This window comes from Onychomys torridus, chromosome 1, assembly GCF_903995425.1.
Source record: "Onychomys torridus chromosome 1, mOncTor1.1, whole genome shotgun sequence".
In the NCBI taxonomy this organism is placed as follows: domain Eukaryota; kingdom Metazoa; phylum Chordata; class Mammalia; order Rodentia; family Cricetidae; genus Onychomys; species Onychomys torridus.
The window spans coordinates 124958048-125240619 of record NC_050443.1 but is presented as its reverse complement, the minus strand read 5'-3'; the positions used below and the strand labels follow the sequence as shown (position 1 = coordinate 125240619).

The following is a 282572-nucleotide window of genomic DNA, read 5'->3' as shown; positions in this document are numbered from 1 at the left end:
AAAAGAACATTATTTGGTGCTTGCACCGGCTTGACATTGAACTGGGTGCTGCAGATACCCTGAGAATAAACCAATCACTCTCCTCCAGAGTCCCCAGACATATAGATGAGAGCCACAAGTGGAGGAACATGGCTGGGAGCTTGTGGGCCATTAGCCGGGAGAGTTGGTGTCGGGCACGCAAATAGAGGCTACCCATCAACAAAGACACCAAAGTGGAAAAAAGCCAGAATGTGGTTTGTTTTTTTTAATATAAAAAGAAAGCCATATGAACAGAGAGTAGAGAGAAGAAACAGGAGGGACTCACAGGCAATTACTTCTTTCATTTAATAACCCCTGGAGAGGGTTATTCTGGGCTGGAAGCTGAAATGTAGACACTGCCCCTGCCTTAGTCTGGGTCTGTGGTTTGGGGACCAGCAGGAGACAGCTATCAACCAGGTGATTGCTAAGTAGCTGCTGATTCTGTGATCAGTACCACACAACAGGTGTTCAAGCAGAAGGCAGGCCTGAGGCCCCATGCTCCATGCCAGGGTGGTAAAGGATGTGTCAGTTGGCTTCAGTGTGGTGCAGAGACAGATGTGCCTAAGGACTGCTGAGACAGCTGTTGGGGACCTGGTCAATTCCAGTCCAGGAGAGCAGACCTTGTAGAGAACCACATTGCTGTAGAGAACCACAGAAGGTCTTTCAGTAGGAGAGGAGGTTGAGCATCTCTACAGAGTGATCTGTGGACCTGGCTGGAGGGGAGGGGGCAGGGAAGGAGAGATGTGGCATGGAGGAGCCTTGTGGCTGTTGTCATAGGTTTGGAGACAACGAGGAAGGGCAAGGGCCAGGCAGGGCCACAGAGATGGAGAGGAGGGATGTGTCAGGCTTTGTTCGGGAAGAGAACCTGGGCTGTCTGTACCACGTGGACACCTTTGTGGGAACACAAGACTTTGCCAGGATGCCACTCCCCTGCCCAGGGAAGTTGGCACACTTCTGTCAAGTGCAAAGCATTGACAGGCAGGCAGGCAGGGCACCTGGCTCTGACTCTGAGCTCTGGGGACTTCCCAGGTTTGGGCTGAGGTGGACTCAGTCCTGGGGAAACTCAGGGTCGGGAGGAAGTTGGGGAGGGGGTTAAGCCAGCATCTCATGACTCAGCCACTTCCACCCAGTCAGCCCAGTGGCATCTCCGCTCCTTTGCTCCAAATTCCAACTTGGTGAGGCTGCTGTAGGCTGAGTCAGCGCTGGCACGGCACGAGAGTAACATCTCAAGAGGCTGTCTGCCAACACTTAGCCCCCAACCAAGGCCAGGCCAGGCACTGGTTTGGGGAGATGGGATGGTGCCGAAGCCAGAACCCTGAAGCTACAGCAGCCACGCAAAAGAGGATGGCCACAAGATCATGTGAGTGCCCATGCTCTGTGCGCTGTGAAGGTGTCTCTCTGGGTCAAGAAGCACACTCTGCCTGAGGAGAAGGGAGGGATCAGAGGCAAGTCCCAGCTCTGCTCACTCACTGAGTCACCCCCATTATCCTTTCTCCTGTTGGCCTCAATTCCTCTCTGGTTGTCCTGGAACTTGCTATGTAACACCAGGCTGTCCTCTAACTCCCAGAGATCCGCCTGCCTCTGCCTCTACCTCACGGGTACTAGGATTAACAGCATGCGCCACACCTGATGGTAATTCCTTGACAGCAGGATGGGGCCAGTATCTCCTTAATAAGGTCATGAGTGTTGAGTGGCACATATGGAAGTGCTTTGTAAACTATTCAGTGGCTTCTAGATAGGGTGGCAGAAGTGGATGTCAACACCAGGGCTTCTGGAGACACCTAATCCGTGGATATTCAGCTGTTCACTGGCTAGGCTGTTCCAGCCCAGGGTGTTGAAATCCAGCCTATCTCTGTTTACAAAACTATGTGACCAGCCTGGAACTGCAGGGACAGAGAGTGTGCCTTTATCTAAGTCCTGAAGCATGCACATGGTGGTTCAGACATGTAATTTGAGCACTAAGAAGCTAAGGCAGGAAGATCAGAACTATGAGACCAAATTGTGCTACATTACAGTTTCAAAAAGGCCAAAATTGTGGGGGCAGAGGGCCTATGGATGTAGCTCAGCTGGCAGAATGCCCAGCAGGCATTAAACCCTAGGTTTAATCTCAGCTACTGCATAACTGGGCAGCACTAAACTGCAGGTGTGATGGTGCACACCTGTAATCCCAACACTCAAGTGTCGGCAGGGGATCATAAATTCAAGATGAGCATGTTTTAATCCCGGCACGTGGGAGGCAACATTAAGCCTTGATTCCAAGTCCAACTTGGTTTACACAGCCAATTCCAGACCAGCTAGAGCCACATAAATGAAACCGTTTTTTAAAAACAAAGCCTGAGCAACTAAAATGGCTTAGTAGATAAAGGTGCTTGCTTGCCTGACCAGAGTTGGATCGTTGGGACCCACACTGTGGAGGGAAAACTGACTTCTCCAAATTGTTCTGACCTCCAAATGTGTACATGAGACAAACTAGCCTCTGAACCATCCTAAAAAGTAATTTTATATTTTATATTAGTTTTAATATTTTGTAAAGATTCATTTTTCTGCGTATGGATGTTTTTTCATGTATGTCTCTGCGCCATGTGTGCAGTACCTGCAGAGGCCATAAGAGGTCATCCTATCCCTGAAACTATAGTTAGAGGCTATTACTAGCCACCTGTGCATGCTGGGAATTAAACCCACCTTCCTCTGGAAAAATAATCAGTTGGCTTAAGTGCTGAGCCAAGTCCCCAGGCTCTTCAACACTCCCCCACCCTACCCCCACCCCGGAAATCACAGAGATCCACCTGCCTATGCTTCCCAAGTGTTAGGATTAAAGGCATGTGCCACCATGAACACAATTTTTTAAAAACCTAAAACCTGAGGTGATGGTACAGGCCTTTAAACCTAGCACTTTGGGAAGTATAAGCAGCTGGTGGATCTCTGTGAGTTCAAGTCCAGCCTGGTCTACATAGTGAGTTCCAGGAGACCCAGGGCTACACAATGACACCCTGTCTTGATAAAATTTAAGTCTAAAAACAAATACATCTTGAGGTCAAAGAGTAGCCCCTTGGGCCTTCCCGGAAAGACCTAAGAAACTGATTCTGATCTATGTGTACCGAGGGAAAGCAGCTTTGCTGAGGTTCTCAGAAGTGAAACACACCATCTTCATTGCTGAGGGAGGAAGAAAAGAAGGCCTGGTCAGGTCAGAGCTCCCTTTTCTGGCCCTGCCTGTCCTTAGGAGGCAAAGCAGATAACCATCAGGACCCTTTTTTTTGTTGTTGTTTTCTCGTGACAGGGTTTCTCTGTGTAGATTTGGTGCCTGTCTTGGAACTTGCTCTGGTCTCGAACTCATAGAGATCCTCCTGTCTCTGCCTCCCTAGTGCTGGGATTAAAGGCGTGCACTACCACCGCCGCCCGGCTCCAGGACAATATTTTTAAAAACACTCAAGACACAGACCCAAGCTGGGTTTTATTGAAATGCCAGGAGCAGGCACATGTCAAGGTAGTCAGGGAAGGGATGTTGGTGATGCAGGCTATGAGTCTGCAAGGAGGAACAGGCCCTACGTCCATGACCCTGCATCCTCTCTTGGCCCAAATATATAGGCCCCAACAGCATGCTCAGTCCTTGTAGGTCCCTGCCACCTGGGCTAGGGCGGCTCCAAGGGCAGAGACTGGAAGCCCTAAATGTCCTCCCTTATGAGGGAGGAGAGGGAAGGGAGATCCAGGGCGAGTGTAGTGGGGACAGAGGTGGCCAGGGCAGGCTTTCTTGAGTATCTGTACCCAAGCTGTGGTCCTGGGCAGTGACAGGGAGCAGCATCAAAGAGGGCAGCTGAGGGCCCGGCCCTCAGGGAGCCGAAGCCCCCAGCCTGTGGGGGCTGGAGTCAACCCAGCACAGAGAGAAGTTAAAAGGGACTGAGTACAGGCAGTTCCCAAGTCAATTAGTCCTCAGAGCTAGGGAGCTTGGCTTTCTTGGGACAAGGAAGAGAAGAAAGAAGGATCCATCCCCAGCAGGGGAGCAAAAGGCGGTCTCTTCCACTTGGCCCACTAGGTCAGCTCTACATTGTTGGCACGGTCCAGCACTCGAGAGCCACGGGCATTGCCTCCAAGCTGGAAACGGCTCTCATACAGAGTGGGGCAAAGGTGCCAGCGGTTGGCTCGGTAGATGCCCAGGTAGGTGTAGACATCAGGTTTGTAAGTGAGCAAGCACTTAATGCCTGCAGCACGGATGGCAGAATCTGCCTCCAGCACACCCAAGCGGTCCGTGAAGTCGTCCGTGTAAACACAGATGACCTGGCGCCCCCCCTCCTTGGCCCGTGGGCTCACCTTGGCCACCTGAAGACGGCCTTCAACTACAGCCCTGGCAATGCCAGCCCAGGCATGGTCCAGCTTAAAGCCAGGTGCCAGGTGAATCAGCCACTTGCCAGAGAGCACATGGTGGGTGATGGCCAGCTGGCGCAGGGTACCTGGTGTGATGGGCCGCCCACTGGTCTGCAGAGCCTCCCAGGCTGCCTGCAGCCCTTGAACATCCCCTGAGTTGGGGGTGTAACCCTGCCCATAGGCTGCAATCCAACCCACAGGTTCAGAGTTGGGTGAACCTGGGTCCCCATAGCGAGTAACTTGAGATGGTGGGTACTTGGCCAACCAGGCATCCAGCTCTGAGGCAGGTGTAGTACGGGCATCAAATACCAGCCAGGGGTCCATGTCGGCTGCCATGGCCTCTGCAGCCAGGTGCTCCGCAGTGAAGCCATCTTCACGGCCACCTGGAGAGTCCTCCTCTTCCAGCTCCTCGTTTGGTTCCATCCTGTTGTGAGGGAACTGAGTCAGAGGAGGTTTGAGAAAGCAAATATAAAGTGCTGGGTCCTAGAGTGTGCCAGGCACTGCACTTAAACTGTGTGGCCTTGGGCAAGATTTCACGTCTGTGCCTCAGTTGCTTCATCTTTACAATGGGATAACAACTGATCCGGTCTAGATTTGTCTTTAGAATAAAATGCCTGAGGTCAAATCGCTATTGTTAGTAAATTACTTTCACTGCTTACAAACAAGGAAACGGAAACTGAGAAAAGGGACTTGCCCAAGGTCACTGCTGTAGTAAACGTGGTTGAAGTGTGAATTGGCACGGGGCTCCGCTACACCTCGTGACTAGAGACCAGCAGGTAGCACCCTCTGCCATTTAAGAGACGGTGGGCAAAACGCACGTTTGCCAACCCCAAGGGGTGGCTGCGGAAGGCCAGGCCTCCCCGATCATCTGTTCGGGACACTCTCAAAGACCGAGACACTGAGGCCTAAGCGGGCAGAGGCCCATCCGGAGTCAATGGGCGGCGCCCAGACTCGAACCTGATCTGGACAGAGCCTGCAGGAGGGCCAGGCCCGCGTCCAACCACACCCGCCGCCATTAGCGCCCACAGCCTGAGGGTTGCCCCCGCCCCGGGGCTGCTCCTCTCGCCGCCCGGCAGTCACCTGCGGCCTTCGCTCCGTTCCGCGCCAACCCAACTTCGGGCCCGGCTCCGTTCCTGCCCGGGGTCCGCGCCGCCACCCCCGCCGCGTCCCGCCCCGGCCACGGCCGCCGCCGCCGCCGCCGCCATCTTAGGGTCCCGCCACCTCAACAACAACTTTATAGACAAACGCAACCACGGGGCGGGGCCAGAGGCGGAACCAGCCGCTTGGAGGCGGGGGCTGCAGGGGAAGGGGCGGGGCCAGCGCGAGATTCCTGGGCGGAGCCGGCCTGCAGCGGGCGGAGCTAACGTTCGTACTTCAAGCTTGGGGGCGGGTGGGAGTGGCGGGCGATCCGGGAGAAGGACGCGCAGCGCCCCCCAGGCTCCCCAAGCAGAGCGCTTGGGTTAGGGGGAGCTGCTGGGCGACGGGCGGCGCTAGGGCCCTGCGGGCAGCGGCGGGGGCGGAGCAGGCGGCGGCAGGACCCGGGGGGAACCGCGGCGGGCCGGCGGCGAACAGGCCCCGAGCCGGGAGGCTGCGGGCGGCGGCGCTGGGCCCGGCGCGGCGGCAGAGGCCCCGAGATGCCAAGCAAGAAGAAGAAATACAACGCGCGGTTTCCGCCGGTGAGCACGTGGCGGCGCTGGGCCCCAGCGGGCTGGACTCCCGGGAGGCCCGGGCCCAGGTCCTGCCGGTGGGGGGGCGGGTGCCTCTAGGTGTCCGCGGCCCGACGCCCCGCCCCCTTCCATGCCCCGGTGGCTTGCAGCCTCCCGCCCCCTTCTCTCGGGATACCCCCTTGCTGCCCCCAGCCCTCCTGCGGGGACGCGGGGACGCGGGCCGCGGCGTCCGAGCTCTGCCTCCTTCCTCCGGCAGGCGCGGATCAAGAAGATCATGCAGACGGACGAAGAGATTGGGAAGGTGGCGGCAGCTGTGCCTGTCATCATCTGTATCCTACGAGGGGCTGGCTGGGCTGAGGGGCGTGGGGCGGGACTTCGGCACTCCCCTCTGCCGATTCTCCTTGACGGCCCTCAGCCCGGGCGCTTGAACTCTTCCTGGAGTCTCTGTTGAAGAAGGCTTGCCAGGTGACCCAGTCTCGAAATGCCAAAACCATGACCACGTCCCACCTGTGAGTGGCTGCAAACTGGCACGGGCTTGTGATGAGGCAGCAGCGCGCTGTCTGGGGAGTGGTGGGAGTCTGAGGGAGTTTGAGCCAGGTTGGTGGGTTTGGACTGATGGAGGAGGGATTAGGTGTTCCAGGTGGAGGGAAGAACTAGAGCCAAGCCCGCGAGGCCGGGTGGAAGTGGGGAGGGGTGTCCCTCATCTTCCAGTATCGTGACACGAAAAAAGAAGCTGTTTCGGAGCCTTCCGTGAGCGTTCCCTTTGAACGCCTTCCTCTCCCACCTCTTCCAGGAAGCAGTGCATCGAGCTGGAGCAGCAATTTGACTTCTTGAAAGACTTGGTGGCATCCGTGCCTGACATGCAGGGGGATGGGGAGGATAACCACGTGGATGGGGACAAGGGTCCTCGAAGGTGGGTAGCCAAGACCAGGTATATAGGTGGGAAAGGCCAAGGCCACAGGGTTGGGGGTGGCTGGGGGGTGAACAGGAGGAGAGAGTCCTCTGGGCAGATGGACTGTACCTTCCCGAAGGGGCCGGAAACCAGGCAGCAGTGGCAGGAAGAATGGAGGCACCGGAAGCAAAGGCAAAGACAAGAAGCTGTCTGGGACAGACTCAGAACAGGAGGTGAGTGAGGCCAGCTCCCTGATGGGAGAGGTGGCCTGCACTGGGCAACGCTGGCTAGAGGCCTGCGCTTACCCTTATATCTGCGGTCTCTGTCTCTGCTGTCCAAGGGGTCTGGGCTCCCCAGTGGTGGGCCCAGGCCTCCTCGCATTAGCCCTGACCCTTGGTGTGCTCCTAGGATGAGTCTGAGGACACAGATACTGAAGGGGAAGAAGAGATACCACAGCCTCCACCCCAAACCAGTCACCCCCCTACCCACTTTCAGAGGTAAGTGCCCGGGGACACCAGGAGGGGCTGGCCAAACTCCTCAGAGCCAGTTTTACTTCCCTAGCTGCTTGGTGGTGTGGTGAGTGGTGGTGACTGACTTAGGGAGTGGGGGGGACCTTAACCACAAGAGACTGTCCTGAGAAGGTCTGTTCCCAGCGTAGTTGAACCTGGGTAGTACTCTCTCTGGGCCCCTCTCTCCTAGGGGGCTTGTACCACATCTGCCTCTGGAGGATGGCAGCAGGGCTGTGGGTTGGACAGAGCACAGTAGCATGCCCTGATTTTCTCCATTTTCTGTCCTGCAGCCCTCCAACACCCTTCATGCCCTTCACCTCTCCTCTGCCTCTGCCCCCAGCGCCCCCTGGCCCCTCGGCACCTGATGCAGAGGATGAAGAAGACTATGACTCCTAGCCCCTTACCCCAGGCCATATACCCCTTTAGTTAGTATTAGCTGCTCTGGGGAGAAAACAAAGATGGAATTGTTCTTAAATTTATTAAAAAAAAAAAAAAAGAAAGAAAGAAAGAAAAAGGATTTTGGTTTCTTTCCAGTCTGTGTCCTGAGATTTGTGGCTGCATTCTTTCTTTCTTTATTTTATTTTATTTTATTTTTTGAGCTGAGGATTGAACCCAGGGCCTTGCACTTGCTAGGCAAGTGCTCTACCACTGAGCTAAATCCCCAACCTTGCGTTCTTTATTTTTTTGTTTTTTTTTTCAAGACAAGGTTTCTGTGTGTAATGGTCCTGGCTGTCTTGGAACTCACTCTGTAGACCAGGCTATCCACTTGCCTCTGCCTCCCAAGTGTTGGGATTAAAAACACGTGTCCTCACTGCCCAGCTGTAGCTGCATTCTTATTGACCACCTACTTACCTCCCCACATGGAGGTGGGGAAGGGCAGTGGTGGACCAGCCAATGACTGAGTAAAAAGGGGAGTCTGGGGCACTATCAGGAGCACTGAAGAAAGGAAGATGGTCTAGGAACGGAGCTGCCATGTGCTAGAAGTGCTGCAGGCCATCCCCATGTGCTGTGGGACCTTGGGCAGCCTGCTGAGAAGGGACAGATGGGATCTGTGCTGAGACTGGGCCTGGACAACTCTGGAGCTCTTCATCAGTGCAGTGAAGAAGGGACAGGGAGGTAAGGTGACTCGCAGAGGGCAGCTTGTGAGCTGAGCAGTCCGAACACCTGTTCTGAGAAGGCTGGGCAGCTTCAGTGCCAAAGGCAGAGTGCATCTTCAGGGAGCCCAAGTGGGGAGTGAAGCAGGAGCCGGTGGCCACATGGGGTTCCTGAAGGTCCATCTGTTGACAGGCTCGCTGGCTCCTTCCAAATGGAGGAATCAGGGGACCTGGGGGACATGCTGGGGGTGGGTGAGGATGATGGTGGCTCCAGTTTGACCTTAGGCTTGCAGACACTGCCGAGTGCTAAAGGAGAGTATCGGCAAGCTCCTTTTCTAGTTTTCTTTGGCCCTTTGGCAAGTGTGGGACTCTTTCCCAGATGAGGGATATGAGAGAAAAAGACAAGATTTGGTTTGAAGATCTCAAGTTTGGCTCTGATGAATTTGGAGTGTTCTTGAGGTCACTGAAGAATGTGGATTGGTCATGTTGACATGGACACCTAGAGACAGGTGTATGAACTTGGAAGGGAAGGCCACCAGACAAGAGCAGCCGCACCCTGAGCTATCTATACAAATAGTCTGGCGCAAGAGAGAAGACAGTTGTCAAATGCTTTGACAAGGAAGTGTCCCCAAGAGGAGAGGAGAGCTGAGGCCATGCTGGGGCTGTTTACTTTCTCCCTGTAAAATGTATGTGTATGGTGCATCTAGTATAATGCCAGCATTGTGCACCACATGTGTGCCTGGTGTGAACAGAGGCCAGAAGAGGGCACTGAATCCCCTGGAACTAGTTGCAGATGGTTGCCAGCCTCCTGGAAGTCTGAACCCTGGTCATTTGGAAGGGAATGCTGAGCCATGTCTCCAGCCCCTGCTTTTTAAGATGGCTAAAGGTATAGAGTAGGATGAGCGGCGCTTGCCTAACACTCACAAACCCTGGGTAGATCTCCGGCACTGCAAAGAAAGACTTTCAAAAGCAGGATGCAAAGTTACCTGTGCCCTGTGAGGGAAGACAGGCTAGGATGGGGTTTAGGACCGTGGGAGGAAAATGGCTGGGTGCTGGAGACAGACCTTCAAGGGTGCTGTCTTCTTTCCTCCACTCCCACTTTGGATATAGTGCTGTGACTCCTCTACCCCAGCCTGAGGTGTGGGCAACTGACCCCACTTCTGGGATGGAATGGGCATGAACGGGCATGGTGCAGCCTGGTCAGTCGGTGCCATATTCTGGCTATGGTGACTGCCTTCAGCACACCCAAGCTGGTAGAAGGGGAACTGGGAGCTGCTGGGAACTTTGCCCACTCCTGGGGTTGAGAATGAGAACGGTGCAGGCACAGGAGCCTGAGGACATTGGGTCACCTCAGTGAGTCCCATTAGGTGCCTGGTATGCCTGCATTTCCTAGTCCCATGAGCCGGGAGGCTTCTTCCCGCTGCATACCACCAATACCTGAAAGAACTCTGGGTAGCATGGATAGGGTGTGGTTCATAGGAACATTGTTTTTTAGCTGCAGACTGGGGACAAACCCAGGAAAGGCAAACATGTGGGGCACCATAGCAAAGGCCATGCCTAGCGGAAGAGGCTGAGCTGGAGTAGAATCCATCTAAGTAGTGGATTCTGGGCTGGAGAGATGGTTCAGCAGTTAAGAGCACTGATGCTCTTGTAGATGACCCAGGTTCAGTTCCCAGAACCCACCTGGCAGCTCACAACCGTCTGTAACTTCAGTTCCAGGAGACCCAGTGTCCTCTTGCAATACACACACATGTTCATACATACATGCAGGCAAACGTACACATAAAATAAAAGTGTTAAAATATAAGTGGGTTCTGGAGCCAAGTGTGGTGGCACCTATAATCTCAGTAGAGGTAGGAGGGTCTCAAGTTTGAGGCTGGCCTGGGCAGCATATTGCAGTTCTGTCTCGCAAGAACAAAAAGATCAGTTGTGAACTCAGGATTCATCGGATGATGGGAAGACAGAGAAACCGGGGTTCTGGGGAAAAGCCTTGCTGCTGCTAGGCAAAAGGCCTGGGGAGACACAGGTGCCTGTGAGACAGGGCCTTTGTTCTGGGACTGCCCGCTCACCCTTGGGTCCATGGCCGGAGCCTGCACAGCCAGGCCCGGGCTCACACCTGCACTTACTAGTCTTGGGCAAGCTCTGCGGCTTCTCCGCCTTGGCTTTTCACCGTAACGTGGGACTCACTATTATCTGTGTTAGACGTGTGTACTACACTAGTTACACCTGTACATGGGGAAACAATACAACAGAGCACCAAACACTCAAATACAGAGTTTGCCCTTATCTGGCCTCTGTGGGTACATAGGTGTATATGCATACTGACCCATAAATCTGTGTCCAGTGTGGTGCACACCTGTAATAATCCTAGCATTCTGGAGGCAGAGGCCGGCAGATTTCTAATTTTGAGACCATCCTGTCTACATAGTGAGTTCCAGGTCAGCCAGAAACACACAGTCCCTGTCTCAATACAAAACAACAAAGAAATTTCTAAAAAATAAAAGAACCTAAGAATCTATCTATGCCTCAGTAAGTGTTCTAAATGGTGGCAATTCTGCAAACAAACTGTTCTTGGAGCTTGAAGAGGAGAGGCAGATGGTGACTTGCATTGTGGGGACATAGGAGTGGGGGTGCCCAGGGCAGGAAGAGGGTGACCTAGCATTCTGCACCAGGCATGGGGACAACTTGAATAAGGTAAGATTTGAGTAGAAATCCTGGCAAGCAGGGAGTGAGCAGATAACTATGGAGAAAGTCTAGGAGGGTAGGTGTAGCTCGGTTCCCTTTTTCTCTCCCAGCTTCCACTTCCTTAGCCACAGCCCAGAGTCTGACTTGGTCTCATCTCTGCTGATGGGTATCCCTATGGCAACTGGCCCAGAAGCCTTGTAGAGAAGGGAAATCTTAGTAGTGGGCACTTACAGCACATTTGCCTAAGGTACTGCTTGCCATGGGCCCCAGAGGCCAGGGCCGGGGCAGGGGAAGGGATGTTGGGAGTCCGAGTGACCTTCCTTGAACATCTCTTCCAAGCCTGGATGATGTTTCCCTCTCTTCCCTCGGTATCATCTTCACCTCTAGTGGGAAGGTGTTACAGCCATTCAAGTACCAGGGCTTGTCAGACCCAAATCCATTGTCGGCTGCGTGCCCTTCAGAGCCATCCTCCAGGGAAAGTGTCCCCACTGTCCCCAGCTTACAGAAGTCTGTCTCGAAAAACAAAAACAAACAAAAATTACACTTTTGCCTGGTGTGGTGGTACATGCCTTTAACCAGCACTCCAGAGGCAGAGGCACATGGATCTATGAGTTGGAGGCCAGCTTGATCTATATAACAAGTTCCACGACAGACAGGGCTACATAGTGAGACCTTGTCTGGAAGCACCTGAGTTACCTGAAAGGAGCAGTTTCTAACCTGAGGAGCTGCTGGCAGGCTGTGCAGTGAGCTCCAGGTTTCTGGCAGGCTTTGTTAATTAGCTGATTTCACTCATTTCCGCTCCAGTACGTAGCCCCTCTCCTATATTACTATCTGTACTTTGGCTTATTATTGGTTCTCTACCTGGGGTAAGAAGACATTTCTTCATATCTCCCTAGGAATAATGTCCTACAACAGCCCTGCGCCTGGCAGGAAGGGATCCATGTCGGTGCACTTGGAAATCAGAAGACAACATGTATCTGTTCTCTTACCATGTGGGTCCTTTGTCTTCCCTGGGGGGATCAAAATCAGGCCATCAGGCTTAGCAGCAAGCACCCTTACCAACTGAGCCATGGAGTCAGCCCCCGTCACATTCCCCTCTACCTTGCTAACATCTGTAACGGGTCTTCTGCATGACTTCTTAGAGTATGGGCCTAGGGAACAAATAAGGTTGCCAAGTTCCTTTTAATCCTTGGCCTCGCCTTGACCTCTCAGTGTTTCTTGCCAGCCACCACCTCCTTTGGCGGGAACTTTTTTGTTGCTCTTATTTTTGTTTGTTTGTTTGTTTGTTTTTTAGATAGGGTCTCTCTACATAACCTTAAGTGTTCTAGAACTTCCTATATAGATCAGGCTGGCCTTGAACTCACAAAGGAGAGCTGCCCACCTCTGTCCCCAAGTGCTGGGATTAAAGTGTTTGGCACCTTACCCAGCCACAATCTTTGTTCTTGGTGGCCACTTTAACCTGTTGGTCTCCATGGCCACGTCTCCCTGACTTCTCCTGACCCCTAAGCATCCTGACTTCTTCTCTTCTCTCTACACCTCTCTTTCAAGTGTCTAATTGTCTCCCTGGCAAGTGTCTTCCTGGACCCTACCATATAATTTCCCTTAGCAGTCAGTCTTGTGGTCATTGAAGTCACTAAAGAAATCTCCACCACTGGGTTGGGGATTTAGCTCAGTGATAGAGCGTTTGCCTAGCAAGCGCAAGGCCCTGGGTTCGATCCTCAGCTCAAAAAGAAAAAAAAAAAAAAAAAGAAATCTCCACTAGCCTGGGCTGAAGGTACACACCTTTAAGAAAATTTGAGGCTAGCCTGGGCTCCAGGGTGAGATGGTAGAGGGGACCAGCTAAAACACAAAATAAGGGCTAGGGAGACGGCTCAAAGAATAAAGTGCTTTCTGAGGAAAGCCTGCTGATCTGAGTTGGATTCCCAGAACCCATATAAAGGTATCAAGAGAGAACTGAATCCACCAAGCTGTTTTATGGCCTCCACACACATGCTTTGGCAGTACCCACCCCCATCATGTACAGACAATAATAATAAATAAAAATAAACAGAATAAATGAGTGAGTGATTTAAAAGAGCGCCTGGTTTGACGACGTAGTCAGATCTCTGACGTGACTTTTATTTTGGCTTTGCCTCTCTGATTTTGATTTAGATGACATAGTTGCTGCTCTCCTGACCATTGGAGCCTCCACTGCCAAGGAGCAGGGGAAGCCAGTTTTCCCAGGTCTTACCCTGCTATCCTATTGCTGTGGGGCACATGGATGGAAGGAGGAAAGTGGTAAGGCATTGGCATGATTGGTGCTGGTGGAGAAAAGCTACCCAGCAGGGGCTTCAGGGACGGCTGAACAGAGAGGAGAATGCAGTGTTCTTGCCGAGGACCTGGTTCAGTGTTGGTGCCCACAAGGTGGCTCAGAACCATCCATAATTTCAGTTTCAGTGACTCAGCGCCCTCTCTGGCCTCTCTGGGCACATGGTGCACAAACATACATTCAGACAAAATGCCCATACACATTTACAAAGTTAAAATAAAAATTAAGAAGTTGCTCCTGTCTGTGGGTGCTGCCTGGGCTTTATGGGCCATCTTTACAGCTCAACCCCACCTTCAGCTCCAGCAAATGGCAGCCCCTCTGTTTTGACTACTCTGGCTTTCTTCCTTCTGGCACACACAGACCCATCCTACTGGGCTCCCATGGCAGGGTCCATTTTCACCCTAGAGTGGGTCTAGTTCCCACTGCTAGTCCATATCCTCGCTGGAGACCAGCCGCACTGCTGACCCCCCTGGGCCACCACCACCACCACAGTAAGCATCTTGAGCCTCCTTGAAGCATTCAGTCCCAATTTGGTATTAGGAGGCAATTCACCAGCACGGCAGAGTGGCACATATCATGAGTCCCAGCACCCAGCAGAGGCAGGTGGATCTCTGAGTTCAAGACCAGCCTGGTCTACAGAATAAGTTCCAGGCCAGCCAGGATTTTGAAAAATCAGTTTATTTAAAAAAAAAAAGGGGGTGAGGCGGGGGAGGAGGAAGAGAAGAAGATGATGACCATTCGCTAGTGCATGGCAGGCCTGGGATCTCAGCAGGATACCAGTGCTTTTCCAAATCTATGTCATTACCAACTGACTCCGTCAAAATCCACCCCTGGAGATGGGCGGAATGACTCACCAGGTAAAGGTGCTTGCCACCAAACCTGATGACCCAAGTTTGACTGCCAGGACCTACACCGTGGAAGGGGAGAACTGACCGCTATAAGTTGTCCACTGATGTTAAAATGCATCCCAGGGCACACCCCACCCTGCATACACAAAAAATAAATAAATCTACCCTCGGAGCTGGGGGCGTATTTCAGTAGGGAGTGTTTGCCTAGAATGTATGAAGCCCTGGGTTCAATGCTCAGCAACCAAACAAATGGAGCTTTGTGGTGCACAGCTGTAATCCGGAGCTAGACAGGTAGAGGCAGGATGAACAGAAGTTCAAGTTTATCATTGTATAACAAGTTCAAAGCTAGCCAGGGCTACATGAGACCCTTTCTCAAAGAAAGAAGGAAGGAAGGAAAGTAAAATCCAATTTTAATCCACTTATATTTCTGACAAGGATGAGGATTTCAAAAGGGGCAAAATGTGGATCACATTGGGGCTGGAGAGATGGCTCAAAGGATAAGAGCACTGGATACTCTTCTGGAGTACTAGGGTTTGGATCCCAGCACCCACATGCAGCTAACAACTGTAGCTCCTTCCGGGAGCCCAATGCTTCATTCTGGCCTCTTGGCCTCTTGCAGACACTGAATTCATGTGATACATAGACATACTTCAGGCAAAACTCCCCTACACTTCAAATAAAAATAAGTGAATCTTTCTTCCCCTGTTATTTTGCTTTTTAAGATTGAGTTTTTCTGTGAAACCCCAAATAAGACAACAGGCTTATTTTTATTTTTATTTTTTTTTATTAAAAGTTTGGATTTTGGCCAGCAGCTACTCATTTGGTAATTCTATTCTCTTCTTCCCTTTAAACCTCATGGCATCTTCCAACCACTCATCATGTGCTCCCCCAACTAAGAGATGAACCCAGAATTCCCAGAGCCAATAGGCCCTACATAGCTAATCCCTTGAGCCTAGAAAGGTTTAAAATATTCAAATACTAAAGAATAACATAATAAACATAAATTTTTGTTTTGCTTTGGTTTGGTTTGGTTTTTTTGAGACAGGGTTTCTCTGTAGCTTTGGAGGCTGTCCTGGAACTCGCTTTGTAGACCAGGCTGGCCTCGAACTCACAGAGATCCACCTGCCTCTGCCTCCCGAGTGCTGGGATTACAGATGTGCGCCACCACCGCCTGGCTAAACATTTAAGTGAGGTGGAAACATTTCTAGAAAAATATGGAATGCTCAAATTGGCACAAAACAACACAAACTTGGATAGGTCCAAAACCAGTGAAGTTCTAATGATCTAAGAGTCCACTTGGACATGGTGGTAGGGCTAACAACCCCAGCATTTGGGGTGGGGAAGCAGGAAGGTCAAGTTCAGAGTTATTATCCTCAGCTACATACAGAACTTGAGGCTAGCATGGGCTACACAAGACGCTGCTTAAAGGAACAAATGAATCTCCTTGAAACAGTAAGAAACAGACAGAGACTCAGGGGAAGGTCTGCGGCTCAGTGGTGAGTCCACACTTAGCATTCATGAGGCTTTGTGTTCCAATCCCAGAACCACATAAAAGGGGATGAAGCTATGATGGAGTCTCCATTGCTACAGTCATAAGGATCCATGTTGGACTCCCGGCATCCACACAGGAAAAGCTGAGAACTTGTCATGGTGGTGCACACCTTTATTCCCAGTGCTCTTGAAGCAGAGGCAAGCAGAGCTCTGTGTGTTCAAGGACAACTGGTCTACATAGTGACTTTTAGACCAGCTAGGGCTACATGTGAGATACTGTCCAAAATAAACAAAATCCATAAAAAATCAAAACAAAAACAAAGTACACATACACACAGGCACGCACAGAAAATGTAAGATTGAAGCACAGCTGTTCTCAGCTCTGACCTATTTGCTGCCTCTTTGAGGAGCATGATATCCAGTGGTCTGGCCCTGTCAGGGGCCTGGAGAGCAGAGTAATGGTATAAGATCTCAGGAGGCTCAATCATGCTGAAGGCGGGCTGAGGGACATGGCCTGCCTCAGGCATCAACTGCGTGGGCATCTTCACAGGAGCTGAGGACCCTTCGAGATGGCAAGTTCTGATGTCCCTTTCACAACAGATAGGCAAACATAAGCCTAAAGAGGCAGGGAGTTACACCAGGCCAGGTAGCACCTGGCTGACCCCTAGTACTTCTTGCTAGAGTCAGTCAGACTGGTCACAGCCTGGTTGTCATGGAGATGGCAGAGGGGCAGTTCCAGAGCTGGCAGGTGGGGGTGGGAAAGGGCAGGGTACCAATATGCTAAACACTGACCAACTGTTGGCCAGGGCCACAACGGAGAGACCAAGGCAGAGCACAGAGCCCTTGGTTCCAGGGACAGCCACAAGGCTGTTCAGACTTCTATCAAGTATCTCTCCAGAGGAGGTGAGAGGCAGGCCCTGCTGGGGAACTTCCAACTGCCCAGCGGCATCTTAGGCCAAGAGAAGCTGGGGCTGGCTGAGGCTCTTGAGGAACCAGAAGCCTGGAGCCCAGGTCCCGGTAACAGTTAGGAAGGCCTGGAACAGGCACCATAGAGGACAGATGGAGCAGTCTGGGAACACTGGAGGGAGGAAAGAGCTTTTAGAAAACAGTCACTCCTTCACTTCTGTTGAGCGAAGTCTAGAGCCTTCTGCAACCTCCAAAGGAATGTGAGCTTTTGTTGTGGTTTTGTTTTGGGAGGTGGTGGTGGAGGGTTGGTTTGTTTCAGGGCTCCTACCAAATTATCTGGGCTGTGCTAGAATTCAAAATGCTCCTGTCTCAGTTTCCTGAACATCTGGGGCTACAGGTATGTGTCTTCATACCGAGACATTTTCCTAAATTTAAAGAAGTCCAAACCAGGCATGCTGGTGCAGTCTGTCATTCCAGCACTTGGGCAGTGGAGGCAAGAGGATCAGTAGTTCAGAGCTATCCTCAGCCACGAGGTGGTGGCACATGCCTTTTAATTCCCACACTCGGGAGGCAGAGGCAAGTGGATCTCTGTGAGTTCGAGGCTAGCCTGGTCTACAGCGCAAGATCCAGGACAGGCATCAAAACTAAATGGAGAAACCCTGTCTCGAAAAAACAAAACCAAACCAAACCAAACCAACAACAACAACAAAACTGACAACAATAATACAATACAATATAATGTAACATAACGTAACATAACGTAACGTAATGTAATGTAAATTGATGGGGAACAGTATGATAATCCTATGTACACAATAAACAAATCAGGGCAATTCCCATCTCTGTGTTGGGAACATTTGGACACTTCTCTCACAGCAGAGTTCAATGGCGACAAATTTGCGATTTGGAAACAGTGACATGTGTGGGTCCCAGCCCCCACTACTCACCAGCCACATGGTCTCTGCTCTTGGAAGTTCAAGAGCCTACCTAACTCTTTGCCTGAAAATGGGTAATAGCAAGCCTCCACTTCCCTGGATATTTCTTTGGGAAGGTCAAATATGTAACTGCCTAAAGGTCTGGTGCCCATGTGTCTGCAGCTTTTGATTGTGTGTGTGTGTGTGTGTGTGTGTGTGTGTGTGTGTGTGTGGTGTGCAAGTTGAGGTCATAGAACAAGAGGTGGGAGTTGGTTCTCTCCTCTGTCATGTGGGTCCCAGGGATCACACTCAGGTTGTCAGTCAGGTGTAGTGACATTGCCTTCACTTAGTGAGTCACATCCCCAAACTGGGTCTGCAACTCTTGCTATTTGAACAGAAGAGGTAGTGAGCAATCAGGGGTTTTAGAGACAGCCACAGCTGGGACAGAATGCAAAGAGAGGAAGCCCCTGGAGTGACGTGAGTGGTACAGGAGCTGCCCTCTTCCCATCCTGCCCAGGGGAGCCTTGGGAGTGGTGATAGCCTCCAGAGTCAGAGCTGTCGGCTGCAGAGGTCTCAGAGCGCAGGGCAGACGACAAGGAAAAAACGCAAGCCCCGGAGGCGGAACAAGAAAGGACCAGGTTCAGCTGAGGCAGAGGAGTAAGCATCTGAGGATGGCCTGCGGGGTGTACTGGGGACCAGGAGGACCTTCGCTCTGACTTCTGTCCTCTCCTTCAGTCTCTTCAGTTCAGCTTCTCGGAAGCCTTCCTTCCCTTTCCAGTGGGCCTGGGAGAGCTTCATCATAGATGGCCAGGCTCTGCTTCAGCCAAGTTCCTCTGTGGTCCTGGGCCAACGATCCCTGCTTTTGCCCCCAGCAGCCCCCCAGCTCAAGTCCAGGCGCAAGTCAGTAGCCAGCCTCTCAGAAGACCTCAGCTTCTGCCAGAAGACAGAAGTGCAAAACCAGGAGAAGAGATATCAGCTGGGGGGCCAGGGCAGCATCGCCCTCCCTCCGGGCAACTCAGAGAGCCAAGGGCTGGAGCCATGCAGCCAGGGTGGCTTCTGGCCACTAGGAAAAGGGTCAGGGTCAGAGTCTGAGGATGTCTCAGAGGTGGAAGGCCAGAATGCTGAGGGGGCAGAGAGGGTTCTGAGCCCTGGGGAACTGCCCCAGCTCCCAGGGCAGGGCTTGACCTTGGAGGAGGAATGGATCCCAGAGGTGACAGAGGAGGAACACGGCGCCCCCCACAGGAGCAAGGGCGGCTCTCCACATAAGGGGAGGAATTCTGGAGAGAAGGCGTCAGAAGAAAGGGAGCTGCAGGGTCCTAGCCAGGGAAGCAGCTCAGGTTCCCACGGCCTCCGAAGGCTGCAGAAGGGGAAGTCAATGGCCAAGGATCTGAAGGGGCCCTGGGACTTGGAGCGGCTACACAGGCAGTTACAGGAAGAATTGGATTGCGGTGAGCGAGTCTGGAAGCTGTGGGAGACCTGCACTCAGATGGAGGGATGGGGTGGCGGTGGTGGGATAGGTAGGTAGTAGAGGCCGGGGTGGGCCACGGATTGTCTGGGTGCTGGTTGGGATTGCCCAGTGACCCAGGAGAGAGTGTGGCCCTGACTTGATTTTCCTGTGCACAGGTCCCGAAAAGCAGACCTGGAAGGCTTTGCGGGCAGCTGTCCAGGCCTCTACCAGGAATAGGAAGACCCCTACCTTTGGAGATGACGAAAATTTCTTGTCTGCCAACTTCCCTAATCGCACCTTCCATAAACGACAGGAGGCCACCAGGTGAGGAAGAAGAGGAAGGAGAGCAAGAGCTGAGGGTGAGGGTAGATAAGGGGCCAGCTTACAAATGACAGTCTCTTTCGAGTTCATTTATTCTTTGACCCATTCACCAGGCTTTCTGATTATCCATCCATCCCGCTCTTGATAATGTCCATTGTCTATTGTCCTACTTTATTAACACATGCCACATCTCAGTCCTTTCTTTTCCTCTAGCCATCCTTCAGCCGATTAATGTAACATGTATTGAGTGTCTTCTGTGGGTCCTCAGGATAGGAAGGTCAATCCCAAGAGTTCAAGATCTACAAAAGGAGATAGGTGGTTTATGGATGTTTAGCTCCAGCTACCACCCTTGGGCTAAAAGAAGAAACCACGGGCTCAGAGAAGCCAGGAGGCAAGGAGGCAACTGTTGGCCAAGGGATGATGAGGGCCTGAACCAGGTGCCAGTGGATGGAGAGAAGGGGACCCACTCCAGAGTTCTTTAGGGACTTTAGTTTGGGGGGAGGCGGGGGGTAATTGGAGATCAAATCCAGGGACTTGAGAATGCTAGGCTCTAATATTGAGCTATATCCTCAGCCATGATCTCTAAAAATTTTTATATTACTTATTGTCTATGTGTGCAAACATATGAGTACCACAGCATAGGTGTGAAGGTCAGAAGATAACCTGAGGGAGTTAGTTCTCTCCTGCCACCACCTGGGCATGGGATTGAATTTACATTGTCAGGCCTGGCAGCAAATTCCTTCATCTACTGAGCCATCCTGCTGTCCCAGCCCTGAGATTATTTTTTTCCCCCGAGACAGGGTTTATCTTTGTAGCTTTGTGCTTTCCTGGAACTCGCTTTGTAGACCAGGCTGGCCTTGAACTCACAGAGATCCTCCTACCTCTGCCTCCCAAGTGCTGGGATTAAAGGCATTTACCACCACCACCCAGTGAGATTTTTTTTTTTAATTTTTGTATGCATTTGGTGTTTTGCCATGGAACTGGAGTTACAGACAGTTGTGAGCTGCCATGTGGGTGCTGAGAATTGAACCCAGGTCCTTTGGAAGAGCATTCAGTACTCTTAATCTCTGAGCCATCTCTTCAACCCCCAGCCCTGAGATTTTTAGAGTCTGATTTAATGAGCCTTGGGGACTGATTAGAAGTGGAATATGAGGGAAGGGTAAATTCAAATCATTCAGCATTATTATTTTTTCTGATAAAGGGAGGGAGGTGACTGAAGCTTGGTCTCATGTATCTCAGGTTGGCCTTGAATTTACCCTGTAGCTAGAGCAACCTTGAATTCCTGATCCTTCTAGACCCTTCTGCCTCTGTCTGGGTGCTGATATTACAAAGCTGCATCAGATTCTCAGAGTACCCTCTATAACCCTTTCTTACAAATTTACTCCTCATTAGTTTAAAATTATCTGTATATATGGCTACATCAAACTAATTAAAATGTATATTATCACACATACTTTTTTATGAACACCTAAAATTTAATCTCTTAGTGGTTTTCAAATACACAGCAAGTGTATTGTGAAAAATAATAGTCACCATATTGTAGGATAGATTCATTTCAATGTGTAGACCAGGCTGGCCTTAAACTCACAGAGATCTGCCTGCTTTTGCCTCTGCCTCCTGAGTGCTGGGATTAAAGACGTGCGCCAGCACTGCCTGACAGTTTAATGGTTTCTTATGACATCAGGGCATATGATATTTCCAGTTCTTTTTTTCTGTTAAGATAGCTTTAGGGCGTTGGTGGTGCACACCTTTAATCCCTGCACTCAGAAGGCAGAGCCAGGCAGATCTCTGTAAGTTCGAGGCCAGCCTGGGCTACTAAGTAAGTTCCAGGAAAGGCGCAAAGCTACACAGAGAAACCGTGTCTTGGACAAAGAGAAAGAGAGAGAGAGAGAGAGAGAGAGAGAGAGAGAGAGAGAGAGAGCGCTTTAAAGCCCAATATGGTGGTGCAGCCTGTAATCCCAGTACTCTGGAGGTGGAGGCATGAAGTTCAAAAGTTTAAAGTCACTCTCAGCTACAGAAAGAGTTCGAGGCCAGCCAGGGATATGTAAGAAATGAAATGAACAAAATATGTATCTAGAGACAGAGATTCCTAGAAAGGAAATAGAGTAGCCAAGGGAAAGTCTTTCTGGGAGAAATGACATTTCACCGAAGACCTGATTGATGAGAGAACATTGGCCATGATATAAAGGGTTGTCGAGTTGCTATTCAGCTATCCACACTTTTGCCCATATGTGTTTTCAACATGTTTATTCTTTCCCACGTATTTATCCATCTGACTGTCCATCTATCCAACTGTGTCTCGAGCTGTTAGGTATTAACCTAGATGCTGTCAAGTAAAGTGGTTAGACATCTGGCCCTCTCTCAAAGACGGATGCTTGGCAAGGTAATGTGTGAAACGCAGAAAAGGTGCCAGGCTGTGTGCTGATCTCCTTGGGGCTCAGGAGGCCTCAACTGAGCTCTACAGTACTCAGGAGGCCTGAGCCAAGTGTTAAGAACTGGATCTCAAGCCAGGCAGTAGTGGCACATATCGCTAATCCCAGCACTCAAGAGCAGAGGCAGTCAAATCTCTGAGTTTGAGTCCAGCCTGCCAGCCTGGTCTATAGATCGAGGACAGTCAGAGCCACAGAGAGAAACCGTCTCAAAAACAAAACAAAACAAAAAACCTCAAAACAAACTAATAAAGAACTGGATCTCACTGCTGAAGAATAGGGTCAGGCCTTAAGGCCTTGGGCTGGTTGCAAGCCACCATATGCAGGTTCCAGGAATCATGGCTTCCATGACAAATGCCATTTGTTTCCCAGGCCCTTGGCTCTCTGAGACACATACTTCCTCCCATGTTCCTCTATGCTTCTCTGACCTTCCTTGAATCTCCTGATCCCCATAGACATCTCTATTTCCTTACCAGGAACCTGCTGCAGGCCTGGGAACAGCAGCAGCTGGAGGAGCGGCAGCAGGCTGAGATGCGCAGGGTTCGGGAGCATCAGGTGCAGCAGCAGGTGGCTCGCTGTCTGGCAGCCTACACACCCAGAGGGAGCAGAGGGGCCCTGGCTGCCCAGCGCAAACTGGAAGAGCTGAGGTAGGAGGCTTTGGAGGGCCTGGCTGCGGCCTGGCAGGGAGGGTGTGCTGGGTGTCAGGATGCAGGACCCCACAGCATGCAGGCCAGACCCCTTAGCTGCATTTTACAAATGAAGATGCTGAGGCCCCTGGAGAAGGGCTGGGTCAAGATCATTGTGTTATTAATAGCATTCCCTTCAGATATTATCCTCAAGTTCAGAGCATTCTGCACACAGTCTTGGCTTTAAATCTTATTTTTGGTTTCTTAGTGTCAGACATGCTTGTTATAAAATCAAGGATGGCTGAACATTGTGATACACACCTTTAATCCCAGCACTCTGGAGGCAGAGGCACAGTCCGGTCTTGTGAGTTATAGACCAGCCAGGGAGACACTGTCTCAAAAAAATGCTGAGTGGCTGGAGAGATGGCTCAGTGGTTAAGAGCCAGATGCCCTTACAAATGACCTAGGTTCAGTTCTCAGCACCCACATGGTAACTTACGATCCTTTGTAACTCCAGTTTCAGGGACTCCAACCCTCCTCTTCTGGCCTTTGCAAACACCAGGCACATGTGTAGTACACTTACATACATGCAGGCTAAACTCTCATAAATATAAAATATATTTAAATGTTGAAGATTGTAGGAATAGTTGCTGTGATAAATAGTTCCAGGGGCTCCACTCGTGGAGACAATTAGTACGCACATTCAGCCAGAGTAATGAGTTTTATTATCTTTCCATGTTTCTACTGCCCCTTTTGAGACAGAGTCTCTTCATGTACCCTGGCTGGCCTGGAAGCCAGGGTACACATATAGACCTGGCTTTCAGAGATCTCCCTGCCTATCTCTGGTACAGGGATTAAAGGCACCATTCTGCCCAGCTCTCTTTTTCTCCTTTGCGCTAGGGACTCATCTTGGTGGCCCAGGCTGTCTTGGAACTCGATATGTAGATCAAGCTGACATTGAATTTATAGCAATCCTCCTAAACCTAAGTGCTAGGATTAAGGTTTGTACCACTACACCCAACTCAGACTATATTCCTAGGAAGCAACTTCACAAATCAAGCAGTTCTTCCTAACAGGCTATGAGTTAGGTAGTACCAATACCCACAGTACTACAGAGGAGGAACTGAGGCCCAGAGAGCAGAGTTTAAATGATTTGCCCAGGTCTGAAGTAAGCCCTGGAAGATGTTTGGTTACTGTCTTAGGGTTTTTATTGCTGTGAAGAGACTGTGAGGAGACACCATGACCACATCAACTTTTTTTTTATTTAATTTAATTTTTAAATTATAAATGCAGGGGGGCTGGAGAGACGGCTCAGAGGTTAAGAGCCCCGACTGCTCTTCCAGAGGTCCTGAGTTCAATTCCCAGCAACCACATGGTAGCTCACAACCATCTGTAATGAGATCTGGCACTCTCTTCTGTATACATAATAAATAAATTAATTAAAAAAATAAATAAATGCAGGGCCATGGCTCAAGCCTTTTGCTAGCTAGCTCTTATATCTTAAATTAGCCCATAACTATTAATCTATGTATTGCCACATGTTCCGTGGCTTTACCTGTATCCCATTACATGTCATAGCAACTCTCTTTTTTTTTTTTCTTTTTCTTTTTCTTTTTTTTGCCTCTCCTGGATCTCACTCTGTAGCCCAGACTGGCCTTGAACTCACAGAGATCGCCTGGCTCTGCCTCCCGAGTGCTGGGATTAAAGGTGTGTGCTAGCACCACCCCCCACCCCCCACCCCCCACCCCCCACCCCCCCACCCCCCGGCCACAGAAACTCTTATAAAGGAAAACATTTAGTAGGGTGGCTTACAGTTTAGAGGTTTAGTCCAGTGGGACAAGGCAGCAAGCCGACTTGGTGCTGGAGAGGTAGTTGAGAGTTCTACAACTTGTGCAGGCAACAGGAAGTGAACTGTCTCATTGGGTGTGGTTTGAGCATATAGAGACCTCAAAGCCCGCCTCCACAGTGACCCACTTCCTCCAAGACCGCATCTATCCAACAAGGCCACACCTCTAATAGCACCACTTCCTTTGGGGGCCATTTTCTTTCAAACCACCAGTTACCTTGCTGCATGGAGTGCTTTAGTGCTTGCTCTTCAGTGACATGACACGTGAGAGTCCCTGCAAAGGCTCAACCTCATGACACAGACAACGTGACTAAGTGCAGTCCTTTAAGCCGCTGACTGGAACACCTATGGGGTCCTCTCTCCATGATTGTTTTCTTTGGCTCAGGAGATGTGGGAAGGGGCACCAAGGACTTGGCAGGGCTCAGATCACCTATGCTGAGCCAGTCTTGTTATGCCTACTTTATTTTTAAATTATTATTATTATGTATATTTTAAGAGAGGATCTTTCTATGTAGTCCTGGCTGTCTTGGAACTCACTATGTAGAGCAGGCTGACCTCAAACTCATAGAGATCCTCCTGCCTTCCTAGCACTGGGATTAAAGGCGTGCGCAACCACACCTGCTAGCTCAACTTCACAGATAACTTTACAGAACAGAGTGTCTTTTAGGGACATGTGTTGCCTCCTCATTTCTCCTTGGAAGGAACTGTTTTGAACTCACACAGATCCGCCTGCCTCTGCTTCCCAAGTGCCGGGATTAAAGGTGTGCGCCACCATGCCTGGTGACTTCCTTTGAAAGCACTTCAGGTGACAATTTGCAGAAGTCAGTTCTCTCCTTTCACCAAGTGGGTCCTGGAGATTAAACTCAGGACCCTAGGCAGGGCAGCAAACACCTTTACTCACTGAGCCATCTTGCACCTCCCCCACACCTGTTTTTCTTTTGAGATAGGGCTTTCTGTAGCTCAGACTGCCTTAGTCTCCTGAGTGATGAGTTTACCAACACTTGCCAGCATGCACTAGCTGTAAGCGGTAAGAAGAAGGCCTAGTCTCCAGCCGACAGGCACATGAGAAGGGTGCTAGAGTCTTGTTGCTTCCTGCAGGGTGAAGGCATAGGTAGACCTTCCCTGGCAGTCTTCCAGCCTGCCCAGGACAGGTGCCACAAAGGAACTCTTTTCCCCATGAGATGGTCCAGTTTTACAACCATGCTTCCCAGGAGGAGAGGCAAAGTAGAGGGACACTGTGGCAGGGAGGTCTGTCGTCCTGTACTTTGGAATGCCAGGGGTGTTATCTATTGGCAACAGTTCTCTCTCTCTCTCTCTCTCTCTCTCTCTCTCTCTTTTTTTTGGTGTGGACTTCCTTTATGACAGAAATGACAGTAGATATCCAGCAAGAAGTTGGGCATAATGGTGCACACATATCACCCCAGCTACTTAGAAAGCTGAAGCAGGAGGATAGCTTGAGGTCTGGAATTTTGAGTCCAGCCTGGGCAATACAGCCAGATGGTCTCAAAAACAAAACAAGCTTGGCATGATGGTATACGCCTGTAATCCTAGCATTTAGGAGGCTGAGACAATAGGATTGTGCATTTTGGTCCAGCCTAGACTACAAAGCACAATCCAGTCTCCAAAACCTAAACAAGTAGATGCTTGGGAGACAGCTTAGCCATGGGAGTACTTGCAGCATGAGGACCTGGGCTGAGTCCTTAGCGTTCATTTTTTTTTTTTTTTAAATAAAAACATCAACAAAGTGAACCCAGGTGCAGCTGTGTGCACCTACAACCCCAATGCTTGCTGACCACCTCGTCTAGCCAAATTGGTGAGTTCCAGGTTCAGTGAGAGAGCCTGTCTAAAAAAAAACCAGATGGTTGGCACAGTGGCACATGCCTTTAGTCGCAGTTCTTTGGAGGGAGTTCCAGGCTAGTCTGGTTTACAAAGTGGGACCCTGTCTCAAAAAACAAACAAAAACTATACAGCCAGAGAACCACAGGACATCATGCAAAAGGCAGTCCTAAGGCAAGCTCGTGACTGCCCCCACACCTGGGACCACTGAAAGTCTCTCCTGATTGGTGAAGACTTTTTTTGGGGGGGGGGGTTTGAGACAGGGTTTCTCTGTGTAGCTTTGAGCCTTTCCTGAAACTCACTCTGTAGCCCAGGCTAGCTTTAAACTCAGAGATCCGCCTGCCTCTGCCTCCCGAGTGCTGGCATTAAAGGCGTGCGCCACCACCGCCCGGCTGGTGAAGACTTAACGGTGCTGTGGTCCTGGCCTAGTTTTCCCAGTGGATGTTGCTTTGGTTTTTTTCTCCAGGAAGGAAGCTTCCTTCCCTGGCACCTGGCCTAACATGGGAGGGTTTTCCAACAGGTGTCCAATGTACATGCCTGAGAGCCTAGAAAAAGTTTCAGATCTTGTCTGCTCACCCCTTTCACTCTTTCTGTGGGATCTGCCATTCCATGCTGAGCATGTCTTATGTGCATTGACGGACAGATACCTAGTCCTGTGAGGAGTGAGGTTAAAAGGCAGTGTAATACTGGGCTGGGTGAGCAGACTTGCAGTCTCGGGTAACCCAAGTTGGTCTAGAACTGTGGAGCAAAGGATAACTTCGGATCTCCTTACTTTTTTTTTTTTTGGTTTTGCGAGACAGGGTTTCTCTGTAGCTTTGGAGCCTGTCCTGGCTGGCCTCGAACTCACAGAGAGCCACTTGCCTCTGCCTCTCGAGTGCTGGGATTACAGGCGTGCGCCGCCGCCACCACCACCACCACCTGGCTGATCTCCTTACTTTTGCAAAATGGTTCTTTCTTTGGATTGCCAGCTCCTGAACAATGACACAGAGACTTTTTATTAATTATGAAAGCTTGGCCTTAGCTTTTAGGCTTGTTCCCACCTAGCTCTTGTAACCTTAATTAACCCATTTATATTAATCTATGTTCTGCCTTGTGGCTTGTTACCTCTCTCAGTATTGTATGTTCAACTTATCTCTGTGTCTGGCTGGTGAATCTCCCACCTCAGATTCTTTCCCAGAGTTCCTATCTCTGCCTGGAAGAGATTCTTTCCCACCTATCCTCTCCTGCCTAGCTATTGGCCATTCAGTTCTTTATTAAACCAGTCAGAAGGTGCCTTAGGCAGGTGATGTTAGAGACACGTTTTTTACACAGTGTACACAAAGATTATCTCAACACTTCTGCCTGATGGATGCTGGGATTACAGGCATGTCAAAGTGCACACATGGAAGCTAAAGGACAGCTCTGTGGGCTCTGGAGCTTAGACCAAAGCTGCCAGCCTTAAGTGTGGCAAGCACACTGACCTGCTGAGCCATCTAAACATCTTCAAACTGATTTTTGTAAATAGTTTTTCTCCAGTACAGCCCAGATCTTTCTTTTGTTTTTGATAGAGTATCAGTCTGCAATCCACACTGGTCTGGAACTTACTCCGTAGCCCAGACTGGCTTTGAATCCAGGCAGTTCTCCTCTGCCTCAGCTTCCCAAATGTTAGCCACCAGGTCCAGCTTTGGGAGATGTTCTTTTATTTGCAATAAGCTGCAAGAGGGGGAGAAGAGGGAGATGATCTAGGAAGGGGAGGCTGTGCAAGCAGGGGCTCAGGAGCCAGGGCTGGTCCCCCCTTTGGGAGTGGTCAGAAGATAGGGTAAGACCTGGACGCACAGCCTAAACTTGGGACAGGTGCGCAATCTTACAATTTTGGACGGGTCCCTGTGACCTTCCTGAGCCATCAGTAAGATGGGACAGGTAAGTGCCACCCTAATAATCTCACACAAGAAACACGGGGCCATAATGGGAATGAAATGGTTTTGTAACCAGGGGAACCTTTATATTGATAAGCTTCAGTGAAGACTGGGAGCCTCTGGACTGGGGAGTGTCCATGTTCAGCTGACCAGAGGCCTGTCTTTCTCACAGGCGCAAAGAGCGACAGCGTTTTGCTGAGTACCAGGCAGAGCTGCAGGGTATCCAGCACAGGGTGCAAGCCCGGCCCTTCCTGTTCCAGCAGGCCATGCAGGTGAGGGAGACCCCCTAACAATCAGAGCCCCACAGTGCCCCCAGCAGCCCTGGTGAAAAACAGGAACCTTTCTTTTCTCCCATCAGACCAATGCTAGGCTCACAGTAAACCGGCGCTTCTCCCAGGTACTGTCAGCATTGGGAGTAGATGAGGAACAGCTGCTGGCTGAGGCAGGCAATGCAGAAGGAATCACCCAGAAACACAGGTGAGGCGGGACAAGGCATCCACACCAGCGTCACCCAGGAAGGTGGGCCAGTTACCGTTCCCACCTCCACTGTGACCAGAGGAAGGGGACCTTGCTCGAGGACACAGGGGCAAATATGCAGCAAAGCTAGTCTGGGACTCTGAGCAAGGACAGGCCAAGCAGCAGGTGCCGTACTGTCACCCTACGCATACTGTCCCTGACACCTTAGAATAAATAATCTGGTATAGAGCGAGGATTATAAGATTCACTTCACGGTAAAGTACAAAACACCTTGAGACTGCAGGAGGGGGTCACTTCCCAGGGACTCACAGCAGCCCAGTGTAAGTTAGATTTGGACCCACAGGGTAAAAGGCTGCATTTGGGTATGGGGTGGTGTGCTATGGAGCCCATTGGCCTCCATCTGTGTCTTTAAGGAGCCACCGGTCATTTGGAGTAGATATGGAGCCCTCTTCTCAGAGCTCCCCAAAGATAGAACACACCAGCAACCAGCCTGGAAGACTCCCCTCTCCCACCCTGGACCCAGCACACAGTCCCTGAGATAAAAATTAAACACTTTATGGCAAGTACAGTGTGAGATTTCTGAGCGGAGTTGGCTATGCGATGGGGGAGAGGTAGTGGCATGTGGGTGGCCTAGACTTAGCTGTTTCCCACTTATGCTGGGAACCCGGCTGCTCCCCTTCTTCAGCAAACACATGCTGTCTCTGCTACTGAGGAGTAGGACACCTGGAAAGGAATCAGCTGAGGCTTTTCCATGCTTTCTCTAACATACATATACCTGGGGACCTAGAAATCCTGGTGAATAGGACCCTGCCTCTGAGGACTCCGTCTTGGAGTGGAGCTTTAAAGGAGCATGCAAACCACACCAAAACTTGTTGAGATGTGCTAAACAGGAAGCCCACAGAGGAGCAACTATTATCAGAAGGGAGTGAGCGTGTGAACCCTTAACTTAAAAGCCCCTCTCCTCGCCGGGCAGCAGTGGCCCACGCCTTTAATCCCAGAACTCAGGAGGCAGAGCCAGGAGGATCTCTGTGAGTTCGAGGCCAGCCTGGTCTATAGAGCGAGTTCCAGGAAAGGCACCAAAACTACACGGAGAAACCAAAACCAAAAGAAAGGAAAGAAAAAAAAAAAAAGGCACCTCTCCTCAAGACCAAAACAAAGCAACCAAACCAAACAGGCAATCAACCAGAGAAAGGGCTGGGAAAGCAAGACATGGTGGCTTGTGCCTGTAATCGCAGACTGGGACCACATAGTTATCCGCACAGCCTTTAAAAAAAAGGGGGGGGCAGGGCGTGGTGGCGCATGCCTTTAATCCCAGCACTCCGGAGGCAGAGCCAGGAGGATCTCTGTTGAGTTTGAGGCCAGCCTGGGCTACAGAGCGTTCCAGAAAAGGTGCCAAAGCTACACAGAGAAACTCTGTCTCGAAAAACAAAAAACAAAAACAAAAAAGGAAAAAAAGAAAAGAAAGAAAAACGGATATGACAAATTTGCACTCAAGTCTGGCGCGGACGTGCACGCCTGAAATCCCAGCGACTCTCAGCACACGGGAGGTTGAAACAGAGGGACTGTGCTGGGTTCGAGACCAGCCTGGGCTACCTAACAAGTAGCAAGCCAACAAGAGTTATATAGACCCTATCTTAAAAAAAAAAAAAAGAAAAAGAAAACTGGAAACAAACAAAAAACAGCACTCAATTTCACGGGGTTCACAGGCATAATTCAGAGAGCGTTCCTTAGTAGTCCAGAGCTCAGGTTAAAAAGGCCCAACCCACCAATCCAGGGGACGTGGACGACGGCAGCGTTCGCTGGCAATACTGGTTTATTGGGGTTGCAAACCTTTGGAGCTGGTTTCTTCATGGAAAAACAAAACAAAACAAAAACAAAAAAACAACACGTGGTCCGTGGCTGATACGTAAAATTAAATTATACCATAAATTAAAAAAAGTAAAAATAATAAAAGCAAGCAAACAAAGCACGCGGTATCTTCCAATACAGGGTGGTACCCCGGCCCCGGGGAGCCTACAAGGACACCACTGGAGAGGGGCCGGCCCACGGAGAGCCTCGAGGCACAGAGCACCACGAGGCCATCAGAGTGGCAGGGAAAGGAGGCAGGGAAAGAGCCTCCAGCTCCGGAGAGGGCGGCTTAGTAAGGCCTCCGGCTCTTACAGCTCGAGAACAAGTGTCTAACCCGAGAGAGAAGAGGCCGACCCCGTAGCCTCTGCAGGCGCACATGCGCAGAGTCCCCTACCCAGCCGCCAGGCACGCCGAGTCTCAGCCAGTCTCTCCCGTGAGCCTTCGGAGGTTCCCAGGCAGGCCCCGGAAACAGCCGCTCTCAGTTTCCGGCAACAGGACCGCGGCGGTCGCGCGACCCGGAAGTATTCCCATTTTGCGTCGTCTGGGCTCGGGTGGCGGCCCGGCTCCAGACGGACGCACCAGTCATGGGGTCGTCAAAGAAGCACCGCGGAGAGAAGGAGGCGGCCGGGACGACGGCGGCAGCCGGGACCGGGGGCGCCACCGAGCAGCCGCCGCGGCATCGGGAGCACAAGAAACACAAGCACCGGAGCGGCGGCGGCGGCGGCGGGAGCGGCGGCGGCGAACGACGGAAGCGGAGCCGCGAGCGTGGGGCCGAGCGCGGGAGCGGGAGGCGCGGGGCCGAGGCCGAGGCCCGCGGCGGGGCGCACGGTCGCGAACGAAGTCAAGCGGAGCCCTCGGAGCGGCGAGTGAAGAGGGAGAAGCGCGATGACGGCTACGAGGCCGGTGAGAGCGGGGCGGGGCGGGGCGGGCGGGGCCCGGGGTGCGCGGGACCGAGGGTGCAGAGTGACCTCGAGGGCCTGCTGCCCCTTGTGCTAAAGACTTCCTCTGGCGTTGGGGATGAAAGACGGACTCCCCGTGTTAAGCTTCATGAAGTCTGGGGGCAGCTGCTTCCCTCTCCGTCCGGCACGTCACCGTAAATGCGCCGGGTGGTTGAATGAAGGGAGGCACGGGCATGCTGCACCCACGGAGGCAAGAGAAACCTGACAGTGGGCGAATCGTGTCGGGCTCATGGTAGCGTCATGAAGCAGTAACGTACGCTGGGGTCTGAACACCAAGGACCCTGTGCTGTAAGCTCTGTGGAGGAATTTGGGCTTTATGATGGAGATGGTAGGGAGCCGAGGATTTGCGTAGGGAAGTGCGTTGATTGACTTAATATTTTAAGACGGTCACTGGGTTGAGAGCTTGTCAAAAATAGGACTAGAGGCCCAGAGATCAGGAGAGAGGTCAGCCCAGCCAGGGGAGGACACTGATAGTGATTGAATGGGTGTTTAGGAAGCGGAATGAACAAAATGTAGTGCCCGGCCTGAGGATGGGAGGGATGAGGAATAGGGAATGACTCCTGGAGTTTTGGCCTTATCGGCCTGGCGAGATGGTGTTCATCTGTTGAAATTGCGTTCAGAAGGTGAGCACATTGGAGGCAAGGGAGAACCACATAGTTTGGGAGAGCTTTGTGGTTGGTGTGTATGGGAAAACCTACAGTTTAAGTGGAATAGAGTGGTTGGGGCTAGTGTGTATTCAGGAAACCAAAGAAGTGCCCTAGAATGTGTGGAGTGAGAACTAGGGTCAGAAATAGAGCTTGAGAAATCCCAGTAGCTCAGATGTGGGCAGAGGAACACACTCAAAAAATAGAGTAGCCAAATGGTGGGAAGACCACAGTTGGGTCATAGGATCTGTGCAAAGACATAATTGCTGAGAAGATGGAGTGTCACATAACCACAGGGCATCAAGCAAAAAATCAGAACTTTTAAACAAAGGATTGTTTTTATTTTATGTATTTGAGTGTTTTACCTTCATGTGTAAATATACACCTTGAGCATGCCTGGTGCCTGTGGAGGTCGGAAGAGGCCATTGGGTCCTCTGGAACTGAGTTAGATGGTTATGAGCTGCCATATACATTGTGGGAACCAAACCTGGGTCCTCTGTAAGAACAGCAAGTGCTCTTATCCACTGAGACATCTCTCAAGCCCTCAAATTGAAACTTTTTGAAAATAATTTGCTACTTGGAAAAAGGAAGACTTGGGGCTTCAGAGTCCTTTTAGAAAATGGGGTCCAGAGCCTGGGTGGAGGAGGAAGGGGCCTGGTGGGTCTCAAGAACAGGAGATGGGCTGTGTAATATATGTCAGGGCAACTTGAGTGTCCTGGTGGCATCTTCCTCTGTGTGGTGTTTGTTGAAGTTCTGTCCTGTTTGTGGGGTGGGTAGAGCAGGTCCAGAGTGCTTATTTACCTATCTATGTTCACAACATCTGGCAGGGAACACACATTATTAGTAAGGATTCCTTGATTGCATACACTGCTGAGGGCAGAAAGTACCAGAGATGACAAACCATGCTGTGCTGTTAGTTTTAATTCTGGTCAGTAATTGACCAGGGCTTCAATCTTTGATAGAACTGTATGAGGACAGAGCAGAAGGGACAGTGGAAGCTGGAGGTGGGGTGTGAGATTTGGAGTGGCCCAATGCGGGATGCAGAAGAGGAACCACTTGGGTCTGAAAGGGTATTGGAAGAGGCAGTGTTGATAGCCAAGGGCCTGGGTAGCAGCTCCTGGGGAGCTCCAGGAGGGGGGAAGAAGAAGGCCGCTGTTTTCTGGTGTCATCTGCCCAGGTGCTGGTGAGGCCCTTGTTGTCCACCTTGCAGCTAGAGCCCACAGTGTTGATTCTTGGTCCCACGTTCATGGGTCCCTTAAGTCATGCTCGTATTCTTCTAGCTGCCAGCTCCAAAACCAGCTCTGGAGATGCCTCATCACTTAGCATTGAGGAGACCAAGTGAGTAGCCCTTATGTTGTTCTATTTTTCCTCTGAGACTGGTTGTATCTGTGGCTGTCACCTACAGAAACCTTTCCCTCTAAAGGAGCCAGTTAGAGATGGCCAGCCAGCCAAGGGAGCTACAGTGGAGGAAACTGAGATCCAGGAGGAAGGATGGGCTTCCCTTGTTAGGCATTCCCTGAGCTGGAAGCCCTTGTCTTCATGCCCTAGGCTGCCCGGATTAGGGCCTGTGCTTATGGCCCTTAGAACCACTCATTCTCACCTTGTTTCCACCTACTGCCTATCTATAAATGCCCTTGTTGCCCCATCTCTTAGGTAAACCCTAATACTTCTATCTCTTGTCTTCAGTAAACTCCGTGCAAAGTTGGGGCTGAAACCCTTGGAGGTCAATGCTGTCAAGAAAGGTGAGTGTGAGGCTGGGCTGGGGTATCTTAAGTGGGAAGAAAGTGGGGCTTAGTGAGCAGAGACAACTCCATTTAATAGCCTTATATGTGTTTTGTCAAAGGGTCAAGACTCTTCTTTTGTCTTAGTGGGGATCCAAGATGTGCTTTTCCTGTGTGGCCTTGGCACCTTCACCCTGGCTTTAGATAGGCTGAGGGATATGCACAGGGCTCTAGGCTGTCTAAGTCATGTTAGTTTGTTGCTTTCTTTTTTAAAACAAACATGAAAAAACAAAAAAACAAAAACAAAAAAAGATGCACACCAAAAAACAAACTGACAGAAAAAGCCACGTGACTTGAGAAGCTTTGGAAGGCATAGAGGGGGAGTTCCTGCCCTACCATGTGGAGGGGCGAAAGTGGGGGTTGGGGTGAGGTGGGAATAGGGAGATGAAAGTCCTTCCCCCTCTCCGGCCCCTTCTGGCCCCTGGGCTGGAAGGGGCAGGGTGAGTGGCTCCCTCCTCTCCCCACCAGCCATGGGCAAGCATAGCCTTACGTCTGGGCCCCCCTTCCAGAGGCGGGCACCAAGGAGGAGCCCGTGGCAGCTGATGTCATCAACCCCATGGCCTTGCGACAGCGTGAAGAACTACGGGAGAAGCTGGCAGCTGCCAAGGAAAAGCGTTTGCTGAACCAAAAATTGGGGTGAGGGTTTTCTGGCCAAGCAGGGAGACGCTCTTCGTTGCTTCCTTGCCCTGGGTCAGCCCGGGAGAGCACGTCTGGGCTCCTCCTAAGTGTCCTCCCTCCTCAGGAAAATCAAGACTTTGGGAGAGGATGACCCCTGGCTGGATGACACCGCAGCCTGGATTGAGAGGAGCCGGCAGCTACAGAAAGAGAAGGACCTGGCAGAGAGGCGGGTGAGAACACCTGGCAGTGTGGGCCAGTCGCCGCTGTGCTCAGGGGCTTTTAGGTTCTCCACTATCCTTTTGCATAGCTACTTGGTAGAGTCTTGGGTGGTGTTTGGTCTGAGGATAAGGTCACTGGTCATCCTTTCCCCATAGGCCAAGCTACTGGAGGAGATGGACCAAGAGTTTGGTGTCAGCACTCTGGTGGAGGAGGAGTTTGAACAGCGGCGACAGGTAAAGCTGCAGAGACTACCTGGAGGACACTGGCATTATGTGGGCATCCCAGGGTTGGCTGCATTCTGGCTTCTGACTTGGTTGGTTCTTTGCCTGTAGGACCTATATAGTGCCCGGGACTTGCAAGGCCTCACTGTGGAACATGCCATAGATTCCTTTCGAGAAGGGGAGACTGTGGTTCTCACCCTCAAGGATAAAGGTGAGCTGAGCTGGTTACTACCGTGGGGTGTGGACACTGTTAAGTTGGGGGTGGGTGGGAGCTGTGCCGCCATCTCTGCTGTTGCAGGAGTACTACAGGAGGGGGAGGATGTGCTGGTGAATGTGAACATGGTGGACAAGGAGCGGGCAGACAAGAATGTGGAGCTTCGGAAGAAGAAGCCTGACTATCTGCCCTATGCGGAAGATGAGAGTGTTGATGATTTGGCACAGGTTTGCTTGTGGGCAGCTGCTGGGGCAGATGGTGTGTGGTGCTAAGAAATCCACGGTTCCATGGCTTCCCAAGAGTTGGCCTAGGTCCCAGCCACCCTCTTGTCTTGCAGCAAAAACCCCGCTCTATCCTGGCCAAATATGATGAGGAGCTGGAGGGCGAGCGACCAGATTCCTTCCGTTTGGAGCAAGGTGGCATGGCTGATGGACTGAGGGAGCGCGAGCTAGAAGAGATCCGGGCCAAGCTGCGGCTGCAGGCTCAGTCTCTGAGCTCTGTAGGGCCCCGGCTTGCCTCTGAGTACTTAAGTCCTGAAGAGATGGTGAGCCTCTCTTTGTCTTGTTCTAGGACAATTGTGCTGCCTCTGGTCACAGGCTGCCAACATGAGCTTGGGAGGAGAGCTGGGTGTTGGCATAGTAGCACAGTTCCTGGGTGACAGTAATGGCAGCCCAAGGAAGTGCTAGTGTTAATGCACAGGGACCATTGGACCAGCTGGGCTTATGTTTATGTTCCAGTTCTGTCCCCAAACCAGCTTGTTCCTTGGGTGAGTCACTTAACAGCCTGGGCCCCCATGTGGAATGATGACGCCAGCAGCCACCTTCGGAGGCTGCTGTGAGGAGTGCTAGGGACATGGAGGTAGTTGTTGTCTGGGACACTGGGGGCCTGTGTGCTCCACCCACTCCTCTGTGCTCTTCTCTGAAGGTGACCTTCAAAAAGACCAAGCGGAGGGTGAAGAAAATTCGAAAGAAGGAGAAGGAGGTAGTAATGCGGGCAGATGACTTGCTACCTCTTGGGGACCAGACTCAGGATGGGGACTTTGGATCCAGGTGTGTTTGAACACAGTGGTGGGTGTGAGGGTTGGGCCAGCCTAAAGGAACACCATTCACTGAGAGTGTGCCATTCTCCTAGGCTTCGGGGCCGGGGTCGGCGTCGAGTTCCTGAGGTGGAGGAGGAGGCCCTGGAGGATGAGGAGAAGGACCCTGTGGCTCAGCCCCCACCATCAGATGATACTCGAGTAGAGAACATGGATATCAGTGACGAAGGTTCGGGCTTGGCTAGCAGGGAGCGGAGTGGGTCTGTGGGCCAAGGATGTTGTATGAGCAGGTGTCCTCCATGTTTTCACCAGAGGATGGGGGAGCCCTTCCATCAGGGTCCCCAGAGGTGCTGGAAGAAGATGAAGCAGAGCTGGAGCTGCAAAAGCAACTGGAGAAGGGGCGCCGTCTGCGGCAGCTGCAGCAACTCCAGCAGCTTCGAGACAGCGGTGAGAAGGTAAGGTTAGGCATGGAGTTGACGTGTGGTTTGGGCCCTGTCCCTGTGAGCATGTGAACCTGTCACTACAGGCAGCGTCCACATTCCCTTAGGGGTCTCTTGTGTTTAACATTTGGTTAGGACTAGATTTCTGGATTTCGTTGGTAACTCCAGTGTGGTACTGATTCCATGGGTAGTAGGGAGCTATTGGTGGGTTTGGACAGAGTGAACCTACAGAGATTAGAGGGGACACAGTTGGAAGACCCATTGTGGGTTGTAGGAATAGCTTGTTTATTGCCACCAGGGAGGATCTGTGGGTTCTTGAGTCTTTGTGGTATCACCCCAGAAACTTGGGGTCTGCCCACAGCCACTCCCTCCCCTAGGTGGTGGAGATTGTAAAGAAGCTGGAGTCTCGCCAGCGTGGCTGGGAGGAGGAAGAGGACCCTGAGCGGAAGGGGGCCATCGTGTTCAATGCCACTTCCGAATTCTGCCGCACGCTGGGGGAGATCCCCACCTATGGGTTGGCTGGCAACCGGGAGGAGCAGGAGGAGCTCATGGTGGGTCCTGCTGTTCCCCTGGCCTGCTGTCTTTAGGGTGGTGCCTTCTGGTCCAATGCTCGAGGGTCTGGGGGCGGGGGGGAGGGCTGGGGCTGCCCATCCTGACCCTGACTTCTGGTCCCAGGACTTTGAAAGGGATGAAGAGCGCTCGGCCAATGGTGGCTCAGAGTCAGATGGGGAAGAGAACATTGGCTGGAGCACCGTCAACCTGGATGAGGAGAAGCAGCAACAGGACGTGAGCACTGATGGGTTGTGGGGGTGGGGACCCAGGCTAGTTGTCCAGCGTCCCAGAGCCTCCACCCACGTAGAAGGGGCACTAACCCTCCAGGAGCCAGCTGGAGAGTCCATTCACACTGGTCTAGCCTGGCACCTGATGGCAATGGCCATGGGGTAGAAGAGATGGGCTAACCTGCTCACGCTTCCTTCTTCCTCCACCCCACATTTCCTCACTCTAGTTCTCTGCCTCCTCTACCACCATCCTGGATGAGGAGCCCATCGTGAACAGAGGGCTGGCTGCTGCCCTGCTCCTGTGTCAGAACAAAGGTGGGGCCCAGGCTGGGAGCCTTGGCAGTCTGGTGCTGTAGCAGGGAAGGCTGGGAGGGTGACTGGGCACAGCATGGTGTCCTTGGTCTACATTGCTGCCTCGGCTCTGAGTCCTGGAAGAGGTGTGCTGAGCTAAACAACAACCCAGGGGTCCAGGTCCCAGCGTGCTGTCTCCTTGGGGAGGTGCCCATCTCTCACGTCTGTTGTCTTGGTCTGTAAACCAGACATGCATGCTTACGCCCTGACCCGGGCTGAGGACCCTTAGCGCTCCTCTGAGGCTGGCCGGCCTCTCTCCTCGGGCTGTCTTGGGGCGGTCTGCCTGAGGCGCAGGCCCCCGGGTAGCACAGCTTCTCTGTCCTCAGGCCTGCTGGAGACCACAGTGCAAAAGGTGGCCCGGGTGAAGGCTCCCAATAAGTCTCTTCCCTCTGCTGTGTACTGCATCGAGGACAAGATGGCCGTGGATGACAAGTACAGCCGGCGTGAGGAGTACCGGGGCTTCACCCAGGACTTCAAGGAGAAGGACGGCTACAAGCCCGACGTGAAGATCGAGTACGTGGACGAGACGGGCAGGAAGCTGACGCCCAAGGAGGTGGGTGAGCGGCGAGCTGTGACGGTGGGCCGGGTCAAGGGTGACTAGGTCAGGGTGCAGCCAGACACCCTCCCGCCCAGCGAGGCACTACAGCACGGGCCTGACTGCCTACACACAGGGCCTTGTGAGTGACGGCCCGCCTCTTGCTGGTGTTGGTGGGCACTGCACAGCAGGTTCCACAGGCTGTCTGTCGGGAAGCTCTGACACCCATGCTACCCGCCATGCCTGAAGCCCTGAGCCTGAGGGTATCCAGCTCCTCTGACTGTCCCCCTCGTATGTGCAGCTCCACATTTGCTGGGTTCAGCCCCAGCTTGGAGAAGCAGGGCTCACCCGGATTCCTAGCATTCAGGTTGCACACAACCCATATATGGTGCCCAAGTCTGGGTCCATGTCCTATCCTCTTCTCCCCCCCCCCTTTTTTTTCTTTTAAATTTTGTTTATTTATATTTGATGTGTGGGTGCTCCACATGTGTACCTGTATGCTGGAAAAGGGCATCTTATTATATAGATGGTCATGAGCCACCATGTGGGTGCTGGGAATTGAACTCAGGACCTCTGGAAGAACAACCAGTGTTCTTAACCTCTGAGCCGTCTCTCCAGCCCCCTCTTCTCTTTCTACCCCTGTGGAGTCTCATCCTGGGTTGGGAGAATCAGCACTGCAGTCACAGTTGTGAGCCCGTGGATGCATGTGGCCTGGCCTGGCCTGCAGTTCTGACGCCCGTGCTCCTGCTCTGTCCCCAGGCCTTCCGGCAGCTGTCCCACCGTTTCCACGGGAAGGGTTCCGGCAAGATGAAGACCGAGCGGCGGATGAAGAAGCTGGATGAGGAGGCGGTGGGTCTCCGGAGGGGGGCTCTGTATTTTGGGTGCTGTAGGATGATATACTGGCCTGTGCTGACCTCTCTTGGCCCCACAGCTCCTGAAGAAGATGAGCTCCAGTGACACGCCCCTGGGCACTGTGGCACTGCTCCAGGAGAAGCAGAAGGCCCAGAAGACGCCCTACATCGTGCTCAGTGGCAGCGGCAAGAGCATGAATGCGTGAGTAGGAGGCCTGGCTGGGGCCAGGGAGGAGCACCCCACCTCACCCTCCCCACCTCACACTCCCCATCTCACCCCTCCATCTCACACCCCTCTTTGCTCTCTTCTCCCTGCAGGAACACCATCACCAAATGAAGCCACCTTCCTCCCTGCCCTCCCAGATATGTTAAATAAAGTCCCTCCTTATTTTTTCCTTCCTAGTCATGCTCAGTCTAAGATCAGACCTAGGAAGCAAGGCAGGCTGGTCTTCATTCAGTTCATGGTCAGTTCCGTGACCTGGCAAGTTACTGACCCTCTTTCAGCCTCAGAATCGCCATTTGAGCAGTCAGAACACCTGTTTCATTTGTGAGGCTTCAGTGAACCCGTTCACATTCACTGATTCTATAGGGCAAGGTGGGGCTGATCCTTGAGCCTGTGTGATTTGAAATCTGGTGGGTGAACAGAGGTGATGAGGGAGTGGGGAAACCAGCCCATGCCCTTAAAGGACATTCCTCTGTAGGAGCTGACGAGCTGGAACAGAAGCCCCTCCTCTCCACCTAATGGTGTGTGGTTCCTGTCCCACCTTAGCTGCACTGGCTTCACCATCCCACATGGTTGTTTGTAGAGACTTGGTCACATGGGTGTTGCTAGGACTGGATAACCCACTACCCTGTAATTTCTCTGATTACATAGTTTTCAGAGTGCCCAGCACTGCTTAGCCTTCCTGGCAGGGTAGAGACGACACCACCTCCTGTCACCTGTGCTACCATGTCCTTTGTGGAGTCTCGAGAGTCACCTCAGGACTAGGCTGGGAGTTAGCTTGAGTGTACTTATGCACAAGGGCTGAGCCCAGTGCCTTGGGAGATGCCTACAGCTGTCCCTGGAAAGACTGGCTTCCTGGGAAGGAGCTGTAGAGGAACCCTGGCCTGCCATAGACTTGTGAGATAACCCTTCTGTGGATGGCCACAAGTGGCTACTTTGAGTCAGAAGATGGGTGCCCTGTTGTCACATACTGCAGATCATCCCACACGGGTCACTAGAAAAAATGAATTTTAACATGTAAGGAACAGACAAGAAACCCAGTTGCTTATAAATGATACTGGGTGGTAGTTTCCCAAGAAAGAGGTCAAGTCAGTCAACTTTGACATCTGGTTCTCATCGTGTATTTTCTTGGCTGTTTTCTCAGGAAGGTGCCAGTGGATCTGGGGTGGGAGGGGGAGGGGGGGGAGCTGGAACATTTCTTAGTCTGAGGTGTTCGTAGCATTTCAGTGTTGGCTGTCTGTGGCCATTGGGCAAAGCTTACTACACTTTTATTTTCAGAGAATTAGGTTGCTGTTGCTGTCACATCTTAGGGATAGGAGGGCCTAGGGGCTACCAAATACACTGGAGACTTGAGCTCCAGTGCAGACAGATCCCAGCTTTGCTGTGCAGCAGGTAGGTAAGGCTAGCAACTTAAACTGGTACTTGGAACATTGTTCTAAGGGCCAGTGAGCCCCTGGCCTGACCGTGGTGGGTGGTCACTAACCATCAAGGGACTGGCTTTGGCTTCTGAGTTTCATAGTTTAGTGCTGTGTGACTTAGCTTAAGTTACTAAATCTTGGGTTCTGAGTTGCAAGAGGAAGGAATGATGTATGACTCCTACTCAGACTTCATTGAAAAATCATTTATTACCTCTAGGCCTCTCCCAACATGGTATCTCATGGAGAAGGCAGGGTGTTCCCCATCCAGATATACTTCATAGGTACATCTTAGCCCTCAGAGTGTGGTGATGGGAACCCCAGGCCACAGGACAGAAGTCCAATGTCAATTGTGCCTTTGCTTCTGGCTCTGGAGCCCTGTCCCTTCAGGCTATGCCTATATCCTGCTGAGGTCCCCAAAACATCCTTTAAGCCCAGAGGTCATCTTCCAGCCTGGTGCTTTGCTCTCAGCTTTGGCCCATCTGTTGCAGAGATTACTATAGTACATGCCAATAGATGGATGTGACGTTGCCTGGGATCTCTTATGAGTTACCCCAGCATAAATGGAAACCAGGAGGAGCAGAGATTCGTGAGGCTTGACTAATGAGACAAGATGTTGCCTTAGCAACAGAAAGTGCACTTTCTTTGTTTTTGTTTTTAAATCGTTTTTTTTTCGAGATAGGGTTTCTCTGTATAGTTTTGGATCCTGTCCTGGATCTCACTCTGAGGACCAGGCTGGCCTCAAACTCAGAGATCCGCCTGGCTCTGCCTCCCGAGTGCTGGGATTAAAGGCGTGCAACACCACTGCCCGGCTGGAAAGTGCACTTTTGTTAAACTCCATCTATGAACTCTATCTATGTTGTACCTAACTACACCCATTAATGGAATGGACAAATAGTTGATATTCCTGTGACAGAATGAAGAATGGTTATGGAAGGTAGCCAGATGTGGAATTGTGCCTGTTTCCAATCTATAGTGTAATGGGCAAATTTAATTTCTATTAGAAGTCAGAACAAGCCAGTGATCCCAGCACTCTGGAGGCAGAGGCAGGTGAATCTCTAGTTTGAGGCCAGCCTGGTTTACAGAGTGAGCTCCAGTCAGCCAGTGCTACACAGAGAAACCTTGCCTCCAAAAATTAAAACAAAAACTCAATTTTGGGGCCTGTAAGATGAACCAACAGAAAACGAACTACAGGTGATGGTCCTCACTACCAAGCCTCATGGAGGGAAAGGACTGATGCCTAAGTTGTCCTCTGACCTCCACACATACGCAATTCTTATTTGTTTTTTGAGACAGGGTTTCTCTGTGTAAGAACCCTGACTTTCTTGGAACTCATTTTGTAGACCAGGGTGGTCTGGAACTCACAGATTCTCCTGCCTCTGCCTCCCAAGTTGGCCTGGATGTCTTCAGGATGGGGTGGTGATCCAGGCTCATGGCTGAAGTCAGCCTCATTAGGGTGTCCACTCTAGCCTGGCTGGGCTTGTAACCACTTTTGACAACTCATGCTTGGTTTTGAAGTTCCTTAGCCTAACGCAAACCTTTGAGCTTTGCCAGGCCTTCTCATTTCCTCCCCACAACACCTGGGCAAGCACCCATACACACTGCCTGCCCATGCTTAGACCCATAGGCCTCTACCTCTTCTGGGGAAGCAGGGAAGCAAAATGGTCCTGTGCTGATATATAGTCTACCTCTGGAGATGTCAGCTGGAGTGGCTGATTGTCAGTTCTGGTCGCAGTGAAAGAGGAAGCAAAAGATGGGAGGTTGGTGGTCAAGACTGCCTGCCAAGGCCCCTCAGCAAGAAGAGTGGCTGGAGATATGAAAGACCCTCATTTGACTATGCCAGCTAAGGGCAGACAACATCGGCTAGAACTGAACATGAAGAGGAAGGTTCTTGAAGGCTTCAGAGAAGAGGTTGAGGAGACACGGCAGTCTGAAAGCTTTGGCAGTTGCCAGGAGATCCTTTGAAAAAGTGCAATAAGGAGGCCTTTGGGGCAAAACAGGACCCCTTCAGAGGTAGTTCTGAGCTCTCATGGCCTTCACCTACTCTACAGAGGGTCACTGAAAGGATTGTGTGGAACAAGGTGTTAGTAGGGGACATGCATAGCCACAGATGCTTCCTTAAGTCCCTTGCTTCTCAGTATGGGCACATTTGAACAAAAGAGACCACGCAGGCTCCTGCCCCATTCCACGTGCCCTGATGAATCTCTAGCTTTTAAACATGGAGGGAGGGCTGCTGTCGCCTCAGTGAACACATTTATTTCCTCTTCCTCAAAAGTTGTAGGGGCACCATTTCTTGCTTTCTGTGCCTAGACTTAGGACCTGGTACTGATAAAGGTGTCTAGATTGCTGTCCAATACACCAAAGGAAGCTGAGCCAAACTCCTTGAAGCCCCAAGTTTGCTCTGTTCCACAACACCCTTTTGGAGAGAACTGGGAGTTTCCTTTTCCCTCCATGTCCTATAAGCAAGTTTCCCCATAGATGCTCCTCCTGCCCACTCAACGAGGCAGGTGGTGCTTTTTTTTTTTTTTTTTTTTTTTTTTGCATTCCTAATGACCCCACCTCTGGAAGGTTGGCAGCAATACCTTGTGGGAACTGCCACTGTTTGGGAATGACTCCATCTGAGCACAGCATCATGAAACACCAGTGGCCCACCAGGGTTTCACTTGGTACTGGGCCACGCAGATCTGAATGTCCTGAGGTGGGCTGTTCTTTATTGTATGAGCAGGAAGACTTAGGGTCCTGCAAGCAGCACAGAGAGCTGCCTTGCTATTGTGACCCCTGCTTGTAGCTGCCATAGTGTTCACTGAAGAGTCACCAAAAACTGCTTGTGCTGTACCCCAGGAGTCGGGGGCCTGCAGTTGGAGCTATTCAGCACACACGAGAACACACTTCTCATACAGGATTTCTAGAGTACACTGGTACCCAATGGGTTCCTAGCACCCACATGGCAGCTCACAACTGCCTATAATTCTAGCTCCAGGGGCTACAATGCCTCTGGCCCCAGTGGGCACCTGCACTAATATGCACATAACCCCACCACTACCACCACACACAATTGAACATAATAAATTTTTTTTTTTTTTTTTTTTTTTTTTTGCCAGAGCTGAGGACTGAACGCAGGGCCTTGCGCTTGCTAGGCAAGTGCTCTACCACTGAGCTAAATCCCCAACCCAATAAAAAATTTTTTTGATACAGGGTCTCCAGCCTTGGCTATACTAGAACTCACTTTGTAGACTAGGCTGGCCTGGAACTCAGATCTGCCTGCTTCTGCCCCACCCCGAATATTGGGGCTAAAGGCATGTACCACTACACCCAGCTAAAATATCTTAAAGTAATAAAAATGAAACCCTGTCTTGAAAAACAAACGAAAACATTAGAGCCTAATGAAGAGATGAGGCTATGACTTTGAAAGGGGTATTAGGATGCTGGCCATTTCTTCCTCTTTAAGACAGGTCTGGAACTCGAGCTGCCTGCCTGTCTCCTGTCCTGTCTTTTCTACTTGTCACAAGGTGAGAGGTCTCTGCTACATGCTCCCTGTGTGATATACAACACTACCACAGGTCCAAAGCAGCATGGCCATAGCCAAGCAGCCGGGGACTCTAACTGGGACTGAGTCAAGATAACCCTTCCCTTCCCTTCCTTGAGACAGCATCACTCTATTGCCCTGGCTGACTTCTAACTCATGATGCCACCACCTCACCCTCAACACTGGGGTTATAGGCATGTCCCCATATTCTTCTTGTGTATCTCAGACAGACGTGTTATCAGTGACAGACTCCTGCATAGTAACACAGAAGGCAAGTCTGTACTCTAGAGGCCAGCCGGGGCTACAGACCTTTTTTCAAAACAACAGCAACTAAATAAAAATCCCAACAGGGCTGGCAAGAGGGCTCAGTGGGTAAAAATAAAAATAATTTAAAAAATAAGGAAATAATAAATAACTAGCCGAGAGTTCCAGGCCAGCCTGGTCTACATAGAGAAATCTAGGACAGCCAGGGCTATGTAGAAAGCTTGTTTCAAAACAAAACACCAAAAAACCAAAACAAAAAACCCCCCACATACCTTTAATTTCAGCACTCGGGAGACAGAAGCAAATGGATATCTGTGAGTTCAAGGATAGTCTGGTCTACATAGAAAGTTCCTCAGCAGGTGGGCACTTATTTTGGGTTCAAAGCTAGCCTAGGCTATATAGCAAGATGACCTCAAAAAAAAAAAAAAAAAAAAAAAAAAAAAAAAAAAAGCTGGGCAGTGGTGGCACATACCTTTACTCCAAGCACTTTGGAGGTAGAGGCAGGCAGATCTCAGAGCCACACAAAGAAACCCTGTCTCAGGACAAAACAAAAACAACAAAAAACCAATAAAATATTGGAGAAGCTGGGGTTGTAATTAGTGTTAGGACACTTTTCTATAATGAATGAGGCTCTGGCATAAAAATCCACTATAGGGTCGGGTGGTAGTGGCGCACACCTTTAATCCCAGCACTCGGGAGACAGAGGCAGGTGGATCTCTGTGAGTTCGAGGCCAGCCTGGTCTACAGAGCAAGATCCAGGACAGGCACCAAAACTACACAAAGAAACCCTGTCTCGAAAAAACAAAAAACAAAACCAAAAACAAAAACAAAAAACCAAAACAAACAAACAAAAAAACATTATAAAAACCACCACAATACATAATATGGTCTACATGCCTTTAATCCCACCACTCAGGAGGCAAAAGTAAGAAGATACCTGTGAATTGGAGGCCAGCCTTGTTTACATAGAGAATTCCAGGATAGACAGGGCTATGTAGAGACCCTGTCTCAAAAACACTAACAGCCTAGGCTACTTGGCAGATTGCTTGCCTACCAAAGCACAAAGCCTGTTTGGATCTCCTGCACTCACAAAACGGCATGGTGGTGCACGCTTATTCTCTCCAAACTAGAGCAGGGAGGTGGGGGCAGGAGTGCCTAGGCACATTTGTGGGGGTCAGAGGACAGCTTTCAGGAGTTGGTTCTCTCCTGCCATCTGGATCCTGGAGTTTGAACAAGGTCCTCAGGTTTGGCAACTGTGTACCTGAGCTATTCCACTGGCCCTGCCATGAGGATTTTTAAAACAAACAACAACTAAGTTGATTCTAAAATTATGTAATGAGGAAATATGAGATGGCCTCAGGATGGTGGAGTCGGGGAGCCGTGAGGTATCAAGTGTACTTGCTGGTGGTGGTGGCGCACGCCTTTAATCCCAGCACTCAGGAGGCAGAGGCAGGTGGATCTCTGTGAGTTTGAGGCCAGCCTGGTCTACCGAGTGAGTTCCAGGAAAGGCGCAAAGCTACACAGAGAAACCCTATCTCAAAAAACCAAAAAACAAAACAGACCCTTGTATGCATGCACTTGTTTTCTCAGTCTCATGAGTCCAGACTGGTGGTGGTGGTAATGTTTCGATCCACTGGTCTCACCTTCCCAAGTAGGGTTAGAGATATGGTTAGGAAGGTTTTTGTTTTGTTTTGTTTTTCTGAGACAGGATTTCTTTATGTAGCCCTGGCTGTCCTGGAACTTGTAAATTAAGTTGGCCTCTAACATACAAGGCCTCTGCCTCCCCTCCCAAATGCTGCAATTAAAGACAAGTGCTGTGATGCGTTTTTCTTTTTTTGAACAGGATCTCACTATGTAGCTCATGTTGGCCTATAACTCAAGAGATCTGCCTTCCAAGTACTGAGATTAGAATTAAAGTTGTGAACCAACAATACCTTTCTGAATATGAATTTTTTTTCCCCCTCGAGACAGGGTTTCCCTGTGTAGCTTTGCGCCTTTTCCTGGAGCTCACTTGGTAGCCCAGGCTGGCCTTGAACTCACAGAGATCCACCTGGCTCTGCCTCCCAAGTGCTGGGATTAAAGGGGTGCGCCACCACCGCCGGCTAATTTTTAAAAAGGCATTACTAATGAGGAAACAATGAGCCATTCAGTGAATGAGACAGGCACAAGTGGCTTTCTCTAGTTAAGTTAGCTCTCTCCTTCCTATAAATGATGGATTTCAAACAGTTGTCATATAGTTTAGTAGAACACCAATCTACTATGCCAAGTGCTAAAGGCCCTAGGTTCAAACGTTAGTACCAAACAAAAACAAAAAGCTCTTCATTAAAAAAATTTTAAAGTTAAAGATATTTATCTTTAACCCATCTGTTTTATTTTTCCATGTATATACATCTGTATTTTATACATGTGTATACCCAAGGATACATTTAGTATCACAAAAAACATCAAGAATGGATAAATGAGAGCTGGGGAGGGCATGATGACAAGATTTCCTGTTCAGAAACGAGATTCTGGATAGCATATCTGAGGTCAATACACACCTCCCATAATGACCATGTCCCCCACCAAACAATCACCAATCCACAACAGAAAACATCCCTCACAAAACAAAAGGAAGGCTCCAAAGTAGAAGTCATAGCTCACACTGAAAATAAGCACACAAGCACATTAGGAGTCGGTGACAGGACCAAACAGCTATACTGTGGGGTGGAGCAAATGGCCAGCAGAGGAAAGACTAGGCTGGGAGGCCAGTCTTCCCAAGGATTCGCCAGTTCTAGCAGTGTACAGGCTGAAGCAAATCCTCCCAAGTGAGAGGAGGGCCGGGCGGTGGTGGCGCACGCCTTTAATCCCAGCACTCGGGAGGCAGAGGCAGGAGGATCTCTGTGAGTTCGAGGCCAGCCTGGTCTACAGAGTGAGATCAAGGACAGGCTCCAAAACTACACAGAGAAACCCTGTCCAAAAAAACAGAAGGGGAAAAAAAGTGAGGGTAGTTTACAGAAGCTTGCATACATAGTTTGGTGAGTGCCTAGGCCACCGAAGGTCTTTGAACTAAAGTAACGTGGAGAACTATTTTAAAATAAGTAAATGGAAGGAGGTTGTCATGAGCACAGTAAGCCTGATGCTGAGGAACAGGGTGGGATTACAACAGCCTTTAGTGAAAGGTCAGTAGCCCGGCCAGGGACAGTGTAACCCCAGCTCTTGGGGGTTGAGGCAGGACAGCCACTGAATTGTTTAGCCTAGGCTACAGTGACTTCCAAGCCTGTCCTATAGAGACCATCTTAAGAAAAGAACGTAAGGGGGTTGGGGATTTAGCTCAGTGGTAGAGCGCTTGCCTAGCAAGTGCAAGGCCCTGGGTTCGATCCTCAGCTCTGGGGAAAGAAAATCGTAAGAAAGTAAATATCCTGAGACTAGCAAAGTTCTAAGACAATCAGAAGATGGATAGAGGTGTCCTGACCACAGACACATTCTGGAGATGACGGTGGCTAAGGTGCAGACTAGCAAAGTTCTAAGACAATCAGAAGATGGTAAGGATAGAGGTGTCCTGACCACAGACACATTCTGGAGATGACGGTGGCTAAGGTGCAGAGAGGGGAGCTGGAGTGTTATTTTATGGCAGCAGGTAGTATAAGCACTGTCGCAGTACAGGGTTACTGGGAAGGAAGGGAAACAGCTCACAAGGCACCATGGGATTTGTCCTGAGCTGTGCTTAAGAGGCAGATGGGTACTGTAACTATTGGAATCACTACTGAACATAAGCAGGTAATGACTGCTGTTAAAGAGGCACAAGGTGAGGTACCAAGTGCCCAGAGAGGTACTATCAACAAGTCACATGCCACAGATCCCAGGCAAACCCTGTTTCCTTCCCATTCTACCCACAGGTGACCAAGGCCTCCACCAAGAAAAGGCTTTCACTTCACCAGGAGCTTCCCTCCACAGAGAGCCACTCAGACACCAGGGTTGAGTCAGCACCCACCAGGGGTTTAATTCTTCTAGGTCAGTTCAGAAAGGGGCCATGCCTCGTCCCCATCCAAAAGAAAAGATCTGCAGGGCACCCTGGGAATGTCCAAGCCCAGAAAAGCCAAGGGATAGTCCCTGAGCAAGTAGAGAAGTGGACCCTTCTGGTTCAGGCTGCTTCCTCCTCCTCTTCTTCACTCTCCTCCTCACTCTCATGATACTGTCTGTGATTGGTGTTGACAAAGAGGTCAGAATCATCTTCAGAACCAGATTCTTCTGACAGCTGTGGTTCAGCGGGAAGTTCAGGCTGACTCTGTCTGTGTGATCAAGAGGATGGAGTTAGTAACAGCTTCTGGTAAAACCACATCTATAGTCCAGTCTCAGAAAATCAGGACCGTCAACTAAACAGTCAGGAACCGATAGGATACTGAAAATCCAAGAGCCCCAAACCCTGATGTGGTACCACATGCCTGGTATTTAGGAGGCTGAGGCAGAGGATGAGTTTAAGGACAGCCTGGGCTACATAATTGGACCCCTGACTCAAGAAATCAATCAATCAATCAATATATCCATCCATCCATCCCAGAGGGGCTTCTGGAAGCACAGAGCAAATAAGGAAACCCAGTCAAATAAAAACATTACCCACCCCATCATTGGTTTTAGTAAGGAATCAATAACTCGGTCAGCATCACTGACACATGTAGGTGAGCTTGAATTTAGTGCTGATGCACTAAAACAGTGGTTCTCAACCTTCCTAAGGCTTCCACTCTTTTGGTTTCTTGAGACAGGGTTTCTCTGTGTAGTTTTGGAGCCTGTCCTGAATCTCGCTCTGTGGACCAGGCTGGTGTCGAACTCAGAGATCCACCTGGTTAAAGGTGTGCACCACCACTGCCCGGCAGGCTTCTACACAGTTCTTCATGTTGTGGTGACCCCCAACCATAAAATTATTTTATTGTTACTTCATAACTGTAAGTTTTCCTCTATTATGAATCAGAATATAAATGTCATCTGATATGTGACCCCAAAGGGGTGGGTCTCCTAGGTGAGAACTGCACTAAGCAACTGCGTAAGCATTAGCCTTCATACTCAGCACAATCTCGCCTCTTAGATGAACTTGTGTTTTAACTCAGGCTGGCTCTGAACTTGTTACCTGTAGCCCATGCTGGTTCAAACTCCTGCTTCCACCTCATAACTGCCAGAATTACAGGTATGTACTACCACATCTAGCTAGGAATCTGTCTGAAGATATTAAATAATGCACCTAGAGTCGTTTGCCTGTTAAGTAGCAAAGCCAGCGTTGTAATTTAGAGCACTGACCTTTAAGCCATACTCCTAACTATCCACTCTACTAGAGATGTTGGGTTCTCAACAGGAGAAAAGCAGGATCACCTTTCTCCTTGGGGAACCAAGGTGTGAACTTGTTTGTTGGGTTTTGTTTGTTTGTTTGTTTGTTTTTGTTTTGAGACAGAGTTTCTCTGTGTAGCTTTGCGCCTTTCCTGGAACTCACTTGGTAGCCCAGGCTGGCCTCGAACTCACAGGGATCCTCCTGGCTCTGTCTCCCGAGTGCTGGGATTAAAGGCATGTGCCACCACTGCCCAGCGTGCACTTGTATTTTTGTCTTCCCTGGGCTGGGGCTTGCTCCTCACCTGTTTATGTTATTTTGTTTCTCAGCTACCTCGGAGAAGGCCTCAGGCCTGTGACAAGAGAAGAGCCAGGTCAGAGAGCAATGAGAAACCTCTCAGCAAAACAGCTGTTTCCAAATGTCCCTCTGGGACAGCATAACCCCATCCCAATCCCATCCCATTCACTAGCAAGGATGCTACTATCCCCGAAGCCAGAGGACCACGATCAGGATTATCACCGTACCAGTGGCCCTCCTTCTGCAGGGAGCGTACATGGTTCTTGCAGAGCACGAAAGAAATCTCCGCCTTCACCTTTCCTCCCTCTTCAATTGGGTCAACAATGAGAAAGTCCCCTGCAGGTGACAAAGATAAAGCCATTCCGGTGTGTGAAGGAGAATCAGGAATCAAGGCCATGGTTCTGTATTGTAGGGGGATTCTAACCTCTCTTGATCCAGATGTTCTTGCGGTATTTGGAGGGCATGCTCACCAGGAAGCGCTGCCCTTGTGCTGTCTCTACCTCATGTAGATTGTTCCCAGGAGTCCTGAGGACCTGGTCCAGGAATGACCAACAATTAGGGACATCATCAGTTCGATCAGACACATACTGAGTCCCTCCCACACCCCAGGGTCCAATGGGAGTAGAGAAAAGCTTAGACCAATCCCATTACCTTCACTATCTGCTGCTGGTCCGAGGGCACCATGTGCTCCCCCAGCACCTCCTGCACCACATGCTTTCTCTTAGTGGCCTGAGACATACTGGGCGCTGTCCAGGGTTGTTAGGACGTGGAGGCTGTCAGCTCTTCTTCCAGAGTTATTTGGATGGCAGTCTTAGAAGCCAGGACTGCTTTCAGGGAAGCAGCCACCTCACCCTGTTAAAATCATTAAAAACAAAACACAAGCTTTAACCAGATGCTGGGTGCACCTTTATTCCTAGCCCTGGGTAGGCAGAGGCAGGCAGATATTTGCCACAGAGATATCTCAGGACCCAGCACTCACTATCAGTTGGTTCACAACTATCTCTAACTCCAATTCTAGGGGAATCCAATGCTCTCTCTGGCCGCCAAGGTCACTTGCAAAACCTACACAGAGTAAATCTTTTTTTTTACTTTAATTTTTATTTATTTATTTATTTTATTTTATTTTCCCCAGACAGGGTTTCTCTGTGTAGCTTTGGTGCCTGTCCTGGATCTCCCTCTGTAGACAAGGCTGGCCTTGAACTCACAGAGATCCTCCTGGCTCTGCCTCCCAAGTGCTGGGATTAAAGGTGTGTGCCGCCGCCACCACCACGCCCAGGCAACTACCTGGTGGTGGTGGTGGTGGTGGTGGCGGCGGCGGCGGCGGCGGCGGCGGCGGCGGCGGCGGCGGCAATGGAGGCTGGATCAAGCCACTCCCCAAATCCTTTGCACTCTCAACTTGTTCATTGGAGTCAATTAATTAATTGTTCCACTTAAGGTGGCCTATCAGGTGTAGGCGGGGATTTGCTTTGCTGGTCTTATAGCAAGGCCCTAAAGCTCAAGTCCTGTGTTCATCTCTTTCTCTTCCTCTCTTTCTCTGTCTCAAACATTTATTTTATTCTCTGTGTGTAAATTTTGCCTGCATGTATGTATGTACACAACATGTGTGCCTGGTGCCCATCCATGGAGGCCAGAAGAGAACATCAGATCCTTGGGAACCCCCCTCCCCTTTTCTTGAGACAGAGTCTCATATAGTCTAGGATGCTGAGATTCTCCTGTCTCTACCTCCCAAGTGCTGGGATTAGAGGAGTGTGTGTAACTCTGGATGTGACCTTGATGAGACTCATAATGGCAGTTAAACATCTTAAGGAAGACCCACTGCTGTAAACAAAAATAAATTTGTAAATTATTTACAGAAATGATAGTTTGATAAACCATAGTTTGCTTTACAAGTAAGATCTTTGAAAAATTGCTGAGCCAGGCAGTGGTGGCGCACGCCTTTAATCCCAGCACTTGGGAGGCAGCGGTAGGCAGATCTCTGTGAGTTGGAGGCCAGCCTGGTCTACAGAGCGAGATCCAGGAAAGGCTCCAAAACTACACAGAGAAACCCTGTCTCGAAAAACCCAAAAAACGAAAAAACCAAAACAAACCCACGAAACAAGTTTTATAGTCTCAGTTGGGGGGTGGGGGGTGGGCTCGAGCCTTTAATCTCAAGACATCCCAACCCAGGGGCAGTGGGATCTCTCTGGAAGATGGAGGCCACTCTGGTCTGCACAGTGAGACGCCCTCTCGATAACAAGACCCACTCCCGTTCAAAGAGCTGCTGGGGCCATGAAACCACACGCACCGCCAGGCCGACCATCCCGACCACCTCTTCGGGAGGAGTTTGAGCTAACGACTTTCCTCCACACGCTCGAACACCCCAAGTCTAGGACAGCCATACGACAGATGCTCGACCTCCTAAGCACCACCACCACCGCGACGCTGCCAGCACTCACCCGCTCGGCGTTACACCAGCAAGCCCCGGTCTGCAGGCGGACTTCAAGACGGAGTACACAACCGAAGGAACGCGACCTGCAGGCGGCCACCACGGCAGCGCCCGTCTGGACGCTCGGCCTCGGCCTCCGGTGTCCCCAGCTCCCGTCAGCGGGCTTGCTATAGACCGGACTGTGTGAGGACCCCGCGGGATTTGCACTTCCGGGGCGGGGCTCTCGGAAGCCTCCGGATGCCCCGCCCCTCCTTGTCCGGTCCTTGAACTCTTCCCTCGACCAGGTCAGGCAGACCTACGTCTTTGCGTTCCGGGTGCTGGTCAGGAAAATGATGGTCGTATTCTCCTCGGAGGCCTCGGTCTCGCAGATGGGAGGCGCGGCCGGAGAAACAAGACCCTAAAAAGCAGCGCGGCTTCCTGTGAGGGACCGGAAAACAACCACTATTGTGGGCGCCGTGGGGAGCGGTTGCGCCTCCACTCTATGGCTCTGGGTGGCTAGACATGCCCAATTTGGGTTTTTTTTTTTTTTTTTAAAGCGGCTCATAAGACGACCCGGAAGCGGAAGTCGGAGAACATTCTAGTTGCTTGAGGTATCGGCGGGAGCGGCTGAGTGGCGCGAGGAGCCGTTACCAGAGCCAGAGTTGCCGGTGAGCGTGAGCGGCGAAGCGGGGCTCCGGCTGGAGGGCGGAGGCGGCGCGCGGAGGCGGGAAGGAGAGGAGCACTCATCGCGGAGGCGCGCCTCTGCAGCCGAGCGGCCTGGCCCCGGGGAGGGGCGGCGCGTGGAGGAGGAGGGACCCGCGGCGCGTGGAGGAGGCGCGGCGCGTGGAGGAGGCGGGGCCTCGGGGCCGGCGTGGAGGAGGCGGGGCGCGGCGCGTGGAGGAGGCGGGGCCTCGGGGCCGGCGGGGAGGAGGCGGGGCCTCGGGGCCGGCGGGGAGGAGGCGGGGCGCGGCGCGTGGAGGAGGCGGGGCCTCGGGGCCGGCGGGGAGGAGGCGGGGCCTCGGGGCCGGCGGGGAGGAGGCGGGGCGCGGCGCGGGGAGGAGGCGGGGCCTCGGGGCCGGCGTGGAGGAGGCGGGGCGCGGCGCGGGGAGGAGGCGGGGCCTCGGGGCCGGCGGGGAGGAGGCGGGGCCTCGGGGCCGGCGGGGAGGAGGCGGGCCCGCGGCGCGCGTGGGGCGGGGCCGGCGGGGAGGAGGCGGGGCCTCGGGGCCGGCGTGGCGTGGGCTTCGTCGTCGTCTGTGGGTGCGCCGCCCGTGCTGGCCTCTGGAGGGCGGCGAGGTTAACGAGACCCTCTTGCCGCTCTCACCACGTGGTTGTTCCCAGCGGGGTCAGTGTGGGCCTAGCCAAGGTCACCGAGAGTGACAGCTTCTGGGCGGCCCCGGCTGGGTCTGGGAATCTTCCCGTGGCCCTCCGTGCGCCACCTTTAGTCCAAGCCGGTATTTCCATCGGGTCAGTCCCCAAACCCAGAGCCCACAGAAAGCAGAGATTGCAGAATAGCGGGGAAGGGCCTGCCCTCGCCCGCCCTCGCTGTTCTCAGCAATGAGGGAAATCGAGGAAGCAGCCGAGGAGATTGCCCTGGGGAGTTGTGCTCTTCAGCCCTAACCTGCCTTTTTTTGGGATTCCCAGGTTAAACCTGATCAAGATGACAACCTCCCAAAAGCACCGAGACTTCGTGGCAGAACCCATGGGGGAAAAGCCAGTGGGGAGCCTGGCCGGGATTGGTGAAGTCCTGGGCAAGAAGCTGGAGGAAAGGGGCTTTGACAAGGTGTGGGGTGGTCACAGATGCCAGGGAGGGATAGAGTGGAAGCTGGCAACCGATGTTTCCACGCCAAAAAAAAAAAAAAAAAAGATGGGAGTGAGGAAAAGTAGGGTATGGGGAGGGTATGGACAGGGGTAGATAACCTGAGGTGGTTTGGCTGCAGCGCGGGAGGCAAGGTCATTTTTGTGTGTTTTTGTTTGTTTGAGACAGGGCCTCTCTGCCTCCCAAGTGCTGGGATTAAAGTGTGCCCCACTGTGCCTTACCCTTTTGTGTGTTTTCAGTGTTAACAGAAGTGAAACTAGGCATTATGGGTCCCCTATGACCCCAGCACTTGGGAGGTTGAGGCAAGAGGATTCCCATTGAATTTAATGCCACTCTAGGCAGCAAAGCAAGATCCTGTCTTAAACAGAACGACCAGAACAAAAGTGGGCTTGCCCCGGAAGTACTCACAACGGACCCTGCCTGGCTTCGGAGATCCAGCCCCTTCGGGGTGGTATAATGTAGTCTTGTGGCTTTAGTCTGAGAGGCACTTAGCTGTGCACCCTTTCCTGTTTGCAGGCTTATGTGGTTCTCGGCCAGTTTCTGGTGCTAAAGAAAGATGAAGACCTCTTCCGAGAGTGGCTGAAAGACACGTGTGGTGCCAACGCCAAGCAGTCCCGAGACTGCTTTGGGTGCCTTCGAGAATGGTGTGACGCCTTCTTGTAATGTACTCTGGGGACTCCTCAGCGCCCCCCCCCCCCCCCCCCCAGCCACAGAACCGAGTCTCCAGAATCCACAGCCGGGTGGGGCTTCTCCCCGTCCTCCATGAAGGAGAAGATTGCTGTTGTCTCACTCACCTCCTTTGTGCTCCATGGTCTTTGGGGAGTTCTCTCCCCTCAGTATTTCCAATCTTTCTGGAGTTCTTGCCCTTGCATGCCTTGCCCCTCCTCCCACCAAACTTCCATGGCAACAGTTACCAGCTTTCCTGAATGGATTCCTGGACCCTTTCTCCCTCCATTCACAGTCTTTTAGATGCCCTTTGGCTCCTTTTTGTTTTTGTTTTTTGTTTTTGGCAAAAATAGTAACTGTTCTTATAAAGAGTTTTAGATTAATAAAGTCAGTGGCCTTCATGATTGGTGTTCTGTGTTGGAAAACAGATAGGCTGGGAGTTGTATCTTCTCCAGGGGCTGAGCACATCTACCTCACTCCTTATCAGTTCACCGAAACTGGTGGCTTCCCTTTCCCCTCCCAGAAGGAGCCACCCTAGCCATGTGGGCCTTGGGCAGGTGCCCTAGGTGTCCCAATTCCTGAATAATGTGGGAGAGACTGTGGGTTGATTTCTTCCTGGGAGCCAGGTAGGCTGTAGGCTTCCAGATGTCAACAGTTGGTCTAGGCAGCACCTGGTGGAAAAGTCAGTAGGAGTCAAAGGCACCAGGAAGAGGGTGAATAGGATGTGGGTAGGAGTTCACCTGCCAGTCACCAATGTGTCCTCTCAGCCTCTGGGAAGAATGGATGATGGGATTCTGCTGTTTGCCCAGCTGTCAGAGAAACGAGAGAGTTAGACTTGAAAAAGAAATTCCAGTCCATTGTTCTCAAACTCATACTGTGAACCAGCCTGAAACTAACGTGTGTGTAAGCATTTTTAATCTTTTTGTTTTGGAGAGGTGAAGAGATTTGGGGTTCAGAAAAGCTAATTTGCCCATGAACTTGCTGAAAGAAAACAACCACATGAACTCAGACTATAGCAGGAGAGTGTCTCTATGTCATGTAACCCATGCTCTCTGAGCCTTAGTTCCCTCAAGGATGAAGGTTGTGAGGACAGGTAAAATGCTGTTTAACACTCAGTCCTGCTTGGTGTTTGTTTCTCCAACAGAAGAGCATCACTGAGCAGTGACTTGCTTATTGTGCAAATGAAATGCTTCTTTGCATGTTTACTGTCCAGGAAAGCAAAGATAAAAACAGTTCAAGACTGGGCATAGCATGAGGAAACTTTCATGACCTCACAGTGGAGAGAATGTTATAGTAAGATGGTCTCCATCAGTACTAGAAACTTAATCTAAAACCCGAGTAAAGAGGTGAGCACAGAGTGGTGAGAGTATTTTATTATTAAAATCCTCACCCAGAATACATACCAGAGCTGCTGTCCAGAAAAGGTCTGGGATGTGGCTCAGTTGGTAGTGTTAGTGGTACACACCTCTGTATAATCATGACTGGAAGATAGGATCTGAAGTTCAAGGTCATCCTTGGCTATGAAGCAAGTTCCAGGTCAGTCTAGGGTTCATGAGATTTCTATCTCTAAAAGAAAGTGGTCGGTGGAGATGGCCAGGGAGTACACTTGCCGTGAAAGCAAGAGGACCCAAGTTCAAATCCACAGCACCCACATAAACGCAGGCATGGCTGCTCGTACCCATAACACCATCGCCCCATTGCTGTAGAGCAGCGGATCCCAGGGGTTCACCGGCCAGCCTGACTGACTGAAGTTTCAGATCCAGTGAGAGGCGCTCTCACCAAGTGAAGTGGGGACTGATAGAGAAGATGCTGCCCTTCTCTGGGCTCTATACGCATAGGCAAAAGAATCACCCCACCACCACACGCGCACACAAGGGGGACGCAGGCTGGGGTGGAGTTCTGTGGTAGAATGCCTGGCATTCATGAGGCCCTGGGTTCAATCCCTAGTATTGCAAAAAGAAGAGAGGACACATAGTGGGGAACTTGGTAGAAAATCTGAAAGGCAGCCGCCAGAGAGGATTTAAAAATAGCACATGGAAAGGGTCCACTTTCGTTAGAAATCAGAAAAACAAGTGCCATTAACACCTAGCTGATGGGCAAAAATCTTAAATCAGACAATACCAAATGTTGAGCAAATGGAGCTACAGGAACTGGCCCCGGGGGGTGGGAGTAAATTGCTGTGAGCACTCTGGAAAACACCTGAGTGTTATTTTGCAAACCTGACACACCCGGTGAGCCATCAATTCCATTCTTAGGACTGTGCCTGTAAGAAACTCCTGCGTACCTGCAGCAGGACATTAAGAAATGTTCACACTCCTCCACTGTTGGTGGGAGTGCAAACTTGTACAACCACTGTGGAAATCAGTATGGTGGTTTCTCAGAAAATTGGGAATCGATCTACCTCAAGACCCAGCCATACCACTCTTGGGCATATACCCAAGGAATGCTCAATCACACCACAAAGATACATGCTCAACTATGTTCATAGTAGCATTATTCGTAATAGCCAGAACCTAGAGACAACCTAGATGCCCGTCAACTGAAGAATGGATTAAGAAAATGTGTTACATACACACAATGGAGTACTACTCAGCAGAGAAAAACAATGACAGCATGAAATTTGCAGGCAAATGGATGGAACTAGAAAATATCACCCTGAGTGAGGTAACCCAGACTCAGAAGGACAAACATGGTATGTCCTCACTCATAAGTGGATTCTAGATATAAAGCAAAGAACAATCAGAATCACAGAACCAGGGAGAGTATATACCCGGGGGGACCCTAGGATGACTGTGGCTTATAATAATTATTGGTTTTGCAACAATCACTGGGCAAGCTTTAGTGAAACATTTCACCATTAGGATAAGAATTTGTACTGTATCAAGCTGATGAAAGGATATGCTGGCTGTACTTTCAGGAGGGAAGGCTAAAATATTTTTAGATTATGGATTAGCCTATAGAAAAAGTCTGCTGTAAATCAAACAGTGAAGGGGAAGATGAATAGGAATCTCACTTATACAACCTAAGTAAAACATAGCTCTCTGAACAGATGAAGATAGGTCTCTTCTGTATCCCAGAATCTAATCACTATTTATATGTATAATTCAGCTATCATTTGTCTTAAAAGTGCCTATTGGGAAATGTTATCATTTTATACTATTTTCTACAGAGAAAATATTTTACTGTTTAAAATAAAAAAAAATTAAAAAAAGAAATGTTCACAGCAGCCTAGTCTGTGAGACCCTGCAGTGTTCAGGCTGGTGGTTCCCAGTGCGAGTGTAAATTCTTGAAACTGCATGGCAGGGAAAGGGAACCAGTGTAGTAGTTCAGAATAATCTCAGCGTGAGACCATGGACACAAAACCATGTGATTTGCTGGGCTTTTGTGCTGCATGCCTTTAATTCCAGCACTCAAGAGACAGAGGCAGGCAGATATCTGAGTTCAAGGCCAGCCTGGTCTACAGAGCAAGTTCCAGGACCTCACGGAGAAACCCTATCTTGAAAAAACAAATAACAAAACACCAGAGAGACTATGTAGTCCTATTCTTGAGATTTCTGTGTTTGTGTTTTGCTGTGTAGTCCCGGCTAGCCTGGTACTCACTGTGTAGCCTAAGATGGCCTCAAGCTCACAGCAATTCTCCCGCCTTAACCTCCTGAATGCCAGGATTGCAGTCCTACACCATGACCCTCTTCCATTCAAGTTCAGAAGTAAATTCTTGCTTAAGGACCCCTGTGTAGAAAGTAAGATTAGAAAGAAAACCAAACAACTGCTTATTTTTTTTTTAAAGATTGATTTATTTATTATGTTTACAGAAGAGGGCACCAGATCTCATTACAGATGGTTTTGAGCCACCATGTGGTTGACTGGGAATTGAACTCAGGACCTCTGGAAGAGCAGCCAGTGCTCTTAACCTCTGAGCCATCTCTCCAGCCCCCAAGGAACTGCTTATTGCAAAAAATTAGTGATAGGGCCTTAAGGGTGAGGCACTGTATAACGCTTGCTTAGTATACACAAAGCCCCGGATTTAAACCCTGGGTCAAAGGGTTTAAAAAGAAAAACCAATAGGTAAGAGGGAGGAATCACCAAACCAATAGCAGTTCTCATCTTTGGAGAAGAAAGTAGTTCAGTGATAATGGAGGGGCTTGCAAATAGGAGTGACATTTTCATTTTCTGATCCCTGAGGTGGTAAATTGTCTCTATTGAATTGAATAGGTCTTCAAATGTAGCTAAATGGTAGAACAATTACTTACATAGTGTATGTTAAATCCTGGGTTCAATGTCTATCATCTCACACACGCAATGGATGTGTGTTGTGTGCCCTGTCCTGTGTATTGGTGATATTTTAGAGCTATAAGATAAAAGCAAACAAAGATGACATCCTGAGGAGTTCCAGGTGTGGCGGTGCATGCCTAAAATCTGAACATTTGGGAGGGGAACAGGAGGATGGAGAGTTTGAGACTAGCTTGGGCTCCATAGTAACAGTCTCAAAAAACATTAAGACAAGACAAACAGACCATGAAACAAAAACATGATCTGAGGCTAACAATCAGGTGATGAGTGAGAAACTGTTCTGACATGGATATGGGTGAGAGTTCATCCATGGCTGGGTCTAGGCAAAGTACATAACCCACCCTGGCATGGGTACCAGGTACCCTCAGAGGCCACGGCCAGTGACTACACTACTGCTTCCCATTGGACAAAGCAGGGTGCAGTTAGGCTATCAGCAATGGTCTTGTAGAGATGCCAGATGCAGGGGCACCAAAAACAGTTGCATTTTTGAAGGTGGGCATGCACATGACGCATCGTATGTAGAGGTCAGAGGACAAGTTGTGGGAATTAACTCTCTTCTTCCACCGTATAGGTCCCAGGGATCAAACTCAGTTTGTTAAGTTTGACTGAAAGCATCTTTACCTGCTGGGCCGTTTCATCTCCAGATGCAATATTCTGTGTGCACCTTACTTGGCAGCTGAAATCCTTTCTCATTTTTTTCCCCAAAGGAACTCCTCAGTACAAGTGTCAGACAGACAGATACACAGAGAGACAGACACAGACTTAGACACACACACACACACACACACACGGAAAGGGAGAAAAGAGAGAGTTGCAAGATGGGCTCAGATGCTCCAAGACACTATGGACATGCCATGAAAACATCAACACTAGCCAGGCGTGGTAGCACACGCCTTTAATCTCAGCACTCAGGAGGCAGAGACAAGAGAATCTCTGTGAGTTCGAGGCCATCCTAGTCTACAAAGCAAGCTCTAGAACAGCCAAGGCTATATAGAGAAACTCTGTCTTGAAAAACCAAACCAAAACTAAAAGCAAAACAAAAACAAACAAACAAAAACCAAACAGAAAAATCAACACCTACAGAAATCCAACTCAGGAGCATTCCCCAGAGAGACAATCCAGAGGTAGGTGCATAGCTCCCAAACTCAAGCCTGAGCCTCTTGCACCCTACCAAGGGTGTGCTCTGTTGCACAGGCACATCAATGCCTGGGGACAGGACCCAGGGAGTAAGTGAGTGCTTTGTGAGCACTAGGTATCAGCAAAGTCAGGTCCAAGCTGGCAGTAGAGAGTAGCATGAAAAGCACCCTAGTTCAGGGGACTCTGTGACCAGCACAGCCAGCACAGAAATGATCCACAAGAGGCAAGGACACAGCTAAATAGCTAGCGGTGATTTCCGATTTTGAGAGTCTGACCCCACCTCACAGCTCACGGTCCCTTCCTTCACTTTTGTCTGCTTCCATCCCCCAACTGCACTTGGTCCTCTGTGAGAACAAGTGCCCTTAGCCACTGAGCATCTCTCCAGCTAGAGTACAGTCTTCTTTTTTACTTTTTTGTAGGTTAAGGCACGCATTCATAGGGAATGGGCCCCAGCAGCTCAGGCTACTTTTGGCGGTCCTCACCACGTGTGCGTCTTTGGTGGCACAGGCTGGAGCTGCGGTTGAATCTGTGTGCCTTTCCTTTGCTTCCTTTTCTTTCCTGGTTTTTCCTTCAGCAGTTTCAGGAAGCTGCCCCGGCACCACACATTAATCCTCTTGGCAAGACTCTTGCCCTTAGCTTGCTTGTTTACAGCGAGGCCCACAGCATGCTGAGTGACAGTGCCACTTCCTTATGGGGAACTCCTTCAACAGTGCCATTCCCTTGATGTCTGCAATACCACCATCATGTATGTGGCCAAAGGAACACCTCCATGTTTCCTAAAAGGCCGAGGACATACAGTAGGCACCTCTCCTCTTTCTACTGTGTCATTTGGTAAGTTATTGGAAAGATAACCACCACAGCAGAGAGGCAAGTGTGGACTTCTTTTAAAAATCAAAACAAGTCGGGTGGTGGTGGAACACGCCTGTAATCCCAGCACTCGGGAGGCAGGGGCAGATCTCTGTGAGTTTGAGACCAGCCTGGTCTACAGAGCGAGTTCCAGGACAGCCAGGGTTACACAAAGAAGCCCTGTCTTGAAAAAAACAAAAAACAAAACAAAACAAAAAATAAAAAACAAAGGGGGAGTGGGAGGAGAGAAGGGAGGGGAAATGTTGGTCAGGATGTTAAATAAATAAATAAATAAACAAACAAACAAACAAACAAATAAATAAATAAATAAATACATTTAACAAATTAAAAACAAACTGGGCAGTGGTGGTGCTCACCTTTAATCCCAGCACTTGGGCAGCAGAGGCAGGAGGATCTTTGTGAGTTTGAGGCCAGCCTGGTCTAAGAACAAGTTCCAGGATAGTTAGGGCTACACAGAGAAACCCTGTCTCAAACAAACAAATAAATAAAAAATGAGTGAGAGAATGAATGAATGAATAAATAAATAAATAAATGACACACACACACACAAATTGTTATTTTACATGTTTGATTTTTGAGACAGGGTCTCTTCTGAGACTGTACTGTATAGACCAGGCTGGCCTCTAACTACATCCTCCTGCCTCTGAGGCCTCCACAGTGTCGGGATTAAAGGCTTGCATCACCATATCCAGCTATTTTACTTTATGGATTTGAGTGTTTGCCTGCATGTACATCTGTGTACCACATATGTGCAGTGCCAGAAGAGGCCAGAAGAGAGTGCTACATCCTTTAGACATGGAGTTACAGGTAGTTGTGAGTTGTCATGTGGATGCTGGGAGCCAAGCCCTGCCCCTGGAAGAGAAGTAAGTTCTCTTAACCTCTGAGCTGTCTCTCAGGAAAGGGTATGGTCTTCTTAATGGAACGTCACTATAAAATAAATGGGATTTCTGCTGAGATCCCTAGAAAATTGTAAGTTTACAGCCGGGACGAGAGAAAGGCCCTAACAAGATGTTAGTTGTGTTGGAATCCTCGATTCTCAGCTGGTGAAAGACTTCAACCAGACTGGTGTGAGGGAGTCCTTGCCTTCACATGTCTAGAACTCCCTGTCTTTCTCTCTGGCTCAGCCTTACCTGCATACTGTCACACAGTCCCAGCATGCTTAGGCAGGTGCTTGGTTAATCCACAGCTGGCCACATTTCAGCCCTAACTCTGCCAGACTGTAGCCAGAGCCAAGCAATGGAGACCCCCATGAAGCAATGGAGCCGCTTCCCTGACTCCAGTTCATATTGGTTACCTGGCTCTGTCCTCCTGGTTCTGTTCCTAGACCCTGGTGGGACCCTGAATGACAGGCTATCTGTATTATTTCCTTGTCATTTGTCTCCCTGGCTCTCCCACGGGCTTTGTTTCTGAAGATCTGAAACCTGCTCCGTCTCTCCCTTGGGCCATGGGCTGTGCCTGAGACAGATTGGCAAGCCATGAACCCTGTATCAGGACTCCATATTGCAATCCACATAAGTTCCTGGATCAGTCCTAGGGCAGCAGGGGACAAAGGGTCTTTAGAGTGAATAGTATAATGAAGTGGCCTCTCACAGGTCCAGATCAACTCAGTTGGCCTACCAAAGAGATCAGGGCTGGTGTGCTGGCAGGGGAAGTAGACTTGGTCAGGGAGGCTAGGAGTGGGTAGGTCTAGTATCTATATACAGTGTCCAGCAGGCTGGGCTTACCCACCCACTGGCCAAGGGCATGGGGGAGCCTTTCCTTCATCCTCGTGCCCAGCCAGAGCTTGGCCTCTCAGCCCCTCCAGTCAGATGTGGCATAGAGCTTATGATGAACCAGCCTACCCTTCCAGGGCCTTTGGGACGCATTTCTTCCACCTCTGGGAGTGAAGGAGCAGGAGGACCTGGCTGAACACACCCAAGGCACCGTCCTTACCATGCCAGGTGGCAGCCTAGTAGTAGGTGTGGAGTGGGAGCTGACAGCTGTCCATCCTGATCTAGGTGTCCCTCCGTACAAAGATCAGGGCTCTCTGTGTGTCACTGCTGTCTCTGGATGAAGTGACAGCTAGACCTTGTATTCAACAAACCCCTCTTTCCTCCAGGGATCGGAAGCAATTTGCTCCACTGCCCCGAGCCTCGTCTCCACCATTCTGCAGTGCATAGATGGGAAACCTCATCCAGCTGCAGAAGGGAAGGCCCTGGCATTTAGGGGAACTCTTTCATGGAGTCACTGCTGGATCACAGGTGTCCCTTAGTCACTGTTGAGCCACAGGTGTCCTTGTTATAAAGTTTTCTTTCCAGGATGTGGTATGACAGAGAGAAGGAGCAGAGCCTGCGGGTGGAATGTCCTCCACCTACTTGAAGACTCAGGCAAGAGCATTCTGGGGACATCAGTAAGGCCCTGGAGGGTCTGATCCCAGCCAGAAGAACGGTCTATGTGGTTTGTTAATATATGCTGGGCAACTAGCCTGAGAAGAGTGTTGTAGATAACTTAGGTAGGGATCTCTGGGCCACAGTAAAACTGAGACTATGGCCAGTGAGGATGAGCTCATACTTGGCCTAAGACCTTTGCAGGAGGCCACAGGATGGGGCAGCACACTTGTTTTGTTTTCCTGATTTTAGCATTTTTATTTTCAGCCATCTCCATATGAAATATTAATATATGATTTGTGTATCAAAATACTACTATAGAGATACAAACAGCATTCCTACAAATTGGACATATTTAGTTATAGGAATCCATTTATTTTAACTTATCAATTACAAATAAATTGTTATGTGTGATCAAGTGTGCGTTTTTTTCAATATGCTAGTGAATAATTGAAAACTGAATAAATACTTCTGCTATGTTAATCACATTTGTAAAAAGCCTTTCTCCATGCAGTGGATCCCTGTGGAACAGCCTGGGGCTCATATACTGGGACATTGCTAGCATGTGGGTGCTACCCCTGGTCCCACTGTCGACCCTTCCCCTTTGGTCTCATTTCTTAGTAGGAAGAGATAGAAGTCACTGCTTTGGAGAGCCACCATGAGAGGTGCCAAGCCCTGGCACAAGGCCAGGTACATGACAAGGGCCTGGAACTATTGATTACTGTGCCCCCTCCTTCTGGCCCTCCAAGACTCAAGTTTAGTCAAATGACCTTAGACAAACTCTGAATAATGCATTTGTAAACAAGTCCAACCATCCTTGTGAGAAGAGGCCAGTGTGTTGAAAAGTCCTTGGAAATTGCTAGATTGTGGTGTCAGAGACTCACTGCTTCATAGGCAGTGGTAGGCAGGGTAGGTGTTGGGGATGCAGAGCGTCAGTGTCTTGTCTCCTGTTGCTCTTCACCTTAGTTTTTGAGACAGGATCTTTCACTGAATCGGGAGCTCATCAATGCTGCTAGCCTGGTTAGCCAATGAGCTCCAAGAATCTCCCTGTCTTCTGTGTAGGTGCTGGGGATCTGAACTCAGATCCACATGCTTGTGTGGTGGTGGGCACTCTACCAACTAAGCCATATTCCCAGCCCCTCCAACTGAGGAATTTTTGAGGGAGCTGTAGGAGGTGCATGTAGCTGTGACTAGATTCCATGCCAGGTGAGCAGTGAGCTATCCTGTGTTTCTTGCTCTCCTTCCTCACCAGGGTCCCCCAACTCAGGGGCCCTGCTTAGTTAAGACTTAGAAATCACTGGGTAGTGGTGATGCATGCCTTTAATCCCAGTACTCAGGAGGCAGAGCCAGGTGGATCTCTGTGAGTTCGAGGCCAGCCTAGAATAGGCACCAAAACTACACAGAGAAACCCTGCCTGGAAAAACCAACAATAACAAAACAAAACAAAAACAACTTAGAGCTTTGGGTAGTTCTCTTCCAAGTTGGTGTCTCCAGACCCTACACATCTGGGTCTGCATCACACCTGAGGTCTTCTTTCATTGGACTCAAAAGGAAGTGGTATAGGTTTTTTGTTTTTTCTTTTATTTTTCTTTTCTTTTTTTTGTTTGTTTTTTGACAAAGCCTCCCAAGTTTACTATGTAGCCCTGGCCTGGAACTCACTATGCAGACCAGGTTGGCCTGGAACTCACAGAGACCTGCCTGTTTCTACTGCCCAGTGCTGGGATCACAGGGCGAAGACAGCATGCCTGTCACTGAAGTTTACCTTTCACAGCTGGGCTGCCAGGTGGAGCAAGCTTGTAGCTGAATGGGGTGGTGATCACACTCTGGGCTGAGAAATCTCTGCCTCATGACCCCGGCATTCTAAAAGGTCTAGAATTGGGAGAAGGGTGCATTGGGTACTTACCTGTCACAGTCACCAGAGCAAAGCTGCACTTGTCAAATACTGTCTGCAACGTCCCGAAAGCAGCTGCTTCCTCCAAGTCCCGCTTAAAACCCCCAAGGAGGGCCAGGAGGATGGCTCAGTGGGTAAAGATGTTTGCTGCCAAGGCTGAAGCCCTGGGTTCAAACTTCGGAACTCATATTGTAGAAGGAGAGAACCAGCTCTGGAAAGCTGACCTTTGACCTTGTACATGTGCATGCTATGGCATGTGCCTACCCTACTCTCGTGCAGAGGCATGAGCATCCCTTCCCCCACCAAAAGAAAAACAAAAAAGAAAAGAGGCAAGAGGGTGTGGAACTGGTTAAAAACAACACGATGAAAAGACCCTTGGGGAAGGGGACACTGCCAAGTCCCCATGTAGTCACTGGGTTCTTCCAAAACACCACAGGGTTTCCTAATACCCTGTGCTAGTATCTATAGGACACTGAAGTCCCAAATGACTTATCCAAAGCCACCCAGTCAGTAAGAAGGGAGCTGGTATGACACTCCCCCCCTTTGGGGGCAATTCTTACCTTTCAGACTTATTCTGAGTTAAGAACACAGATTTGAGCTAGGCCTGGTGGCATAGGCTTATAATCCCTATGAGACTGAACAAGGCCCTGTCTAAAAATGAGTAAAAAGAGGGCTGAAGATATAGCTAAGTGATAAAGTGTTTGCCCAGCATACAAAAGACCCTAAGTTCAAGCCCAACGAAAGTAAATGGAGCCGAGATGTCCAGTGGCAGAGTGCTTGTCTAAAATGCATGAAGCCCTGGGTTTGGTTCTCAGTGCCACATAAAATATGACGCTAATCCCAGCACGTGAAAGTAGGGGCCAGAAAATTCAGAAGTTCAAGGTCATGCTGAACTAAACAAGTTCAAGGTCAGCTTAGGATACATAAGATCTTGCTCTCTCTCTCTCTCTCTCTCTCTCTCTCTCTCTCACACTCACACACACACACACACACACACACACACACACACACACAGGCTGTTCGGTATCCTCACTTACTAGGGGCCAGCTCATGTCTTTGAGCAAATCAGTTCTCACTTCTGTGTTGTTCCCACATCTGCAAATGCAAGCGTCCGCCACCCCCACTTCACCAGGCTGGGAGGATTAAGCAGTGCGGCTTCTCTCCCTCCCTACCCACTGCATAGCACGCAGCCTCTTCCTAGGCTCTTTGCCTGTGTCAGTTCATTAAATCCTTACAACGTTTATTTTCCAGAAGAAATGAAGGCCCCAGGACAAGAAAATTATAGCAATGGTAAGAGCTCAACCATAGCTGCTCCGGCAAGTCACACTGCAGGTTCATAGTATGAACTGTCCTGTCCCTGTGGTGGCCTTTGGTGCTGGTGAACTGTCTCTGTCCTCTCCCTCCTGGATGACAGGCCAGCATCCCTATGCGTAGAGGTTCTGGGACCTGTGTGCCGCCCCTGGTCCTCCTAGGTGGGGGAGGTACAGGCAGCCGCCTCCAGGCACCTGCACCGGGTCCAAGCCTGCTAAGGAAACAGGCAGGCGGTGGGCGGAGCGGGGCGGGGCCCCCGGAGCCTGTAAAAGCCGTGCGGGATGGAGCTCTGGCACTGACATCTGCGGCTATGGAGCGTCCTCACTTCCCGCTGGCGATGGGCCTGGCCCTGCTCGCATTCTGCCTCCTGACTCTGTGCCCGGACGCCCGCGCAGAGCTGCGGAGCCGGAGCCGCATGACCGGAGAGCGCCAGAGCCTGCCTCCCAACGACCCCCGGGTGCAGAAGGCCGCGCAGGCAGCTGTGAGCAGCTACAACATGGGCAGCAACAGCCTCTACTACTTCCGAGACACCAAAATCGTCCTTGCATCCTATCAGGTATGGTGGTTGTGGGGCAGAGTGGCTGTGGGGAGGGACAGGGACAAGGAACACGGGACAGGCCAGAGAGCCGCTGGCCCGCTACCAAACGCAAGAGGGCGCTAAGCCAATCATGACGGCGAGCCCATTTTATGAAATACTTAAGTACAGATGAATGGCAAAACCTATGGCAACCAACATTATCTAACTATCAAAAAAAAATGCAGGATTCTACCACTTTTGGTATAACTAACTGCACTTCCCTAAGCCTGCCAGATAGAGAGGGAGGGACCCAGACAGAGTAGGTATCCCGTGTCATTCTCCATATCTGCCCTAGCTGCCGACAGCTGTACTACAGGGGCTCTTCAGCCTCCTGCAGGGCCTAGGCTCCACCCCTAGGTCACACCCAGAAGGCCCCACCTCCACTCCAGGTTTGAATTAGGCCAGAGTGTTGCATTTGCCAGGCGGAGTTGAAGACTTGGAAAGAGTAGGCACACAGGCTGGGCTCCCAGGCATCTCTGACCTGCCTTCTCTTGTTCCCAGCTGGTGACTGGCGTCAAATTCTACCTGACCATGGACTTAGAGAGCACAGAGTGCAGAAAGACCAGAGTCTCCGGAGACCACATGGACCTCACCACTTGCCCCCTGGCCACAGGGGTGCAGCAGGAGGTAACAGCATCGACCCCAGCCCAGCCCTCTGCAGAGTCTGAGGCCTTTAGCTTGTTCATCCTGACCAGTCTATCTGGCCAGGCAAAAGCCTGGCTGGACCTGTCCTGTCTGGTCTTTGTGTGACTCAGGCCAGGGTGGGGTGCAGGGAGGAGAGACTGGGATTTTTTCTTGGGTGGGAGTTGCCTGATAGATCATCTCCGGCCATCTGACTTCATGTTATGGTGCCACCAGTGGCCATCCGACTTCATGTTATGGTGAAACCAGTGGTCTGTCCCTGGCTCCAGAGAGATGTGGCAGGCAGGAGGCTGACTGCTGGGAGGGGCCGCTGGCACCAAGCTTACCCTCCTTGTCCACTGCCTTCCCTCCTCAGAGGCTGCGTTGCAACTTTGAGCTCCTTGAAGTCCCCTGGAAGAACACCACCCAGCTTCTAAAGCATGACTGTAAGCAGGTGTAACCAGTCCCAGGGTGACCATGATGAGACCCCATGGGAACAAGCATGGTGGTGGAGGCACCTCTGGGCCAAGGACCACATCTGCTGCAATAAATTCTTAGCGCTGCTTCTTGCATTGGTTTCTCTTGTGTGCCTCCTTACCTTGACCCTCACTCTGCTCCCAGTGACTCTCAGAACCCTGCAGTTGACAGGGCCCTATGCCCTTAACCCCCAGAGAGCCCCTGCTGACCCATCTGAGGCTTACTGAGGGTGCATTCCTCAGATGGGAGCCGGTCTTCAGACACTTTCAGTAGTTTCAGAGGTAAGGGAGAAGGAAATGACGTCATAGAAGGGACGCAGGGGTGATGCCCTGAGACTAGTCGCAGCAGGGATGTCTGTGTGAGCAGGACCAGCATCTCTTCCTGGGTTCATGCTGGGACTTTAAGGGGAGGATGGGGATGAGAAAAGACAGACAGTTAAAAGCCGGGGTCAGAAGGCTGGAGAGATGGCTTCATAGTTAAGAGCACTGGCTGTTCTTGCAGAGGACTTGGGTTTGATTCCCAGTACCCACATGACTGCTGGCAACCATCTGTAACTCCAAACCCAGGAGACCCAATGCCTTTTGTGCCCAGTGGTGGTGGCACACGCCTTTAATCCCAGCACTTGGGAGGCAGAGGCAGGCAGATCTCTGCAAGTTCAAGGCCAGCCTGGTCTACATAGTGAGTTCCAGGATAGCCAAGGCTACACAGAGAAACCCTGATCCGAAAAACAACAAAGCTGTGGTCAGGAGGGCTGCAAAGGCAGATGACCCAGGCCAGCGAGTTTATTAGTGGCACAGATCTTTTTATTGCTCTCAAATGATAAAGCAGTACAGAGCATCAGACAGCAGAATTGCAGTGAGCTCAAGGTATCTTGTTTTCCTTTAGTGAGGCAGATTCTGGGACAGCAAACAAAGCAATTCATGTCTCAGTGTCTGAAATGTTTGACCACATATGTTCCCAAACTACAGCCGTTGGAGGCCCTGGCACAAGTCCACAGCTGGCCTTAAGGGAAATGACCCTGGCTACGTGAGGAGCCTCCAGGCAGCTGCGATTCAGTCTAGTCCCACATCCATGAGCACTTGAAGGGAAGCCCATATCCTGCTAAACTCTTAGTACTCAGAAGACATGTAAGATGTGCCCAGATGATGAACTCTGTGGGCTCCAGGAAGCTGGGTTCCCAGGTCACAAATATTCTTGGGGTTCCAAGGTCACAAATATTCCTAGGTTATTGAATCTATTTTTTAATGTTTTTTTTCAAGACAGGGTTTCTCCGTGTAGTTTTGGTGCGTGGCCTGGAACTCGCTCTGTATCCCAGGCTGGCCTTGAACTCACAGAGATCCACTTGGCTCTGTCTCCTGAGTGCTGGGATTAAAGGCATGTACCACCATCATCCCGCTTGCCTTCTCCTTTTTTTTTTAAGCTGGGGATCGAACCCAGGGCCTTGTGCTTACTAGGCAAGTGCTCTACCACTGAGCTAAATCCCCAACCACCTTCTCCTTTCTAAGGAAGGCCTTCACACCTTTGTTTCTGTCTGACCCGCCTCCTCCCACCCAATTCTGTGACCTCTTGAACGGCAGTTACAGTTGGGTCCTGTCTACAGCCATCTAAGGCCACATCAGGGAAGGAATGAAGACTGAGTGCCACCTGGGAAGCCTGACACACTGAGGGGCTGATTTGATGTCGACACAGGGACAACTTGCAGCCCTGCTTCTGTGGGAACCTGATAAACCCGTGGCAGTTCAGTTTGTGCTGTGTGTCAGTCACTGCTTGGAAGGTTTCCCAAGTTTCATCAAGCAGGAGATACCAGCATGGAGTCAGTACAGGGCGAATGGCAGGAAATACTTGTTGAATGAATGTGGGAGGCCTGGGGAGAAGGCTAGACTCAAGGAAGCCTGGGAAGTGGTTTCTCCACCCCTGGAATCTGGGCCCAAATCCCAGACGACATTTCCCCTGCTTGGTGTGTTCCTGGGGCTGGGCATGACTAAGCAAGACTAGGGAGAGGGGTCGCCACTAAGTGATGTTTCTTCTTAAGGTCCCGGAGATTGCACTGCTTTCTAGCAAAGACCGATGGTCTGTGTGAGTGCTGGTCAAACCATCCTCCACCTCCCATTCTAGAGTCCCTCCAGCCCACGTGACCCCCTGGATTGGCCTCCACTAAGAGTAAGATGGTTATCAATGATAGAAGACAGCTACCCCTTGATGGGGAGCCCTGGGCCAGAGGTGAACTTCACTTCAACTCAGTGCCTAGCACAGACACACGTCCCAACTGGCAGTCCCGTGGGGCTCCGGGCATCCTTCCGGGGCTCAGGCAGTACATGTGGGACTCATCTAAGCCATTTTCTGTGTCCCTCTCCTAACAGTAGCCGGTCCATGTCACATGGCCCTATTCTGCATGGCCCTGTCCCCATCTGCTCTGAAGCCAGGAAGATCAGAGGCCTCCTCTGTCCCTTCAATAGGTTTTGTAGTCTTAGTTCAGGTGGGGAAGGGGATGTCAATGACCTTTAACCTCTAGGGGGTTGGGGGTATTATTTATGTGAATGCATGTGTGTCTGTGTGTGGGCTGAGCATGTGAATGCAGTGCCCACGGAGGCTAAAGGAAACTGTCAGATCCTTTAGAGCTGAATTACAGGTGGTTGTAAGTAGTCTGTTACGGGTACTGGGAGCTGAACTTGGGCCCTCTGGATGATCTTAACCACCCAGGCATCACACCAGCTCTCCTCCCCACCTCCTTTTTTTTTTAGCTGAGGATCGAACCTAGGGCCTTGCGCTAGCTAGGCAAGCGCTCTACCACTGAGCTAAATCCCCAACCCACACCCCCTTTTTTTAAACCTCTGGGTTCTTTTTAATTTTTATGTATTTGTGTATTTATTTATGTATTTGTGTATTTATGTATTTATCTATCTATCTATCTATCTATTTATTTATTTATTTATTTTCAAGACAGGGTTTCTCTGTGTAGTTTTGGTGCCTGTCCTGGAGCTCACTCTGTAGACCAGGCTGGCCTCGAACTAAGAGATCTGCCTGCCTCTGTCTCCTAAGTGCTGGTATTAAAGGTGTGCACCACTATCGACCTTTTGGGTACTTCGTATTCCCACTGGGTTGGTGCCCTTATGTTAGATGATGGGGTTCCTGGTAAGCCTGAGTGCTGGGCCCCATGCCTGGTGTCTGATGCAATCCTGGCAATTCTGGGATGTTCCAGCCTGCTCTTTTTCTCCTGACCCCAGGCCAGAAAGGCTTTCCTCCATAAGCAGAGGACCTCTCATTTAGTCTTCCATCAGCACCCAGGTTCCTTTTTGTTTTGTTTCTGCCTTTTGAGACAGACTTTCTCTGTGTACCAGTCCTGGCTATCCTGGCACTAAAGGCATGCACCATCACTGTCTGGCATCAGGCTCCTCTTCCTGTACTACCCTTCTGATCTCTTCTAATGCACTGTTGGACTGAGCTGGGAGGCTGGGACCTGGCGAGGCCAGAAGAGATCCAAGAAGAGCCTCTTTCACATGCAACTCTTGACATATGCCTGCAGCTCACTGTCCAGCTCCCCTTGCCCTTTGTGTCAGGCTACCAGTGAGGACAGAGTGTGGGAGACCAGCCCCCACACTTACTTATCCCAGGAACTCTTGAGGAATGAGGAAAGAGAGAAAACACAGCATAGACTCAGGTGGGCCTGGATCCTTATCCAAACGGGCCCAGAACTTTATTCCAAAGGTCTATGTATAACAATGCCAAGGGGTGGAGCAAAAGACTTCCCCTTGCTAAGTTACAGTCACCTGGTACCCAGGTCCATGGTCCAATCAACCTCTTATGCAGTCCTGCTGGGTACAGGCAGCAGGAAACCTAGTGGGCTCCAACAACAGAGCCACCTGGGGGTTTTAAAATTCTTTTGGGACCTCAGTCCAGCATGGTTCTGGATAACAATGCCAGCAGAGTTAGGGACTTGTCCCAACCCACCCTGGCAGGCCACTTCCCAAAGACTTGAGGCGATATGGTGGTGCTCTTCAGGGTCATTTCCCAAAATCCTCTTCTCCAGCCTGTGGGGTCAGATAGGGTGTGTGTGAGTGAACCTGGGTCAGACTTTGCCAATGCCATGCCTGTTACTCAGAACCACCTTTGGGTAAGAGCTTCTACTCCCAAGCCTCTCTCTACCTTTCCCCTGCCCCGGTCCTTCCTGGTTCACCTCAAATGCAATGTCCACAATCTCATCGATGACAGATGCTTGGGAACGAAACTTCTGCTGATGCTGCTCCACTGATGCCACCAACTGCAGGAACTGGAAGTGGAGGTCCCGCTGCCTGGGGTTGGGCAGAGACAAGGACTGGATTCCCAGGGCCCTAACGCAGCTCTGCTTGCCATGACCTGGACCTCTATCTCCAGGAAGTCTCTTTATATAGATCTTGCTTATTAGTTACTTTGTGTATGTGTATATGTTTGTGGACACATGTGTGCATGTGGGTACTCGTGAATGTATGCATGTGTGTGGAGGCCAGAAGTCAACACTGGGTGTCTCCCTCTAGTGTTCTCCACTTTGTTGTTGTTGATTGGGTTTTGTTTGTTTATCGGTTTTTGTATTTTTATTTTTAGAGACAGGGTTTCACTGTGTAGCCCTGGTTGTCCTGGATCTCACTCTGTAGACCAGGCTGGCCTTGAACTCACAGAGATCCTCCTGTCTCTGCCTCCTGAGTGCTGGGATTCAAGGCATCTGCCACCACTGCTGGACTTCCACTTTATTTTTAAGGTAGTGTCTGCCATTGAATCTGGAGCTCACTAGACTGACTGGCCAGCAAGCCACAGGGGTCCTCCTCACTTTAGCTCCTCAGCACTGGGATTGCAGGCACAGGCATGTACTGCCACACCTGTCTTTGACTTGAGTGTCAGGTCCTCATGCTTGCATGGACAGCACTTTACAGACTTAGCCATCTCTTCTAGTCCCTAACATTTTTATTTTGAGACGAGTTCCCACTGACTTGTCCAGACTGGCTTTGAACTTGTGATCCTTCTGCCTCAGCCCCTAAGGAGCTGAGGTTACCAGTGTACACCATTATACCTGGTAAGTCTGTCTGTTGTCCAATACCCAATGGCTTATCTCTTAATCATCCATCTTGCCATATACTTATTTTTTTTAAAGATCTATTTATTTATTATGTATACAGTGTTCTGTCTGCAAGTATGCCTGCAGGCCAGAAGAGGTCACCAGATCTCATTACAGATGGCTGTGAGTCACCTTGTGGTTGCTGGGAATTGAACTCAGGACCTTTGGAAGAGCAGCCAGTGCTCTTAACCTCTGAGCCATCTCTCCAGCCCCAATACTTATTTTTATACTCATTCTTTTTTTTTTCTTTTTTTTGAGCTGAGGATCGAACCCAGGGCCTTGTGCTTGCTAGGCAAGCACTCTACCACTGAGCTAAATCTCCAACCCTTTATACTCATTCTTGTTCATTTATCTACACAAGCCTAAACATGGACCCACTCAGCCACCTGCCTCTCCATCATGTGTCCAGTCACTCACTCATCTGTCTGACGATTGCACCCGTCCACACTTACCTACCCTCCACCTACCTGTTCTTCCCTGGATCCACCCACTCAGTCTAACAATCATCCACCCATTGGGTCTTATCAATCCATTTGCCAAAAACACTGGGAAGAGGAAAAGCAAGTTGCTCCAAGGATGTTTAGACGAACAAGAAAGAGGTGTCACCCTTGGGCCCAGACAACTGCAACACATTGTGTCAGCACAATGCTGAGAGCCCTTGTTAGAAGAAGTAGCCTGGAGGGGGAAGCAGGAGCTGGATCAGAGCTCAAGTTCAATGGAGAGTGACAAGCCAAAATTACACTAAAAGATACTCTCAGTGGAGGGGACCACTAGGGACTCTACCCCTGAAGAAGTATGGCAGAGTGAGGCTACAGTGGTGGCTGAGGTCCTGGAACATGTAGATAAACAGGAGAGTGGCACATCAGGTGATAGTATCAGGATTTAAACTGGCTCCCTTAAATCCTGCTCATCAAGTCTGGCATCAAGATCTAACCAAAGCAACAGTGTAGGCAGAGACCTGGTCATCCGACATCAAGATCTAACCAAAAGCAATAGTGTAGGCAGAGACCTGGTCATCCGAGCCTAGCGTCAATATCTAACCAAAAGCAACAGTGTAGGCAGAGGCCTGGTCATCCAACATCAATATCTAACCAAAAGCAACAGTGTAGGCAGAGGCCTGGTCATCCAACATCAATATCTAACCAAAAGCAACAGTGTAGGCAGAGGCCTGGTCATCTGACATCAATATCTAACCAAAAGCAACAGTGTAGGCAGAGGCCTGGTCATCCGACATCAATATCTAACCAAAAGCAACAGTGTAGGCAGAGGCCTGGTCATCCAACATCAATATCTAACCAAAAGCAACAGTGTAGGCAGAGGCCTGGTCATCCGACATCAATATCTAACCAAAAGCAACAGTGTAGGCAGAGGCCTGGTCATCCGACATCAATATCTAACCAAAAGCAACAGTGTAGGCAGAGGCCTGGTCATCCGACATCAATATCTAACCAAAAGCAACAGTGTAGGCAGAGGCCTGGTCATCCAACATCAATATCTAACCAAAAGCAACAGTGTAGGCAGAGGCCTGGTCATCCGACATCAATATCTAACCAAAAGCAACAGTGTAGGCAGAGGCCTGGTCATCCGACATCAATATCTAACCAAAAGCAACAGTGTAGGCAGAGGCCTGGTCATCCGACATCAATATCTAACCAAAGCAACAGTGTAGGCAGAGACCTGGTCATCCGACATCAAGATCTAACCAAAAGCAATAGTGTAGGCAGAGACCTGGTCATCCAACATCAGTATCTAACCAAAAGCAACAGTGTAGGCAGAGGCCTGGTCATCCAACATCAATATCTAACCAAAAGCAACAGTGTAGGCAGAGGCCTGGTCATCCAACATCAATATCTAACCAAAAGCAACAGTGTAGGCAGAGGCCTGGCAGTAAACAAGCTTAGGAAAGAATGTGGACAAAACAAGGCTGTACCATAGGGAGCAATATCTGTGACATGAGGGAGGCTGGCACTAGCCTGATCATACAGGATCCTGATCTAGGTTGCTGATCTTGGATTCTCTCATGGTAAGCAAAGACCAGGGGATGTCAGCTCTCAGGTATGCCCTGTATAGTGATCTGGAGCCAGACTGGTTGTGGGGCAGAGACACAGGGCTTGGCTTTCATAAAAAAAACCTCAAGAGAGGGCTGAAGAGATGGCTCAGAAGTTAAGAGCACTGACTGCTCTTCCAGAGGTCCTGAGTTCAATTCCCAGCAACCACATGGTGGCTCACAACCATCTGTAATGAGATCTGGTGCCATCTTCTGGCCTGCAGGGATACATGCAGACAGAACACTGTGTACATGATAAATAAAATAAATCTTAAAAAACAAACAAACAAACAAACAAACAACAACAACAACAAAAAAAAAAAACTCAAGAGAACGAGGCCTAAGAACCAAGGAACAGCAGCCTGTTGCCAAGGATCCTAGTCTTCAGCAGGAATCTTGAGCTGGCCTGGCCAAGGATGGAGAGGGATGAAGTTTGACCATGTGGTCTCCAGACTTTGCCCCAACAATTTCCCACAGCCCGCCTTTAACCTTCCACGTGGCTGAAACCTGTCAGTCTAATGAACCAGCAAAGATTCTGGCAGCGTGGACCTGGATGGCAGTAATAGAGTATGACTTCTCCTTGGGTCCCTGGCACCCTCAGAGGGCCTGAATCTGACAAGGGTCAGGAGACTTCTCTAGTAAAGAGAAAAGAGAAAGCTCTGCCATGGTCCTTGCAGAGCAGGCAACATGACTCTTTCTCTGGGAGCTGGGTGCTGCCCCTCACTGTCGGGTGCTTATGGTTCCCAGGTCCCAGCTGTGGGAGAGGAAACAAGTCTGAGTCTTCCACCCATTTCCTGCAGCCCACGAGAGATGGGCAATGTTCTTTTTCCTTCCAGCCCGCCATTAGGTCTCCAGACCGCCCCTTCCTTCCACCTCCATACTTCTCTGACATGGTGCTGAACATTCTCTCGATAAACTGCATCTGCAAGGCACCCTCGCTAATCTGGGCCTCAGCGTCTGGATGGAGAAAGAGAGGCATGGTGAGGAGGGTGTCCGGGCAAATGACTGGACTCAGAAGGCAGAGGAATTCCACATGGCAGGAAAGGATAAGGAAGTCTTAACCAGGCAGTAGAGGCACACAACTTTGATCCCAGCACTCGGGAGGCAGAGGCAGGCAATCTCTGTGAGTTTGAGGCCAGCCTGGGCTATAGAGTGAATTCCAGGACAGCCAGGGCTACACAGAGAAACCCTGTATTGGAAAAAAAAAATCAGGACGTATAAGAGAGGCTTTAAGGAATTTCTTACCAGCACAGCCCTAAAAGGTTGCTTCTCTAGTTGCAGAGCATGTTGCGGTTGTTTTTTTTTTTTTTTTTTGGTTTTTTGAGACAGGGTTTCTCTGTGTAGCTTTGTGCTTTCCCTGGAACTCACTCTGTAGACCAGGCTGGCCTCGAACTCACAAAGATCCTCCTGGCTCTGCCTCCTGAGTGCTGGGATTAAAGGCGTGCACACCACACCCAACAGAAATTAATTTCATAATTATCATCATCACTATTATTATCATCATCATTTGTGGTGACAGGGATGGGTGGTGCCCAGGGCCTCCCACATGAGAAGGGTACCACTGAACTGCACCCCCAGCCTTTGTGTCTTCATCTGGCACAAGTGTCCTACCTCATCCTGTTGCAGTCCTTGCAGTCTAGCTGGGATTACTACTACGGCCTCTCCACTGACATGTGACATCAAGCATGTCAATCAAAGGCTAGAGTGACTGGTTCAAAACCAGGCATGGGGCTGGGCGGTGGTGGCCCACGCCTTTAATCCCAGCACTTGGGAGGCAGAGGCAGGCGGATCTCTGTGAGTTCAAGGCCAGCCTGGTCTACAGAGCGAGGTCCAGGACAGGCTCCAAAACACCACAGAGAAACCCTGTCTCAAAAAAACCAACAACAAAACAAACAAACAAACCAGGCATGGGAGACAATCAGAAGAAAGGAGCACACCTCGGGGGGTTCACTGGGGCTGCTGGGAGAAGGGGATCATGTTTTCTTTATTACTGTTGTTGCTTGAGACAGGGTCTCACTTTGTAGCTCAGGCTAGCCCTAGACTTGAAGCTCAGCTCTTCTTGTCTCAGTCTCCCACGTGCTAGGATCACATGTGTGACTCAGTAAGACTGGCCAGAGAGAGCAGGGATGGCTACACTGTGAAGACTTGCAACGAGGAGTGCAGTTGACCATTTTGCCACCACAAAGAAAAAGTAACTCTTAAGACCAAACCATGGCACTTGAGAGGCAGAGGCAGGGGGAGCCCTGTGAGTTCGAGGCCAGCCTGGTCTACAGAGGGAGATCCAGGACAGGCACCAAAGCTACACAGAGAAACCCTGTCTAGAAAGAAAAAAATAAAGTAAAAATAAAAAAGCAATAAAAAAATTGCTGAATTGAATAGGCTTTTAGAGGACAGTCTAGAGTCCTTTGGACCAAAGTTCTAAACCTGGATAGTCCTTTCTTATCTCAGATTCTATAGTCCTGAAGTAGCCTGGCTACTCAGGAGGGGAGGGGATGCGAAGAAGGAGGGACTGGCCAGTACCTGCTTGGGTTAGTTCTGTCAGAGAGTCGTCCAGCAACTTCTCGTGGACCCGGGCAGCTTTCTAGATAAAAGACCTCAGTTCTACCAGGGTTTCTTCCCTGGCCCCCACACCTGGAGTGTTTGTTCTTTTGTCCCCGGCCTTCCCCCATGTGTGTGGTACCTCCAGCTTCTCTTTCTCCAGACCTTTGAGAAGCGCCATCTGGAAGTTATCTACCAGCACAGCAATCACCAGGCTGTAGAGAGGGGACAGTGGGGTGCTCTTAAAGAGGCCACCAGAGAAGAGGCCACACACTGTCCTCTGAGTCCAGTGTGGCATATGACTAGGGTGAGAGGGCCGGGCTGGGTTAGGGAGAAAGCCCGCGGTGAAGCTGGGCGGTAAAGCAGGTGCCTCACTTGAGGAAGATGAAGTACTGGATGATGATGTAAATCATGAGGATGGGGATGATGTACCAGGCCCCTGTGGAGGGAAAGTGTCAATCAAAAGGCATTCCCTGATTTCTACAGGTGCCCGCAGATGGCAGATGTTACCGAGCCGTTAGAACCTACCCACCATGCCCTGGACCCTGCCCTCTGCCCACCCTGGGCCCTGTTGTCCATGTAGATGAGGGACCAGTCATCCAAGGTGAGCATGGTGAATAAGGTAAAGAGGGTGGTAAAGATGTTCTGGAAGCGCTTGGGGTCCGATTTCCGGAAGAGTGCCCGGAGCACCACAGAGAAGAGGACTGTACTGTTCAGGGCCAAACCAGAACCAGAACCTTCCCCTGTGCCCACCTCTCACCAGGTTTCACTCAGCCCCTTCCAGACCTGCTTCCCCCAACCCCCATTTCCCTATGCCGGCAGCCACCCAACCCCCACTGTGCAGGATACAGAGGCAGGTAAACATGAGGGTGAGGATGGCTGTGATGGACGGCAAAGATCCACTCAGAGTCCCCGTCACTTCATGGAGGCTAGTGAGGATGCTGTGGGTAGCGGTGGAGAGGGAGTCTGAATCAGTGGGGATGGGAGTAGAGAGCTGCACCCAATAACCAGACTGGGCATTAAAATTAAAGGGTCCCTAATTCACTGGTGACTTAGTCATGTTCCCATCCTTCCCTGGAAAATAGGTTGATTATTGCAAGAACCCTAGGGAGGTTTATCCCAAGCATGCAAGGGGCCACAGTGCCAACCCACCACCATCCCTGAAATAGGTCACAGTGGATTCCCTGGAAATCCAGGCCCCGGTGCCCTTTTCCTTGAGAATCTCCACACCAGGGCAAGCACCCTTGACAGCAATGACCTGAGCCTCCGAAGGACCCGGATGGCCCTCAGTGCCCTCATGCTCTTGAAAACTTTGAGAATCCGGAACAGGCTGTGGTTGTAGAATGAATAGGAGAGGGAATTGATCTGGAGGAGCACAAAGTCCAGCACCGCCATGACCATGATGAAGAAGTCTGAGGGCAGACGGGTGCTTGAGCTGAGGAGGCCCAACAGACTCTTAGCCCAGACCCACAAGCTTCTCTAAGCCAGCATCCCATCTCTGTTCCTCTTCTGTCCTAAGCTCCCCAAAACAGTTCAACATCCTCTTCCCTCTTACAACACACCCACCTACCCAGATTGTTCCATGGGTCATAAAAGTACTCTACGCCCAGGGCAATGAGCTTGAGCACAGCTTCTAGTATGTAGATGGAAAGGAAGATGGAGTCCAGGACCATGAAGTACCATTCTGTGGGGACATCAGAGGTGTTCTTAGTGACAATCTCTAGCATCCGGCCACCCCCACTCATCTCTTCATCACTAAGACCTCATGTAGGCCAAACACCCAGGCTGTACCTGCCTGCTTTTGTTTTCTTTTTTCTTTTTTTAGACAAAACCTCATTATGTAGCTCTGGATGGCCTGTAATTGCTATGTAGGCTATGCTGGTCTTAAACTCATGGAGATCTGCCTGCCTCTGCTTCATTTTGCTGGAATTAAAGGCATGTGCTCAGGCCTCTCTAACTCCTTTAAATGGCTGTGTGATTTAAGCACTAAGTTCCTGAGCATTCCTGTCTGTAAAATGGGAACAATAATAATCTACTTGATAGAGTTGTTTATAAGCATAAATGAATTTAACATGTCCTAAAACTGTGGGCATGTGGTGATTCATTTTCTTCATCTACTGGGCTTCAGAGGCCAGCATTCTTAAGCTTTCTGTTTTAACCCTTCTAGGGCCTCCTGGTAGAGGCTTCCAGGCTCTTCCCCTAGACCAACATCCCAGCATCCCAGCATCCCAGCATCCCAGTATCCCACCCCGCCCCAGCAATATATTTAGAGCATATGCGCCACCTGGTGGCTATATTATGAATAGCACAGCCTACAGTTCAGTGGGTTTTCTACAATGTTCTCAGCAATATTTCTTCTACCTCTGGGAATGTCACCAAGTTGCCAGGGGGTGAAGATAAAGTAACAAGTTTTAAAGACCTTCTGGCACTGGATCAGGCTCATGGGAAGCCCTGGAGTCACATCAACTGTTTTCAGTATAAGGACAGTACACCTGACTCTTACCACCTTTGATCTCTAGCTCAGTGAAGGTCTGGGCCACAAGGATAATTGTGTTGAGGCAGACCACAACGAAGATGAAGGTCTCAAAGCCCAGGGACTGAGTCAGTGACATCATCATTTTCCGGAGACCCCAAAGGAGGCGGCTTATTTTTTCCCAAATCCATTGGAAGATATTCCCAGAGTGCAACTTCTTGTGGGCCCGCTGGGTCCCTGTAAGGAGATCAGAAAGTTATGCCCAGACAGGTGGTGATGGTGTACAGTGACCCCAGGCGCCCTTCCAGATGGGCAAAGATCATTACTATCCCTACACTTACCCATTCACTAATGTAACACTATGCTTGCCCTGTGCTGGTCTTGGGGCCACAGTCCTTAAAACTTCCACATCAGGCCAAGCTGTTTGGGATTTGGTTTGGGAGGTCCTAAGAGATCCTGACCCTACAACTCCAGATCTTTGCCCACATGGAAACTTAAAGAAAACCTAATTCTTGTTAGCATCCTGCCATCTCGATGGTCTCTTTTCTAGTTTAAGATCCTGCTAAATCATCCCTCCCCCGACTACTTTTCCTGTTCCCACTCAGTAAGTCACTTGTTCCTCTCTGATTATTCATGAGACTGTTGCTGTTTTTGATAAACTAGCAGGCAGAGAGTCTGACAGACCTTTAACAGTCAAGGTCTCTAGCAGTAAGTTGGTTTCTTCTTTTAGTATTGGTTACCAGCATATGCCCTCAGCAACGGTTTCACATAGTGAGGCACATGTGGACACAGAACCCGCAGAGGCAAATGTCCTGATATACAAGATGGTAGGCTTCTGTCATTAGCTGGCTTGTGATTGTACCTGCCCCTAGCTTTGGACCCTGTGACTGCAGCAACTGTCCCAGATTCCTCCCTGTACTGCCAGTGACCCAGAAAGACCAGGTACCCACATTTGATGAGACTCTCAATGGTCAAGACATGAACCTTCCACGAATAAAGCAGCAACTAAATGCAGAAACACTGCAAGGCCTTCAGAATCATACCACTTAAGGAATAGAGGGCAGGACAGTGAGCAGCAAGGGGAGAAAATGGCTGACGGAATGCCTCTGCAGGTGGGAACTGAGCTTCCCCATGTGTGGAAGGCCAGTTCAAGGTCAGGCTAGACCTGCAGGAATCTGAGCAAGGGAGTCTGGGTTGCAGGCCTTGAAAGACTCACTTTTGCGCTTCTGAATTTGTTCGTCCTCACTCCAGGAGTCTGATTCTTTGGAGGTGTCCTTGGGATGAATTTTGCTGGAAACATGAGAGGCATAAGATCTCGTTGCAGTATGGGAGAGAGGCACACTACCGAGTGAGCTTTTGGTTCTCATAGGAGAAGGGGAGATGCCAAGCGTGCTGTGGGACTTGAATGTGGCAGAGAGTTGGGAGATGCTCTGGCGGTGATGATGGGAATGCTCTCTGTGGTGATGATGCTCTCCATGATGGTGTTCTCTGTGGTGATGGTGCAGTCTGTGGTGGGAATGCTCGCCGTGGTAGGAATGCTCGCCGTGGTGGGGATGCTCGCCGTGGTGGGGATGCTCGCTGTGGTGAGCTTGGTGGCCTACATGATGGTGAGATCTTTCCTGGTGGAAGGACCCCTCAGAGGAGTGGAAGGAAAAGTTCCCTCCATAATAAGACTGTCTTCGGTGGTATTGGGATTCAAGATGGTGAAGCCTGCCGTAATGGTGGCCTTGATGGCCTTGATGGCCTTGATGATGGGATTCACCAGGACGGTGGGATGTATGATGGGGTTTCCCATGGTGGGAAGCATCCCTTTGGCTGTGTGACTCAGAAGTTCCATGGTGCCCTCCATGATAGTGACGTCCATCTTGGTGTTGTCTGCTTGGGTGGTGGAACTCACTATGGTGTTGGGACTCAGTATGGAGGTGAGATTCATCATGGGTCCCACCAAAATGGTGAGGGACGGTATCCGGCGATATGGAGTGATAAGGTCTGTTATGGTGATGGGAATGATGGGAGAAAGCACCTTCACGGTCTGAGGACTCACGGAAATGCTGGGATTCATTTTGATGGTGGGATCCACCGCGATTGTGAGATGGCTGGTGATGGGCATCACGAGGATGATGGACTCCATTGTGGCCTGGCCTATGGTGTGCTTGGGAGGATGATGAGTAATGGCTTGGAACCAATTTACTAGTGTGTGACTCAGGATGAGCATTATCCATCTTCGAGGGTTTATCCATGATTGTACTGGAACCCCTGGAACAAAGAGAGTTTAAGCATAGAACCCAAAGGATCTTTCCTGGCTCTCCTTCTCTCCTAAAACTGATATCAATACTAGCTATGGCCCAGGTTTCTAGGAAGATCCTGTCTGTTGTCTTGGAGCCGTCCTTTATGATGTCACCAGCATGCTTGGGCCTCATTTTAACAATGGGGACTTCTGTGAACTTATCATTCAGAGTCAAGAATTATCGTGTCTAAACAAAACAAAACAACAGGGGCTGGAGAGATGGCTCAGAGGTTAAGAGCACCGACTGCTCTTCCAGAGGTCCTGAGTTCAATTCCCAGGAACCACATGGTGGCTCACAACCATCTGTAATGAGATCTGGCGTCCTCTTCTGTGTACATAATAAATAAATAAATCTTAAAAAAATAAAACAACAAACAAAACAAAAACCAAAACAAACAAATGAAAAGGAATTATTGTGTCTAACTATTTATTGTAAAATAAGAAAACCAAGCCAGTGTGGTGCAGACCTGCAATCCCAGCACTCGGGAGGCAGAAGCAGGCAGATCTCTGGGAATTCAAGACCAGTTTGCTCTACAGTGAGTTACAAGACGAACAAATCTACACAGTGAAATCCTGTCTCAAAAAATAAAAACTTAAAAAAAAAAAAAAAAAACTTGGCCAGGTGGTGGTGGTGCACGCCTTTAATCCCAGCACTCGGGAGGCAGAGGCAGGCAGATCTCTGTGAGTTCGAGGCCAGCCTGGTCTACCAAGTGAGTTCCAGGAAAGACGCAAAGCTACACAGAGAAACCCTGTCTTGAGAAATCTAAATAAATAAATAAATAAATAAATAAATAAATAAATAAATAAATAAATAAACTTGAAAATTGACCACATGCTCGGTCACAAAGCAAATCTCAACAGATACAAAAACATTGGAATAACCTCCTGTGTTCTATCAGACCATCATGCCTTAAAGTTAGATTTCATCAACAACAAAAACTATAGAAATCCTACAATCTCATGGAAACTGAATAATGCTCACCTGAAACACCAATGGGTCAAAGAAGAAATAAAGAAAGAAATTAAAGACTTCCTAGAATTCAATGAAAACATTACTCAAACCCACGGGACACTATGAAAATAGTGCTAAGAGGAAAATTCATAGCACTAAATGACACATAAAGAAGATGGAGAAATCTCATATCAATGACTTAACAGCACAACTGAAAGCTCTAGAATGAAAAGAAACAAACTCACTCAGGAGGAGTAGATGCCAGGAAATAATCAAATTGAGGGCTGAAATCAATGAAATAGAAACAAAGAGAACAATACAAAGAATCAATGAAACAAAGTTGGTTTTTTGAAAAAATCAACAAGATAGACAAACCCCTATCCAAATTAACCAAAAGGCAGAGAGAAAGCATCCAAATTAACAAAATCAGAAATAAAATGGGAGAGATAACAACAAACAAGGAGGAAATCCAGAAAATCAATCAAGTCATACTTCAAAAACCTGTACTCCACAAAATTGGAAAATCTGAAAGAAATCGACAATTTTCTGAATAGGGACCACATACCAAAGTTAAATCAAGACCAGATAAACTATTCAAGTAGACCGATAACCCCTAAGGAAATAGAAACAGTCATTAAAAGTCTCCCAACCAAAAAAAGCCCAGGACTAGGTGGTTTCAGCTCAGAATTCTACCAGATTTTCAAAGAAGAGCTAATTCCAATACTATTCAAATTGTTCCACACAACAGAAACAGAAGGAACATTACCAAACTCTTTTTATGAGGTTACAGTTACCATGATACCCAAACCACACAAAGATACAGCTAATAAAGAGAATTACAGACAAATCTCCCTCATGAACATTGATGCAAAAATACTCAACAAAATATTGGCAAACTGAATCCAAGAACACATCAAAAACATTATCCACCAGGACCAAGTAGACTTCATCCCAGGGATGCAATGATGGTTTAACATACGAAAATCTGTCAATGTAATATACCATATAAACAAACTAAAAGAACATGATCATCTCATTAGATGCTGAAAAAGCTTTTGACAAAATCCAACACCCCTTCATGATAAAGGACTTAAGAGAGATCAGGAATACAAGGAACATACTTAAACATAATAAAGGCAATTTACGGCAACCAAACAGCCACCATCAAATTAAACAGAAAGAAACCCAAAGCGATTCCACTAAAATCAGGAACAAGCCAGGCTGGCCATTCTCCCCATATTTATTCAATATAGTACTTGAAGTTCTAGCTAGAGCAATTAGACAACAAAAAGAGATCAAAGGGATAGAAATTGGGAAGGAAGAAGTCAAGCTTTCACATTTGCAGACAATATGATAGTATACATAAGTGACCCCAAAAATTCTACCAGAGAACTCCTACAGCTGATAAATTCTTTCAGTAAAGCGGCAGGATACAAGATCAACTAAAAAAAAAAATCAGTAGACCTCCTATATACAAATGATAAAAGGTCTGAGAAAGAAATCAGAGAAACATCACCCTTTACAATAGCCACAAATAATATAAAATACCTTGGGGTAACACTAACTAACAAGTGAAGGACCTATATGATAAGAACTTTAAGTCTCTGAAGAAAGAAATTGAAGAAGATATCAGAAAAATGGAAAGATATCCCATGCTCATGGATAGGTAGGATTAACTTAGTAAAAATGGCAATATTACCAAAAGCAATCTCAATGCAATTCCCATCAAAATCCCAACACAATTATTCACAGACTTGGAATGAACAATACTCAACTTCATATGGAAAAACGAAAGACCCAGGATAGCTAAAAGAATCTTGTATAATAAAGCAACCTCTGGAGGATCATCATCCCTGAACTCAAGCTCTTCTATAGAGTTATAGTAATAAAAACAGCTTGGTACTGGCATAAAAAAACCCAAAAACCATCATACGGACCAATGGAATCAAATTGAAGACTGTGACATTAATCCACACATATGAACACCTGATTTTTGACAAAGAAGCCAAAACTATACAATGGAAAAAAGAAAGCATCTTCAACAAATGGTGCTGGCATAACTGGATGGATGTCAATATGTAGAAGATTGCAAATAGATTCATATCTGTCACTGTGCACAAACCTCAAGTCCAAGTGGATCAAAGACCTCAACATAAATCCAGTTATACTGAACTTGATAGAAAAGAAAGTAGGAAGTACTCTTGAACTCATTGGCATAGGAGAGCACTTCCTAAATATAACACCAGTAGCACAGACACTGAGAGCAAAAATTAATAAATGGGACCTCTTGAAACTGAGAAGCTTTTGTAGGGCAAAATACATGGTAAATAAGACAAAAAGACAGCCTACAGAATGAGAAAAGATCTTCACCAACCCCACATCTGACAGAGGACTGATCTCCAAAGTATATAAAGAACTCAAGAAACTAGACATCAAAATACTGAACAATCCAATTACAAAATGGGCTACAGAGCTAAACAGAGAATTCTCAAAAGAAGAATCTCAAATGGCTGAAAGACATTTAAGGAAATGCTCAACATCCTTAATCATCAGAGAAATGCAAATCAAAACGACTCTGAGATACCACCTTACACCTGTCAGAATGGCTATGACCAAAAACACTAATGAGTCTTTGTTGGAGAGAATGTGGAGCAAGGGGAACACTCTTCCACTATTGGTGGGAGTGCAAAATTGTACAACCACTATGGAAATCAGTATGGTGGTTTCTCAGAAAATTGGGAATCAATCTACCTCAAGACCCAGCCATACCACTCTTGGGCATATACCCAAGGAATGCTCAATCATACCACAAAGATACATGCTCAACTATGTTCATAGTAGCACTATTCATAATAGTCAGGACCTGGAAACAACCTAGATGCCCGTCAACTGAAGAATGGATTAAGAAAATGTGGTACAGATATACAATGGAGTACTACTCAGCAGAGAAAAACAATGACAGCATGAAATTTGCAGGCAAATGGATGGAACTAGAATATATCCTGAGTGAAGTAACCCAGACTCAGAAGGACAAACATGGTATGTCCTCACTCATAAGTGGATTCTAGATATAAAGCAAAGAACAATCAGACTGTAACCCACAGAACCAGGGAAGCTACCTACCAGGGGGGACCCTAGGATGACTGTGGCTTATAATAAGTTTTGGTTTTACCCAGTCACTGGGCAAGCTTTAGTGAAACATTTCTCTATTGGGATAAGAATTTGTACTGTATCAAGCTGATGAAAGGATATGCTGGCTGTACTTTCAGGAGGGAAGGCTAAAATATTTTTAGATTATGGATTAGCCTATAGAAAAATGTCTGCCGTAAATCAAACAGTGAAGGGGAAGATGAATAAGAATCTCACTTATACAACTTAAGTAAAACATAGCTCTCTGAACAGATGAAGATAGGTCTCTTCTGTATCCCAGAATCTAATCAATATTTATATGTATAATTCAGCTATCATTTGTCTTAAAAGGGCTTAATGACACTAGGCAGTGGTGGCGCACTCTTGTAATCTCAGCACTTGGGAGGCAGATGCACGTGGATCTCTGTGAGTTTGAGGCCAGCCTGGTCTATAAAGCGAGTTCCAGGACAGCCTCCAAAGCTACAGAGAAACCCTGTCTCAGAAAAAAAAAAAAAAAGAAGTGGATCATAATGTTAACAAATTATTCTTCTATTTTTCTTTTTGTAAAAATGACATTTTTTTTAGGGGGGGGAGGAGAGGTTTTATTAGTCTTACAGCTTGTGGTACATCATCCAGGGAAGTGAGGGCAGGAACTGAAGCAGAGACCTCATCAACTGAAGAATGTGGTACATACACACAATGGAGTACTACTCAGCAGAGAAAAACAATGACAGCATGAAATTTGCAGGCAAATGGATGGATCTAGAAAATATCATCCTGAGTGAGGTAACTCAAACCCAGAAGGACAAACATGGTATACTCACTCATAAGTGGATTCCAGATATAAAGCAAAGAACAATCAGACTGCAACCCACAAAACCAGGGAGAGTATATACCCGGGGGGACCCTAGGATGACTGTGGCTTATAATAAGTTTTGGTTTTACTCAATCACTGGGCAAGCCTCAGTGAAACATTTCACTATTAGGATAAGAATTGTACTGAGGGGTTGGGGATTTAGTTCAGTGGTAGAGCGCTTGCCTAGCAAGCACAAGGCCCTGGGTTTGATCCTCAGCTCCAGCAAAAAAAAAAAAAAAGAATTGTACTGAGCTGGACGGTGGTGGCACATGCCTGTAATCCCAGCACTCGGGAGGCAGAGGCAGGTGGATCTCTGTGAGTTACAGGCCAGCCTGGTCTACAGAGTTAGTCCAGGACAGGCTCCAAAGCTACAGAGAAACCCAGTCTCAAAAAAACAAAAACAAAAACAAAAAAGAATTGTACTGTATCAAGCTGATAATAAAAAAAAAAATGAATGAATGAATGAATGATTAAGAGGCCAGAGGTCAGGACCTCTGCTTCATTTTTACTATTTTCTATAGAGCAAATATTTTCCTGTTTCAAATAACCCTGGACCTTTGAATTATAACCTGTTTTTATGTTCAAGCTAAAAAAAAGAACACTTACAGCTCTTACAGAGAACCTGGGTTCCGTTCCCAGCACCCACATGGTAGGTCACTGCCTGAAACTCCAGTTCTATGGATCTGGTGTCTTTTTCTGACCTCCTGGGTCACGCACACACTCACAATCACACACTATTATTTTTAAAAACTTTCAATAATCTAATTAAACTTGAAGTATCTGGAGGGCAAAACAATAACCCAAACAAAAACATCTCTTGCAGAAGTTCCCAGGAATGGCAAGTAAAGCAAACGTTGGTGATTGTGGAAGGATCACTAGAGATCGTATCACTGCCATAAATGCAATGAAAGAGAGGTTCCAGCAGAAGGATGGATGGGTGGAGTAGCTGCAGAAATATGGGAGGAGATTGGCCAAACTGTTTTTGATGCTGAAATTTTCAGGGTTGAGAGTCCCATTAAACTCTTTTCAGTACGTTCCACTTAACATCCTTCTCAAAGATTTGGAACACACAAGCCTGTCTGCAAAGTTGTGCCTGAGTTCAGGATGGAAGCCATCCTTCCAAGAGAAAGGCCATCATTGGAGACAAATTTCTTTTTAAATTTTTTATTTATTATGTATACAGTGTTCTGCCTGCATGTGTCCTTGCAGGCCAGAAGAGGGCGCCAGATCTAATTGCAAGTGGTTGTGAGCCACCATGTGGTTTCTGAGAATCCTACTCAGGACCTCTGGAAGAGCAGTCAGTGCTCTTAACCATTGAACCATCTCTCCAGCCCGACAAATATATACATTTTTTTTGTTTTGTTTTGTTTTTCGAGACAGGGTTTCTCTGCGTAGCTTTGCGCCTTTTGGAACTCACTTGGTAGACCAGGCTGGCCTTGAACTCACAGAGATCCGCCTGCCTCTGCCTCCTGAGTGCTGGGATTAAAGGCGTGCGCCGCCACTGCCCAGCCGACAAATATTTTTTTAAAAGATTTATTTAGGGGTTGGAGATTTAGCTCAGTGGTAGAGTGCTTGCCTAGCCCTGGGTTTGGTCCTCAGCTCTGGGGGAAAAAAAGATTTATTTAATTTTATGTATATGAATGTTTTGTCTGCATATATGTATATGTGCCATTGACATGCCTGGTGCCCGTGAGAGTCAGAAGAAAATGTTGGAGACCCTGAAACTGGAGTTAGGATGATTGTGAGCCACCATGTGGGTGCTGAGAATTGAACTCAGGACCTCAGCGAGAGTGACAGGTACTCTAAAACCACTGAGCCATCTCTTTAATCCCTGAGGACACCCTCTCTCTCTCTCTCTCTCTCTCTCTCCCCCCTCTCTCCCCCCCTCTCTCCCCCTCCCTCTCTCCCTCTCTCTCTGCTCCCCTCTGTCCCCCCCCTCTCCTAGATGAGTGTTTCATCACCATGTATTTCTGTGCTTCATGTGGATGCAGTACCCACGGAGGCCAGAAGAGGGTGACCAAGTCTCTGTGCTGGGTCTGGGAGTCAAACCTGGCTCCTGTGGGTGAGCTGCGAGTGCGCTCTTGCTGGGTGGTCTCTCCAGCCTCAAGGCAAATACTATTGAAAGTAGGCACAGCAGACTAGAAGATGCTCAGTGTCTTAGAATACAGGACATAAACCATGTTGTAAGTATGATCAGTTTTGAGAGGATGGATTGCTTACTCAGTGACACAGTAAGTTTGCGCCCCCCCCCCCCCCTTTTTGTGCTGGTAGAAGTGCAAGCAGGTGATATGGACACTAACCAAAAGGAAGCAAGTTCAGATGTAGAGGGAAGAATCAAGATAAATTCTTCAGCCACTTCACAGGAAGGTTTGATGGGTGTCTTTTGAGCTGCTGTCTTTACTGCTGTTTCGTGTTCATGAGCATGATAGAAACACCTATCATGAATTACACTTCCACAGCATAATGGTGTAATTTGTGTATCTTCATGCTGTAATGATAAATAAAAAAGAAAGGCAAAGTGGGTACCATTCGGCAGGCCCTGCCAAGGTATGCCACTTAGCAAAGACGCCATGGGCAGCAGTTAGTGCAAGAGGTTTACTGGGGGAGGAGGGGGAGTGAAAGAGTGATGGACCATGGTAGAGGGGACATGAGAGAGGCAGGCAGACAGACAGACAAGAGGAACAAGAGGCAAAGAAGACAGAAGCAGCAAGAGAGACCAGACCGGAGAGAGAGCTGTTTTTCCAGAGCTGAGGATCGAACCCAGGGTCTTGCGCTTGCTACGCAAGCACTCTACCACTGAGCTAAATCCCCAACCCCTCTAGCGGCACTTTTAAGGGGTGTACATGTCACACCTGGCAACAGGTGATGACGTAGCTCTGGCAGCAGAGGCAGTCTGCTGCTGCCAGAAAACTAACACACCCGAGACAGCGTTTGTCTGTGTAACAGCCCTGAGATCCGCCTGCCTCTGCCTCCTGAGTGCTGGAATTAAAGGTGCGCGCCACCGCCGCCACCGTCACTGCCACCGCCACCACCTGGCTCCATCTTTTATTCTTGCTCAACATGTTAAATCCAATTTGGTGGACTTTCAAAGTTTTTTTTTTTTTTTTTTTTTTTTTTTTTTTTTTGTGCTGAGGATTGAACCCAGGGCCTTGCACTTGCTAGGCAAGCACTCTACCACTGAGCTAAATCTCCAAACCCGACTTTCAAAGTTTTGAAACTGTTAGTCTTGTTTCAATTTACGGATGTCTTGAAGAACTAGCAACAATTTCAGGTCTCCAATTTAACTTTTTAATTTGAATGTTCAGAATCTTCATCTTCTACACTGCGTTCACCCCATCTGTCATTTGAATCTCCTTCACTTTCTTCTTTATGATTTTTAAAAAAGATTTATTCATAGAAGAGGGCACCAGATCTTGTTACAGATGGTTGTGAGCCACCATGTGGTTGCTGGGAATTGAACTCAGAACCTCTGGAAGAACAGTTAGTGCTCTCAACCTCTGAGCCATCTCTCCAGCCCCTTAAGTTCCAATTTTTAATATAATGTGCATGGGTGTTTAGCCTGTATGGGTTTGTGCACCACTTGTGTGCCAGGTGCCAGTAGAAGCCAAAAATGGGGCATAGGGTTCCCTGGAACTGGAGTTACAGACCTTTATGAGCCACCATGCAGGTGCTGAGCATCTCTCCCAGGTCCTCTGGGAGAGCGGCCAGTGCTCCTTGCTGCTGAGTCATCTCCAGCCTGCTCTAATTATTATTAGTTTTAAATTTATTTATTTATTTAGAGACAGGGTTTCATTATGTAGCCCTAACTCCCTATATAGACCAGCTGGTCTCGAACTCAGAGATCTTTCTGTTTCTGTCTCTCAAGTGCTTATATTAAAGGCACAACCCATTCCAAATAATTTTTGTTTGTTTTTTGTTTTTTCGAGACAGGGTTTCTTTGTGTAGCTTTGGAGCCTATCCTGGAACTCGCTCTGTAGAGCTGGTTGGCCTCGAACTCACAGAGATCCACCTGCCTCTGCCTCCCGAGTGCTGGGATTAAAGGCGTGTGCCACCACCTCCCGGCCCATTCCAATAATTTTTAGTAACATCTCTTTTAGACTGATCTAGCCAAAGCTTCCTGAGAAGTAACTTCTTCAGCACTGGGGGCTGCTCTTGAGGTCCCTTTCCTCCTCTGCGGTGCAGGATCAGGTGCAGGCTCCATCCATGGCGCTTCCCGAGGGCTGAGCCCTCACAAGACTGGTTTGAGGCCAGCCGGCTAGCAGCCTGGGTTTCTCCCCCAGGATCCTCCTGGAAACGCAAGCGGTGGCAGCAGCGGTGGCAGACACACTTCCCAGCATGGTTCCCCTGACACCTGACTCCCCATTCACCGCCCACATCGCTGCTCAGGCCAGCTGCGTGGGAGGGTCAGAGAAACCGGAGCGCAAAAAGGCTGCACTGTGCACGGGTGCTCCACCATCCTCAGGAGTGCGCTATCTCACAACTTGTGCCTCTCACTCCTGCCCGGCCCTGGCATGACGAATGTTCCACCATGCCTGGGTGAACAATTCTTATAGGATATACCAACCTATGACATATACCATGCACAGGGTATTTATATTGGGGAAACTGATAAATCCAGATGGGGCAGCTGGATGGTGGTGGCTCATGCCTTTAATCCCAGCACTCAGGAGGCATAGACAGGCCTGGTCTACAATGCGAGTTCCAGGACAGCCAGGGCTATACAGAGAAATCTTGTCTTCAAAAGCAGATGGGGCTCCTAAGGGAGCTTCCACAAACCAGCCCAGTGCTAGGTATATAATCTCACTCACTGTTCCCAAAGCTCCATTTAGAAAACTTGACCTCACAGGTGAGGAAAATGGGGCTCCAAGGCAAGTTTCAAAGTATGTAGCCAGTAGGAGACAAAGCCAGCTTTGAACTCCAGAACACTGATGGTCAACTGCTATTCAAATCAGATGCACTACTCCCACTATGTGACTCTTCCTTCCTTTCTTTCTTTTTTTTTCTTTCGAGACAGGATTTCTACACGTCATCTTGGTGCCTATCCTGGATCTCAATCTGTAGACTAGGCTGGCCTCGAACTCACAGAGATCAGCCTGGCTCTGCCTCCCGAGTGCTGGGTTTAAAGGGGAGTGCCACTGCCAACCCGGCCCTATGGTGACTATTTCTACACTTGCTCCAGGCCTTAGGGCGACAGCCTTGCAGCAGGCCACATTTGCCAATGCCACACTTCAGAGTCACAAGAAGTAGGCCACAGATTGGGCAGTAAACCAAATGCATGTTATATAAGGAACCTTGTTAGAGGACGTTGGAGACGCAAGAGCCCGAGCCTATCTCCTGGGTATAGCTCACACTGTAGCTCTTTGGATCAAGGAGTCCTAGGGCCTCTGGCCCAAGTCAGATAGAAGAAGCCTCTCCTAGTGAGAAGGGTTCCATTAGTTCCTGGACCCAGGCGTTTTTGAATCCAGAGTTGTACCTTTGTTGAATTGGACCATATAAAAAAGGCTATGCCCAAGAGAGGCCCAGCAAGGCAGATATAAGGCATGTCTGAATTTTCTGGAGCAACCAAGGGCGGGATGAAGGACAGTTCTTGCGGAGGGGTGACTGAAGCCTAGAGCTACAGGAACGTAGTAGAATAGTGAGTGCTCTCTAGGCCTGGGGGCCAGAGGACACCTGACTTAAGTCGATGGCCTTGAGTCTAGTACAATTCCTCATTGCCGCTTAGCAGGAGAAACCTAATCACAACTTCCCATGGCGCTGATTATTGCTCCTTCCATAGCTCTACTGGCGAAAAGTGGGGTGCTGCAAAACCAGCCCCCTTCAAAGTGCTGTGGCCTCCATATTGCTTGTTTGCCTCCAAACTGTGTTGAGTTTGACCTATGACTGTGTTGAGAGGGGTAGGCAGGGCCTGTGGGAAGTGACTGGCTGGGCGTACTTGTTCTTGGAGACCGAATGAATTTGTGTGAGAGTGTGCCATACTGTTTTGTTTCTTCTTCTGTCTTCATCTGCTTGTCCTGCCGTGAAGCCCTCACCAGAAGCTAAGCAGAGGCTGGTGCCATGCTCTGAGCCTCCAGAACTCGGAGCCAAAAGAGATTGCTCCCTTCATAAGCTATGGAGTTTCAAGTATTTTGTTATACTAAGAGTAAACAGATAATAAGATGAAGTTTCAGAAAACTTGCCAACCAACCTCCACAACCTTCCTTGCCCAAACAAGCCAATCATTGTCTCACTGAAAAATAAAAACTGATAGCAGTGTCTTACTTTACATTCTTTTGGGAGAAGGTCCAAAGGGTCAGCCTGTGGCATGTGACCTTTATTTGAAAGACACTAGAAACTGCACATGTGAGCAGGTATTGAAGCTACAGGGCCTGGGTTCAAATCCTGATTGTACTTTCTAGCTGTGGGACTGGATCATTTAACCTAAGTTCCAACATGAGAGAAATAGTGTTTATCACACAAATCAATTCAAACAAAGCTCTGAAGGAGTAGCAGGCATGTAGCAGACTATGTTAGCTATTGTTTCATTACTTGCCTAGCTACTTCAAGGTAGCTAGAGAAAGCGACAGAATTCCTAGTTCTCACTTTTGTTTTGGGGGACAGGGTCTCACTATATAGCTCTGAGTAGCCTAGAACTATGTAGGCCAGGTTGGTTTCAAATGGACACCTCCCCAGTGCTGGGATTAAAGGCATTTGCCACCATGCCCTGCCCCTCTGCTATTCTTTAAGGGAGATTTTATTAAAAGTGTAGAGCATTTAGCTGTGCTAAGGGAAATTGGGGAGAGGAATCGATCATTATCCAAGTCATATCTTCTTGTGGTTAAGGAAATGCCCAGTGGTGAAGTCAGGGCCTTACAGGAGGAGGTAAGTCTGAAAGTGATCCTGCTCCCAGCCTGTCAAAGCCTTGTGGTAGTTCAGGCTTGCTTCTGTCCACTGTCCCCGAGGATCTCCTTGAGGTTTGAGGGCCTATCTTCTCGTTCATCTGAGTTCTCAAACTTGATGCTGGGGAAATGTGGTTGAACTGAAAGAGGAGAGACACTTTGGCAAGTGAGTGGGGCCCAGATGGCTATGGCCACTGTGGGTATGCCAGGTCAAAGAACTTTGGAAGGGGCAGAGAGCTTGATCAAGTCTGGGTCCAGCCACTGCATGCCCCAAAGATCTGCCTCATCGGCAAACTTGGAGATTCTGACTTTCAGTGACTGACATACACATTTAAAGTTATTTTTATTAAAAAAGAGAAGAGGAGGAAGGAAGGACCAAACAAAAAGCCCAACCCGAGGAGAAGGAGGAGGAGGAGGAGGAGGAGGAAGGACCAAACAAAAGGTCCAACCCAAGAACTCTGGTTCTGGGTGTCTGGGAGCAGCTTAGGTGTGTAGGGAAGTAGACTGGAAGACAGTAGCAGACCTCTGCAGCTCTGGGAAGAACGAAAGCCCAGGTGCTGACAGGAAGCACGGCGTTTTCCCAGGACTTAGTCCCTTTCCCGGGCTTGTGGTCATCCACTTCACACAGGTGGGGGCTCAGCCCCTCAAAAGACAGGTGGGGTTCTCAGTCCCCAGAAAAAGGCAGGGTAGGCAGTATTGGAACACCCTTGGCTCTCTTGTCAAAGTCACCAACCAGTTGGGAAGGAGGAGTGGGTGGCCCATCAACGCTATCCCAGAAAGTGGGGTTCAGGCGACACTGGGGTGGCAGGCTCAGATGCAGATGCACCTCCATTTGGACACAGGGCTCAAGCCTGTGGGGAATAAAACGGCCCTGATGGAGCAAGACCTGGGCTCCTGGAGGCAGACAGAACTCAGGTACCCTGGGGGATGCGGGGCAGTGCTCGGATGGGCCGAGGGGGAGGATTATCCAGGACCGGTTCCGGCCTCGACCGCACACCACCTCGGCGCTTCTGCTTCCGCAACAGATAGTTTGAATACTGCACCTCGGGCATAGCAAGCTTGAGGCAGGCCTCGGTGGAGGGGCCGGCACCGCCTCCAGGCAGGTCGTAGCCCATGATGTCCACCTTGCGGCTAGGCTGCCAAGGCTGCAGCTGCTTGGTGCGAATCTGCGCAGCGGGTCGCAGCACCGGCTCGTCGCCGAAGCAACGGCGCAGCAGGCGCTGGCGGGCCTCGCGCAACTCGCGCGCCTCGCGCTCCACGCACGCGCGGCCCGCGCGCGCCACGCGGCGCCAGAAGGTGGCGTTGAAGTGGTCGTAGAGGCCGGCGTCGAGCGCGTTCCAGGTGCGCGCGGCCCGCGCCAGCGCCTCGGGGATGGTGGCCAGGCGCGAGGTGGCGGCGCGCGCGTTCAGCCTGGCGTAGAGCACGTCGTCCAGGTCCCAGGCCAGGAGGCGCCGCAGCAGCACGAGCGACTCGTCGAAGTACTCCGCGATCATGACGAGCGAGAAAACCTCCTCCACCTGGCGGATGAGGCCCGCCAGGTAGGCCGCGTCCTCGCGTGGGCTGCGCTCGTTGTCGCCTCCCAGGTCGTAGGCCAGCGTGTTGTGCGCAAACATGGCGAAGTGCTCCCCGGGACGGTAGTAGGCCTCGGGTGCGCGCAGGAAGGCCTCGAGCGACGCGTTGGGCACGCGCCGGAAGGCCGGGCAGTACTGGTTGTAGTAGCTGAAGAGCGACTCGAACATGGCGGCCGGCTCGCGCAGGATGGTGACGTAGACCGTGCCCGGCGGCATGAGGCGTTGGAGTTCGGCGCGGTCGAAGCGCAGGTGGCTGGCCAGCATGTGCGGGGGCCGCGTGGCCGGGTGCACGAAGTGCGCCGAGAAGTTCCGCGGATAGCAGAACTGGTGCTCGCAGCTCGGGTGGGGCAGGGCCACGGTGAGATTGTGGCGTTCTGCGAAGCGGAACAGGATGTTCTGCACCGTGGTCCCCGCGGTCTTGTGAGTCTTCAGGAAGGCCACGGCCGTGTGCTTGGCACGGGGTGGCGACTCTCGCAGGGGCGGGCAGCTCAGAGGGAACAACTTGGGGTACCTGCAAAGCCGAGGGTGTGTGAGAGGAGGTAATGCACGGGAGCGGTGGGTCTGGGGGGCAGGTGGGGCCAGTGTGCGAGAGTAGACCGGCCTGGGCGTCATTCTGTGATGGGAGAGCTCGGGTGGACCTGGCCGCACGTGTCTGTACCTCCGGTCCCACGGGCCCTCTTCTGGCCTTAGATGGCACTGCATGCGAAACTGCCCGTAGACAGGGACTTGGGGGGGTGACGTGGTGGGGAGGAGGTAGTAATCCCGGGAATGTGGTGGTACGCAGCACCGGCCTTATTCTCTTCACTCAGGAGGCAAAGCTAGGTGGATCAAGGGGAGTTCAAAGCCAGTGTGGACTACTTAGTGAGTCTTGGGCAGCCAAAGTTACACACTGAAACTGTTAAAAAAAAGTGTGTGGGGGGGAGCAGTGGCGCACACCTTTAATCCCAGCACTCAAGAGGCAGAGGCAGGCGGATCTCTTCGTGAGTTCAAGGCCAGCCTGGTCTACAAAGGGAGTTCCAGGACAGGTAGGTCTGGTACACTGAGAAACAACCCTGTCTCGAAAAACCAAAAAGTAAAAAAAAAAAACAACAAAAACAAACAAACAAACAAAATAAAAACTAAAAATAAAAAGGAAAAGGGAAAAAAAAAAAAAAGATGAGCCTGAATACCCATGCTGACCTCCTGGTAGTGGCACCCGTATGGGTATTCTTTCCATTGAGCGGGGCTAAACTTAACTGATGAAGTGTATGCAATAGAATAGGGTAGAAATGATGAAGTATCATCTCTAAATTATTTTATTTTTGGTTTGTCAAGACAGGGTTTCTCTATATCGACCTGGCTGTGCTGGAACTCTGTAGACCAGGCTGGCCTGGAACTCACAGAGATCCGCCTGCCTCTGCCTCCCGAGTGCTGGGATTAAAGGCCTGTGCTGCTACCACCATCACCATCACCATCACCAGGTTATTTTTGATTTTTTTGGTTTTTCAAGACAGGGTTTTTCTGTGTGTAGCCCTGGCTGTCCTTGAACTTGCTCTGTAGACCAAGCTGACTTTGAGCTCACAGAGATCTGCCTGCCTCTGCTTCCATGTGCTGGGAGTAAAGCATCACCATCGCCTGGCCAGGATAATTAAAATTAGAAGGAAGCAGGCAGACTGGGGCAGTTAGCTAGAAATCACATGGTGATAGTCCCAAAGAAACTGAGAACCCAGCCCGTCGGCCTGCTTGAAGACTAAAGTCTGCCAGACTACTTGAGTGGACTCTTTCAGACCCCTTTTAGTCTTCAGCAAAGACTATAGGTCTGGAAGACACCATGACTGAAAACCTACAAAAGACCCAGAATCAGGAGTTCTTAGCCACATTTGGATTCATGACTCATTGAAATGGAAAGAGAATAAATGTTTTTTTTTATTTCAGTAGCTGTTTTGAGTATTTCATTGTTTAATTTTTATTAATTTATTCAGTGTGTGTATATGTGCAAGTACACATGTGCCATGGTGTGCATGTGGAGCTCAGAGGACAATTTTTTGGAATTTGTTCTTTCTATCTTGTTGAAGCTAAAACTTTCTTTTTTCTATCTCTGTGCTGAGTAGAGCAGGCTAGCTGGACTGTGCCCTTCTGGCTGATTCTCCTGTCTCCATCTCCCATTTCTCCTTTAGAGTTCCAGGATTCAAAGCTGGAGAGATGGCACAGCTTGGGAGCACTGGCTGCTCTTCCAGAGGACCTGGGTTCAATTCCCAGCACCCACATGGCAGCTCACAGCTCTCTGTAACTCCAGTTCCAAGGCTTCTGACACCTTCATACAGATATACATGTAGGCAAAACACCATGAACATAAAAATTATATATTAAATAAAGAGTCCTGGGATTAGCTAAGCAGTGGTGGTGCATGCTTTAATCCCACTCTGGAGGCAAAGACTGGCAGATCTTGGGGAGTTAGAGGCCACCCTGGTATACACAGTGAGTTCCAGGACAGCTACATAGAGATACCTTGTTTTTAAAATAAAGAAAAAAAAAAAAAAGAGTTCTGGGGTTAAAGATGTGAGTCATCACACATGGCCTTTCACTTGGGACCTGTGGCTGGAACTCTAGTCATCAGGCTTGCTTGGAAAACACTTTTTCCTGCTGAGACATCTCCATTTTTTTTTTTTAAAGAAGAGTTAGTATGTAGCCCAGGCAAGCCTTCAGTGGCTGTGTTGCTCAGTCTGCTTTTGAATTTGTGGTCCTCCTGTTTTGGCCTTTTGAGTGCTGGAATTACAGGCCTGAGTCACCAACACCTGGCTTCTCTGCTGTTTTTTTTTTTTTTTTTTTTAAGATTTATTTATTGTCTATTCAGTTTGCCTGCATGACAGAAGAGGGTATCAGATCCCATTATAGATGGTTGTGAGCCACCATGTGGTTGCTGGGGATTGAACCCAGGTCCTCTGGAAGAGCAGTCAGTGCTTTTAACCTCTGAGCCATCTCTCTAGTCCTCTCTGCCAAGTTTTAAGGTTTAAAAAAAAAATTGTTTTGAGACAGAGTCTCATCTCACTATGTAGCCCTGGCTGTCATGGAACTTGCTGTGTAGACCAGGCTGGCCTTGAATTTAAAGAGATCTGCTTGCCTCAGCCTCCCTAATGTTCAAAGATGTACATTAGCATGCTTGGCTCTGTCTAAAGTAATTTTTTTTCTGAGACAGGGTTTCTCTGTGTATCTGTGTAGCCCTGGCCATCCTGGAACTTGCTCTGTAGACCAGGCTGGTCTTGAACTCACAGAGATCTGCCTGCCTCTAGCTCCCAAGTGCTGAGATTAAAATTGTGCACCACCCCTACCACCACCCGGTCTAAGATAAATTTTAAATGTAGAAATAGTGTAAAGGCCAACAGCCCTTGGAGATCTTTTTTTTCCCCCAAGGCGGGGTTTCTCTGTGTAGCTTTGTGCCTGTCCTGGAACTCGCTCTGTAGACCAGGCTGGCCTGGAACTCACAGAGATCTGCCTGCCTCTGCCTCCTGAGTGCTGGGATTAAAGGCATGCACCAGCACCACCACCACCACCACCACCACCACCACCACCACCACCGCCTGGCCCTTGGAGATCTTTGAGGGATCTTACTTTAAATGTATAGAAATTGAGGACCTGAAGAGAATCTGGAGCCAACTCTAAGTCACCGAATCTTGTCTGTCTTCTTTCTCATTTTTTAACTCGTTCATTACTGTGGGGGAGGTTAACATCAAACTTTGCAGCAATACATTGGTAGTTCTTGACATGTTTTCTTAAGGTCTTTGGAGAGCCACTTATTTATGTGTGTGTTTCTTGAGCTTTTGCTTTGTCCTAGGCATCATTCTAAACTTAAGTATAGCCCTTATGGTATTTTCATATCTGTTCCTACATCCTGAAGCAAGGATGTTTGGAATTACTGGTTACCTATCAGATGTGGACAGGCTTTGAATCACTTCTGATTCTTCTGTACTGTCCTAAGCATCCAGTGACAAGGGCAGCTCTAAAGAGCTTGAGAACACCATGAGGAATTTTTACCGGTAGCTAGTTTGGGCTCAGGATAATGTCTATATAGACATCATCTATAAAACCAGAAAATCCACTGCGTGGTGGCGGTGCACACCTTTAATGCCAGCACTCAGGAAGCAGAGGCAGGAGGATGTCTATGAGTTCGAGGCCAGCCTGGGCTACCAAGTGAGTTCCAGGAAAGGCGCAAAGCTACACAGAGAAACCCTGTCTCGAAAAACCAAAAAAAAAAAAAAAAAAAAAAAAAAAAAAAAAAAAAAAGAAAAGAAAAACAAAAAAAGGCTATGAAGTGAGACCCTGTCTGAAAAGAACAAAGCAACACAAAATGTCTGCAACCCCTCGAGGAAGCATTCATCTGTGATACTGTAGGAAAGACAGGCTAGCTTCAAATCTTGGCTAACTAACTCTGATGGAGCAATTCACGCAGAGTCCAGGCTTTGCCTGTCTGGCTCTAGAGCAGGGGTTCTCAGTTGGGGTCGAATGACTCTCACAGATGTCACCTGAGACCATTGGAAAACACAGAGTTGCAGTATGATTCATAACTAGCAAAGTTACAGTTACAAAGTAGCAACAATAATTTTATAGTTGGGGGTCACCACAACATGAGGGACTGTATTAAAGGGTCACAGCATTAGGAAGGTTGAGAACCACTGCTCTAGAGGATATGCATAGAAAGTACTTTTAGATTATTGGATGGGAGGGTAGCCCAGAGAAGCCTTTTTGGTTGCTCTGGACTACAGTTCCTCCTACTGGGCCATACCCCCACACTGAAGTCTCCCCACTTACCAACTGAGCTGCGATCCCTGGTGGATGAGGAGGCTTATGGTGCTGCACCCTAGCACCAATAGCAGGATTTTCCTGCGGCTCATCATCGTGGTGGACTGCTGCAGGCGCTGGAGGATGGGTGGCATGGTGGAGTACTCACTCCTGGACCAGCCAGGGCTTCACTATCCAGGACTTCCTTCACCAGCACTCATGGGGGGTCCTGGGGTTCTGGTAGCAGGGCCAGTGTTCCCAAAAATCCTGGCAGAACAAGGAAACAGGTTTGCAGTGGGCAGAGAAGCTACTCCAGGACTTTGGCAAAAGAGAGCTTAAATGAGTGGAGTGAACAGAGATGCCAGGGTAGATTGAATTCCACCTCCTATCACCAAGACCCTATCTCCTCACCGTCCAGATAAAGTAGTGTTGGGTGGAATTACAGGTCTGGGATGTGTCCAGCACTCAAGACTAGAGCCATTCTGTCGCTTGAGTCCTGTGTGTTTAGCTCTCTGCATCTAACTCGTCTTTGTCTCATGGCCATTTGAACCCAGCTCTGCATTAGTCTGCCATCAGCAATAGCATGTAGCTCAGGACAAGTCTCAGTCCGAGGTTTCCTCTCTTCTAGGACTCCTTATCTGACGCTTCAAGCCAAGGGGTGGTCAGAAGCAGCCAAGCCCTTGCCTTCTTCAGTTGGATTGGTACTGCAGGCCTATTATATTATATTATTTATTTATTTTCGAGACAGGGTGTCTCTGCGTAGCTTTGGAGCCTTTCCTGGAACTCACTCTGTAGCCCAGGCTGGCCTTGAACTCACAGAGTGCTGGGATTAAAAACCGCCCAGCTTACCCTTCTGTATTATTACTAACTCCTAATACCACAGGTATTTCCCATTAAGCAGATGATGAAAATGGGGTGCTAAGTGGTGGTGGTCAATTGTTCACAGTCACACAGTTAGTTATAGCAGACTGGGAACTCAAATCTATGCTTATTTAAAAAAATTTTTTTTTCAGGTAGACAGGTCTTACTGTAGTAGTCTTGGCTGGCCTGAAACTTGCTATGTAGTTCAGGATGGTCTCAAACTCAGAGATCCATCCACCTGCCTCTGCTGCCTGAATGTGGAGATTAAAGGTGTGTGGCCCCAAATCTAGCCAGATCTACTCTTCTGTCTCCAACGTCCTTGTTCTTAGACTTTATGTGAGTTGTTCCCATTCAAAACTGATTTTTTTCAAGCTAGAGGGATATCTTAGTGATTAGGCGCTCTTCCAGAGAATCTAGGTTTGGTTCTCAGTACCCACATGGTGGCTTACAACTTTCTATAACTCCAGTTCCAGGAGATCTGACACACGGATATACATGTAGGCAAAACACTCAAACACAAAATAAAAAATAACTTAAGAAAACCCTGTTTCCTTGCCCCTGCCTGGTCTGGTAGTTCTGCTTCTGAGCTCCGAGACCTCCTGTCAGTGCTGCTGTCTTGAGGGTCTGGAACTAAATCCACCAGGGGAGGAGGACTTGAAGCCGTGGAGCCCTGTCTGGATTCAGTTCCCAGACACCCAAAAACGGTGGCTCCATTGGCTGACGGGTGCAGGTGCTTAGCCAAGGCAATGGGACAACAGCCTGGGTGGGATTGCTCTGCTGAGACTTTCCAGAAGGAGATGAGCCTTCCTTCTTGGGAAGAAGAAGGAGAGAGAAGGACGTGATTTCTGTCCAGGCTTTCTTTCTCTGCAAGAATGTTGGCAGTTCAGGTGGAAAATAGCTTCTGCAGCCATGCCTGCCCCTAAGCAGGGCGGGCCTGCCACTCCTGGGGTGCATGTGTGGGTTCAGACTTAGCACCAGCCTCACACTACTGTGTGAAGGGTGGAGGTTTGCAACCCTAGGAGAGTGTGCGTGGATACGGAACTAGGACACCTGGTCCCAGGAGGGGTGAGGTCACTCTGGTTCCGGCTCGGCTTACAGTTTCTCTTTTTTATACCCCTTCCCTGTTAATTCCAGATTACCCTTACACCTATTTAGTGGAAAGATGTCCTGTTTACAGTCCTCCTTATCTCCAGGTCCCATCTTCTGACATCCTCCACCAGCCTGTGAAACAGTAATCTTCTTGGAGCCAAGAGAGCCAAGGGTCTGGCCACAGAGGGCAACCAAGGGCACAGCAGAGGCAGCCTAGGTCCTCCCTGACTTTGGGGAGGCAGAGCAGGGTTGGTCTCTAGTAGGAGGAAGTCAAAATCTTGGCCCTTTCAGGACTCAGAGTTTCTCTCTGTCACAAGTCCTGCTTGGAGAACTTGGTGAACAAATGGTTTCCCAAGAGAGAATTAGAGGGCAAGTCTATTTCTTCTTTCTTCTTCTTCTCCTCCTCCTCCTCCTCCTCCTCCTCCTCCTCCTCCTCCTCCTTCTTCTTCTTCTACTTTTTTTTTTTTTGGTTTTTTGAGACAGGTTTCTCTATGTAGTTTTGGTGACTGTCCTGGATCTCACTCTGTAGACCAGGCTGGCCTCAAACTCACAGAGATCCACCTGGCTCTGCCTCCCAAGTGCTGGGATTAAAGGCGCGCGCCACCACCACCTGGCGGGCAAGTCTATTTCTACCTCCCTTAAACATACTGAAACTACCCCATTTCTCAGAGGAATCTGAGCCAGCCAAGGAGGCCAAATATAAGGTGAGCTACAATGGATCTTTTCCTATCATAGAGAATGGGGGTGCTGCCTGGTACTACCCATTCTAACAGGACTTTATCTACTGCCTACAAGGTTTGGATCTGGGGAGCCAGTCAGATTGCTGTCTAGGCTGCAAGGGGAACAGTCCTTCATCAATATAGGAATTCCCTAGACACCAGTTTCCAGGATTTTGGTCACTGGCAATGATAATCACTTTCCGATTTTTTTTTTTTCTTGGAGCTGAGGATTGAACCCAGGGCCTTGCAATTGCTAGGCAAGCACTCTACCACTGAGCTAAATCCCCAACCCAAGCCTAGTCCATTCTTGCCCACAATCCCAAGGACTTTTCTGGGTCTGTAAGGACTAATAATCCTGCCTTGTGACAGACATCCTCCTAGGCTTGCCTTGTCCTTTCATCTCCTATTCTGTGCTGTAACTAGTACCGCTCTTCAGAGGACAAGGCAGATTTTTTTCTTCATGACAGACATTCAGGTATTTGAAAGCAAGAACCCTGTATCCTGTATGTGGGCACTTAGAGAAACCATTGCAGGTCCAGATAGATAGTAGTTCTTGGATACTAGGCAGGCAAGCCTGCCTTCCCTGGGTCAGGTCATTTCTGTTGTTGAGAAGGACTCAATAGTGAGGGCCTGGAGGAGTTCCCTGGGATGAGTTTCCCTCTGGTCTTGAGACTGAAGCAAATTGGTGGCCATGCTGCTGGTGCACGGCTTTGGAGGATGGCCCTGGCTGCTGCCCAGAGAGACTTCACCTACTCTATCTCTCGTGTCTTTTCTAAGGAGAGAAAGAGGGCCCTCACCATCCCCAGCAGGTCAGGGTGCCAGCCTTATCAGAATAGCAGTGCTAATTTTAGTCAGAACAATCTACCTCAGGCTGCTGCCCAGTTTTGTAAATTGCTTTCTTTTCTCTGGAGAACCAAAGAAGAAATGGTATCACCATCCAGAGCTTTGAAAACTAGCCCAGATGTCCACCCTTCTCCCAAATGATCTCTTTCTCATCTCCCCTCAGAGCCCCAGGGCTGATGTCCTTGGAGGAGTGGCTCTGAGGCCTGGACCACTGGGGACTGTCCTCCCAGTGATGGGGAGTCTTAACCTGACTTGGGGCATGGCACAGGTCACACAGGTCCCCACGAGAAAAAGGCTGAGAGGGAAGCACAATAGGGCTTAAGATAGTGAATATCTTTCCATCCCTTCTTCCCCTGCACCAGCTTTCCCCAGTCTTCTCTCTCTGTCATCCACCCCCGCTTTTATCCATGCCTCTGAATTCTCTTCATTCTCCTTTCTCCATCACTACCCACTCCCACCCCCACCGCGCCCCACATTCCCTTAATTCCCTCCCGATCTCTCCTAGGATCTGGTCACTATAGGGAATAGGCCAGCTTCACCCACTCCCTTGCTTCCTGAGGTTACCGTGCCACCCCCTCAAGCTCTCTTGGCACTAGGCCCCCAAGATACACTATTGCAACTGCCCAGGCTCCCATTCCTTTTGCAGTGTACCCTTGTTTCCTCCGGCTCCCGGCTGGCTACTGCAGTACTTACGCAGGCAGGCTCTGTCTCCAACTTGGGTCAGGGGCTACCTTCCGCTTCCCCTGGGCCCCTTGTCCTGAAATCTGCCGGGTCTGAAGCTAACGGGGCCCTGAATGCTCCAGCGGGTAGCTTGCCTTGCTGCGCCTGGATGGGATCAGGTGGCAGCGTCTGTGTCTGTCCGCTCAGCTCAGCTCAGCTCTGCCCGCCCGTCCCCCATCTCACACCGGGGGCGGGGCGGGGGCGGGGGCCTGGCGGCTCAGGGGAGGGGGAAAAGGAGAAGCAGCAAGGAGAGGGGACCCTGTAGCATGCCTGCTGCCGCTGAGCACTTTCTGGTGATACTGACATCTTTGGATGCAGGCATCTTCCCCTTGCAATCTTGTAGAGAGAGCTCAACACCATTGTGCTCAACACACTTTTCTCCATCAGAAGTGAAAACCGAGGCTGGGAAGGTGTCAGTAAACTTAACATTACAGCATTACTAAGTCCCGTTGGTCTCTGGAACTTTTTGAGGTTGGGTTGGTTAGAGGTTCAGGTACACTTGTCCTCTCCTATATTTCCTCTCTCTTCCTCTACTTCCCACCTCTGGTCCTCTTCCCTTCCAGCTTGTCCTCCAGCTCCCCTGAGGCAGCTCCCAGCAGTTCACCCATGCCTTGCTAGGACCCCAGAGGTCTCACTTCTGACCAGAGCTGTTGCCAGGTCTGGGGTCTCTCTGCCCAGGCCCCTTGCACCAGGAACCAGAAACTCCAGTTTATTTGTGGTTTCTGCTGTTACTCCATCCTGGAGTCAGGAGGCAACTGCCTGAGTCCTGTTACTTCCAGCACTGAAGTGGACAGCTGTTTCCCTGTAAGAGCTCTAGTTGAGAGAGGGCTCTTGGTGTATGCCTAGCGGCAGTGCCTTCTAAAGCCACAGTAGATGCCATGAGCCCATAGTTGGTTTGGGGCCGGCATGGGCTGGCATGCCCCTTCATTCTGGGCAAGGAAAGGGTCTTCAAATAGGGTAGCCACCCAAAGCTGGTACTGAAAGGACTGCACTGGTCCCTTCTGGTCTCGTAGAGCCAGTAAGTGGGCATCTTGTAAGGATCCTTGCGAAGGAGAAGGGAAGGACTTCAGAGTTGTTTGCTCTCAGTCTTTACCTTTGCAGTTTGGTATCCTGTCTGCATACCAAGATCATTGTGAAAAAAAATCAGATCCTGCTTAGTGTGTCCTTTTCTGGCCCTAATTATATTACTGATCCATCTGCTCTGTCGATCTTACCTTAAAGACACTGCCCTCCCTCTCTCTCTGTCTGAGCACACTGGGGCCTCCAGCCTCAGATGACCTACTCCAGGCTCTCTAGTTACAGTCAGCAGAAGAGACTTCCTTTGGGCTGCAAATGGTCTACCTGAGTGGGCTGACAAGCATAAGGAAAGGCCACCACTGTTCTTGATGGCAAATCAAAAGGGGAAGGGTCAAAGCTTGGATGTAGGTGAAGAGAAAGAGAACCAGTTTTTCCGCTGACCCTGTACTTTCTTTTGTCTCTCTCAAACCTCACCTCTTCTGTGTCTTGTGTGCCGTCCCCCCAACTCTACCTCCCTTTCCAATTCTCCTTTGTGGACAGCTGGTGAAATGGAGGTGGCTAGGAAGAGAAAAGATCTGAAGTGTGTGGGTGGGAAATGAGACCATTTGTGTTCCTCTCTCTTATTCATCACACAACAAACAGGCTGTTATTGAGAGGGGCAGAACTGGTGGGAGAAGTGTGGAGACAAAATGAATTGGTGGATGTTGGGCAGGCAGGAGTCATGGTGTCTCACTCCAAGAAAGGTCCTGAGTGGTTTGGGCTTTTTTTGTTTTGTTTTCCTACAAGAAGATAAAATCCCATGGTTAGATTCCCCCCACTCCATCCCCATAATCATTTATTAGGCGCTTCCTGGATGATAGATAGAAAAAGATGGCTGGATGGTGGTGGCGGCGGCGGCGGCACATGCCTTTAATCCCAGCACTCCGGAGGCAGAGGCAGGAGGATCTCTGTGAGTTTGAGGCCAGCCTGGGCTACAGAGTGAGTTCCAGGAAAGGCACAAAGCAACACAGAGAAACCCTGTCTTGAAAAACAAACAAATAGGGTTGGGGATTTAGCTCAGTGGTAGAGCACTTGCCTAGCAAGTGCAAGGCCCTGGGTTCGATCCTCAGCTCTGAAAAGAAAAAAAAAAAAAAGAAGCTGAGGCAGGAGGCTTGCCAAAAGCTAGAGGTTAGCTTGGGCTAGAGTTTGCTCCAGGACAGTTGGAGCTACAATAATGAGTCTTGATCTCCAATACTAGACCTCCCACTCCATGATGCAGGGCATGGTAGTGCACATCCGTAATTCTCAAAGGATCAGGAGTTCGAGGCTAGCCTGGGCCACATGGTGACACACTTTCTTAACAACAACGAAAACCCTGGGGCTGGAGAGATGGCGTTAAGAGCACTTGTTGCTTTTGCAGAGCACCGAGGTTCGATTCACAACCGTCTGTAACTCTAGTTCCAGGAGATCTGACACTCTTCTGGCCTCCACAGACATCAAGCATGCAAGTGGTGCACATTTCGTTTTGAAAACGAAAGGTGTAAAATTGAATGTGGTATGAAAGCTCCGAGAAAGTGAAGGAAACATTTGGCAGAGGAGGCATTTATTTAGGCCTTTCTCGAATGTGGAAAAGGGAATTTTAGTATCGCCCTTCCCCCAGGTCAGCAGCTGGAACTCAGCCCGGCGGGTCCGTTCTTCCACGGGCTCCGATCCCCTTTCAGGCCATTCAAGCACGCCTGGGAAGGGAGTGAGCAGACAAACAATCGGACACTGTTTTATCAAAGGCATCGACTCCAACCTCCCACTTGGCGGGCGCCGGAGAGCACTCTCTAGGAGCTCCTAGGGGAAATAAGCATCCAGACACCTCATCACTGAGGGTGTCGGGCCAGAAGACTTAAAATGCATTTGGGCAGGTAAGAAGCAGAAAGCACTGGCTTTGTGGAGGGCAGGCTCTTTCCGTGGCCTTAGCGGTTCTACCACTGGGTTCCGGATGTTACAACAAGCGCCTCTAGGCGTTGCAGCCGCAGACTACAACTCCCAGAAGGCTTTGCAGCCTTTGTTAGTGGCGAATCCTATCTCCCAGGGAAGGGCAGGAGGGGGTGTGTCTCCATCAAGTGCTTTCCAATCACTGCGGGATATGGCGGACTGCGTTGCCGGAAGTTCCCGGAAGTAGGCCCCTGAGGCTGATTCGAGCTTCCGTGTTGGTCGCGCGCCTTCTTGTGGCTAAGATGGCGGCGGAGCATCCAGAACCTCCCAAAGGAGAGTTGCAGTTGCCACCGCCGCCACCTCCAGGCCACTATGGCGCCTGGGCTGCCCAGGAGCTTCAGGCCAAATTGGCGGAAATAGGAGCTCCGATCCAAGGTGAGGCTCATGGCGGGTCAAGAGGGGCTGCGTGGGCTTGTGGAGAAGTGGAGCCTGGTTACCCGGGAGACCCACGGGCAGGGGGCGGAGACAGGCCGCTGGGGCCCGCACTGGCCGAGCTGGTCTTCCCGGGCTGGTGCTGACCTGGTTCTGTTCTCGTCCCACAGGGAGTCGCGAGGAGCTGGTGGAGCGGTTGCAGACCTACACCCGCCAGGTGAGTGTTGTGGCAGTTCAGGATAGGTCTGCCTTTTTCCAGGGGCCTTTACGACTCCACACGGATGGGTCTTCGATTCTTTTTACTTTTTTTTTTTTTTTAGTTTTTCGAGACAGGTTTTGTTTTGTTTCTGTTTTTGTAGCCTGGCTGCCCTGGAACTCACTCTGTAACCAGGCTGGCCTCGAACCCAGAGATCCACCTGCCTCTGCCTCCGGAGTGCTGGGATTACAGGCGTGCGCCTCCACTCTCGGCCGAGTCTTCATTTTTGTGTACGTCACCGCAGCAAGCCTGGTCTTGACCGTTTTATCAGCTTTTGCCTTTGCTTTTTTTTTTTTTTTGGTTTTTCGAGACAGGGTTTCTCTGTGTAGCTTTGCGCCTTTCCTGGAACTTGCTTTGCATACCAGGCTGGCCTCGAACTCACAGAGATCCGCCTGCCTCTGCCTCCCGAGTGCTGGGATTACAGGCGTGCGCCGCCTTTGCTTTGTTGTAATCGCTTCTACCCCTTTTGCTTCGCTCAGGTTCCAGCCCCGATCTCTGGCAAATGGGTGTTGCATAAAGTCTGTTAAATAAATAAACAAACGGGAGAGGAGGTCGTGTAATGGAGTAGTTCCCCCTAGTCTGACATAGAGTTCTCTTTTCTTCTGTAGACTGGCATCGTGCTGAATCGACCAGTTTTAAGAGGAGAGGATGGAGACAAAGCTGCTCCTCCTATGTCAGCTCAGGTGAGAGATTGTTTATTGGCCCTCTCTGCTCAGGACGTCTTTCTACCGTGAGTTGTACTGGAGATACAGCCGGCAGATGTTATAGTGAATTAAGGGTGGGTCCTAATGAGACAAAATTGGGGTCTGTTCATTTCTGACTTAGTGCCAGTACTGCTTCATTCCCCAATGTCTGCTCTTTGACTTACCTACCATTCAAGATTCAACTTGAATACCTAGAATTCTAGTCATGTGCTTTCTTATCAGGCATAGCTCCCAAAGTTACTCATTGAGACATTAAGGGATAATGCTCTGATTTTATTATATACCTCCTGCATTTAGTAACTCATTGGCATTCTGTGTCCTGGAACATTGGTTTTTATGTCTTTATTGTTTTTGTATTCCCGCTCCCCCCCATGCCCCAAAAGACAGAATTTTTCTGTGTAGCTTTGGATCCTCTCCCAAATCGCTCTGTAGACCATGCTGGCCTCGAATTCACAGAGATCTGCCTGGCTCTGCCTCCCGCGTGCACACCACTACCACCTGGCCAGTTTCTTTGTCTTTAAAAAAAGAAAATTATTTATGGCCAAGTGGTGGTGGTGAACACTTTAATCCCAGCACTCGTAGGCAGAGGCTGGTGGATCTCTTTGAGGCCAGCCTGGTCTGTAGAGTGAGTTCCAGGACAGCCAGGGCTACACAGAGAAATCCTGTCTCAGAAAGGAAAAAAAAATACACACACGTGCACATGTATATTTTATATATATATATATATTTTTTTTTTCCAGTTTCCAATATTTTTATTTCTTATTATTCTTTTTTTTTTTTCTTACAAACTGTATGGCTACAGCAGGCTTCTTGTTATCTGGTTCTTATATCTTAAATTAATGCATTTCTATTGGTCTATAAGTTGCCATGTGGCTCGTGGCTTACCAGTACCTTACATCTTGCTTGTCATGGCGGTGGCTGGCAGCGTCTCTCTGACTCCTATATTATATATGTGTATGAGTGTTTTGCCTACGTGCATTTTTTTTTTGTTTGTTTTTGTTTTTCGAGACAGGGTTTCTCTGTAGCTCTGGTTGTCTCTTGTGCCTTTCCTGGATCTTGCTCTGTAGCCCAGGCTGGCCTTGAACTCACAGAGATTCACCTGCCTCTGCCTCCTGAGTGCTGGGATTAAAGGCATGTGTCACCACCGCCGGCTGAAGAGCAATTCTTAACTGCTGGTCTGTCTCTCCAGCCCTGGTTCCCATTTCTTTTTCTTTTTTTTTCTTTTTTTGAGCCAAGGATCAAACCCAGGGCCTTGCGCTTGCTAGGCAAGTGCTCTACCACTGAGCTAAATCCCTAACCCCCATTTCTTTAAGTACCTACAAAATCCAGTATTTGAATGTCTTCCTCTAAAGTAGTGGCTTTGACCTGGGGTCTATTGGGTGTGTGTGTGTGTGTGTGTGTGTGTGTGTGTGTGTGTGTGTGTGTTGTAAAGTTCCTGTATGGATTTTAGAAATATCCTTGCATCTCCTTAAATTGAATGCAAAATGTATGTTCCTGATATTTTTCATAGGAGCCAATAGCTGTGTTTGATCAGTGTTCTAAAGTTAGTCTTTTCTTCTCTTGATTCTGCTGGGGTACATTTTCTTGAGTTGTGCATCATTAGACTTTAAATGCCTGCCTCTTGTGCTAGGTCTCCAGCAAATGCTTCTAAAATGAATACTTGCTTTCTAGTTCATAGCTGTATTTTTTTCACAGCTGTCTGGTATTCCTATGCCACCACCACCTATGGGACTCCCACCTCTGCAACCTCCTCCACCACCTCCACCACCTCCACCAGGCCTTGGCCTTGGCTTTCCTATGGCTCACCCACCAAATCTGGGACCCCCGCCTCCTCTCCGAGTTGGTGAGCCTGTGGCATTATCAGAAGAGGAGCGGCTGAAGCTGGCACAGCAACAGGCAGCTCTGCTGATGCAGCAAGAGGAACGCGCCAAACAGGTAGGACAGGTGGGAACCTGTACCTAGGATACATTAGGTTCCTGATGGGGAAATGCAGCCTCCAAAAGCTAGACCTGAGGCCATGTCTTTTAGGAAGGTCTTGATCGAAGACTAGAACATAGGTACAAGCTGTCAGGGAATCCTAGAAGCAAGAATTTTGGCAGATCGGCCTGGGCCATATTGTTAATGGTGTGAGTTTGTTTTCATTTTTAAGAAAGGAAATCATTCTTTTAAAGAACATGAGCTCTTAGAGCAGCAGAAGAAGGTAATATTTCTCCATCCATGGGGTCCCATTTAACATCCAAATCAAGATCCTTCATTCAAGTTTGCCTTGGAGACTACTTTCTAGCCAACTGAGTTCCAGTACTTCCATTTTTTTTCTGGAAACCAGGGGTTACCACACTGTGCAACCTGCTTTTGTATGGTATATAAACTAAAAGTGATTTTTAAAATTTTTTTCATTTTTAGAGGGTTGTCATTAAAAAAAAAAATCAAACCAAGTATGTAGCAGAATCCCTATGATAATAACACATAATATTTACTTTATCATTATAGAAAATACTTTCAATTATTGCTAGTCTTTTTTGTTTTTTTTGTTTTTTTTTTGGTTTTTCAAGACAGGGTTTCTCTGTGTAGGTCTGGTTGTCTTGGTACTTGCTCTGTAGATCAGCTGGCCTCAAACTCAGATCCACCTGCCTCTGCCTCCTGAGTTCTGGGATTTAAAGGCATGTGCCACCAGTGCCAAGCTGATTACTGCTAGTCTTTTTTTTTTAAATTTATTTATTATATATATACAGTGTTCTGCCTGCATGCCAGAAGAGGGCGCCAGATCTCATTGTAGATGGTTGTGAGCCACCATGTGGTTGCTGGGAATAGAACTCAGGACCTCTGGAAGAACAGACAGTGCTCTCTCCAGCCCACTAGTCAGTTTTTGGTGCCTGTCCTGGATCTCGCTCTGTAGACCAAGCTGGCCTTGAACTCACAGAGATCCGCCTGGCTCTGCCTCCTGAGTGCTGGGATTAAAGGCGTGCGCCACCACTGTCCAGCTACTGCTAGTCTTACATGGCATCATTTAGGTGCCTCGTGGAGAATGCTGGCATATTTAGTCATTTGTATTGGATTTAGACTATGATGAGTACAGATTTGGATATGATATAAAAGATATTCTACCCCATATCAGTTTTACCCAGTGGGTAATTGAGGAGTGTTAGAAGGTAAGCATTAAAAACAAGTATGGAAACATGTATGAAGTACTAGTTTTGTCTAGTTTGTGGCAGATTGTAAGTGGTAGCTATAAGAAAATGACTTAATGGTTCTTTCTAAGTAGTTTGATCTTTGGTGGAAGAAAACTCATTGAAAAATAGATGGTAGTATTTAGTTAAATAATGAATTCTCTTCTAGGAACTAGACATTTCCTACAGCTTTTCTCATTAGTTTCTAGGAATTTTCTGTTGTGGTGAGAAGTTTCAGAAATTTCTCTCCTGCCCACCCACAAGTTCCCAAATAACCACTCAGAGGCTTAATATTAATTATCAGTGTTTGGCTGATGGCTCAGGCTTCTTACTAGCTAGCTCTTATATTAAATTAACCCATTTCTATTTAAGTATTGCCATGTGGGCAGTGGTGTTACCAGCTGCTGGCATGTTGTTCTGTGGGCAGCTGGATGGCGTCTCTCAAGCTCCGCTCTTCTGTCTGTATCTCTGCTTGGATTTCCCTCCTGACTCTCTCCTGCTTTGCCGTAGGCCAAAGTAGCTTTATTTATCAACTAGTGAGAGCAATACATAGTCACAGAGTACAGAAAGACATCCCACATCATTTCATCTTTACTGTCTAATCAAAAAGGAAGTTTTTAACTTCAGCATAGTAAAATTACATATAACAAAACAGTTCTCAAGCAAGAATATTATAGTTACAATATTTAGTCTATTTGTATTTGGCAAAATTAAAGAAAATATCACCTATCTTTGTGAGTTTAAAGTTTCATATCTAATTTATCATGACTAAGGAAAACTATAATTATAACTATTTAGTCTTCAACTCCATCAAAGACCCCAGAAACCTGAGTTTAAAAAAAAGTGCATTGGAAGCAACTTCCAAAACTCTAGAAATGACAGAGAATCTGGCTGCCTGGCCAGTCGTCAAAGTTCATCTGCAATGTTGGGGTATTCATTTTTAGCCTATAGGCCTAGAGTCTCTGGCAGACTTTTTAGGGAAGCAGGAAATTTGAAGGACTATCCTGCCTATGTTGGCAAAGCTTGTCAGTGGCTTTCCTCTCTGTGTCATGTAGAATGTCTAGCAGTTTCTTCTGTGAAGCAGAAGACTGTCCCATCATGTTTTGGTAAAGTTTAGTCATTTTCCTGTGGGTCCTGTATGTTCAGTTTATATAGCATACAGTCAAGCAGTCAAGGCAAAAAACAGTTTTTTGCCTAAATGGCTAATAATCTTGCCACAATAAAAGCAAACTTCTATGGAGTTTCTTCAATGCCTATCATTCTTTTGTGAAGTAAATTAGTGCAGCCAGGAGCAGATATGTCTCATTGAACTGCATAGGTACAATACCTCAAACAAGAGTAGAAACATATATATGTATACAATGTATTGTATCAATATACAAAAATCCTTTAAACAAGAATAGAAACATGTATAGTGTAACAAAATTAACTTTAAATTTCTATCATTATCCCAAAACCCATGCCAGTGCAGAATATCTGAGATTTATAGTTGTCTTTTTATTCTGTATTCCTCTAACTATAACAAACATTCATGACCCACCAAATAACCAAAGACCATCCATATCCCCCAACTCTTGGGAATGTGGACATTGTTTTCTTCAAACTGCTTCCTACTGTCTGTGGATAAAGTATCTTTAGGGTCCCTGTGAAAATTTGAGATAATGTCCAAGTTCTGGAAAGACCAGCTGTAACCTTTGTTGATGGATATCACCTGTCAAGGTTCAGGAGCGCTCCCTTGGTTATATCTGGTCCATCTTAATCTAGAATAAATCCATAGCCTCTTGTTTCTGTGGAAACAAAAGCAAAACCGCTTCTCCAAAACAATGCATTTTCTCAGTTCCATTTTATAAAAATATTTTTTTACTTTTAAGACATTTAAAAAATATTTACGTTGGTACTTTTTATCAGTCTCTCAATTCTAGGATTCTTAGCAGCTGTCCTTTGCTTTTTAGCAATCAAAAAATTCAAAATCGACATAATACTATACAGGATTGTGACTCCCTGTGTATTTCCTATCCTTACATTACTTTTTCTTTTATATTTTTATCATCTCTTTAGAGACTTTATTTATTTATTTATTTATTTGCCAGAGCTGAGGACTGAACCCAAGGCCTTGCACTTGCAAGGCAAGCGCTCTACCACTGAGCCAAATCCCCAACTCTGAGACTTTATTTTTAAAACTCTTTCTTTCTATAACTGCCTATACCCTTTTTCCTCTCTCCCAAGCCTACATACATTTACCAAACACATTATAACTGTTTTTGTCTTGACCTCTTTTATTGTGTATCTTTTAGCTTTTTTTGACTGTGTGAGCAAATCTTTAAACTGCTAAGTGGTGTGGTAGACCTCTATCTGCAGCTTTGGTGGCTGGCTCTACTGCTTCTCAGGTCCTGAAAATCAAGCCTAAAAGTCATAGCTCACTCAGCGGTTCGTGACTGAGAACTGCATTAACCTTCCCAGAGCTCTAGAATGCTGATGCTCGCACTGTGGCAGGCATTTTTACTTTTTTTTGGTCCCTACTTAACGTACTTGCTGCTCACGGGCTCAGTGGCCCGTAGATACTCTTAAAGTATTTTTTGTTCTTTGTTTTTTGTTTTTTTTTTCCCTAAAGCTTTCTCAGGCCCTGTGGAAATTCGATAGCTTCACATTGGTATGCTATTTGTAATCAGAAGTTCTCTCGTGCCTGCAAGTTCCCGGATAACCACTCAAAAGCTTAATATTAATTATCAGTGTTTGGCTGATGGCTCAAGCTTCTTACTAGCTAGCTCTTACATTTAAATTAACCCATTTCTATTAATTTAAGTATTGCCATGTGGGTAGTGGTGTTACCAGCTGCTGGTATGTTGTTCTGTGGGCGGCTGGATGGCGTGTCTCAGGCTCTGCCCTTCTCTCTGTATCTCTGCTTAGATTTCCGTCCTGACTCTCTCCTGCTTTGCTGTAGGCCAAAGTAGCTTTATTTATCAACCAATGAGATCAATACATATTCACAGCATACAGAAGGATATCCCACATCAAGTTTCTACTTTTATTAGTAACATGCAAATATGAGTGGAGAATTGTCAGAACCTTGGTGGTTCCTGATTGTACTCTTTTGAAAGAACCCATTTGTCAGGGACTATGTGGCAAATTTTTTACAAGCTGAGTCTTCACTTCCCTTCTGTAGGCAGCTGTGTTAATGGAGCAGGAACGTCAGCAGGAGATTGCCAAGATGGGTACTGCAGTCCCTAGGCCTCCTCAAGATATGGGTCAGCTGGGTGTTCGTACTCCCCTGGGACCTCGAGGTAAGACCCTTGAATAGAAGAGAAGAGCAAAGAAGGTAGTTCTTTTTTTCTTTTCTTTTTTTAGTTTTTCGAGACAGGCTTCTCTGTGTAGCTTTGCGCCTTTCCTGGAACTTACTTTGTAGACCAGGCTGGCCTCGAACTCACAGAGATCCTCCTGCCTCTGCCTCCCGAGTGCTGGGATTAAAGGCATGTGCCACCACCGCCCAGTAAAAAGGTGATTCTTAAAATACTTTTTAGCTGGGCATGGTGGCACATGCCTATAATCCAACTGTTTGAAAGGTAATGGCAAGAGGGTAAAGGTCATAGTAGATTACATATCAATTTCAAAGATGGTCTGGGCTACTTGAAACCCTGTGTTTCTCTGTGTAGCCCTGGCTAGCCTTGAACACACAGAGATCTGCTTGCCTCTGCCTCCCAAATGCTGTGATTAAAGGGGTGTGCCGCCACCGTCCAGCTTATATAATTAAAAAATATATTTACAAACAATGTGTCTGTATTTAAACACATGCAGATTTTTTCTTGTTATTCCTTAAACTTCAGCATTTGCATTATTTGAGTATTAGAGATGATCTTAAAATACACAATGTGTATTTATAGATTCTGTGCAAATTCTATGTTTTCTATGAAGGACTTGAGCATTCTGATTCCAGAATTTGGGTGGAGTCCTGAAACAAAGTCCCTGTAGATACCAAGGGACAAATATATATTTATCAGATTTAAAAGGTTACTGAGCCTGGAGAGATGGCTCAGTGGTTAAGAGCATTTGCTGTTCTTGCAGAGGTCCCAGGTTCTGTTCCTAACACCCATGTGGTGGGTCACAGTCATCTGTAACTCTACTTCCAGGGGATGCAATGACTCTTCTGACCTCCTTGGGTACCAGACACATGTACATGTGCATATATGCAGACAAAAGAACCATACACATCAACAAAAAAGTACTTGTGGCTGTTGGTGGTACATACCTTAAGGACCCAGAGACAGGCTCATCTCTGAGAGGTTGAGAACAATCTGGTTTACAAATCAAGTTCTAAACCAGCCTGAGCTACATAGTGAGGCCCTGTCTCAAAAACAAAAACAAAAACAAAAGACAAATGATTACTAAGAGTCAGCCATGATGGTGCATATCTGTAACCTGTAATCCCAGTAGTCAAGAGGTTGAAGAAAGAGGATCATGAGTTTGAGCAACAGAGAACCTATTTCACAAAAAACAAAAGGGCTGGCAGGATGGAGAGAGTTGTTTAGAGCACTTGTTACGCTTTTTTTTTTTTTTTTTTTTTTTTCCCTCCAGAGCTGAGGACCAAACCCAGGGCCTTGTTCTTGCTAGGAAAGTGCTCTACCACTGAGCTAAATCCCCAGCAAGCACTTGTTACTCTTGCTGAGGACCCAGGTTCAGTTCCCTACACCCATATGCTGACTCATAATTCATAACTACATTTTTAGGGGATCTGACCCTTTCTTTTGACCTCTCCAGGCACACATATGGTGTATATAAGTATGTACAGAAGAAATATTCATGCACATGAATAAATAAAAATTAAAAAACAAATGAAAAAGGAAAGGAAGAGGTTAGAGAGATATTTTATTACTTAAAAGCACCTCCTAGTCTTGCAGAAGACCTGAGTTGTACCCTACCACCCACATTGGGTGACTCATGATCACTGGCAACTCCAACTTTGGGGGATCTGAATTCCTGTTATGGTTTCTGTGGGTATATCCAAACACATGGAATAAGAGAAATAAGTGCAAGAATAGAATAGAAAAATAGTAATAATCCAAAAGGAGAAAGAAAAAGTTAACTATAACAAGTGTATGATAGGTCATACATTTTCACATACCATGTGTACTTGTGCAGCCAGCCTATGACCCAGGAACCAAAACACTGCCAGCCCCCCACAAGTATTCCTGTTCCCTTTCATCACTTGGTGCCCTGCAGGGCACCCATCACCAGGAGACTATTCTGACTTTGGACTTTTTTATTTCCTTCACACAGTAGCTGCTCCAGTAGGTCCTGTGGTTCCCACTCCCACTGTTTTGCCTATGGGGGCCCCTGTTCCTCGCCCTCGGGGTCCCCCACCACCCCCTGGAGATGAGAACAGAGAGGTGAGACTGCTGGCTTCTTCCTATGGTCAGAAAAGTTGTGGTTTGGAGGGGACTGCTTTAGGATCCTAGGGGAGTCTGTGAAGTGGGTGCGGGGTTAAATTCTTAGGCACAAGTAGGAGCCACCAGTTAGCTAAAATGAGTTTTTAGGGTTAGGGACTTGGGAGACATTTGGCAGAATTATGAGGGATGTAGAACCTAACCTATTGTATGTGTCACACTACCCAGTAGCCTTTCCAGGTTAAGAGATGGGAATTAGAGGGGAAGGCGCTGGGAGTCAGCTCTTCTACTGTGTTGTCTCTGGTAGATGGATGATCCCTCTGTGGGCCCCAAGATCCCCCAGGCTTTGGAAAAGATTCTGCAGCTGAAGGAGAGCCGTCAGGAAGAGATGAACTCTCAGCAGGGTGAGTGGTGTATCCTAGAGCTGCAGCCCAGGACTGAACCACGTCCTTACTCCTTTTCCATCCCTGAGAAGAGAACAGTTTAGAGAGCAAGTACTCTGTAGTGATTGAGAAAACTGGGTGTGGTAGCACAGGCCTGATCCTAGCACTTAGGAGGTAGAAACAGGAGGATCAGTAGTTCAGTGTCACCCTGTCTACATAGTAAGTTTGAGACCAGCCTGGGCCACAATAAGACCCTGTTTCAAAAAAAGGCAAAGAAAAGATGATTGAAGTTACTGTTAGGAGAGTTGATGGCCACCTTTTTCTCTAACAGAGGAAGAAGAAATGGAGACAGACACTCGCTCATCTCTAGGACAGTCAGCATCAGAGACTGAGGAGGACACCGTGTCCATATCCAAAAAAGAGGTATGTGATGGAACTTGTCTGGAGGATTCTGCAGAGATAGGACTTGTACATGTTCCCAGTCTGACTAAACATCTTGCGGATCTTCAGTTGTCACAAAGCCTACAAGTTCTCAGTACTGGTGCATTTTACAGCTGAAGAAGCTGTACAGGTTGTACAGCAGCTTACCTTATGAGAGGCAAGAATTTATGGGAAGACTCTGCTGAAGTAGTGAAGGCAGGCATGAGGTGGTTTTTTTGTTTTGTTTTGTTTTGTTTTTGTCTTGATAGAAAAACCGGAAGCGTCGGAACCGAAAGAAGAAGAAAAAGCCCCAGCGGGTACGCGTGGCATCTTCAGAGAGCTCTGGGGACCGAGAGAAAGACTCTGCTCGATCTCGAGGCTCTGACTCTCCTGCTGCTGATGTCGAGATTGAATATGTGACTGAAGAGCCTGAAATCTATGAGCCCAACTTCATCTTTTTCAAGAGGATTTTTGAGGCTTTCAAGGTACAAGGAGTGGTATACTCTGAGTGGGCCACACTCTATGGGAATGGGATGGGGTGAGAAAGACTTTGGGGATTGTTGTTTGCATACGGGGGTCAGAAATGGAGGTGTGTCAGAAGAATGGGGTTTCCAAATGGTCTGTCTCCTCAGCTCACTGATGATGTGAAGAAGGAAAAAGAAAAGGAGCCAGAGAAACTTGACAAAATGGAGAACTCTGCAGTCCCTAAGAAGAAGGGCTTTGAGGAGGAGCACAAGGACAGTGACGATGACAGCAGTGATGATGAACAGGTCAGGCCCTTCTTCACAGGGGAGGGGCTGCAGGCACAGCTAGTTGAAGTGCTTCCCTTGGGGACCATGATGAAGGGCTTTCATGGCTCAAGCTCTGAAGTGGGCTGGGCAGTTTGATTCCCACCTGAGGCCCATCTAAGAGGTCACTCTATTCCAGGAAAAGAAGCCAGAAGCCCCTAAGCTGTCCAAGAAGAAGTTGCGCCGAATGAATCGTTTTACTGTGGCGGAACTCAAGCAGGTTAGAGTTGAGACGACCCGGCTAGAGTTTGCTTTAGAGGGCTTACAAGGAGTTGCTTTTATGGATGCTTGGGATAGGTGTCTTTTGAGAAGGACTTTAATCCATTTAACTAATGCTCTATGCTTTTCAGCTGGTGGCTCGGCCTGATGTTGTGGAGATGCATGATGTGACGGCACAGGACCCTAAGCTCTTGGTTCACCTCAAGGCCACCCGGAACTCCGTCCCTGTGCCACGCCACTGGTGTTTTAAGCGCAAGTACCTGCAAGGCAAACGAGGCATTGAGAAGCCTCCCTTTGAGCTGCCAGACTTCATCAAACGCACAGGCATTCAGGAGATGCGAGAGGCCCTGCAGGAGAAGGTGAGGCTGGGCTGGGACACAAACCAGAGTTCAGCCACTCTTTGTAGCAGCCTGCCTTAGCATTGGACTTACCGCCGGTTACTAGTCTAGATTAGAAGTCAGCACTGTAAGTAGACCTTGAGTCTGCTTAGAGCATCACTCCTTTGCTGGCTTGAGGGTCCTGGTCCAAAATAACAACTTTCTTCCTCTCTCTCCTTCCTGCCTGCCTTCACTCAGTCAGCTTCCTGTTTTCTGATACATTTGTAGCCAGAGGTGCAAATGATGCTTGTCTTAGTTGGTTTATTATTGCTGTGAAGTAACACCGTGACCAAAATTAGCATGGGGAGGAGAGGGTTTATTTCATTCTCAGTTCCATAGAACAGTTCATCATTAAAAGCAGTGAGGCAGGAACTCAAGCAGGGCAGGAACCTGGAGGCAGGAGCTGATGCAGAAACGATGGGAGGATGCTGCTTACTGGCTTGCCCCACAAAGCTTGCTCAGCCTTCTTTCTTTCTTTCTTTCTTTTTTTTTTTTTTTTTTGTTTTTTTTTGTTTTTGTTTTTTTGTTTTTCAAGACAGGGTTTCTCTGTGTAGCTTTGTGCCTTTCCTGGATCTCGCTCTATAGACCAGGCTGGCCTCGAACTCACAAAAATCCACCTGCCTCTGCCTCCCGAATGCTGGGATTAAAGGCATGCTCCACCACCGCCCAGCCTTTCAGCTTGCTTCCTTTTTTTCAAGACAGGGTTTCTCTGTGTAGCTTTGAAGTCTGTCCTGGAACTCACTCTGTAGATCAGGCTGGCCTTGAACTCACAGAGATCTGCCTGGCTCTGCTTCCCGAGTGCTGGCCTGGCTCAGCTTGCTTTCTTATATCACCCAGGACCAGCCCAGGGATGGAACCACCCATAAGGGCTAGGCCCTCCCCTGTCAATCACTAATTAAGAAAATGCCCAGCCGGGCAGTAGTGGCGCACGCCTGTAATCCCAGCACTGGGGGGGGGGGGGAGCAGAGGCAGGTGGATCTCTGTGAGTTTGAGTCCAGCCTGGTCTACAAAGCGAGTTCCAGGACAGCCTCCAAAGCTACAGAGAAACCCTGTCTCGAAAAACCAAAACCAAGAAAGAAAAAAAAAAAAGATACAAAAAAAAAAAGGAAATGCCCTACAGTAGCAGATCTCAACCTGTGGGTCCTGGCCCCTTTGTGGAGGTTGGGAGGTGTTAAGTAATTCTTTCACAAGGGTCACCTAAGACCATCAGAAAACACAAATATTTACATTACAATTTATAACAGTAGCAAAATTACAGTTATGAAGTAGGGGTCACCACAACATGAGGAACTATATTAAAGGGTCCTAGCATTAGGAGGGTTGAGAACCACTACCCTACAGGCTTCCATACAGCCAGATCCTATGGAGGCTTTGTCTTAATTGAGGTTCCCTTCTCTCAGATGACTCTAGTTTGTGTCGAGTTGACATAAAACCGTCCAGCACAATGCTTCTGTAAATTTTTAAGTTTAAATGTTTTGGATAAACACGTTGAGTGCTAGTTATCTGTGATTAAAGAACTTTAAGAGAAAACTGCCTTCTGTTTAGTCTGTAGTCCTCCAGTCCTCTCTCTCTTTCTTTCAGTTTTAGTATGGTGTTTGCTGGCATGTGTGTCTGTGTGCTATGTGTATGCCTGGTGCCTGTGGAGGTCAGAGGAGAGTGTTAGACACCTTTGGAACTGGAGTTAGGAATTACTGTAAGCCACCATGTAGGTGCTGGGAACTGAAATCATGGCCTCTGAGAAAGCAACAAGTGCTTTTAAGCCAGTGAGCCAACTCTCCTGTCCTGATCCAGTCCTCTCTTGAGCATACATTTAAAACAGTAGTTAATGACAGAGAGCTGTGACTGAGTTCATACAGTAAGTCTATTTTGTAGCGCATTGTGTCATTTGATTTCTGGGTGCTGCTGTTGAGCTCAGGAACTTCTTGAAGCTAAGCTGATTTTTCCGAGTGAGATAAATGAGGTTCCACTGAATTGGATCCTGAGGGTCTAATAAAGAATTGACTAATACTCAATAATCATCTCTTCTGATACTTTACAGGAAGAACAAAAGACCATGAAGTCAAAAATGAGAGAGAAGGTTCGGCCCAAGATGGGGAAGATTGATATTGACTACCAGAAACTGCATGATGCTTTCTTCAAGTGGCAGACCAAACCAAAGCTGACCATCCATGGAGACCTATATTACGAGGTTTGGGAAGGGGGCCGGGAGATCCAGGGTTGAGTCTTTTTTTTTTTTGGTTTTTCAAGACAGGTTTCTCTGTGTAGCTTTTCCTGGAACTCACTTGGTAGCCTAACTAGGCTGGCCTCAAACTCACAGAGATCCTCCTGCCTCTGCCTCCTGAGTGCTGGGATTAAAGGTGTGCGCCACCACCGCCCTGCAAAGAAGATTTTTTTTTTTTAAGATTCTATTTATGAATACAGGGATCTGCCTGCATGTATGCTTGCACATTGGAAGAGGGCGCCAGATCTCATTACACATGGTTGTGAGTCACCATGTGGTTGTTAGGAATTGAACTCAGGACCTCTGGAAGAGCAGCCAGTGCTCTTAACCTCTGAGCCATCTCTCCAGCTCTAGGGTTGAGTCTTGGTGTTGACTTTGGAGTCCATAAGCTGGTACAGTGGTTCCTAGCCTAAAAATTTTCTATTACTGCCCTTGGGTAAGAATGCGGTGGGTTTTTGTTGTTGTTGTTTGTTTTTGCTTTTGTTTTTTCTCCCCCAAACAAGTTCTTTTTCCAGAAGAAAATTATAGATGAGGTATTTGAGATGATGTTTGGTGGGTGGTTTAGGGACAACATGGCCAAGTGGCAGGTGTTATGCAGAAAAATTGTGTGTTTTAAATGAAAGTTTTATTTTGTTCCCCTTGAATCTTTGAAATGTTAGTCACCATGGCATCAAAAGATAATTGGGATGGAAGGATGCTGACAGTCATCCTGTCCATTGGCCTGGTTTCACAAGTGAGAAAACAAGTTTTGTATTTGGCCTTATTCTCACTGCATTAGTAGCAACAGGGAGTCTGGACTTCTTCCTTTTCCTATTCTACCCAAAATCCAAGTGGGAGCCCGGCAGCCCTTATGGGACTGTATATCTGATGGGACTTCTTGTCTGCTTTCATGTCCTCATGCCACTGAGCTCTTTCGTGTCTGGAGTCTCCAACAGAGCAGGCTGTGCTTTTTTCCCAGGGGAAGGAGTTTGAGACACGGCTGAAGGAGAAGAAGCCTGGAGATCTATCTGATGAATTGAGGATTTCCTTAGGGATGCCAGTGGGACCTGTAAGTATTGGCTAAGTGGCTGGGAAAGCTGGAGAGACCGAGAATAGGAGCAGAAGAGAAAGATAGGGTAGGGGAAGGTAGGTCACATCCTGTTCTGGTTTTCCTACAGAATGCCCACAAAGTCCCTCCCCCGTGGCTGATTGCCATGCAGCGATATGGGCCACCTCCATCCTACCCGAACCTGAAAATCCCTGGGCTGAATTCACCTATTCCTGAGGTGAGCAGGGAGCTTGTTTTCCCTCTTGACTGCCTATTTTTTTCTTATCTGTGGGGTGTGTGTGTGTTTGTGTGTTACACAGGGATGTCTGGACATGTGTGGAGGCCAGAGCAGAACATAGAGTGATGGATGGTCTTTCTTTATGGTTCTCTTTGTTACTGCCTTGAGACAGGCTCTATCTCTGAACCAGAAGCTTGTGGTTTAGTTAGGCTGGCCGGCCAGTGAGCTCTTGGGAATCTACCTGTCTTCACCCTCTAATACTGGGCTTATAGATGTGAGCAGCTATGTGTAGCTGAAGAGTCGATTCAGGTTCTTAACTCTTACAGAGCAAATGCCCTTTCCTAACCACTGAGCCACCACTCTTTTTAAAAAGCAAGAGCTTTTATTTATTTATTTGCTTTTTAAAAAATGTTTATTGGTGTTTTACCTATGTCTGTGTGTATGCCTGGTGTCTTCAGGGGTCAGGAAAGGGTGTCAGACTCCCTGTGACTGGAATTATAGAGAGTGGTGAGCTGCCATGTGGATGCTGAGAACTGGACCCAGGTCTGCTGCAAGAGCAAGTGCTCGGGTTGGGGATTTAGCTCAGTGGTAGAGCACTTGCCTAGCAAGCGCAAGGCCCTGGGTTCGGTCCTCAGCTCCAAACAAACAAACAAAAGAGCAAGTGTGCTTAATCACTGGGCCACCTCTCCAGCCCCAATAGTTTTTATTCTTATTTTTATTTATTTATTTATTTGATTTGTTTTTTGAAACAAGGTTTTTCTGTGTAACAGCCTTGGGTATTCTAGACTTGCTCTGTAGTCCAGGCTGGCCTGGAGCTCACAGAGATCAGCCTGCCTTCAAGTGCTGGAACTAAAGGTGTGTGCCACCATGCCTGACTTTTTTGTTTGTTGTTTTACTTTAAATGTCTTTTAATGTTTAACTGTTCTACTGTCAGTTTCCAGAGTTCCCCGAGTGAGCTCCTTATCTTGGAAGTGTTAACTTTTTTCTAGGGCTTCAGTTTTTTCTAGAGTTTAGGATAACTCATTCCTGTCCCCCTTTTGCAGAGCTGTTCCTTTGGATACCATGCTGGAGGATGGGGCAAACCCCCAGTAGATGAAACTGGGAAGCCACTTTATGGGGATGTGTTTGGAACCAATGCTGCTGAGTTTCAGGTATGGGGAGGCTGCTGAGTCTGATTTTACTGAGTGCTAAAAAGCTTAGAAATAGTTGGTCTGTAACTTCATTATCAGGGAGCTGGGCTTGGTGGTGTTCGGTCTGAAAGGGGGTATGTTTCCTTGAGGTGTAGTACAGCTTTCCTTTAGAGGATTTATGTGTCTGCTCTTCCATGTTTCAGTGAACAGCACAGTGGGGCAATAGGCATGCAGTAAGTACTTGTTGAATGAATGAGGAATCTCTTTTAGACCAAAACTGAAGAAGAAGAGATTGATCGGACCCCCTGGGGAGAACTGGAACCATCTGATGAAGAGTCCTCAGAAGAAGAGGAAGAGGAAGAAAGTGATGAAGATAAACCAGACGAGACTGGCTTTATTACACCTGCGGACAGGTAGGACATGGAGCCCGTCTCCTCACAGAAGTCTGTCTGTCTGTCTGTGGGGCTGCTTCTTTACAATGGAGCTTTTGTTTCTCTCCTCATAGTGGCCTCATCACTCCTGGAGGATTCTCATCTGTGCCAGCTGGAATGGAGACCCCTGAACTCATTGAGCTGAGGAAGAAGAAGATTGAGGAAGCAATGGATGGGTGAGAAGTAGTCAGGCAGTAGTTATGGAGGAGGAATTTCACTTTAGCTGTCTTCTAGGTTGGTCAGCTGACCTTTTTGTTTATTTGTTTGATTTTTTGAGACAAGGTTTCTTTGTGTAATTTTTGGAGACTGTCCTGGATCTCACTGTGTAGGCCAGGCTGACCTCGAACTCACAGAGATCCACCTGCCTCTGCCTCCCAAGTGCTGGGATTTAAGCCGTGTGCCACCACCGCCCGGCTGTCAGCTGACTTTTTAATTCCATTTTTCTTTATTTCCTTTCTTAATCTTTTTTTTTTCCCCTTGGGACAGGGTTACTCTGTGTAGTTTTTGGTGCCTGTCCTGGAGCTCACTCTGTAGACCAGGCTGGCCTGAAACTCACAGAGATCTGCATGACTCTGTCTCCCGAGTGCTGGGATTAAAGGTGTGCACCACCACCACCTGGCTCTCCTAACAATTATTAAACACCAACTTTATGCCAGTGAGAAGTCAGCAGGGTAGATAGTTGACGTAGATAAGTGATCAGACTAAAGTAGTTTCATGTCTGGCTAGTAAGGTGAAGCTGGGTCATGGGTTTGAGAAGAATGCTCAATAATGGAAAGGCCCTTTTTTGGACGGCCTCATTGTAAAGGTGGGTTTGGACTAAATGTTAGGGAAGGATCAGCGAGTGGTGGTCTTAGGCAGCAGAGATGGAGGCACAAGCAAACAGGAAGCCCCGGGGAGGCTGTGCATTGTTGTGGGCTTTACAGCTCTGCTTTTGGTGTGTGGACATATAGGCTTGACTGCTGTGATAAACACCATGACCAAAAGAAACCTGGGAAGAAAAGGATTTATCTGGTGAAGAGGTTACAGTCCATTAAGAAGGGAAGTCAGGGAAGGAACTCAAGGCAGGAACTGAAGCAGAGGCCAAGGAGGAGCGCTGCTGACTGGCTTGCTGTGTGGCTTGTTCAGTCTGCTTTATTATACACCCCAGAATTACCTGCCTAGGGGTGGCACAGCCCACAGTGGGCTGGGTCCTCCCACATCAGTCTGTCAAGGAATGTCTCATAGGTGTGCCCACAGGCCAATCTGCCACAGGTGGGAGCGTTTTCCCAACTGAGGTTCCCCCTTTCCCAGATAACCCTAGTTTGTATCTAGTTGACAGAAAACGAACCTGATACCCCTTTATCATGAGATAGCTTCTTTGTCCTTATTATTTGTATATTTGCATATGTGTGCAGGTGCACATGTGTAAGGGCCAGAGGAACTTGCTTTGGAGACCAGACTTGTTTTGAACTCACAGAAATCCACCTGTCTCTGCTTCCTAAGGGCTGGGATTAAAGGTGTGTGCCACCACTCCCAGATTCAACTTTACTTTTTTTTTTTTGTTATTTGGGTTTTTTTTTTTTTTGAGCTGAGGATTGAACCCAGGGCCTTGTGCTTGCTAGGCAAGTGCTCTACCACTGAGCTAAATCCCCAACCCCTTTTTTTGGTTTTTTGAGACAGGGTTTCTCTGTGTAGCTTTGCACCTTTCCTGGAACTGCTTTGTAGACCAGGCTGGCCTCGAACTCACAGAGATCCACCTGGCATGCGCCACCACCACCCGGCTCAACTTTACTTTTTGAGACAGGATCTCTCACAGACCCTGTGACTTGCTGCTGTCTCCACTGCCCCTGTACTGAGTTTTGAGACACATTTCGTCTGCAGATCTAAACTCAGGTCCCCTGGCTTGCAATAGCAAACACATTACTTACTAACCCAGACCCTTGTAATAACATTTTATGCATTTGCTTGCTAATTATTATTTTTTTCAATATTTTTATTTTATTGGTGTTTTGCCTCTGTGTTTGAGGGTGTTGGGGATCCTGAAGTTATAGACAATTATGAGACGCCATGTGAGTGCTGGGAATTGAACTTGGGTCCTCTGGAAGAACAGTCAGTGCTCTTAACCACTGAGCCATCTCTCCAGCACCATTTGCTTGCTAATTACCACTTTATCAGTTCTAGGGTTTTGTTTTGCTTTTTTGAGACCGTTTCATGTAGCCTAGGCTGATCTTGAACTGCTGGTCTCCAGTGTCCACCTCCTGAGGGCTGGGGTTGCAGGTGTGCTACTGCTTCCAGCTTTCTGGACTGATTTTCATTGATATTTTCTTTACTGTGGATTGTAACCTTTCCCTCTTTTCCAAGATGGGATCTTATGTACTATGTTGCCCAGGCTGTCTTTGAACTCACAGATCTTCCTGCCTCTGCTTCCTTAAGTGCTGGGATGAAAGCCATGTGTCGCTCTACGTGGCCTTTTTTGGAGGATGGGAAGACTGGGGTCTCTCTGTAATCACAGCTGGCCTTCAACTCATGATTCTCTTGTCTCAGCTTTCCTAATCCTCGGATTAGATGTAGGTGTGCACCACTATGCCTTGCAGTATGCCTGATAGTTTCTGACTGGCTGCTGAGTTTTATTTGATTTATTGACTGGGCCCAGGGATTTTGTATTCCTATACATCTTCAGCTTTGATCAATATAGAGTCATTTAGAAACATCTTCTGAGGTTTTGGGTTTTTTTTTTTTTTTTTTTTGTAGGACTGAAATAGTGTTCAGTCCTCCCAAATAGGAGGCAAAGCTCAGGAGATTCTGTATTCTCGACCTCAAACCTTGTGGATTTGGAGGGTTTTTTCCATCTGGTTACTTGGATTTTCAGTGTTTTCCATCCCCACTGAGCAGTGGACAGTGTTCACTGCTCATCCTTCCAGGTGGTTCTGTCTTGGCATTGGTAGTATCCTCACATTCATATCTTCTTCATACTCGTCTCCCCAATACTTGAATTCTCTTCGTGTTCTACAGTTTCTGGCTGCTTTTGACCTTATTTTCTGAACTCACAGAATTTTCCCAGGTCTGTATGGGTCTTCCCTGGTTCTGTGGTCTGGAAACTCAGTACCACTTAAGGTTCATTTGATTCTAAAGACAGTCTCTAATGTTTGCCCTGAACTGCTGACCCTCCTGCCTCCACTTCCCGTTTGCTTTCTGTCTTACAGTGGTCATTGTCCCTTATCTTTCCTGTCTGATGCCTTGAAAACCAGAGTTTTCTTTATTTTGTCCAGTTTTTGGTTATTTCATGTAGATAGGTAAATCTGTTCCCTTCTTCTTGTCAGGAAGCAGAATTCTAAAGTTCTGCATATTAAAGGAAAGAAAACACATAAGGGTATAGTGTACAAAGTATGAATCCTTTAGGGCATGATAAAGAGTTTGGATTCTGGCCAATGAGATGGTTGGTTTCATGGGTAAGGAATGGCCCTTAAAGGCTGGAGAGATGGCTCAGCAGTTAAGAGCACCTGATGCTTTTGTAGGTAGAGGTCCTGAATTCTATTTCCAGCACCATACGGCAGTACATAACCATCTGTAACTCCAATTCCAGGGGATCTGATGCTCTCTTCTGACTTCCTCAGGTACCAGGCACTCATGGTACACATACAAACATGCAGATAAAACATTCATACACATGAAATTTAAAATACATGTGTGTGCATATATATATATATATATATATATATATATAATTTTATTTTTGAGCATGAATATTTTCCTTGCATGTGTGCTGTATACCATATGCATGCCTGGTGCCTGTTGAGTCCAGAAGAGGGCATCAGATCCTCTGGACCTAGAGTTACAGATGGTCAGTTGTAAAAATAAACTGCCACATTGGTGCTGGGAATCAAAGTTTAATTTTCTAGAAGAGCAGCTAGTGCTAACTACTGAGCCATCTTTCCAGTCCTCAGCCCCTAAGTAAATCTTTTTTATTTTTATTTTTTAAGGCACTTGCTACCAAGCCTGATGATCTGAGGGTTTTTTGGGCTTGTTATTTTGATTTTATTGAGACAGGGTTTCTCTGTATGGTCTTAGCTATCTTGGAACTTGCTCTGAAGACTAGGCAAGTCTTGAACTTAGAGATCTACCTGCCTCTGCCTCCCTAGTACTTCGGATCAAAGGCATGCTACACCACTGCCTGGCATTTGATGACCTGAGTTTAATACTTGGAACTTAATATGGTGGAAGGAGAGAACTAATACCTACAAGTTGTCTTTTGACCTTGACATATAGGCTGTGGCAAGTGCATACAGTGTGTGCATGTACACATGTACACTAAATAAAATAAGTATGATAAATTATTTTAAGAAGTTCAGATTTATTCAAATGATCATCAGACGCCTCAGTGTGTTTTTGATGAGTGACAGTGAATTTTGTTCTAAGTCATTTGCTGCATCAAGAGTCACCTCTTCTGGGAAAGAATTAGAAAGAACATGATCTAGAGTGATAGTGATGGATTTACCATTTGCCATTGACTACTGTTCTAAAGCATGATTGAAATCAGTGGATGAAACCTTTGGGAGGGCTGGAACGTTAGAACTTCAGACACCACCTATGAGGAACACTTGCTATCTGTTTTATTCTGTTTTCTTCACTCATTCTTTTTTATTTTTAGCCGAGGATCGAACCCAGGGCCTTGTGCTTGCTAGGCAAGCGCTCTACCACTGAGCTAAATCCCCAATCCTCACTCATTCATTTTTACTCATTGTTTTTTTTTTTGTTTTTTTTTTTTAAGTTTTATTATTTATTTATTATGTATACAGAAGAGGGCACCAGATCTCATTGTAGATGGTTGTGAACCACCATGTGGTTGCTGGGAATTGAACTCAGGACCTCTGGAAGAGCAGTCGGTGCTCTTAACCTCTAAGCCATCTGTCCAGCCCCTCTTTGGTTTTTTGAGACTGTTTCATTATATAGTCTTGCCTGTCCTGGAACTCAGTATGTATCCCAGGCTGGCCTCTTACTCAGAAATTGGCCCATCTCAGTGTTTGAAGTGGTGATATTAAAAGCGTATACCATCAGACATGACCTGACTTCTATCCTTTTTAAAAACAATTATTGTGTGTGTGTGTGTGATGTGTTTGTGTGGGCAGGTGTGTGTATGTGCCATTGTGCCACAGCAAGCTCGTAGGTCATTGGACAACTTGGTGGAGTTGGTTTTCTCGTTTCTCCTTTATATGGGTTCCAGGAATGGGACTCAGGTCAGTCCGGCTTGCACGGCTGAGCTGTTTCACTGGCCCTAGCCTGTTCTTTTGACAGTTTCTCTGTTTTAAGATTCTCTATGAAACTTTAGCCTCTTTGACCATCAGCCTCTCCTTTGTGTGAGTCCTGGCTCTGATCTCCTGATTGAATCAGAAGACCCCTTAGTTTAGTTTCTGCGGCCCTTACAGTTTGTCCTGCAGGATGAGCACTGACCCCACAACGCACGTCTAACTCAGCTTCTATACAGATGCTTTAGCTATAGTTACCTTGGAATTCTCCAAGACTCTAAATGCAGCCACCTGTGCTTCTTTGGACTCCAGAGACTCTTGTGCCTTACCTGGTTTTACTTTTTTGTCCTTTGCAGCAGTGAGACACCTCAATTGTTCACTGTATTGCCAGAGAAGAGAACAGCCACTGTTGGGGGAGCCATGATGGGATCAACCCACATTTATGACATGTCAACAGTAAGCATTTGGAGGACGTTGTTTTGTGATGAAGATGGAGCCAGTGTCTCTGAGTCTTTGGAGATAATAAGTTTCTAATCTTTTCAGGTTATGAGTCGGAAGGGTCCAGCCCCTGAACTGCAGGGTGTGGAAGTAGCACTGGCACCTGAGGAGTTGGAGCTGGACCCCATGGCCATGACCCAGAAGTATGAGGAACACGTGCGGGAGCAGCAGGCACAAGTAGAGAAGGAAGACTTCAGTGACATGGTGGCCGAGCATGCTGCCAAACAGAAGGTGGGAGCAACCTAGGAACTTGGCAGTGACAGCCCAGGAGTGGGGTGGGTCTGCCCTGGTGGGGCTGGATGCTTCAGCAGTGAGAGGGAAGGTAGACTCTGCCTGCTTCCTATCTTCCTGGAGCCTGAAAATCTCAGAGATCTTCCATTGATCGCCATCTCTTAAGTACCATGACACTGGGGCACAAGGAGAAGAAGCGAGTCATCTGAATCTGAGTGAAAAGAGAATATGGTTTCAGTGCTTTTTTCCCTCAGTTTTTATGTCTACATGAGGCTGCCTCCTGTTTGGGGGTTGTTTAACCTGTTGTAACCTGTCTCTCTTTCTCCTACAGCAAAAGAAACGGAAAGCTCAGCCCCAGGACAGTCGTGGAGGCAGCAAGAAATACAAGGAATTCAAATTTTAGGTCCCTCTCACATAGCTGGCTTTCCTTTAGGCCCTTTGTCTATATGTCTGGGCTTTATATGTGGGTCCCCAAAGCTAGCCCTGTACTTCCCTAGGCTGTCGTTTCATGTTCTTATTTTAGACTTGTTTTGTAAATAAAGCTGTTTCCCAAGGAAGGACGAGTACACGACACTCTTGGACCTCTCTCCTTAGCTTCTGCAAAAGCATACTTCTGGCCCATAATCACAAACTACCCCATAGGACTATGGGGTCGTAGTTGGCTGTGCTGAAATTGTAGATCATTTACTGTCCCCTCCCCTCCTTTGTCTGAAGGCTCTGAGGGAAGTACCTTTAGGTCTGGTCTGACCTTACTGCTTTGTCCCTGGGGAATAAAAATAGCCAGCTTAGCACCCTGGCTAGGCTGGGAAGTAACTGTAGGCTAGGGAAGTAGGCCAGATCAGGCCTTCCTTGTTGACCTTCTGGCAGAAAGGCCTACTTCTTACTTATTGGAGAACTGCTGCATCTCAAAATCTAAATTGTTCCGGGGTAACTGCTAACCCTTGGATTCACTAGTTGCGTGTGTTTGAAGGGCGTGTTTTCTCCGGGGCCCCAGAGTTCTGAGGCTGAGCATAGGATCCCATGACATTTGCTCAAGTACTGGGGAGAAGTGAGGTGTGGGTGTCGAAGGTGCAAGAGTGGTGGGGGTTGCGGTATGGTAGCTGATCAAGCCTTGAGAGAAAGAGCATTTTAGAAGTTGAGAAAGCACTGAGGCACTCTGGGACTTTGATATGAAGGCTGGGGGTGGGGGTCGCTGTACCAAGAAGAAAGGCTGTTAGATTTGGCCGACCTTAGCTGGACGGGCTCCTGCCTACCCTCACGAGGAAACTAGCTAGCTTAGGTGCCCAAGGTGGTGGTCAGGCGCTGGATCTCCACTTACAGCTCCTTTTGCAGGAGTGGGAGAAGCACCCTGTAGCCCACAGAAGGTCGCCACAGCTGGCTGTCCAATTCCCACGCAACGCGTGGCCCGCAGAGCGTTGGCCTCCCTTACGTGCTCTGCAGATCCCAGGGGCTGAGCGCGCCCCCGTGCAGCCCTCTCCGGTCCGAGACCGCGCCCCGGAAAGCCCGGGTTTCCGCTGGTGGGGTAGCGGCCGCCCAAGGGGAAACGGGGAGGAGGGGCGCGGAGCCAGCACACCAGGGCCTAGGGGCGGCTCCGCGAGAGCGCGCGGGCTGTAGCCCCTTCCCGGAGGCCGCGGGGCCGCGCTCGGTTCTGGCCCCGCCCCTCGCGCCCGGCGGGGTGGGACGGCGCCTCCCCGCCCCCTCCGGACACGCCCACCCAGTGTCTGGGCCGCGCGGGCCGCAACAGGCGGCGGCGGGCGAGCGCGAGGATCGCGCGCAGCGAAGGCCCGCGCGTGCGTGCAGATTCGCTGGGGCTCGCGCTCCGCCGGGCGGTCCGAGGAGACGCGGCTGAGCCCCCGCCGCCGCCGCCGCCGGGGGGAAGCCTGTGAATCGCTCGGCGTGGCCTCAGTCTGTGTAAGCCCTGCGCCCCCTCGACCCCTGGCCAGGCCATGGCGGAGCGCGGAGGGGCGGGTAGTGGTCCCGGAGGCGCTGGCGGCGGCAGCGGCCAGCGGGGCTCCGGGGTCGCCCAGTCTCCGCAGCAGCAGCAGCAGCCGCCGCCGCAGCAGCCGCTGCCGCAGCAGCCAACGCCCCCCCAAGCTGGCCCAGGCCACCTCGTCCTCTTCGTCCACCTCAGCTGCGGCCGCCTCCTCCTCGTCTTCCTCCACCTCCACCTCCATGGCCGTCGCGGTGGCCTCGGGCTCGGCGCCTCCCGGCGGTCCAGGACCAGGCCGCACCCCTGCCCCGGTGCAGATGAATCTGTATGCCACCTGGGAGGTGGACCGGAGCTCGTCCAGCTGCGTGCCCAGGTGAGCGACGGGCGGGCGGACTAGGTGTTGGCCTAGGGGACCGCCCGGCTGGCTCCGTGACAGGCCCCACCTCCCCATCTCTCGGGTTGTGTTGGGGGACGTCCGCCACCCTAAGCTCGTCCCAGCTCGGGTCGGGGTGGGGTGGGGGTGCTGCCTTCGCCTAGGCCTTCCAAGATTGTTGTGTGGGCCCGCCCTCTCCGGGCAGCCCCACCTCTGCCTTGGCTGGGACCACCCTTTTGGCCTCCTGGACCCTGCCGTCCTCCGCTGGGTCTGACCAGATAACGCGGCCTTCCTCACCAAGTCACTCTCCTTCCTGCCTCACTGCCACTCGTGGGCTGTACTGTACATATGTTACACAGATGTGGTAGAGATGGCTTTGATATTAACTATTTCCTAATCAGCATATGCCAAATTCAGTTGTTACCTGTTGCAGGTAAAGCTGGTTTAATAACAGTTAAGGGCTCAGTACCCAAGTTCATCTGTGCTTCTCATCACACACGTTCTACGGGTACTCTGTGCCCTTAGTTTTGAGCATCAGTCGAATGTGTTCTCAAATGCAAGTTTTCGTTTCCTCCTTCCCTAGACACTAGTCACAGGGTCTCCCAGTTGCTCAGGCTCTGCCTTTTCCCTAAATTCAGTCCATTTTTCTGTTGGAACCATCTGAGAACTTGCATCAAACAATACTCTTGGAGGTATTTTCTGTTTCTCTGTGGCGAAGCAGCTCTTCTATAACTCTTTGGGGACAGTGTGTTGGAGCTGGCCCTGTGATAAGACAACCTGCAGGGTTAGTTTTGCCCAGTAAGCACAAAGAAATGCCTGGAGGTGTTCCTTTTTGGCTTCTAAACGGAGTTGATTCTCGGGTTCTATCCGTACTCTGTTAGCCGAACAGGGCAGGTGGATGTGTAAGTCAGAGATTGGGAGCTTTGTGGGGTTCCACCCTCTCAACTCTGTTGATATTTCTCTTTCTTTCTTTATTTTGAACAACATGACACCAATATATAAGGCATGAAAAATGACAGCACATCTTTCTATGTCATTTAGTGAAAAATATAGAGCATTACCCCACTTGCTAAAGCTCTCAGTTTGTCCCTTCCTGAACCACATTCTGGCTTCCCCTACAAAGGTAAACACTCAGAGGCAGGCGGATCTTTGTGAGTTCGAGGCCAGCCTGGACTAAAAAAAAAAAAAAAAAAAAAAAGCAAAGGTAAACACTCTTTTGAATTGAATTGTGTTTATCCTCCCCAATCCCTGTCTGTCAGTCTCTCAATTATTGTTTTATTACATATGAGTCTGTAAACGATATTTTTTTAGTTTTGTATGTTTTTTTTTTTTTCCCTTTTTTTTTTTTTGAGACAGGGTTTCTCTGTGTAGCTTTGTGCCTTTTCCTGGAACTCACTCTGTAGACCAGGCTGGCCTCAAACTCAGAGATCCACCTGCCTCTGCCTCCTGAGTGCTGGGATTTGAGGTGTGCGCCACCACCACCAGGCTTGTTTTTGGTTTTTCAAACCATGGTTTCTCTGTGTAGTTTTGGTGCCTGTCCTGGATCTCACTCTGTAGACCAGGCTGGTCTCGAACTCACAGTGATGGCTCTGCCTCTGGAGTACTGAGATTAAAGGCATTTGCCACTGCTGCCCAGCCTTGTTTTTGTTTTTTTGAGACAGTATCCTACTTACCTTGGTTGGCTTGGAACTCAGAGAGATCTGCCTGTCTCTTGCTTCCCTAGTGCTGGGATTAAAGGAGTGTGTCCTTACTTCTGGCTTCAACATTTTTGGAGCTTATAGAATGTCTCATACTATGTGTATTCTGTTACTTTTAACTCAGGCTTGTGCAAATTATCAATATTTTTTGGTAATTCTAGTTTTTAATACTTTCCCTAATGGATAGTATTTGGTTATATGAATTACTATTTGATTCTGATGAGTAATTACGTTGTTTCCTGTTAACATGGGCAGTAGAGTGTGTGTTAGTATGTATGTGTATGTGCCCAGGATTTATGCTCCTGTACAGAAGTTTCTTTAGAATATATTTGTATGTAGGACTGGATTGCTGTTTGCAAAGTGGGGATTTGAAGTGTCAAGAGATGATGCTAGACTGTTGGCCATTTCCACCCAATACTCATCCCTGTGTGTTCAGCACTCACTGCTCTACTTCATATTGTCCTGTTCCTCTGTCCTTCTTTTAAGGAAATCAGGAGCCATAGTAATTTACTTTGGCTAGAGCCCTAGCATGACACCAAACTCAAGTGAGAGAGCTTATTGTGGGTGGGCAGGCTTTCTCTTACCCTTTCTACACGGGCCTGTTTACTGTTGAAGTATGCTACTCCATCCTGCATGAGTCTGCAGTTAGTAAAACATGTTCTCCTTTGTATCTGGAAGTGTTTGAATAATGACATTTTCTAGCTTGTTAAATTGAAAAAGCATGAATGATAGGCAGAAGCAGTCACAAAGAAAGGGCAACAAACAGAAGAATCACTGATGTTGAGTTTGGGTTTGACCCTAAGAGCTCTTCATCACTACAAAGCCTGCATAAGAAATTACTAGCCCAAGAAACAGGGTAGGCATTCTGTATGTGGATGTGTATAGTTAAGTCTTTTTACTGTCCAGTCCTGACCTGTCCTCTGCCCTTTGTTTTCTAGCCATTATCCTTGTGCCTCCCAGCACCTTGTGAAACACTTGTGCTTCTTGGAGCCTGATGCCTGTTTTCAGGATAGAAAATACCCTGTAGGGAGAAAAAGGCTTGTTATTGGCCTTTCCACGTATTGTCATTTGGTGAATTTGTTGTCTTCTGATACTTGTCCACGTTATTTAAAATATACTAGCAACATGAAACTCTGTATAGAACCTGGAACTAACATTCTTCTCTCATGTAACTCCAATGAGACACAAACCTATGAACTATAGACAATTAAGAAATTTAAACCTGCCGAGCAGTGGTAGCGCACACCTCTAATCCCAGCACTTGAGAGGCAGAGCCAGGCTGATCTCTGTGAGTTCGAGGCCAGCCTCGTCTACAGAGTAAGTTCCAAGAAAGGTGCAAAGCTACACAGAGAAACCCTGTCTCAAAAAACAAACAAACGGAGTTGGGGATTTAGCTCATTGGTAGAGCACTTGCCTAGACAAGTGCAAGGCCCTGGGTTCGATCCTCAGCTCTGGCAAAAAACAAACAAACAAAATGTAAATCTGACGGTGGATCTGAGGTTAGGTGTGAATAAGAATACTGTGGGAGCTATAATGGCATATGCCAAAGCACTTGGGAGTTTGAATGGGCAATTAATGACTCAAGGGCAGTCATAGTTTCAGGCTAGCCAAGGAAGTATAACAAGACTTACTTGAAAACAAAGAAAAAAACTGAAAAGCAACCAGTAGTATAGGAGTGTGTGTCACACAGAAAAGAGAGAATGTAACAGAGCAGTAAGAAGGTCATGCTGCTTTCCTTGATACTATTGAAAATTTGGTTTGCTTTTGAAAAAATATAATTTCCTTTATTGGACATTTAAATAACAGTGAGCATTGTAGATGTTTTTAGGTACATGCCTGCTCTTTTTTTTTTTTTTGAGGCAGGGTTTCTCTGTGTAGTTTTGGTGCCTGTCTCGGATCTTGCTCGGTAGCCCAGGCTGGCCTCGAACTCACAGAGATCCGCCTGACTCTGCCTCCCAAGTGCTGAGATTAAAGGCGTGCGCCACCATTGCCTGATGTATGCTCATTTTTATTGTTTACTAAATTCTCAGAATTGATAGTATTATTTTTAAAACTTTTTAAAACATGCTTACAGTTGACTTTAAAAAGGCTTACTTGGCCAGACAGTGGTGGTGCACACCTTTGATCCCAGCAGAAGCAGGCAGATGAGGCCAGTTGGTCTGCAGAGCGAGTTCCAGGACAGCCAGGGCTGTTACACAGAAACCCTGTCTGGAAAAACCAGAAGAAAAAAAGGCTAAATTGTTCTTTGCATTGTTGTTTTTGTCAACATTTAAAACAATAGCAACAACAAGGAAAAATAGCATTAACGTATGTCCATGACTCAAGCAGTATAGAAAGACAGACTCTATAAAGGGAAAGGTCCTGATTCCATCTCTGCTCATCTCTCCATGAAAGACCACCATGAAAATAGGGTTATCTTTGGACAAAAACCCAGCAAAACTGATATATGAATCTGTGTATAGGCTGCTCTGCTTTTGTTGCCTTATGAAATTCAGAACTTTAAGAGTTGGAGTTGCTCTCCTCTCTCACTGAATTGTCCTCTGCTGTGGCTCGGTAGGGCAAGGAGATAGATGTGTGGGGTGTGGTGGGGAGTGTGTCATGTTGCTCGAGTTAAAGCAAAGGTTTTAGAGTCTCATTAACCTATCCTTTCTCTTCAGTCTTTGAATGGTGAGATTTTCCCTCATGTTTTCTCTTCTGAATTGCTAAAGTTAGGAAAGGCAGAAAATTATTAAATTTCATAACCATACAAAATTTCCTTAGTCATATAAAAGTGAGTAGGAGTTGACATGTGCCCTGCTGTAAAACATAAAACTATTGAATTGGGACTTCATTTCAAAGCACACTTGCATGTCCTTATCTTTGTGTTTACTTAGGGAAGGAGTTCAGGAACTATCACTCACAATTTCTTCCTAAATTACATTAAGGATGCAGAAAAGGAGTTCTAAGGTTGACCCTTATTAGACAAGAGTATTATAGCCAAAGGATGTGGCCAAGTTGAATTGGCATGACTGTCTTACAGCAGAATTGTTACTTGCATGAAAACACTTGGGGAGAGATGCTACTGTAACCACAAAAGCATGTACAAGCTGGGATCTCACTCTGATTACTGTATGCCTGGACAAATTCTTATATGCCTTAGACTTTCCAGCCATTGGTTACATTTACTTACCATCCATCCTAAGATGTATATCAAACAAATAACAAAAAGACCTATAAAGCCACAGGAACAAGTACTTAAATGATAGATGTAAATGCAATTGATCAAATAAGAGAGTTTGTGAAATGTCTGTTATCTCCTTAGCATTGAAAGTCTTAAAAGCATTGTTAGTGCCCTCGGAGATTTGGATTTCACAGTGTGAGTGTTGTAATAGAATATCCTTCCTATCAGGGTAATATCATCCATCATCCCTGTTGGAAGCTCAGATTTCTTAAGTCAGAAGGAGAATGACTTTCACTGGGTCTGTTTTACATGTATTGGTTTACAGATCTTTGGGACACTTTAGTAGTTATGTGATTTCTTTCTTTTCTTTCTTTCTTTCTTTCTTTTTTTTTTTTTTGTGGAGGGGGGGGACCGTCAAGACAGGATTTCTCTGTATAGCCCTAGCTGTTCTGGAACTTGCTCTGTAGGACAGGTGTCCCTGAATACAAGGATCTGACTGCCTCTGCCCCCCAAGTGCTGAGATCAAAGGTGTGTGACACCATTGCCAGGCTACATGATTTCTTTTAAAGCTAGTTTTCTGGTTTCTCAGTTTTGTGACCAAACTAGTGAGTTGCTACTCTTACTTTCTGCTCTTGTATGAGGGAAATACATGTCAGAGACTGTTGGGGCTGTATCCTTTTACCTAGGGGGACTGACTGGGCCTGCTTTGGCCTGGGCTTGAAACTGCTGAAGAAGACCTGTCTTGTCTAGCTTGCCTCTGACATCACATTCTAGAAGTACTTTGGGAATCTCAGGTAACTGGGAATGATTCGCCAGTATAGGGTTTGGAGTGTTCATGAGCAAAGTCAGAATTGAAGCTGGTTTCAGAGCTTCTTTCAGAGAGGGCCTTGAGCAAGGTAGTTCCAGTTGACAAGCCCTTACAGGATTGTAACTTCTCTAGGCCTTGACCCAGGAGTCACCATCACTGCTGGCAATGCTAGAATTATAGGCATATGCCACTACACCCAGTGAAAATATAATTTCTTAAAACATTCCAGTAGCCTGGCATGGTGACACATGCCTGTAATCTCAGTGCTTAGTAGGCAGAGGTGGGAGGAGGAGGATCAGGAGTTCTAGGCCAGTCTTTGCTACATAGTGAGTTCAAAGTCAGCCTCTGCTTCAGAAACTATGTTTCAAAAAATAATCAGGGCTGAGGAGTTGGCTCAGCAGTTAAGAGCCATGGTTGTTTATAATGGTCTTTAATTCCTGTCCCAGGGAATCTGTTGCCCTCTTCTGACCTCCATGGTCACCAGGCACTCAGGTAGTGCACATACATACATGCAGGCAAAATATGCATACATTTAAAATAGATAAATCTAAAAATAAAAAGTTAGAAAAAAAGATTTGTTTAAAAAACAAAACAAAACAAAAACTCAAGCCGGGCGGTGGTGGCGCACACCTTTAATCCCAGCACTCGGGAGGCAGAGCCAGGTGGATCTCTGTGAGTTCGAGGCCAGCCTGGGCTACCAAGTGAGTCCCAGGAAAGGCTCAAAGCTACACAGAGAAACCCTGTCTCGAAAAACCAAAAAAAAAACAAACAAACAAACAAACAAAAAAACCCAAAACAAAACAAAACAAAAAACCACAATGAGATATCCTTTCACCTCTGTTGGAATGGATGTTATAAGAAAAAAAAGAGACAAAAAAATTAATTAATTCTGGCCAGGATACTTACAAATAAATGTATGCCTTAGCCTAGGTGTGGGTAAGAGGACAACATGTAGGAGTATATTCTCCTATCACATTAGTTCTGTGGATCAAATTTAGGCCACCTGCTTGGCTGCAAGCACCTTTACCTGCTAAGCCACCATGAAGATATTGCCTACTCAAATGGCAAATGGAGAATATTCTAGAGTAGACCATTACCTTCCTTGCAATACATAGATGAGTCATAGGTGGTAAGTTTGGGTTGATAATGGAATATTGATTTAATTAATGTTTGTGTATATATTTTTAAGATTTTAAAGGTTTTTTGTTTTGTTTTGTTTTGTTTTTCAAGACAGGGTTTCCCTGTGTAGCTTTGCACCTTTCCTGGAACTCACTTGGTAGCCCAGGCTGGCCTTGAACTCACAGAGATCCACCTGCCTCTGCCTCCCGAGTGCTGGGATTACAGGTGTGCGCCACCACTGCCTGGCTTAAAGGTTTATTTTATGAATGTTTTGCTTGCATATCAGTATGGGTTCCATATGTGTGTGTGCTGCTCACGGAGGCCAGTAGAGAGGCTTTGGGTTCCCTGGAGTTGGAATTACAGGTAGTTGTGAGCCACCATGTATGTGCTAGCAATCAAACCTGGGTTCTGTGGAAGAACAGCCACTTAACCAATTGAGCCATCTCTCTAGCCCTGTGCAGATTCTTTTAAATGTTGAGGTATGCCAGATGTTAGAATATTTGAGTTTGCTGAGGTTTGACTATCATACTTCCTGTTTCTTCTTACAAGGATCCTCATCTTGTGAATAAACTTGGCTTTAATTTATCTTTTTGGTGCTTTAGTACTTTTAGTTCTGTAAAGAAAACTGTATCAGATAATGGCCAGAGGTTATTTTGCCCAGAACATTTTTTTAGGCCATGCATATTTCAGAAATTACTTTGTGTGATTATTAGCAACCTGCTACAGATTTGGGAGATGGGAACCATGATCTTTAAAACTTGTTTCCTTCTCTATCACCTGCTCCTCATAGACTGTGGCTCCTCTCTCTGACCCTTTTCCCTCAGGATATCTCTTAAGTGACATCTGAGATAAGAGTGACATGTTAAGCATCTCCGAGCTTACGTAAGTTATTTTCCTGAGGAAGCTGAATGCTTTTCTTTTTAGTTATTCTCCACAACAGTGCATTTCTTGAGTTTCCTTTTGTATCTCTTTTCATAGGTGAGATACTCTTTTTAATTTTTAAAAATTGATTTAAAGACAGGGACTTATTATGTGGCTCTGACTGGCTTGGAACTTGCTATGTAGTCCAGGCTTTCTTCAAACGTACAGAAATCCGCTTACCTCTGCCTCCCACACCACCACAGCTGTCTAATACTGCTTCTTTAATGTAGTATTGTTAAATATTGTTTAGAACACACAAAAGACTTAGAACTTTAGCCATTATTTGCTTATTTGATGCCACCCACCTTTCTCCCCTCTCTTCATGTATATTTAGTGTATGCATATGTGCTCACACCTATGTATATACATGTAGAAGCCAGAGGTCTATGTCTTCCTCTATGGCTGTTGCTCCGTATCACCTTTATTATTCTATTTTTGTGTGGGTGTGTGCACATATGTGTATGGTATGTATTCATGTATGTTTGTGCTGAGGCCAGAAGAGGGCCTTGTGTATCCTTCTCTGTCACTCTGCCTTGTTTTTTGGGGAAGGCTCTCTCAATGAACCTATGGCTCACTTTTTTTTTTTGAGGGGTGGGGGTAGGAGCTGGGTTGATAGCCAGCAGGCCCCAGTGATCCTCTTGTCTTTGGCTCCTTCAGTGCATGGGACCACAACAGCTTTTATGTGGGTGCTGGTGGACCTCATTATTATACAGCAAATGCCCTTAACCACTAAGCCAATCCTTCTATATTATTTTTTGAAACAGGTTCTCTTATTGAACTTGGAGCTTGAATTTCAGATAGATTGGCTGGACAGTGAGTCCCAGGGAACTGACTGTCTCTGTCCTCCAGCACAGAGTTGGTTATAGACATGCACTGCTACTCTTGACTTTTACACAGGTGCCAGGGATCTGAACTCTGGTCATGTGCCTGTACAGGAAGTACTTTGTCCTCCTTCTGGTTTTTTTCTTTTTTTTTTTTATATTTATTCATTATGTGTGTTGTGTGTGTGTGTGTGTGTGTGTGTGTGTGTGTGTCTGTCTGTCTGTCATGTGCCACATTGTGCTTGTGAAAGTCAGAAGACAGGTTGAAGGAATTCACTCCTTCTACCTGGGGACTGAATTTAGATTGCCAAGTTTGTCAACAAGCACCTTTTATCTGCTGAGCCACCTTGTTGGCCCTCTGTTTCTTCTTTAAAAAGCACTGAATGGCTTCAGGGTTTCAGGATTAGCTTTTGCCTCCTGTCTCTTTCAAGACACTTCTTAAATACATTGCATATAACGTAGTTTGTAACCATGCCCATCCTCTGTCACACCAGTCTACACGTAGCAGAAGTTTTATCTAGTGGCAATTCAAAGTGGGTTTTTATTGTTCTAGCTTAGTTTTTTCTTTCATTTATATTGAATCCAGGGTCTCACACATACTCAGGATAATGTTTTAAAAATAAACAACTTGAAGGGGACTCCGGCACAGCCGAGGCCTTCTCCCAGATCCCGGATTAGGCACAAACCACACACAAACACCTGTTTTCACAGAGAGAGCCTTTATTAAGCAGGAAGAAAAGTTCAAGTGGCCGCTTTCTGACTCAGGCAGTAACAGCAGCAAGTGACCTTGTGGGTGTAATTTTAAGAAAAGAGAGAGGGGCGGTCTGTATTAGAATGGGTGGGTTAGGATGCAGTGGTAGAGGAGATAGAGGACAAGGGAAAGGGGGCAGGAGTATTTGTCCCCGAGGGACAAAGGACCACCTCTGGATAGTGAGGAGGCAGATGTGACCCATAGGCAAATGGTGGTTTATAAAGGTAAAATGAGAAACCCTGTGTTAGGAGGAGGTATTTAATTTTAATGGAGCATGTTAATTAGGTGAACCAAAGGAGACTTTTGATTGCTGGACTTTGATAGTCAGCTTCAGGAGGAAGAAGTGGCCAAATAAGGGAATAGACCTTGATGGCTAGCTTTAGGAGTGTAATCTAACGGTTTTTTAGCAAGGCAGAGGGAATAGGGAGAAGGGCAAGGTCTGCCAGAGCCACATGCCCGAGTGGGCTGGTGTCCCTTCAACAACTGGCTAGGCATGGGTGCGCACACCTTTAATCCTAGCACTTGGGAGGAAGACGCAGGTGGATCTCTGTGAGTTCTGAATGTTGTAATCAGAAAGGGTGTGGCCATCTTCCAGCTGCTTGCCTGCAAAGATGAGCCTTTGCTGGTCAGAGGGTATGCCCTTTTTATCCTGGATCTTGGCCTTCACATTCTCTGTGGTATCATTGGGCTCCACCTCTAGGGTAATGGTCTTGTGAGTCAGGGTCTTCATGAAGATTTTCATTTTGGCCTGTTAACTAATGTGACAAAACTATTCATTTTACATACCAGTCGAAGATCCCCCTCTTACCTCCTCCTCTCCCTCCAGCCTCCCTGTCCCAACCTACCCCCTCATTCCCTCTTACAAGAAGGTAAGGCCTCTCATGGGGAGGTACATTTAGCAGAGGCAGGCTCAAGCCCCTCCTTTGGGGAGACATTTTTATTAGCCACGCAGTTTAGATGAACAGAGCTGAGAGATATCTCCATTTAAGCTTGGTTCTCTAACCCCTGACTAGTCTCATAGTTAATAGTAATATGGACTGCCTTATGCTTTGTTGGAATTACAGAATGCTGTTCTAGCACCATTATGGGTGCCACAGGGATGCTTAATATAGTGGCTATAATGTGGGTTTTGGAATCCTTTAACCTGGATTTGAGTATTTTTTAAAATAATTTATTTAACTTTATTTATGTGCATTGGTGTGAAGGTGTCAGATCCCCTGGAATTGGAGTTAGACAGTTGTGAGCTGCCATGTGGGTGCTGGGAATTGAACCCGGGTCCTCTGGAAGAGCAGTCAGTGCTCTTAACTGCTGAGCCATCTCTCCAGACTTGGATTTGAGTTTTGACTCTACTGTTTAGTATTTGATTAACTTAGAGCAAATTATTTAACCTCTAATGCTTCCATTTTATCAACTATAAAATGGACATAAAAATTACCTATCTCATACAACTGTGAGAATTAAGTAGGGTTAATAAACATTGTTAGTTGTATGTGTTGCACATAGAAAATAAATATTAGGTTTTCGTTTGTTTGTTTTTTCGAGACAGTGTTTCTCTGTGTAGCTTTGCGCCTTTCCTGGAACTTGCTTTGGAGACCAGGCTGGCCTGGAACTCACAGAGATCCGCCTGCCTCTGCCTCACGAGTGCTGGGATTAAAGGTGTGCGCCACCACCACCCAGCATTAGTTATTTTTATTGCTCACTCTTGTCTGCCAATTCAGTTTCTCCTTTTCTTTCTTCCTTTTTTTTTTTTTTTTGAGACAGGGTCTCACTGCTTTCTTTTTTTGTCATGGAGCTCATGTAGACAAGGCTGGCCTTGAGCTCATGAAGATCCACCTGCCTCTGCCTCCTAAGTGCTAGAATTAAAGGTGTGTGCCATCATGCCTAGCCTGAGTTTATGATTTCTTATTGGGATTATTATTAAGATCTTGGGTTCATCTTCATTTGTTTGCATGTTTATTTGTTTGTTTGTTTTACACAAAAAGTCTTGCTGTATATCCCAGTCTGGCCTAGAGCTTTCCATCTTCCTTCCTCAATCTCTCAAGTACTGGAATCACAAATGAGCACCGTCATTCCTGGTTGAGTTTGCCTTAGGAACAGATCCTTTCAGACCAATCTCATGCATATTAGACTAAGAAGCCAAAACAAAATATTTTGGTCTGAAGCAGTGGCGGGGTTGGGATCCTGTTGCTACATCCTGCTCACTTACATGAACGGAAGAGATGGCTTGGCCCCGCCTGCAAACCACAACTTTATTTTGATCCGGCTTGACTTGACAGCTTCTCTATTTTACCTGCTGACTTCTGTAGCTTTTATTTGGCAGCCAGAAAAAGCAACTAAACCGGTTTACAGCTCACAGTTTAGTCAGAGAAAGCTGAACAACTCTAAAGAGAGTAAGGATTTAAGTTGGAGTTGATACCTTTCTTTTGTCTCCTTAAGTTTTCCTTTTTGTTTCAAACTATAGAAAAGTTACATTCTCATTTTACAGGAGAAATGTGATAGCTTTATGGTCTCTCCTGAAGCATTGGAATCTTTTGAGTGCATTTTTCCCTTCCCTCCTTCGTTCTCTCCCTTCTCCTTCTCTCTCTCATTACATTCCTCCTTTCCTTCCTTCTGTCCTTTATTTTTTTGGAGACAGAGTTTAGTCATGTATCTCAAGCCAGCCTTAAACTTGTGACTCTCCTGCCTCACCAAGTGCTGAGGTTATAGGTGTGTGCCATTATACCTGGCTTAATTGTTTTCCTCTAAACAGCACCAAGACTTTATTTTACCATTATGGTTGGAAATCCACAACCCTATTTACTTGTTGCTCATTTTTAAGGGTATATAAAGATGAACCCTTTCTTGGTCTGGATCATCATGACCAACTGGATTTTTCAGGACAAAGGAGCTTGATGAATAGTATCAACTGTACATGGTGCATAGCTATTCAAGTTTGTGTGTTTACTTTTTTAGTGTAGTTTTGATTCTTGTCATTATCAATATAACCTCTTTCTCCTTTGCTTCTAATATACCATGAACCAGTTAATTGAAAAATGTCAATAGTGAGGGCTAGGGGACAGCTTAGAGGTAGAGCATTGCCTGGCATGTGTAATGCCTGGGACTAGTCCCCAGCACTCCAAAGGAAAGAAGGAAGAGCAGATTTTGAAGCCGTGACTAAGGGCAGATAGCAGCATAGCCTGAGAATATGAGATTCAGAGCTAGCTGTTTAAAACAGGGGATACTTTGTTTACCTCCTGGTCCAGTTGTGCTCTAGAGAAATAGGAATTACAGAAAGCGTCTAATACTGAAAGCCATCTTGAGATAGAAATGCATACTATGAATTAGGTGTGTGTGTGTGTGTGTGTGTGTGTGTGTGTGTGTGTGTGTAAGCACTATTTGCTTGGTTAAATTAGCCTTGTTTACTACCAACCCCCTTTCTTCATGGTAGTTTAAGGTGAGGATACTCCCTGTCCACTATTGCTCTGTTATGAGGAGAAGTATAAAATGTATGTAAGCTGTTTGGGCTTCTATGTCCGTAGAAGTTATCACCTTCACATCTTTGGGCAATGCCAGTGAAACTATGAACATGAAGAAGCAATATGTCCTCTGGTAGATCTGATTTACAATAGCTAGCCTTGACATTGTCTTCACAAGCATTTTTTCATTAAGTCCTTGGAGAGATCATGGACATTAGAATATAATAGTGAAATATCCATAAATCCACTGTTTAATAAAATAAATCTTTTTGAAATTAAAATACATAACAAGTTGTTGTAGCATTTTGTCATCTCTGCTCTGTACCACTTTTGCTGTGGATGGAAATGAATAAGCAATTCTGGAAACCAAGGTCCACTGGGAATATAACTCTTGTGGCTATTAATGGATCTAATTGTATTTCTTCTCTGCCACCAAGATGTGCAGTAAAGTTGTTTATGTCCTTTTCTTTAATGGAGAGGATTGTTCATTAAGTGTGTGTAATATCATAATCACTTTATTTTTATTACCAAAGAGTCCTAAGGCTTTCCTTTAAAAAAATTAAAACAAAGAATTGTAATAACATTTTGAAACATTATCTAGTAATCCTTGATTGACTTTTCCTTCCATGGAGAATAAAGAAAGGATTATTTCATTGGAGAAGCAAGCCCATCTCATGGGACTGGAATGGGAATGGACTTGCTTTTAAAGAAAGTGATAGAATTCCGTAGTGTTCCAGTAGGACCTAGCTCTAGGTGCCACTGAAATGGACACGATGGCCCTGAATGATGAGGCCTCATCTTTTTGAAATGCATTTAAGAATAATTTTAAGGTATGTTCTCCCTCTCCCTCTCCCAACGCCCCTCGGGCTCTCTCTTCTCATGCAGGTATTTTCTTCCTGTTATATAATCTAAAGAAAAGGTCAGTAGCAGGTCTCATTTAAATCACATTCTAGAAAGTGCTTTTACTTTAAAATTTGATTTCTCATTTGACTGTTCTTGTATGGGTTTTAATGTCTCTTTACCTACCCTTCCTGTTGCTGTCTTTTAATGAAAATACACATGTCAAGCAAATGCTCCATCAGTTGTTGTAGATACAGTGACAGAATAATGAATAAAATAGAAAAATTCTAGCTCTTCTGTGGTGATATTTTGTGTGTGCTCTAACAAATAAAGCTTGCCTGAAGATCAGAGGGCAGAGCCAGCCACTAGGTAGTCATAGAGGGCGGGCAGTGGTGGCACACACCTTTAATCCCAGCACATGGGAGGTTGAGACAGGAAGTGATATGGCTGGGCAAGAAAGGAATATAAGGTGGGAGGAGACAGGAGTCAGCCCTTTTAGGCTGAGGATTTTGTAGAGGTAAGAACTAGTGGCTGGCTGCTCCACTTTTCTGGTCTTTCAGCTTTCACCCTGATATCTCTGACTCCAGGTTTTTATTAATAAGACCAGTTAGGAGTCACACTACACTTTTCTGTTCACCAGTAGGGATAGGGTGTGCACCAGTCAGTAAACAAATGAGAGAACAAATGACTGAGCGTGCCAGGTGGGAAATAGGAAAGGAGCAGAAGGAGCAGAAGGTCAGAGACTAAGAAGTAGAGTGGTGCAGTTTAAAGGAGGTAGCTGGTCTCTGTGGTGGTGTACACTTGGTACCCCAGGTCTGGGGAGGTGGAGATAGGAGGATCCCCTTGGCTCACTGGCCAGCTGCCTAGCTGACTTGGTATGCCCCATATCCCAGTGAGAGATCCTGTGTCGAAACAAAACAAAACAAAACAAAACAAAACAAAACAAAACAAAACACATATGTTCTTAAAGATGACACTTGAAGGACAGAATCCAGAGTTTCCCTCTGATCACATAAATAAGGTGAGAAGAGCCTGAGAACTGAGCAAGCCGGGTGAAACGCACAGTATGGGAGGAGCCTTCTAGGTAGAGGGGACAGGAAGTGTTGGTAGGTTCCAGCAATATTCAGGAGATTAGTGTGGCTGGAGCCACATAAATATTGGAGAAAATTATAGAAGGTAAAATCAGAGGAGTTTAGGGGACAGGGGTGTGTGTGTGTGTGTGTGTGTGTGTGTGTGTGTGTGTGTGTGTACTTATACGTGTGTACGTTCTTTTGTTTTGAGGTGTCAGAGAGCCACAGCAAAAGTACTCTGCCACTGACACAATAGAGTTTATTGGTCATTGTATAACTCTTGATTTAACCTTGAGTAAGAAGGCAAGGCATTTAAGGTTTAGGGCTAAGAAAGAGGCATTATGATTACTTCAACCTCAGTAGAACCACAGTCCGCTGTGCAGAATCACCCTGAGAAAAGGGCAGGGGCAGGTGAGGTCACAATGGTAGGAGGCTGTGATGCTAGAGGTGGGGGCAGGGTGGGAAATCAGAAGATGAGTACATTTTCAACCAGTTTTGAGGTATGACAAAGCACAAGGATTCAATAAGTTCAGTGTTTCATTTAATTGCTTTGTGTTTGCTTTCTGTTTTGGTTTGTTTTTCATGTCATTATCATCTCACTGTCTTAGTGGCATCATGAAAACAGTATCTGTAACAGGATACTTCAGAGCAGTTTTGGAATTTGTTTCCAATTTTTGCCATTTGTGGTTAACTGGAAATCCGTTTCCTTGAGAATTTACTCAATAGGTATAGAATAATTGGTAGGTTGGCACCTTATATGTTAAAGGTCTAGTTACATTGTTCGTGTGTTTTAGGCCATGATGTAACCACTGGAGCAGCTGAATCTAAGCATCTGTAATTACTCTGCTGCATATTTACTGTGCTAATTTACTCTGATGAATGCTTATTGGATGCTTTTTGAAGAGATGATGTATTGCAGAAGCCATTGATAACGATGGTAGCTTCAATCCTTTGTCAGTAACCTAGTGAAACTGAAGATTAAAAAACACGTTTTTTGTAAAATCACTAGTTTGCTGTAGCATACTTCCTGTCTGACCTAGGAGCTCAGCAAGGAGGAATCCTGCTGCAGAATGATCTAATTTGTGTAATCTTGAAGGTGGAACTATTTTTGAAAGAGAACAGAAAAATAATAGGGCCCTTTGCTCCTGAATGCCAAACTGTATCTCATTGACTTAAAAGGAAAGGGACTCAGATCTTGTACTTTGAGTTCCTGTTTCCTTTACTGTGTCTAGATTAGGTTTATGATAGTGTCCTTATGTAAGCGATGGCTGCTGGGTTCTTCTTTACCTGGAACTTGCTCTGTAGACCAGGCTGGCCTCAAACTCAGAGATTCACCTGCCTCTCCCTTCAGAGTGCTAGGATTAAAGCAGTTACTAAATTCTAGGTTTAGAATTCTTGAGTTCTCTTTATAGTTCCTGTGATAACGTTATTAATTTTTTTTTAATGTGTTGAGAGACAGTCTTACTCTAGTCCTGACTGGTCTCAGCCTCTGGAGTTCTGGGATTACAGGCATGAACTACCATTTCCAGTTTAGACTGGTGGTTTATAACTGGTTTTCAACCCAGTCACTTTTTGTGACCCTTTTTCTATCTTGAAAGAAATGCTTATATAATAAAACTTACTGACATGTTTGCATTGTCTTTACTGCAATACAGAATAAATAAAAGGTGTATTAGTTATAGTCAGGAGGCAAACATAAATAAGTGCACTCAGTGTATTAGGAGCCATAGCTGTTGTGTGCCTGAGGGTACATGTAGCTTTATCTTTGTGGATATGACATTTATGAATAGAGTTTGATTTAGGTGTGTTGCATTGGTGACTCAGATGATATGTGGCAATGCTATTGGAATATGATTTCCCAAAATAATGAATAAATCTTTTTTTAAAGGTTTATTTATTTATTATGTATTCAGTGTTCTGTCTGCACATATCCCTGCAGGCCAGAAGAAGGCACCAGATCTCATTACAGATTGTTGTGAGCCACCATGTGGTTGCTGGGAATTGAACACAGGACCTCTGGAAGAGCAGTCGGTGCTCTTAACCACTGAGCCATCTCTCCAGCCCCGTGAATAAATCTTTATGAGTTCTGCACAAAATAGAGTGAAGTCTGTCCTCTATGTGCACAGAGTTTACATTCATGGACTATTTACTCTATGCTATATGGTTAAAGAAACAAACTTGTTTTGATGAAGACTTAGATAATTACAAACTGCTTTTTATTTAAATATATATGAGTGGGACTGAAGGCTGGTTTTATAAAGCTGGTGAAAGTAAATTTTGGAACCCTTTCACATGCAAAGATTTACATACATGGTCTACATCTAATTAAAAAAAAAACAAACAATTTTATTGAGGGGTTGGGGATTTAGCTCAGTGGTAGAGCGCTTGGCCCTGGGTTCGGTCCTCAGCTCTGAAAATTAAAAACAAAACAACAACAACAACAACAACAACAAAAAACCCCACTCTTTGGGGCTGGAGAGATGGCTCAGAGGTTAAGAGCACTGACTGCTCTTCCAGAGGACCCAGGTTCAATTCCCAGCACCCACATGGTGGCTCACAACTGTCTGTAACTCCAGTTCCCTGGGATCTGACATCTTCACACCAATGCACATTAAATAAAGTTAAATAAATTATTTTAAAAAACTATTGAAAGTGTCATATGTGCTCAGAAAAGTACATAATTTAGTAAGTACAATTTAGTGAACTTTTATAAGCTGAACATGCATATCTAGCACCCACATCAAGAAGTTGAGCTTTTTTTTAAAATTTATTTTTATTGCACTGGTGTTTTGCCTGTGTGAGGGTGTCAGATCTTGGAATTACAGACAGTTACAAGCTGCCATGTGGGTGCTGGGAATTGAACCCAAGTCCTCTGGAAGAGCAGTCAGTGCTCTTAACCACTGAGCCATCTCTCCAGCTCAAGAGGCTGAGCATTTCTAGTTTTAGAATGTCGCCTTGCCCTCATCTAATCACAACCTCTCCCACCTGCCACCAAGGAAACCAGTAGTCTGACTTCTGACAGTATGAGATAGTGTTGCTTGCTTTAGTGTGTGCGTTCTGTGAGTCTTTAACAGACTAGTTGTAGTTCATCTCTTCCTGTTGCTGCATAGTATTTCATGGTATGGTTACTGTGGTTTCTTAGTTATTCTGTTTATGTTGGCTGTGTTGGAGATTTCTAGTTTTGAACCATTCTGAATGTTGTTGGTAGATGTATGCACTCATTTCTCTTGAATGTGAAGTTCTGGGTCACACTGTACATGTGTTTTCCCATTTATATTGAATGGTAACCTCTGTTGCTTCATGTCTGCACTAACAGTTGGTATTTGCCCTTTTTGTTTTAGTCATTCTGGCAGGGGCTACGATGGTTTCTCCTGTGGTTTTAATTTACATCTTCCTTTTCCTGTTTTATAGTTGTTATGGTTTGTCCCGTTTAGAGCCAAACAGTCACTTACATGAATGATGGAAATGACGTGAGAAGTTACTCATTTCTTTGTTGTATGGGATTGTAAAATGTTTGGCTTTCTTTTGTTTTTTCTGCCACCAAATATCTGTACTGTTTGCAGTTATTGTCATGGTCTAGACAGAAAGTACTTTAGAGGTATTCCCACCACCATGCCACTTCTTTGAGACTCACTTGTTAAGGACATTTTGCAGGCTGGAGAGATGGCTCAGCGGATAATGGCATTGGTTGCTCTTCCAGAGGTCCTGAGTTCAATTCCTAGCAACCACACGGTGGCTCACAACCATGCATAATGAGTTCTGGGGCCCTCTTCTGGCCTGTAGGCAAACACGCAGGCAGAATACTGTATACATAATAAATAGATAAATCTTTTAAAAAAAGAAAGAACATTTTACCTTTACTATAATTATGATGTTATATTTATTGTGTGTCTGAATGCCCTCAAATGGGTTTTGTTGTTGTTTGAGATATGCAGTCCTAGCTGGCCTGGAACTCACAGAGATCCACCTGCCTCTGCCTCCTGAGTGCTAGGATTAAAGACATGCACCACCACTGCCCAGCTGTTTTTTGTTTGTTTGTTTGTTTTAAATTGTTGATATCCAATTGATATCCATTTTTTTCCTTTTGTTCTGAGCTTTAGCCTTCAATACCTCTTACTGTTTCATGTTAGCTTATTTATAGGAAGAAACCTAAAACCCAGAGAGAGGTATTTTGTTTTTGTTTTGCTTTTTTTTGAAAAAATTTATATATTCTTATTTATGTAAATGAATGTTTGCCTGCATGTATATCTGTGTACCACATATATGCCCCATTCCCTCAGAGGCCAAAAGAGGGTGTTGGATCCTCTGGAATTGGAGTTAAAGACAGTTCAACTCTTAACCTCCAGTCTCTTGCTTTGGTTTTTCTGAGACAGGACCTCATAGCCAGAGCTGGCCTCAAATTATCTATGTAGTAAAGGATGACCTTGCATTTCCCATCTTCTTGCCTCCACCTCTATAGGTGATTACAGGTATACACCACTTTGCCTGCTTTTATGTGGTGCTAGGGATCAAACCCAGGGCCTTGTTCATGCTAAAGAAGCACTGCACCAACTAACCTTTTGGATCCTAATCTCACTACAGTGGAAAGACAGACAGACAACCATCTGGCTGGTTGTTGGGAGTAAGAGCAGGTGCAGTAAGTGTCATTTATTAGTTACAAAACCTCTAGTGTCCCATTTATTTGCTAACTGGTCTTTGCCAAAACTAAAGGCATAATTATCAAGCCTGTTAAATAGTTTGGATCTGTCCAGTTTGAGCATGGGAACTAGAGCCATAATTTTTTTTTTTCCCCCCGAAACAGGGTTTCTCTGTGTAGCTTTGCACCTTTCCTGGAACTCACTTGGTAGCCCAGGTTGGCCTCGAACTCACAGAGATCCACCTGTCTCTGCCTCCCTAGTGCTAGGATTAAAGGCGTGCGCCAGCCACCACCGCCCAACTCGCCATAATTTTTTTTATGGAAATTGGTGTCCATTTTCCAGAAATGTGTGTGTTTATAGGAAGACAAAAGGAGCACTTGCCTATTGGGATTCCTATGGCTAATTTTGGTTTTGCTAATGAAAAGTAGATAAACCACTCACTTTCCATTTCCTTCATTGTCTTATTGCTTAAAAATGTTTTGAGGGTTAAGATAAAATCACTGAGCACTTCTGTGTTCCTCAGTGAAAGGTACACTGTGGACATAGATAATGAGTTGTGAGAATTAAATTCTTACGCTTTGGATATAACTCAGTAATAGAGCATGAATGTAGCATGATTGAAGTCATGGGTTCCTAAAAAAAAATGCAAAAATTCCCATTCATATGAATTCATTATAACCCTGGCCTTCCAGACAATGGATTGAGAAATCCATGGTTTATTAGTAGATAAAGAGAAGCTAGCCCTTGGAATGTAAATTGCTGAGGAGGGATTTAATATAGCGCTCATTAATTTTTTATTACAAGATTTTTTTAAAAAACAAGATTGAATTTCAGTATGATCCCTCCTGTAAACCTTAGTCTCCACATTGGTACACCTGTAGAATGTAGCAACTATTTTGTCTTTTTATTTTATTATTTTTTGAGACAGGGTTTCTCTGTGTAGTTTTGGTGCCTGTCTGTCTTAGATCTCACTCTGTAGACCAGGCTGGCCTCGAACTCAGTGATCTGCCTGCCTCTGCCTCCCAAGTGCTGGGATTAAAGACATGTGCCAGGCTTTTTTTTTTTTCTTTAAATATTTTCTCTCTTCCTAACACACTGGCTTCTTTATTTTATTTTACTTTTATTTTAACTTTATTTTATTTTATTTTACTATGTAACAGTCCGGCTGTCCTGGCATCTGCTTTGTAGACCAGGCTGGCCTGGAACTCACAGAAATCCACCTGCCTCTGCCTCAGGGTGCTGGGATTAAAGGCGTTCACCACTGCCACCTGGCATAGCAACTTTTTTAAAAAGTTATTTTTATTGTGTGTAATATGTGTATGAGTCCAGGTACATATGGCACAGTATACTTATGAAGGTCAAAGGACAACTTTCCACACTCAGTTCTCTCCTTCCACTGTGGGATCTAGGCATTGAAGACTTACACAGCAAGAGCTTTTTTTACCCAGAGCCATCCTGCCCTAGATGATGCTTCTGTTTGTTTTTCCAGATAATGTCTTGTCCATTAGACCATGGTTGCTTGATCTTCCTTCCTTAGTCTTCTGTTGCTGAGATTATAGACATGTACCATGGTACCCAGCTTGAATGTTAATAATCATTTTTGCTGAGTACCTAATATATTCTCATTGCTGTTCTAATTGCTGTCTGTGCGTTAACTTGATTTTCAAATAGGGACAGAAGCACAGAGAGGTTAGGAAACTTGCCCAAGAAAGCATCATAGCCTGTGTTTAATCTCTGGTAGTTTGGCTCTTGAATGTATACCCTTACCTATGTCACTTTTTTGTCTTCAGTTACTATATATACTTAAATGTTTATTTTTTATTATTTTATTTTATGTGTATGAGTGTTTTTCCTATGTTTTTGTATGTGCACCACATGCTTGCTTGGTGCCTGTGGAGGTCAGAAGAGGCCATCAGATCCTCTAGAACTGGAGATATGGATGGTTGTGAGCTACCATGTGGGATATGGGAACCGACCCAGGTCTCCTGCAAGAGTAACAAGTGCTCTTAATCACTGAACCATCTCTCTATCCCCTCTCCCTGCTCCTCACTTTGTTTTTTGAGACAGGGTCTCACCATGTAATTCTGGCTGGCGTAGGACTTGTTATGTAGACTAGGGTGGCCTCTCAGAGATTCACCTACCTCCGCCTCTGAAATGCTAGACTTAAAGGTGGGTGCCACTGTGGTCAGCTCCTTACATTTCTTAAAAGATGTTTTGTAGTTTTTTTGTTTTGGGGTGTGTGTGTGTGTGTGTGTGTGTGTGTGTGTGTGTGTGTGTGTACACAGAGGTCAGAGGTATTGGATCCCCTGGAGCTGGGGTTACAGGCAGTTTTGAGCCATCAAATGTGGGTGGTAGCAGCAAAACTCAGGTCCTTTGCAAAAGCAAGTAATCTTAAACTCGAGCCATCTTTATGGTCCCAGACTATTTTTTTTTAAGTGAGGTAAATTTAAATGCAGTGAAAGTCATAGATCTTAAGCTTTTGATGTGTGGGTTTTTTTTTTTTTTTATGTATAAATTTGGAGCTGGAGAGAGAGCCTAGTTGTTAAGAGCATTTGCTGCTCTTCCAGAGGACCTGGGTTTGGTTCCCAGAATCTACATGGTGGCTCACAACCATCTTGCTCCTCTAGTACCAGGGGTCTGATGTTTTCTGACCTCAGTGAACCTGAGGTTGTTGGTGCACATATCTTTGCTTTCTTTCTTTCTTTTTTTTTTTTTTTAAATCAAGGTAGGGTCTCACTGTGTAGCTCTGGCTAGCTTTGAACTTACAGAGATCCACCTGCCTCTGCCTCCCAAATGCTCCGATTAAAGGCGTGTCCCACTATGCCAAGCTTATTATGAAAATTCTTGTACTTGTCTTTTTTTGTGGGCATAAGGGGATAAATATGTAAGTGTGGAGTGGTCAGTCTTACAGTAAGCATGTGCTTAAATTAACTGTGAGAAGCATTAGTTTATCAAATGCAATTGTAGCAGCTTAAAATCTCCCTAGCTGTGTCAGACAGGTTCAAGATGGCCCCATGATCTACCTCCTGGTATTTATGCTCTTATGTAATCCCATACTCTTGGTTGTAGATGGAACCTATGAGTAGAGTCATCCAATATGGCAAAGTTTAGTGGGATTTGCCTAATAATATTCCATCAGATTGTAATTCCATCTTGTTGGATATGCAGATGTTGCCATATTGTGAGCTGTCAATGGAGAAGTCTGAGTGGTATGGAGGACTGGGCAACTTCAAGCCATAGCTACTGAAACCTTGTTTTTCATTTGTTTGTTGCTGTTATTTTTGAGACAGGTGATAGGAAATCACAACATGCCCACACGCTTGGGCTTGCCTGGCGGACCGCCTAGTTTATTTCTGGTTCAAAATAGCCATTTCTGGGTCAAAACATCTCTGTGACTCGCACGGCCATGTAATGTACGTGCATGCATGGAGTAGCCACATGCGGTCCTGTACACATGCGCAGCCTTTCTTTGAAAAGCTGGCGCCATTTTGCACAGGTCTCTTCTCTCTTCCCTCTTCTCTCCTCTTCTTCTCCTCTCTTTTCTCTTGACCATGTGGCCTGTCAAGTCTGTCTCTTCCTATCCTATATTAATAAACAGCTCTTCTGTAGATTTGTCGTGTTCGGAACGTGTTCCTCGCAGGGTAAGAGCGCCAAAATAACTAACAGCAGGGTCTCTGTATAGCCCTGTTGGTTCTTGAATTTGCTGTGTAGACCAGGTTGGTCTCAAACTCACAGAGATCTGCCTGTCTCTTCTGAGATTAAAGGCATGTGTCATAACTCCCAGCTCAAGAAACTTCTCTTAGTTCAGCAGCCCACAAGAATTGAATGCTGTCAATGTCTGTGTGAGCTTGGAATAGATCTTGCTCCACCACAGTCTTGGCTGATACCTTGATTGTAACCATGGAGGGCCCAGCTGTACTGTGCCTGGGCTTCTTGCCCACAGTTCTAGTCCATGTATGTTATTTTTGAGTATTTATAAGTTTGTAGTAATATTGTTATATAACAGTAGATAGATGATAGTAATAGTATAATAGGTTATAGAATACTATTACTATATAATAGTATAGTAGTTTTATGTCCAAGTTTCTGTTACTTTACATTTCTATCCATATATAGTTTTGTCATTCTCTTTAATTTTAGCTCTTTTTTAATGGATTTGAATGTTCAGGTCCCTTATGGCTTTAAATTTGATATAATATTTATTTGTTCTGTATGTGTATGTATGTGATGCACATGGGTATGTGCTATAGCACATATAAGGAGGTCAGAGGACAACGTGAAAGATTTGGGTCTCTCATTTTACAGTGTGGGTTCTGGGAATTCAATTTAGGTCTCTGCTTGGCAACAAGTTCATTTATCCACTGAACTGTCTCACCAGCCTTTATGATTTTAGTTGCCTTTCCATAACTATTGGCCTTGAATATCTGCTGATTTACCATTTGGATTATCTGCTTTTGTACAGTATTTGTTTAAGTCCTCTTCTGATGTTTAAAATTGGTGTTTGCCACCAGGCGGTGGTGGCTCACACCTGTAATCCCAGCACTTGGGAGGCAGAGGCAGGTGGATCTCTGTGAGTTCAAGGCCAGCCTGGGCTACCGAGTGAGTTCCAGGACAGGCTCCAAAGCTACAGAGAAACACTGTCTCGAAAAACAAAACAAAACAAAACAAAAATTAGTGTTTGCCTTTTTGTAATTTATTTATAGATCATTTTACAGATAAAATCCTCTGTCATTCGTGAATATGTCTAATGTATACTATTTTCTTCCAGGCTGTGACTAGGAGGAACGTCCTCATTCTGCCGTGTCCCTCAGATTCCCATTTTACTGCGTTTACTCTGTTCTGTTCTCCAAGTTCCTCAGAGTCACGTGGGACCAGTTTACACAATGATGCCTTTTGTCATTCTAAAGTACTTCAGATGTTCCCCCAGGGCTGGAAAGATGACTTAGCATTTAGAGCATCTGCTACTCTTCCAGAAGATTTGAGTTCAATTTTCAGTATCCACGTCAGATAGTTCACAACCTGTAACTCCAGTGCCAGGGGATCTGGTACCCTCTTCAGGACTCTGTAATCACCTGCACTCACACTTGTACACACATATACACATATGTACACACAATTAAAAAATAAGTCTTTTATATATTTAAAAAAAGTGCTTCCAGTAACTACTGTATGTCTCTCTTAGTTAGGTAATTAATAGTCCAAGATACCTTTGCCAGCTGGTGAGAGAGATAGCTCAGTGGGTTAAGGTGCCTGCTCCAAGCTTGGTGACTAAATTTAATCCCCAGGAACCACATGGTAAAAAGAGATTATTGACAAACTGATAGCCAATGTATAGCCCAGGCTGTCCTTGAACTTGTGATCCTCCTGCCTCTGTTTCCTTCAGTAAAACATACCAACATGCATGACCACAACCAGTACAAATTTTTAAAAGTCCTCTGGGCACATACCTTTAATCCCAAACTGACTTGGGAGGCAGAGGCAGGCAGAATTCTGTAAGTTTGAGGCCAGCCTAGTCTACACAGTTAGTTCCAGGCCAGCTTAGGCCTGTCTTTAAAAAAAAGAAAAAAAAGAAAAAAAAAATCTATTAAGACACATGAACCATGCTTAGTTGTCATGGCTCTTCATGTCCTAAAGTCTGAATAGTCCTTTAATCTTTTCGTTGTTCGTGTCCTATATTGAAGAGGAGAATTTGTAAACCAACCCCTTAATATTGCCTCATGACCAGACTTAGACCATGATTTCTTGGCAAAAAATATCACAAAGATGCTACTGTGTGTTCCCAGCACACTACATTAACCAGCCCTGCTGCTGAAGGTGTTAACCCTGGTCATGTTGGTGTTGGCCAAATGTCTCATGTTCCCCACCCCACATATACACCAGAATGTCATTGTTTTCTCCTTCCTAACAGATAAGAATTTTGTGTGCAGATATTTGAGATTATGCCAAAGTCCTTTTTCTCATCAAACTTGAAGCTACCAGTGTGTCTTCCCTAAGTCAGTCACCACTCTGTAGTTGTCAAGTGATGATATTTTTGTTTCCATTATTTCTTCTATACTTATATTAGTCTTGCATTGTAATGATGAGCTTTCTCTTTTCCTTCCTTCCTGTGTGGACTCAATGCTTTATATTTATTCAGTGCATTGTAGTTTGTTGGTATTATTGATGCTCAATACTGTAAATCTGCCAAAGGGAGTTCTTCACATAGTTTACCTTTTACCTGTCCTTATCCTTCTTTGAATATGTAATGATTTTCTAGAACAAGACGTACAAGTTTACTGTCTGTCATCCTTCCCCTTGGCTGTAGGATCAGCTCTTTCTCTAAGGAGAGTATGTATTATTCTTCTCTTGCTGTGATAAAATACCATGACCAAGAGCAACTTAAGGAAAAACAAATTTATTTTAGCTTATGATTCAGAGAGAGTCCATAATGGCAGGAAAAGGTCTGTCATGTTGGCAAGATCAGAAAGCTGACTGATCACATTTTTCATTCACATACAGGAAGCAAAGAGAGAGCAGGAAGCAAGGTAAGGTGAAACACCTGTAAGTCCCACCCCCCACCCCAGTGTCGTACTTCCTCCAGTGAGGATAAACCTCCTAAGAGTCTATAACCTTCCCAAACAGAGCTACCAACTGAGGACCAAGTGTTCAAATACATGAGCATATGAGGGACATTTCTCATTCAAACCCCCAAGAGTACTAGGCTTTTAGTGGAGGAGTGACATTTAGAAACCAAAGTCTAGGAGTTTGTTGTGCTCGTTGTGATAGGGTGTCATTGCTTCTGGTGCAGGCAGAGCCAGGAAATGCAACTATATATGTGCAGTGTATAGATATAGTTGTTTTTAAATTCATCAGTTCAAATTGTCAGCTTTAATTCTAGCGCAGCATCCCAGGGACTCCTCCCAATCATATCCTTTTTCATCTTTGTAAATACCTTTTCTAACAGGAAGAACTGTCTAACCTTCCCATCCTCATTGTCAACCTGTTGCACCTGGCTTTCCGACCAGCCTGGTCTTCTCCGTCTGTCCTGTCTGTCCTGCAACATATGCTTATGCACATACATGCATGCACTTGCCAATTCAGGGAAGCAGACACATAGTAAACTCTTAATACTGACACCTGAGACAACAGAGATAAACCTGAGAAACAACCCAGTTACTCTTAAGTGGTACTTACATTTATATACTGTTCTACAAGCCAATTCAAAAGCTTGGCATAGGCTGGGCGGTGGTGGCGCACGCCTGTAATCCCAGCACTCGGGAGGCAGAGGCAGGTGGATCTATGTGAGTTCGAGGCCAAGCCTGGTCTCCAAAGCGAGTTCCAGGGAAGGCGCAAAGCTACACAGAGAAACCCTGTCTCAAAAAACCAAAAAAAAATAAAAAATAAAATAAAATAAAAAAATAAATAAAAAGCTTGGCATGGCTGTATACACCAGACTCTGACTCAGCAACAGCAAAAGCTACTTCAGACTGCTTACATCTGAAATAAGGACTGTATTATTTGAACGGAAATTGCACTTTGGGTGTTACTTTGCAAGGGTAGTAAGTTGTCTTTATTCCACTCGGTTTTAGTTGGGGTAGCTAGAACCTTTTACAGGCTTGCTCACTCACATTGCCTAATACCTAGAGCTAGCTGTCGGCTGACCCTTATGTGAATGCTGTGAGCTGTACTGGATCCTCTGAAAGCAGGAAGTACTCTTAACAGCTGAGTCATCTCTCCAGCTCCTGTAGATGTTTTAGAACTGGCAAAGTAGGGGAAAATATTTTTTTCTGAATGAATAGAACATTCTTTCATTTGCACATGGACTTGTTCAATGCTTTTCATTTGCTTTAAAGTACTTTAAATTGTTTTATTATTAAGTTTGTCTGGTGAGGAGAGGTACGTGTGCCAGCTAGCTCGCTGGCCTTGCTTAAAATTTTTCAAACATTTATATGTGCTTTTACATGAAGACATAAAATAGATCTTTTAAATTTATTTTAGTAAGGAATATTGTTTTCCTCTTTTGTTTTACTTCATCCTCCTTTCTCTTTGTGCATCACCTTTTCTATGAAGTGACTCCTACATGCATCCCTCTATATTGTTTTCATCCCACCCCACAAGACAGGGTTTCTCTGTGTAGCTCTGGCTGTCCTGAAACTCACTTTGTAGACCAGGCTGGCCTCGAACTCACAGAGATCCGCCTGCCTCTGCCTCCCGAGTGCTGGGATTAAAGGTTGTAGGCAGACTTTTCTTTCCCACCTGTCAGTTCCCAAATAACCAACATGGAGACTTAATATTAATTATAAATGCTTGTCCAATAGCTCAGAATTGTTGCTAGCTATAACTCTTATAATTTGAATTAACCCATTTATATTAATCTATGGTCTGTCATGTGGCGTTACCTCTCTTTCATCTTGTACCTCCTGTTTCTTCTCTGTGTCTGGCTTGAGACTCCTCCAACTCTACCCTCCTTCTTCCCAGCATTCTCTCTGCCCCGAAAATCCTGCCTAGACATCGGCCTATCAGCTTTTTATTAACATGAGAGCAATACATATTTCCAGTGTACAAAGATTATTCCACAGCAAAAGGCATGCTCCACAACAGATTGAGACTATTTAAAAATGGAATCACATCAAAACTAATTTATTCTATTTTTTCTTACTGAATCCCTAATAGAAAATTCTGTAAGTCAGATTTTGGTCAGATATGTTCTTTTTAGTGGCTGCTCATATTTTCTAGTTTTATTGTTTGATCACGAAGGGATGGGAGGTTGGATTCGGGAAATTAGAATGTACTCTGACAGCCTTCAAGAGAAAGATGGCCAAGAATACTACATAGTCCTGAGGTCTGTCACACAATTAAGTAGTTCTCACCTCAAAGGGAATAAGAGATAATTTATTCTGGAGCCAAATTTGAGTGACCATGATCTCAGGAACATGGAGCTAGATTGCAGCAGATTACGTATTCTAACATGGAAGCAGTTTTATGGAATTTTTATATTAACAAAACAGTAAAAGTAATAAATGAAGGCATTTTACAGATACGTTGGAGGAAATGTTGTGTAATTATAGTAGTCAGGAGTCTCCTCTACAGTTCTCAGATGCTATCTATTAGGATTCTTAGCCCTTCCATTGTTGGAGAATAGGTTGGTTTTTTTTGTTTGTTTGTTTTGGTTTTGGTTTTGGTTTTGGTTTTCAAGACAGGGTTTCTCTGTAGCTTTAGAGCCTTCCCTGGACTAGCTTTGTAGACCAGGCTGGCCTCGAACTCACAGAGATCCACCTGCCTCTGCCTCCCAAGTGCTGGGATTACAGGCGTGAGCCACCACCGCCCTTCGAGAATAGGGTTTTATTAAGTTAATACAGTCCAAAAATTTTGATGTTTATCAGGATGGAGGTTAGGTCTGATGCTGAGGTGGACAAGGGGTAGCTTTCTAGTGGGTAAAGGTAATTCAAAAGAAATTGTAATTGGGTATCAGGAACATTAGTTTTTATCTGTAGGTCAGCCTATTGCAGACAGCCTCTTTCTAGAAATCCTAGCTTACAGATCCTAGATTCTGTGTACTGTTGATAGCTGGAAAAATGGTGGGGAGTGACATGTTTGGCCTCTATAGGCAAAGATAGTTTTCCGTACACTGAAATTGTTCAGGAGGTCATAAAGATGTGGGACCAGGGCACAAGTTAAGAATAGGGTTGGAGCTTGTAGGTAACGCTGATGCATAGAAGACCCCCAAGGGAGAGTTGTGTCTTGTTTGCTCAACATTGAACTCCAGAGATCCGCCTGCCTCTGTCTCCTGGGTGCTAGGATTAAAGGTGTGCGCCACCACTGCCTGGCCTTAAGTTCTGTTCTTTAAAAAGCTATCCATTTTCAGAAACAGATTTGGTTTTCCATTTTATATAATGCAGGCTGAAGGGATTTTGTGCTAAGTATAGCATTGAGAGTTTGTTGGTTTTGCTGAGGCACTTAAGACATTTAAAATGCAAAACCAGAGCCACTTATTGGAACTTCCCTATTCTCTTCTCCCTGTGAAGCCAACTGAAGCTGGGCTTGGTAATTTGCCTCTCTGTATGGGTGAATTGTTGAATGACTAAGGAAGGCTTTATTTTTTTCTTCTCCTTTTTATCTTAGAAAGAAGATATGTTATAGCCTGTGGTGGTTTGAAAGAAATTGGCCCCTATAGGCTCACAGGGAGTGGCACTATTGGGAGATGTTGCCTTGTTGGAGTGGGTGTGGCTTTGTTTGAGAAAGTGTGTCACTGGTGGTGGGCTTTAAGGTCTCAGATGCTCAGGGCTGGCCAGTGTGTCACTGTCTCTTCCTGCTGCTTGTGGATCCAGATGTAAAACTCTTAGCTCCTTCTCCAACACCGTGTCTGCCTGCATGCTGCCATGCTTCCTACAGTGATGATAATGGATTAAGCCTCTGAAACTGTAGGCCATCCCCTATTAAATGTTTTCCTTTATAAGAATTGCTGGTGGTGGTTGGCGCATGCCTTTAATTCCAGCACTCAGGAGGCAGAGCTCGGCAGATCTCTGAGTTCAAGGCCAGCTTAGTCTATGGAGCAAGTTCCAGGACAGGCACCAAAACTACACAAAGAAACCCTGTCTCACACCCCACCCCACCCCACCCCCCAAAAAAAAGAATTGCAGTGGTCATGGTGTCTCTTCACAGCAATAAAACCCTGAGACACAACCCAATAATGGTTGCGTGAAGAGTAAGACATGCATACAATTCTGGTGTTTTGTTTTTGTTTTTCGAGACGGGGTTTCTCTGTAGCTTTAGAGCCTGTCCTGGACTAGCTCTGTAGACCAGGCTGGCCTTGAACTCACAGAGATCCACCTGCCTCTGCCTCCTGAGTGCTGGGATTACAGGCATGCGCCACCACTGCCCGGCTCTGGTTTTTTGGTTTTTTTTTTTTTTTTTAATTCTCTCTCTACCTAGGTTTTTTGTTCTGTTTTGTTTTTTGGCTCATCGGCTTTTTGTTTTGATTTTGTATATGTGTACGTGTGGTTTGGGGTTTTTTGTTTTTTGTTCTTGTTTTGTTTTTTAGTATTGTTTTGGTTTTTTGATACAGGGTTTCTCTGTTTAAGAGAACTTGGCTGTCCTGGAACTTGCTTTGTAGACCAGGCTGGCCTCAAACTCACAAAAACCCGTATGCCTCTGTCTCTGAGTGCTGGGATTAAAGGTGTAGTGTGCAACACCATGTCCCACCTTACTTTCTCCTCAAATTTTAGGATATTATTTTTATCAATACAATGAAGCATTAAGTAGCCATTAAATGGCCATCCTTGCCCACAGAGCAAGTTCCAGGATGGCTAAGGCTACTCTAGAGAAACCTTGTTTCAAAAAACAAACCAAGACAAAACCAACCAACCAAACAAACAAACAAAAACCAACTAGGGGCTGGAGAGATGGCTCAGAGGTTAAGAACACTAACTGCTCTTCCAAAGGTCCTGAGTTCAATTCCTAGCAACCATATGGTGTCTCACAACCATCTGTAATGAGATCTGGTGCCCTCTTCTGGCCTGCAGGGATATGTGCAGACAGAACACTGTATACATAATAAGTAAATCTTTTAAAAAAAACAACAACAACCAGTCATTGTAAGGACTATAGAAATGTGGGGAAACAGTGGGGATGTGTTACAGTCTTGTTCATACTCTTCCTTTAAATTTTATGCAAGCGTGAACAAGTCTGGAAGGTAATACAGAGATGAGATCATTGTTTTAAGTCAGGTTTTGGTGTGTTTTTTTTTTCCCCAAGTAAAATTTTCTTTAATACTAATGCTTACTCATCCTGCCAATAATGGTTTCAAAATACATAAATGTGCCATGCCTCTTTTCCCTTGCTATCCCGCTGCACTGTGTCCTGAAATACTTTCAGAATGGATCATGAATGACACAAATTATATGTTAGATGCTGTGTTAAATCTGTTCTTTGGGGAAGTGGATAAGCATTATGGATAGCCTTTTGATCATCCTGCAGTGAGTGCTGCCATATGCTTATGAGCAGAAGTATTCCTAAAAGCATCCTTAACTGGAGCCTGATTTGGATTTATAGGCTTTCAATTGGGATTAAGCCTTTTGATTTGAGGTCAGATCTAAAGAGGTATGCTAGGAAGTAGTCTGGACAATAATGTCTTATATTTAGGTTTACTCAGAGTAACGTTCCTGTCTTCATCTTACTCTAATGTACACATCACATGATGGCAGCTTTTTCCAATGGATGTCTTTAGAGCAATCTTACCTTCCCTCACATTGTAGTGTTCAGCCTGTCTTTAAAAACTTAATTGTTCTTTAGTTTCTTAATGTCCAAAATTAAGTGTGTGCTGTTTGCCATACTCTTAAATATTAAAAAGTCTTTATGCTTTTTCCTTTTGTGTGGATGTGTCTAGAGGGGTGTGTGTGTGTGTGTGTGTGTGTGTGTGTGTGTGTGTGTGTAGGCCAAGGGTCAGTGTCTGTTGACTTCTTCAGTAGCTCTCTGCCTAATTGTTTTTTGTTTTTGAGACAGGGTCTCATTATGTTGCTCTGGCTGTCTTAGGACTCACTATGTAGGCCAGGCTAACTCAGAGATCCCACCTGTCTCTGCATTGCTAGTGCTGGGATTCAAGGCATGTGCTACCACATGTGGCTGTGCCTAATTTTTTTTGAGACATGGCTCACTTCAGCTGGAACTCACCATTCCAGCTAGGTTGGCCAGCCACCAGCTCTAGGGATTCTCTTGTCCCTGTCCTCCAGTGTTAAGGTTTCAGATGTGCCAGTACAACTGTCTTTCATGTGGGTCATGGGGATCAGAACTCAGAATCTCAGGCTTGTGCACAAGTACTTTACCCATTGACCTACCTCCCTATATCTTTCAGTGCTTTTTCTACCAAACTCTGTGTGTGTGTGTGTGTGTGTGTGTGTGTGTGTGTGTGTGTGTCTTTCTTTGTCTGTGTCTGTGTGTGTGTACCCCCTTCCCTATTATCTTGAGGTTCTTTATGTGACCATTCTTGCCAAGAGCTAAAATTCTGTAGCACAAAGCAAAGCAGAAAGATTAATTTCAGAAACCTACTTCTTCCTGCTCCCCACCCCAGTATGATGATTGAATCTAAGATTTTTAAGTACTAGACACACACTTTACCTCTGATCTATATTCCCCTTTCAGAAACTTTTTTTTTTAGCATATGCCTTTAATCCCAGCACTTGGAAGTCAGAAGCAAGTGTATCTCTGAGTTTATGGCTAGTTTGGTCAATGTTGAATGTTCCAGGCCAGCCAGGATTGTTCAGTGAGACCCTGCCTCAAAATAAATAGATAGATAGATAGATAGATAGATAGACCCTGCCTCAAAATGAATAAATAGATAGATAAATAAATAAATAGAAACCCTTTTATTATTATTTTATTTAATGTTTATGAGTATTTTGCCTACATGTATTGTATATCTGTATGCCTACATGTATGTCTGTGTACCACATGCATGCCTGGTACCCTTGGGAGCTAGAGAGAATGATAATCCCTTGGAATTGGACTTACAGACAGTTGTGAGCTGCCAGGTGGGTGTTGAGAATTGAACCCTGGTCCTCTGGAGGAGCAGCCAGTGCTCTTTACTGCCAAGCCATCTCTTCAGCCCTCTTCTTTTTAAGTTTTTGTTTTGATACAGGCTTCTGCTAAGTTGCCCATGCTGGCCTTGGAACTCTGTAACCCAAGAAAGCCTGAATTTGTGATCTCCCTCAGTCTTCCAAGTACTGAAAGTACAGACCTTCTCTATCAGGCCTAGTTTCAGAGGCCTGTTTGTTTAATTTTGAGACAGGGTTTTACCATAGGCCCTAGGCTGTCCTGGAATTTGTTATCTAGACTAGTTTGGCCTTGAGTTTACAGCAGATCCTCTAGCTTCTGTTTCTCCAGTGCCAGAAGTACAGAAATGAGCCACTGCTTCCAGCTTCAGAAACCTGCTTTTATGGGAGAGTATTACCTCCAAAGGTTAGCAACTGGAAATCCATTGAGTACCTATTTTCATTTAATTCAAAATAAAAACCAGAGTCCTCCTAGCAGTTTATTTTTATTTATTTTATTATTTTTATTTTTTTTTTGGTGTTTCAAGGCAGAATTTCTCTGTAAGCCTTGATTGTCTTGGAACTGTAGACCAGGCTGGCCTTGAACTCTGAAATCAGCCTGCCTATGCCTTCCCATTGTTGGAATTAAAGGCATGCACTACCACCATCCAGCTTCTTCTTGTGTTCTAAATCTGACCACCTAGTTTTTCTTTGGGAGTTGTTCCATTTTAAGCCTGTGGCCTCTTCAGACTGCTTTTTCTTAAAAATGTCAGGCGTGATCTGTTTTGGCACTTGTACTACCTCTGCTGGCTAGAATCATGAATCTTTCCTTAGAGTGTTTATGATGTCACCTTCCTAGTGAGGTCTTTAAGTTCTTCCCCACATCATTGCTGTTTCACCTGTACAGCTCTTGGACTTCTAACATACCCCACCCGGTCATCTCCTGACTTTGAGCTAGAATGGGCCATCTGAGGGCCAGGAGTTAGGCAGGTTTTGTCGCTGTTGTACCTCCAGTAGTTAGGTTGGGGTCAAACACATAATAAAGTTTTGGCAGATTTTTTTTGAATGAATGAAATGGCTAGGAAACTGTGTTCCACCTTCCACCTTGAATTTGTTTACTTACATGTTTTTACTGCATTGCCACATTAACCTAAAGAATGCCCTGTTCTATCTCTGAAGAAGGGCAAAGCGTCTTTTGGGTCTTTGGTGTAATGGAAAATGGCTGCAGTTGAAAGTGCTAAGATTAATAGAGCAGCTTGCACAGATAATGCATTTACTAAAGACAGCTTCACTAATGCTGGATGATTGTTGAATCTGCTCTTGTATTTTACAGGCTGTATCCTAACCTACCCCTTATGAAAAATCTACCTCTAGCATCTACTGACCTTGCTTTGTGGATCTATCTTAAAATCTGCTATGGGAGAGTTCATTCTCATAAATCTTGACAGCTCTCAGATAAGAATATCCATCTACTAGTTTGAGTATTATATTAGTCTGTGATACCATAACACATGACTACAGACCAGGTTAATTAAATAACAGAATTCATTTTTGCAGTTCTGGAGACTGGAAATTTCAAATCAAGGTGTCAGTGGGATTGGTTTTTAGGAAGCCTCTCTTCTTAATTTATCCTTGACTTTTCTTCTATACATACCCAGGAAGGGAGAGAAGCAAGGAGTGGAGAAGAGAGAGGAAAGGAGATGGAAGGGAAGAAGAGGAAAAGGAGAGGAAGAAAAAGGCAGGAGAAAAGAAAGATACAGCATACTTTGGTGTCTGTTATTAAGACACAAGTCTTGTCAAATCAGTGCTCTACCTTGCACCTCATTTAATTGTAATTACCTCCCCGAGGTCTTAAATCCTCAGTCATATTGGTGTGAATACAGTTCAGTTCCCAACATGGGCTGTTTGGTTGACTATCACATTTGGCTTGCCTTCATTCACTCTTTCAATAGCACTTACTGAAAACTGGCATGCAGGTCACAGGCAGCAGAAGAGATGGGTAGACAGTGATGGAGACAGAGTTGAACATTATGGAGGTATGTATCTGCCAGGGGAAGTTGTTTTGTTTTTTGGGTTTTTTTTTTTTTTTTTTTTTTATAGCTTCCCATATGTTCTTTCAGGTCTCTTGATCTCCAGCACAGTAGTGGATAAGTCATGTTATGACCCTTGTCATGTGGTAATCATCCAGACATCGTGACAGTTTGGAGCCTAAATCTGATCTTCAATTCCCCTTAATTCTTCAACATCAGCCTCCGAAACATTCTTTCTAGTTTCAGCTATCAGTGATTTATTTTGTGTGTGTCAGTGTTTTGCCTGTGTCTGTGCATGTTCACCATGTACATGCCTGGTGTTCAAGTAGGTGTTAGGAATGTGGGTGCTAGGAATCAACCTTGAGTCTTTGCAAGAGTAACAAGTGCTCTTAACTGCTGAGCCATCTCTCCGGCCCCTTTTTCCTTCTTTCTCTTTTTTTCTTTCTTTCTTTCTTTCTTTCTTTCTCTCTGTCTTTCATCTCTCTCTTTCTTTCTTTCTTTCTTTCTTCCTTTTTTTCCTTATATTTTTCTTTCATTCTTTCTTTTCTTTTCTTGTCTTTTTTTGAGACAGGGTTTCTCTGTGTAGCTTTGGAACCTGTCCTAGAACTCGCTCTGTAGACCAGGCTGTCCTTGAACTCAGAGAGATCCGCCTGCCTCCGCCTCCTGAGTGCTGGGATTAAAAGTGTGAGCCACCACTGCCCAGCCTCCCTTTTTCTTTTCTTTTCTTTTTGAGCTGAGGTTCGAACTCAGGTCCTTGTGCTTGCTAGGCAAATGCTCTACCGCTGAGCTAAATCCCCACCCCCACTTTTTCTTTCTTAATCTTTGTGTGTGCTTGTGTGTACATGAAGTATGTGTGTGTCTGTACAAGTACAGGCTAGATATGCTGCATCATGTATGTGGAGATCAGAGGAAAATCTTGAGTTTAGGTCTTTGGCTTCGAAGACAGGTATGCCAGGCTAGCTGGCCTGAGAGTATCTGAGGATTGTCTTATTTCCTTCCACCTTCCATCTTACCTTAGGAGTGCTTGAATTATAGACATGTATTGTAGTCTTCCTCCTCATCTCCCCGCTTTCTGCAAAGGCAATCCTTGGTGTTAAGTGAAAGCTGTTTTTTGTCAGAGCCTCCTGCTTTCCATTAATAAATGATAAGTGAGGTTGTCAGCCAGCAGTGATACTCTGTTTATGAAATTGCAATTACTGATATAGCATTTGGGAAAGTTCTTTCTACGTAAATGGCACAAGTGATTTGATAAATTATGGCTCCAGAGAATTCCTTGCATAGTAAGCCAGCATTTCTCTTTCCTTCTCAGGAGGGATACAAATAACATTAAATTAAGTTTGTCTTGGTTGCTACTCACTTTAAACCAACCTCTTTTCTCTCTGCCTATTCCCAGATGTATTTATGAGAAGATAATGGATTTCTCTGACATCATGGAGATTGAAGAATCATGTAAACAGTTTTCGTGTCCTGAGCACCTGCTCCCAAATAATCACTCAGAGGCTTAATATAAATTATAAATGCTTGGCCAAATAGCTCAGGCATATTACTAACTAGCTCTTACATTTTCAGTTAACCCATATTCTTTATTACGCTCTGTCACATGGCAGTACCTTTATTGGCATGGCACATTCATCTCCTGCTCCCTCTGCATCTCCCTGGCAACTCTTCTGACTCTGCCCTTCCTCCTTCCAGAGTCCTCTGTGTCTGGCTGTCCTGACTATACTTCCTGCCCAGCTACCAACCTTTCAGCTCTTTATTAACCAATGAGAGCAATACATAGTCACAGTGTACAAAATGATTGTTCCACAGCATTTCCCCCCTTTTGTCTAATTAAAAAGGAAGGTTTTCTAACATAGTAAAATTCCATATATACATCAGAACAGTTATTAAGAATTACAGTTAAACTATCTAGTCCATTTGTATTTGACAAAATTAGAGAAAACACTCATTATCTATATTATCTTTGTGAGTCCAAAATTTTGTGCCTAATTTACTTTCTATTATAAAACTAAGAAAAAACTATAATTAAAACTATATAATCTTTAATTTCATCAAAGAACCCAGAAGGGTGAAATGTTACCTAATGATAGAGACATCAGGCTGCCTAGACAGTCACCCAAAGTTCCTCTGTAACATTGGGGCATCCTATTCTGGACTATAAGCCTAGCATATCTGACAGACTTTGCTGTGAAGCAGGGAATTTTGAAGGACTGTCCTACCTGTCTTAGGAAAGTTCAGCAGTTGCCTTTCTTGTGTCCTGCTGGTCCAGTTTGGATAGCAGCTGTCAGCAATTGAGGCAAGGGCAGTTTCTTTGCCCACATGGCCAGCTTTTTCCATAAAGAAAACAAACTTCATACGGAGTTTTTTCAATGCCCAACATCTTCTCTGAAGCAGTTTGATGTTGCTAGGAACAGATGTGTCTCACTGTCATGAAAAGCCTTAGGTTATTTATAAGTAAATTTGTTGCAACTCTGTGGGTTTGGTCCCAGATTTTGGCACTAAAACATGAGTTTTGCAACTCTGGGAAGAGGTTCCCTAACAACTTGGGAATCGGAAGGCTGGAGCTGCCATGAGACAGCAGCCCTGGAGGGCGAGGTAGCCGCTTAGAACAGCTGACAGCTGGAGGGTGAGGTATCCCAGATGTCATGAGCCACTCAGGCCAGCTCTGAGGGCTGGAGGGTGCGGTGTCCTGGATCTCTGCTTAGGGCAGTTCTGCCCCAGAGGGGAAGTTTTTCTGACTGCTTGGGAGAGAGTCAGGCCTGGAACTGTTTCAGCAGGAAGAGGTATCCTGACTGTTGGGGAGAGTCAGGCCTGGAGCTGCCAGGACAGCTCTGCAGGGAAGGGTATCCTGACTGTTGGGGAGAGTCAGACTATGCCTGGTGTGATGGGGGAGGGTCTCCCCACAGGATATAGCAATCCTGCCCCTCCTGGAGAGCCACTACAGCTGAGCTTTGTACAGCCCTGACTTCCTAGCAGAGGTCTGCTTCTCCGGCCTAAGATGTTGCTTCCTTTGCTTTGCTCTGCAAAAGGGGAAACCCCTACAGAAATGCAGCAATCTCCTCTGGCTTTGGAGCAAAGTTACTTTTTCAGCTCTCCCTTGCTCTATCCACTGAGGGATAGCCCAGCAAGGAACTTCTGTTCACCTCTTCTTTGTACTGTCCACTGTGGGACATCACAGTAAGGATCTTCTGTTTGCCAGCCAATGAAGGTCTTCACACCCAAAACTCTTTTGAAAAAGGGATTTATTTTGGAAAGGAGGGGTCCAGGAGAGTAGCTGCCTCTACCAGGGTGGAGAGAACAGTCCACAACTGACCAGGCAGGGTGGTTTATATAGGATGTCTGGGCCCCGACTCTGATTCTAGGGACCAAGAGTGTTACTTTGGTACCAGTTTCAGAGTCAGGGAATGTTTCCTGGGTTCTGGGTTTGAGGATGAAGTGTTCATTTCTCTCGCTCAGGTCCCAAACCCAGGCTGTTTCTTTCCTTGATCCTGGGCCCTAGGGACAGGGTGCTACATTCCTGCTCTGTGATTGGTTGGTTTCACAAGTTACCAGGGGCAGAGATGGCTCTGATCTGACTGAGCCAAACTCTTTTTTTCTGCCCTGATCTGAGCTATTTTTCCCTAGTTCTGGGCTCTAGGGTCAGGGTGGGTTTCTTTAGCCAGCCCCTTTTCCCTACATTATTAAACATATTAAATGTCATATTCTATCGGTCTTGGGAGTGTTTGAAGACCATCTATCTACTAACTATATCTGTGTATGACCTTGAAAACATACCTAACATGACTATAAGTTTGACTATTATAGATGACTATTAATATGTATTTTTTAATTATATATTACATTTTTCAATAAACTGCATAAACACAATACCTTAAACAAGAGAAGAAATATACATATAGTATAACAAAATTAACTTTAATTTGTATAAAAAAACGAAAATCCATACCAATGTAAAGTATTTAAGACTAGGAGGTTTTTTTTTGTTTTTTGTTTTGTTTTAAGTTTCGAAGTATCTTATCATTTCTATATCCTCCCCTTTTCTTTTTAGAAGGAGATCCCTGAATCTAATCTCTGGTTTAGCTTTTTTCCTGATCATTATCCATAACAACATGTAACCAACACTCCTAAATGAAGACAAACATTCATAATTTATTTTTGGGAATGTGGGCATAGTTCTCTAGACTACTTCCTGTTAATTAGTGGGCACTGGTAATCTTTGGGGGATCCTGAGAAAATTTGGGATTATGGTCAAGTCCTGACTAGAGTATTCTATGAAGCTGGACCATCTCAGCCAGCAGCCTTGAAGCTGTTCTGGATTCAGGACTCAGAGGAAACTGCAACAGAGGCTCTCTGGAATGTTGGATCATTTGGGTCATCTGTTGCTCTCAAAGATTTTTCAGGGGGTCTTCCTAGATCAAACCTGATTTTTCTTAACCAGAATGAATCCACACCCTCTCATTTCCTGTGGAAATAAAAGCAGAATTCTTTCCCAAAGTAACATATCTTTTGACTTACATTTTGAAGTCAAGATATTTTAAAATATGTAGGTTGGTTTAATGTAGCAGCTTTCGTAATCAATGTCTCTTAGCGGTTGTCATTTGCTCATTAGTAATCAACAGATTTAAAGACTACACAATAACATACAGCATCCAGACTTTGTGTATTTTCCATCTTTATGTGGCTTGTTAAATTTTTTATTACTCTATTCCTTTTTTTAAAGAATATTTTTTTAAACTTTATTTTATGTACATTGGTGTGAAGGTGTCAGATCCCCTGGAACTGGAATTACAGATAGTTGTGAGCTGCCATGTGGGTGCTGGGAATTGAGCCCGGGTCCTCTGGAAGAGCAGCCAGTGCTCTTAACCTCTGGGCCATCTCTTCCTTTTTTAAGGGCTTTATTTTAAAACTATATTTTTAATCTAAGACTATACATATTTTTTTTCTCTCTCCCAAGCCTATGTATATTTCTTTAACATACTGTGACCCGTTTATAGGATCTTTTTGCATGAATCTGTCATTTCTGCATGAATAAAAAAAAAAACTGCTGTGTAAGTTAGATCATGATGTGCTAGAGTTGGCTCTTCCCCCTTGATTCCCTGATAGGCTAGTCTCATGGTAGCAGAGGTATGTTTACCACTGGTTCTGAGAGCCATGTTTACCACCCTAACTCTGGGAAGTTTCTAGGTCCATGCCACCACTAAGTAACATGCAGCCAGCTGCTAATAAACACCATATAAGTGTTTGGTAGTAGGATCTTTTTAAAGAGCCACCCATTTTTGTGAGAAAGCTGTCATTTAAAAGAGCTGTGCCTCTGGTCACTGCCAGCCAAACAGCCTGCCAAAGAAAAGGCAGCTACCAAGAAGCCATGCTTGACTCTGTTCTTGTGTGTCTAGAATCCTTTTTCAAGCTTTGTTAGTTTTTTTTTTTTTTTTTTAAAGATTTATTTATTTATTATGTATACAGTGTTCTGCCTGCGTTATATGGCTGCAGGCCAGAAGAGGGCACCAGATCTCATTACAGATGGTTTTGAGCCACCATGTGGTTGCTGAGAATTGAACTCAGGACCTTTGGAAGAGCAGTCAGTTCTCTTAACCGCTGAGCCATCTCTCCAGCCTCAGATTTGTTTTTTTTAAAGATTTATTTATTATGTATACAGTGAGTGTTCAGCCTGCAGGCCAGAAGAGGGCACCAGATTTCATTGTAGATAGTTGTGAACCACCATGTGGTTGCTGGGAATTGAACTCAGGACCTCTGGAAGAACAGCCAGGGATCTTAACCTCTGAACCAACTCTCTAGCCCACTTTGTTAGGTTTTATGTGGGAATTTTGGCCTCATGTTGATATACCATAGGTAAATGGTTGTTTCTTGTCCTGACTGCCAGCTCCCAAATAATCACTCAGAGGCTTAATATAAATTATAAATGATTGGCCAATAGCTCGGGCTTATTACTAACTAGTTCTTATATTTTAAGTTAACCCACATTCCTTATTTGTGCTCTGTCACATGGCAGTACCTTCATTAACATGGCACATTCATCTCCTGCTCCCTAGCAACTCCTCTGACTCTGCTTTTCCTCCTTCCAGAGTCCTCTGTGTCTGGCTGTTCTGCCTATACTTCCTGCCCAGCTATTGGCCTGCCAGCTTTTTATTAACCAATGAGAGCAATACGTATTTACAGTGTACAGAAGGGTTGATTATTCTGCAGCAGAATTAGCCTTTTTCTACCTTTAACTTATTGATAACATGTGGTTGTGAAATAATGAAAAATGACTTTACATGTTTTCTTGATTCTTGACCCCTTTAATAACTTATCAAAAGTCTAATGGCTTGTTTTTTTCTTTTTGGAGGAGTAGGTTGAGACAGTATCACTCTGTATGTCAGGTTGGCTATAGGCATTCCTCCTGCCTCAGCCTCCCAAATGCCGAGATTGTAGGCATGGGCCTGTATGCCTGGCAGCATGCCTTTACTTCATAGCACACTCAACAGAAAACTCGGTCTGATGGGTAATCTTTGATACTTCTCATTCTGTATCTTCTTTCACCAAGCATTTGTTTATGATGTTTCTTGTCTTTGGGTTGTTAAATTCCATCTTTTTAGGTGATATGCTATGTAAATTGAAACTTTCCTTTCTTTTAACTTTCTGTTCCAAATGCATTTATCCATCCATTCATCAGAATATGTTGAATATTTTCATAGGGTTAGTTGGCATAACCTTTTTTTTTTTTTTAAACCTTAGCTCTGGCCTTCGCAGATTAAAAAGTTCTTTATTACATTTATGTATTCATTTATTGTTTGTGTGTGAGTGTGTGCATGTGACACAAACAATAAATGAATGATTTTCTTCCACTGTGTGGGTCCCAGAGTTTGAACTCAGGTCATTGGGCTTGGTGGGAAGAACCTTTACCAGCTGCTCTGTCTCATGGAGGCTAACATGTAGTTGGACTTTCTTTGGATTGCCGGCTCCCGAATAATGACACGGAGACTTTTTATTAAATATGAAAGCTTGGCCTTAGCCTAGAATTGATCTCAACTAGGTCTTAAAACTTGCCGGGAGGTGGTGGCGCACGCCTGTAATCCCAGCACTCAGGAGGCAGAGGCAGGTGGATCTCTGTGAGTTTGAGGCCAGCCTGGTCTACAGAGCTAGTCCAGGACAGAAAAACCCTGTTTCGAAAACAAACAAACAAACAAACAAAGCAAAACAAAACAAAACAAAAAAACTTAAATTAACCCATTTATATTAATCTACATTCTGTCATGTGGCTCATTACCATTACTCAGTACCATATGTCCAGCTTCCTCCATGTCTCATTGGCAAATCTCCCACCTCAGATTCTTCCCAAAGCTCCTCTCTCTGCCCAGAAGTCCCACTATCTTCTCCTGCCTAGCTATCAGCTGTTCAGCTCTTTATTAAACCAATCAGAAGGTGCGTTAGGCAGGCAAGAAAGTACAGAGACACATCTTCACACAGTGTGATCATATATACTGCAACATTTCCCCCCTTTTCTCTAAGTAAAAAGGAAGTTTTAACTCTAATATAGTTTAAAGCTATATTACAGTTAAAGCATAATTATCAGGCAAGAATTACATTCATACCAGGCGGTGGTGGCGCATGCACTTTGGAGGCAGAGCCAGGTGGATCTCTGTGAGTTCAAGGCCAGCCTAGTCTACAGATCGAGATCTAGGACAGCCTCCAAAGCTACAGAGAAACCCTGTCTCGAAAAACAAAACAAAACAAAAGAATTACATTCACAATGTCCAGTCCTTTTGTATTTGGCAAATTCAGAGAAAGTACTGTATTATTTATCCTATCTTGGTGAGTCCAATGTTTTATGCCTAAATCACTTTCTATCATAACTTGTATTACCAACCTAAAAATAATCTTTTTAGACCTTAAAATATTTTCTTAGATAAACAACTTGTCAAGGTTTTTATTGCTGTGAAGAGACACCATGACCATGGAAACTCTGATAGAGAAAACATTAATGGAGATGGCAGCTTACAGTTTCAGAGGTTCAGTCCATTATCATCATACGGGGAGCATGGTGGTGTGCTGGAGCTGAGAGTCCTACATCTGACACTCAGAGGCAACAGGAAGTTGACTGTCACACTGAGTAAAGCTTGAGAAAAGAGACCTCAAAGCCTGTCCACACAGTGACACACTTCCTCTGAGGCCACACTTCTTGATAGTGCCACTTCCTTTGGGGGCCAGTTTCTTTTAAACCACCACACAACTTAAGGTTTTATGTCTCTCAACCTTATAAACTTTACATCTCGTATAAGTTCCTTTTCTAAATTTGTTAATAAGGAGATTTGTAAGTATAACTGTCTAGTCTTCAACGCCATCAGAGACCTAAGAAGGATTAAATATTACCTGAGTAACAGCAAGTGCAGAGCAAGCAACTTCTAAAATTACAATAAAGACTTGACAGTTGGCTGCCTGGACAGTCACCCAAGGTTCCTCTGCAGTGTTTGAGGCATCCAACTTCAGCCTAAAGGCCTAGAATATCAGACTTTTCTGTGAAGTAGGAATTTTGAAGGACTGTCCTACGTTGTCTTGTCAAACTTTGGCAGTCACTTCCTTTATGTCCTCGTCCAATTTGGACAGCATATTGTCAGCAGTTGAGGCGAGGGAAGTTTCTTGCTCAGTGGTTAGTTTTGACACATTGAAAGCAAACTCTATATGGAGGTTCCTCAGTGCTCACCATCTTCTCTGAAGTAGACTGTTGCTGTCAGAAGCAGACATGTCTCATTGTCATAAGAAAAGAGAACCTTATGTTATTAAAACATCTTAAATGTCATATTCTGTAGATCTCTGAAGTGTTTGAAGACCACCTGTCTATCTAAAATATATGTTTGACCTTGAAAACATACCTAACATAACTGCAAGTTTGAATCTTATTGATGACTACTAACCTGCATTTCTTTTTTTTAACCTTTTTAGAGCTTTATTGGGAGAGAGAAGGAGAGAGGGAGGGAGGGAGAAAAAGAGGGGGGACAGGCGGAAGGAGAGAGCAAAAAGAGAAAAGGCTGCATTTCTTAATTATCCTACACAGTTTGAAATAATAGCTTTCAAGTACTAGAACTTTACATTTTTAAATGAGCTGCATAGGTACAATACCTTAAACAAGAGTAGAAACATATATACAGTATGTCATAACAAAAATAACCTTAATTTTGTATCAATATACAGAAATCCATACCAATGTAAAATATTTGAGACTAGTAGTTGCTTTTTAGTTTAAAAAAGTAGATTCAACAATCTACTCTTTTATCTTGTCATTACCTTGTCACCCCCCCACACACTTTCTCCCCACTGGATGGGAGAGAAAGGATAGAGGAAAGAAAAAGAAACAAATTCTTTAATCTAACCTCCTTTGTTTAGCTTCCCCTGACCATGACAAATAAGAACTTGCAACTGACCCCCTCTAAATGATGACAAACATCTGTAACCCATGGAATAAGCAAAAACTACCCACCCACCTCTTGGGAATGTGGGCATCGTGTTCTTAAAATTACTTTCTGTTGTCTGGGGATGACAGCATCCTTAGGGGACCTTGACAAGATTGGGATAGTGGTCAAGTTCTGGAGAGGTGGCTGTATCATGTGTTGTCCAGTCTCTGTGTGATGGGAACGTGCAGGGCTTAACAGAATCCTGGCTGGAGTAGTCTGTAAGGCTAGATCATCTTAGCCACTTGGAAGTTGTTCTGGATGCAGGTTTTTTTGAGGAAAGAGCAATGGAGGCATTCTGAGAGGGTGGATCACCAGGGCTACTTGTCTTCAGTGGTGGTCTTTCAGTTTTTTTCTGAAAACACAAAAATTTTTAAGGGTAACATACATATCTGCATTAACACAAGTGTGGAATGTGCAGTGTGCACAAGTCAAGATGATTAGTTCTATGTTTGAGCAGGTAAAAGGCATATGCAAACTTTAAAATCTGTTTGGACTGCATATAAATCTCTATCCATGCCATAAGAAAGGATGGCATGTAATAATAAGTCATGAGGACTCTTTGGCCATCAAGATTTACCATGTCTCATTGTCTCAGAGCTGTTCCCATGTAGCGGCATCAGCATATATATCACCTGTCTTGTAGTTTTTCTTGGTTTCTTCCTTTAGGTCTGTAGCCAAGATTTCAGGAGGTCTCCCCCAGTCAAATATGATCTTGATTAATTTTGAAGAAATTCATAGCTTTTTGTTTCCTCTGGAGACAAAGGCATAACCTCTCCCCAAATGCAACACTTTTCTGAGGTTAAGACATCCTTAAAATATATAGGCTGGTTTAATTCAGAATTTTTTTTCCACAGTCCTGTGTTTCGTAGTAGCTGCTGTTTTTTTGTTCATTAATATTTAAAAAATTTAAAGTTAATACAGCACTATATAGGACCCAGTTGCCTTGTATTATGGTATATTACTTTACTCTCTCTTTTAAGATTTCACTTTATTATTTTCAAACTATTTTTTCCTATGATTGCCTTTACCCATTTTCATTTTCTTGTCTTTTATCAGAACCTAAGCACACTTTCTTTTCTCCACAGTCATTCCCAAATAACAACTCAGATTTATTATAAATACTCAGCCAGTAGCTCAGTCTTATTACTAACTAGATCTTACGAATTAAATTAACCCATTTCTATTAATCTATGTGCTACCCTGAGGCTTTTGGCTCTCCTGCATGTCCTGCTTCCTTTCTGTCTTGCTGGCCACTCCTCTCATTCTGCCCTAGCTATTGACCAATCAGCTTTTTATTAACAATGAAGGCAACACATTTTCATAATGTACAGAAGGATTATTCCACAGCACTGACTGACATGCAGAAATGAGGAAACTCAGTGTTGTCAAAGTATAAATATAATGTGAGCCACAGTTAATTGTTTAAAGCAGGTTTGTGATGAGATACATAGACCATTCAGTTTACCCATTAAAAGTAGGCAGTTCTTTGGCTTTTAATATTTATTTATTGAAATGTATACTTTAAAATTTTCTAATAGTTATTAAAAGTGAGAGTCATGTGAAATTGATTTTAATAATTCATGGAATTCAATAAATCTAAAATATTATTTCAAAATGTACTAAATATTAAAGAATTTTCTTCAGCTTCTGTTTTTTAGTTTGCTTTGTTTTGTTTTTCAAATAGGTTATCACTGTGTGTCTTAGGCTGGTTTCACATCACTTTCCTTCTGCCCAGCAAGAGTGATAATTACAATGGCAGAATTATAGATACATATACCACCGAGCTTGTTTTTAAATTTAAATTCATTAAAATTAAGTAAAAAAAATTTAAATGTTGGGCTGGAAAAGATGGCTCAGCAGTTAAACACTTGCTGATTCTTCCAGAGGACCTGGATTTAACTCAGGGCACTCACATGGTGGCTTATAACTGTCTTTAACTTCAGTCTAGTGGATCCAGTTCTCTCTTCTGGCTTCTAAGGGTACCAGACACACAGATGGTACACATATACATACATGCAGATAAGCACTCAAACTCATAAAATAAAAATTAATAAAGCATTAAATGTTAACCAGGCAGCGGTGGCACATGCCTTTAATCCCAGTACTCAACAGACAGAGACAGGCAGATCTCTGTGAGTTAGGGGTCAGCCTGGTCTACAGAGTGAGATCCAGGAAAGGCTCCAAAACTACATGGAGAAACCCTGTCTCAAAAAAACCAAAAAAAAAAAAAAAAAATAGTTAAGATGTTGGGGGTTTGTTGTTTTGGTTTTTTATAACAGGATTTTTCTGTGTAATAGCCTTGGCTGTCCTGGAACTCACTCTGTAGACCAGGCTGGCCTTAAACTAACAGAGATCGTCTGCCTCTGCCTCCCAGTGCTGTGATTAAAGTCCTGTGCCATCACTGCCAGATAAATTGTTGTTATTCAGTTATACCACATCTTTATTGCTTGGTAGCCATAAATAGCCAGTGGATATGCTGTTGGAGTTTTAGATCAAGAATCTGTTATAGGACTAGCAGTGGTGGCTCACACCTTTGATCCCAGCAGAGGCAGGAGGATCTCTGAGTTGAAGGTCAACCTGGTGTGCATAGTGAGATCCAAGACATGCAGGACTACATAGAGGAGGACTGCATAGAGGAGGACTACAGTAGGGGAGGACTACATGGAGGAGGACTGCATAGAGGAAGACTACAGTAGAGGAGGACTGCATAGAGGAAGACTACAGTAGAGAAGGACTGCATAGAGGAAGACTACAGTAGAGGAGGATTGCATAGAGGAAGACTACAGTAGGGGAGGACTACAGTTGGGGAGGACTACAGTTGGGGAGGACTACATAGATGAAGACTATAGTAGAGGAGGACTACAGTAGGGGAAGACTACAGTAGGGGAGGACTACATAGAGGAGGACTACAGTGAAGGAGGACTACAGTAGGGGAGGACTACATAGATGAAGACTATAGTAGAGGAGGACTACAGTAGGGGAAGACTACAATAGAGGAGGACTGCATGGAGGAGGACTACAGTAGGGGAGGACTACAGTAGGGGAGGACTACAGTAGGGGAGGACTACAGTAGGGGAGGACTACATAGAGGAGGACTACAGTAGGGGAGGACTACATAGATGAAGACTATAGTAGGGGAGGACTACATAGATGAAGACTATAGTAGGGGAGGACTACAGTAGGGGAGGACTACAGTAGGGGAGGACTACAGTGGAGGAGGACTACAGTAGGGGAGGACTACATAGAGGAGGACTACAGTAGGGGAGGACTACAGTAGGGGAGGACTACAGTAGGGGAGGACTATGGTAGAGGAACCTTGTCTCAAAAATAAAACAAAGGAATCTTGTTGCAAGATAATTCTACTTTAGGCAATGGTGATGTTTTTTGAAAATACAGCTTTTGTGACCATTTAATAAAGCTAGGTTCTAACTTTGTTTAATCCATTAGAAGGTGTGAGAAGTGGTAGCAGCCTAATTGTCCAGAGATGTTAGAACTCTGAGGGTGCTCAGGACTGCCTGGGACATTAAGATCCTTATCTAAAGTGGGTGGATTCTAATTATATTCTGAGGCTTTCCAACAGCTCTGGCACAGTTATCCTCTTTGAGAGACATTTCACTAGCCCCTGTGAACAGTGGCTGTGATTACTGATCTGTCAAAACTAAATGCTGATTATGTTTGGGGTATTCAGATCACTACCATATGTTGCAGAGTATTTGCTTACACTGTGAAGATGTGTCTCTGCCTAAGGCACCTTCTGACTGGTTTAATAAAGAGCTAACTGGCCAATAGCTAGGCAGGAGAGGACAGGCGGGACTTCAGGCAGAGAGACTGGGAAGAGGAAACCAGGTGTGCAGTTTCTCCAGCAGACTTGGAGAAAGTCAGATGTGCCATACTAAGAGAGGAGATAAGTGAGCCATGTGGGCAGAACGTAGATTTAAAAAAATGGGTTAATTAAGTTATAAGAGCTAGTTAAGAACAAGCCTAAGCTAAAGCCAAGCTTTCATAATTAGTAATAAGTCTCCATGTTGTTATTTGGGGGCTGGCAACCCAGAGATAGTCCAACAAGAAAGCTTGCTACAACCATACTATACCATATCAGAATAATTCCCATTAATTTAAGTGGGAAATTGGTTTAGCTAGACTTTTTTTTTTTTGGAGCTGAGGACTGAACCTAGGGCCTTGTGCTTGCTAGGCAAACGCTCTACCACTGAGCTAAATCCCCAACCCCTTAGCTAGACTTTTTATTAATATAACTAGCTAGATATTATACCTCATTCCTGTAATCCCTACACTTAGAAGATAATGGCAAGAAGATCCAGAGTTCAAGACCATTCTCTACTACATTATTAGTTTAAGACCAGCCAGGCCTACATGAGAGCCTGTAACAATAATATCAACAAACTCCCACATAGATACCCTGATTAAAATGAATCTCAAGAACTGTGACCTCCAGCTTGCCTTTAAGATTCAAGTCACACCAGTTTTTTACTTGGATGTCTGTACTGCCGCCAGAAGTTTTGTTCTGTAGACCTTCAGGCATACCATTCTCTGCTGCAGTCAAGGCTCAGCAGGACCCAGTGTGAAGAGGATGGGCTTTAGAGCTAAGATGCCCAGGCCAGGCATATTGCTCCTTTGCAACCCTCCTTCTGTGTCTTCATGATCAGGGGCTTTGATATCTGTGTCTGTATCTGTAAAACAGAGATAATAGTTTGACTTCACAGCACCAAGATGAGTAAGCGGGTGGTATATGACGGTCTCATGAAGTAATCAGCGAGCTCCTGTTTTATTTATTTATTTATTTTGGTTTTTCAGGACAGGGTTTCTCTCTGTAGTTTTGGTGACTGTCCTGGATCTTGCTCTGTAGACCAGGCTGGCCTTGAACTCACAGAGATCCGCCTGGCTCTGCCTCCCGAGTGCTGGGATTAAAGGTGTGTGCCACTGCCACCCCTGCACAAGCTCCTATTTTACTAAGGTTAGTGAACTGACAGATTTAAAAGGACATTCAAAACAAAACAAAACAAAAAAACATGAGGGGCTAGAGAGAGAGAGGCTCAGAGGTTAAGAGCACCTGCTGCTCTTCCAGAGGTCCTGAGTTCAGTTCCCAGCAACCACATGGTGGCTCATAGCTATACATATATATATCTGGTGCCCTCCTCTGGCATGCAGGCATACATGCAGACAGAATACTGTATACAAAATAAACAAATCTTTAAAAATTTTTTTTAAGAAATTAAAAAAAATACATGAAATAAGCACAGGAAAGTATGTTGAACATCATTAGCTGTGCAAATTAAAAAATCCTTTAATTCCAATGCTGGGAGGCAGAGGTAAGCAGATTTCTGAGTTCAAGCCAGCTAGGGATACATAGTGAGTCCCTGTATACTAAATTAAATTAAAAAACAAAACAAACAAAATAAAAGTAGGATACCACTCAAGTCTGTCATTAGAATTGTCATATCTGATAAGATAAAATTAATAAAAGCAAGAGAACAATAAGTAGGGTAGCAGCTTTGCAAAGTAGATTGACAGTTTCTCAAAGGATTCATCAGTTAATTCTGGAACCCACAGTTTCTCTTGCAGAAATACACTAAATAACTGTAGCCTAGGATGAGAGAGGGAATCACAAGGGTGGACACAAGAAAACTCAAGCTATGGATGTTTCTGTGTCTTGGAAATTGTGGCGATTACACAGGGTATACATTTATCAAAACATGTAGACGCCAGGTATGGTGATGCAGACAGATCTCTGCGTTTGAAACCAGTCTGATCTACATAATTGTGAGATGATCCCCCCCCCCAATCCAAACAAAAATACTGAAACACAATTACAACAGGCTCTCTCTCTCTCTCTCTCTCTCCCTCTCTCTCTCTCTCTCTCTCTATTTATATATATGTGTGTGTATATATATATATATATATATATATAAATTAGTATATAGTATCTCAACAAAACCAAAGAAAAAATCTTCTGGTGACTGTGACTGACTTATCAATATGCTTTGATTGCTTTCAGCTTGCTTGCTTTGTCTCTTCCTGGCTAGGTGACTTTTATTTCCATACTTCCTGCTCACCTTCTGACTCACCTTGTACATTCCCGTTCCTCTTCCTGAACCGGCAGCTCTATCCTTGGGAATCTTGTCTCCTGTTTCTGTTTGTCACACCGTTTTACAGTTGTAGTGCTGTTGCCTACCTCAAGGTACTCTGTTGGTCTTTGTCATCGAAGCTGATTTGCCTCAGTACCAGAGTCAGCACTTCCAACCCAAGTATGACAGCTTCACAGTGTTTGCAGCACACTTAGCTCGACAGGATGTTTGAGCATTCAGGTCTTGAGATGCGGTAACTCAGCTGCGGTAATAGCTGAGATCTTGTTCACGGTGTGTCTTGTTGCTGTCTACAGCTGTTTCCGATGACCTAAAAGCTGCGCTGAGATGTGGGGGATAGGGGGTGGTCTCATGGTCACACCCCTGAGTTTGATAGGGGGTAGTGTGAGATGTGGGGATAGGGGTGGTCTCATGGTCACACCCCTGAGTTTGATAGTAGGTAGTGTACTTTATTGAACATCAAGGCTAGTTTTCATACCTTTAGTTAAAAAAAAAAACTTCCAATATTTTTTTCTACATTTTATTTTGCTATGAGAAAGGGTCAGGGAGATGGCTTAGTAATTAAGAATACTTGCTGTTCTTGCAGAGGACCCAGATTCAGTTCCCAAGACCCACTTAGTAGTTCACAACTGTCTATAACTCCAGTTCTAGGGTATCTGATGACTACTGGTTTCCACAGGCACCAGACACACATGGTGCACATAGAGACATGCAGGTAAACATTCAAACACATAAAAAGACTTTATTTGGGGCCAGTGAAATGGCTTAGTGGGTAAAGATGCTTACCACCAAACCTGATGGCGTGAGTTGGCTCCCTGGGACCCACATGGTGGAAGGAAAGAACCAACTCCTGCAAATTGTCCTCTGATCTTCGTACATGGTACACACACTCCCTAATAAATAAATGTAATAAATTTTTTAATCTTTTATTTTAATCCCATCACTTGGGAGGCAGAAGCAGTTGAGTTTGTTGAGTTCGAGGCCAGCCTGGTCTACAGAGCAAGTTCCCGGACAGCCAGGGCTACACAAAGAAATACTCTCTCAAAAAAACAAAAAAGAAAGCAATTGTGTTTTATTTTTCCAGGACCATTTGGTGCTTCTACCTGTAATTCCAGAACTTTGTGGGAATCAGGAGTATTTGGAGTTCAGGGTTAGCCCAGACTAGACAGTGAGGTCAGGATTAGCCTGGACTACATGAGTTGACCTCTAAAACAAAAGAAGAAAGACTTTATTTTTCAGCAAGTATATATGAATATAGTATTTAAGCAATATATAGGATATAGTGGGAAATCGATCCCCTGTGGCCTCTGTGTCCTCTTTGACAAAATCTCAAGAGTTTGGCTGATATTCTTTCAGGTCTCTTCTAAGCATTTATATGTTGAAATATGGGGTATATTTTATATGAACAGAATCATCAATAAATGATCTGGAAAATTCTTGTGTTTTAAGCAGAATTAGAAAGCTGTATTTCAGGCAGGCGAGTTGGAGTCTATCAAATGCCTGTGTGATATAACCATTTCCTCAGCGTTGCTTTTAGGCAAAAAGCTGGGAAGGCCAAATGGCCTTCCTGTTTGATGTTGATAGCCTGTTTGGTTATGAAACAACTGTCTGAGACCTGGTGTGTTTTCACATTAGCTGACCTTAGTGTTAACCTCACCTTCCTTCCGCCTTTTTCTGCTTTTGGCCTTTTTCTGCTTTTGGCTTCTTGCTTGTCTTTACACTTATTAGTCCACCTCAATTTGAGGACGGAATAATCATACTGTCTGCTGGTTTTAGTTGCCCTGGCACTCAGCTTCCTTCCTTGTGGACAAACAGTATAGGCAGCCTATAGCTTATGAGGGTTTATGTTCTTATGAACCTTTTTGTTTTGTTTTATTTGTTTTTCAAACAGAGTTTTTCTGTGTAGCCCTGGCTGTACTGAAACAGTGATCTGCTTGCCTCTGCCTCAAAAGTGCTGGGATTAAAGGTGTGTGTTAGAATGCTAGCTCTTATGAACCTTTAATTTACTGTGATAAAGATAAGTTTTCAGATAGATCTTTGTGGTTTGAGGCCAGCCTGGTCTACAAGTGAGTTCCAGGACATCCAGGGCTACACAAAGAAACCTTGTCTCTAAAGACAAAACCAAACAAATGAAAGATAAAATTTTAAAGAAAATAATTTCTTCTATTTGCAGATTGCCTTGGCAAAAAAAAAAAAAATCTAGAAACTTCAGAGGAATTTTTGGTTGCTTATTGTGAATGTGTCTACTCAGATCAAGTAACAACTGCTCTTTGGTTTTTTTGCTTTTTTGTTTTTGGGTTTTTTTGGTTGTTGTTTTTGAGACATGGTTTCTTTATGTAGCCCTGGCTGTCCTGGAACTCACTCTGTAGACAGGTTTGCTTTGAACTCAGAGATTTGCCTGCCTCTGTCTCCTGAGAGTGCTGGAATTAAAGGCATGTGACCCCCCCACACACACACACACTCAGTATAACTAATGCTCTCATTGTTAGTATAACTGGGTATCTTCATGAAGATACACCACTTTCAGGCAGTGTAGTAAGAATTGGGGCAAAGGGTCAAATGAAGGAGCAGGACATACTGGTGTCACTGATTTGGTCTGTTGAATAATATTGAGGTATTTTACAGTGTATCCTTGCCCTCGGTCAGTAGAGACTAATTTTCTTTGAATGAATTAGTGTTTTCAAAAGTTCTATTTTCTACCAAGTAACTTGTAAATATGAAGAATTATATAAAATCTTTCTCAAAGAAGGCAAAAAACATGGGACTGCCAATGAGTAAAGTAAAACATTTAGAAGACAGTTCATTTAGTGATGCAGCAAATACTTACTGAACATGTATATATCAGACGGATTCTAGGTTTAGGGAATAGAGTAGTAAACAAAATATTTGAATGTCTCTGGCCTCATGGAGCTTAGACTCAAGCAGGAGAGATATACACTAACAGACAACATAGAAAACACTAGTGATAGATGGTGGACAAAAACAAATACGTAAATAAAACAGGAAAGAAGATGGAAATTGTTCAGGGTGGCCATGTGGCTTGTTTAACATTGTAGCTTATTTCTCATTTTAATTTATACATTTTATTTTATTCATCTAAAAACATTCTGAACAAGGAGCCCAGAGTTATAGAGGGACTACATCATAGAAAAGGGTAAGGACCCCACTGTACAAGAGGGTCATTCCTGCTTCAAGGTGCAGGAAAACGTAATGGAATCCAACTACTATGACAAAAGCTACTACCTGGAAGGTCAAGGACTTTTTCAGAGGTCAAGCCATGGCTTAAGGAATCTTGGTGATATTTTAGCTTTTGCATATATATTAGCCGGTTCCTGCAATGATTTTCACATATGCTGTATATGCTTCCAAAACCTAAACATGTATTTATCTTAAATACTTCTCAAGCATCCTAGGCCATAAGGCAAATGGTCTACTGAATTAAGGTAAACACCCTTCTGGAGACACTGCCTGATGCTAATAGGTGCATAGCATTGTTTCTTGTGCAAATGAAGCTCAGACCCTCCTTCCTCTCACAGGCCAAGTGGCATTCCAGAGCAACTGACTCAGAACAAAAGGGGTTTCTGCATACCAGGTTCAGTTTGAGGCAAGATTCAGAGAGAGTTGCTCAGCTGGAGGAGAAAGCAATAAGGGTAGTTTTTGGAGATGGTAGGTAGATTGGGTCTGGTCAGGAGAGCAGGAGAGGAAGAGATGAGCATGGCTGGAAGAATGGAAAATGAAGATGAAGTCAAGAGCCAAAAAACTTAGGAAGAGAAGGGACAGAGAGTAGGTGAGTGTGAGAACAGAACTGAAGCTGTGTAGAGAGAGAACTAGAATTGACTCAGAAAAATAAAGCATATGGACTGAAGAGTTTCAGGTACATAGATTCATTTAATATCATCAAAAATTATATCATGCCAGGCGGTGGTGGTGCACGCCTGTAATCCCAGCACTCGGGAGGCAGAGGCTGGCAGATCTCTGTGAGTTCAAGGCCAGCCTGGTCTCCAAAGCCAGTTCCAGGAAAGGCGCAAAGCTACACAGAGAAACCCTGTCTCGAAAAACCGAAAGAAAGAAAGAAAGAAAGAGAGAGAGAGAGAGAAAGAAAGAAAAAAAAAAAGAAAAAGTAAAAGAAAAAAGAAAGAAAGCGAGATCCAGGAAAGGCTCCAAAGCTACAGAGAAACCCTGTCTCAAAAAACCAAAAAAAAAAAAAAAAAAAAAATTATATTATCGGCTGGTTGGAGATTCCTCCCAGACCCTGGGAGAGGGCTGGACCCTGAAAATAGCCTGTTTTACATTCCTCTAGCTTTTCCCTTGTTTATTTCATCCTTTGTGCTTCATGTGGTAATGATGTGCCAAACTTTTCCACCAAGACTTCTATCTTTAATCAGCTGATTTAGGCTTTTGAGTTTTCTCTAAATTATTTTTCACTTTGACACTAATATTATAGGTCAGGTTTTCCATTTGTGTTCTGCACAACCGCATGCTACCCTGGAGCTGTTCTGGGAGTGCTGATCATTTAAAATTTACATTTGTATCATTCTCTTCCAGGTTTATCTAAACAAGTCAGATGCCTGACCTTATTGAGAAATAAAGAAAATAGAGTTGGGGTGTATTTATGGGCAGATTGACGACAGATATAAGAAGTGGACAATGTAAACAGACATAAAGAAGGATTCCAGAAACAGCCCATTGCCATGTAAAAAACACTTTCTGCAGAAATTACTTGTTTATTTCTATTCAGTGTTTTGTTTTGTTGGTTGTTTTTTTCTTTTTTGTAATACAGAGAATAAAAAATGGAAACATTGCTTGCCTTTGATATTGGGGAGATATCAATATATTATGGCAAGTGCTAGGACAGAGAAGACCAGGTATCAGTGAGACCGTAGAAGTGGTTACATGAGCTGAGTCATAATGGGATGGCTGGAGAAGACGACTTCCTGGGCTCTTTTCTTTTTAGCTTTGTCTGCCCCATGGTGCTGCTTTATTGATACTCTAACCTACCACTTGCTGTTGTGTAGTCCACATTTCTATGCCCCTGACTTTATTAGAACATAGCATGCTCATCTTTTGTGAATGCCCTGTGACTGCTTTCTTCCAATAGCTGCATTAGAGGCTTTTATGGCCCATGAGACCTTATATTCAGTTCCTTTGCAGAAAGCTGTGTTGATTCCTGCTTTAATGTTTTTTGGTGTCTGTCTTAGGGTTTTATTGCTGTGAAGAGACACCATGACCATGACAACTCTTATAAAGGAAAACATTTAATTGGGGTTTAGTCCATTATTGTCATAGTGGGAAGCATCGTGACATGCCGGCAGACGTGGTGCTAGAGAGGTAGTTAAGAGTTCTACATCTAGATCTCAAACAGCAGGAAAAGACAGTGAGTCTCCAGACCTGGCCAGTCCCCAGTGGCACATTTCCTCTAGCAAGGCCACACCTCCTAGTAGTGTCACTCCCTGTAAGTCTCTGGGGACCATTTTCTTTCAAATTGCCAGTGTCCTACTGAATTACAAAAGGCTGAGAGGATAGTATCAAAAAACTTGTGAATCAGGGATGATAGCGTACACTTATAGTCCCCTAGTACTTTGGAGGCAAAGCACAGTGATTGGAATTTTGAAACCATCCTAGGCTACAAAATGGAGAGACCTCATTTCCCAAACTAAACCGAAAAAAGCAAAGGGATATCCTGTGATGTTCTGTTAGCTGGTTGCAAGCAATTCACAGGAACTGTTTGAAAGTTACTCACTTTTCTATTCAGTAACAAGTATTACTTCATTCTTTATTTTGTTTTGAATTTAGTTTTGGGAAAAATTTTAATGCTTCTCAGGAAAAAGATATCTGATGTTGGTCACAGTGATTCCAGATATGCCTACCTGAAAAGTGGGAAAATCCAGGGTCCTCAATTGGTGTGTGCTGTAAAATCAAAGGACACCAACACCATCCATTTACCTCTTTGCAGGTTTCTGTATATGAAAGGGTAGATTGATGAGGTCACTAAATATCTCTAGGCAACATCCTAGTAGGAAGAGGCTTTCTATCATCATGACTTTGACCAGCTTAGGTGCATGCCAAGGAACACAAACAAGTCAAAGGATAACCTGTGAGAATCACTTCTTGTTCTACCACTGGGGCTTGAACTCATGTCATCAGGCTTGGCAGCAGTGCTTTGACCCACTGAGCCATCTGGCTGGCCCAGAAAGTTAGTTTTGATGAGACAGAGTGGTTCTAATGTTTGCTTAGCATACTTTTGACTATTTAGAGGAGACATAGTTCTAGGGACCATATTGTATTATTGTAGTTCAGTAGTAGAGTTCAGTCATTGTACTATAAAAGAGGGAAAAAATAATGTTATTACCAGATGTAATAGTTTACTCCTATAACCCCAGTACTCAAGACAGGAGGATTGGTGAGGGTTTGAGGACAGCCTGGGCTATAGAGTGATAATCTCTCTCAACAAATAACCAACCAACATTTTTTATGTATAAAGAGCTAGGATGATTTCTTTGATTAGTTAGGTGCCTTGGATAGTCCATTTAGGAAGATCATTTCGAAAGCTCAGTGAAGTCTACCATATAAAATGACTGTAACACAAATTGAGATGGTATTTCTGGATCAGATCATTCCCATTTGAGCAGGTTCAGCAAAAGTGAGACTCCTAGAGAAGTTTCCTTGGGTGGCTCAGCTGCTGGTGGATGAATGAAGAAAAAGGCCTTTTGTTTTTGAGTAATTTTCATTTGATCTTTATTTTCAAAAGAGTATTGAATCCTAATAATGTGTTTTATTTTCAACAAATTAAATATATGAAATACTTTTCTGTATTTATGACTTACTTAATGAAAAAGATGGGGTTCCTTTGAGTATCTGGCTTTCCTCATGGAATGAATATAACTTTGAATTATATGTTGCTATCTTTGTTCTGCAATCAGACTAAGCTAGACATGTCTTAATTCTTGGTTAAGAGCATAGACTTAGGAGCCATATTATGCAGCTGTGGTTCCAACTTGGTCCTCTTGTTTACCTACCGGTTGTTTATGATGTTGGCCTTCCAGGTCCTCCTGAGAATAATACTGAGGATCACTGTGGAGATGCACTGAAACTATCCATGTAAGGTGCTGAAGGTTGCATCTGGTGTATGTTTTTGTGAGTGGGCATTTTTAGGTCTGTGTAGCACATTGCCCTCTTTGAATATAGAGCCTGGTTTTCTATCTCTCAACCCTTATTTTCTTGCTGTTCAAACTCTAGTCATAATGAACTAACTGCTGTTCCCCAATTGCAAGACCTCTTCATGCTTGTGTTCTATCTGCCCAAAACACCTTTCTCTTGACCTTCTTTCCTCCTAATTTATCTTCAGAGCCCAGTTCAAGGTAAAATTCCAGGAAGCCTCCCCTTACCTAGCCACATGCTTTTGTGGGGTTCCTCTGCATACCTTTTCTGGTTTTCACCTTTATTGTCAGGAATTACTTACTTGCTGTCCCTCTCTTAGGTGGTGGCAGGTCCTCCGCCCAGCTTTGGAAATACTGTCTAATGGTGGACATTCTCGGGGCAGGTAATGTGCCTTCTTGTAGAGAAGACAGATATTTACCTATTGACAAGCCTGCAGGCTGCAGAGTACAGAGGAGCTAGCTAGAGCTTTAGCTCTTGCCTGGATACTTCAAAGAAGCCATTTCTACAGAGGTGATATCTGTTCAGTTACACCCTAGATGAACTGTAGAAGTCAGCCAGATGCAGAAATGGAAGAGTTTAGGTGGAGAAAACTGGAGCTGGGACAGCTTAGGCTAAGGAGCTCAGCTCTTCTGTGTTCTAGTTTTCTTATTTGTAAAATGGGATAAATAACCACATCATAGGGTTGTCATTGTACATAAAAACTGAATTTAAAGTTACCATCTTCTCAGTTACATTTCTGCAATGAAACATAATTGATTCATTGGGCTCAGTACCAGTTACTCTTGAGTTGCTGAGTGAGTAGATCTACTTGTGGAGCTTTTTCTGCATCCTTGTTCTTTTTGTTGTTTGTTTTGTTTTTTTTTTTTTGAGACAGGGTTACTCTGTGTAGCTTTGCGCCTTTCCTGGAACTCACTTGGTAGCCCAGGCTGGCCTCGAACTCACAGAGATCCTCCTGGCTCTACCTCCTAAGTGCTGGGATTAAAGGTGTGCACCACCACCTCCCGGCTTGCATCCTTGTTCCTTACCTAAAGTCTCTGTGTTGTTTGAGTGATAGATTGGGTCATTTTATATGCCCTTACATTTGCGTGGGTTATTTTTGTTGTTATTGGTTGGTTGGTTGGTTTTCTGAGACAGGGTTTCTCTGTGTAACAGTCCTGGCTGTCCTGGAACTCGCTGTGTAGACCAGGCTGGCCTAGAACTCAAAGAGTTCTACCTGCCTCTAGAGTGCTGGAATTAAAGGCGTTTGCCACCACTGCCAGGCTTCATTTGCTTGTTTAACTAGAGAGATCAAGCTCAGCCTTTCTTTGCTACCTGAATCTTACAGTGTGTCCAAATTCCTAGGTCATCAGGTGTTACCAGTGACAATGCTTTTGCCTTCCAAAACAGAGAAGCCAACTCAGTGACAAGCTGTACATATCTCCTGCTTTAAGTCTGGGCTAGGGTGACAGCTGTGCTGATTAGCTGAATGGTTCAGCTGAGACATCAAGGACATACATTCATTTCATGTTCTTGCTCTGCCATTCTCAGCATGGGTTCTTAGTCGGTCACTTACAATTCTAGGTGCCACAGGTAGATAGATAACAGCTGAGGAAGAACAGTTTCTTCCTTATCTTTCTATGGATAGATATTTGAATGATTTCCTTTTGGCTTTTGTGAATAACATTGATGTGCAATAGATTTTGTTTTTGTTATGCTGTGGGTAGAACCCAGGATTTTGCACATGGCTAAGCTTATACTGTACTTCTGAAACTGAACCATACCTCCAACACTTCAAATAATTTTTAAGTGTAGCATCATTTTATTACACCAAATGGTATTGTAATCAAAATTTCTATTTTAGCATCATTTACTATATAAAAAAGCCTAGTATTCGAAATATAGAGATCCATTAAATGTATGGTTAAGAGACTCAGTCCCATTGCAAAGAAAACATAAGCCAAATAAGTAAGAAAGCTCCAGTGAGGTGCTGCACACCTGTAATCACAGAAGTTAGGAGGCAGGGGCAGGAGGATCAGAGGCTCAGGTTCATCTTTGGCTTTATAGTGACTTCAAGGCCAGCCTGGGCTTCATGAGACTTCTCTCCTAAGCATAATCACACACATATGAGGGGTGAAAAATGAAAAGGACCCTAGAAGTAATTTTATGCTGTTTTGAGGACATTCTGGACTAACAGTGATTCTTCACAGTCAGAGAGCTAGATTGCATTAAATAATGAAAGTGTATAAAAGCACATATTAGTCACAAATTCAAATAGAATTACTATTTGTGTCTTTAAAGTTTTTAAATTTTAGTTCTATGTATTTGTGTGCGTTTGTGTGTGCAGGTGTCTGAGGATACCAGAGGCATTGAATAGCCTGGAACTGGACTTACAGGCAGTTTGTAAACTATCCAGTATGGATGCTAGGAATCAAACTCAAGTCCTCTGCAAGATAAGTACATGCTGTTAATCACTAAGCTTTTCTTTAGCCCAATTTGTATCTTTTTGGGAGCTCACTATAAGACCAGTTTGTCCTTTTTGTTGTTGTTGTTTGTTTGTTTTGTTTTTGAGACAGAGTTTCTCTGTGTAGTTTTGGTGCCTGTCCTAGATTTTGCTCTGTAGACCAGACTGGCCTCGAACTCACAGAGATCCACCTGGCTCTGTCTCCCTGTGCTGGATTAAAGACAAAAAAAAAAAAAACAAACCTACAAAAGAAAAAGGAAATAAACAAAAAACAACCAAAGCCACCACTGTGTGACTGTTCTTACAAGGCCAAAATTAAATTAAAAACTAGGGTAGTTTAGATAGCCAACTCACTGAAGAAATTTTCCTGCTGGAACCAGCCAGGAATCCTTAGTACTTGGTTCTCAAGTGTTTGCTGCAGTGGTTCCCCTGGATGTGCTAGTTTCCAGCCCTGTTTTCTGAGCTAGATCAGACAGGGTCTCATATTTGTATTCAGTTCCTGCTGGCTAGAGTCAAAAGAGGGATCGCTGGAGAATACTCCCAAGACTCCCAGAGAGACTGCTTTGTTTGGGGCTTAGCTTTCACCCTTGACTTCCAGTGTTCAAGTGTTTCATTTCTGTAAAAACATGTCTGTGGTCCAGCGGTGGTGGCACACTCCTGTAATCCCAGCACTTGGGAGGCAGAGCCAGGCAGATCTCTGAGTTCGAGGCCAGCTTGGGCTACCAAGTGAGTTCCAGGAAAATGCGCAAAGCTACACAGAGAAACCCTGTCTCGGAAAAAAACAAACAAACAAACAAACAAACAAAAACATCTATGTTGGTCAGAAGAGATTCACAACTGGTGGACAGGCTATCCACCAACAAGAAAGAAAGTCTTGCTTTCACTTACCGGAGCCTGACTTAGAATCTGATATTGAATTGAAAAGAAAGCATCAGCCACTCAGAAAAAGATTTAAATTACTGGTTTGTCCATATTTAGAATTTCTTGCCATCACTTCCTCTGTATGTAACATTGAAATCCTTTGTGGTTGACTGCTGCAAAAAGGAATCTTTGACCCAGCAATTTTAAATACTTTGGACACCATTGGGAGTTTTGAGAATTCTTAATTTAATCTGTGCTTGTCTAGGATGGGGCGTGGATGAGTGAGCTGTAACCTCTGCATTCAGAGTTGTGTTCTTTCTTTGTAAATAAGCAAAGCCCGTTGCTTCTGGAATTTATGTTTATCATATAGTGGTAATTGGCATAAGTATCAGGCTCAACTTTTATTTCTGGAGGCAGCAAAGAACCAACCAAGCACAGAGATAAGTGGGGCATAGCTGGCAGCTCAGGGCCTTGCTGTTAGTGCCGCCCAGAACTGTTGGTGTGCAGAGCTTCTGCAAATAGGGAGGGAGAGAGGCCTGATGTGTTCTGCTAGTGACTTGACTTCTCTGCATACCTCACTGCTAGTATCCGCCTCTCCTGTGAGCTGGCCTGTGGTGAGCTGGGATCTTGCTTTTCTCTCCTTCCCCATCTTATGCTTCTTGAATGTGTTCCTTAACTGGTTTTTGGTTTTCCTAGTAACTGCTTGGCTCTTGTCAGGCAGAGATTTGTCTTGGTAAAGAGGCTACCTTCTCTGGTCCTGGGTTCTGTCTGTAAGTGAAGATGACTGGTTCTTCTTTCTCCACTTCTCCCTCCTCATTCTCCTGTCTCCCCTCTCTTCCTTCTTCCCACCCACTTCCCAGAAAGGAGGGCAAAGACATTGAAGCAGAGATACACTTTACTGGATAGCCAGTATTTTCAGGTTCTAAGCACAATATCCTATTCACTTTTTTTCTACTAAGACAGGGTTTCTCATAGCCTGCTGTCCTGGAACTTGCTCTGTAGACCAGGCTGGCTTCAAACTCAGACAGAGATCACCACCTCTGCCTCCTGAGTGCTGGGAATAAAGGTATGTGCCATCATGCCTGACTTGTTCATGTTTCTTCTCGTTCCTGTATGTTCCATTTGGTGACTCTGATAAGGAACTAATAAAAGAGGACCAGCTGACTCAAGGATGGAGCAAGGCCAATGGGGATTGCACCCACTATTCTTGTTCACTTGGTGTTGGTGGTGTGTGGGGCTGTTGTAGGAGGGGTTGAGCAGAAGTATAAGACAAGACTTCCTTTCTCAGTGAGGAAAAATGTAACTGAAGAGCTGTTTCAAGCACAAAGATGAAGGTGTCAACATGTATTCTGTGTAAAACTTCACATGAGTGACAGGTATAATATGATGACCAGAGCAGCAAAATACAGAAGGCTCCCTCTTCTGATTTCTGTGGGTACTGCATGCACATTGTGCACATATATGTATGCAGAACACTCAACATAAAATAAAATGAACTGAAACAACTTTTTTTGCTTGTTTGTTTTTCGAGATAGAGTTTCTCTGTGTAGCTTTGGCTGTCCTGGACCCGAGTACTGGGGTTAAAGGCATGTGTCACTACCCTAGTACTGGGGTTAAAGGCATGTGTCACTACCTTTTTTTTTTTTTAATTGTTGAAGCCAGGTCTTGAATAACTGAGTTCAGTCCTTGGAACTCACATGTTGCACAAATCCTAAATGGTCTTATTAAAACACACACACACACACACACACACACACAAAAAAAAAAAAAAAAAAAAAAAAACAAAAACAAAAACAAAAAAAACAAACCTGGAGCCAGATATTGGGGTAAGTGCTGAAAGGTCAGAGAGACAAAGGAACAAGCCACTGGAGAAACTTCTCACCATTACTGAATCCTCAGGCCTAATGGAAGGCGAGATCCTGTCTCTACTAATCCTCTGACTGAAAGCCTCTGAGTCCTCAGCCAAAAGAAGGGCTCCAGTTCCTGTCTCCTTACACCTTATATGCCTTTCTCTGCCCAGATATTTCACTTCCTTCCTAGTGTTGGTATTAGTGGTGTGTATGCTTCCTAAGTACTGGTAGCAAAGGCATGAGCTCTCAGGTGCTGGGATTAAAGGTGTGTGCCACCACTGCCTAACTGTTTCTTCCTAGACTGAATCCATCTCATGTAGTCCAGGGTAACTTTGAACTCACAAAGGTCCAATTGGATATCTGCCTCCTAAGTACTAGGATTAAAGATGTGTGCCACCACTACCTGACCTCTGGTGGCTGGCTCTGTCTCTGATCCTCAGGCAAGCTTTATTTGATACACAATATGTCACCACACTCACATGGTGGAAGGAAAAAGATGACTCCTACAGGTTGCCTCTGACCTCCACAAACTTGCTGTAGGTATGTGTGCAAACACATGCACGCACAAATAAATAAATTAAGTAATTAATAAATTATAAATAAATAGATAAATAATGTAAAAGGTCTTCAGCCCATGGAGATCCTTCTGCCTCTGTCTCCCTAGTGCTGGGACTAAAGGTGTATTTCACCACACCTGATTTAAAAGTAAATAAGCTATCTTGACAGAAGGTAGAGTTAGCAGCTACCTGTAGCAGGGGTAGAGGGTGGTCTTGCTGTACAGGGCAGAAGGGAGATATTCTAGATCTTGATGTGGTAGTGGCATATACATTGAAACTTACTGAACTGCATGTTTAAATGGGTGCATTTAAAGTTGTACATAGTGCCATACAGTGGTAATTCCAGCACTCAGGAGGCAGGAGGAGTATAAGACCAGTCTAGGCTATATAGTCAGTTCCAGGCCAGACCAGGCTACAGGGCAAGATTCTTCCTCATCTTAACACCCTCAAAAAAACCCCAAAACAACCCACATAAGATGGGCATGTTTTCAGGCTGGAGATTTAGCTCAGTGGTAGAGTGCTTGCCTGGCAAGCACGAGGCCCTGGGTTCGATCCTCAGCTCAAAAAAAAGGGGGGGGGCATGTTTTCTTAACTGGTCCTCTCATTTATCTCTTTCCCTTTCTACTTCTCTGTCTTTTTATTATTTTTGGTGCTAAGGACTGATCTCAAGAACTGGTGTAGGTTAGCTACTGAGCTAGACTTCCAGCCTGTGTATGTTTTATTGTTTGTAAATTATAATAAAGTTAGTTTGAAAATTAATTTAACCTGAGCATGGTATCTTGTATCTATAATCCCAGCACCTGGGAGGCTGAGACAGGAGGATTGATTGTCACAAGGTCAAGACAACCCTGTGCTCCATAGTAAATTCCAGGACAGCCTAGGCTACAGTGTGTTATCATGTCTCACAAAAATTTTGCTTTAATATGAAAAATAAAAATAGTTATATCCCTGGGCGGTGTGGCACACACCTATAATTCCAGCACTCAGGAGGCAGAGGCAGGTGGATCTCTGTGAGTTCAAGGCCAGCCTGGGCTACAAAGCAAGTTCCAGGACAGCCTCCAAAGCTACAGAGAAACTCTGTCTCGAGAAAAAAAAAAAAAATAGGTATGTTGCCAGGTGGTGGTGGCACACACCTTTAGTCCCAGCACTTGGGAGGCAGAGGCAGGCAGATCTCTGTGAGTTCGAGGCCAGCCTGGTCTACAGAGTGAGTTCCAGGAAAGGCGCAAAGCTACACAGAGAAACCCTGTCTCGGAAAAACAAAAACAAAACCACACACATACACACACACAAAGGTATGTCTTATACACATAGTGTTAAATCAATAATTTAGAGGATCGATACTGATTTGTCCTTCATTCTCTGTTGCTTTTCTCAGCTATCATTAACTTCTGTCATTCTAGCCTCTACTTGTGCTGTGGCTTCTCTGATGTTTCCTTGCAGCTTGAATTGTATGTTTGTTCATGTGTCTGTCATCCAAAGGATATTTGATCCTAGAAGAAAGAATAAAAAATTCATTTACCAAATTTTGTTTGTTTGTTTTGAGAGAAGTATAGCCATGTTATTTTGGAACTATGTAGACCATAGTTTGGAACTATGTAGACTGTGTAAATGTACTGTTAACCCATAGGAATCCACCAGCCTCTGCCTCCTGAGTGCTGGGATTAAAGTTGTGCAGTATCATACCCAGCTTCATCTCCCAATTTATAATGATAATGATAATTGTTGCCTGCATCATAATAGGTGGTGGCTAAGAATACACTTGAGCCAGGTGGTGGTGGCAGCGCATGGTTTTAATACCAGCACTCAGGAGGCAGAGGCTGGCGGATCTCTGTGAGTTCAAGGCCAGCCTTGAACAAGTTCCAGGGGAGCCAGAGTTACACAGAAAAACCCTGTCTCAAAAAACAAAACAAAACCAACAACAACTTAAATCTCCAGCTTGATCTGTTTGCTGGTCCTGAAGTTTATATACCTATTGTCTACTTTGTTGCTCTACCTAAATATCTAATTAGTCTCAAAACAGTATTGCTGGAGCAAATTTATTTTATTCTTTCTCTATTTCAAAACAAACAAAAATACTGCTTCTCTTCTAGTCTTTCTTTTTTCTTCAGAATAAATGCTCTTGCTGTCTACCTCTTACTCAGAAGCTGAAATCATCTTTTCCTTTTCATGCTATCCATGACTAGGCCATTGGCAAGTTCTGTACATTCTATCTCAAGCACATATCTCAAACTTGACTTTGACTCTTATTTCTATCTGATGCTATTCTAATCCATTTTGCTGCCGTCTGTTTTCAGGCACTGGGTAGTGGGCTCCTTCTGGGTCTGTACTTAACTTTGGACTTCCTCCAGTTTACACCTAAAGTAACTTTTCATGAATATCAAAGATCATCACTTCCCTGCCTAAGAAGGTATCGCTGACATTTCCTATTACAGTTAGAATAAAATGCAGTCTTGGCCTTTCCCTTAAGACCACCGTGACCTGTTGCTGCTCATCCCCCACCTTCTCTCTATTCTGTTCTTCATTCTGTAGTAGCCAAATAGGTCTGTTCTCTGGTTCATGTCTGTCTTTTCTTTTTTCTTTTTCTTTTTCTTTTTTTTTTTCTTTTTTTGGAGCTGATGATTGAACCCAGGGCCTTGTGCTTGCTAGGCAAGCGCTCTACCACTGAGCTAAATGCCCAACCTTGTCTGTCTTTTCTTAGGGCATTTGTACAACTCCTGACCTGGGACATTCTGCTTCTAGCTATTTGCATGGATGGTTATTTCCTTTGTAGGTCTTAAAATTATTTAACAGCTGAGTGAGGACACACACTCACACACACACACACATACACTTTTGTTTGTTTGTTGTAATAGTTTACTACATATATCATTACCTCTTGCCAGCTGTGAGAGCAGGGCACTGAGTCTGTCACATTCACCATTGCGTTAGTGTCTGTGACACACACTAACCGCAATAGGTGGCAATTAATGACTACATTCCCAGTGATGAATGGGCTTCAGAGATAACATCTTGTAGCAAGGGCAGTCCTAGATGACTCATACACTCCCAGAAGGAGGAATCTCATTGTTTTTCAGTGAGAGGATGGTAGCTGTATATCAGAGTATTTGTTTGATTCTGGCTCTTCCATTTATTTCTGAGGCTTTAACACGGTCACTTATCTTTCCGTGGTTGTTTGAGTAAGAATGTCCACCCCACCAAAACCATTCAGTGGTGGTGTGTGCCTAAACTACCAGCACCGAGGGTAGGGAGCAGAGGCAGGTGGATCTGTGAGTTCAAGGCCAGCCTGGTCTACAGAGTGAGTTCAGGACAGCCAGGGCTACACAGAGAAACCCTGTTATAAAAAACCAAATAAACAACAGACAAAAAGAATGCCCCACTATGGGTCCACAGATGTGAATGCTTGGTCACAAGGGAGTGGCACTATTAGGAGGTATAGCCTTGTTGAAGTATGTTACTAGTGGGGGGTGGGGGGTGGGAGTGAAGCGGGGAGGCTTTGAAGTTTCAAATGCTCAAGCCAGGTCCAGTGTCTCTCCATGTTGCCTTTCAGTCTGGATGTAGAACTCTCAGCTACCTCTCCATACCTGCCTGCATGCCACCATGCTTCCCACCATGATGATAATGGACTAAACCTCTGAACTGTAAGCCAGCCCCAGTTAAGTGTTTTCCTTTATAAGAGTTGCCGTGGTCATGGTGCCTCATCCCAGCAATAAAAGCCCAAGACACTTTCCTAGGAGTAGCCCACACCCCCTTTTTAGGACAGAAATAACACATACATATTGGTGTTCTATCAAGAAAAGCTGAATAACATAGGAAGGACTCTCAAACAGCAGGTACTTCAGCAGCATGAGGATGTGCTTTTGTACATTCTGCAAACTCATTGCTTACTCAGGGCTGACTTGGGGTTTTTTTGTTTTTGTTTGTTTGGTTTTGGTTTTTGGAGTGTTTGTTTGTGGCAAGGTTTTTCTGTGTAGCCCTGGCTGTTCTGGAATTTGCTCTGTAGACCAGACTGGCCTCGGAAATCTGCCTGCCTCTGCCTCCTGAGTGCTGTGAGTAAAGGTGTGCACCACCACATCTGGCTTGTCAGGGCTGACTTATTTATCTTTCCTTGAGACAGGATTTTTCTGTGTGTACTACTGGCTGTCACAGAACTCACTCTGTAAACCAGCCTGGCCATGAACTCACAGAGATGTGCTGCTACAACCAAGCTTCAGAACTGATTCTCTTTCTTTCTTTCTTTCTTTCTTTCTTTCTTTCTTTCTTTCTCTCTTTCTCTCTCTCTCTCTCTCTCTCTCTCTCTCTCTCTCTCTCTTTCTTTCTTTCTTTCTTTCTTTCTGTTTTTCGAGACAGGGTTTCTCTGTGTAGCTTTGCGCCTTTTTCCTGGAACTCACTTGGTAGCCCAGGCTGGCCTCGAACTCACAGAGATCCACCTGCCTCTCTGCCTTCCCAGTGCTGGGATTAAAGGCGTGTGCCACCACGCCCTTCTTAAAATCAGTATTGTTAAAAACATTTTTAGATGATTATTTATGTGTATGGTTGCTCTGGCTGCATGTCTGTCTGTCTGTCTGTCTGTCTGTGTAGTTACTTTTCTACTACTGCGACAAAACCAAACAACTTATGCAAGAGTTCATTGGAGGCGTACAGTGGTGGAGCGGGAGTCCATGGCCTTCATGGGAGGGAGCATGGCAGCAGGCAGGCATGGCTCAGAAGTGGAAAACTTACATCCTGATCTGTAAGTAGGAAACAGAGTTGGGGGAGGAGTGCAGAGAGGGCTAACTGGGAATGGCCTGGGCTTTGGAAACCTCCAAGCCTGTCCCCGGTGACACACCTCCTCCAACAAGGCCACGCCTCCTCGTATTCCTAAACAGTTCTACCGCTGAGAACCAAATGTTCATAGATGAGATTTTGGGGTCATTTTCATTCCAATCACCACAGTGTCTGTGACTAATGCCCTCAGAGGTCAAAAGAGGGCATCAGGTCCCCTGCAGCTGGTGTTACAAGTAGCTGTGAAGCACTATGTGAGTATTGGGAACCTCCTGGCCAGTCTTAATAAAACTGTACAAATCATAACAATTCTACTTCTGTTAGGTGCAGACAGAGTTTCAGTGTCAGTGACAGTGGCGGTCCTCAGTGGAGTCTTGACATGACATGACATGACTAGTTTTTGTTGTTTGTAGTCTAGTCCCCAGACCTTCTCTATCCTCTCCTTGACTTGACTAGTGGCTGCTAGAGGCATTACTATTTATTGGCTGACATTTGGCTATGATCTTGGTAACAGACCATAATGCTTATAGTTTATAGAGCGGCAGAGGTCAAGAGGTGTCATAGGGGGATTTTGCTGGCATAGGGTCTGCACTGGAGGGCCATATAGAGTGACTTGTGCAGGAACAGCTGTGCTTCCCTGCATTAACTCTGTGGTGTAAGAGAGATTCAGCAGAGCTCTTTGTTATGTGGAACTTTAAGGTGGGGTGGCTGGACAGATGGTTCAGTGGTTAAATTCTGGCTGCTTCTCCAGAGGACCCAAGTTCATTTTCTGGCATTCACATGGCAGCTCACAGCTATCTGTAACTCCAGTTCCAGGGACCTGATGCTCTCTCCTGGCCTCTGTGGGCACCAGATGCACATGTGGTACACAGACATCCATGCAGACAAAACACCCATATGATCAAAATAAATAAATCTCAAGACAAACAAACCTGGGTCCTGTTTAAATGTGATATTCAATAAGACTTGTAATGAGTGTTTTTCAGTTGCCTATGTTTTATACTCCATTTTTGTTCTAATTTCTCAGACACATAAACAGCTGACTTTAAGAGCCATAATCATGTTTACTCCTGGGGTGCTTTTAAACTGTCATAATTCTGAGTTTCTCTTTGCTCTAACCTGAAGTCCCTATGGGGTGGCAGGTGGGGAGCCACAACTACACTGTGTACTGCTTGCTGCCCAGGGCCATCCTGACCACCTGTTGAGTTTCAGTGGCAGGAACTCCAAAATGAGATTTCTTTAGCCTTCACTGTACTTCCTTTATTCTGGACACCAAATGACCACTTTTTGTCGTTGTCGTTTCTGAATTGGATAAGGAAATGAAGGGACAGATGGATATAACTAGCTGTGCATGTTTGTTGGTGATACGTTTTTCTGTCACTACTGGGGCTAGAGAAGCATTTTAATGGCTTATAGTGGTTTGGCATCATATATCTAAGGTGGAATTTTCTTTCTTGTAAGTAAAATAAGTTACATATGAGTTCTTTTGGGCACATCACATCTCCCAGGCCTTGGGTATCCTGACTCACGTTTCCTCCAATGGCCTGTGTGTGTGTAACCTTCCTTGTGGTGTCACTACCTTCCCGGGGCTTGCCTTCTCCCCACCTCTTACTTTCTCTTAGTGTCTCTTACACAGTACCCACTTGTATATGAATTACCCTTCTTACCCCCTATTTTGGCTTCTCATTTCCTCTTACCCTTTTCTTCAAAATACCCCCCACCCCTTCTTTATTTTGAGAGGAGCAGTGCAGTGCTGCAGATCCAGTCAGGGTCTTGTGCAGGCTAGGCCAGCACCCTGCCACTGAGCTTCAGTCTCAGCCTTTGATGATTTTGAATAAAGTCTCGGAATGTAGCACTGGCTAGCCTTGAACTCAAGATCCTCCTTTTTTTCCCCATTATATTTTTGGAGGCATGTTCATATCCAGGAGAAAGGGAATGAGGGAACTTAGATGACACACTAAGATTTGGTGTTGCCAACCTAGAGCTTTTGGATATGTGAGGTATTCCCCCCAGAATCTTCACAGCTGTTAGCCTTTAACATTGCCCAGCTGTCTTAGTTAGGTTTTCTGTTGCTGTGATGAAGGACCATGGGAGACTAGGTTCTACCCACATAAGTCAGTACTTATGAAAATGCTCTACAGGCTTGCCTACAGCGGGATCTTACAGAAGCATTTTCTTAATCGAGGTTTCCTCCTCTCAGGTGACTTTAGCTTGTGTCAAGTTAACATAAAACTATCCAACATATCAGATAAATTTGCTTTGTCTCAAGCTTTAGACTAAATAAAACAACACTTCAGGTTGGGCTTGGTTGCACATTCCTGTAACCCTAGCTCTTAGGAAGTAGAGAGCGGAAAGATCAAAAGTAAATTCAAAGTCATCTTCAGGCATATAGTAAGTTCCAGGCCAGCCTGGGCTATAGGAGATTTGTCTCCAATAAATGAATTCCCAAAACAGCTTTTTAAGTTTATTTCATAATATGTGATCTAAATTCCATTAGTATTTTCTACTTTGGAAGAATGTTGATAACCACCTACTATGGGTGATGTGGGGGTTGGTAAGTCAGTGGAGACTAGCCATTCTTTTTCTGTGTTCAAATTTCACCCAACTTACTTAAAAACTAATCTTGAAGAGTACATCCACTTATAAGTTGAGTTCTTATACTATTTGTCTGTGCTTTCAACTCTAACCAAAGAGGCATCCATAAATAAGCCTTTCTCATGAGTTACAGGGCTTTACACCTGAGACCCAGTATTAATTAACCCTACAGCCCTAATTCACTGTCTTGCAAAACAGTGAATAGAGTTTTTTATAACCAAAAGACTTAGGATGAATGAATGACACAGAATGCCACACATTGAGTACAGACAGTAGTCATGATTCACTAAATCACTGTATCCTCTTTCTTTCCCCTCCAGAGAACTCTATAGATATAATAAAGTCAGAACTGTACCTTAGAGGAAAGGAAAGATGACTTTGATCTTGAATAAAACGGTAAAAATAAGTGGGGCATGATGACACACACTGTAATTCCATCTCTTTGGAGGCTGGCCAGGAAGACTGAGTACAAGGTCAGCATGCGCAACAAAGCATGATGATGTCTGAAAAAGAAAGTTCATCATAATAAGTACCTTGGTTTCTGGTCTTTCTGGAAGTGTGGTTAGCTATCATGATTTGATTTCATTCTTATAACCTTACCAAAGTTGATGCAGTCTTTGGGATAGAATTGCATTATTTTAGAGTTTGAAGCAACCTCAACAATCTTATAGTTACTTTCCCATTTAATATAACCTTCCCTTTCTGAACTACCCTAGAAGTTGACTTTCTAGCCTTAGCAAAAATGCTTCAAGTGAACACAAATCCATTATTTTTTTAACCTTTTTCCCTTGGATTTGTTTTATGTGTATGAGTATTTTGCCTGCATGTATGCATTTATACCGTGTATGTGCATTGGTGCCTGTGGAGATCAGAAGAAAGCATCAGATCTCTTGGAACTGGAGTTAGGATGGTTGTGAACTACCAGGTAGTAGCTGAGCATTGAACCTGGGTCTTCTGAAAGAGCTCTTAACCACCAAGCCTTCTCTCCAGCCCAATCCATTTCTCCCCCTCTTCCTCTCCCACCCTTTACTCCTTCCCTTCCTCCCTCTCCCTCTCTTTTTCTCTCTGAGACAGGGCCCCACTATGTAACCCTGGCTGTCCTGGAACTTGCTATGTAGATCAACCTGGTCTTGAACTCACAGAGACCTGCCTGCCTCTGTCTCCCAAGTGCTGGGATTACAGGCATTTACCACCATGCCCAGGTTCCTAACTGTTTTTTAAGGAGATCCATTTCACTTAGGGATTGCCCTCATTGTTAGAAAATTTTGTGTACAGCTGGAGTTTTAATTTGTGGAAATTTCCACTACCAATCCTAATTCAACCATTTGTAGCAGCAAATGGCTAGGGTGTTCTGCTCATAGGATGCTCTTCAGCCATTGTCAGAAGACCATTCCAGCCTTCTTGGTGTCCTCCAACTGTAGTTGCTTCAAACTTTTCTCTCGCCTGTAGCCTTTTTCTTTACTTGGGGAATTTTGAAAATAGCCTGAAGTCTTGGATTTGAAGTACAAATTTCCAGCTTGTGTTTGTCTTTGGCTTTCTTTAGTGTTTGCCACACAGAATTTTTTTAATTAGTAAAATTTACCAATTTTTAATTGACAGAAGCACTTTGTGAATTCAAAGTGACTCTTGTCTACCTAAAGAGTATTATGCCAGCAGGGCTTATATATCGAGACCCTCCTGTATTTCCAATATGGTTTATTCTTTCTGCTCAATTGGAAGTGCTGTTTTATATTAATGACATACTTGGTGCTATCCCACAGATATATTCCCATAGCTTTTCATGTTTTCCTGACAAAGCAAACTATCACACATCTGACACTTTCACTACTGAGCTAGTTAGTCTTAATGTGTAACTTCTTATGTGTTTTCTTGTTAAATGTTCATCCTGCCACCTAGACAGCAAAGTGACCTGAGTAGCTTCTTGCAGTTAGAGTTGCCTCTTTTGTGCCACCTACAGGTTAGATTAATGTCCTTATCTAGGCCTTTGACATAAAGTGACAAAAAGACTGGCCAGATACAATGGCTTGGTCTATAGAGTGAGTTCCAGGACAGCCAGGGCTACACAGAGAAACTGCCTCAAAAAAAAAAAAAAAAAAAAAATTATGTGTATAAGTGTTTGCCTACATATATGTATGTACACCATGTGTATCAGTGCCTGAAGAGGCCAGAAGAGGGTGTCAGATCCCCTGGAACTAGAGTTAGATGTTTGTGAGCTACCATGTGAGTTCTAGGATTCAAACTCAGGTCCTGTGGAAAGAACTGCCAGTACTGTTAACCACGAAGTCATCTCTTTAGCCCTAAGGAGCCTTTAAAGAAATAAGAGTTGGTTCTGGAGAACACACAGTATGCCAGTATTAAAGTTTTAAAGAGTCTTCCCATGGTATCCTTGACCTCTCTGACTCCTACACTCCTTTCTACTCCTCCTCTGCAGGATTCCTGAACTCCACCTAATGTTTGGCTGTGGGTCTCTGCATCTGCCTCCATCAGTTGCTGGATGACACTTCTGTCTAACAACTTTTGGGCCAGGCACTGTAGATGGACTCTTCTGCCCCACCTGCCAGCTCCCAAATATCCACACAGAGAGCTCCTGTTAATTAAGAAAGCTTAGCTGAGCAGGGCGGTGGTGGTGCATGCCTGTAATCCCAGCACTCAGGAAGCAGAAGCAGGCGGATCTCTGTGAGTTCAAGGCCAGCCTGGGCAACAGAGCAAGTTCCAGGACAGGCTCCAAAACTACACAGAGAAACCCTGTCTAGAAAACAACAACAACAAAAAGAAAGCTCAGCCAATAGCTTAGGCTAAAAAAATTAACTAGCCCTTATAACTTAAATTAACCCATTTCTAGTTGTCTATGTGCTTACATACTTCCTATCCTGCTTGCTCTGTGTCTCCTGGTGACTCTGCTCTTCCTCTTCCCAGTGTTCTCTCTGCTCTGAAAATCCTGCCTAGCTATTGGCCATTTGGCTATTTATTTCACCAAATCCAAGTGACAAATCTTCACAGTGTACAAAAAGATTATTCCACAATATTTCTCTTTTTTGTCTAAATAAAAAGGAAAGGTTTTAACTCTAACATAATAAAACTATAAACAGTAAGAATAATTATCAGGTAAGAATTACCTGGGGATTTAGCTCAGTGGTAGAGTACTTGCCTAGCAAGCACAAGGCCCTGGGTTTGGTCCTCAGCTCCAGGAAAAAAAAAAAAAAAAGATTTACATTTACAATGTGGTGGTGCATGCCTTTAATCCCAGCATTCAGGAGGCAGTGGCAGGTGGATCTCTGTGAGTTCGAGGCCAGCCTGAGCTACAGAGTGAGTTCCAGGACAGGCTCCAAATCTGTCTCGAAAAACAAACAAACAAAAAAGAATTACATTTACAATGTCCAGTCCACTTGTATTTAGCATATTTGGAGAAAATATTTATCCTATCTTTGTGAGTCCAAAGTTCTGTACCTAATTTACCTGCTATCATAACTAAGGAAAACTATACCTATCTAGTCTTCAGCTCCATCAAAGACTTCAGAAAGATACAATATTGCCTTAGTAAACAGGAAGTACAGAGCAAGCAACTTTCAAAACTAAAAGAAACAATAGAAACGGCTGGCTGGCCTGGACTGTCACCCAAGATTCCTCTGCAATGTTGGGGCATCCATCTTCAGCCTACAGGTCTAGAATATCTGACAGACTTTTCTGTGAAGCTGGAATTTTTGAAGGATTGTCTTACCCTGTCTTGGCAAACTTTGACATTTGCTTTTCATTGTGTCCTGCTGGTCCATTTGGTACAACATACCGTCAGCAGTCAAGACAAGAACAGTTTCTTGCCCAAATGGCTAGTTTTGACACATTGAAAGCAAACTCCATATGGAGTTTTTTCAATGCCCACCATCTTCTCTGAGGTAAATTGATGCTCCCAGGAACAGACATGTCTCATTGTCATGAAAAGCCCTATGTTAACATTTTAAATGCAATATTCTTTAGGTCTTTGAAGTGTCGAAGACCGTCTGTCTGTCTGTCTGTCTATCTATCTATCTATCTATCTATCTAAAATGTAGACCTGGAAAACATAACCTAACATGACTACAGTTTTGATTGATATAGGTGACTAACTACTAATGTGCATTTGTTATTATCCTAAATAGTTTTTAATAATAGCTTTAAAGGACTAGAAATTTAAATTACACTGTTGTTTGTTTGTTTGTTTGTTTGTTTCTCTGTGTAGCTTTCCTGGAACTCACTCTGTAGACCAGGCTGGCCTCGAACTCACAGAGATCCACCTTCCTCTGCCTCCCAAGTGCTGGGATTAAAGGCGTGCGCCACCACTGCCCGGCTTAAAGTTAAGGCATTCTTAAAGTTTCTAGGCTGGTTTATTTCTGCAGTCCCTTTTACAATCCCATATCTCCCAGCAGCTATTATCAGCAATCAAAAACTTCAAAGACAGCACAATAACATACAGGATTCTGTGTTTCCCATATCTACGGGCTTGTTTTGTTGTTGTTGTTGTTTTTGTTTTGTTTTTTTTTTTCAATTATTATTACTTCATTTCTCTCTAAAGACTTTATTATTTTTAAACTATTATTTTTTATGATTCTCTATATCCTTTTCTTTTTGTTCTTAAGCCTACACACATTGTTAAACACACTGAAACCTTGCTTTACTGCCTATCTGTAACCTTTTCTGTCTGCATGAGCAAAACTTTAAACTGACAGGAAGCTTATTGTGACACTCTGGTGGCTTAAGGCCACACCCAGCAGTGGGAAATGTGTTTCTATGTGGCCCCAAATAAGAGACTACAGGACTAGAAAGCTGCATTTGGCTCTGTTTTTGTGTATTTGGAACCCTTTTTCCAGGTCTCTCTCAGGTCTTATGTGGAAATACTTGGCCCCACATTGGGGACCATTTCTAGATGGGCTTTTCTGTCCCTCCTGTCAGCTCCTGAATAACCACATGGAGACTTTTTATTTATTATGAAAGTTCAGCCAACAGCTCAGGCTTGCTTCTAACTAGGTCTTTTAAATGAACACATTTTTATTAATTTACTTTTTGCCTTATGGCTTTATTACCTTTGCTTTGTATTGCCCATGCTGCTGTCCTGCTTCCTCTGTGTCTGGATGGCGACTCTCCTCTCCACCCCAAAAATCCTGCCTAGCTATGGCCGTTCAGCTTTTTTTCAGAGTGACACATATTCACAGTGTATAAAAAAAATTATTCTACAACAGTTCTTACCAGGAAAAAGCATAATTCTGCCAGCTAGACAAGATGACCCTGGGTAACAGCTATTGTAAAAAGAACAACAGTAGTGTATTTACAAAATAATTCTGGTATTATCTCTGTAAATCTCCTATTTGCCTAAGCACCCAGACTTAAAGTTTCCAGTCTCCGTTTAAATTGTTCAGAGTGTAACTTTGGGCCAAGAACTAGGAGAGGTTTAAAGATGACAGTGTTTGTGGGATTTATTAAGGCTACTATTTTAGTAAAATCATATGTTCAAGGCCAGCCCTTTTTAAAAAAGATTTATTTATTTACTTGTATACACTGTTAAGATTTATTTATTTGTTTGTTTTTATTTATTTTGTAAACATTGTTCTGTCTGCATATATTCCTGCAGGCCAGAAGAGGGCACCAGATCTCATTACACATGATTATGAGCCACCACGTGGTTGCTAGGAATTGAACTCAGGACCTCTGGAAGAGCTGCCTGCTGGTGCTCTTAAGCTCTGAGCCATCTCGTCAACCCTCAAGGTCACCTCTCATTTGGGAATGTAGAGAGCTTTCCTCCATCTCTGAGTGTTTGGAGTGATTTCTCACTGAGAAGGCATATTCCTATAAGAATATAATGTAAATGCTTATTAAATAGTCATGCTATTTAGGTAATAATAACAAGGGAAATATCCGTGCATGTTCAGTACAGGTGCAGTTTTTATCTTGAGTATTTTTTGTTGCATTTGGTTGAATCCTTGGATACATAACCCACAGTTATGTAGAGCTATCTTGTTATGTCTCTGTCTATGTCTGTCTCTGTGTCTGTGTCTGTCCATGTATGCATAAGCACATATGTACACCATGTTCAAGTGTTGGATCTCCTGGAGCTAGAGTTATATGCAGCTGTGAGCCACCCAACATGGGTCCTGGGAACCAAACTCCAGTCTTCTGCAAGAACAGCAAGTGCTCGTACGCTGAGCTGTCCCCAGCACTAACAGTCACCATCCTAGGGCTGGGATGTAGCTCGGTGGTAGAGCGCTGGCCTGCACACCAGGCCAAGCCCCACGCCTGGTCTGCACGAAGACAAGTGGTGTGGAAAGAAGCATCCCAGCTGCAAGAGATAAAGGACGACAAATGCTCCTACTGATCCGGGGCCGAAGCGAAAAGGGACGGTCTCCTAGAAACGGGGGTTGAGCTGGCTTCCACGTGACTCTATTTCTCCCTCAGCTCAAAATAAATAAATAAATTACATACATACATACATACATACATACATAACATATATACATACATACATAAATAGGCTTGCTGGTTCTAAAGTTTATGTGGAAATGAGAAGAAGATCTAGACTAGAAAAAGCTAGTGGGACTGGGTGTTGGTGGCACACACCTTTAATCCTAGCATTTGGGAGGCAGAGGTAGGCAGATGTATGAGTTCAAGGCCAGCTTGGTCTACAGAGCCAGTTCAGGACAGCCAGGACTACACAGAAAAGTCTGGTCTCTGAAAGAAGAGAGGGGAAGGAAGGGGAGGCGGGGAGAGAGAGGAGAAAAAAAAAGCTAGTTTTTTTTTTTTAAACAAAGTCTCACTTTGCAGCCCCTTCTGGCCTGCAATTTCCTATGTAGACCAGGCTGGCCTATTCACAAAGCTCTGCCTGCCTCTGCCTCCAGAGTGCTGGGATTAAAGGCATGCACTACCACACCTAGTAAGGTCGGATGATTTCAAATTCCAATCCAGTTTAGGCTAAATTACTAGACAGTGCCCCCCCCCCCTTTTTGCAAGGAAATGCTAGCTAACAGATTAAGGAATTAACCACAGGACCTAATTAGAAAAAGACTTGGCTGTGTGCCCAGCTCATCCAGCAACAAAGGGAAAAATATTCTGCATTTGTGATACTATTTAGAAAGGAGTAATTTAGTGCCCTTTAATCTGAGCTAGTGTTGTCCAGTTAAGAAGCTGTTGGATGAAAACATGGGTTTTATGTTTAATGGGGTGAAACGTATTTTTTTCTTCCTTAGTATTTTTATAGTGGATAGTTTTAATTAAATAAACTATGCCCATTTACTTTTACATAACTGTGTTAGGAATTGGAAGGATCCAAGTAAGAGGAAGACATAGTCTCTGTCCATTAGCACAAGGTAGAACTAAATGAGAGCTTGAGGAGATAGGAATACTGCAGACTTCAAAGAGAGAAAGCTTGACCTATAGTGGAGAATCAGAAGGTGGGGAGCGGTGGAGTGGCCTGTATTGATGTTTGCTGGCATAGAGAGCTTTTGATACCCATTCTGTTGTTATTCCTACCACTTCTGGAGTCATGTGACTGCATATGTGCTGTCAGCAGTCAGGCAAAATGCTTAGTCACTCCAGGGGCACGTAGTCTGCACTGTCTGAACACAGAGTGATCACTTAATCTATGCACATGCATTGTGTGGTTACCTAAGTCCATACACACATGCACCAGGTGACCTGTAAAAGCAAGCTCTACCTTCTACCTGCTCTCTCTTCCTCTCGCCAGAAGTAGTGAGCATCTCTCCCTCCCTCCCTCCCTCCCTCTCTCCCTCCCTCTCTCCTTCCTCTCCCCCCTCCCACCTCAACTCTTTCCCTTCCCTAATAAAACTCTTATAGTGGGTTCCGTTGTACCCATGCCCAGTAAATAACACATCCTCCTTTCTGTCTCACAAATTGGGGATTGGTCCTAGGGCATTATGCATGCTAGGCAAGTGCTCTCTCACTGAGCTACATTCCCAGCCCTTTTTATCTCAAGATAAAAAGGCTGACCTTGAAGTTGAAATGCTCCTGCCTCAGTTTTGCCAGTGGCTGGGATTACAACTATATTTAGTCACATTGGGCTTTTAGCCGTCTCTATCTAGTTTGACCCATAGGCTGTGAAAAGCATACTCTCTAGACCTTGGTTCATTCTAGTTAACATCTAAGGATGCAACAAGGGGGACAGTCACAAAGTGCTGCAGGGAATACACATACATATACACAAGGTTCATTTATAAAAGTACTAGAAGCTGAGTGTGGTAGTACACACCTGTTTCCTCATGCCTTATGTACCTTTCTGTGTCCTGCCATGTTACTTCCTGGGATTAAAGGCGTGTGTCCTTCCCAAGCAAAGGCATGAGGTCTCAAGTGCTGAGATTAAAGGTTTGGGCCTTGAACTCACAGAGATCCAGATGGATCTCTGCCTCCCGAGTGATAGGATTAAAGATGTGTACCAGCACTGCCTAACCTCTATGTCTAATCTAGTAGCTGGCTCTGCCCTCTGATCCTCAAGTAATCTTTATTGGGATGCACAATATACCACCACAGAACATCTTCTGACCTCCTCAGCATACTCTGTGGTACACTTGTACACTCACACAAATACATTTTAATCTAACTTGTTTAGCTTTCTTTTATTTTATGTGTGTATTTGACCTGTATGTATGTAAGGCCAAGGCCAGTAGAGTAACGATCTGAGTGAGGCAAGAAGGAAATCCAGTTCAGTACAACTTAGTAGCTGCTGTTGATTCAAACTTCTAGAGTCTGACACCAGGCAGTTTGTTTTTTAAGCTTTTTTGTTTTTCAAGATAAGGTTTCTCTGTGTAACAGCCCTGACTGTCCTGGAACTCGCTTTGTACACCAAGCTGGCCTCAAACTCACTGAGCTCCACCTGCCTCTGCCTCCCAAGTGGTGAGATTAAAGGCTTGCACCACCACCGCCCATATTTTTTAGACATTGAAGTACAGTGCAGTTTTTTTTTTTTTTTTAAAGCTTCCTGGTAACAGTTATCTCAATCCCATGTTCACAATAAAGCTTTAAGTTGTGACTACATTGAAACTATTTTGCAAAGTACATGTAACCTCTTCCATAAAGATGCATTCTATAGTTTAAGGGCTTAGGGGAGGATCAGATATGGTCTTAGTCATACAGATTTTATAGGTGTCACAAAGCTACAAACTACATGTGACATCTCCCCTAAGGATAGGTTCTATTGACTGAGAAGCTATGCTCAAGATAAAGGTCTAGAGAGAAAGTCTGGGATAAGTATATAGTCTTGGGTATTCAGGTGTGGCCAAGCCCTACAGATAGCACAGGTCACCAGACTGTTAACTACATTTACTCCCAGAATTTTGTGTGGAAAACAGGAATTCATCTCTTCTGTTGAAGAGACAAGACTACGTGTTTAACATTCCTGGTTTCCCTAGTGCTTATCTGTGACCACAGGACCTTGTGCCCTCTGCACATGTATATTATGTGCCTCATGTCCAAGCCTGGTACCTGCAGAGGTCTGAAAATGGTTGGATCCCCTAGAACTGGAGTTATGGAAGGTTGAGATTCACCATGTGCATGCTGGGAAACTGGGTTTAGTTCCCTGCAAGAGCAATCAATGCTCTTAAGGTGTTTTTAAGATTTGTTTTCTTTTTAATTATGTGTATGTATCTATGAATGGGCATGTGTATTTTAGTATAAGTGCCAGTGGAGGCCAGAGCCTCTGGAGCTAAAATTACAGGGGGTTGTGTGCTATCCAGCATGGGTGCTGGGAAACAGACTCTGGTCCTCTGAAGAAGCAGCAAGTTCTCTTAACCACTGAACCATCTCTCCAGCCCCCTAATTTTATTATTGTTTGTTTTGAGATAGGTTATTTCTATGTAACCTTGGCTGTAGTCCTAGAACTCCCTATATTGACTAGACTGGCCTTGAACTCACCTGTCTTTCCCTCCTGAATGCTAGAATTAAAGGCGCAGGCCACCATGCCTTGGCCCTAATTTTTTTTTAAAGCTGTCCTTTACATTGTCAATTAAAGAATGAGTCTTCAGCCAGGCAGTGGTGGCACACACCTTTAACTCCAGCACTCAGGAGGCAGAGGCAGACAGATCTCTGTGAGTTTGAGGTCAGCCTGGTCTACAGGGTGAGTTCCAGGTCAGCCAGGTCCTACACAGAGAAACCCTGTCTCAAAATAAATAAATTCAAAAAAATAAAAAAATAAAAATAAACAAAAAAAGAATAAGTCTTTAAATAAGACTATAACTATTTATAATAACTATATAGTTATAAATACATATCTACAAATGATACTATTAGTAAGGGTTATTCCATATTATCAGAGAAAGTTGACTGCAGTGATAGTGATTATCCTAGTTTGACCTGCTGTTCTTCCCCCAGTATCTCTGCCAACCCCAGAGACCTGATAGCTTATCTTCATGTTGTCTGTAAGTCTGCTTATACAAAGCTGGATGATTAAGTAGGTCTTAGGTCTCAAACCTGTACTTCATGTGTTGAGGCCCCATAATAGACTTGAAGGTGTTTATTCAAGTCACAGAATTTTTTAATGTATATAATAATTTATTCTTTGAGTATTTCATACATGTATACAATGTATTTTTATCATATACCCCTTATTCTCCTGTTCAACTCCTCCTAGGCTCCCCCTAACACACCCCACACACATACTTCATCTCCTCCTCCCTCTCCTTTGTCTTTATAACCCACTGATTCCAATTAGTGCTGCCCATATGTGCATGACATGTCTCAGAATTCTTGTTTTCAAGGTCTTAAAATAGATAGCTGAGGTGTGAAGTCACAGGGGAGAAAGATGCCCCCCCACTCCTTAGTTCTTATGTGCATTCTTTGGATGATGCTAAGAATCTTAGATAATAAGAGGAAATCATACTTTCATACTTGTTTTTATCTATTTCATATATAAAATGGAAATCTTCAGAAGAGAGTGAAGTACAAGAGTACAAAGAAATGACCAAAGTGTGATGCTTTTTACGTTTCAAAAGAGCAGTCCATCTCTGAGTGAGAACAGGACAGACGAGATTAGGCTAGGGAACTCTAGCTTTGTCAGTACAACATGTACACACCGTCAGGGTGTGAAGCTAGAGTGAAGTGAGTTACTTTAAGCCCTTGGTTGTCAGTCTCTGGTGAAGAGGCTGTTTTCCCACCTGCTATGTGAAGGACATCCCTCCCAGAATAGCCCTTAATGGTTGCATGCTTGTAGGCAAAGATAAGCCAGTTCCTTGAGTGAATTCAGCTTGAAGTGTCATTATACCAATTTTGAGATGGTACCTCCTTAACTCCTCCCTGACATATTCAAAACCCAGTGGTTTCAAACAGTAATGACTTTCTCTGAGTGAAGCCCTTTGTCAGGGATGTGTAAGGATTATCCTGTCTTTCTCACTCCCTTCCCTATCCCAGCAGCTCTTTATTTTTCTGGAAAAGTGCAGATTTTGTCTTGGTCTGGAATGGATAGGAAGATCAGAGAAAGATGGAATTGTCTCTCCATAAACAAAACAAGTTAGCGATTAAAATACTTTTAAATGTATTTTAAAGGTAATGGCAATTTATTTCCGGTCCCCAACCTGACCTACTTTTGAAAATGTTTATTGTCTTGGTGGAGAAAACATCTTAAATCCAAATTACTCCATTTTCTTGTTTTCTTTTTTTGTTCAAACAGAATCTGAGCAGCTGGATTCTTGGAGAGGGGGGAGTAAGTAAGGAGAAAGAAGAGAACACTGGCAAGAAAGGGAGTGAGCTGAAAGCACAGAATAGTGTTTCCTTTCTTAGCTCTTCAGTTTTTGTGAAGCTGAAGTGTCTGGATGCCTACGATGCTTCCAGAACTAGGAACAGGACAAAGATGTTGATATTAGTTGAAATAGTTAGCTATTGCTGTACTTGTTTTGAGCTTCACAGCATTAAAACAGTTCATCCATGTATGTGATGCAGTTCATCAGTTAAGACTCACCACAAAGGAAATGTTGATCACCTCCCCTATGTGACTTTAGAAACAGCCCTGTGATCTTGCTGAGTAGTGCTGTAGGGCGTAACTGTACCTTTCTGGGTACTTAATGCTGTGTCCTTTTGTGTGTGTTTAGTAAAGACATGAAAGCTACATTTTTTTTAAAAAAAACCTTTTAATTTATGTCTTGACTCATTACATTCTGATCCTCAGTCTTGTCTCTTCCTTGTATTTTTAGATAAAACCACATTTCTCTTAACAGGGGGGCACCTTGCGACCACAGGGAAAACTAGTTGGGGACCACTTGGTTCCAGAACCTTAAAAAAGGCAGCTGTGTGGATAGTTAGACAGATCCAAAGGGAAGTTTCCATTCCTCCCACACTGTTTTTCCAGCTTGAAATCTTGTTTTCTGCCCTTACTTTATTGGCAGCTACTTATATATCTGAAGGGTAGACACCCTTCATTTAAGATTTAGTTTTTTGTACAATACTGAGATGTCTAGACTTGGGGTCACTAGTATTTACCATTATGTAACATCCACTGATCTGATCAGCTTTCTATCCTTAGCTCATTCTACATGTGGACTGCATTTGATGCATTCCCCTAAGTATTCTCATGAAGTCTGAGAAAGTGCATCCTTTTGGTTTCCTGCCTCACAGGCAGCTTCTCAGTCTTTCTCATCTGCCCAAGGCCCATCCTCAATCTTTTCTCTTTCCTGTGTGAACTCTTATGTAAGATACCAGTTGGTCTCATTGCATCCGTTGTCACTCCTCTGCCTTGATTTCTAAATCCATAACTCAAGCCTGATCTTTCCCTTGAGCTGGAGATGTCCACAACCAGCCATCTAGTCTCCACCTAGATAGTCAAAATGTCTTCACACTCCACTCCAGAACTTCCCTGTCTCCTCTTTCATCTTGTTAAATGGTACTACCATCATCCACCCTATTGCTTAAACCAAAACCTCAGAAATATCATGGAGTTTTATTTTTCCCAAGACCCTGCATTCAGTCTATTAGCAAGACATAAACAATCTACCAGAATGTTCCTAAATTCTACTCTATCTTCATATCAGTACTGAGACCAAACTCCTCCTGTCTTAGCTGGACCACAGCCTTAGCCTTCTGACCAGTGTATTTTCCCAATCCCATCATCCTCTCTGAGGTCTAGTATTCACCTAAGCTGAGTACTCTTGTGTGAATTGTTATATATAATGCTTTTCTTGTTTATAATTCATCAGTGTCTCCCATCATAAGCAAAATCAAAGTTCCCACTGCAGAGTCTAGCTTTCAGTTTTCCTTTTTACATTCCCCAAGCTTTAGGCATTCTTGCTTGCTTTGTTTCCTTTAACATCCCAACTTCATTTTGTTCATGTATCAATCATTCAGTCCTTTCAAGTTTTACCTCCTTGAGTCCATACACAATTACTTGTGGTTTTGGATTTCATGTACTACTCTATCTATGGTCTTCTCCAACTTGGTTTTGTTTTGTTGTTTGTTTTTTCTACTCAGTATTATGTGTAGAGAGAAATTGATGCTGAAATGAAATCTTTCTTTCTTTTTTTTTGAGAAAGGATTTTTCTTCATAGTCCTGGCTGTCTTGAAACTTACTCTGTAGACCAGGCTGGCCTCGAACTCATAGAGATCTGCCTGCCTCTGCCTTCCTAGTGCTGGGATCAAAGGTGTGCACCACCATCGCCCAACTTAAAGTGAAATCTTGTTGGTTTTTCCAGATAGGGTTTCTCTGTGTAGCTCTGGCTGTCCTGGATCTCACTTTGTAGATTAAAGTGAAATCTTGATTCATTGATTTTTTTTTTTTTTATTCTGATGAGCAGCATTGAGTTATATGGCTGCACTTTGGCTTTTTGGGCTGCTTCTGTGGCACTCAAAGTGAGGGTTCTGGTGTGCACGATGCAAGCAGTGTCGAATAGAGAGAGTGCTTACTATGGGAGACAGTGTTCTCACTTATATGCATGAGTCCCTTGGCCGCCCCATGAGGTGGTGTTATTACACGCTCATTTTACCTATGAGGACACAGAGGCAAAGTGGGGAGATAAAGTAGCAAGCCTGGTGCCTTCTAGCCATTGAGTGTAATTGCTGGATAATGGGTTTCACATATGTTCAACTTCCTAAGATGATGGTTAATAGTTTTCTAAAGTGATTGTACCAGACGATACTCCCACAAGCAGCATATGAGTCCCATTGTACTACATCCTCACCCATATTTTATTTTGCCAAATTTGTGGGTACAAAATGTTATTTGATTTCAATTTGCATTTTCCTGATTTTTGTATGTTTATCAGCCATGTATTTACATTTCCTCTTTTGGAAGCACAAACTGCTTGTGTCTTTTGCCTATTCTTCTATTGATTTGCCAGTCTCCATTATTCTATGTATTTTGTCAGCATAATAAATTTCAAATATCTTCTTCAAAGTCATGACTGTCTTAATTCTTTGTATGGTATTTCCTGATGAGCAGAAAATTCTAATTTTCATAGAGTTGAATTTATTGTCTCCAATGTCTTATTTTTAGACTATCTCAAAGTCATAAGAATATTGTCCTGGATCCAGGCAGTGGTGGCACATGCCTTTAGTCCCAGCACTTGGGAGACAGAGGCAAGTAGATCTCTGTGAGTTCGAGGCCAGCCTGGTCTATAGAGCAAGTTCCTTCACAGCCAGATCTATACAGAGAACCTTGTCTCAGAAAAAGGAGGAGAAGGAAGAGGAGGAGGAGGAGGAGGAGGAGAGGGAGAGGGAGAGGGAGAGGGAGAGAGAATGAGAGAGAGAGAGAGGGAGAGAGAGAGAGAGAGAAGGAAAGAAAGGAAGGAAGAAAGAAAGAAAGACAGACAGACAGACAGACAGTCTGGGACTGGTGAGATTGCTCAGTAGTTAATGTTGCCTTCTGCAAAGCCTGATGACCTGAGTTCAGTCCATAGGACCCACCGTAGTAGCAGAACACCGATTCTGTCCTCTGACCTCCATATGCATGCTGTGGCACACATAAACCCACAAACATGCACACATAATTAATTAGGTAAAATATAATACGATTTTTAAAAAGAATACTGTCCTATATTCTAAAGTTTATCCTTTTCCTGGTTACTGAATACTGCTTCTTCTCTTTCATTTTCTCCTCTCCCTCCTCATCATCTTCCTGCCTCTGCCTCCTGAATGCTGGGATGAACAGGTCTGTTTCTCCACTCCTGGCCCTGCCTTCCTCTTTTTGTCAGATTTCTCTCTACTGTAAGACTTGCATTGTGTTCTTTTCCACAATCTTTGGTTTGTTCAGTGTACTGAACTTCCTCAACTACTGCTGCTGTACAATAAATCTGATTATCCTATCTCTTCTTCGAAAGTGGTTTTTGTTTGTCTGTCTGGCCTTTGATTGTACATGTTAAATGTAATGTCTGTGGAAAGTCCTGTTGGAATTGTATCAGTGTTGTGTTACTTTTCATGTCAGCTTAGAGGAGGACAGTTGAGATGCTAGCGTTTCCTTATGCGAGAAATGGCCTCTCTTTACTTTGTTACTTCTGTGTGTGCAGTACAGCTTTATAGCTCCACATAGAGCTGACACATGTTGCAGAGTGAGGCAACTTGGAGGAGTAGTCAAGAGGAAAAGCTTCGGAGCCAACTTTCCTGAGCTTAAGGTCATCTTGGGTAATCTACATCTCTGCATCTCCCTTTCCTTTTCTGTAGCACAGAGTTAATAAGGCACATGGTGATGCTTGTTCACTATTGCTATTGCATTGTTTTATCCCCCAAGAGCCTTATTTTTTGTTGCTTTGTAAATTATATCTTTTTCTATTACATTTTATAATTCTTTGTTGCTGGTATTTAGAAATGAAGCAAGGCTGGAGAGATGGTGTAACAGAATTGTTAGAAGCTGTTATTAATAAAATCAAGCCTGAGTCAGGTATTGGGGTGAATGCTGGGGATCAGAGAGACAGAACAAGCCACAGCTACCTCACCTTGCTAGTTCCTCAGGTGATCCTGTTTCCTCAGGCTGGAAGCCTCTGAGTCCTCATCCAGAATGGGTCTCAGCTGAACTCAAAAGCCTATGCTTAATCAGCCAATGCTTCTAGTTTCTGGTCTTCACGCCTTATATATCTTCCTACTTTCTGCCATCACTCCCTGGGATTAAAGGCTGGATTTCTGGGATTAAAGGCATGAGTCACCATGCCTGGCCTTGAACTCAGAGATCCAGAGGTATTTCTTTCTGTCTCTGGAATGCTAGGATTAAAGGCGTGTGCTACCACTGACTATCCTCATGTTTAATATTGTGGCCATCCTGTTCTCTGACCCCAGATAAGTTTATTAGCCTGCACAATATTTGGGGGAACACAATACCACAAGATGGCTTAGCCATTAAAGTCTAGGCTTAACCAAAAATATAAGAAATGGAGTTGATTTTGAGAAATCTAGCAATCTTGATTAAATTCAATTAAAGCTGATAATGAGATTCTTTTGAATTTTCCAAATAAACATTCATACATTACCCTGAAAACAATGACATTTGTTTCTTTCAGTTCAGTTATTACACTGATGTGAAATTGGCACAGTAAGGTTCTCTTGAGTTTTTAGAATTGGAATGTGTTCCTTTCTTCAGATCACCTAGAAGAATGTGTATAGGGTTAAAATTTTCTTAGAGTATTTAGTAGAATTTTCATATCAATATCATCCAAACTTGGTGTTTTCTTTTTCAGAGTTGCTTCAACTAACCAGTGTCTTTAATCATTACTGATGATGTTTATATGCAAATATCTTCAGCTTTCTTAATAATTTCTACTACATTTTTTTTTTTTTTTTTTGAGCTGAGGATCAAACCCAGGGCCTTGTGCTTAATAGGCAAGAGCTCGACCACTAAGCTAAATCCCCAACCCAAATTTTTGTTTTGTTTTGTTTCAAGACAGGGTTTCTCTGTGCAGTTTTGGTGCCTATCCTGGATTTCACTCTGTAGACCAGGCTGGCCTCGAACTCACAGAGATCTGCCTGGCTCTGCCTCCCAAGTGCTGGGATTAAAGACGCGTGCCACCACTGCCCTACTACATTTTTCTTTTTTAGCTATCTGTTTTATTCATCTAAGTTTGCAGCTCTACCTGGGTAATTTTTCTCTGGGTTTGAAGACAGCCTGATCTACAGATCAAGTCTGGGCTACACAGAGAAACCCTGTCTCAGAAAAAATAAAAGCCAGGGCAGGTGTCACATTCTTAGACTCTAGTATTGGGGAGGACTCTATGGGGCTTACCAGCCAGCCTATCCTATATGGCAAGCCCCAGGCCAGCGAACAACTTATTTCAATAAATAAATCAATTTTAAGTGGACAGCACTTAAGGAATTTCACCTGAGGCTTTCCTCTGACTTCCACATGTGAGTATATGCATGTATAACTTTGTACACACATTCATACATACACAAAGTAAATTAACATGATATCCTGGTATGGTAGCACACTCCTGTAATCCCACCACTCAGGAAAGAGAAGCAGGAGACAAAAATATTGCAATGAGATTAAGACCAGCCTGATCGATATAGTGAGGGTTATTTGTTTGTTTGTTTCTTGTTTTAGTAAAATGAAGTAATAATAACAAACTTTAGTTTTTTCTAAGAACTGCTTTAGTAGTACAGCACAATTTTGACAAGTAACTTTTTTAAGAAGGTGAGCCAAATTTTTTGTTTATTTCTTGCACTTAAAGTACTCTTGAGGGGTTGGGGATTTAGCTCAGTGGTAGAGTGCTTGCCTAGCAAATGTAAGGCGCACGTTGGGGGTGGGGGCTGGGGGGTGTTCGATCCTCAGCTCCAAAAAAAAAAAAAAAAAAGTACTCTTGAATGACATCCCTGGATTGAGATTCTTTGGGTAGTCCTTAACCACTACACAACTGCAACCAACCCCATAATGGTTCTCCTCATGAATGGTTTAGAGTCCTACCCATTCCCATAGTCTCTTGTCATCAACCTTAGTTTGTCACAGTGCTCAGCACAAAGGGCCCTTACCAACTTGACATACAGTGACTCATCACAATTGAATGCAAGCACACAAAGATGTAAGGCTTTGGCTACTACATAAATTCTATGTGCAAAGCAGTTGTGGGTGGAGGGCATCTTTACCACCTCTAGTAAAGCAGTGTTACCATCCAGTACCCTTCCAGCAGCAAAGTCACTGTCACACTCACATTCATATATACAGTTGATACAACTCATGTCTGTTCCCAGCCAGTATAGTTAGTTGGATGTAAGAGAAGACAGCGACACTGTTCTTACCATGTTCCTGAGCCTTCTTTGGCTGTGGCAGTGAGTGAAGCCAATCTTTTTCTTGGGTTTTGGGGTTTTTGGTTTTTGGTTTTGTTTTTTTGAGGGGAGGTTGGTTTGGTTTGGTTTTTTTGTTGTTGTTGTTTGGTTGGTTGGTTTTTTTGGTTTCTCGAGACAGGGTTTCTCTGTGTAGCTTTGCACCTTTCCTGGATCTCGCTCTGTAGACCAGGCTGGCCTCAAACTCAGAGATCCTCCTGCCTCTGCTTCCCGAGTGCTGGGATTAAAGGCATGCACCACCACCGCCCCAGCTTGGTTTGGTTTTTGAGACAGGGTTTCTCTGTGTAGCTGCACTGGAACTCTCTCTGTAGACCAGGCTGGGCTCCAACTTGAGATATGTGCCACCAAGCTGGGTGGTGGTGGCACACATCTTTAAACCCAGCACTCTGGGAGACAGAAGCAGGCAGATCTCTGTGAGTTCAAGACCAGCCTAGTCTACAAAGCCAGTTCCAGGACAGCCAGAGCTGTTACACAGAGAAACCCTGTCTCAAACAAGCAAACAAACAAACAAACAAACAAACAAAAAACTTCAATATTTGTTTCTATTTTCTGATTTCTACTAGGATTTCTTCCTTGATCCATGAGTTTTTCATGTTTTTTTTTTTTTTTTTAATTTTAGTCAATCTATTCCTTAGAGCATTTAAAAGGGCTTCAGGTGTTTTGTTGTTGTATTTTGTTCTTGAAACAGTATCTTACTTTATAGCTCTGGCTGGCCTGGAACTTGCTATATAAACCAGGCTGGCCTTGAAATCAAAGACCTGCCTGCCTCTGCCTCCTAGTGCTGGGACTACAGAAGTGTGCTACCACAGTCATTGAATTTTGTTTTGCTTTGGTTGTTTGGCTTTTTGTTGTTGGTGGTTTGGTTTTGGTTTGGTTTTTCAAGACAGAGTTTCTTTGTGTAGCCCTGACTGTCCTGGAACTCACTCTGTAGACCAGGCTGGCCTTAAACTCAGAGAGATCTGTCTGCCTCTGCCTCCCTCCCAAGTGCTGGGATTAAAGGTGTGCGCCACCACACCTGTCGAGCTGTGGGGTTGGTTGTTTTTTTTTTTAATACTATATCTGGATCATTAATGTCTAGAGTTTAATGTATTTATACTTTAGTGGACATAGAGCTGCTCTCTTAATGATACTTCCAGTTTGTCTTTTTGTTTACTTTTGAATTGATTTTCTCTCATTCATTTTTCTAATCTGTAAGTTTAAAAGATAGACTTTGAATTTTTATTTTCTGAGTGGTTGCTGTCAAATGAGTTGAATATTAATAAAGAATTTAAAGTTAATCTAAAGGCAGGAGGAATGGCTCATTGGCATTTACTTGCTGCTCTTCTAGAAGGCTGGAGTTTGGTTCCCACTACCCATGTCTAGTGACTCACAACTGCCTGTATCTCCAGCTCCACAGACTCATCTAGCCTCCTCAGGCACCTCCATTCAAGCACATATATCCTACACATACTCTCACACAGGTACACATACATAAGTAAAATTAACTTTAAAATAAGGCATTAGTCAATTTCCATTCAAGTGTCACTTTCCTCCACTGCACATTTGCTGTGTATACAGATAGTGTTGTTTTTATGCTGTTATGATTTTTGCTTTTTATTTAAGATTTACTTATTTTTATTGGTAGTTTACATGCATGTGTGTCTGTGAAGGTGCCAGATCCCCTGGAATTAGAGCTACAGACCATTGTAAACTGTCGTGTGGGTGCTGGAAATTGAACCTGGGACCTCTGGAAAAGCAGCCAGTGCTCTTAACCACTGAGCCATCTCTCCAGCCCATGATGGGCAGTAGTTAGGAGTACTTGGAGCTCTTCCAGAAGACTAACACAGTTCAGCTCCCGCACCCATTTTGGCAACCCTCTGCCGACTTTTAACTTAGAAGGCTGTAGCCCTAAGTAACAAAACACTGCCTCACAGAGACCTTGAGCAGGACCATTCAGCTTAGCTGCTTCTGAATGTATGACACACAGAAACAATGAGATAATAACAGTAACTGCGTATTATTTTAAGTAATTGATATTGCTATATAGTATACATAATTAGAATACATTAATGAGAGTTATTTGGTAGTAAACTCTCAATTATGGTTATCTGGAAAAAAAAATTTTTTTTTTTTTTGAGCTGAGGATGGATCCCAGAGCCTTACACTTGCTAGGCAAGCATTCTACCACTGAGCTAAATCCCCAACTCCTGAAAAAAAATTTTTTTAATTAGCTGTCATTCCTGAAATATATTAGTGCGAGAAACCCAGAGTCTGCTTAAAGGGTGAAGGAATTTTATTTTATTTTATTTTTTTGCCAGAGCTGAGGACTGAACCCAGGGCCTTGCGCTTGCTAGGCAAGCACTCTACCACTGAGCTAAATCCCCAACCCCAAGGGTGAAGGAATTTATTGGGGGAAAAACTCATTACAGCATAGGAGATTTATTATAGGTCCTGGAAAACTGAGGTACAGTCCAATGCTGTTCTGACACTAAGACAGACTGCACTATCCAGCCCTCGAGCTAGAGAAAGACCTAAGTGCATCTCAGGTCTTAAGGGTAGCCCAGAGCCATGCCCCAGGGGCAGGAACTTCAATGTCATAGGTAGGTAGGACAGTTACCTGCTACATCTCTAGGGTGTTACAAGGTCATAGACAGACCAGCTATCCACTACAATATAATTTATCTATATATACAATTATATCTACAATTATTTTCTCTCAATACATTGAGGATATTTTTTCCATTCTCTTCTCCACCCATTTATTAATATTAAAATGCCATTGTCGAGCATATGCCTGTAATCCCAGCACTCGGGAGGCAGATGTAGGTGGATCTCTGTGAATTTGAGAACTGTCTGGTCTGCAGAGTGAGTTCCAGGACAGCTAGGGCTGCACAGAGAAACCCTGTCTCAAAAACCAAAACACAACAAAAACAAAAAAACAAAAAGGGCCATTTTCAGAGAAAAGATTGGTATTCAGAATGTTTTTTTTTTTAAAAAAAACGAAGAACTTAAGAGCCAATAATGAAACAACACAATTCTAAAATGGGAAAAAAATTTGAATAGATGTTTTACCAAAGAAGACACATATGAAAAGATACTCAGTACCATTAATCATCAGGTAAAGCAGACTAAAGCACAGTAGGATACTTCATTCAATACCTGTCATAAAGAAAAATAGACAGCCAGTGTTGGTGATGATATGGATAAACAGGATTCCTCAGACTCATTTCTCCATTCCGTTGTGTATTAGAGGCTGAACCCAGGGCCTTGCACATTCTAAGCAAGTGCTCTGCCACCGAGCTATAGCCCCAGCAGCTCTTGTTGGTAGTTTTATAAAAAGTGTAACAGAGGTGAGTCCCTGAGTATGCAGAGGTTGCCAACATAGGGCCTGGGAACTGACCTGGTGTGGTCTTCTGGAAGCACTTTTAACCACTGAGCATCTCTCCAACCCTTCTTTGTTTGCATGAATGGGCTTTGAATTAATTTTAAGTATCTTTTTTTTTGGGGGGGGGGGGTTCAAGACAGGGTTCTCTGTGTAGTTTTGGAGCCTGTCCTGGATCTCTCTCTTGTAGACCAGGCTGGCCTCGAACTCACAGAGATCCACCTGGCTCTGCCTCCCGAGTGCTGGGATTACAGGGGTGCGCCACCAGCGCCCGGCTTAAGTATCTTCTAATCAATTCTGGCCCTCTAACTTTTAACCAGCCTGTTCTTTTCACTCTCCAGAGGAACAATGAATTTTGAGACTAGGGCTGATAGTATAGTAATGCACCATGCTCCTGTCATTCAGTTGCAGTAGTTGCCATTATTTAATTTTTTTAAAGGTTTATTTATTGTATTTTGTGTGTATGATTGTTTTGTTTGTGTGTATGTGTATGAACCATGTGTGTGCCTGGCACCCATGGAAGTCAGAAGAGGGCATCAGATCTCTGAAATTAGAGTTATAGAAGGTTGTGCCACCACATGGGTGCTGGACAACCCAGGTCCTCTGCAAAACAAAAGGACCAGTGCTGCCAGGCAGTCTTGGGAGTCAGAGGCATGTGGATCTTTGTGAGTTACAGGACAGCCAGGGCTACACAGAGAAATCCTGTCTCAAAAAAAAAGGCTGGGCAGTGGTGGCACACGCCTTTAATCCCAGCACTGAGGAGGCAGAGCCAGGCGGATCTCTGTGAGTTCCAGGAAAGGCGCAAAGCTACACAGAGAAACCCTGTCTCGGGTAAAAAAAAAAAAAAAAAAAAAAAAAAAAAAGAAATTAAGAAAAAAGAAAAACAAACAAACAAACAAAAAAAAACAAAAAACGGTGCTCTTAATAACTGAGCCATCTCTCCAGCCCCAATTATCACTGTTTTTAAAAATCTCTATGATGCCGGGTAGTGGTGGCGCACGCCTGTAATCCCAGCACTGAGGAGGCAGAAGCAGGTGGATCTCTGTGAGTCCGAGGCCAGCCTGGTGTACAAAGCGAGTTCCAGGACAGGTTCCAAAGCTACAGAGAAACCTTGTCTCAAAACAAACAAACAAAAATCTCTATGAGACACCTCATGCAGCCTTGAGGCAGGGGAAAGGGCACTTGGACTTGCCTCTACTGGATGTGCCTCCCCATGGGAGGCCTTGCCTTCTTGTGTGGGGCAGTGTGGGATGGGGTAGGAGGGGGAAGCTGGGGCGGGGGGGAGAGGGGCAGAAGGAGCGGAGAGGGGGATTTTTAATTGGTATGTAAAATGAATGAAAAACTTTTCTTAATTAAAAAAAAAATCTCTCCTAAAGTTAAATAGATCTTTCTGGTGAGAAAAATAGATATTGTCGCCAGATGTGATTGGTATAGAACCTGTCTTTGATACTAGCATTTGGGAGGCAGAGGCAGGATCTCTTATGAGTTTGAAGCCAGCCTATGCTACGTAGTGAGTTCCAAGCTAGCCAAGGTTACATGGTAAGACTTTGACTCAAAAACAGTCAGTCAAAGAAAAAAAGGAAATAAAGTAAAAGAAAAATAGATATTGTTATTTAAAAAAATGGAAGTAATACCAAAAAAATCTCAAAATAAAAATAAGATAAATCTACCAGTAGTTGCCACCATCTAAATTATTTGAATAATTTTCATTTGTGTAAAAATTGAGTAAAATTTAACAAAATGGGATCATACCATAGCTATTACAGTGTATTCTTTAATATTTATAGACTGAAATCATCCTCCACTATAATGCATGTTATCTCTTATATACATATAAGGTTTATTAACCAATTCTCTGTGTGGACTGTTCTGTTTATATTCTTAGTCAATGTCTATTGCTAGGTCAAGGACATGAATATTCTTATACCTATGTAAAAACTGAGGATTGGGGCTGGAGAGCCAGTGCAGCGATTCAGAGTACTTGCTGCTCTCCAGAGGACCCAAGCTGCATCCCAGCTCCAACATCAGGCAGCTGTAACTCCAGCTCTAGGGGAGTCTTATGGCCTCTGCAGGTACCTGAACACATGCCATAATAGGCGCACGCATGCATGCATGCATGCATACACACACGCGCGCACACACACACACACACACACACACACACACACACACACAATACAAATTCATCTAAGAAAAATATCCCTGAGATTGCTTTAAGTCCCGTCTCTGGCAGCCCAACAGAGAAGTGCTCAGTTTCTGTCTTACTACCCTGCCTTTGTCCCTAGGTTTTGTGTGGGGGTCAGGTAGGGATACAGGGTTTTGAAACCAGGTTTTCTATGTAGCCCTGGCTGTCCTAGAACTCATCTTGTAGAACAGTCTGCCCTTGAACTCAGAGATCCAACTGCCTCTGCCTCCCAAGTGCTAGAGTAAAAAGTGTGTACCACCATTGCTTGTCAGTTTTTGCCTTTTTTTATTTTATAAATATTTATTTGTAACAAAGGAGTTTTGTGTACAGTGTTGAAAATCTACAAGTTCTTAATAAATTCACATTTGCACTTCACCTTTTTAATTTCTTTTTTAGATTTATTTATTTATTACACATACAGTGTTCTGTCTACATGCCAGAAGAGGGCACCAGGCTGGGAATTGAACTCAGGACCTCTGGAAAAACAGCCAGTGCTCTTTACCTCTGAGCCACCTCTCCAGCCCCAGTTTTTGCACAGGGTTTTCTGTGTAGCTTTGCACCTTTTCCTGGAACTCACTTGGTAGCCCAGGCTGACCTCGAACTCACAGAAATCTGCCTGGCTCTGCCTCCGCCTCCCAAGTGCTGGGATTAAAGTCGTGTGCCACCACCGCCCAGCTTTATGTCAATTTTAATTTGGGAAGTTTTGTGTTTTATTGCAAATACTTTTTTGGGTTGGCTTTGTCTTTGTGTTTGGTTTTGGTTCTTTGAGACAGACTGTTTAACAGCTCTAGCTGTCTAGAACTCTTTGTAGACCAGGCTGGCCTTGAACTCACAGAGATCAGACTGCTTCTGCCTTTCCAGTGCTGGGATTGTAGGTGTGCGCCACCATGCTTTAGTTTAGCTTTTAAAAAATGAAATCTTGTGATTGTTAATTTCTGTTTCATTTAATTTTCTATATGGAATCTTTTTTATTTTAAATGGGTTGGCCAGTCAGTTCCTATATGAGTTCTGATTTGGGTGACATGCTTTTCAATTTGTCCCTTGGTTTTTTTAAGACAGGGTCTTGCTATATATTCCCGGCTGGCCTGAAACTCACAGAAGTAGACTTGCCTCTGTTTTCTCAATACTGAGATTAAAGGCATGTAGGTGGCATGTTTTCAAGGGCTTTTTATACTCTGGGTTTATTTTTGTTGTTGTCTTGAGACAGGGTCTCTATGTAGTCCTGGCTGTCCTGGAATTCACTCTGTAGATCAGGTTGTCATTGAAGTGACAGAGATCCTCCTGCCTCTGCCTTCCAAGTGTTGGGATTAAAACCACACCTGGTTTGGGTTGGTTTTTTGTTTTGTTTTGTTTTTTATTTGTTTGTTTGTTTGTTTGTTTGTTTGTTTAAGTAATATTTTCTTCCGGAACTTTGTGACTTGATTGCTTTCTTTGTTTTACTTAACTCATGGATCTGCCTTTGATATGTCATTGTTTTTGTTCATATACCCAGTCTTCCAGTATGCTATTAATTGAGTAATTCATCTGCCTACGGTAAATTCTGTATATGCATAGGTCTAATTTCAGAGTCTGTTCCTTGCCATTGATCCTTCTGTTTATTTTTATGTATTTATTTTTTTTGGAGCTGAGGACCGAACCCAGGGCCTTGCACTTGCTAGGCAATTGCTCTACCACTGAGCTAAATCCCCAACCCCCTCTTTTTTTTTTTGTTTGTTTGTTTGTTTGTTTGTTTGCTTGTTTGTTTGTGGGTTTGTTTGGTTTTTTTGTTTTTTGGTTTTGTTTTTTGGTTTTTCGAGACAGGGTTTCTCTGTAGCTTTGGAGCCTGTCCTGGACTAGCTCTGTAGACCAGGCTGGCCTCGAACTCACAGAGATCCACCTGCCTCTGCCTCCCAAGTGCTGGGATTACAGATGTGTGCCACCACCGCTTGGCTTTGTTTTGTTTTGTTTTGTTTTTGAGACAGGGTTTCTCTGTGTAGCTTTGCGCCTTTCCTGGATCTCACTCTGTAGATCACAAAGATCTGCCTGCCTCTGCCTCCCAAGTGGTGGGATTAAAGGTGTGTGCCACCACTGCCCAGCCTCTGTTTATTCTTTACATGTTACCATGGTGCTTTAATTACTTTGACCCTAGTAGAGTGCATGTTAATATTTGTGGAGTAAAACTTTCTTTATTCTCTTTTACCCCAAAAAGTTACCTAGCTTTTGTTACTATTCCTATGAAAATTTAAAATCCTACAAAAAGGCAGAAAGGGTTAATGTGCTTCTGTATTGTTCCTCTCCTCAATGGAACATTTATTAAAATTTTATCATATTGGTTTTATCTGCTTTTGTATTATTCTGAAGTATTTTGCAGTTAGCTCTAAAATCCTTTCTCGAGACCCTGAATACTTAAACTTTAGCAAGTATCTCTTTTTACTTTGTGTGTTTGTGTGTGTGTGTGTGTGTGTGTGTGTGTGTGTGTGTGTGTTATGTGTGTGTGTGTGGTTGTTCTCTGTGTTGCTAAGATTTACATGTATAAATATTTCAGATATGCTTAGGTGGCAGGTAGGGAAGAACTAAATAACCATGTCTCTGCCTCCTAGGTTCTCCTGAAACTGCTCCACATTAACAGTGGTAAACTGCGGGTTTGGACTTGAGATATATAGACATCCCCTAAAGTCCACAGAATGATACACCTTTAACACTTTGCAGACATACAGGCTAAGGCTCTTTTACCTTGAGTGGCCTTCTCACAGTAGTACTTTAAGTAAAGCAGATTCTCATGGTAGACGTTACCTTCACGAAAGTTCTTATATTTAACAGACCTTCTTTCTCTGTATTTTTCTAGGCTATTCAGCTTGACCCTGAAGAAACTTGTTATGCTCAAAGAAATGGACAAAGATCTTAACTCAGTTGTCATTGCCGTGAAGCTGCAGGTGAGTGCTCAGGGCCTGGGGAAGCTAGACAGTGATTTTCCCTGTTCCAGCTATAGACATTCCCTGAGCCACCCCTTTTCTGTGGAGGAGCAGCTGAGCTGATGAGACATACAGAGTCCCAGTTCCGCCTCTAACTAAGGTCCTCAGTTTCTTTATATTTTGTCTTGAAGAACAAAATGATCCTTCTCTGCTGCCTGCTTAATCATATCAGTTAGCATCAGTGACGCAGACAGCATCGTAAAGGAAGATGGCTGTTCCATTCTTAGTCCTCTGATTTCTGGATTAGGGAAGCACTTTTGGAGGTTTACAGATTATTTATAGATTATTATTTTAGTCTTAGCAATTTAAAATTTACTGGAGTATTTTGTAATCTAGGTAGCCCTCACACGTAACGTTTCTTACATTTAATTCTGTGTTCTCAAGGAATTCAACGTATTTTGCAAATATTTGGACTCCTAAATATTCTTGAATTCAAAAAAAGAGAGAAACTAACTAAAAAGCATTTAGGAATTTACCTGTCTCCACCTAATTATTAAGTGGCAGTGGCAGAGCTGAGATTGGAAACCAAAGAGTATGTAATTTATATTTAATTAAACTCTATTCCCAGATCTTCCTTAACTGATCAATCCTTCCTAATGACGACTCCCTGGAGCTTAGTGAGATTCCAAAGTGCCTCTTTAGTGGTTAAATAACGATTGAATCCTTCAACTTGAGGATAGTGTATTTGCTGAGTCTCATTCATTAAAAACTCAGTGAACTAGCCGGGAGGTGGTGGCGCACGCCTGTAATCCCAGCACTTGGGAGGCAGAGGCAGGTGGATCTCTGTGAGTTTGAGGCCAGCCTGGGCTACAGAGCTAGTCCAGGACAGGCTCCAAAGCTACAGAGAAACCCTGTCTCCAAAAAAAAAACAAAAAACAAATAAATAAACAAAAACAAAAAACTCAGTGAACTGGGTTGGGGATTTAGCTCAGTGGTAGAGTGCTTGCCTAGCAAGCACAAGGCCCTGGGTTCGATCCTCAGCTCCAAAAAAAAAAAAAAAACCTCCAAGAACTATATGGTGATTCCCTACAAACCAGCATACTTTATTAGCTAGCTTTCCTGCTTTGTGGTATTTATTGTACTAAATGACCTTCATTAAAACCTACAGCTAGGGTTGGGGATTTAGCTCAGTGGTAGAGCGCTTGCCTGGCAAGCACAAGGTAAGGTTCAATCCTCAGCTCAAAGAGAAAAAGAAAAAGAAAAAAAAAAAAAAAAACCTACAGCTGAAGAGATGGCTCAGTCATTGTGAGCACTGGTTGCTCTTCCAGAGAACTTGGGTTTGATTCCCACATAGTGGCTCACAACTGACTGGAAAGATGAGTCAGTTAAGAGCATGCACTAACCTAGTGTGGTGGACACACCTTTGAACACAGCACTTGAAAGTCAGAGACAGGCAGATCTCTGTGGACTGTGAATTCAAGTCCAGCCTGGTCTACATAGAGAGACCTATGTTGCCTCAAACAACAACAAGAACACGTACTGCTCTTTCAGAGAACCTGAGTTCTGTTCCCATTATTCATGTCAGGCAGCTCACATCTGCCTATAAACTCCAGGTAGGTTCAGGGAATCCAACACCTCCGGCTTCCTTAGCCATGTGCACATATATACAGACTCACATATATGCTTAACCAAAAGAAATTTAAAAAAAATTTTTTTTTGAGACAAGGTATCTCTATGTAGCATTGGATGTCTCACTATGTAGAGCAGGCTGCCTCAAACTCACAGATCCACCTGCCTCTGCCTTCAGGGTGCCAGGATTAAAGGTGTGTGCCACCATGCTCAACAATAAAAATAATTTTAAAACTTTTCCAGCTGAAGAGATGGCTCAGCAGTTAATAAAGAGCACTTCTTGTTCTTCCAGAAGAGATGAGTTCAGTTCCCATATGGTGGCTCACAACCATCTTTAACTTCTGTTCTAGAGAATCTGATGCCTTCCTATGATCTCCGTGGGCACCAGGCATGCACATGGTACACATACACAGATGCCAGCAAAACGCTTATACACATAAAATAAGCCTAATTTTGGTGGTGGTGGTGGTGGTGGTGGTGGTGGTGGTGGTGGTGGTGGTGGTGGTGGTGGTGGGTTTTTTGTTTTTGGGGGGTTTGTTTTTTGTTGTTGTTGTTGTTGTTGGTTTTTGGTTTTTGGTGGTTTGTTTTTTGCAACAGGGTTTCTTTGTGTAGCCCTGGCTATCTTAGAAATAGCTCTGTAGACCAGGCTGGCCTCAAACTCAGAGATCCACCTGTCTCTGCCTCCCAAGTGCTGGGATTAAAGATATGCACCACCACTACCTTCTCTAAAAAAATTTTAACTTCAAAACTTCCATCACTCCTGAGGAATTCCTCTTACGTCTTAAGACACAGTCTCATTCCCTGTTCTTCTTTGTGCTCCAAAGCCCGTGGACTGCTGCTAAACACTGTAGGTGGGAAAGCAAGCCTGTGAAGTACAGCTCTGAGTGCTTGTTGTCCTGTCCAGTGCTTCCTTGTTCCAGGTCAGGGCTGCTTCCTCTGACACATGCAAACACATGCTATAGTTTTGAACTTTCTCTGCTGCTTTTGCTCTTCCTGTCATTAAATGCTCTTGCCGAAGGAAATAATTTCATCTTCCTATTAAATATTTGACATTCTGTAAAATCTGTGATTATACCAAAAACTATAAATATCCTGAATATTTAAGTTACTTTATTTCCAAGCAGCTGAAAATAATTACAGGTGTTACTGCATTCATTTTTGATCACCTATTTGTTGATTTATTTAGTAAATATTGATTGATATTTTATTACATATTGGGCATGAATTTATTCACAAGTGAGGTAGTGGTGGCGTACATGCCTTTAATCCCAGCACTCGGGAGGCAGAGGCAGGAGGATCCCTGTGAGTTCGAGGCCAGCCTGGGCTACAGAATGAGTTCCAGGACAGCCAGGGCTGTTATACAAAGAAACCCTGTCTTGAAAAACCAAAATAAATAAATAAATAAATAAAAATCCCTGCCTTTAAGGAGCTTTCCATTCTAATTGCACAATAGTATTAAAAATGAGCTCCCTCAGACACTGTTCAAGGATATGAGTCACAGTCATTATACCATGTAATGCTGTGGTATTATTTGTCACTTGCTGTGAGTTGATACTTGCGCTGAAAATATCGGTGCAACCATGAGTGAAACTTCATGCTACAGCCCACATAACCACCTGTGTTCGTCAGCTTTCCATCACTGTGACAAAATACTAAGATAAGATTAGAGGAAGTGAAAATACATTTGACTCACCCTTCAGAGATCCGATCCTTTGTGGGCTGTGGACATAGGAAAGGAGAAAGTGCAGCCAGCAGGGAGAGAGAAAGGAAGAGACTAAGATGACACAGGCCCTTCCTTCCAGGCACACCCTCAGTGACCTGGTTTCCTCCTGCCAGACTCTTCTGTCTTCGACACATACGATTTTAAATGCTTTGTAGTCCACATTAAAGACTTTGGTAGGGCAAGAGATAGCTCAGGGTTAAGAGCTCTTTTCCTTTCCTTGTTTTTATTTTATGTATGTCTGTGCACCGTGTGTGCAGTGCTCTCGAAGGCCAGAGGAAGGCATTGGATCCCTTGGAACTGGAGTGACAGATAATTATTAGCTGCCATGTGGGTGCTTTGAATCAAACTAGGGTCTTCTGAAAGAGCAGCCAATGTTCTTAACCACTGGACCATCTCTCCAGCCCCTATCACAGTGGAATTTTTGTTATTGTTGCTTGTTTGATTGTTTTGTTTCTTGAGTCAGGGTCTCAGTATGTAACCCAGACTGGCCTGAAACTCTCAGAGGTCTGCCTGCCTCCACCTCCTAAGTAATGAGGTAAAAGACATACACTACCACATGCAGCATAAATATAGCATACTGTTTTAAATAACATATTTACTGGACTATAATTCAGATCCCATTCAGCTTGCCACTTGGGACACCCAGCCTGAGGCACTGCTACAGTGTTGTCAGCAGTGCAGTCAGCAGCACTTTGTCATCACTCCACAGAAGAGACTTCACTTTGTTAACTGTTATTCTTCCCCAGCTGTCTGTCCTTCATCCCTTGCTCTGGGCAACTACCATATTTGGTAATTCACACCACAGTGGGAGGGGATGGGGGAGAGCAAGAGACCAAGGCAGGAAGATTGAGAGTTTTATGTTAGCCTGGGCTGTACAGTAAGGACCTAACTCAAAAACAAGTATTTTAAAATAACAGAAGCCCAGCTTGAAAGACATTAATATTCATTAATAAGTATTTTTATGTTCTGTAATGATCCTATGGCATTAAACACTTGTTTCCTCTGTGCTGAAAATGTCCTGTAGAGTAGGGAGTGGGCATCTGGAGAGGCGAAGGCTCAGTGGTAAGGGTGCTTGCTGCACAACTGGGAGGCCATGTTGTACCCGCCAGCCTAGCTCCAAGTTCAGTGAGAGCTTCTGCCGAAGAGGATGAGGCAGAGAGTAATAGAGCAGGGCGCCTGTGGCCCCCTCACACCTGTGCACGTAAGAGGATGAGGCAGAGAGGAATAGAGCAGGGCACCTGTGGCCCCCTCACACCTGTGCACGTAAGAGGATGAGGCAGAGAGTAATAGAGCAGGGCGCCTGTGGCCCCCTCACACCTGTGCACGTAAGAGGATGAGGCAGAGAGGAATAGAGCAGGGCGCCTGTGGCCTCCTCACACCTGTGCACGCACCACGTGGACACTAAACACACAAGCACGTGCATATACAACCTTTAAAAATTAAATTTAAAAAATAGGTAAGTGGCTTAAGAGATGGCTTAGTAATTAAGAGCACTTCCAGAGGACCTGGGTTCCATCCTCAATGCCCACCTGGTGGCTCCCAAGTCCCAGGGGATCAGGCACCTCTTCCGGCCTTTGCAGTCACTGCACATAACATAGAACACAGAACCACGTGCAGGAAAGCACCCTTACACATACAATTAAAGCTTAAAAATAGATAAATATCCTCAGCTCTACAAAAAAAGAAAAAGAAAAATAGATAAATATCCTCAGCTCCACCAAAAAAAAAAAAAAAAAGAAAGAAAGAAAAATAGATAAATATGTCGCTAAGTGTTGCAGCACAGATGTGTGAGTTCACGAGGAAAGAGAACTCAGAGGCACCTTAAGAATGACTTTAGCCGTTAGCAGCTGCGGGAGAGTCCAGTCTCTAAAGACTGAAACCCCTTCCTTCACCCAGGGCATCTTTAGTCTTCTCTGTGTTTACAGTCTAGCCAGCTGACTTCCATATCCTCAAAACAACCTGAAAGAAGCTTCCAGAAATACAATGCCAAGTGCAAACTCCTCAGTTATCAGGTACCACAGTTTTCCAGGTTTCCGGAACTGATGAGTTTTGCCTTTGTATCTTTGAGAGACTCCCAGACAAGATTCTCATAGGGCAACAGGAGAAACAAAAGGTTTCTGCTAAAACAGAAGATGGATTAGAACTAGGTGCTAGTCTCTGGCACCCAGGCCAGGTGTAGCCCTGTGAGAGTACAGCTACATAAATAAGATTAAGGGTATTAAAAATGATCCTGAAATTGGACCCAAGATGGTAGTGTCCTCTGTACCTTCAGCAAGCCAGTATTGGAACTCGTGGAAGCTAAATCTTTGTGGAAGGGTAGAAAGAGGAGAATAGTCATGTAGCATGCTTGAAAGGGGCCAGACCTGACTGTACCCCTCTTGTGTGCTGTCTACCTACATGTGCAGGTGCCTTTTAGCCAGCTTACCACCCAGATGGTGCATTTGGGGTTTTTTGTTTGTTTTTTGCAGCGCCAGAGATAGAACTACATACCCAGCCGCAGAGAGCATTTGGAATAGAAGGTGTTTGTGTATTGGAAAGGGTGTGTGCACACATGTGTTTGTGCCAGAGGACAACCCTGGATATTGTTCCTCAAAGTTGTCTACTCTTAATTTTTTAAAGACAGAATTTCTCTGTTCAATGGCCTAGCACTCTCTAAATAGGTTAGGTTGGCTATCAATAAGCTCCAGGGATTCTTCTGTTTCTGCCTCTCCAACACTAGGATTACAAGTGCACACCACTATACCAGGCTCTTTTTTTTTTTTTTAATTAAGGAATTTTTTTATTCATTTTACATACCAACCACAGGTCCCCCTCTTCCCTCTTCCCACTCCTCCAGCCTCCCCCCCCCCCAACCTACCCCTCATTCCCTCCTCCAACAAAGTAAGGCCTCCCATGGGGAGTCAGAAGAGCCTGGTATATTCAGCAGAGGCAGGACTAAGCCCCTTCCCCTGCATCAAGGCTCTGCAAGGTGTCCCACCATAGGTAGTAGGTTCATGCACCATGGATAGATCCTGATCCTGCTGCCAGGGGGCCCCTTAAGCAGATCAAGCTATACAAATTTATGCAGAGGGCCTAGTCTAATCCCATGGAGGCTCCATAGCTGTTGGTCTAAAGTTCATGAGTTTCCACTAGTTACACCAGGCTCTTTTTTATGTATGTTCTGGGGTTAGAACTCAGGTTTTCACACCTGTGAGGGAAGCAGAAGTTTTTACAGTTCTTAATAGCATATATTTAGATGATGGAAGTTCAAATAGTGAGGGCTGCTACTATTGAAAAGTGATATGATTTGGAGAAAACAGAACAAGATAAAGGGATTGAAGGGATTACAGGTGGTGATGGATGTAGGCCTCACTAAGAAGATGACGTTTGTACAAAACCAAGAGAGTGAGCCACACAGACTCAGGAGGAGTATTCTAGGTAGAGAGAAAAGCCAACTAAAAAGCCCTACACAGCCATGGTGATGTCTGACTCTCAAATGTCTAGCTATGGCCTGTCTTTGTCTAACATGGCCAACTCTAGGTTCTCTGGCTTCTCTGGCTTTATTGGGAGAATTGAGAGGAAAAGGGGGGGTCAGTGAAACCAGGAGGAGTACAGTGGAAAGGCAGAGCGCCCCAGCTCTTATTCCTTGTGAGAGCTGTTCCATGACTGAAAGTGGGGAATCAGGAGTGCTAGATAGTAGGCACTCCCTCTAATGGTGATGATTGGGTGAGAGACTTAAGTAAGTTGATAGAGTGAATCTCCTGTTTGGTTGGAAGGGGAAGACGGGTAGAGCAGATTCCAGGGAAACCTGAAATTCAGTTTGTTTATTTATTTGTTTTGTTATGTTTGAGGTGCCAGTGAAACATCTAGAAAGAGATACTGGGGAACCAGTGGAGACATGAGTGCCAGGCTCTGGAAAGAGGGCTGGGGAAAAATAACTACAGGCCGACTGAAACAACTGGAATAAAGAGAGTAAATAATAAATAGAGCCCAGCTGTGGACAGATGCCTCAGGCCCTCCATTGCCAGGAAGTCTGGAAGGACGCAGAACAAGAGTACCTCCAGCATCAGGGAATCCCAAGACTGTGATGTTTTGGGAAACAGCAGATGGTGCCCTGTTAAAAGCTGAAGAAGGGACCTGGGCCCTCAGACTCATCAGGAGAGAGTTACCCGTCTTGCCAGTGGTAGTTTGATGGAGCAAAGGTGACAGAGGGCCACTGAAATGCATTAAGAGAAGTGAGAATGGAGGACTCAAGGAAAGAAGTCCACTGTGAAAAGATGCACCTGTAAGCAGGAGGGGTTTGTTTGCTCTGTTGGAAATGATAGCATAATTGTTTATGAGGATGATCTAGGACAGTAGTAAAGTGGATTCTGTGAGAAGGATGGCTTCAGGCAGTGCCTTCAAGTAGGTGAGAAAGAAGGTTAGTCCCTGAGTGTGGTGCTCCCTCCACTTTGGGAACATGGGTGGTTGTGACAGAAGGGAAGGGAGGGTGTGTGAGGACAGGGGCCTGGGGGCAGGTTTATGAGGTAGGAGCTGCTCCAGCTTCCTCAGTGAAGAGAATCAAGGTTAGCAGCATTAGAGAAATGTTAGGGTTCAGATGTTAGGGGAATTGGGAAGGTATGGTACATCCTCTAAGAACAGAGATGACAGAGAATGTACTTGAGACATTATGACATGGTTCCTAGGCAATGTTACTTACCCCACTTAAGATGGAGGCCATAAGTTTAGTCAGCTTACCTAGCTGAATTATGTTTCTATATATGTTCATCTGGTACAGTTAGATTTAAAACAGTCTTAAGGGCTAAGAGCATAGATCAGTGGTAGGGTCCTTGCCTGGCACATGCAAAGCCATTATTTCAGTACTTAGCACCACAAAAAGTAACAATAAATAAAAATAAAATAACTAGGGCTGAAGAGGTGGCTCAGAGGTTAAGAGCACCGACTGCTCTTCCAGAGATACTGAGTTCAATTCCCAGAAAGCACATGGTGGCTCACAACCATCTGTAATGGGATCTTGTGCCCTCTTCTGTATACATAATAAATAAATAATTCTTAAAAAAAAAATAATAAAACAAAATAACTATAATTTGCCAAATAAGCCTAGCAGAACCAGAGTGGTAGGAGGTCTGGGGGAGCCCTCATAGAGGCTGACGGACGGTTCACAGCACAGTAGGCGTTCTTTTGGTCTCATCTTGTAATGACACCATTTTGACAGAAGTTTTTCTTGGTTTCAGGGTTCAAAAAGGATTCTTCGCTCCAATGAAATCATCCTTCCAGCAAGTGGCCTGGTGGAGACAGAACTCCAGTTAACCTTCTCCCTTCAGGTCAGAACTTTCTAAGTTTTTAAGTTTTCTTTCTTTTTGTTTTGTTTGGTTTTTCGAGACAGGGTTTCCCTGTGTAACTTTGTGCCTTTCCTGGAACTCACTTGGTAGCCCAGGCTGGCCTCGAACTCACAGAGATCTGCCTGCCTCTGCCTCCCGAGTGCTGGGATTAAAGGTGTGCGCCACCACCGCCTGGCTTAAGTTTTCTAACATACTACAACAGTCTAGTCCTCAAATAGTCTTGAAATTTGGGCATTTTTTCCTCCAAAAACAGCCAGAGCTTCAGTAGGAAAAAACAAAAGTCACCTTAGGCTAACTTAGAAGGCCTGAGCAGTCCCTGAGCCAGCTCAAGTAGAGTGTACTGGATATGTTGCTGAGCAGAGTGCTAAGGCCCCTCTCCCCTTACCTGGTCGTATACGATTAGCAGCTACCCATGGAGCCTCCACTCTCACACTTAGCCTTTCCCTCTCCTTACTGATCTGAATTAGTAAGAGTAGAGCTCACTTCTATCACATGGTTGTACCCATCCTTCTCTCCATCCCTCTTAGAGCACCTCTCTCATCATAAGCCTTGTGACCCTGTGTTGAACCATGTGGAGAGAACACCTGGCCAGATGGCAGAGAAAGAGGTGTTTGTAAGCCTAGGTAGACCCTGCCAGTACCCAGCAGAACCAGCCCCTCTGTTTTGTTTTGTTTTTCTTATTCTGACCAATCACTTTTACAAGCAAGAGAAACTGCAGCGCAGTCCTCTAGCAGGACCTGAACCACCAAGGTCCTGGTTGCTGATTAACCGTCTGGACTGTTTTCCTCTTCAGTACCCTCATTTCCTTAAGCGAGATGCCAACAAACTGCAGATCATGTTGCAGAGGAGGAAGCGGTACAAGAACCGGACTATCTTGGGCTATAAAACCTTGGCTGTGGGACTCATCAACATGGCAGAGGTGAGCAGAATACAGTCTTAGACTTCAGGCCTTTAAATCTATTGTCACCCAGCAAATGATTTCCCCAGCCTGCAGGCAGGTATTTCTTTTTTCTTTATACATTAATTATTTTGTTGGAAATTCAGTCTATAACTGGCTTTATCAATTACTTTCTCTTACACAAAAGTTTTTTGCTTTTAACTTTGTTTTGTTTTGTTTTGTTTTTTGAGACAGGGTTTCTCTGTGTAGCTTTGTGCCTTTCCTGGATCTCGCTCTGTAGACCAGGCTGACCTCAAACTCACAGAGATCGCCTGCCTCTGTCTCCCGAGTGCTGGATTAAAGGCATGCGCCGCTGCCGCCACACACACACACACACACACACACACACACACACCACACCCCCGGCTCTTTTAACTTTTTTATCTTCATTTTATTTTTAAGATTTATTTATCTTAGATGGGTGGTGATGGTGCATGCCTTTACTCCCAGCACTCAGGAGGCAGAGGCAAGCAGATCTCTGAGTTCAAGGCCATTCTGGTCTATAGAGCGAGTTCCAGGACAACCAGGCTACACAGAAAAACCTTGTCTTGAAAAACCAAAAAAAGATTTATTTTTCTTATTTTATGTGTATTAGTATTTTGCTCAAATATATGTCTGAATCATGTGCCTCTTGGAACAAGAATTATGAATGGTTATGAACCACCATGTGGGTTCTGGGAATCAAACCCAAGTCTGGTTAAGAACATGTGCTCTTAACCACCAAGCTGTTGCTCTAGCTCCCTTTTCCTTTCTTTTTTCTTTTTTTTTTTTTCCCCAGAGCTGAGGACCAAACCCAGGGCCTTGCTAGGCAAGCGCTCTACTGCTGAGCTAAATCCCCAACCCCCCTTTTTCTTTTAAGATAGGTCTTGCTATGTTGCCCAAGCTAGGCCCAAACTCCTAGACTGAAGTGATCCTCTTACTCCAGCATCCCACATAACTGGTACTGAAGGTGCATCACTAGGACCAGCTCTAACTTTAATATATATGTATGTATATATTTTAAAGTTAGTTTTAGTAAAAATAATGGAAAAAATTCCCATATGCCAGATTCACCAAAATACTTAACTTGATAACATATTACTATGGCTATATAGTCTCTCTGTATTGTACTATTGTTTTGTGGGGTTTATTTGTTTTTGTTTGTGGTTTTTGTTTTTTTGAGACAGAGTTTCTCTATGTAGCTTTGGCTGTCCTAGAACTGACTTTATAGACCAGGCTGGCCTTGATAAAGTTTGCCTTTTTTTTTTTTTTTTCTCCAGAGCTGAGGACTGAACCTAGCTAGGCAAGCGCTCTATCACTGAGCTAAATCCCCAACCCCTATGGCTGACCTTGAACTCACAGAGATTTTCCTGCCTCTGCCTCCCGAGTTCTGGGGTTAAAGGCATATGCCATCACAACCAGCTGGGTTTTTTGGTTTGTTTTTGTTTTCATTTTCTCCTGATCAATTTGACAGTTGCAGGCAGGAAGCCCCATTACACCATTGCACATTAATACTATACTATGTTAATTTCCTAAGTATGAGGATACTGTCCTACCTAAGCCTCATGCCCCCACCACAGTCAGGTGTTGACACTAATATAAGGTTCTGTCTAAAGCCACAGTCCCCAACCTCATGGTGCAGAATGTCTCAGTGAACTTCCCAAGACCCATGACCAGATCTAGGAGTTGGATGATTACATTTCTTTATTATATCTCTCTGGTCTCCATCAGTCTGTGGTGGTCTTCATATCTTCCTTGCCTTTTATGACTGTGATGTGGGTTGTTTGTTTGTTTGTTTGTTTTGACAGGGTTTCTCTGTGTAGCAGCCCTGGCTGTCCTCCTGAGTGCTGGGATTAAAAGGTGTACATCTCCACCTCCAGGCTTTTATGTGGGTTCTTGAGAGTACCTGCCAGTTATTTTATCAAGTGCTCCTCAGTCTGGTTTTTATCTGTCCTTGTCTCTAAATTAGGTTCAGTTTCTACATTTTTGGCAAAATAACCACCAAAGAAGCACTTTCTTTCCCAACACAGTGTGGGTTGTCCAGTTGTACATGTTAATTTGTGTGGTGAAGGGTGGTGTCACACATGCTTTTAATCCCAGCACTTGGGAGGCAGAGACAAGTGGATCTCTGAGTTTGAGGCCAGCCTGGTCTACAGAGAGAGTTCCAGGACAGCCAGAGCTACACAGAGAAACCCTATCTCAAAAAACAAAACAAAACAAATGAAAAAATAAAAATGGATGATCTCTGTCAGGATTTTCTACTATCAAGTTCATGAATACGTATTTTGTCATACTGGGTGGTGATGTCGCACACCTTTGATCCCAACACTTGGGAGGCAGAAGCAAGAGGATCTATGAGTTCGAGGCCAGCCTGGTCTACAGAGTGAGTTCCAGGATGGCCAGGGCTATACAGAGAAACTTGTCTCAAAAAAACAAAATGACAACAACAACAAAATAGTATTTTGTCCTTATTAGTGAAAAATATTTTATGTAGAAGTATTTGAGACCATATAATTATATCTTTCACTGATTAATGTATTAATGGTTTTTTTATGTGTGTGTGAGAGAGTGGGTATGTATGGGTGTAAACATGCCATGGCATGCATGTGGAGATCAGATGACAACCTTAGGTGTTGGTCCTTGCTTTCTAGCTTGTTTGAAACAGGGTCTTTTGGTTATTTGTCTCCATGTATTCCAGGCTAACTGGCCCATGGGCTTCCAGGGATGTTCCTGTCTCCACCTTTTATCTCATTGTTAGGGGCACTAGGATTGCAGAAGCATGCTACTGTAAAACTATTGCATCCGGGTGGTGGTGGCACACAACTTTAATCCCAGCACTCGGGAGGCAGAGGCAGGTGGATCTCTGTGAGTTCGAGGCCAGCCTGGGCTACAGAGTGAGTTTCAGGAAAGGCACAAAGCTACACAGAGAAACCCTGTCTCGAAAAATTAAAACAAACAAAAAACTATTACATCTGTCTTTACATGAGTTCTAAGGATCCAAACATATATTCTAACACTTACATGGCAAACATTTTACCCACTGAGACATTTCCCTAATTCCTGCCTATCCTGCCTATTAATGATTTTGAGCTGAATTAGTTACTATTTTGGTGCCTGTCAAACTATGAATTTCTAATCTAGCCATCCCTTCTGTATTAGTCAGTTGATAAATAGAGCATTCCTTTCTTCCTCCACTTACCATCTGATCCTCTTATTTGTATCTATTGTGGACTGTGGATTCTTGTTTTATTTGATGGGGTTAAATTTTTTATGCTCCAGTTTGGCCAGTCAGAGTCCTTCCAAGCTGTCTTCTGTGTCCTTTTTGATAAGACCCTTCCTTCTATATAGGCCTCTTACTTTCTGGTACAAAATAGCTCAAGCTTATCTTGTCCCTGCCCTGCCCCAGTCCTCCAGTGAGCTGATTTTCTGAGGTTTCTGGGGTGTTCTAGTGGAGGATAGTACTTTAAAAATCAGATAGGTGTTGGGTGAGATGTGGTAACACATGCCTTTAATCCAGCACTCAAGAGGCAAAAGAAGAGAGGCAAGTGGATCTCTGTGAGTTCAAGGCAGGACTGGTCTACCTAGTGAGTTCCAGGACAGCCAGAACTACATAGTGAGACCCTGTCTCGGGATTAAAAAAAAAAATCAGATGAGGGTACTAGATGAGCTCATGTCCCTAACAGGAATAACTTCCACTGTCTTTCAGCAGGACTAGGAAACTAGGAAGTGTGTGTACATGAGCACACATGCCCTCGACTACACACAGACACCATGACCATTTTACATAGCTATCCCGCCCAGAGCACACAGTGGTTACTTCAGTGCCAACCCAACAGCATAGGGCCTGATCTTGCATTTCCTCCTTTCATCCTTTCAAATTCTTTTCTCCAACAGCAAGAAATGAGGCTCCCATTTTCCTCAATATTTCTGCTCACTTGCACAGTACTCCTGTGTGCCAGCCAAAGAGAAAGAAAAAAAGAGGCCATAAGACAGCTTTTTAAATTATTTCTGTACCTTAATAAGTGAAATACAATGGGTGTGGTGGTGCTTACCTTTAATCCCAGCACTCAAGAGACAGAGGCAGGCAGATCTCTGTGAGTCAGAGAGCAGCTTGGTCTGTACATAATGAGTTCCTGGACAGCCGGGGATAGGTAGAGAGAACTTGTCTCAAAAAAATAATAATAAGTGAAATAGGAAAATGTTATGGTCCTGGTGGTGTGTATGTGTCTTGTCCCAACCCAATCCCCTCCCCCCAGCTGAGGACTGAACCCAGGGAACCCAGGGCCTTGTGCTTGCTAGGCAAGCACTCTACCACTGAGCTAAATCCCCCCTCCCAACCCAATTTCTTGTCCTTTTGAGGTTTTGTATAAGGATAAGGGACTGTGGGGAGGAATTAACAGCATCATCCCACTCTTCCATCTGGGTCAAGCCCGGCCATTTTCCTGTTTTCTGACTCTTTTATTCTCTTTGCCAGACAGCTGGCCAGTCATGCATTTAGGCCTGGCCTTACCCAGACTCAAAAGCTAGTATCCATGCAAAGGACTTAATTTAACATGGAACTCTATAGGTTATCAATCATTTTCAACTTCAGGCCTCAATTGTTGTCTTTAAACATATGGTCCTGATTAGCAGCTGGCACTTCCTGAGGTAGATAGCTGTGTGGTTGTTGTTGTTGTTGTTGTTGTTTTAAATTGCCAGTTTCAGTAGAACTAATGGCTTAAATAGAAGCAACTGGGAGATTTTTTTTTTTCTTTTTAAGATTCATTATTTTTAAATTATGTATATGGGGGGGGTTACAGTATGTGCACTTGAGTGCAGGTATCTAAGGAAGCCAGAGGAGAGTGTTTGATCACCTGGAACTAGATTTACAGGTAGTTGTAAGCTACCCAACATGAATGCTAGGAACAGAACTTGGGTCCTCTATAAGAGCTACAGACACTCAGTCTCTGAACCATCTCTAGCCTCTGGAGATAGTTTTTAAAGTAAGCCCTTGAAAACAGTAGGAAAGGCAGTAGGCATAGATTTGGAAGTGAGAAGGAAAACACATGAACAGAATACCATTGCCATTGGCTTGCATGTCACATGGTTTAGGATGGTGACATCCCTGGCACTGGATAAGGTGTTTGTGCTATATGCTTTGCTCACAGGTGATGCAGCACCCTAATGAGGGTGCTTTGGTGCTTGGCCTGCACAGCAACGTGAAGGATGTCTCTGTGCCTGTGGCAGAAATAAAAATCTACTCTTTATCCAGCCAGCCCATTGACCATGAAGGCATCAAATCTAAGCTGTCTGGTAAGACGTAAACAGTCGGCCTGGAGCGATAGCTCAGTGGTTTAGAGCACTTGCTGCTTTTCCAGAGGACCTGGGTCTGACTCTGAGTATCCACATGGTGGCTCACAACCATCCATAATTCTAGTTCCAGGGATCTGACACTCTTTTCTGACACCTAAGGGCATCAGGCACACATGTGGTGCATGTATATGCTTGTGATGCAAAACACTCATATGCATGAAATAAATTAACTTTTAAATAATTTTTTAAAATATATATACAGTGTCTGCAGACACTATAGAAGACAAGGAAGCCAGTGCACTGACCTCCATCCTGGGAAAGCTGAGTAAAACATACATGAAATATGCCCAGGCAAGAGAAGCTTAGAGATCCTTGAAAGTGATATGTGACCATGACCCTCCAAGTGGCCCTTCCCTCTTCAACCCAGTGTAATTGATTCCTGTCCTTGAAAGTCACCTAGGTCAAGGTTCTTATTAGGGTATTTTGTTCTAGATCGCTCCCCAGATATTGACAACTACTCCGAAGAAGAGGAAGAAAGCTTCTCCTCAGAGCAGGAAGGCAGTGATGACCCATTGCATGGGCAGGTAACGTCCTATGGCTGTTCTATACAGTGTGTGAGAGGTTCCTTGAATTTCCCAGCTCATTCTGTTTCCTGCCCACTCAGGACCTGTTCTATGAAGATGAGGATCTTCGGAAAGTGAAGAAGACCCGAAGGAAACTGACCGCCACCTCAGCCATCACTAGGGTGAGTCACCCAGGTCTCAGGCGTGGCACAGCTCAGGTCCTTGGTCTAAAGTAGGTGGGGAGTGAGTGGTACATTAGGACCCTGTGGGATTTTTGAACCTGTCTACTTGGGCTCACACTTTCAATGTTCTGATACATCCCCAGAACCCCTCCTACCACCCACTAAGAATCAACATGTTAAGAACCCCTGTGGTACTCAGGATGTTGTAGGCTATAGATTGTGCAGAATAGAAAGAAGGCTATAACCTTTTTTTTTTTTTTTAGATCTTAAAACAATCTAAATATTTCTTTAAGAAGTACAGTGCCTTAGACTTTCCCTCGCTAGATGATTGCTTCAAGTGATGCACTATCTACTGCATAGTGAAGCCAGCTCTCTAAGAATATTGCTGTCTTGGACTAGTACTTGAGAACTGAAGAAACTCTGGGTTTGATAAGATTCAATTAATTACATTAGATACAGTTCTTAACCTTGGATCTATACCTTGGAGTCAACAGTGCTTGAATTATGCCTCATAACTAAGATTTCTTAAGCCCATATTAAAATTGGAGTCCTGGACTGAGAAACTAAAACCTGAGCTCTTCAGCAACCTCTGGCTGATCTGGGAGCCCCAGTACTCCACGGAATAAAAGGGTCAGAAGTACCAAGAGCTTCTAGGAAGAAAAAAATCTCATTCTGTTTTTTTCAAGTGCAGGGCCAGTCTGGGGACTCATACCCCAAAAGTGGGGTTTTCTTCTCATTTGGGGTGAAATTAAGGCCAAATTAATTTCTAAGGTGTTTCCCCAGCCTGGCCTCCTACCAAGAAATAACACTCTCACCCTCTGCAGTCAGAGTTCATGAGACTCAAGAGAAAGTCCTCAGGGCTGCGGCTGGTTTCTCCTTTGCATCAGAGGCTCAGGGGCACATGAACTACGCCTCCCCTTGTCCCGGGTTTTCCAGCAATGTAGAGAGGACAGGTCCCCAGAATCCTACCCTTCCTCCTTTAAACTCTGAGAAGGAAAAGAGCTGTAGGACCCTCCCAGTACCTGTTTCTTCTTCTGCACCTTTATCTTTCCTGCTCTGCGATCATCAAGCCCTGTTTTCTCCCCAGAGGATGCCTCCTGGTCTTCCTAAGTCCCCTTTCCCATGACTTTCCATAGCATCGCCCAGTGTATAACCAGAGACCAGTGGTAATATCCGTCTCCCAGAGGCATTATCGGAAGCTGTAGGCACTTTGCAGTTGTGTTTCTGGACATTGGTGACGGTCCTTTATTTTGTGTTTCCTGCTGTCCATGTCCACTCTTCTTTCCCCACCACGAGTACTTTGTTCTCGGTGATGACCTTGTTCTTCCGATATGAACTTGGAGTTTCTTTCTTGCTGGTCATGCTTTCCCACTGCTCTCATTCTTAAGTGCAAGTCAGTTGTTTCCATTCTCACATGAGGGTCTGGCTGTTCAGGCCAGAAGTATGTGTGACCACAAACTAAGCCTGGTGCCTAAAGTAGAACAAGAGACAGGGATAGGGAGCCTAGGCTGGGCCATCAGTGAATTCTAGTGTCTGGAAATATAGACACAGCAGGGTGAGTAGATGCCATAAGGCAGAGTTTTGCATAGGGACAGTCGTGACACAAAGGGAAAAAGTGGCCTTGTCTGGCAGTGTCCATTGCAGGTTGAGGGACAAAGGTGGAAAGACTCCAGGATTAGGCTTGGTAATCAGGTGGGTTGGTGATGCTGCTACCTAAGATGGTTGTACAAGAAGAGGATATAAATGCCATTCTGAAATGCTGAGCGTGGAGCATGGGGGTGCAGGACTCTCGCCAGCTGGTACCTGAATCTGCTGGACAGAGCAGAAGATGGGCCAGAACTGCATCTCTAGAAATCACTGGGGTACAGTGGAAGCCTTGGGGACATGAGATCCCAATTGAGCTGCCCAGGGCCCTGGGAACTACATCAGCATTTGCCTGTCCTTCTAGGTTTTCAGTGCAAACGCAGCTACTGTATCTGTCAGCTGTTTTTCTTCTCCTGTTCCTTGTGAGGATAAGCTTCTGACAGACTCTTTAATTGACCACAATTGATGTTACTTAGAATAATTTGTATATTTTGTCCCCACAGCAACCTAACATCAAACAGAAGTTTGTGGCCCTCCTGAAACGATTCAAAGTCTCTGATGAGGTACGACCCCTCCCCCCCCTTACTTCCAGTTTCATACCTAGGTCCTGGTTAGGCATCAGGGTTATGGAGTCATGATTCCTACCCACTTGCTTATGTACCAGAGCCCCAGAAGAGAAGGCAGCTGGAGAAGAGCATTCCACTTATGGAAGAGAAAATAAAGGCTTCCCATGAAGAGTGCAATCTTATGTATTTAGAAACACTTAGCACAGTCATGGCCAATCATTAGTTAATACTCAGTTCCCTGGCATAGGGCAGTCATGACAAATCTAGCTGTTGTTTAATTTTCTCTTGTATCCCAAGAGGAACTACAGTGAGCAACAGCCTGAGTGTGATATGTCCTCATTGATCAGCTCTTGATAGAAATCCCTTAGGCCCTGGAGGTCCTGGCTTCATTCACACCGGCTTCTAGGTAAACTAAAAATTAATAAAGATAGAAAATGTTGAGAAAGAGTCTTTGTCCCACTGTGGGCTGCAAAGAAAGGCAGCTTGTACCTGAATTTGAAGGGCAGAGCAGAAGATGGACTAGCCTGGGTTTTCTTGTGTGATTCCCTGATAGGCACATCAGCACATCTCTTCCTTCTGGTGCTAGCCCTGGTATGGACATTGATAGTAATTGAGAGGGAAAAGAGTCAGACCATAAAAAGGACACAAAGAGCCAGGCAGTAGGTAGTGTGACCAACGCCTTTAATCCTAGCACTTGGAAGGGAGGCAGAGGCAGATACTTCTCTGAATTTGAGGCCAGCCTGGTCTACAGAGTGAGTTCCAGGACAGCCAGGGCTACACAGAGAAACCCTGTCTCAAAAAACCAGGGGGGAAAAAACAGGAAAGAAAGAAAGGACACAACAAAGGTTACTCTACCATGACTCTGGCATGTCCCCTCTAGAAGGAATACTAAGAGTGCCAGTTGACAGGGGGCCTAGGAGACAGGAGTTGTTCATCTAACCACAGATGTTAATAAAAAGAGCCCCAGATTCATAGATCTTTATTTTGCTTGCAGGTAGGCTTTGGGCTAGAACATGTGTCACGGGAGCAGATTCGGGAAGTGGAAGAGGACCTGGATGAACTCTACGACAGTCTAGAGATGTACAACCCCAGCGACAGTGGCCCGGAAATGGAGGAGACAGAGAGCATCCTCAGCACCCCAAAGCCCAAGCTCAAGTGAGGCCCGGAGCTCCTCCTGGGCTGCCTCCGAGGCTCCCTTTTCCCTCCATCATGATGTCCCTTGCATCCTCTCTCATACTTCATTCAGGGAATCATGGCTTTTCATTGTCTCCAAGCTTCTCAATCTCCTGGTGGAGATTCTAACTTGACAAAAGTCCTGACAGGAGTCTCTGGAAATCCCTTGACCAACTCCATAGTATCCTACCTAACCAATGTCCTCAGAGCCTAAGCTGTTGATCTGCCTTGAGCACTGGCTCCGGTCAGGCCTTGTGAACTGCTTTTCTGAGCTGCAGTCGCCTGACTCCAGCTGTGCTTCTTTGCTGCAGGCCCTTCTTTGAGGGGATGTCGCAGTCCAGCTCACAGACGGAGATTGGCAGCCTCAACAGCAAGGGCAGCCTCGGAAAAGACACCACCAGCCCTGTGAGCAGACCGATGGTGAAAAGGGGTGGGAGAGGGACCTGCCCTATTGGCTTCTCACTCTGGGCCCTCTGCTTCTCTGAGTGTGGCTCCAGCCTTGCTCCTCTGAGCCCTGGCTGGGAGCCTAGCAATCCGAGAGTAAAGTCTTCTTTCATTCTGCTCTGCTGTTCTCCCTGCCTCAGAACCCTCCCCTCTGTGAGGTAGCTGAGAGTATAGGAAAGAATGCATAGCATTTGGCCACGGGGTAGTGATTCTGCCTTCAGGCTACAAATAGAACAGATATAAAAGGACAGAGGTAATCTGTCCAGGAAGCAGTCAGGAGGCTTCGCGCTGGATGGAGAACTCAGGGGAGAACAGTACTTTGGAAGAATGCACAGTTGACTGAGCAGGTTTCTATTTGCCTGCTGAGCAGGAGAGTTGTCTTTTGTGGTTCCCAGCAGCTGGTCATAGGTAGGAGTCTGTGGATGCCAAGCCTTCCTCAGACCTGGAGAAGCTGTTCGTACCTTTGTCCACAACTAAAGGCAAGCAGTCACCACACACAGTTTTGGAACAGAGCTATGGCGGTCTGTTAAGGCCGTGTTTCTCTGCTGATGAGAGAAGCTGACGTTTTCCAGTTCTTGCTGCCTTGGCATCAAATGAGGCACGGTCATTTGTTCACAGGGGAGAGTACACATCTTACCTTGCAGTGACTCTTAGCTTTGAGGAGAAGAGCTGAAGGTGCCAGGCACTCCATCTGCTGAAAAACGGTCTCTAGCTGGCCAGGCTCCTGTCCTTTGTGTGCCCTCTTCTCCCTCCTGCCACTAGGTGGGGCTGTCTCCCAACTTACCTCCATTATTAAGAGAAGCTGGCAACCAACCCCACCAAGAACTGTAGTAAGGAAGGAAAAGAAGGAAAACCATGGCCCATATTAAAAATTACCTGGGGTTGGGGATTTAGCTCAGTGGTAGAGCACTTGCCTAGCAAGCGCAAGGCCCAGGGTTCGATCCTCAGCTCCAAAGGGGGAAAAATTACCCTATGGAGAAGCTTCAGCCTGCTACTTGCAAATCCACATCCCAGCACCTTTTACAATTGTTCATGGTGATCTGGAGCCAAGGAGGCAGCATTTAGTGTGCTGCAGCATTGGGGTATGACTCAACAGCCTTTGCCCCCAAGGAGCTACCAGATGATCCTACAGAAGGCCTCTTGCCAAATGCTGATGTAGTTCATCATGTGGATAAGTGTTTGACCACTAGAGTCACTTAAAGTAACTCTGTGGGAAGACACCCAGGGCCTGCATAAGGGCGGGCCACTGTACAGTGTTCTGCGAATGATGAGCAATGTGCTGCTGTCACAAAGTATAAGTAAAGTGTTAGCCAAGCCAATGGCCATGAAACACTAAGCGGAGATTATGACATCCACTAAATGTTCAGTACATGCTCATGACTACTAAATCAGCAAGAGGATCTGTTTCATATGAAGGAGAGAAGTGTTTCAGCTTTGACAGAAGTAGGCTTTGTAATTAGTTTAATGGGCCTTTGATTTGACAAAAACAAACAAGCCTGGCATGGTAGTGCACGCCTTTAATCCCAACACTCTGGAGACAGAGGCAGGCTAATCTCTGTGAGTTCGAGGCCAGCCTGGTCTACATAGCAAGACCCTAGCTCAAACAAACAAGGAAAAAAAGTCCTCAACTGTGAAAGGTGGGTTTTCCAGGGTGAATCTTGACTCCATCTTCCCACGGACTTGCTTCTTCTCAAGGCTGTTCCCTCATCTGCAAAGCCTTCATGGAAAGCACATGCTCTAAAGGTTGTGTGGGAATGCTGTGAGATCCTGTGGGTCAGTCTTCAGCGGGGTGTGTGCTGACCTACAGGAAGTACAATTCCTTAGCACATTTCACTTTTGGAGTCCCAAAATTGATAGACTATGAATGTCTTATACACAAGTCCTTCAAATTCTGATTCTCTTGGCCATAGATCAGGCTTGCTTTGTTCCCCTGCTGAGTTTCTATTTTGAAGAGCCCATATGTCTTGGTGTGGTGGGTGTAGAGCTGTGGAATCCTTTAGTATGAAAGCACTTTGAGATGGTAGAACAAGGCTGTGCTCATGCTCTTAAGATGGGGTACTTTGGGTGATTAGGAAAAGGTGTGATTGGTGGATCTAGGGTCTCTCTGTGCCTCTTATCTTACCTTGATAGCATCTTATCCCTATTGCAAAGCACTGTTAGGGGTTTTTAGAGGGCTTTGTTTTGTTTTTGTTTTCCAAGACAGAGTCTCACTATGTAGCTCTGTGTGTCTTAGAACCCACTCTGTAGACCAGGCTGACTGACCTAGGACTCACAGAGATCTTCTGCCTTTGCCTCCTGAGTGCTGGGATTAAAGGTGTGTGCTACCATGCCCACCTTTTTAAATTTTTCATTTTTCTTTTTGTGGTACAGGGGATAGAACCAGGACTTTGTGTATGCTAAGAAAGCTATCAGTGAGCTATCTCATTAGCCTCATTAATGGATTTTTCTTTCCTTTATTTTATTTTATTTTGTGTATGAGTGTTTGGTCTGTGTGTATGTATGTGCAACACATGTGTGCTTGGTGCCCACAGAGGTTAGAAGAGGGTGTAAGATCCCCTAGAACTAGAGTTGTGACTGTTGTGAGCCACATTGTGAGCATCAGGAACTGAACCTGGGTCCTCTGCAAGAGCAGGAAGTACCCTAGCCCCCCAGCCAATTCTTCAGACTTGTGAATTTTTTTTAATCTTATACTTGTAAGCACCACATATTTAGAGAATTCGGTTTGTTACTAGAACCAGAAAGGATTGCTGCTGACATAAATTATGGCAGTTGTTGGATTTTCTCAAGACTCAAACACACAGTAGCAACATTTGATTTTCTATGCTGGTAAGAGTAACGCCTGATACTGAGTGCTTCAGGACATCTGCCCAAGATACAGTCAGCCCAAACTGCTTCCTGTGGACATCACACTGTCAGTAATGGAGTTAGAGACAAGTACTTCACTTAACATATATGCACGTGCTAAGGCCATTGAGCTACTCCCCCAGCCCAGTCCTTCAGATATTTTTTGAGCAGGAACAGAAGATTCAAGAGTCAGGAATTTTGTTTGTGTTTCTTTTCACATGCCTTAATACAACTTCTCTCGAGGTGGGGAAACAGATCTCCCCAATGCTGCCCCACTGCCGTGAAAACAACACTGTAGCTGTTTCAGGGTGTGACAACTTGGGTCACCTTAAAACCACCCGTTGGAAATGTATGCTACGCTCCCTGGGTGAGCTTCTGCCTTAGGTCCAACCAAGCCAGACTTCTCTGAGATTCTAGACATCAACAACACTGTGTAAATAGACTATCTGTGCAGTCTGGAGGCAACCTGTTCTGTGTTTCTATGAATCATTACACAGGCTGTGGTTCCATTTTAGGCCCTGAGGTCATTGCCTAGCTCATGTATGTCAGATTTGTCTTGCAAATGGTTTTGAGCAGCAGTACTCCACTAGAGAAGGTTGCCTCTCAGAAGACATTTGTCATTGATTGGAGAACTTTTAACCCAACAAGAAGGGCTACTACTAGCATCCAGAGAGTCAAGGCCAAGAATGCTGCTAACCACCCTACAGTACACAGATGATGCAGCCCTGGTGAAGAAACCCTGACTTCAAGTGTAGCATAGCGAGGCTGCTTTTGTAGTCCTTGTTGATTACTCAGCATCATCCTGAACTTAATTATCCTGTCATTTCCGGTTGTATATATTTTACACAGAGAAAGGACTTTGAGTAGTTGAAATTAAGTGGGATATCCTGAATGTTTTCTTCCTCCTTTGGTTCCTTAGAAGAAAAATTCTGAGGCTAGTATCTCGCTGACACCTGTATCCTGTTACCTATAACTGTGGCTTTGATGCTTGTGTGGCCAGATTATTAGCAGTATGAATAATCTTACTTGTGTACCTGCATCTGCTTAATAAACTTCTCATTTATGAGAAATGCTAATAAGACAGTAGAGAATTAATTCACACCTGATAGCTTCACATGGGACCTCTTTTGCATAATATACTGTTAGAAGGTTTTCTGGATGCTTCTACCAAGCAAAGCATTTAACTACCATTGAGGTCTTTAGTCTCAAAATGAAAGTCCAGAACTGTGAGATTCTCCTTCTCTGACAAGCAGACAGTGCTATGTGTCCCTTCGAAGCAAAAAACGTTAGAATTTGCCAGGCAGTGGTAGCGTACACTTTAAACCCCAGCACTCGGGAGGCAGAGGCAGGCGGATCTCTCTGATTTCAAGGCCAGCCTGGTCTACATAGTGAGTTCCAGGACAGCCAGGACTGTTTCTCAGAGAAACCCTGTCTCAAAAAAAAAACACCAAAAAAGTTAGAATTTTACAGATTCAACAGAAAACCACCTAAAATTAAGCCCCTTTGCCCTACATAACTGGGAGTCAGAATTTCTGGCTCTGAGCCATGCACACACCTTTTATCCCAGCCCTCAGGAGGCAGAGGCAGTTAGATCTCTGAGTTTTGAAGCCAGCTTAGTCTACAGAGCAACAGCCAGAACAGCCAGGGCTACACAGAGGAACTGTCTCGGGAGGGGGAATAAAAAGAATAGAGTTTCTGGTTCTATACCCTGTGTATCATTTACTTAATGATTTTTAAAATACTTATTTTTAACTATGTGTGCATGTGAGAATATGCATTTGAGCGTGAGTGCCGAGAAGGCTGGAAGAGGAATTGGATTCCCTTAAACGGCAGTCACAGGCAGTTGTGAACTGCCTGATATGGTTGCTAGGTTAAACTCAGGTTCTCTGCAAGAGCAGCAAATACTCAGTGAGCCGTCTCCAATCCATACTTAATGGTTCCCTGAAAGAAACCGACCCTTCTGAGGTGTAATTTTCACAAGCAAAAACAAAAACAAAAAAACATGCCATCCCTTCTCAAAAGATGAAAGCCCTAAAGGCTAGATGAGGTTGAGGATGAAGTGAAAGTATGCTAAGCTTCTTGGGGAACCTAGTAAAATAAGTTAGAGTGCTAATCACTTGGATTAGGGATAATTAATTATTATTACCTTTTTTTTTTTCAGATGGAATTGGCTGCTCTAGAAAAAGTCAAATCTACTTGGATTAAAAACCAAGATGACAGCTTGACTGAGGCAGACACTCTAGTAAGTAAGCTGCAGTCTCCTGCTTTGACCAGGTCATCGCCCTAAAATACAGGGGAGCCAGGCGTAGTGTGCACACCTTTAATCAAGAGGCACAGGCAGAGGCAGCTGGATTTTGTGAGTTTAAACACAAAACACTGTGGTCTACATAGTGTGTTCTAGGCCAGCCCAAGGCAGCATAATTAAGTACTGTTTTAAAATAGGTAGATACACACACACACACACACACACACACACACACACACACACACACACAGGAAGGGGGCAGGGAACAGATTAATTCATTTTAGAAAGATATTGAGGACCATTTTGGAAATTTTGCCTTAATCTGTAGGCTTGGGAATGTTCTATTTCTTTCCCCTGAAATCTTTACCCATGGAATGGAACCTACCCTTGAGACCAGGTCCTCCCCCAGATAAGTAATCCAGAAATGTGTGCATTCCGCCCTAAGTAGAACTGATCAAATGCTAGTTTATATTTCTCACTGTCACCCTCATTTCCTTCTGAAAGACAATATCCAATTTCTTGTCCTGGGAAGCTGTCCCTTTCTCCATCTCTGTTGCCTTCTCAGTGTTCAGGAAGCTCATGATGTTAAGTCTCTGAGGGTCATTGGTCAGCTTCTCCTTCCAGGAGATACTGGAATTGCCTAGGAGTGCAGGTCAAAGCCCCATGAAGTAGAATTGAATCAGTTGGACACCATCACATAAGCCTTTTGTTTTGTTGTTTGTTTGTTTTTCAAGACAGGGTTTCTCTGTAGCTTTGGAGCCTGTCCTGGACTAGCTCTGTAGATGAGGCTGGCCTCGAACTCACAGAGATCTGCCTGCCTGCCTCTGCCTCCTGAGTGCTGGGATTAAAGGCCTGCACCACCACCGCCTGGCCACATAAGCCTTTTAACTGTTTACTGTGCACCTGCTAATGCTGAACACAGAGAATACAAAGATGCCATCAAGGTTCCTCCTCTGAGTTGGCTTCATTAATGGGGTACCTGGAAATGTACCCAATGAGACAGGGAGCTAGACACTGGATGGCAAGGAGAGAGAGCTTTACAAAATGACATCTGAGACATGAGCCACTTGGAAAGACCTTCTAGTGTCTTGAATTGAGTCCAAAAGTATTTAGGCTTATGTTTCCTTTAGTAAATAACCACTACATTGCTCATGCTGAAAATGATAAAGCGATAAATTTATAAAATGATAGAGAGAAAAACAACGACAGCATGAAATTTGCAGGCAAATGGATGGAACTAGAAAAAATCATCCTGAATGAGGTAACCCAAGCCCAGAAGGACAAACATGGTACGTACTCACTCATAAGTGGATTCTAGATATAAAGTAAAGAACAATCAGACTGTAACCCACAGAACCAGGGAGGCTTTATAGCAGGGGGGACCCTAAGATGACTGTGGCTTATAATAAGTTTTAGTTTTACTCAATTACTGAGCAAGCCTCAATGAAACATTTCACTATTAAGATAAGAATTTATACTGTATCAAGCTGATAATAGAAAAAGAAATAAATTAATTAATTTTAAAAAATGATAAAGCAAGCCAGGCGGTGGTGGCGCACACCTTTAATCCCAGCACTTGGGAGGCAGAGGCAGGTGGATCTCTGTGAGTTCGAGGCTAGCCTGGTCTACAAATGGAGGTTCCAGGACAAGCTAAGACTGTTACATAGAGAAACTCTGTCTCGAAAAATTAAAAATTAAAAAAAAAACAAAAAAAACCTGTTGTACCATTACTTCTTCATTCACTAATAATTGAAATAAACCCCTACCTCCTTGCTCTTGCTTGCCATACTACACACAGCCAATACTGTGTGATCTTTCCAAAATAAAATTTCAATCATGTAATTTCCTGATTCAGACTCTTCAGTGACTGACCAAATCTCAAATTTAATCTTAACTCATTGTTAAGTAGGCAGATACCCAAAGCATGCATGCCATAGGATTTCCTTATCCATGTGGAAGTCAGGATATTTGATAACTGTGGGATTGAAAAGAGGTAAGTGCTCAGATGTGCTAGAGTGTTCTGTCTTGATATAACTAATGGTCCCTGAGGCTCTATTTACATTAAAATTCAGTTCAGGCTTGGAATGGATGTCTTCTCTAGTATGTTTGAACTCTTAAATTCCATCCCCAGCACATACAAATTCTAGTTTGTAGCTAGGAATATAACTCATTTTGATAGAGTGCATGCCTAGCATGCATAAAGCCCTGGAACTACATAAAACTGGGTGTAGTGGTACGTGGCTGTTATTCCAGCATGCAAGAGTTAGAGGCAGGAGGATCAAAGAGTTCAGAGCCAGACTAGAAGACAGATGACTTTATCTCAATTTTTTATTCCTTTTTTATTTTTTATTTTTATTTTTATTTATTTTTATTTATTTTTTTTTTTTTGGATTATCGAGACAGGGTTTCTCCATGTTAGCATTCCTGGCTGTCCTGGAACTTGCTTTGAAGACCAGGCTGGCCTCAAACTGCTGAGAACTGCCTGCCTCTGCCTCCCAAGTGCTGGGATTAAAGGCATGCATCACCACCACCCGACTAATTTTTTATTTATTTATTTAATTTTTTTTTTTCCTTGAGGCAGGGTTTCTCTGTGTAGCTTTGTGCCTTTCCTGGAACTCACTCGGTAGCCCAGGCTGGCCTCGAAGTCACAGAGATCCGAGTGGATCTGCCTCCCAAGTGCTGGAATTAAAGGCATGTGCCACCACTGCCCGGCTTGGATAATTTTTTTATTCTTAAATCAAGTTTTATTTTAGATTGAGTACTTTATAAAGTTATTCCTCAAGGAATGAATGCTTAAAAAATGGAAGGGCGCTGGGCGGTGGCAGTGCACGCTGTTGATCCAAGCACTCAGGAGGCAGAGCCAAGCCAATCTCTGTGAGTTCGAGGCCAGCCTGGTCTACAGAGGGAGTTCCAGGACAGGCACCAAAGCTACACAGAGAAACCCTGTCTTGAAAATTTAAAAAAGAAAAAAGAAAAAGAAAGGAGTGTTAGTTTGGTTGCTTCTGGCTTTGTTTTATGTTTGTTGCTTTTGAATTTTGTTTTGTTTTGGGAAGAGGTTACAAGTGGGGAAGATGGATATTAAGGGAGAGGTAGGTGGATGGGATCATGGGATCAGGATGCATGATGTGAAACCCACAAAGAATGAAAAAAAAAATTAAGGGTAGGTAGGCAAATGCAAGATGATGAGCAGGTTCTGACATATTTGGAGAGCAGTACTTCTGGAGGTAAGGGGCTGGGGGTTGACTTACCAGGGCTCTGGGAAGGATTCAAAAGCTCACCTAAGCAGGGCGGAGCTGTTGGTGCAGTCATGTCCAGGCAGGACAGCTGAAGGAGGGAAGGCAAAGTTCTGAACCCAGAGGATGGGAGGAAGAGATGGATCTGAAAGAGCCAAGGAAGGTGGGGTGGACAGGAGCAGCATTGCAGATGAGAAGGAAGTGGCGATTTAAGGCTCTTTGATCTAGGGTGAGAAATGTATACAAGAACCTGGAACCACAGGCCCTGCCCTAATGAAAATCGAAAGGGATACAAGTCCCTCCACCAACCTACAGATACACGGCCATCAGTGAGTCCTGCTTGTGCTGACACCGTTCATAGGCCTGGAGGCAAAGGTAGATAGGAGCACGGTGTCCAGAACGATGGGAGCAATAGTTAAACATTTCTTCTTAGGAAGTGGTAAGAATTTTAGAACCGTGTGCTCCCACTCACATGCTTCCAGAAAAAGGTGATCCTCGAAGTGGAAATTGATTCTAGTAGGGCTCTAAGGAGAGTCTTCTGCACAGTCATCAAGTAAGAGGTATCATTCTTTGTCACCTTTCTTGCGGCAGGAAATCACTGACCAAGACATGTTTGGAGATGTGAGCACAAGTTTAGTTGTACCAGAAAAAGTCAAAACTCCTATGAAGTCCAGCAAAACGGATCTGCAGGGCTCTGCCTCCCCCAGGTACTCCAGAGAGAAAGGAAGCAGGCAGCAAAGACCTGCAGCCACACTCAGTACCAATTTCCTGTGGGAAGAAGGTTGGGCTGACGGGACTTTGGTGTTGGAAGGTTGTTAACCCCTCCCTACTGCCATCAGCAAGGTGGAAGGGACACACACACCCCGACAGAAGAGGAGCACTCCCCTGAAGGAGCGGCAGCTCTCCAAGCCCCTAAGTGAGAGGACCAACAGCTCTGACAGTGAACGTTCTCCTGACCTGGGCCACAGCACACAGGTGATCTTGGGTTCCTGGAACGATCACAACCTCTCTTGGATTTCAGACTTTGTTTCTTGGATAGCTGAGTGGAGAGGAAGAAGGGATGTTAGAAGTGTTAGGACTCCAAGGTTTTTCTGAGATACTTACGTTAGAGAAGTCTACCACATTTGTTATCCTCAGCTAATGTAGAATTTGGTTTCCAGTTGAGTTGTGGTGAACAGGGGCAGGAACAAGAACTGCTGGCATTGTTCCCCTGCCAGTGAACTGCCATGGTTATTCCCAGCTCTACTTCGCCTACTCTTGAACCTGAGGGTAGCTGGGGAAAATATGAGGATAAACAGGCCTGGGGAGTAAGTCCTTACTGCGACAGTGGTATCAGAGCCAGGGCAGCAAGTAACCCAAGCTGGTTACTCTTCTCCTAGAGTTATGCAGCCAAATTTCTCTGATAAATATTGTGGAAGGACAAAGGTATGGTAGTATAGCTTCCTAAATTCGATGCTATCACAAAGCTGCAAATGAACCTGAGACTAGAATAGCCTGACACCTAGGGTGAGGTATTGTCCTTCTGTTGAATCGCTATTCTTGAAATACCTTTGTTCCCTGGGACAGTGGGCCCCACGTAGTGCCTGCTGCCACTCATCACTGTTCTCCCTGTTGACCTGGCAGCCCTCTCCAAGCGCCAGCTACTGCTCTCACTCCTCCACCTGCTATCCTGGAGTCATGCCCTTCATGGGAAACTATGCCTTCCCAGCCCCACAGGCTCTCCCCAGAACAAGCATCACTAGGACTCTGTGCCCTAGTATGTTAGTATATTCTCCAAGGACACTGATGTTCCTCCTTCTCATCTCCATTTTAGTCTGATCAATGGGAGACTGTCTCCACAAATCCTTAGTTACTCTTGGACCAAAAGTTCTGTCTACTCCCACCTCCTGGACAATGCCCAACCAACACTTGTTTCTGCAGATTCCAAGAAAGGTGGTATACGACCAGCTGAATCAGATCCTGGTATCCGATGCAGCCCTCCCAGAAAATGTCATCCTGGTGAACACTACGGACTGGCAGGGCCAGGTAGAGTATTGAGGGTCAAGGGATATGGGGTCTATAGATGCTCCCAGTTTGTGACTTGAAACAGCACACGGGGAAACAGAAGAGTGACTTCATCTGCCATCTATCTGCCTTATGAAACATTAGTTCCGGAGATGCCTAGACATGGGTGGTACTTGGAACCTTTTTTGCACCCCATTTCACAATCAGCATGTTTCCATGGGGTCTGCTATGCTCTTTTCTTACACATAGCCAGGACTGGGGCTCTACAGTTCAGTCTGGGCCTTGCCTGACCTCTCGGTGTCTGTGGGGAGTGATGTGACTTACCTATGTCCCTGCTTTCCTCCCCTCCAGTATGTGGCTGAACTGCTCCAAGACCAGAGGAAGCCTGTTGTATGCACCTGCTCGATAGTGGAGGTCCAGGCCGTGTTGTCTGCCCTGCTCACTAGGATTCAGCGCTAGTAAGGGCTCTGGCTTCTTTTTCTTACAACGTTTTGTGGTTCCTCTGCCTCATCTTCCCACCCCGACTTCTAGCAGTGGTAATACTCTCGTGCTAGGAAGCTGCAGCTCCAACTTGTACTTAGAGACAGAGCCAGTGGTAGTGCTCCATGCCCCTAGACTATCAGCTGCTGAGCCTTCTGCCCTCCATCTGCACAACCTGGACTCATGGCTCACTTTAACTTACCTCATCTTCCTCTTAAACCCAAGACAAAGAAGATAATCCAGGGTTCTAAAAATATCTTAACATTCCTTCCCTCTATGGTAACATTCTGGTTTGTTTTTTTTTTTTTTAATCATCTTTTTTTATTTATTATGTATACAGTGTTCTACCTGCATGTATTCCTGAAGGCCAGAAGAGGGCACCAGATCTCAGTATGATGGTTGTGAGCCACCATGTCCTTGCTGGGAATTGAACTCTGGAAGAGAAGCCGGTGCTCTTAACCTCTGAGCCATCTCTCCAGTCCACATTCTGTTTGTTTTTGTTTTTGTTTTTTTTGGAGCTGAGGATCGAACCCAGGGCCTTGCGCTTGCTAGGCAAGTGCTCTACCACTGAGCTAAATCCCCGACCCTACATTCCGTTTTTTTAATGGGGATCCTGTGTTTCCCTCACCAGGGCCACCTGAGGGAGGCCTAGTGTCCCCTCCCGTGTGACCGAGCAAGGAGATTCCAGGTGTCTGGGCCTGGGCTAACTCTAGGCCCCACAGGCAGCACTTCAGCTTGTTCTGCCAGCTTCGGCCTTGTCCACAGACAGCTGCCTGCCTTCTGGAGCAGCACTGTAGCTTGATGCCTCCCTGTGTCACCTTGTTTCTTGGCAGGCTCCCCGTGGCTTTTAGAAATGCATGACGTCAGAGTGTGAGGCCTGCCCTAAGCAGGGTTCTGAGACCTAAGTATGGTGTGTGCACACCCTCTTTCTCCTCAGCTGCAACTGCAACTCATCCATGCCGAGGCCAGTCAAGGTGGCAGCTGTCGGCAGCCAGAGTTATCTGAGCTCCATTCTCCGGTTCTTTGTCAAGTCCCTTGCCAGCAAAACGCCGGACTGGCTGGGTTACATGCGCTTCCTCATCATTCCCCTAGGTAAAGTCTGGCAGCAATCAGGAGATTTCTCTCAGCAGACCTGGTTCCTGCAGCAGGATGGGAGTTGGTCAGGGAAACTAAAGGCTAGACCTTGGCTGGGGATAGCTGACCCCCATCCTACCCACTAATCTTTTACTCTATGGTTTTTCCCTCTGCCAGGTTCTCATCCAGTGGCCAAATACTTGGGCTCAGTAGATAGTAGATATAGCAGCACCTTCCTTGATTCTGCCTGGAGAGACCTGTTCAGTCGCTCAGAGCCCCCAGTGTCAGGTAAGAGTCCCTAAAAGAAAACCCCAAGGAGTGAGGGTTCTGGTTCCCCAATGCTGCTGAAGAAGGTGGGGAGCAACCTTCTTCCCATTCCTATAGCTCTCACCTCCTGGCCTCACCCCTTTCCCAGTCAGTATTCATTAATGGAGGTGTACCCTGTATGGCCCTCTCCTCGGGATAGCTTCTGCCTGCATCTAAAAGTAAGAAGGTCATATGGCTGGTACCTGGGCCAGCTCTTCTTATAGATGTGAAATAGGCAATAGGGAGTGCCACTGATCAATCTGTTGTGGAGTGAGTGACACCATACCAGCAGGTAGCCCCATACCATCCACTGGTGATGCTAGCATCAGAGTACAGCTAAGGTCAGGGAAGACTGCTTTGGTTTATGAGTCCTTGGATTCATGGCCAAGAGGATCTTAGAATCCTTTCTTCATCTCAGCTCTGAGAGTCCTGGCTTAGGACTTAGGAGGGCCTCTCTGAGGGGCTGTGGGGCTGGACACTGAAATGGACATGTCCCTCCTGGCTTTTCTGCAGAGCCACTGGATGTGGTGGGTCGTGTAATGCAGTATGTCAATGGAGCAGCCACAACGCACCAGCTGCCTGTGGCCGAAGCCATGTTGACCTGCAGGCATAAGTTGTAAGTCTAACATTAGGAGTTTTCTTAAAAACAGATTGGGTAGCCGGGCAGTGGTGGTGCACACATTTAATCCCAGCACTTGGGAGCAGAGGCAGGTGGACCTCTGAGTTCAAGGCCAGCCTGGTCTACAGAGCAAGTTTTGGATAGCCAGGGCTACACAGAAAAACCCTGTCTCAAAAAAACAAAACACAGGGTTGGGGATTTAGCTTAGTAGTAGAGCACTTGCCTAGCAAGCACAAGGCTCTGGGTTCGATCCTCAGCTCAAAAACAAAGAAAAAACAAAAAACAAAAAAAAAAAACAAACACAGATTTACCTTGAGGCCTTTCATTTTTTATGTTTTCCTTTTCCACAATTGCACTTCTTGTCATAGAGGAACTAGGGATAAGCATGTCTTTTACAGCCTCCATGCAGCTTGCTTGCTTCGTGCCTGGGCCTGCACCTGCATAGGCATCAGTCATTTTCCTCCCTTGTATTGAAATCAGCTGGCAAGTATGAGCAGTGTTGTTTGCAGCATGCTCTCTGCCTCTATTCTGTGCTCTCCACTCTGCCCTCAATGAGTAGCCACCCTGCAGTGTGACAGGAAACTGTAGCCTTGTGTTCTGGACCCTATTGAGCAGGACACAGTGAGGGAAGCTTATTTCTCCAGCACTCTTGCAAACCCACTAATTGTAAACCTTTCCTGTTTCTCAACAGCCCTGATGAAGACTCCTATCAGAAGTTTATTCCCTTCATTGGTGTACGTACTTGCTCCCCTCCTCCAACCAGCCTCCCAGCCTTCTTGCTTTCCTTTCATGCAAGAAAAGGCTGTATGTATGTGGTAGTACACGCTGTTAAATCCAAAACTCTGGAAGCAGAGGCAGCAGAATCTCTGTAGCTAAGGCTGGCCTTGAATTTAAGGCTGGCCTTGAATTCGTGATCCTCCTGCCTCAGCCTCCTAAATGCTAGAATTACAGAGGTACATCCTTTCCCTAATCAAGAACTATCCCCAGATTAGTTATTGGTGTCTCCTGTTTATCATACCAAGCCCTGAACCTGGGGTCTTGTATCTCTGGAGCTCAATCTACAGTGTGGATTCTCCCAGCTTAGAGAGGAGGAAGTGACCTCAGAATAGTGAAACATTGGCATTCTGAGAAGTCCAGAACCAGCTACTTCACAGGGATGACGTTAAGGAAAAGCCTCCCTGATGCAGATGTCTATATTAGTGAATTAGGGAAAGTCAAGTGAATTGATCTTGAAATAAAGGAAGATTCTCATGGATGCCTTTGGTTTTTTTCATTTAGCAATGATTGGATCTCAGGAACCTAGGAGTTCCAAAGAGCCAGAGTACCCTACAGAGGGCTAAAAACTGTGTTTCCATCAGAAGACATTCTGACTTCCCTTCTGAGTTGACTTTTATCTCCTGTAATCTTGAAGATATCTCAAAACCTTTACAGGAGAAGAGCTAAGCAGACCTGGGTTTAACTGTCTCCATCCTGATTGCAGGACATCCAAGAATGTCCTGAATGGTCTCATCTGGGGAGATAAGTAGGCTTACTCTGGCCTTTCCAGATACCTAGTCAGCCCTTGGAAAGCTGCATGGCAGTTCAGAATCCTGGCTACCACCAAGGCTGGCAGTGTAACTGTTGCCTTCATGAAACTGGGGACATGAATTGTCAGTCACTAGACTCTGAGAACCAAGTGAGACATTTTTAAAAAAATGTTTTCAGCCATAGCTCAGTGACAGAGCACATGCATAAGACCCTAGGTTCTGTACCAGGTGGTGATGTCACACACCTTTAATCTCAGCACTCGAGAGGCAGAGGTAGGCAGATTTCTGAGTTTGAGGACAGCTTGAGTCTGCAGAGTGAGTTCCAGAACAGCCAGAGTTACATACAGGAGGAAAAAAAAAAAAGATCCTAGGTTCCATTTGCAGCATCTCAATAGAAAAAAAAAAAAAAAAATGAATTAACCACATGAACTAACAGCCTCACAAACTGCCAGGAGAGCTAGGAAGAGAATAGCTGTATCCAGGAAGCCCCAGAGTGTCCGTTTTAGACCCATCCTCCAGGAGCCACGTGAAAAAGGCACACGGTCTCTGCTGTAGCAGCCCAGCCCAGCCCTTGGCCTCCAGCCCAACTGTTTGGCTACATAGGCTGACTCAGGTGCAGGACACCAGACCCCCACCTGTCCTTTAGAACACAGAATGTATTAAGCAGGTTGCCTCTAGCTGTATCTTTTTCTGGCCACTGGAGGGCCCCTCCATCCTTTCCAGAATACTCTGTCCATGTCAAATTCCAGAGACTTCCATCCTCGGAACTTGAGAAGTAGAAAAGCTGTGTCTGTGCCTTCGGCAGTCCACTTGCCTTGACACAGCCAGGCCAGCCTTGAGATCGCCTGCTCCAAAGATGGAGCAGTTTCCTAGGCTCCTGCCAGTCTCATGTCAGAAGAAAGGAGGTCAGGACACTGTCTTCAAAGTAGGCCCTGCCCTAGCCCCCAGAGAAGGGCTGCCAAGTCTTATGGCCCACCTCACAGAACTTGGATTCTTTTCTTTCTGTTAGTTTTATGGTGCCAACGATGGAATCTACAGCCTCTTTATAGTTTTTGACAAAACACCATGTAGTCATGGCTGTGGTGCTGGCCATCTGTTAACAGTTGGATTGGGGCTTGCTACCCTGACAGAGAACCTAACAAATATCCCTTCCCTCCAGGTTGTGAAAGTGGGCCTAGTTGAAGACTCACCCTCCACTGCAGGTAAGCCAGAGCTCCTTTGCTTCTCTGAGTGAGGGTCATACTTTTCAGGTCTTCTTGGGTGTAATTGGTCGAGTGTGCTAAAGGAAACAGTTGAACAGGAAGATATGGGTCCCACTCTTCAGGACACCCTGGGGTCCATGGAAAGGAAAGCACACTTCCTGCCACCAGCATGTCAAGGGTGACTGCCTCTGGCCAACTGTGTTTGTCCCTTTGACAGGTGATGGAGATGATTCACCTGTGGTCAGCCTTACTGTGCCCTCCACATCACCACCCTCAAGCTCAGGCCTGAGCCGAGATGCCACAGCTACCCCTCCCTCATCGCCATCCATGAGCAGTGCCCTCGCCATTGTGGGGTAAGGCTCTTCCCCAATCCTGTCTGTCTTGCCCTGATCTTCTAACCAGGCCTAGCAACCCGACTCCCTTCTCAGGCATGGCACACTGGCACAACACAGCCATCTGGGCAAGAGCACTGGCTTAGATTAGAATTTAGAATTCAGAGACCAGTCACAAGGTAATTGAGACATTGAAAGAAAGTTCAGTGAAGTTTGATGCTTCTTGCTTTGTCTGCTCTGCATTGTTGTAGGGTCAGCTGGGGCTGTATGGACAGAGTGGCCCCAGTAGGCCATTAAAGTATGGTTCAAGTAGCTTCCTGCAGGACCTAGGGCAGTGGTTCTCAACCCATGGGCTGTGATCCCTTGTACAGGGGTCACCCAAGACCATCAGAAAACAGATGTTTACATTACAGTACATAGCAGTAGCAAAATTACAGGTATGAAGTAGCAGTGAAAATAATTTTACGGTCGGGGGTCACCCCAACATGAGGAACTGTTAAGGGGTCACAGCATTAGGAAGGTTGAGAACCACTGTGCTGGGACTATAAGAATGGCATGGGATTGGGAGTCAAAGATGCCTGGGTTAGGCAGTGCCCCATCCTATGTACACTGTGTTGACTTAAGCATGTTACTGAGCTTCAGTTTCTGCTATGTGTAGAGGTGAACTGGCCACTTCACAGGGATGTTGTGAGGCCTGAGTGGCAACAGCAGTGTCAGTGTGGGAATTGCTTCAGAGTGGCACCTTCTTTGCACCTGTCCCACGGGAGGCCCTGGACCTGCAGCAGCCAGTGGCTCAGGTTCCAGGTCGGGTCTGCAGCATTGAACTGGCGAAGACCTTGTAACTGGGATTGCAGAGGTGGAGGAAGGAAGAGGGTTTCTTTAGACTATCAGGTACTTAAAGTTCAGGGAGACAGCCAGCAAGCTATTTTCCTGCCACATCTGAGGGAGGGCAAGCATAGGTGTAAGGAGGGTAAAGAACAAAGATTTTTAGGCAGGAAAGCTGGGTGTGGCCAGACATAGAATACAACATCCTTTCTGTTTTTCTGTCTTCAGTTTCCTTTCCTCATAGCTCCCAATGGGGAGGTGTTTTCAATGGCTTTTCAGAAGTGCCATGACAGTGTCATGGCTTCTGAGGAAGGAATGGGCCCTGAAGCCAGAGTCCAGCCCTTCTCTTCTGTACATTTCCCTTCATGGTCTTCTGCTGTCCGTGGAAGAGACAATTTAAGAACGCAGCCACACTCTGCCTGTTTTCTGTCTCATCCACTGCATGATGGGCTTCTGTCCAGCTTGGATTTGAGGACTGTGGGACCAACCCCTACCTTGACCTCTTTTTTCATCCAGTTTCAACTTGTTTTTTAATGGAGCCACCAGCAGAAGGAAAAGTCAAATGACTTTCATAGCCTGGATACCTATTGTGTCTGACGCCTTCTTTCAGAAAACACTCCATTTCCCCCAGGAGCTAAAATTATCACTGAGCTAAAGTGCCATACATAAGCAGAAGTGCAGGGCAGCATCCATTGGCTCCCAAGGCGGCTGTGAAGCCATGGTGCTGCTCCAGCCCCTGCCCGCTGCTTCTCTCCAGCCATCTGCCTGCTTTGGGCTTTGGCTTTGTGTGTGTGTATGTGTGTGTGCGCGCGCGTGTGTGTGCACTTTCACAAAGCTTTCTGCTCTGCTTCCTTCATTTTGTGACGGTTTTGATCTCCTCACCATGATTTGGGCTTTTATCTTCTCCTGGCTTTGTTCTCAGATCACCCCAGTTCTCCACCCCCACACGAGAAGGTTCTGTGTCGCTGGCAGAAACAGAGCCAGCTGGCTGGCCTTCCTCCCCATTTCCTGCTCCCAAAAGCAGTTTCTTCCACCCCTTGTTGGTCCCATGTGGCCAGGCACTGAGGTCAAAGCCAACATCTTGTCTTCATCACTTCTCCAGGAGCCCAAACAGCCCATATGGGGATGTGATTGGCCTCCAGGTGGACTACTGGCTGGGCCACCCTGGAGAGCGAAGGAGAGAAGGTGACAAGAGGGACGCCAGCTCGAAGAACACCCTTAAGAGTGTCTTCCGCTCGGTGCAGGTTTCTCGCCTGCCACATGCAGGGGAAGCCCAGCTTTCTGGCACCATGGCAATGACTGTTGTCACCAAAGAGAAGAACAAGAAAGGTAGGCCGTGGAAGACACCAGGCCAGCAGACTTTGGTGGCCTCTCCTCCAAGTCCCTGTCCTAGGGTCTGGGCAGGAATCTGCTTCCGGATAGGATATGTGTATTTGTATGTAGATCTTGAGGTCAGCCTAGGACCCAAAAATCAGCTCTGCATCACCTAGAAGCCAAGGCCACACTGACTTCAGGATGGATATGGGGTGGAGGGGGCACCTCCATGGCCACCATGATTTTGGAGCAGAACACTCATACCCAGGGATGGAAGCCATTCCAGGGATGCTTCAGGAGCAAAAGATATGATTGTTTTTTAAAAGTGATGAGGATCTGAGCCTGGTGGTACACATCTGTAATCCCAGCATTTGGGAGGCTAAGACAGGAAAATGACAAGTTCAAGGCCAGCCTGTCTACATAATGAGACCCTACCTCAAAATAATCACACGCACACACACACACCCAAGAGAGTGGGGAAGAGCATACAGCCCATTCCGGATAAAGGGGGAGATTAAAGCATCAAAGCAGAGTTGTGGCGCAGTCGTGGGTCCTGTTCTCCAGGAAAGTGAGACAGGAATCCCCACCACCAGACCACTGCTTGGGTAACCAGTTGGAACACTGTAGCTCCAGATGTGTACCTGCAACATATGTCCTGCATGGCCCCAAACCTGCCTCTACAGGAGCTCCTGAGCAGATGTGCCTCTTCCTGTGTGTGCCTTCTCCCTTCAGACTTCTCTGAGGGGCAGAGCCAGGCGTGCAGCCAAGCCCACTACTAGACTTGCATAGGGTCCTTCCAGCAACCCAGCAGGGGCCTGCCCCACCTTCCCTCCTTCCCAGAGTAGAGCCAGCTGGGAGTACTTCCACATCTTGGGTAGAGGTAGTGTAAACATCTGCTGCTTCACCACTCCTCAGCCACAGCCTTGGTGACCCAGACAGGGAGGCAGGCCCTGGCCCAAGGTGCCCAGAACACTCCCACTAGGAGAGATTTTGGAGACCATTTGGCCCCACAGCCTCACTGTACAGGTGAAGATAGGCCCAGACAGAAATGCAGACTCTTTAGCAAAGTGGCACAGGAGTTTAAAGTTCCTCATGAACAGCCAAGGTCAGGAAGCATGGGGAGCAAATTACCTCCCCTGCTCCAGCAAGAAGGACTGGGAGGGAAAGGAATGGCTGCTTCCCAAGTCTGTGACAGGTGGTTCCTGCTGCCTTTCCAGTGCCCACTATCTTCCTGAGCAAGAAGCCCCGGGAAAAGGAGGTGGATTCTAAGAGCCAGGTCATCGAGGGCATCAGCCGCCTCATCTGCTCTGCAAAGCAGCAGCAGACCATGCTGAGAGGTGCGGTGGTGATAGCGGGGTGAGGGAGGGAGCCACATCCTCCCTGAGGGGTAGGGAGATGGCTTTAGCTAACCCATAACCTATATCTTCTCTATCACCTAGTGTCCATCGATGGAGTTGAGTGGAGTGACATCAAGTTCTTCCAGCTGGCTGCCCAGTGGCCCACTCATGTCAAGCACTTTCCAGTGGGACTCTTCAGTGGCAGCAAGACTACCTGAGACCCTGCCTCCCAACCACTCCCTCCTGGCACTGCCACCCAGCCTCACCACCTGCAGGCAGGGAAAGGCTAGCAAGCCCCAGCCCAGCCTCCCTTTCCCAGCACTGGGGCCTGCCTCTACATGCCCAGTCCTGAAGGACACTGCCACTGGGGATGCAGCCCTCCCCTCTCACTGCCCAGCCCATCTCTGGACTACCCTCCTCCCTCCTGCTCCAGGCCCAGAGCTGGGTGGTTCTGCCTTCTGGTGCCCATAATCCCTATAATTGAATAATCCGGACCTTCCTTCACCTCACTCACTCTCTGCAGCACTGGTTCCCTTTCTAGAAATGAAAAACCCGAGTTCTGGTACACAGTGAGTCAACCCAGCACTTTACCGTCGCCTGGCCACCAGGCCTTCAATTTCCAAGGCTTCTGTTGGTTGCTACACACCCTGCCTTCCCTACATAGCGATGAGAACTGTTACAGGGCTGGGGCCTCCTACCATTCCTGTGACCTCACCTGCCCCACAGCTTCCCAGTAGAGATGGAGGGACACCTGAGCATCCCGGTGTTTCTGGGGTGGAGGGGCCTTCCCAGTCTCTTCCCATGCATGATTTCCTGCCACCTCAAGTCCCTGTGGATGTCCTGTGTCCTAAATGTTGTTTTGTTGGTTTTGGTTTTGGTTGTTGGGTAACTTGTCCTGTGCACAGGTCCTGTCCTTGAGGCTCCTCCCTCCCACCGCCTCCCATCCTCCCACCTAAGATAGCTCTGTGGCTGCAGGAGGCAGGAGGCGGTGAACCCCGCCCCCCATACACATTATCTGTGACTCTCACCCAGCCATATGTCTCCTTTTCCTGTGTCAGCTTGCCTCCCTTCACTGCTGTCTTCCCACTCCATGGCGGGACAGCAGAAAGAAACCCATCTCTACCAGGTCTTCCTCAGCAGTCCCCTTCCCTCTCAGCCAAGGATGGGTCCCAGGCCTACCTCAGCCTCTGTCAATGTCCTGAGGAGAGGCTGAGAAGGGACAGATCTGGCCCAGCCTCCATGCCCTCTGGCACCTCCTGGACTTCTCTGCTGCTCTCTCACTGCTTCTGAGCAGTGTGGCTGGCACAAGACACTGCACTTGGAACATACTTTTCTCATTCTTCACACGCCAGACTCTTCACGTCCTTCTCCACTGCCCAGCCCTACTGTCCAGGGTGTCTTCTGGGCCTGAGAATAAGTGGGGTGGGAAGATTGGGGCCATGTTGGGTTTTTTTCATTCAATAAACTGGTGATTTCTTACCAACTGCCTTGGGCTTCTGCCCCTCAATCTGTACTGCAACCATCCACCCTCAGCAGACAGAATAAGCCAGATGCACAGGTGGAAAGGAGTATACTTCTGTGTCCCTCCATTGTGGAAACAGACTTGAAGGTGGCTGCCCAGTTTGAAGCAAGAGAAGGGTGGGTGCTGTTCCCATGTCAGATCCTATTTTTCTCTGAACCCATCTCCCAAGGCAGTGGAGCACACACCTGTCTCTCCCTTCTGAGTCAAGTGGTCTTTGCTTTGGCTGGTGGGTGGTTTGGAGCCTGGGTCCCCCTGTGGGTTTTATTCTCTACTGGTCCCTGACCTGAGATGAGAGCCAGTAGCCGGTGTCCTAGATTAGATCAGCTTTTCTCTTTTTTCTCATTGCTGTGATAAAGTGCCCTGACAAGCCAGGCGGTGGTGGCGCACGCCTTTAATCCCAGCACTCAGGAGGCAAAGGCAGGTGATCTCTGTGAGTTCAAGCCAGTCTGGTCTACAGAGTGAGTTCCAGGACAGCCAGGGCTACACAGAGAAACCCTGTCTTGAGAGAGAGAGAGAGAGAGAGGGAGAGAAACTTAAGGAAGAAAAGGTTTATTTGGCTCACTATTCCAGGTTACAGTACCCCATTACAGGAAAGCCGCAGCAACAGGAACCTGAAGTAGCTGGTCACATCGCACCTGTAGTCTAGAGCAGAAGGTAATGAAGTAGTGGGGTCCCTTTCATTCAGTGCAAGACCCAGCACACAAACGATGATGCCCACATTGACAGGGCTTCCCACTAATACAATTTCCCAAAGCTAATCTAATCTAAACAATCCCTTCCTGGCTGATTCTAGATTGTGTGAAGGTGACATTTAAAACTTGCCACCACTACCAGTGTCCTAGGTGTAAACTTTTTTTCTGTACTCTGACAGGCCTAGACACAGAGCCTCCCTAGAAGTACCCATGATGAAGGCTCACAACTTGGCCTCACCATGCAGACTGTAAGCTACTCCCTATATCCTGTGCTTACAAGCCCACCCAGCTGAGTGACAGACTTTCGAGGCTGGTAATGGTACTTAACTCCTGAGAACCAGAAGCCAAGGAAGGCTGGGAAAGTTTTCAGCACTTTACCATGCAAACATAAATTGGCTTTGACCCCTGGAGCCCATGTGAGATGGAATTGACTTCACAAAGTTGTTCCTTGACCCCCACAGGGCCCTGTGAACTAGAAAGGCCACAGCAGAGTAAGGCCTGTGAGCAGAACCCATCAAAACAGCTGCTGCCACTTCACATCCTCCGTTCAGGCTGTTTTCCTCATAGACCAAGCAGAAATTCCTGGTAACCTGGGCTGCTGATTCAAGTGTAGGCTTGACCCTCTACTTAGGCAAGGATCACTCTCTTCCTGTCTTGCTCCCTGGCCCTCTCTCAGCCTGCCCCGAAACACAAGAACTTGGGCTCTTGCCCATACCTCCCCTTCCCCACTCTGGACTGTGAGTGCATTCTCTAGGGTCCAGTGACCCTTTCTTCCCTCCTTCTACAAGGCAACATCGAAAACCAACAGGCTCAGGCCTGAGGGTCTTAGAAATAGCCACAACTGCTCTGACAACAATGACAGCTATTACACTAAGAGACGAGATCTCTACAATAGCCGCTCATCCATCCCAAAAGACACTGATGGACCACAGTCCCCAGGTTGTCAGAGACATCATCTAAGCACAGGGTGCAGGTAAAGAAGCCCTATTTAGCCTGTGCCAACTCTACACTGGCTTTTATGACATTTGGTGGGTGCTGTCAAGACAGGGTTTCTCTGTGTAGCCTTGGCTGTCCTGGAACTTACCTGTAAACCAGGTTGGCCTTGAACTCATTGAGATCCTCCTGCTTATGCCGCCTGAGTGCTGGGATTAAAGGTATGTGCTACCTACCCAGCTCCATTTAAAATTTTCAAAGATTTCTTTTAAATTGTTTTTATTCTATGTAATTGGTGTTTCGCCTGCACATCTGTCTATGTGAGGGGGTCAGATCTTGGAGTTACAAACAGGTATAAGCTACCAGGTAGGTACTGGGAATTGAACCTGGTCCTCTGTAAGACCAGTCAGTGCTCTTAACTGCTGAGCCATACCTCAAAAGATTTATTTTTAATTATGTGTAGGTGTGTTTGCATATGGGTATGCACATGTGAGTACAGGTGCCTGCAAAGGCCACAGGCCTCTACTGAGCCATCGATCCACCACCCCCACCCCCATTTTTTATCTTTTGTGTATTGTTTTTGTTTTTTGAGACAGGGTTTCTCTGTGTAGCTTTGCGCCTTTCCTGGAACTCGCTCTGTAGCCCAGGCTGGCCTCAAACTCACAGAGATCCGCCTGCCTCTGCCTCCCAAGTGCTGGGATTAAAGGCGTGTGCCATCACCGCCTGGCCTTTTTTTTTTCTACCCTGAGGACTGAACCCAGGGCCTTGTGCTTGCTAGGCAAGTGCTCTATCACTGAGCTAAATCCCCAACCCTATTTTTTGCTTTTTGAGACAAGGTCTAACTATGTAGCCAAGCTTGGCCTTGGATTCATGATCCTCCTGCCTCGGCCACTGGAGTGCTAGAATTATAGACCTGTGCCACCACAATAAGCAAGACCATTTGAAAATACTTCTTTAGGATGGGTGGTGGTGGCGCACGCTTTTAATCCCAGCACTGGGAGGCAGAACCAGGCAGATCTCTGTGAGTTCGAGGCCAGCCTGGGCTACAGAGTGAGTTCCAGGACAGCTACAAAGAGAAACCCTGTCCCAAAAAACCAAAAAGAAAGAAGGAAGGAAGGAAGGAAGGAAGGAAGGAAGGAAGGAAGGAAGGAAGGAAGGAAGGAAGGAAGGAAGAAAGAAAGAAAGAAAGAAAGAAAATACTTACTTAATCTCCTAACTGCTGTGTCCAAGCACCGAGCATTAGAGCATTAGTGGCTATCCTGTCTCACACACACACACACACACACACACACACACACACACACACACACACACCTCCCAGGACACTGACTTTGAACCAGGCCTCAGTCAAGTGCTTTACACTTAACTCAGTTTGTTGAGTCCTCAGAGAAGTCATCTATGACATCATTGTGTTTGCTGCCTCCTCCACATGAGGTCACAAATCTTTGATCCCAGCACTAGACCCTCACTAGATTAACCACTGTGTTGACAACCAGGATCCTACAATAGTCTCAACCCTCACGTGGCCAAAGCAGGACTCTAATCCACTAATCTTCCCAGTCTTGATAACTAGCACCAGCATAAAGCCTATATTCCAGCTTACCAGAAACTGCCCAATCTATCATTCAGCAAACCTTGACGAAGGACAGCCAATCAAATGAAACACTGATGAACATAGGTTGGCTCTGGAATCACATTTCTTTCCTCCCTCCCTCCCTCCTTCTCTTCCTTCGACCCTTTTAAGACGGTGTGTTGCTATGTTGCCCAGGCTGATCTAGAACTTCTGGTCTCAAATGATCCTCTAGCCTTATCTTCCCAGGTAGTTGGTACCACAGAGATGGCATACTGTGCTTGGCAAGGAGCCAGATTCACACCTGGGTGCTCTTACCCCAGCCATCTGACAGTCACGAAGTTCCTTCTGTGGGTGAATCCCATCCCAACTCTGCTGATACAAGGATGTGCCATGTTTGGATTCTCATCCTTAGGGACTCAAGGCTAGCAGAGAGATAATTTGACAGTTGGCATACAGCCTAAGTGGGAAACCCTTAGGTATCTAATCCAACCTGGAGGGAGAAGGGTCCAAGATGTCCCAAAGAAAAATGGCACCTGAGTGCTATCTTTTTTTTTTTTTTTTTTTTTTTTTTGGTTTTTCCAGACAGGGTTTCTCTGTGTAGCTTTGCGCCTTTCCTGAAACTCACTTGGTAGACCAGGCTGCCCTCGAACTCACAGAGATTCACCTTGCTCTGCCTCCCGAGTGCTGGGATTAAAGGCGTGCGCCACCACCACCCGGCCTGAGTGCTATCTTAAAGATGCTTGAACAAAATGGATATTCTAGACACAGGAAGCAGCATGTATAAAAACCACTGGTAAGAGGAAGGGCGACCTACTCCAAGAACCACTGGTGATTGATTCCATGCCAGTAAAAGACAATGGGGAGCTGAAGAGAAAAGTAGAGGCAGACTGTGATGACCTTGTGGCTACTGTCATTGCTGTCTTTGCCAGAGCAAGGATTGTACCCTTGATCCCTAGACAGTTGTGAGACAAGAGGATGAGAAAGACAGACAGACAGACATGCACACACACACACACACACACAGAGCTATAGCACACCAGAAGATGCAGGTTGCAGTCTCCAGGGCAGGCCACAGGTTCAAAGGGTGAGTTCAAGGTCAGTCTGGTCTATATAGGTAGTTCCAGGATAGCCAGTGCTACATAGTGAGACCATGTCTCAAAACAAAGCAAGACACAATCATAAGGTACTGAAGCACTTTAGAAATATTTTGATGGGCCAGTGATGTGGCTGAGTAGGTAAAGGCAACTGCAAACATGTCTGATGATTTGAATTCAGCCCCTGGGTGGAAGGAGAGAACAGATTACCAAAAGTTATCCCTTGACCACCATGCATGCTTCAAAATACAAATGCACCCACTGCACACACAATAAATAATGTACTTAAAAAAAAAAAAAAAAAAACACTGGTTGGTCAGTGTAGTTGAACTTTTTCATTGGAACGGTCTGCTCCCTGATAATGACATGGAGACATATTAATTATGAAAGCTTGGCCTATAGTTTAGGCTTGTCCCACCAGCTCTTATAACTTAAATTAACCCATTTCTATTCATCTACATGTTGCCACGTGGCTTTTACTTCTCCTCTTGCATTCAGCTGGCAACTCTTCCTTTCTTCCCCCCAGTATCCTCTGTGTGTGCCTGGAAATGCTGCCTAGCTATTGGCTGTTCAGCTTTTTATTAAACCAATCACAGTGACACATCTTCACACAGTGTAAAGGAATATTCTACAACTTTTTCATTGGGACCATTGGCTCCCCAATAATAACATGGAGACTTATTATTAATTATGAAAGCTTGGCCAATAGCTTAGGCTTATTTCTAACTAGTTCTTATAACTTAAATTAACCCCTACCTTTTAATCTATGTTCTTTTATGTGGCTTGGTTACTCTATACCTCCCATCCTGCTTCCTCTCTGACTGGCTGTAGACTCCCCCTTTCCTCTTCCCAGGGCTCTCTCTGTCCAGAAGTCCCCGCTATACCTCCTGCTTAACTATTGGTCATTTAGCTCTTTATTAAACCAGTCACAGTGACACATCTTCACATAGTGTAAAGGATTATTCCACAACATTTCCCCCTTTTTGTCTAAATAAAAAAATAAAATTATATGCAATGAACAATTATCAGGTAAGAATTATATTTACGGCCAGGCGGTGGTGGCGCACGCCTATAATCCCAGCACTGAGGAGGCAGAGGCAGGCGGATCTCTGTGAGTTCGAGGCCAGCCTGGGCTACAAAGTGAGTTCCAGGAAAGGCTACACAGAGAAACCCTGTCTCAAAAAACTAAAATAATAATAATAATAATAATAATAATAATAATAATAACAACAACAACAACAATGTCCAGTCCATCTGTATTTGACAAATTTGAAGACAGTACTTCATTATCTATCCTATCTTAGTCCAAAATTTTATACCTAAACCACTTTCTACCATAACTTGTATTACCATCTCAAAAACTACTATTTTAGACCTCAAAACATTCTCCTAGATAATCAATTTAAGTTTTTATGTCTCTCAACCCCATACATTTTATACCTCCTTTGTGAGTTTCTTTTCTGAACTAAGTAACAGGGAAAACTATAACTAAAACTAGTTAGTATTCAACTCCATTAGAGACCTGAGAAGAATATAACATTACCTGAATAAACAGGAAGTGTAGAGCAAACAACTTCCAAAACTAGAAATGACAGAAACAGGCCAGGCAGTGGTGGCGCATGCCTTTAATCCCAGCACTCAGGAGGCAGAGGCAGGTGGATCTCTGTGAGTTTGAGGCCAGCCTGGTCTACTGAGCAAGTTCCAGGACAGGCTCCAAAGCTACACAGAGAAATCCTGTCTCAAAAAAAAAAAAAAAAAAATACATAACAGAAACAGCTGCCTGGACCGTCACCCAAGGTTCCTCTGCGATGTTGGGGCATCCATCTTCAGCCTGCAGGTCTAGAATATCTGACAGACTGCTGTGAAGCAGGGAATTTGAAGGACTGTCATACATTATCTTAGCAAATTAAGCAGACACTTTCCTTTGTGTGCTGCTTGTCTAATTTAGACAGCATACTGTTAGCAGTCAAGGCAAGGGCAGTTTCTTAGCTAGTCATTGGGCAGGTGTCACCAAGCAAGCAAATTCCATATGGAGGTTCTTCAATGCTCATCATCCTTTTTTGAAGTAAATTGGTACTACCAGGAGCAGATATGTCTCACTATCATGCCATATTCTTTCTTTCTTTCTTTCTTTCTTTTTTTCTTTTTTTCTTTTTTCTTTTGGTTTTTTTTGAGACAGGGTTTCTTTGTGTAGCTTTGTGCCTTTCCTGGAACTCACTCGGTAGCCCAGGCTGGCCACAGAGATCCGACTGGCTCTGCCTCCCCAGTGCTGGGATTAAAGGCATGCACCACCACCCAGCTTTGTTGCTGTTGTTGTTGTTGTTGTTAAAGATTGTATTTATTATACATACAGTGTTCAGTCTGCATGTGTCCTTGCAGGCCAGAAGAGGGCACCAGATCTCATTACAGGTGGTTGTGAGCTACCATGTGGTTGCTGGGAATCAAACTCAGGACCTCTGGAAGAGCAGTCAGTGCTCTTAACCACTGAGCCATCTCTCCAGCCCGTCATGCCATAATCTGTAGATCATAGAAGTGTTTGAAGATCATCTCTCTACCTAAAATATCTCTCTGCATGACCTTAAAAATATATTTAACATGACTACAACTTTAATTGTTATAGGTGACTAACTACTTAACCTGCATTTATTTATTATCCTAAATAGGTTTTTTGTTTGTTTTGGTTTTTTTTGAGACAGGGTTTCTCTGTAGCTTTTTGGAGCCTGTCCTGGACTAGGTCTGTAGACCAGGCTGGCCTTGAACTCACAGAGATCCACCTGTCTCTGCCTCCCGAGTGCTGGGATTACAGGCGCCACCACCGCCCAGCTCCTAAATAGTTTTTAATAATAACTTTCAAGGACTAGAAATTTACATTACATTGTTAAATGAGTTGCATAGCTTCAATACCTTAAACAAGAATAGAAACATATAGTATAACAAAAATAATCTTAAATTTGTATCAATATACAAAATTCCATACCTATCTAAAATATTTAAGTCTAGTAGTTGCTTTTTAAGTTTAAAAGTAGATTCAGAGCCAGGTGGTGGTGGAGCATGCCTGTAATCCCAGCACTCGGGAGGCAGAGGCAGGTGGATCTCTGTGAGTTCGAGGCCAGCCTGGTCTACAGAGCTAGTCCAGGACAGGCTCCAAAGCTACAGAGAGAAACCCTGTCTCGAAAAACCAAAAAAAAAAAAAAAAAGTAGATTCAGGGCTGGAGAGATGGCTCAAAGGTTAAAAGCACTGCTTGCTCTTCCAAAGGTCCTGAGTTCAATTCCCAGCAACCACATGGTGGCTCACAACCATCTGTAATGAAATCTGGTGCCCTCTTCTGGCCTGCAGGGATACATGCGGACAGAACACTGTATACATTAAATAAATAAATAAATAAATAAATAAATAAATAAATAAATAAATAAATAAATGAATAATCAAACAAACAAAAACGAATAAATGAATAAATAAATTAATTTAAAATAAATAAATAAATAAAAGTAGATTCAATAATCTACCCTTTTATCTTCATTTCTATACCCCGCTTTTTCTTTTCAGAATGACATCCCTGAATCTAATCTCCTTTGATTAGTTTTTTTCCTGACTATGACCAATAACAACTTATAACTAGCCCCCCTAAACAAACATCCATAACCCACCAAATGATTAAAAACCACCCACCCCATCTCCTGAGACTGTAGGCTTTGTGTTCTCTAGACTGCGTCCTGTTGTCTGCAGACACTGGCATCTTTAGGGGACCCTGAGAAAACTGGGACAATGGTCAAGTCCTGGGAGAGCTTGCTGTATCATGTGTTGTCCAGTCTCTGTGTGATAGAAAACTACAAGGCTTATCTGACGTCTTGGCTGGAGTAGTCTGTGAGGTTGGATCTTCTCAGCCAGCAGCCTTGAAGCTGTTCTGGATGCAGAACTCAGAGGAAACTGCAACAGAGGCTCTCTGAGAGGCTGGGTCACCTGGGCCACCCGTTTTCATTGGTGTCTGGTCCCCTTGCTCTGTCTTGTAGCTTCCCTAGGTTTATTTCTTTATATCTGTAGTCAAGATTTCAGGAGGTTTCTCCTGATCATACCTGATTCTCTTTAACTTTGAATGAATCCACAGCCTTTCATTTTCTGTGGAAACAAAAGCACAGCCTCTTTCCTAACACAATACATTTCTTGAATTCTGTTTTAAAGTTAAGGCATTCCTAAAGTATCTAGGCTGGTTTAATTCAGCAGTTTCTCTTATAATCCCACATTTCTTAGCAGCTTTCATTTGCTCATCATCAATCAAAAATTTTAAAGTCAACAAGACACTACATAGGATCCAGACTCTTTTTGTATTTTCTATCTTTACATGGTTTACCCATTTTATATTATTTTATTCTATCTTTAAAGACTTTGTCTTATTTTTTTCCTTCTTTTCTTTTCTCTCTTATTATTTATAAGCTATTTTTTTCCATGATTGTCCATTTTCTTTTCTAAGCCTACGCACATCTTTAAAAACATGCTATAATTGGTTTTAGATTTTTCTCTGTCTGGACCTGGCTTTACTGAGCACCTGTTGCGTTCTCTGACCACGTGAGACAAATCTTAAACTGCTGTGTCAGCCACCACATGGCTCAGCTTAGCACATGGTGCTGATACATGGCACTGGCAGCTGGCTCCAACCCACAGGCAGCAACTGATAGGGCATCTCTATACACCGCCTAGCCTACCCCTCAGACCGTGGTCATCGTGAAGCTGTGTTTGACTTCATGTTCTGAACTTTTTTTTTAAGCTTTCTCGGGCCTTATGTGGATATATGTGGCCTGATGTGGGGCGGCAGGACCATGATGATTCACATCTTTAATCCAAGCATTTGGTAGGCAGAAGCAGTTGGATCTCTGTCAGTTTGAGGCTGGCCTGGTCTACAGAATGAGTTCTAGGACAGCCAGGGCTACACAGAGAAACCCTGTCTCAAAAAACCAAAAAGAAGAAGAGGAAGAGAAGAAGAAACAACAGCCAAGCATAGTGGTACATGCCTTTAATCCATACACTAGGGGGACAGACATTGGTAATCTCTGTGAGTTTGAGGATAGCCTGGTCTACATAGTTAAGACCCTGTCTGTAGCAAGGTATGGTGGCACACACCTTTAATTCCAGCACTCAGGAAGGAGAGGCAAGCAGATCTCTTAAATTTGAGGCCAGCCTGGTCTATACAGTGAGTTCCATGACAGCCAGGACTATACAGAGAAACTGGAAAACAAACAAACAAACAAAAACAAAAACCTTGTCTGAGAGAACAGAAAAGAAATGATGTACTGAGGATGGATTGAGGGGAGGGTGGAGAACAGAAAAGAAATGATGTACTGAGGATGGATTGAGGGGAGGGTGGAGAACAGAAAAGAAATGATGTACTGAGGATGGATTGAGGGGAGGGTGGAGAACAGAGAAGAAATGATGTACTGAGGATGGATTGAGGGGAGGGTGGAGAACAGCTTTGAGGCAGAATAAGCAGGGTAGGTAGTTAGAAAAGCAGGCTGATGCCCAGGGAAGTAGTACGCACCTGGAATTGTCCCTACTCAAGGTGGGAAAGATCACAAGTGCAAAGTCAGTCCAGAATTCACAGTGAGACTGTCAGAACAGGAGGTAGTGAGGGAAGAAGGGAGGGGAAGGGAGAGGAGGGAAGGGAGGGAGTGTCAGTAGGGCTGAAGGAGAGGAGACGTAGGATCTCTCCAGAAGGCCTGAGAACGAGATGATCAGACATGGCTTCTGACTTGAGCCGGGACTCCGGCCATCTGGGCATCTCTTCCTCGGCATGTTGGAGAGCTGAGGACCCAAACACCTCAGCACTTGCTTCTGCCTGGGCTCACCTTCCTATTGCTGCCTGCCAGTCTCCATTCCCTGTGCTTTCTCTCCAACAACACTGTAAACAGGGACTGTCCTGTTTTACATTTTTCTCACTGCCCCCCACTTCCTAGCACAAGGTCTGTCAAATCATAAACTTGTCTGTGTGGATGACAATAAATATGAGGACCGGTGACTGTTCCGTCACAGTCTTACCATGAAGCTCACTGCTGCTCCACTCAGAGCTCTCAACTACCCAACAAGGCAGGTGTTAGGTGAGTCATTCCTCAAATGAAGAACTGGGTGCAAACAACAGAGCATCCTAAAATGTCACACAACTAGCAGAAATATGACTTTGACTTTAGTGAAGTCTGACCCTGTGTTCTTACTCTGATATTCATGTATATGGGTAATCTGCCTGCATGTATGTCTGTGTACCATGTGTGTGCAGTGTGCTCAGAGGCCAGAAAAGGATGCTGGATTCTCTGGAACTGAAATTACAGACAGTTGTGACCTGCCTTGTAGGTGCTGGGAACCAAACCTGGGTCCTCTGGAAGAGCTGCGAGTTTTCTTCGCTGCCGAACCATCTCTTCAGCCTCCTTAGCTATGTGGCTGCCAGGAGAGGAACCAGAGGCCTCTCCTGAGAGCTCTGGGTGGACTTGAACCTGACTCTGTTGTAGAAAAAGCTGACAATTAGAGATGTCCATAAGAGCCAGGCGGTGCTGGCACACCCCTTTAATCCCAACACTCGAGAGGCAGAGCTAGGCGGATCTTGTGAGTTCGAGGCCAGCCTGGGCTACCAAGTGAGTTCCAAGAAAGGCACAAAGCTACACAGAGAAACCCTGTCTCAAAAAAACCAAAAAGAAAAGAAAAAGAAATGTCCATAAGAAAGGAGACACTTTCTTTAAAGGGTTGCCAGTCTTGAGCACTCATGGGTGAATCAACAGAAGTTTCAAGTGGTATTAGATCCTCAGAGAAAGTGCCCCAACTGCTGTGGACAGTCTTTGTACATTGTGTATTATCTCATTGATTAATAAAGAGCTGACTGGGCAGGAAAGCCAGAATAGGAGAACACTGGCAAGAGCAGAGTCAGAGGAGTCGCCAGCCAGCCAGGAATCAGGAGGTGCAAGATGAGAGAACGGTAATGCCACGTGGCAGAATGTAGATTAATATAAATGGGTTAATTTAAGTTGTAAGAGCTAGCTAGTAATAAGCCTAAGCTATCAACCAACCTTTTATAATTTTTAAAATTAATATTAAGTCTCTGTGTCAGTTATCTTGGAACTTGCAGGCAGGTAAGAAAAGTCTTCCTACACC

At 45.6% G+C, this 282572-nt stretch overlaps 11 protein-coding genes and 1 non-coding gene across 15 annotated transcripts; 7 read left to right on the top strand and 5 right to left on the bottom strand.

The window, feature by feature from the left end:
- Positions 1-3444: 3444 nt before the first annotated feature.
- On the bottom strand, positions 3445-5855 carry C1H11orf68 (chromosome 1 C11orf68 homolog). Of its 2 annotated transcripts, none has more exons than XM_036201865.1 (2): positions 5458-5855; positions 3445-4815 (listed from the first exon to the last, which is right to left on the bottom strand). In XM_036201865.1, the coding sequence occupies exons 1-2, from the start codon at positions 5580-5582 to the stop codon at positions 4410-4412; spliced, it is 531 nt and encodes a 176-aa protein (XP_036057758.1). In that variant the 5' UTR covers positions 5583-5855; the 3' UTR covers positions 3445-4409. The 2 variants fall into 2 exon arrangements, with proteins under 2 accessions (XP_036057758.1, XP_036057748.1); XM_036201855.1 differs by having other exon boundaries at positions 3445-4801; positions 5458-5670.
- On the top strand, positions 5761-7941 carry Drap1 (DR1 associated protein 1). Of its 2 annotated transcripts, none has more exons than XM_036201935.1 (7): positions 5761-6053; positions 6301-6373; positions 6460-6553; positions 6838-6957; positions 7076-7169; positions 7345-7433; positions 7736-7941. In XM_036201935.1, the coding sequence occupies exons 1-7, from the start codon at positions 6012-6014 to the stop codon at positions 7839-7841; spliced, it is 618 nt and encodes a 205-aa protein (XP_036057828.1). In that variant the 5' UTR covers positions 5761-6011; the 3' UTR covers positions 7842-7941. The 2 variants fall into 2 exon arrangements, with proteins under 2 accessions (XP_036057828.1, XP_036057821.1); XM_036201928.1 differs by having other exon boundaries at positions 7055-7169.
- Positions 7942-14377: 6436 nt separating this feature from the next.
- On the top strand, positions 14378-29105 carry LOC118577623 (testis specific 10 interacting protein). Its single transcript, XM_036178053.1, has 8 exons — positions 14378-14389; positions 18209-18348; positions 18427-19139; positions 19315-19462; positions 22365-22535; positions 28264-28363; positions 28450-28568; positions 28982-29105. The coding sequence occupies exons 1-8, from the start codon at positions 14378-14380 to the stop codon at positions 29103-29105; spliced, it is 1527 nt and encodes a 508-aa protein (XP_036033946.1).
- Positions 29106-30921: 1816 nt separating this feature from the next.
- Positions 30922-39466, top strand: Sart1 (spliceosome associated factor 1, recruiter of U4/U6.U5 tri-snRNP). The gene is made up of 19 exons (XM_036201825.1): positions 30922-31319; positions 33300-33357; positions 33706-33761; positions 34310-34436; positions 34543-34648; positions 34793-34870; positions 34970-35069; positions 35157-35299; positions 35410-35616; positions 35997-36121; positions 36204-36337; positions 36421-36563; positions 36926-37099; positions 37224-37334; positions 37555-37642; positions 38005-38231; positions 38973-39062; positions 39145-39266; positions 39383-39466. Exons 1-19 carry the CDS (start codon positions 31001-31003, stop codon positions 39399-39401), a joined length of 2427 nt encoding a protein of 808 aa, XP_036057718.1. The 5' UTR covers positions 30922-31000; the 3' UTR covers positions 39402-39466.
- An 8983-nt stretch (positions 39467-48449) lies between these two features.
- Positions 48450-53297, bottom strand: Eif1ad (eukaryotic translation initiation factor 1A domain containing). Its single transcript, XM_036201958.1, has 6 exons — positions 52521-53297; positions 50737-50937; positions 50510-50618; positions 50313-50421; positions 50093-50140; positions 48450-48763 (listed from the first exon to the last, which is right to left on the bottom strand). The coding sequence occupies exons 2-6, from the start codon at positions 50821-50823 to the stop codon at positions 48616-48618; spliced, it is 501 nt and encodes a 166-aa protein (XP_036057851.1). The 5' UTR covers positions 50824-50937; positions 52521-53297; the 3' UTR covers positions 48450-48615.
- Positions 53048-55021, top strand: Banf1 (BAF nuclear assembly factor 1). The gene is made up of 3 exons (XM_036201963.1): positions 53048-53157; positions 54131-54269; positions 54822-55021. Exons 2-3 carry the CDS (start codon positions 54147-54149, stop codon positions 54966-54968), a joined length of 270 nt encoding a protein of 89 aa, XP_036057856.1. The 5' UTR covers positions 53048-53157; positions 54131-54146; the 3' UTR covers positions 54969-55021.
- An 11797-nt stretch (positions 55022-66818) lies between these two features.
- Positions 66819-68603, top strand: Cst6 (cystatin E/M). Its single transcript, XM_036201916.1, has 3 exons — positions 66819-67389; positions 67912-68037; positions 68408-68603. The coding sequence occupies exons 1-3, from the start codon at positions 66949-66951 to the stop codon at positions 68489-68491; spliced, it is 651 nt and encodes a 216-aa protein (XP_036057809.1). The 5' UTR covers positions 66819-66948; the 3' UTR covers positions 68492-68603.
- Positions 68604-69920: 1317 nt separating this feature from the next.
- Trnat-agu lies at positions 69921-69987 on the bottom strand. The gene has a single exon. It is a non-coding gene; the product is annotated as a tRNA-Thr (tRNA).
- A 2353-nt stretch (positions 69988-72340) lies between these two features.
- Catsper1 (cation channel sperm associated 1) lies at positions 72341-101165 on the bottom strand (the record flags this gene model as incomplete). The annotated part of the gene is made up of 13 exons (XM_036201836.1): positions 101108-101165; positions 90177-90364; positions 81869-82908; positions 80683-80889; positions 79750-79863; positions 79438-79591; positions 79029-79120; positions 78740-78883; positions 78555-78618; positions 78322-78394; positions 78162-78222; positions 72683-72797; positions 72341-72536 (listed from the first exon to the last, which is right to left on the bottom strand). Coding segments are annotated over exons 3-13 (2244 nt in total), but the record flags the coding sequence as incomplete, so codon positions are not given.
- On the bottom strand, positions 95138-105514 carry Gal3st3 (galactose-3-O-sulfotransferase 3). Its single transcript, XM_036201844.1, has 3 exons — positions 105283-105514; positions 101108-101344; positions 95138-96833 (listed from the first exon to the last, which is right to left on the bottom strand). Exons 2-3 carry the CDS (start codon positions 101230-101232, stop codon positions 95663-95665), a joined length of 1296 nt encoding a protein of 431 aa, XP_036057737.1. The 5' UTR covers positions 101233-101344; positions 105283-105514; the 3' UTR covers positions 95138-95662.
- A 2961-nt stretch (positions 105515-108475) lies between these two features.
- On the top strand, positions 108476-131926 carry Sf3b2 (splicing factor 3b subunit 2). Of its 2 annotated transcripts, none has more exons than XM_036201817.1 (21): positions 108476-108666; positions 108834-108880; positions 109528-109602; positions 111319-111558; positions 115954-116071; positions 118065-118171; positions 118476-118572; positions 118883-118974; positions 119241-119456; positions 119604-119741; positions 119899-119979; positions 120110-120337; positions 122394-122543; positions 123535-123624; positions 123734-123841; positions 124885-124992; positions 125242-125384; positions 125477-125578; positions 130981-131080; positions 131168-131353; positions 131685-131926. In XM_036201817.1, the coding sequence occupies exons 1-21, from the start codon at positions 108534-108536 to the stop codon at positions 131754-131756; spliced, it is 2631 nt and encodes an 876-aa protein (XP_036057710.1). In that variant the 5' UTR covers positions 108476-108533; the 3' UTR covers positions 131757-131926. The 2 variants fall into 2 exon arrangements, with proteins under 2 accessions (XP_036057710.1, XP_036057700.1); XM_036201807.1 differs by having other exon boundaries at positions 108477-108666; positions 118062-118171.
- A 1139-nt stretch (positions 131927-133065) lies between these two features.
- Pacs1 (phosphofurin acidic cluster sorting protein 1) lies at positions 133066-271113 on the top strand. The gene is made up of 24 exons (XM_036201791.1): positions 133066-133656; positions 230829-230916; positions 239461-239550; positions 240362-240487; positions 245632-245776; positions 246269-246360; positions 246441-246521; positions 248609-248668; positions 249666-249826; positions 250156-250249; positions 255294-255374; positions 259202-259317; positions 259450-259585; positions 260531-260635; positions 260966-261072; positions 262032-262186; positions 262346-262456; positions 262988-263090; positions 263785-263827; positions 265779-265821; positions 266039-266174; positions 268081-268307; positions 269510-269629; positions 269732-271113. The coding sequence occupies exons 1-24, from the start codon at positions 133526-133528 to the stop codon at positions 269845-269847; spliced, it is 2667 nt and encodes an 888-aa protein (XP_036057684.1). The 5' UTR covers positions 133066-133525; the 3' UTR covers positions 269848-271113.
- The last annotated feature ends 11459 nt before the right edge of the window (positions 271114-282572 follow it).

Coding starts and splice junctions, on each gene's coding strand:
- C1H11orf68 (XM_036201855.1), bottom strand. CDS start 5,582: ATGGCGGCGGCGGCGGCGGCGGCCGTGGCCGGGGCGGGACGCGGCGGG. Junction 4,802..5,457: donor GAACGGAGCGAAGGCCGCAG/GTGACTGCCGGG, acceptor CCCTCACAACAG/GATGGAACCAAACGAGGAGC.
- Drap1 (XM_036201928.1), top strand. CDS start 6,012: ATGCCAAGCAAGAAGAAGAAATACAACGCGCGGTTTCCGCCG. Junction 6,374..6,459: donor AGCTGTGCCTGTCATCATCT/GTATCCTACGAG, acceptor GACGGCCCTCAG/CCCGGGCGCTTGAACTCTTC. Junction 7,170..7,344: donor GGACAGACTCAGAACAGGAG/GTGAGTGAGGCC, acceptor GTGTGCTCCTAG/GATGAGTCTGAGGACACAGA.
- LOC118577623 (XM_036178053.1), top strand. Junction 18,349..18,426: donor GGTTCAGCTGAGGCAGAGGA/GTAAGCATCTGA, acceptor CCTCTCCTTCAG/TCTCTTCAGTTCAGCTTCTC. Junction 28,569..28,981: donor GGAATCACCCAGAAACACAG/GTGAGGCGGGAC, acceptor TGTGTCTTTAAG/GAGCCACCGGTCATTTGGAG.
- Sart1 (XM_036201825.1), top strand. CDS start 31,001: ATGGGGTCGTCAAAGAAGCACCGCGGAGAGAAGGAGGCGGCCGGGACG. Junction 33,358..33,705: donor CTTAGCATTGAGGAGACCAA/GTGAGTAGCCCT, acceptor TCTTGTCTTCAG/TAAACTCCGTGCAAAGTTGG. Junction 38,232..38,972: donor GGAAGCTGACGCCCAAGGAG/GTGGGTGAGCGG, acceptor CTCTGTCCCCAG/GCCTTCCGGCAGCTGTCCCA.
- Eif1ad (XM_036201958.1), bottom strand. CDS start 50,823: ATGTCTCAGGCCACTAAGAGAAAGCATGTGGTGCAGGAGGTGCTGGGG. Junction 50,619..50,736: donor ACCAGCAGCAGATAGTGAAG/GTAATGGGATTG, acceptor TTCCTGGACCAG/GTCCTCAGGACTCCTGGGAA. Junction 48,764..50,092: donor AAACAAAATAACATAAACAG/GTGAGGAGCAAG, acceptor TTGATCACACAG/ACAGAGTCAGCCTGAACTTC.
- Banf1 (XM_036201963.1), top strand. CDS start 54,147: ATGACAACCTCCCAAAAGCACCGAGACTTCGTGGCAGAACCCATGGGG. Junction 54,270..54,821: donor AGGAAAGGGGCTTTGACAAG/GTGTGGGGTGGT, acceptor TCCTGTTTGCAG/GCTTATGTGGTTCTCGGCCA.
- Cst6 (XM_036201916.1), top strand. CDS start 66,949: ATGCGTAGAGGTTCTGGGACCTGTGTGCCGCCCCTGGTCCTCCTAGGT. Junction 67,390..67,911: donor TCGTCCTTGCATCCTATCAG/GTATGGTGGTTG, acceptor TCTTGTTCCCAG/CTGGTGACTGGCGTCAAATT. Junction 68,038..68,407: donor CCACAGGGGTGCAGCAGGAG/GTAACAGCATCG, acceptor TTCCCTCCTCAG/AGGCTGCGTTGCAACTTTGA.
- Gal3st3 (XM_036201844.1), bottom strand. CDS start 101,232: ATGCCACCCATCCTCCAGCGCCTGCAGCAGTCCACCACGATGATGAGC. Junction 96,834..101,107: donor CAGGGATCGCAGCTCAGTTG/GTAAGTGGGGAG, acceptor TCGGCTTTGCAG/GTACCCCAAGTTGTTCCCTC.
- Sf3b2 (XM_036201807.1), top strand. CDS start 108,534: ATGGCGGCGGAGCATCCAGAACCTCCCAAAGGAGAGTTGCAGTTGCCA. Junction 119,742..119,898: donor ACAGCAGTGATGATGAACAG/GTCAGGCCCTTC, acceptor ACTCTATTCCAG/GAAAAGAAGCCAGAAGCCCC. Junction 125,385..125,476: donor TTTATTACACCTGCGGACAG/GTAGGACATGGA, acceptor CTCTCCTCATAG/TGGCCTCATCACTCCTGGAG.
- Pacs1 (XM_036201791.1), top strand. CDS start 133,526: ATGGCCGTCGCGGTGGCCTCGGGCTCGGCGCCTCCCGGCGGTCCAGGA. Junction 248,669..249,665: donor GATTCAAAGTCTCTGATGAG/GTACGACCCCTC, acceptor TTTTGCTTGCAG/GTAGGCTTTGGGCTAGAACA. Junction 255,375..259,201: donor TGACTGAGGCAGACACTCTA/GTAAGTAAGCTG, acceptor TTCTTGCGGCAG/GAAATCACTGACCAAGACAT.